The sequence below is a fragment of the Falco rusticolus genome, chromosome 4 (assembly GCF_015220075.1).
Source record: "Falco rusticolus isolate bFalRus1 chromosome 4, bFalRus1.pri, whole genome shotgun sequence".
In the NCBI taxonomy this organism is placed as follows: Eukaryota; Metazoa; Chordata; class Aves; order Falconiformes; family Falconidae; genus Falco; species Falco rusticolus.
Genome location: NC_051190.1, coordinates 51015022 through 51250284, shown reverse-complemented (window position 1 = coordinate 51250284; position 235263 = coordinate 51015022). Strand labels below are relative to the sequence as shown.

The 235263-nt window shown below is 45.9% G+C and overlaps 2 protein-coding genes and 1 long non-coding RNA gene across 25 annotated transcripts; 2 read left to right on the top strand and 1 right to left on the bottom strand.

Moving 5' to 3' along the window:
• The first annotated feature begins 3579 nt into the window (after window positions 1-3579).
• On the top strand, window positions 3580-39541 carry DHX30 (DExH-box helicase 30). Of its 8 annotated transcripts, XM_037384260.1 has the most exons (21): window positions 3630-3684; window positions 4448-4651; window positions 7448-7499; window positions 18526-18656; window positions 20971-21081; window positions 23155-23510; window positions 24892-25018; window positions 25753-25902; window positions 26679-26831; window positions 28387-29208; window positions 30407-30485; window positions 31274-31378; window positions 32468-32643; window positions 33690-33896; window positions 34298-34379; window positions 34880-35073; window positions 35145-35304; window positions 35606-35763; window positions 36220-36323; window positions 36507-36646; window positions 37404-37639. In XM_037384260.1, exons 3-21 carry the CDS (start codon window positions 7469-7471, stop codon window positions 37637-37639), a joined length of 3522 nt encoding a protein of 1173 aa, XP_037240157.1. In that variant the 5' UTR covers window positions 3630-3684; window positions 4448-4651; window positions 7448-7468. The 8 variants fall into 8 exon arrangements, 7 of the variants coding, with proteins under 7 accessions (XP_037240156.1, XP_037240158.1, XP_037240157.1 ...); XM_037384259.1 differs by lacking the exon at window positions 4448-4651 and having other exon boundaries at window positions 3580-3684; XM_037384261.1 differs by lacking the exon at window positions 4448-4651 and having other exon boundaries at window positions 3580-3741.
• Window positions 39542-42699: 3158 nt separating this feature from the next.
• MAP4 (microtubule associated protein 4) lies at window positions 42700-211099 on the bottom strand. Of its 15 annotated transcripts, XM_037384236.1 has the most exons (25): window positions 210937-211095; window positions 180322-180373; window positions 155137-155393; window positions 144666-144731; window positions 109279-109410; window positions 105160-105270; window positions 104434-104562; window positions 102791-102856; window positions 101344-101484; window positions 98407-99564; window positions 97164-97307; window positions 96176-96346; window positions 90674-95032; window positions 66547-66647; window positions 65433-65645; window positions 63781-63958; window positions 60178-60237; window positions 59700-60013; window positions 57307-57435; window positions 55692-55784; window positions 50904-50985; window positions 48802-48914; window positions 45966-46143; window positions 45753-45773; window positions 45549-45667 (listed from the first exon to the last, which is right to left on the bottom strand). In XM_037384236.1, exons 3-24 carry the CDS (start codon window positions 155372-155374, stop codon window positions 45766-45768), a joined length of 8184 nt encoding a protein of 2727 aa, XP_037240133.1. In that variant the 5' UTR covers window positions 155375-155393; window positions 180322-180373; window positions 210937-211095; the 3' UTR covers window positions 45549-45667; window positions 45753-45765. The 15 variants fall into 15 exon arrangements, with proteins under 15 accessions (XP_037240128.1, XP_037240135.1, XP_037240137.1 ...); XM_037384231.1 differs by lacking the exons at window positions 45753-45773; window positions 45966-46143 and adding an exon at window positions 167855-167904 and having other exon boundaries at window positions 42700-45667; window positions 210937-211096; XM_037384238.1 differs by lacking the exons at window positions 45753-45773; window positions 45966-46143 and having other exon boundaries at window positions 42700-45667; window positions 98407-98634; window positions 98683-99564; window positions 210937-211096.
• An 82-nt stretch (window positions 211100-211181) lies between these two features.
• Window positions 211182-219104, top strand: LOC119146524. Of its 2 annotated transcripts, none has more exons than XR_005103775.1 (3): window positions 211182-211220; window positions 215469-217119; window positions 217662-219104. It is a non-coding gene; the product is annotated as an uncharacterized LOC119146524 (long non-coding RNA). The 2 variants fall into 2 exon arrangements; XR_005103774.1 differs by having other exon boundaries at window positions 215469-217831; window positions 217937-219104.
• Window positions 219105-235263: the final 16159 nt, after the last annotated feature.

Here is a 235263-nt window from a genome sequence, read left to right as displayed (position 1 = left end):
ACTGCCTTAATGACAACTGACCTTCAGAGCAAATACAGTAACTTTTCAAGTTAACCCTCACATCTTTTCCAAAACCTAACCTTTTAATATAGAAAAACCCTAAGAAAGCTTGAAGTAAAATGGAAATACTTTTTCTGTATGCTACCATATTTTTCAGTGTCTTCCAGCTATTGTGACAGAAAGAGAACCAATCAGTCTGAGCGTTTCTGATAGTAAGCTTCTATAAAATTACCTTAACATAGTAGTCATCCCTTTGTCTTTAGGACTACAATGAGGAAAAAAAAAAAAAAAAAGCCAAGTGTAACCACACACAGAATGGTATGAGCAAGCCGGCAACAAGGTCTGATGTAACTGGATTGTAAAGGTGTTGGATCTTAATAGGTCTAAAAAGAATATCAACTACTCAGTTAATTAATTGAATGAGAGCTACAATGTCTGGGGTATAATAAAAGACAGTAAATGAAAATCAAATTAAAAAGGATGTTTTACCAGAATTACAACAAGACTTCATCGAAAACTGAACTCATGGAAAACTGAACAGTTTTCAGTCTCAAAACCCAGAATCTTTGTGTATGTATGTGTTTTCTTTGGTACAGTGTTTTCATTATTTGTTATGAACTTGATTTGGGAAAGAGACATATCAACTGGACGTGTTTCTATTCTCCTTTAAGGATGGACAACGGGGGTGTCTTTTTTTTTCCTGAAGCAGCACTGTCCCTCAGATGGTGCTGACTCCTCAGCACCTTTTCTGATAACTTTTAAACTTGCTAACTAGTTTCAAATAAACTCAACTGAGGCGTTTAAAAAATGCAGATACTGAGTTCTCCTGTGGAAATAAGGAGTAAAACCAGCCCCCTTCCCACCTGTGGTGCTGTGAGGCTCAAGCAGTCTGCACGCAATGGTCACATAGGGATTTTCATGGTTTTTGCGCTACTTGCTGTCTGTTGAACAGCTGATGGCGAAGGGACACGGGCAGAAGGGAGGTTAGTAGAGGAGGAGCACTTTAGCGACATGGCTGGGGAAAATACATGGATTTTTAGGTGTCTAGATGAAGACCTAAGGTATGCTGGGTGGCAGATGGGGCAGGAATACCGAGAGGAGCTGCAGTGGTTGCGCAGTAGTTTGGTTAACTAGAGGGCAGTAGACAGGAGTCTGTTTTCTGTTAGTTCTGCTGGACATGGTATTTTTAAGTTTGGGGGTTTAGTTTTTTGGGGTTTGGGGTTTTTTTTTAACAGAAATAGATTACTAGATAAACAAAGCTTGGGAACAAAAAAAGAAAAATCGAAATAATGTCCATGCTTTTAATCTTCATTTTACAGCTACAAGGAATGATAAACTATATTTAGATCTCGTCTAAAACCAGCCTTTGCAGCAGCTCTTAGGTTACTTGGAAAAGAGACTACAAAGTAATACTAGTAAAAATATTGTAATCAGTAGGAAGCAAGTAGAGAACTATAATTAAATGATCATGCTTTAGATGGCTTGACATATTCTGTACAAAGTCATTGTATTAAAGCAATTTTCCATTCTAAGCCCCCAGAAACAAATTGCTTTACTTGTTACTTAACAGATGACTTTCGAATGATTATGCAGGCTTTTTATGCTAAGCTGGTAATAACAGCATAAGTTACTCCTCTTATCTTGACACTTTCTTTCATTGTCCTTCTATTTATCTGTAAATGCTACAGGGGAATGAAGATTACCCATTAACCTTTTGGCCTTCAGGGCCTTCAGAAATAACTGGACCTCTAGCTTCATCTTCTGAATAAAGATGCTGGAGACCCCTAAGCATCTGCTAGAGATGCAGATTTTCTATGTTCTTTGCCATTTCCTCCCACCCTACATATGCCTTCAGTCTGCCTTAACTAGACTTCTGGTTCTGCAAGCAGGCAGACAAATTTGGGGGAAATTCCAGTTTGACACTTGCCCTTAGATGACTTCACTTCCATCACGTTTTGGCTCATGTGCTTTGCACAACTGACAGGAAGATGGCTGTGGCCTGCAGACCACAGTAAGAAACAGAAATTCAGTAAGCTTAAATCATCCTGGGCATCTCAACACTTCTCTATGGAAAAAGCTTTTAAGTAGTAAGAATGTTTTCAAATGCTGTTTCAATCTCACTGAAACAAAGCTTTTCTTGGGATTAGTACTCTGAAAGGTTTATTTCATAATATTTTATTTCATATGTGGGTGATACGAAAAATCACATTGATTAGAAATGGCCAGAAAAAACAAGTTAAGACCTCTGCACGCAAATAAGCTGTTAGGTGGTAACTGCTAAAACCTGTATCAAAATCATGTTGAGTTCAGTCTTAAATTACCACACAGAATTTAAGACATTAACATTTTCTGTAATGGTAAGCCTATCTTCTTCCATGTTTGCCTTGCTGTCCACATTGCCAGAGAATCGGTAGCACGATGGCAAATCAAGCACACCCAGCCTACAGCTATTTTTCCCTGATAAATTAAGCTACCCTCATGACACATTTTCTGTGCACCATTAATGAAGCTCACAACTACACCCACGCAACTGCAGCATTCCATAGAAAGCAAAGATCCGTTTTGGCTCATTCCTGTTGAGAACCCAAGTGTAACAAGTCCTTGCACACTCCTGCTGTTCTGGCTCCTAATGGCAGCAGAAAGTGAGGGAAACCTGTGAGACTTCCATACTATTTTATAGGTTGCCACTCAGTATCTTCAGGCAGTGTCTGGAGCTGCGCACAAGCGTTTAATTAAGTGATTAGTACAAACCAGGGCCTTTGTAACGTGGGGGACAAACTCTGCTTCTCTTTGCTCACATTAGGATTACTCCAGGGAGAAGCAGCGATGAGCCTTGTCCTGCCCCGAAGGAGTAACTAGCCCAGTCCTGGTTCAGTCCGTAGTAAGCCCGCACCAGGACAGCAAGTACCTGTGCTGTGGATGTCCAGTGGATCTAACTCTAACCAGTGAATATTTAAGATCAGGAGTAAGTTTCTACCTATAGATACACACAGCGTGTTGGTTAAATATTAACATGGTTGTTAGGGCTGGTGGCGGATTAGTACCTCGGTATGTTAGTGCCACACGCTGCCCCGACTCGGGCAGCATTGCGCAGTTCCCCTGGCGCGCTCCGGCACTGCCCGTGGGAGAGCGCCGCGGCCGCCCAGACACCGGGACCGAGCTTCAGCCCGGTCTGAGCCCGCGGGGGCTGCACCCCCCGCTCGGGCAGCCCCGCGCCCGGCTCCGCAGCCTCCCCGGACAGGCACCCGTCCCCCGGCTACACATGGCCCGAGCGCCGGGCAGCCCAGCCCGCGCCGCCAGCACCGCACTGAGACGCCACAAACGGCCGCGGCCCGTGAGGACGGCGGCGGGTGCGGAGGCGGCGGCAGCGGCCGGGGCCCACCGAGGGCCTGGGGCCTACCGAGGGGGCCGGGGTCCCGGGCCCTCCGGGCGGAGCGGCGGCTCCAGCGCCCCCGCAGGCCCCACCGCCCATTGGCGCCAGCCGTTGCCGTGGGGACAGGCCCCGCCCCGCGCGGCCTCGCACTCCCGTGCCTCTGGCCGGCGGAAGGCGGCTTCACATCCGGGGGAGAGGGCGGAAGAGAAGGCGCCGGAGCGGGCGGTTGCCCCGGAAGCGGATTGTGGGGGCTCTTGGGACTTGTAGTCCGAGCGGCGGCGGACCGGCGCCAGAGAGTTGGTTGTGAGGAGGTCGGTGTCGGGGAGCGGGACCGGCGCCGCTCCGCCCGGGGGGGCTCGAGCCGCGCGGTGCGTGGCGGGACCGCGGCCCGGAACCCGCGGTCGAGGCCCGGGGGGTGCCGCGGCCTGAGGAAGGGTGGCGGGAGGAAGGGGAAGGAGGGGGAGGATGGCTCCGAGCCGGAGCCGGGCGGGCGGCGTCGGCGGCGGGGGGACCGGCGGGGCTGAGGCGATGGGGGCGCGGCGGCGGGGCTGAGCGGCGCGCAGCCCCCGGGGCCGGGGCGGGGGGGGCGGCGGCCAAGCCCGGGCGCGGTGCCCGCCCAGGGGGGCGGGAGTCCCGGCCCAGCGGGAAGGGGCCGTGCGGGGCCCTGGGCCTGTGCGACCGGGCGGCGCGGGGCGGGGCGGACGGGGATGCTCCTCGGATGGGGCACCGGCCCTGTGCGGGCGGGGGCGCGGGTTGCTGTCCGCCGCTGCCCAGCACCGCCGCGGGCAGCCGGGAGCGCAGCCGGTGGGGGCGCGGAGCCGGCCGGCCGCGCTACCGGGCGGTTCTCCCTTCGGGTCTTGGGCGAGTGGCCAGCGGGGAGAGCCCCGGCTGGGACGGGGAGCTGAGCCCCGCGTCGGGAGACAGCATGGGGTGATCCGGAGCCGGCCTGTGGAGCCGGGCTTACCCCTGGCTCTCTCATCTGTGCCGTGGGGAAGCCTTCGCTCTTGTTACAGAGCTGCTTTCCAGCATGACTCGCAGTCCTTTTCTTAGTTTTGTCTCTTCCTTACTTCCCAGTAACTTCTTCTGTTGTCACCAGTGGCACCATTTTTTCCCCGGTGTTCATTGGAACCATCACTCTGGGTTTCCGGTTTAGTCCACAACGCCTGGTCTCATGAGCAGTTGGTACCCAAGAGCATTCAACACCCAGTCCTACCTCTAGCACATTATTGTTCCCGCTTCCAGCTTGTCGGCAGTGAGAATCCTGCAGAATTAAGATTGGTAAATAAAGGTTTCTTGCACAGATCCGCTGCTTGTTTGGCCCAAATAGCTGAAAGTCAAACTGTTTTGCTTTGCACAGACACCAGTGTAGGTTATCTGTGAGGGTGAACGATATGTAAAACAACACAGTTTCTCATTTGTTCTCATGACAGAGCACTTGGTATCACAGTAGACAGTAATCAAGAATTCTGTGATATTTGCTGCATCTCAATGTTCTTTCTTCTTGGGGATGCGGTTTTCTCTTCATACGTATGTGTAGCTATTTTCAGGGGGACCAAGGAAACCCCAAAAGACCCAGTTCCTCGGCCTTTGACATTTTAGCTGGCAGTTTCCAGTGCTGCGTTCACTGGGTTTTTCTCTTTGCCTTTGCAGTAGGGGCATTAGGTCTATTGCTAACAAACTTTTAGTGTCTCTTTTGCCATCTGGGATTCTAGTATTTTGCCAAGCGTGAGGCATGAGGCGCTCTGCAGTCTGATGGCATCATCATGCACGATTGATTTTCATTCCAAATGTACTGTTGCCTTGTCTGTGAGAGTCCTGTATCATTGTGTTCTGATGCTTAGTAAATGCAGTGTCCTATGAGGCCCCCCATCTCTCTCCTGTTATCAGAGTGAAATATATTTTGAATCTTCCAATGTGTCACCCTTTTGATGATGTTCATGCGTCTCCTTCGTTTCTGTGAATGGTGAAGCAGCTGCCATAGTTGAACACCTTTAGCTGTGCTAAAACTGCCCAGTTCAGGATCCTCTGTATTTAGATCCACCAGATGTGGTCCTGAGTAATCCAGTGATGCTGCTGCAGGGACTGATCTCTTAATGACCTGTACCTTAAACCTAAGCTTATCTAGCCAAGCTTTTCTCTGCTTTGACCACGTTCCCACTGGAAGCTCAAGCTTAAAGTACTTGAATTCCTCCATGCAATTTTAAAGGGATCCCTCATCAGTGGGATTCTGATCATGGACTTTACCTGAGTTCATCTTTCTACACGTTCGTTCTCTTCCCTGTCCTGTCCCCACTCCCAAGCAGTCTGGCTCTGGCTGTCTTAGCCTTGGTTGGTGGTTGCACGGTAAGGGTCCCCATCTCAGCTGGGGATCTGCAGGCACAATTATAAATAACAACTTTGGTAGTCTTGCTTGTCAGTGGGGCTCTCAGTTTTTAGTCTTGTAAGCTTATCCGTGTCACTTTTTCAATTTTTTTTCTTGGTCTTGAGCAGAAAAGACCATTTTCTTCAACTTCATCTTGTGTTTATTTTTGGAAATGCCTTTCTGCCCATCCCAGTGTAGGTTAGATGTTCTTTGTTCTCTTTAATACCAATTTGTGCTCTGTAGGTAAGCCTGCCAGTTTATCTGCCTGAATGGTACATTGCCCTAGAAAGCTGTTGTAGACCAACTTCCCTGTGTTCTCTGGAATGCACTTTGTCTGTAAGCAAACAACTTCCCCATTTTTGTCATGCTTAAAAATTTGGGAGGAAGATGCAACCAATACCTCCATATCTTAGGTTTAAGAATGTATTGCAACATTCCCTGTTGTACTCCTGTTTGTCTCTTTCTGATGACTTGAGTGTTCAAGGACTTACTGTTTTGTGTTGGAGTAGTATTGAACTTGTATAATTCATCAGAAATACTGTTGGCTTTAGGATGGTGTGTACCTAGACTGAGATGATCCTACTGCTATGTGGCCCGCTCTTTGCACTTTCAATTTGCATTCCTCCTGTGACTTAGCTCCACGGTTGAATGCCTCAGCCGTAAGAATCTTGCTTAACTACCACAAAAGAGTTTTCTAACTTTGTTCAGTGCAATGAGTTAGCTATACCAAGGATGTTTTCCTCTGCCAGTCTTGACAATTACTACAGGATGTATGGGTTTTCATTTTTAAAGAAGTCACGGTAACTATGTTTTTATTTATTTAGTCATTGAAAAAGACAAAGTGTGGACTTGTCAGTAACAGCAGGTTTGTTTTCATGTGCCCGTAGGGAGGTGGCTGGCTGAACAAGGTGTCATGTCCACAGAGTTCTGTTCTGAGAGTGATGTTATTTTAGGCCTTGTTTGCTGTTGCCGAAGTAAACAGTAATTTTGTCATTAGTTTCACTGAAAGCAAAAATGAATAATTTGAAAGCGCAATACTTGTAGGATATTAATTGCGTGCACAGGAATAGCTGTTAATGTGGATAGTTAATGTTAGTGTAAATGCAGACCCTCACCCATCTGAGCCAAGTTTGTTAGAAAATCCTTGTTACTATGTTATCAAGAATGCCTAAAATGTATTTAGTATTTGGCATGACAGATAAAACGACCCAAAACAAAGTTGATTTGGTTTTTTTTCCTAATTTGAGTGAAAGCTATTTTAATAAGAAATTAAACCAGGAAGTTTAACATAATTTCAGCAAAGCACATTATCAAAAGTGTATCTGTCTCCTCTTGTTTTTCTTTTAAAAGGGGGAATAATGGCAGTAGTCTACCTACTTCTGGTGTTCTGACTTTCAAAAGTTTTAAAAAATATCCCCAAATCAGTATCACCACAGAAACAAAGCACTTCCGAAATCTACAAACCACTGGTTGAGAAGACACTTCCTCCCTTTGGGTGTAAAGCAGCCACTTATAACAGGATAGCGACCAGTACAGGTGTGATTCAGATGAAACAGATGGAATATAAACACCAATATGAAATTTGTTGAGGACCATTAGCTTTGTGTTGTGCCAAAGACAACTAGTTTCAGAAGCATGAAACACTTGAAACCTCTCAAAGGAAATATTAATTCTAACTTCCAGTTTCTTTTTGCTACCTCTTGCTTTCCCAGGATTCAACCCTTTTCACTGTGATGGAGATGTTCTCGCTGAATTCCCTTAAAGGTAAGGACCTGAAACAATCTTCAACTTACCCCTTATTTTTTCCTTTGTTCAGAGATTTAATGCTATAGCAGATGGATGATGAAAATTAATTTGTAAGAAACAGTACTGTCCTCTGTGTTGGATAAATGAGAGGTTTGTCCTACAAATGCCTTTGTCAGACTTCCTTTTCAATGCGTTAGGGACAAAAGAGGAAGTGGAGATGACTGTACCTGAACTAGCGATAGCTCTGCAGCGTAGGATGTGTGTTTTTATGCTTGAGACCGCTTTATTTCTGAGGGGAGCCCAGCCTGCAACACTTGCACTTCAAGCCTAAAGCGAGGGTGGTTGCTGTAACCAATGTATATCAGTTCTGTCTTGGTTAGTGTAGCATGTGAGGTAAATGTTGCAAGTAAGCTCAGTTACATTAGAGTATCGCAGGGAAACAGAATTTGGAAGGAGAGAAGACTCCTTCTGTTACCCAATAGATGACAATGTGGACTTGTTTGCTTGTTAGCTTAAAGGCTTTTTCCCCCCCCCTTTTAATTTTACCCTCCTAAACATACCTGCATCCTTTTGTACCAGTTCAGTAAGCACTTTCTCCTTGGTGTTTCATACTTTAAATACCTGTCAACTGTTATTGTGTCCTTTTTTCTTCCCTGTCATTGCTTTGCCTACCTCTTTCTTTCGATCATATTTTTTTCTTAAGAAATCCCTCCAGTCACTTGCTGGCTTTTGTTCTCTTTTGCTGTTCGTTTCTGAACTCTGTTATTTAGGCTTAAAATAAGGTGCGTGGAATGGGATAAAATATTCCAGATATGGCTGAACCAATGATGGATCACTACCTCCTGTCTCAGGGAAGTCATGCTTCTGCTTTAGCGCTTGGGGAACACAGCAGCGTACCAGCCATTTTTGTAACACTGCCACGCTAGTGAGTCACCAATATTGTGGGTTCTGTATTTAAAACAAAAATTCCCAGAATGCTTTATAAGTCCAGGGCAGAGTATTATGTACAGAGTAATTTTAGTTGGGAATAAAAACCCTCTCATTTGTTGAATAGCATGACCTGGGTTGGAGTCTGAGAGAGAGAGAAGGAACTTTTCCTGTGAGGGCTAGTGGTTTGTCATGGCCAGACTGGGTTTGGGATTCTGGGTGTTCTAACACTTGTGTTCTGGGGGAAAAGGAAGTCTTTCACATAACGTGGCTTGTTAACGAGCTTCTGCATAGTGCTGCTGCCTCTACAAAGGCTTGGCTAGAGAAGATGAATTAACCACAGCTCATCGAAGTGAGCCTGAACTGGCAAAGCCTGGGAAGACGGCTTTAAGCGATTATTTATATGCTGTTTAACGCTCGTCTCTGCAAAATAAAGATATTTGGACTGAGTATGTGGAATCTATGGCTTCTGAAATTTTTTAATAAATTGAGTCTTAACTATATATTTTCTGTGCTCGTAAGATAATTTTTATATCATACAGTGACAAACCACTAGCCCTACCCATGTGAAACTTTCTGTGCACCAACACACTCTCTTGCAGCATCTTCTCCCAGATTTCTCCTTCCCATTGACTGTGTGTTTCCAAGACTTTCCCCAGGCATGTACTCCATCTGTTTTCTTTTGTTTGTTTTGCTTTTAATCACTGTGGTCTCCAGCCATGGTTTTCATCTCCTTAGGGCTCTTGTTACCTTTTGTGCTTCTTCTCTGATGTTCACGACTTGAAACAGCTTAGTAGCTGTGATTGTTATTTTCTTCACTGCTGGATAGCTTATTGCCTCATCTAGATCTTGGGAAAATGCTAAATAAACCAGCAACTATATCAAGTTAAGTAATTTCACAGTAGATTCATCTTCCTAGAAGGATGTATTAATGTTTACATACCATTTCCAGCCACCCGTCCTTTCTAGTCCTCCTTGAAGCTTTTGTTTCCAAACCATCTGAAGTTTATTTCTGAAAGTAAGAGTTCGTGCAACATGCTCTCAAAAGATTTACATATAATTCATTTCCTTAAATTGAGTTGTCTAGCAAGATTGTTCTCCTTTTTAGTGGACCAATGCTCTTAGAATTTGTAATCTAAGCCTTTTTAATTAGAGTGCCAGAATAATTTTCATATCTTTCAAAAAAAAAAAGGGGGGTGGCAGTGGCAAAAAAAGCCCGTTTTGTGTCTTCTGGTGCTGCTTCAAGATCTGGGTTTGTTTATTTTGTTTGCTTTTGTTTTTTTGAGTAAAACATAACTGCACAGATAAATCACTAGCTAATTCACAGACGTTCTAAAAAGGGTGCAGATTGGAAAAGGCATATTTGGTGTAGTAAGTTGGGTTTTTTTTGTGCTCATGCATGCTCCTCCAGAGTTGTTTCTTACACAGGGTTTTCTTCTTCTTGAACCTTTTCTTGTGGAATACAGCCTTCATAAAACTTAAGTGTGTAATTAAATTAGTTAATCCTTTTGTGGCTTATCAAAGATTTATCTTTCTCATGTAAAAACAAACAAACAAATCACCCACCACCCATCCCAAAACGCCACCCCCCCTTTTTTTATCATGGTGCTTAAACAACCATTCATGTAAATTTTTGGTTTACACACAAAATATTCACTGAGCAATAAGGTATTTTGATATAAAAATGATACCCTGGTTTAAAGAAACACACAACTTAATGGTAGTCCAGAGTATACGTTGCAGCCAGAGATAATAAAATGTATAGATATTGCTTAGCAATTACCTAGGTATCTAAACATTACCTAGTCTGCAGGTGTGTCTGTTAGGGTGCAGGCAGATTGTATGCGTAGCTGAAGACAAGAAACCCAAAACAACGTTCAGGTACCTGTTTCTGAATTTGCCCTTCTGAATCAGTCTTGCAGTCACTTGTATTAGTACAATCGGAAAGATCGCTCTGCCTTTAAATGCGCAGGGATGGCAAATAATGTCTAAAGGAGTGAAACCGAGAGCGGACGAATGCTGTTGAAAGCATAGTAAAAATTGCACGTGTGGGTTTTTTCCTTTTAATTAGAGAAGTTTAGTAATGATTCTAAAATAAAATCCATGTGTGGAGGTCTAGCCAGTGGACTGTGTTTGCAGTATCACCACCAGGTTGCTCAGATCTTGGAGCAGATGACATCTCTCTGTGGTAACCTTTCTTTGAACGCGTGTGAAGACATCCTGGTTTTTGGGGTGTGTGTGTGTGACACCTACGAAATATTCCCGAAAGCCTTTCAGCCAACCTATATCCATAATGTGTGGTGTATCTGTGTGCGAGTGTGTGCTTTGAGTTGCTGCGTTGTTTCTGTTGGACGCACATGTGTCAGGAGGGCCGATGTCCCCAGGCAGGGCTGGTAGAGCTCGATGATGCAAGTGCCGTTGATTTTTTTTTCCCCCAAAAGAGAAAGAAAATATCTTTCTGCTGGTTTAAAGCTTCAGCGGGCGGTGCGAGTCCTCCGTCTTCCCACAGCGGCTGGCACCTCTCCGGCAGGAGCGCGGTGAGCTGCCGCTCTCTGCCTCCACGTCTTCTGGCAGGGACGCGAAGGCAGATTCTTTTTGTGGGTTGATTTTTTTCCTTTTCTTTCCCGTTCCCTGTGGTTGGCTTTGTCAGTGCGGTCCCGGTGTGGCGGGGGGGAGACGCTCCCACCCGTGTGGGCTCAGCGTCTCCCCCGCCCGCGGTTCGCGGCGAGGGGTGCATCCTGCGCTACGTCCTCCTGCGCGCCGGGGGGCGCCGCGGCGCGGACGAGGCCTTCCCGCAGGAGCGCCCGGCCGCGCCCTGCCTGAAGCCGGCGCCGGGCAACCTCAAGATGGCGGCGCTGGGGCTGCTGCTGCAGGCGGCGGCTGCCTGCGGCTCGGCCGGGCCGCTGCGCCTTTGCCGCTGTTACCGGGCGCCGCCGGGGACGCGCGGGCTCTGCACCCGGCTGCCGGCGCCCCAGAGCGCCGGCGAGGCGAGGCAGGAGGAGGAGCCGGGCGCTGAGGAGGAGGACGCCGCCGCCATGGTGAAGGGTGAGCCGGGGGCGAGGCGGGGCGGGGGGAGGAACCGGCGGCGCCCCCGGTGTGCGCGGCTCGGCGGCCGGGGAAGCGGCGCCGCGCCGGCCCGCACGCAGCGGAAGGGAGGAGCGAGCCCCGCTGCCCGGTGCTGGGAGGAGGGAGCGTGAGCGCGCCGCACGTCCCTCCCCCCGCCTGCAGCCGGGCCGCGCCGCCCGCCGGCCTCCTCTCGCTGCGGGCGGCCGGGCTAGGCCGCGTCGGGCCCCGCCGGTGGGAGGGGTGGGCGGGCCGTATCGCGGGGAGCGGCGCGGCCTTGAGCCCCGGCCCTGGGGACGGGGCGCCCCGCCGGGATGCGCGGCAAGGGAGAGGAGCCGGCCAGCTGCGGCGGTGTGTGCACGCACGGCTGCGCCGCCGCCGCAGGTAACGGGCCGGCGCCGGGAGGTGTGGCGGGGGCGGCCGGGCCGGGCGGGCAGTGCCGGTGGCCGCCGGCGGGCAGCGAGGGCCGGGGCCTTTGTAGCAGCCCCCGCCGCGCTGCGCGGGTGCGCGGCGCTCTTTGTTGGCGGGCGAGCGGGGATTCCCCGGCGAGCGGCAGCGGCGTGCGGGGCCCTTCGGCTCAAGGTCGCCCGCCGGCAGCCGGGCCGGCCGGGAGTCCTCGCCGCTTCGACGCGCCCGCCGCGGCCTGACGCGAGAGGAGTCGTAAGTGGGTCTTTCGCTAGAAATCCTGGTGGATCGTGCACGCCCATCCAGCATCGCCAGGAAAACCGCTCTGCCCTCGGCGTGCAGCAAGTCGCGTTAGTCAGGGCGGGAGCGGGCTGCGGGAGCGGGGAGCATCGCCCTCTCTGCCTCCCAGCCGGGTCCCGCTGCCGGGGCTGCGGGCGGCGCTGAACGCGGTGCGAGCAGCTCTTGTCAGCAAAAGTCCTGATGCTCGCAGCGCTCGTGAATCTGGCCGGGGCTGATGTCTCTGCTGAAGCCTGGAAGGTTTCTCTTGCTGCCGTCGGTCCTGCAGCCTACAGCAGAGCTGTGTGCGGGAGGGCACGGGGCTCAGGCGTCTGAAGGGTAAATGCTTTCCTCCTGTTCAGAAGGAATCGTGGCTTTTTCAAAAGAGTATTTGAAAGTGTGTTTTGATGTCGTGTTTTGACAATTGCTTTTTGTTAGATTATGAAGAGTGAAGAACGCTTCTAGTTCAGCAAGATAGGAGTAATTTTGTGCCGGAGGTTACTACTTCCAGGCTGTGACCTGAACTGCTGCATTTTCCCTTTTAAAATCACTGGTTTGTTTGCAGTTTTATTTGTTAGGCTGTAATCTTCCACTTTGGAAATTCAGTTTATTACATTAAAAATTCTACTCTTTTTTTTTTTTTTTTTTTCATTTTTCCCCCTGCTCATCCTTCTGTGTTCTGTGCTTCCTTCCTACTCTCTAGCACTTCTTTTTTTATTATTATTGTTATTATTGTTTTCTTTTTGTCGATCCTGAATTCTTTGGGTCTTGGTTCCATTTTCCTTTCAGAAGCTCTGCTGAGCTTTATCTTGTAGCTCAGAGTCGGTCTTTAATGGTTGTGTTCAAGCTGTTCAACAGAGCAAATTATCTGACTTTGAAAGTAAATGCTAAACCGCCCCAAATTATTGTTTAATGAGCTGGTTCAGGTGTTGCCTGAGAAGTAGTAGACTTTTTTTTTTTTTTCTTCCCCCTTTTGTACTTCATTCCTCACCATTCCTCTTTCTAAGGTATGTTTTCAGAGAGTACTTGAGTGCTTTTATCTCTGGGTTTCTGTTCACACATCCTTCCAGTGTATGTGGTGGATTGACTGTGGAAGGCTCTTCTGGTGACAATTTGGCAGTGCTAGAAGATTAGTTTCAGATGAGCAAATAAAAAGTTTTCAGGGTCTTTTTGTAAGTCTGTCCTGCCTGTACAGCGGCTGCTTGATCACACAGAGATCATAAAAGTTCTTTTAAGAAAACTATAAGGGCAAGTTCTAAGCCTTCAACTTCTCAGTTGATGGCTTGTTAGCTATCCTCATTTGACTGCTTTTGTTATTAGCCTTGGATACAAATATGGAAAAATCGACTCTCAGCTGAGGCCAGCTTAAAAATGTATTGGCATTAATATTTAAGGCTTGGTTTTGTTGGCCTAGGTGGTGGGATTTTGGAGCAGACTCTATGATGCAGAGCTGCTTTGCCTGCTCAGTCAGGTCTGTGGCACTTTTCGCTTGTTGCTGAGACTTACGTGATCTTGACCTGTGTTTTGCTCCAAGAAAGAATCTTTCTCTAATTAATTTTTAAAAATTAAAAGAATTAACTTTGCCATCTCATAGTATCACAGAATAATTTAGGTTGCACTGAAGCTCTGGGTGCTGTGTGGTCTGATCCCTTTCTCAGGGCAGGCCCAGCTGGAGGGGGTGATCAGGGCTGTATCCAGCCGAGTTCTGAGTGTTCCAGGGATGGAGGCTGGCCATCAGTCACTTTCATTCTCTGATGATCTGACTTGCTTTTGAAGAAGCCCTGTCAGTTTTACCAATTTTTAAGTTTGTTCTTGTTTAGGCAAGAACTGCATGTGTTTTTTATTACTGTATATGGTTGAAAGGAGTCTTGGTGAGGATTGCTAGATGATGGTTTAAAAAAAAAACCCAGCAAAAAAACCCCAAATCCCCCAAAAGTAATAATATTTTGGTGTACTCCAAACTAAACTGCCAGGTGGAACCTCTCTCTCCCTCCACCTCTCCCTAGTAAAACATGTCTAGGCTAATTCTTTATGAAATGGATATTATGGAGCCACAGGGCTTTCTTCCCTGTGAATTTTTGATGTGTTTGGAGCATTCTTCGCTGACTTGAATTTATTACTGCGGGGGCTCATATCTTGATGAATGTTGTATTTAATAGTTTGTCCTTGCTGCTCATTTGTTGCTTCTCCAGGGATAGCTTGTTTGTTGCTTCTCCAGGGAAGAGAATTTGAGGGAAGATAGAAACTGTCAAAATGAATGTAATGCTCCTCTGTCTTCTGTGAACAAGACTATGGGCATTTGTTGTCATCTTGTACCTGACAGTGTCTTTGCTTGTCAGGTTTGTTGCCTTTGGCCACTACAGCTGGGAGTTGTTTGTTTTTTCTTTCTATTTTTTTTTCTTTCAGTGTTGCCTGAAATTATGGTGGACTTTCACAATCAAATTAAGCTAAAGCACTCGCTGGCTTTGTGGAACTTAAAATAGTTAATTGGCTTCTTTGATAACCCCACCCTCAGTTGTCTGCTATCCAAGACAGGCTTTTAATGTTTGTTTGTGATCTCAGAGCCATGGTTTGAACATCATATGTAGTTCTGGCTTGATAGGAATTGAGTATAAAAATCAACTCTGTTTTGGGAGTATTAGGTTATACTCCTTGCTTCTGCAGGGCTGTGACTACCGCTAATATGATTTCTACCCAAATATCCATTCTCAGCAGTGAGAGAGCTAAGTGTTTGGAGGAAGATGCCAAGAAATCCAATCTGGCAGGGAAGGAAACATTCTGCAAATCCAGTTCTGCAATTTTGGATTGTTTCTTTAAAAACTATGGGTGAGGCATGGCTTCATGCAAGATAAGAACCTTCCAGTTCTCAAACTCGGGATAAGAATGGGCTGAGGGTAATCCATGAAGCCTTAGAGTCGCTGTTGATTCGTCAGATGGTGCTGCTGAATATGGCATTGTCAGCTGTGAAGAATACATTGTGTCTTGGTTGGTAATTCAGAGTCTGATCTGCAAGCCAGAACTAGGCTTTGTTATTTAGAGATCCTATTCTTTGCTCTAGAATGGGTTAAGTATTTAGTCTTCACTGGGGACTCACCTCAGAATGTGAGAAATTGGCTCTGTCATGAGGTGACTGCATTGGGGGGGGGGAGGGGAGGATAGAGCAGAGCATTTAAAAAGAATGTGCTTCTTGCTTCTGCCTGTTACTTATCACAAAATTTCTCAGGTTATTGTTTTTGAATGAGGAAGCAACTAGAGGCCTAATAATACAGGCTGGTGCTAGAGGTTGTTTCATTTAGTGGTTTGTGGTTTTTTTTTAAATTTCTCATTTATTAAGTGAATTTAATAGTGCATTTGGGAACTGTGTTACTACTCCTCCCTCCATGTGTCCCAGCAACATAGCATGGAATAGAACTGCAGAATGCCAAAATCTTAGTCACTTTTCCACTTTTCTTGAGCAGGTCGAAGTCTGAATATAGTGGTGCTTGCTGTATGAGTAGGTAGAAGTGTCACCGATTTGCTGTATAATTACAGAAAATTGACTTGTAGGTCTTTGTTAGGCTGAGACTCTTTTCCTGCTATCCATAGAAGGTAAATCACAGACAAGTAGTGTTCATAAACCACAGTAATTCCTGCGTATCCCCCTGTAATTGTCCAAGAGTTTTGCCCAAGTAAGTGTAAGCAGCCTGTGGGCTTTTTTTTATTATAACAGAAGATGCCGCAGCTGACTGTCATGCACAGGAGAGTGGCAGGAAGCCCATTGTGTGGGGCTTGGTCTTTTCAACATCAGTACAGTTGAAGGAGATTGAGCAGGCAGCAGTTTTAATCTGTTCATTTTGACACTGCCCTCTAAATACCAGCTTGTCCTCTACATACCAGGTTGAGAAGCAATGCCAACCTGAGCCAGCTCCAGCTGCAAGTCGAAATTAAACAACTGTCGAATTACAATGCGGCCTGTCTTCAAATGATATCCAGTTCTTCACATCTTTATCGCAGGTTACAGAGGTTGTATTTCAGTATCTCTCTGTAGATGTTAAGGATGGTATCTGGTCCATTTGGCTTCTGAAAGTGGATTCTCTGAGGTTCAGGTGGTTCTTCTGTGGTTTGGAGGAAGAAGTTTCAAAACTGAGTGTCACCAGTAATTTATTTTTTTTTTTTCTGAACTCTGGATCAGTGTGCTGGTGTTTTCTTTTTTTTTTTTTTTTTCTCTGAAGAGGGTGATACGATCAGCAGCATGGGCTTTTGCTCTCCCTCACCTAAGTATGCACAGTCTGACAAGTGCTGGTCTGCAGTGGTGCAACATAACTCTTTTGCCTTCTCTAAAACTCCTGCAATTTCCCTGGTGGTCAGCTTTCAGGTGAGCCCTCACGATACATCCTTGTAACTTCGATTTTCCCTAGCTGTGCAGCTTCTTGGAGAATGTCTCTTGCGTGTGCCTGTATTACAGACCCTTTTTCTTCAATGCTTGCTAGCTTCTTTGAAGCTTGTTACTGTGTATCTTCATTATAATGACTCTGCAATTGGGAGTTTTCGGCAAAACATGGTGGCAGATCTTGGTGATGCTCTAATGAGTGTGGCTATCGGGCCATTTCTACTTGGATTTGGTAGCTCAATCCAAAAGTCCAGATTCTGGCAGTACCAGATCTTGTGTTGCTGACTTCTGATTCATTGCTGAAACTTCCCCTAAATAGCTGTAGAGAATTTAGAACCCTTCTAAAAAGTAGTGCTCAAACCGGTTGGTGGTCTGCAAGAAGATCAATGACGTTCCGACTGCCTGGGGAGCGTACGTTTGTGATGTTGGCTGAACTTAGGATCAGAGTGCCTTAGCTGTGCTTGCTGCTGCCGGAATGGGAGATCCTATTCCTCTCCCCTATTCCTTTGCACTGTTTTTGGGTACCTGCAGGACTGTGCAGTTGGCTGACTTAGGAGCCCTGCAAAACCCAGTGTACTTCTTTTTCTGATTTAGCTTTCTGTTGGGTTAGAGCTGCAAATCATCTCTGTGCATTTGGGTTTGTGCCAGAGCTGGAGCAGTGGTAGCATTAGAGCCTGGGAGAAGCAGCACCTACCTCTCGCCACAACAGTGAGCTGTTGGTTCCACCCCTTTGTGTAGTGTAACTACTTCTGGAATTGTTACCGTGTTAAATTTAATCTGATCTTGTCTGGGCTGCTGCTCAAAATAAAGGCTCTCCCCTACAGTGTGGCAGTGATGCATGTGAGAGGGGAGTTAGAGCAGCATCCTTGCTGGTGTTGGCACCAGGGAGGAGGCTGGGACATGAGGTGAGCGTGACATTGCTCTGTCTGGGGGCAGTGTGATTTGTATTATTGTTATTTTTTTTAAATGAGTGATGTGAAGTGATCATTAATATCCCCTTCCTGCAAGCGCTGTAGCCTGAGCAGTATTTCTCACCTGCTGGGGCAGGGGACCTGTGCTCAACTAGCCAGTCCTACCAGCCCGCAACGCCTGCTGCCTCTGGCGCTGCTTCTTAGCTTCCTGCTTAGGCTGGTTGATCTCCAAATACTGTGTTGGCAAACTTCTTTCCAGGGGGTTCTCTGAGCAATTTAGTACAAACCCATATTCCCAGCCTCTAACCCAGCCATCTCAATAAATTCAGGGAGAAGTCCCCAGGGTTTTTTCACATTACTGCCAATGGCTGCATCTCATGTGTAGCTTGTGTGTCATTGAGGCCCTTGATTTAACCCTGAGGTGACCTGCATGGTTCAGGAGGGGGATACAAATACCAAAGTCTGTTCAAAATAGTTTTTGCTCATTTTGTTTTCAACATTGAAGAATGACAAACAGAGCTGCTTTTGCCTCCATAGTGAGGAAACCACCAACTCCATGGGTTAATCTGGGCTTTGTATTCTGGGCTATGATATTTGTATTCAGGTTCAACAGGTATATGTAGTATGTAATTTTTTCTGTTGACACTGTGTCCTTTTGGGGCGAAAAAAAAGTCCTTCCAAACTGTTAGGTGACTGTTGGCATCACTGGATCATGGAGTTGGACTGTCAGTGCTGCAGTTTTAACTAGAGGATATTCATGCTTTTGAAAGAGGGGGAAACAAGCTGTGTGTTTCAGAAGCCTGGGACAAACAGTATGGTTGTCCATTTTGGATTTGCAGTGTCATCTTACATGTGGAGCTCGGGAGACTGCACTCCTGTGTACCATTTTGCTGATGCCTGGAGACATTGTAGGTGAACCACTTAATACCTCTGCTTACTTTTCTCACTGTAACCTTAGAGATATTAATGCTCACAGAGCTGCAGTGAAGCAGGTGTTACAACATGTCTTTGAACAGGACTGCACAAGAACTATAAGATATTTAGTTCCTCTTTTTTGTTTGGTTTTTTTTTGTTGTTTTTTTTTTCCCTCCAGATTCCAGAGACCTATTAAAGGAATTTCCACAGCCTAAAAACTTGCTCAACAGTGTGATTGGACGAGCCCTGGGCATTTCTCATGCAAGGGACAAGCTGGTGTACATCCATACTAATGGGCCAAGAAAAAAGGTAATCCTGTTGTGAGGGGATGGGTGGCGGGTAGGTATGTTGCACATAAGAGTGGGAAGTGAGCCAGGAATACTGCTAATCCTGGAAATAACTCTTTAATAGAGAGAATTATAGAAGCGTTTTAATTCAATGTCAATGTTCTGTGATCATCTCTCAAACAAGAAATAGTCTCACTTCTTCCAGTTTCTCTTTATTTTCACATACTTTAATAGGTATATAAATGTAGGTCCTGTCCCTCTCCTTTTGTGTGTGGAAGGATGGATTTTTTTCTTCTAAGTAGCTCACTGTAACTGGCTTTTTTTCAGGAGAAAGACACATAGTCTGTACGCAAATGTGTTGGGCAATGTACATCACTACCTCAGAAAATTGAAGTTTAAATGCTGTATTTTATATCTTAGTAGGCCTAGATTTTAGTGTAGATTCTAATAGAACAAATGCCAAAGCCTAAAATGTTCAATTGCAGCCAAGAAAGAAGAATTTGTTTGCGATGGCGGGAGGCTTGTAATACTACTTAAGGGCAAAATGAAATACAGACTCTGTTGTTGTTGTTGTTAAATAAAATGGAGGAATTCCAGGCAAACAGTTTGCCAAATAGATTGAGCTCTTGGTGGGATGTGAGAGGCCTAGATCCAAATCTGTGCTATAAACTGAGCAGAAGTTCTTAACTGATGGGTGCTCTGTGTTCGGGGGTTTGCCTCCTTTTATCGTCTAGCTCTCATTCTAGAGCTGAAAGCAATTTCCAGCTGAAGTTTGACTGTAATGTATGTTCCAGGAGAAGCTTCAGTTCTGATGGATTAACATTTTCCAACAAATTTCTGTCTAAAATTCCCCAGAGTTTTTATTACCATGCCCCTTTTAAAGTGTCCCTGCATTCTAGGCAACACGTTAGTAAATGGTTACTTTAGAGTTTCTTTATTGTTTTATTGTTTTTCTTGCTTTTCCTTGATGAGCTGTAGTACAGTTTCCTAACGTGAATTTCTGAATACCATAACGAATGCCTTATCATTTTAGTTTGCAGAATCAGTTCATGTTTTTGCTAGCACTTAAATAGAGTTAATGTTGAGGATAACTTTAGATTAAAACAAAACAAAATAATAAACAAAAACCCCAAAGGAGCTCTTGGAGAAAACAAGGCTTGGATCTCAACCTCCTCCCTCCCTTACCTTCGCCCCCGCCCGCACAAAACCAACCACCCAGAGAAGTGTGTGGGGATGGAAGGACAGGTGAGACAACCTGGATAAGTCTGGGTTGGAAGTGAGCAAGGTTTTTTTCATGAGCACCCAGTAACTTGGCCTTCATGAGACAACTTTTTTCTCAGCAGGTCTGTGCCTTTTCATGCAGAGCCCCCAGGCAAAATGCATAGCAATTTCCTACGGTAAGATGAGATTCAGGTGGCAGGCAGCCAGCCAGATGTAGACTGCTGAAGTCGGGAGCCTTTTCTCTAGCCTTATAGGTGGGGTTTTCCCAGCAGACCTAAACGCCACCTTTCATCTTTGCTGCAGAAACAGGAGAGAATTCCTTAGGCGTTTCCCTCCTTTGAGCCTTGCAGAAACTCAGCTACAGCATCTGCACGGCCAGGAGTAGAGCGAGTTCTTGGTTTGGAGTGATTTTTTTTTAAGAAAGGGCAGGGTTCAGCTTTCAGCATTCTTTGCCTCTGCAAGTTTTGCAGCTGCTCTCATCCAACTGTACTGGTATAAGAGGAGCTCTGGCGGTGCTGTTAGTTCTTGTAATAGCTTGTGTTGGGCAGCATATGCAGAAGGCTGGATTCTCATGTGCCCAATGAGTATGGTCGCTGCCTGTGTAACTGTGATGCAGTATGCTGCTACTGAAAATTACAGTGAGGAAGCAGTTAGGAAGAATTGCTTGCCATTGCAACTGGACATGTGTTGGAAATCGCATGTTGGTTCTCAGGCATGGTCTGGTGTGCTGCAGTGTACGTAGGAGCAGTTACTCTGAAACTGAATTGTTCTTGTAATGAGCTCTTGGCATTTGATTCCTCTGAGATGACACACTGCAGCCTGTGAAGCCCAGAGTATGTGGCACTGTGCTGGAAGTCAGCCTGGCTTTTGGGCCTGGCTCAGCCATGCAGCTTCTATGTGACTGTGGGCACCTTGTATCCCTTTTCCAGGCTTTTCTTTCTATGTTACTGGAATGGAGCTTCCCATAAAGGGACCAAACAAGCAGTTTGTTTGGGATTTTTCATTTGTAGTTCTCTTTGCCTGGAGTTCAGAGATATTTGAAGTAGATATGCTCCTGATGGAGGAGAGAGTTTGTTCTGTACTGTCTCACTTAACTGGTTATCTTTGCTTTTCAGAAAGTCACTCTGCACATAAAATGGCCTAAGAATGTGGAAGTGGAAGGCTATGGGACCAAGAAGATTGATGCTGAGAGGCAGGCAGCAGCTGCAGCATGTCAGCTTTTCAAGGTGAGCTTATGCTGCTCCTTAGCTTGAAGAAACAAGCCTTTGAGTGTGCCAGCCTTGTCTGTTTTGGTGGTGTGATTTCTGACTTTTATCTCTCTCTTTGCCTGCTCACTTTCTTAGTTGGCCTGTCTGTTAATCAAGAGTAGAGGGCGAAGCCTTGAGCTGTCTGAATCCATCTGAACATAAAAGTCCACTTGCTTCAGCCAGGCAGGGACTCACTACATTCTTTGAGTTCTGGTCTTTGTGCTTTATGTCCTAGACCTTAATCAGCTTCTATCTTAGTCTTGGTGTCTGTGGCAAGTCGAGCTTCCCTCAGGTGTATTTGCTGCCACAGTTCACTAACTCGCGCTTCTGTCAGTCTACCTGTGTGTATTTTGTAAGTGCAGATCCTTCAGGGGCTTTTCTTTCCTCTTCCTGTAAGCCATAATGTGGCAATTACGTGTTCTGTTTACAGACTATGTTCTGTCTTACGAGCCACTTACTTACGGCTGGACATGGTTGCTATCTGTGCACAGCCAGTGTCAGACAAGTACAGTACGGTTACAAAGGTCACTCTTTAAGGTAACGGTGTTCCATAGCTGCTATCTGAGGATGAGATGCAGTTTTGTCTTCAGCTCTGCCACTGACTGTTGTCTGCAACCTTGAGCAAGTGAGTTTGCTCTTTGCTTTTGGAGCTTCCCTTTCATCTGTGGAGTAGGAACAATGATATCTTCCTGCTAAGGAAAAAGATGCTGTGGATGGTCTAACAAGAAGAGAGCTTCTTGATTTGGTTGTAGACAGAGAAAGCTACATTAAGAAGTGACTAGCCTTCAGAAGTTAAGAATTGCAGCATGAAAACTGGCAGTTTCTTCAGCTGCCCCCTGTGCTTAGGCTAGCTTTTTTAATCCTGTGATTAGCAAGACTGGTTTCACTGACTGATTTCGTTCCACGCGAAACATGGTTAGTGCTCATTCAGGTAACATCCACTGGAAATATGTGCTTATTTTATCCTCGCTAGTCAGTGTGCAATGAAAGCATTGTTTCTTGCTTCCTTTGAGAGCCTGGAAATTTTCAAAGGAAAAAAATTCCTATCTATGCTTATGATATATTTTTCCCCAGATTTTGGAAATGACTAAACTGTACTTTAGAACTTAAAAAAAACCCAAATCTGAAACCACAGATTCAGCATACAAAGCGTTAACGCTGGTGCTTTTCCAGTTAAACCTATAACCTAATGGAAGGCCCTCATGATGAGAAGCCTTGTGCAGTCATAGCTATAGAAATAGCTACTGATACTGCTTTAAATAAACAGTCATCACTTCAAGAAAAGTAGTAGTATCTAATTGATGTAGAGAGTGTGAATGTAGTGACTTTGAGTACAATAGCTAGCAAAGTGAACTCTTGCTGTCTTAGGTGCTCCTCAGCACAATATAATACAGCCTTGTCTAATATGGGGCCATTGGGAGGCCTAGAGATGTAACTTCTAACTTATTGCAGCGGTCTGGTAAGATGTAGCATGTGTTGCACTGTAGATATGTCTGGAGATTCATGTGAGGTGAGGTTCTAAATGTAGGTGGTAGGCCAGCAGTAATTAGGAACTCTTCTGTTGCAAAAAATGCTGGGTTAGGGAGGTCTTGGTACTGCTTATGCGAATAACTGTTCTTGTGAAATGAAAGGAAGGAGAAGAATCATTCCCTGAATTCTCATCTTGTGTTATCCCAGATTATAATTGTTTAGACTAGCCTTTCTAAAAAGATAAATTTCATGCTCTGAGGTGGGTTTCAAAACTTCAGATGCTAAATATAGTTAGTAGTTTGTAAAATAGCAATAAATCTTGACGCACCCTTTCTAACAAGCTATGTGATGCTAAGCAGTTGTGCTTTGGGAAGTATGTTTAGTGAACAGATTCCCTTTCTTAAGAAAAACGGCAGAAGGAAAGCTTTAAGTTTCTGAAAGTTCTTTTTCTTTCTGTCTTGTTTTGTGGGATACGAAGAAATTGCTCCTGTATGTGTCTCCTTTGCCAGATGTATTTTGGTTTTCTGCAGTAACCCAGATCTGCCTCTTTACTGCAGCTAACAAGGGGTTTTTCTCTTGTAGGGCTGGGGTTTGCTGGGGCCGAGAAATGAGCTCTTTGATGCTGCAAAGTACCGGCTTCTTGCTGACCAGCTTGGCTGTCCTGACGAGAGGTGGTGCTCAGAGGGCAAGTGGCGCTCCAAGTCCGGACCTTCTCTCGCTGACTTGTCAACCTGCTGGCGACGGATGGAGCCAGATGATTCCATCCAGCCCATGGAACAGGGCAGGATGCCTAAAGCAATGAGGAGAGAAGAGCTGGAGGAAGGGGAGCTAGAGGAAGGGGAACTGGAGGAAGGAGAGCTGGAAGAAGAAGCAATCGATGTTTCTGATTATCTACCTATGGCACATCAGGATGCTCGAACCCCAGGCAGAGATGCCAGGTACGTCTGCCCTGATAGCTGCTAATCCAGGGCAGTAACGGAGAGACTTTTCTTTGTAGCTGATCACAGAATCCTAGAATGGTTTGGGTTGGAAGGGCCCTTAAAGACCCCCCAGTCCCACCCCTGCCACGCGCAGGGCCCCCTTCCCCCAGCCCCGGTGGCTCCCAGCCCCGTCCAGCCTGGCCTTGGGCACTGCCAGGGCTGGGGCACCCACAGCTGCTCTGGGCAGCCCGTGCCGGCGCCTCGCCGCCCTCACAGGGAAGGATTTCTCCCTCAGCTCTGATCTCCATCTGCCCTCTCTCAGTGCAAAGCCGTTCCCCCTTGTCCTGGCGCTGCAGGCCCTTGGGAAAAGCCCCTCCCCAGCTTCCTCGCCGGCCCCTTTGGCTGCTGGAAGGTGCTCCAGGGTCTCCAGGAGCCTTCCCTTCTCCGGGCTGAACAGCCCCAGCGCTCCCAGCCCGGCTGCGCAGCAGAGGGGCTCCAGCCCTCTGGCCATCTCCGTGGCCTCCTCTGGCCCTGCTCCAACAGGTCTGTGCCCTCCTTATGCTGGGGGCCTCGGAGCTGGAGGCGGCGCTGCAGGGGGGTCTCAGCAGAGCGGGGCAGAGGGGCAGAGCCCCCTCCCTCGCCCCGCCAGCCATGCTGATGATGCACCCCTGCAGTTCCTCGCAGCTGAGCTGCAGCTTCCCGCGGTGCTGGTGTGGCCTGCAGGTGGGCCAAACAGTGACTACTGTACCGTTCTTTATGCGAGCAATGGTGGGGCATCCTGGTCTTTTACCTGGCTGTCATCACAAGAGAATGCATAGGCGTCTTCTCTGGAGTCTTGCCCTTTGGATAGACTGCTACCTACTTGTTACCTGCCTTTCTTATTATTCTGTGCCTAAAGAGATTTCCATTCCCAGAAGTTGTGCGTGTGCACTTTGACCTTTCTTGACCACCCTAATTTTTGAAGGCAGTATTAAATCTGCTTCTCTTCATCATCCTAGTTGCTTGCTTGACTTCGTATTTTATGGGCACAAATCTTGGATTTTTAGTAGTCAACAGGAGTAAGATCTGTAAGATCCTGATGGTGATGGTTGTTTTTAGGGATGTTCTTTGCGTTTGGAATTACTTATTTACTAAATCTGTTAAAATCTGTTGATGCTACCTGGTTTGCAGTGTTAGCGTAAAGCTCTGATGGCTTTCTAGTAGGTGGCTTTACGGTGCTGTGTGATTGTTCCATGACTGACAGATCTTAGTAGCAAGACACTGCTTGACTTTTCAGATGACCAAAATTATTTGTGCCTTTAACTACCGAGTTTCAGACCTCAGTAGCAGACCTGAATTGAGGTAGGTCTGAGCACAAAGTGGATATTTGCATATCAAACTGTTCTGATCTTCCATCTAGCCGAGGAGGGAGTTCCATTGAAATGACAGATGACAACACTGCCATCCGTGCCCTGACACAGTTCCCACTTCCAAAAAATCTCCTGGCCCAAGTGATTCAGATTGCAACCTCTTCTTCCACAGTCAAGGTAAGATGCTGTTTGACTCCTGCCAGGGACAAAGCTGAAAGACTCCAACTGGAATCACTTTGAATGTTTTTTTGGGGCAGTTGAGAACTGGGGAGAGAAGGGAAATTAAAACTAGGCCTAGAAAAATCAGCCTGAAGAGCATGGAAAAGGCTTTGTGGTGAGAATTGGGGAAATGTCTTAACAGAAGCATGAGGAGTATTGTTACTTGAAGCCAGAGCAATACAGGAGCTGCTGTCTGAATGGAGGAGAATATTTTTTGAGGTGATACATTTGCATTTCCCCATACATCTGCAACAAACACAAGTTTGTGTTAGTTGGAGCAATGTGCAATTTCTGCACTGACGGAATCTTTCCACAACTCAGTTCTTGTCAGTATCTGGTGATCCTCCTCCTTGGTGCGTGTCACCCACCGCCTTTCCAGTCCTCATGTGCTTAGCAAACAGTAGCTGTGCTCCACCCCATAGGCTCTCAGGGACGTTTTCCACACAGCTGTATGCCCTCATTTTTGCTTAGCCAGTGCCTTGTGAGCTGGGGGCGGGCAGAATTCAGTGAAGTTAAACTTGTTCTGGTGCACTGTTAAAAACAAACAAACAGAAACCCCAAAACAAACAAAAAAACCCACCCCAACAACTTAAGCTTTGCTTAGGAATATTGGGCTGTATTTGAAAATGCCTGGGTAGTTATGTAGACTCTTCACACCTCCCCAGAACTGATGTTGTTTCTGCGTCTTTTAGGAATACATGCAGTTCCGTACAGTAGGCACCAAGACCAAGATCTGCAAGCTCACGCTCCGCTGGCCCTGTCCGATGACTTTTGCTGCCAAGGGCCGTCGCAAGGTGGAGGCAGAAAACAAAGCAGCAGCCCTGGCCTGTCAGAAGCTTAAGGTAAATACACGTGGCTCCTACATTCCATGTCTAATGTGTCTGTGAACAGAGCTCCTTGCACCTCACTTGCCATATTTGAGCCTAATGGGGTGATGCCTGAAACTTGCTGATCTTTGACTTCATGCTTAATAAACATTTATTTCCAAACCTTGGGATTTGGTCCAAATTGCTGTTGTACCCATCTAGTGTCTGACCTGTGGAGGCTGTTGTGCTTGTTTTGAACCCTCAACAAAAAGTGATGTGTAGGGATCACCCTGGCAGTGTTTGGCTTGTCCCCATGGCTACCTTGCTGCTGTCTACTAAGACAGACTGTCTTATCGTTCTTGTCCGTGTACTAACCCAGACACATAGCTGCAGTAGTTTCGCTGCAGACTCTAGAGTCAGAAGAGGGGAAGTCCAAGAAAATAAAGTAGGACTTGTTACTGAATTGACACAACATAACAGAACCATAGCAAGAGAGTTAACAGCCCTTGCAAGAGGGTTTTGTCAGATAACTGTGGCTGCTGTTTCTTTGGTGGCTCTGTTTAAGACCTCCTTGTGAGTGGTGTTGTGTTGGGGGCAGGTAGTGGTTGTCTCCAGTGTGTCTGTTTCACGGGAGCTGAGATGGGATCATGTCTTGTTTCTTGCTGTGGCAAAAGCAGGAATGATGGGTTTGGGATATGGGATAAAGAGTTAGTTAGCCTCTCTGAACATGTAGGACCCATGTACTCTATATCCCAGCACTTCGTATGCAGCAGTCTTGTGCCTGATAGTGGTGTTTGCCTCTTCCTCTGCAGAGCCTTGGCTTGGTGGACAAGAACAACAACCCCCTCAGCCATGCTATGTACAACATGACTTCACTCCGGGAGCTTGGTGAGAACCAGAGGAAACCCTGCCACATCAAAGTGCCCGAAGCAACCCTACGCAAGATTGAGAACTATCTGAATCATGTAAGGCTTGCTCAGCGGTCTGAGAATCACCTTTGGCTGATCCCATGTAACTTCAGGAGTTGCATGTGGGTTGAAAGCCTCACATCGAAATGTTGAGGGAATTCATGGCTTAATAGTTTGCCACAAAAACTGATCAGTCTCTGCTGACCTTTGGGTAAGGGGGACCCTCACTGGGCAGTGGACTGTCTCTGTATTCACCTTTGACATTTGTCTGTATTATTTGGCTTTTGAGAAGTTACGGAGTGCAGCTTTGGATTGCTTATAGCCTCCCTATGAATGCTGCCTTGTGCAGGTGTTGGTTCCATTAAACTGTGGTTGTGCCTTGTAGCTTTGCAAGGGTGAGGTGCCGATACCGGCACATTTCCTTTGGGAGTGTCTCCATGCACATTTCCTTTGAGAGTGTGTCTCACAGTATTGTACATCAGCAGCGAGTGCAGCTCCTCAGGCACCTGGTGGTGCTTTCACCCAGGAGATCCCTCTTCCTGGTGGACCAGGGTGAACAGACAGCCACGGGAGCTGAAGCAGGGCCAAGACAGGGTTCCTTAGCAGCATTCACTGTCAGAGCAGGAGTTAGCACTAAGGTAAGATGAGGTTGAGCATAGCTCAGGTACAAATGTGGGTAGCTTGTTGAAGTCACTGAAAATAATGCCTGTGTTTGGAAGTTGGCATGTCGCTGGTGGAGTACTCTTTGGCCTGAACAGTAGAGATCTTGGGCGATCTTTACGGTATTTTACAGATACTGTAAAATAAAGGAAACAACAGTGGATGTCCTAGAAAGCCAAGACTGCACCTCAGACAGCAGCTGCTTCTGAATGACCTGCTGTGAGTGACTGGACTAAGGGCTAGAAAAGTTAGGTAAACGGCAGCATCTTGGAGGAGTCTGGTCTGCCTCCCGTGCTTACACAGACATGAGCTGTCACACCATGTGTAGAAGGGATGGCTTGCGACTGAATAAGGCTGAATCCAAAAGTACTGATTTGTAGCTGAACTTGTAATCCTGCGAACATCTGGGCCAATGCTTTGATTTGTGTTCTAGACAATTCCTGACCTATTACTGCTCCTTTTAGTTCTTCCTGTGGGATGTGTGACTTCTGTTTTTTCTTTTGCCAAGATAAAATACCTCTGGCTTAGCTGAATGCTTATGTTTTGTGCAAGTTACGTGTCTGAGCTTCCTGAGGGAGAGAATGGTGGTGGTGTAACTTGATAGTTTCCAAAAGTTGTCTTTGAGAGGCCGTTGCATCATTTGCATGCAGCGTAGCCACTGACTTGGAAAGCTTAAGTTACTGTTTTGTGCCTGTCACTTCAGGCATCAATGCTAATAGCTCTCTTAAAATAGGGGACACAACGAGGAATATGTAGGGAGCTGCTCGAGTTAATTCGCAATTTAAATAACCTCAATTCAGAACGTGTCTGAGTTACCTAAAATCTGAAGAGACTTTGGCAAAGCTTCGTGGTCACTGCAAAGCCAGTCTGTTCCAGGCACTTGTCTCTTTCTGTTCTTCTCAGGACTGGTACTAATCTTTTTGTCCCTGCCAACTTTCTCCATCTCTCCCAGTATCCAGTGGACATCAGGGAATCCAGGCCCCGGATTGCTGATGACATGATGAACCTGAGCAAGGAATCTGGTGCGATAAGTGATGCAATCACGGGGAAGACATATATACCCATGTTGGAAGCAGAGGAAGTGCGCCTTAGCCAGAATCTCCTTGCCCTCTGGAAGAGGAGAGGATCCTCATGGCAGGAGAGCCACCCACTACCAGTAGATCCTCACAAGGACACCATCCTATCAGCCATCGAGCAGAACCCTGTGGTGGTAATAGCAGGAGATACAGGTTGTGGGAAAACCACGAGGATCCCTCAGCTCCTGCTGGAACACTACATCCTGGAGGGACGTGGCGCCCGCTGCAACGTAGTGATCACCCAGCCGAGGAGGATCAGCGCCATCTCAGTCGCCCAGCGAGTGGCACAAGAGTTGGGTCCCAACATGAGGAAGAATGTGGGCTACCAGGTGCGACTGGAGAGCAAGCCACCTGCCCGGGGAGGAGCCCTGCTCTTCTGCACTGTGGGCATCCTGCTGCGGAAGTTACAGGGGAACCCCAGCCTGGAAGGTGTCAGCCATGTCGTGGTCGATGAGGTCCACGAGCGAGATGTCAACACTGATTTCCTGCTCATCCTGCTGAAAGGCATTCAGAAGCTTAACCCTGACCTGCGCCTGGTCTTAATGAGTGCCACGGGAGACAATCAGCGTTTCTCACATTACTTTGGGGATTGCCCTGTGGTCAAGGTGCCGGGTTTCATGTACCCGGTGAAGGAGTACTACCTGGAGGAGATCTTGGCCAAGCTGGGCCGGCATCGGCACCGGCACTATGAGATCAAGGTGGGTACGCAGTGTGATGGTTAAGCTCTTTCCCGTGGATGAGGTACTGACTTCTGGCATGTCAGCAGGGGAGGTTTGGGCCTGGCACTGGTCCCTCTTTCCTGTGGTTGTTGACAGCTTTAATTCCCCCTCGACCCTTGTGAGGGAAAGTCAGCTCAGTAGAATCCCCAGAGTATTCTGATGAATTTATGGATAAAGATGACTTCAGATATGGGTCTAAGTTAGTTTTGTCCCTCTTTAGCGTGAAGCTTGTTTATGTTTGAGTAAACTAACAGCTCGTTGTACTTGTGCGTGTATATACATAGATGCAGACTTGAGTGTTTGTGTGCTCTGTGCAAGCCTGGTCCCGAGACTAGGGTGGTTCTGGCTTACAGGAGTCTGTTACCTAAGTGCTCCCTGTCCTGCATGACTGAATTCCCTGATCGCTGCTTTTTGCAGCTAGTCATACTGAACCTCTGGAAAATGCCCTCCAGACACGTACTCTTTGCTGTGGGTAATCTTACTTCAGTTGTGGGTCAATGGAGTCACCAAATCGTTGAGGCTGGCTGGGCCCTCTATAGACGTTTTCTAGCCCATCTTGCTGGACTAGGAGCTATCAGCCAATTTCTCCAGCCTGTACAGGTCCCTCCCTATGGCTGAGCAACCACCTGGTGTATCAGCTGCTTCTCCCGGTTTTGTATCATCAGCAAACTCGCTGAGGGTGTCCCATTGCCTTCAGGGCCGTCTAATTGTTCCTGTTGAGCCTGGGATTTTTAGCTGCGCTTTCTGAGCTGGCCTGATAGGTATGTTCCACTTTACTGAGAGATACAAAAGCTGCTGTTCTGTGCATAGTGAGTTTGAAGTCCCAGGTGCATATGGCACAGTTTTGTCCCCAAAAATGTCACGTTAATGTTTATTCCTTGTTAGCTGCTGTTCAATAGAGGTACACAGGTCTCAGTTAGCTTCCAAGTCCAGAGAACGGATAAGGGACTGTATATTCTCACTGCACAGCAGAGGAAACTGGCAGCCGTTGTTACCAGAGTGGGTTCCAGATGGAGCCAAAACCAGACTCCTGGGGTTCCTGGCTCCTAGTCCTGCGCAGGCTGTCCAAGTACAGACGTTTGCGTGCTCCAGAAGATACTCTGGGAGGCTGTGTGTCTTTCTGCTGGCTGCTAGATTGCCGCTCATGTATCTGCATGTGTTGTCCTGTTTTATCCAGCAATCGGATGATGAATGTGTCCTTGATCTTGATCTGATCACAGACCTCGTGCTCCAGATTGATGCCCATGGAGAACCGGGTAGGTTCTGCCTTGCTCCCTTGCTCTTTCCTTTTGCTGGCAGGGTGGAAAGCGAACCCTGCAGAGTCCCAGACCCTTTGTGGAGGAAACATGATGCTGAGCTGACATCTGCAAGGCACCTTGAGTTCCTGTTAACCCGGTTGTCTCATGCCATGTGGCAGGAGCCAATTCTGAGTCTTTGACTAAGACAACAGTTGTCCTCAGTGTCCCAGCCATAGTGTCCTGAGATACAGCTGTTCCTGCGGGGGTGAAGAGCAAGACTTGTCTGTGCTGCAGCATTTACAGCCTTGTGCTGCACAATTTCGTTATTTTTCTGTATTGGAGGCCCAATCTTTGTCTGGGAGGTGGTGTTTTTGTGAAGAAGGCATGACTCTTGGATGACTGCTAAATGTTTTAAGTGTTTCAAAGCTAGCAGGTTTTCACTCTCAAACTACAGGTGGCCTGGTTTCTTTCTGGCTTTAAATCCTTGCCCTAATGAGCTCACAGAAGCAGGTATAGCATAGCAGTATGGAGTCTAGACAGCGTTCCCCTGGGTCTGACTTCCCATAATGGCTGTATCTCATTTGCTCATGACAAGTATGATGCAGGTTTCCTTAGAGATTAGCTGGCAGGGGGCATCCCAGACCAGGGCTCTGCTTTTATTTGGGTTTCTTGGGCTAAAGATTGCTATGGACTTAGGGGAATAACGGGTGTCCCTTCTGTGCAGCAGAAGCAGTTTCTTTGTCTCCAGCTGGGGAAAAGTGTTCGGATTTCTAGGTTGCTTGTTCTTAACTCTTCCTCTGTTTCAGGGGGGATCCTCTGCTTCCTCCCTGGTTGGCAGGAAATCAAAGGAGTGCAGCAGCGTCTGCTAGAGATGCTCGGATCTCAGAACAGCCGGTACCTCGTCTTACCAGGTGAGATGGCAGGGCCAGACCTTTTCTCCACAGAATTCAGGAGAATGGATAGGCCGGTTCACTTGATGAGCTCTTTAGCTGTTGCACTCGGGTACAGAGCAAGCTTGTATGCCCTAACGTACGTACCTGTTGTGTAATCGTGTGTGTTAAGCATGAATAACTCCTCCTAGCAGAGACCATCCAAACCTGTGTGTGATCAGAGAAACTGGCTTCCTGTTTGCCTCCAGCAATTCAGAATTAGGCAAGGAGGAAACTGCTAAATTCTGCACAGCTGTAGCTGCATGCAGAGCCTACACAGAAAAGATCTTCAAGACCTGTTTTGGGGGATGGAGGTGCGCTCTGTAGCTCAGCTTTGATTAGTGAATTTAACATTCTCTATCCCAGGAGGGAAATTTATAACAAAAGTCGGTATTGCTCTGTAAGGCTGTAAGACTGTGGGGGTTGGTTTGTTTGCGGGTTTTTTTGCTTGTTTTTTTAATGGTCCTCCCTATTCAATGCCAAATAAGGCCAGCCAGGAGCACAGCTCAGTTGCTAATAAATGTAGGTGTTCTTTGAAAACTGTGTGTTCTTGTGCTCCCCTGCTGTTCTGTGCAGTTGCTGGGAATCTCTTCACATCGCTGATCTGTACTAGGGCAAACGTGATGTAGAAGAGTTACAGGTCCTTGCTGGTAACTGGTTTTGACCAAGTGAAACTAAATGACAATGAGGATGCCCCATTCCCCTGCCCCACAGACCTTTTCAAAAAGGGGGAGCTGCAGAACTGGACTGTGGGAAGGACTGGGACTCTGCTAGGGGCCCAGGGTTATTCTGGTGGTGCCGTTAGCCTCTCTGGGACGGGAGGTGGTCAGAGCTGCTGCTGATGTTGGGCTATAGGTTGAGGCAACTGAAATGAAGCCTTCCCAGGTGATGTCTGGAAAATTTTTCCTGCGGTCTGGCTGGCAGGAAACTGCTGACAGTATTTACAAGTGGTGTCCCCGTTTCTGGAAGCAGGAGGTGATGGTACAAGAAGGCTGAGAATCTCTGCCCACCTTAGCCTTGTACTGCAAAGTAGCTCAACAGGGCAGGACTGACGCTAGTTTTATTTCCTAGTGCACTCCAACATCCCCATGATGGACCAGCAGAACATCTTCCAGAGGCCTCCACCTGGCGTCAGGAAGATTGTCCTGGCCACCAACATCGCTGAGACCTCCATCACCATCAATGACATTGTCCACGTGGTGGACAGTGGCACACATAAGGAGGAACGCTATGATCTGAAGACCAAGGTACTGATGCTTTCTTGCCTCTAAGTGAATTTGGGAAATACTGGAGCTAATGGATGTTCTCAGAGCAGTGTCTGAGATGCTGTTAATGGGAGGACAGAGCTGCTTCCCTTTTGGCACTTGAGGCACTGGTGCTGTGTCCCTGTTTGGGGACAGAGTGTTTGATATTGCCTTTACCCAAGCTCCCTGCCAGGCTTCCCATTGACTTCTGCTGGGCAGGCAAAAGTCTGGTATCTTCAAAGAAATTTAAGGCAAATCCATCTCTCTGATACGCCATCTAACACCTGTAGCTTTTCCATTTGCTTTCTGCCTTTTTGTATGATTTCATCCTAAACCTCTTTCTAGCCAAAGCAGGGCAGCTTTGACCTGTTACGTACAGCTCCTGTTTGAAGTAATCTTGACCCCAGTGCCTTAGGCTTTGTTACCCAGCTTTTAGAGGGGGAGTACGCTGCTCTCGGGCCGTGTTTCTGGCGGTGCTGGGCCCTGCGAAGGCCCGTGTGCTGACACTTCCATAACAGCGCAAAGGCTGCTCTGCTGCTGTTGCTCTTGGAAGAAGGCATTCTGGCTGCAGGCTGCTGCCCCTTCCTTTCCCTGTGCCAGAACATCTCGCAGGGCCAGGTGACAAGTCACACCTTGGAACAGTTGCAGTTTAAAACCAACCCTTTTATATTTGCCCAGTTTTAACCCAATTTAACTCCCAGTGCCAGGCCCCGTGGCGTCTGTGCTATCAGGCAGCAGGACTGGCATGGGGCAGGTGGGCATGGCACTTGGCTGGCAGCTCCCAGCCGGGCAGCGTGGGGAGCCCTGGTGAGCACCCTGATGTGGAGCCAAGGCTGGTGGCCAGCAGATGGCATCAGGGCCTCAGCCCTGCACCGGGTGGCTCAGGCTGTCACTGCACTGAGGTAGGAGAGGGGGAGAGGCTTCCCTTGCCCTTCAGCAGGATAGCTTGTCAGCTGGCAGGAGTCCGAGGTGTGTGAACTGGGTGGAAAGCTGCATCTAAACAGGACAGAGAGCCCTGAGAGCTTTCATGCCTATCCTTCTTCTCCTAGGTGTCCTGCCTGGAAACAGTTTGGGTGTCCAAGTCAAATGTGGTGCAGAGGCGAGGGCGTGCTGGCCGCTGTCAGTCGGGATTTGCCTATCACCTCTTCCCTCGCAGCCGCCTGGACAAGATGCCAACTTACCAGGTTCCAGAGATCCTACGCACCCCACTGGAGAACCTGGTGGTTCAGGCCAAGATCCACATGCCGGAGAAAACAGTAAGCACAGTGCAAGCCCGTGAGACTGCAGCTGGCTGAGCCAGCGGGGAGCAGCCTGCCCGGTGCCCGTTCCAGAGACATGACATGATTTGACCGCAAACATGAGTAGGAAAAACCCGAGATGCTGATGGCTTTATTTCTTGCTTTCTTAAACGCGGTGCTCTCTAGGCAAAGTTAAGACCAGGAAATGTACAGATTGCTTAGATTACAGAGCACGTCTAAAAGGCACTGCAAGAATGGAGAGGGCTGAGCTCATATCCCTGTAGGCAAAGAAAGAGGGAACAGTGTTGCAGTCTGGGGCCCTGGGGCAGGGCAGTGGGCTCCCGAGGGCTCTCCCACACTCCTATATGGGAAACATGCCCTTTCTTTTTTTCTTTTCCCTTCCCCCTCCTGTGATGCAGGCAGTTGAATTTCTCTCCAAGGCTCTGGACAGCCCTGACATCAAAGCTGTGGATGAAGCAGTGATCTTGCTGCAGGAGATCGGTGAGCTAATGCTGTATCCTGGTGTGGGTGTGATGGAAACATGTTTGCTGTCTAAACATGGGAAGCGAGAGTTGGCACAGGATCCTGTGGGACAGACTGGGCAGGATTGTCCCGAGACAGGGATGGCAGCTGATAGGGACTTCCCAACTGCACATGTTTTGGTGCTATTTTATTTCCCACGCTGCTTTGCTTGAGAAGTGAGGAGAACTTCCCAAGGCTTAAAAAAAATAAAAGTGGTAGGGGGGTGGGATCAGAGAAGGAACGTTGTGGTCTGGAGTTCATAGCTGGGGTTTTGTTGTCACCTGGCTGTTACAGCCTTTTCTTTGGCTTCAGGTCAGTTAGACCTGGGAGGTTCTGGCAGGCGGCTGCAGGCAACTATGCTGTGTGCCTCTTCTGGAGGTTACACCAAATCTTCCGAGCCTGGTAGGCGGGTTCCCCTGACCACCACGTCTGCCCCACTCAGAGCTGATGGATGTGCCCTCGTGGGGGCTCTGTTGCAGGAGTGCTGGACCAGCGAGAAGCCCTCACCACTTTGGGCAAGCGCCTTGCCCAGATCTCCACAGATCCTCGGCTGGCGAAGGCCATAGTCTTGGCATCCATCTACCGTTGCCTCCACCCTCTGCTTGTCATCGTTTCCTGCCTCACCCGGGACCCCTTCAGCAGCAGCCTGCAAAACCGTGCAGAGGTGGACAAGGTGAGAAGCTCTTCCCCGGGGAGGGCAGAAAGCAGGTAGGGAAGGGGCTGACGTGTGTGTCTGTCTCCCAGGCCAAGGCTGTTCTGAGCCGGGAGAGCGGGAGCGATCACCTCGCGTTTGTCAGAGCTGTGGCAGGCTGGGAGGAGGTGCTGAGACGCAGAGACAGTCGTGCCAGGGATAACTACCTGCAGGACTATTACCTGTATGGCCCCAGCCTTCGCTTCATCAATGGTGAGTCTCAGAGTCCGGCTTCTCCCCTCTGTCCCCTGAAAAGGCTGAAGCCCTGGTGAAAGAACGTGGTGCAGAAATGGGGCAGGCCGGGCAGGTGACTGCTGGACTGGGCACGGGTTCGGGCTTTGGCACTCGGGAGCGCGGCTGTAACCCTGCGTGCCAGGGAGGCCATGGGCAGGACAGGTCCTAGCGCCGAGGCTGAGCTCCGAGGCCAGAGCTGGTGCTGACCTGCTGAGGATATTTCATTCAGTGGGGCGAAGGAGAGGGTGGCTCATGCCCTGGGGCTGTCTTCTCCCCGTAGGCCTTGTCAAGCAGTTCTCTGAGAACCTCTATGAAGCCTTCCTGGTGTCGTCCCCGTCTGACTGCACCATGCCATCGTCCGTATGTAACCAGTACAGTGAAGAGGAGGAACTTGTCAAGGGAGTCCTCATGGCTGGGCTCTACCCCAACCTCATCCAGGTACTGGCTCCTCGCTCTGCCATCACTCTCCTGGGCTTGAGGGCGCTGTGGGGAGCACAGGGAAGCGTCGAGGTGCCAGACACACGTGTACTCCCTTGGGAGCCTGTGTCCTAGGCAGGCTGCCTGATTCTGCATGCTGCTCCGGTGCTGTCCCTCACTCCTTGTGAGGAGGGGCCACCCCAGCCTGCACAGGTCGACACTTGGCTTCTTGTAGCTCGGCCTGGGAGCCATCGAGGTGGCATCTTCCTCTTCCTGCTGCTGCCCCTTGCATGGCATTTTGTGACTGCAAGGTCTGGTCATCCCCATGTATTTACTCTGCTAAGACAGCGGAGCGTCTGGGTGTGGAGGAACATACTTGTCCCTACACATAGTTAGGAGAGAGGGTGGTGGAGAAGGCCAGGCTGCGGGCAGTGCCGGCCGCTTGTGCAGGTGTTTGAGATGCTCCTTTCCTTTCAGGTGAGACAAGGCAAAGTGACCCGTCAAGGGAAGTTCAAACCCAACAGCTACGCGTATCGGACAAAGGCTGGCACTGTTCTGCTCCACAAGTCAACAATCAACAGGTGGGTGATCCAAGCGCGTGACCATGGGAGGGTGGGGACCCCACACCATGCACTTCGCAGCACCAGCCGGCTGTGCCGAGTGCCCTGGCTGTGCCGAGTGCCCTGGCGCTGCCTCCGACACGTGCCCCAGTGCCAGTCTACAGCACGTCCTGCCTGCGGTTGATAAGGCTGTTCCCTGTGCAGGGAGGCATCCAAGCTGTACAGCCGCTGGCTGACGTACTTCATGGCAGTGAAGTCCAACGGTGGGGTGTTTGTGCGGGACTCCTCCCAGGTCCACCCGCTGGCCGTGCTCCTCATGACCGACACGGATATCCATGTCCGAGGTGAGTGTTGCAGCAGCTGCAGGGCCGATGTACCCACCTGCGCATCCTCTCATGCCGCTGCGGGCTGCTCTGGCCGCGCCTGACACCCCAGGCACCCCGCTCCTACCGCTGTCCCCCTGATCCCTACATCTTTTCTCGGCCGGCTGTCTTCCCCTGCTTTCTCAGCCTCTTGCTTTGTGCTGGGTGTTGCTGCAGCGGGGCCGCGAAGGCGATGATTTGTGAGCTGCTCCCGGCTGTAGCTGCCAGGGGGGCGCAGGCAGAGCTGCTGCTGGGGGCTCGTCCCTGAGGAGCTGGGCTGGTCTGCAGCCTGGCCGGGGTGCGGGAGGAGGGAGCCCTTCTCCCTGCGGCTGTGTCACTTTAGCCTGTGGGGTTTTGGAGGTGCTGCAGCTGGTCTCGAGCTGAGGGGGGCTGTGCCGTCAGTCGCCCGCTGTGGGGGGATCCCGGTATGAGGGATCAGGGAGCTGCCTGACCCGTGGGAGCCATTTCCCCTGGTTGAGTCCCTGGACTCTGGGCTAAAATGAGTGCGGGGAGGACCCGCGCCGCCCCTGGTAAGGGTGGTGGAGAGGGCAAGTGGCCAGCGCAGGCTGGGACAGGTCAGAATCACAGAATGGTCAGGCTTGGAAGGGACCTCTGGAGACCATCTAGGCCAACCCCCTGCTGAGGCAGGTTCTCTTGGAGCATCCAGGTGGGGTTAGAATGTCTCCGGAGAAGGTCAGCACCATTCCTGTTTCTCACCTCCTCTCTTCTTCCCACTAAGATGATGGCTGGCGAGCAACGGTCTCCCTGACAGACAGTGATCTCCTGGTGCTGGAGGGAGACTCCTACACCATCCGCCTCCTGCGTGATTTCCGTGTGTCGCTCTCCAAGATGGTGGAGACGTGCCTGTGCTACGAGATGGCAGCCATCCCTGGGGACCTGCACCACCAGCACAGCCAGCTGCTCGACATCCTGGTGGATCTGCTCAAAGGCCCTCCTGGCAGCTTTGGCGCTTAGGCAGAGCTGGAGGATTGTGTGGGGACTTGTAATTTGTATAAAGATGTTCACAAATGTTTATTTAAATAAAGTTCTATTTATCCCTTGTGAAGTCATCTCTCTCCATCCTAGAAGATTAATGTTGTCTGAATCTCCTGCTGTCGGCTCCGTGCATGGTCACCGCGTAGGAAGAGCCAGCGCAGTACCACCTGGAATGGACTGGACGTGCCGATGGACCCTGCCGCGAGCTCCGTGGACACCCACCTCCTCTGCTCGTACCAGCGCCAGTCCCTGAACTGGAAAGCAAGGACGCAGCTGCTGCGGTCGCCCCCTGCCCCATCCCCACAGGGCTGGGCGGGAGCAGCTCTGGCGCGGGAGCTGCCGCCGGCTCGCCAGGAGGACGGACGTCTTGGCTCGTGGCTGTGCCTGCTCCAGCGGCCGGGCCGAGTGTGGATCCGGCGCCTGGTGCAGGGCGGTGATCCTTGTCTTCACGCTCCCCGCTGCGCTGCGTTGCCCTCAGGACCTCGTCGAGGGGAGGAAGCCCTGAAGGTGCCAGACAGAGGTGACGAGGTGCCATTCCATGCGGGATCTCCGAGCCTCACTGGGGCCCTGCCACCCCACAGCGCGATTGCAGTGGCGTTACTAGTGTGAGATGTGACTTGTTCCTAATCCGCCTGTACTTTCTGTCCTCTTGCGTTGTTTTGGGGTTTTTTTTGGTTCATTTGTTTTTTTTATGAATTTCTTGTTCTCCCTACGTCAAGGAGGCCGGATCCCTGTAACTTGTGCAACACAGGACGTGATTGTAGATGCCAGTCGGCCTGTGAGCGCTTTCTCCTGCAGGAAGCCAGGAGCATAGGCATAAAATTCTTTGTTTTCTATGAACAGGGACCATATTTCTGTGGAAGGAGGATTGTGACAGGCACAGCACTAAATGAGAAACCTGGAGTTTAATCCCAGTTTTGCCTTGGATTCCCTGTCGAATGAAGACAGTGACCTACCTCACAGGGCTGTTGTGAGGCTTCGTTGGTGTTTGTAACGCATGTGGCCTCGGGCGGACGGTGCGGGAGGGAGCGAGCACTTCACACTCGGTTTGCAGCGGGGGCTGCTGGAGGGGAGGCGGCGGCTGCTTTCCCCAGCAGCTCCGGGGAAGGCGGCCACAGGGCCTGGGATCGTTTGTTTTTATTCACCATTTCTTATGCTCTTTGTATCTAAATCAGGGCGAGGGCTGAGGCTGCCCAGCCGTGCTGTGCTGGGGGATGGAAGCGGCCCAAAGACGGCAGCGGGGCGCGGGCGCGAGGAGGGGAGTGAGGGCTGAGGAGTTCCTGCCCTGCAGCGTCGCCCTGGGCTGGGACGGAGCCGCCTGTGGCGGGGGCCGCGGCTGCGTTCTCCCGCTGTTCTCTCCCAGGATTTAATTTACTCATCGCGGGCTTGCGGGAGCTGGGGCCTGTGCCATCGGAGCTGGCAGACTGCAGCGGGGCCCTGTGAGAGCCCCGCAGCACCAGTGGCTGTGGGCGAGAAGCACAAGGGCGGGGGGCTGGTGGCCAGCTTGGGGGACTGGGCTGGGGGTGCCCAGGAGCCCCCAGCCCCGCTGCGCCGGGCTGGGGTGGATGCACCAGCGGGGGGCCCTTGGGCTCCTGCTGCCTGTGTTCACTCGGAACTTTTCATCTTCATTTCACTTGCTTGAGGTTGTCACTATTATTTGACCAGTGTTTGTTTCTTTTGGCCTGTATAATGGGCAGTATGGTTTTCCCTTCCAGCAGGTTTAAAAAAAAAAAAAAAAAGAAAAAGAAAAAAAAAAAAAAAAGACTAAGCTATTGTCTAAATGGTTCAGAACTAGTGTGATATTGGGATACTTCAGTGGCTGTTATGTGATACTGGATCTTTTTACAACATAGATTAAAGACAATAAAAAGGGATAGAGTAGTAACTGCCTCTGTCCTCTTCATTCTTTTTTTTCTGTCTTTTATTTTTTTTCCAGCTTGTTTTCTTGCTCCTTTTCCTGGGATGGGACAGCAGCGGTGGCGGCTTTTCCTCTGCTGGGAGAAGCCTTCACTGCCCAGCTGAAGGGTCTTGGGGTCTGTGTGTGTGTGTGTGTACCCTGGACACCCCCAGCTGCCAGGGGTGCCTGGGGTCCCTCAGCCTGTCCCGGTGCTGCGGGGGCTCCCGGGGGGGTGGGGGAAGTGCAGGGGGCCTGGGCGCAGGCAGGGGGGCTGGGGAAGGCGCGCTGTGAGCTCCCCCAGGTACAAAACCTTCCTTATTATTTGTTAAGTGGGGGCACCTGCCACGGGGAGGGGTTGGCTCCAGGGTCTCGCTGTAGCCACAGCCATGTCCGGGCCCCTGCGCTGGCCATGGAGCCAGGCTCGGCTCCCAGAGGAGGCAGGGGCGTGGGCAGAGGGGAGAAACGGCTGCGTGGGTGCCCAGGGGGGTGGCGGTGGGTGCCAGGTGCCAGCCAAGCCCCCCATTGCCCTGGGAGCCCAGGGTCTGAGGAGCAAAGCCCAGGAATGGGGCATCTTCCCATGGCTGAGGGCATCAGAGACGACAAAGTCCCTCACCCCCTTCTCCATGGCTTCTCTGCCCCACAGGTGCCTCCGGCTGTGCCAGCGCCCCCCGCCCGGCCATCCCGCCCCCCACAAACTGAGGCCCAAGCAGAGGAGGAACATCTAGAAGCTTTATTTCAACCCTTTACAATAGTAAGAATCACAACATCAAGTCGGGAAATGCTGCTAAGGGGACGACGGCCACAGCCCCGCGTGGGAGGGCGACAGAAAGGCAGAAGCAAACCGGTAGGGATCCACTGCGGGGCGGGAGGGGTCTGCCCGGCCCCCCACCCCCCCGAGCTGTTGTCTGGGCCCTTACACCCAGCACTAACCCCCCGGCCCAGCCCCCCCTCCCTCCCCTCAGCACCACCCCACCGCGTACAGGGCCAGCAGTGGCCCTCACCCCCCGTGCGCCCGCTGCCGCGGAGGGGAGGGTGCTGCTGCCGAGTAACCCCGTGACACAAAAATAATACTACTAGTAGTAATACGTCACATTTAAAGAACACTTTACACACTGCTCGCTCCTCACAACAGCCCGGTGAGGTAAGTAGTAGCGTCCCCACCTCGGCGATGGGGGAGCTGAGGCAGGGAGGGTAAATGACTTCCTGAGAGCACAGAAGGAGCCAAGAGCCGGGTCAGCCTGGTGGGCCCTGCACCCCCAGCCACACCGGCCACTCAGGTCCGACCCCCCCCCCTCATGTCCACCACTGCGCCTTTACCGGTGGTACCTACGTCAGGGGTAACCGAAGCTGCGGGCAGTGCTGAGCGCTGGGGTGGGACGGTCACGACGGATGCAAGGCAGGAGCCTCGTGTCTGCTCTGACGCGTGACACCGGCTGGCGGCCAGCAAGACTCGAGCACGGGAGATGGGAAAGGCGCCTGCGGGCTCTAGCGGGGTGTCGGGCGGTGAGGAGGGACAGATGGAGCAGCTCCCGCTGCTGCCTCCCGAGCAGTTCCCTCCAACCCTGCTCACAGGCCGCCCGGGCCGGGAGGGCCGTCGGGTGACAATTGCTCCTGAGCCTGGGGGCTGCTGCCCCCCGCCAGCTGCGGCTTCTGCAGGGCCAGCACTGAGGAGCCAGGACCGGCTCAGGAGGGGCTCGGCCAGTCCCCCCCTCCCCATCCAGCCACCCCCGAGGATGTTACTGACATCAAGCTCCTGCCACAGTTCAAGAAAACTAGAAATTCTGCCTAAACAACACAAACACACAAGGGTCCTACAGCCCCACTCACACACCGATGCTACGTGGGGGACAGCGGTGAGGGTCAGCGTAGAAAACTACATTCACTTTGCTGCAGGGCTCTGACCCAGGGCAGGCACGTGCCAGGCAGCGACGCCACCATGGCTCCCGCCTCCTGCTCCTCTGGCCTCAAGCCCACAAACTTGGTTACTTGAATGTACCTTAACTATAAAAAGCCCCAAAGTAACTGCATATGCCACTGATGTGCAGGGAACCACCCCAGCTGAGCAGCCCGGGCAGTGGGGACACCCTCCTGCCTGCGATGCTGGGGTCCTGGGGGGACCCCGCGAGGGCCGGGCAGGGGCTCCCAGCCAGCCCTCCCCGCCGCACCGCAGCCCCACCGCTGCCTGTGCTGCCTGCTCCGCGCCTGAGCCCCTCAGGCCCCTCCAAGCCAACGCTCACCCTGACCGCGACCTTGGGGACTCAGGAAAGGTCTTTGCTGAGCACCTTGCCCGAGGCAGGTGCAGGCTCCGGCACGGAGCACCGGTGCCTGTGCTCCGGCATGTGCCGCAGCCAGCGGCGACCAAGACCACCAGCGCCTGCCTGCTCCCCTCTCCCCGAATCCATGCCCTGACCCCCCCGCACCCCACGCTGCCGCCCCCAGCGCAGTCACGCAAAGTGCAGCTCCAGAGAAAGCCAGGACCCACAGGAGGCATCTCAGGACACAAGCGTGTACATTCAAGTCGCATCCAATTCAGACCACAACTCTTCTGCCCCCGCCCCCCGCCCCCCCCAAGAGAATCCGCTACCTCTAGCCCTAGGCGAAGCCAAAGGCGACCACGGCTCCTTCCCCTGCTCTGCCCGGCTGGGCGAGCGCTCGGCCAGCTCGCAGCTCCGCAGCCTCCACTTAAGGTCTCAGCACTAACCAGCTCACTCCCACTCTCCAGATAGGAAACTAAAATCATTTTCACCACACATGGATCTCTTCCCAGGCTAGCAATATGTACAGCCGTTTCCTTAAAATAAAAAAAGAAAATCCATATTAAAACTGAAGCTGTCCTAGAAAAAAACACACCAAACGAGTGTATCTGGATTTAGTTTGTCAGCTAAACACAGGCACAACAAGTGTTAGAGAAAGTGGCACAGAAGCGCGGGGCGGCTGGTCCGTGGTCAGCCGAGCTGCCCGACGGGCTGGGAAGGTATGGGCACGGTCAGACGGGCCTGGCCACCACCGCCGCCGCGGGAGCCCCGGCTGGGGCTGCCGCACAGTCAGTACGTCACATCAAAGCAGTGCAGGAGGAGAAGGTGGTGTCGCTGTCCCTTTGCAGGGCATCAGGGGTTTGCTTTCTTTTTGCCCTTTTTTTTTTTTTTTTTTGCAGTCTCAGAAGATAAAGTGCAATTTTGCCACTTGCCTTCCCTCCTGCAGCGCCTGAACCACGAGCCGGCTGCCTCCCGCTGCCCGGGCATCGCACCCCCCGGCAGGGCAGCGAGAGGAACTCGACATTTCAGCTTCCCTTTCCTCTTTGGTTAACCACAGCCACTGCCGGACCTGCCATCCCTGCCTCGACCTACAGCCGCTCACCAGCACGACTGCGGGCAGGGACACGGGGCCCCACACCGCAGACCCTCTGCACAGCACCTGCCTGCCCCCCGCCGCCGTCCTGCCTGCCCTCACCCGCAGCGGTTCCACAGCACAGCTTGGGATCACCCAGCCCCTGCCTTCTCCTGAGGCCGTCAGCCTGCTCTCCTCTCGGTCTCCTCCGAACTTCCCCTCAATTCAAGTGCTGGAAAAAAAACCAGACCAAAACCAACCGCAAGATTGACAAGATCAAACTGGTGTTTAGAATTTAGCAGTAAGAGAAAGAAGGAAGCGTCAGCGAAAGGGCAGTGATATATACCGGAGGGCGGCATGCAGGTGAACGGGTGGTCGGAGGCAGCACCATGGGACCGGCCGGAGTGCTCCCGAGCATCCCAACACAGCTCGGCTCTTTTAAGAAATGAGGTTTCTGAGCCCAGCCCAGAGCCCAGGGCAGGAGGGCAGCTTCGGCCCCCTCCCCAGCTCTGGCCTTCCCCTCCGCAGAGCTGGCCAGGTTCGTGCCAGCCGGTGCGGGGTGGCGCGGCAGCAGGGATGGCCGAGGCCACTCAGCACACACAGCACCAGGGCAGGGAGCGACCTGGTTTGGGATCAGGGGGATGTGGCATGGAAGGGAGAGGTGGGGAGGAAGAAGAGGAGAAGGAGAAGGAGGAGGAGGAGGAGCAGGAGGAAGAGGAAGGGAAGCACTGGGAGTTTTCTAGGGTATATATAACCGCCCCTTTCAGGTGCAAATCTGCATTGCTTATTTAAATTTGTATTCAGAGGAAAAAGCACTTATGAAACTAGCAGACGACTTTGATGCAAACTAGTACATTTTAATGCCATTTTATTAGAAATCATGCAAACTTTAATATAAAAAATACAAGTGCAATAAGAATCTTTGTGTGTAAATACAGATTCCGGGTTATCGTGTCATTGTCAGCTTCCCAAAGAAATATTCCCACAAGCATGAGAAGCTGCAGGCTTCCCTCTGTCCCCTCCTTGAACAACCCCCCTTAGCACATGCCTGGTTCAGTTCGCTTTGATCCCAGTGTTTCGTTATTCCGCCTTTTTTTTTTTCTTTAAATTAGTTTGACGACCCAAGAACACTTTTTTTTTTTAAATTTATTTACATTTCATTTCTTTAGTGTCATTTGCAACATGAAACGAGGAGCTCGCACCTCAGAGAGTAGGTAAATCTCCTTCCTAGTCAGAGCTGCAACTCCCCGGCATTAGAAACCTGCCTCCCCTGCCCCAGCCAAGGGCTCTGGCCTCCCTCCCAGCCCTCCACAGACCTTCTGCGACCCCTGCCTCACGCCCCGATGAGAGATGCCCTTTCCCTGCTTCCCCACCTCGGCCTCCCACCATACCTGCTCGGCCTGACAATACAGTTTCCCACACATCAGCCTCTGTTAAAACCACACACACGCACGCCACAGACCTGCTTTTGCCTCGGAACTCACGGCCTGCGTCAACCTGCAACTCCACCACGAAAGCAGCCTCCTGCCTTTCCTCCAGACCTCAGGCCCTAGCCAAAAAAGATCAGTCCCAGGGCTTTGGCTGCAGTTAATAAATAAACCGCCTTTGCCTTGCTAATGCGCCAAAGGTGCTAGGCATGCTCCAGGGCTGGCGGTTTGGCCCTACAGGAGGTTTTACCAGCATCGATTCAACACGTCTCGCTGCAGTCAACACAGGCTTCGTCTATCTGTTACAGCAAGTTCTCCTTTAACACATTCTTGTGCCTTTCGTTTCAGACATGGCTTAATCCCATGAATTTGCTCCATCGTTTTAAAATATTAAAAAAACCCCAAAAACAAAACAACAACAAAAAAAGTTACAATTGCTGGATATGTCAATAAGAAGCCAGCACTGCAGCAGCAGTTAATGTCTCTACTCTCCTACGGTTAGGAAAAGAAGGAAAGAGATAAGGAAACTTAGCATGGGTTTGTAGCACAATAAATCATCAAACACATTGTCACAAAGAATAAAAGGTTAAAGTCAACAGTTAAAACAGCCTAACGTGTGTGTATAATATATATCATCATCAAACAGGATCAGCGGAAACTGAAGCAGCAAAGAGGAAAAGGTTTGTTGGTGGTTTTTTTTTTTTTCTCTCTTAAAAAAAAAAAAAAAAAGACAGAAAGAAAGATCACAGCTTATCCCTATCAACTCTGGCCTGGCTTCAGCCACCAGCAGCATAGGCATGCTCCTCCCCAGCCCCCGCCGCCCAGGCCCTGTGGGAGCCCCCGGGTGCCCATCCCCGCACACGACATTAACGCTCACTCTAGCATCCCCCTAAAAGCCAAAGGGACGAGGCGCGGAGAGGGAGGGAAACCTTTTCCAGCCAAGAAGGGACCACCAGAAGCCTGGCACGCTCGGGCAGGGGCGAGCCTCCAGGGTGCTTCGAGAAGTCAGCGCAGCCGAAAGGGACGCTAGCCCTGCTAAACGCTGTCCCCTTCCCACCTGAAGCCAGACGCCGGGTTAAGAGAGCCAAGCTGCGTTACTCGGGGGGGGGGGGGGGGGGGGGGGGGGGGGGACGGGGCTGGGAAGGGTCACAAGCCTTGCTGAGAAAGCGCTGCAAGGGGCGCTGGCTGTTGCAGCGGTGACAAGGAGGCGACTGAGCCCAGGCTCTCGCTGACGGATGTGCTACGCCGGGGGGAAGTGCTGCTGGGAGGGTTGAGGGGTTTGGAGACGACGATTTCTGCTCCGTGGTCTGTGCGAGCCTTGGCCTTCTCACGGAACATCAGCTTGTGAGATTCAATCTGCAGCGACACAAGGGCAGGTGAGAAGGGGAAGGGCAGGAGGAGGAAAGAGGAGAGGGGACAGGAGGGGAATGGAAGACGATACCATAATGTCATCATTAGATGCCTGGAAAATAAAAGGCAATTTTCTGAATTAAACAAAGGTCAAAAAACCCCCCCCTACAGACATCGATACAGACAGTTCAACATCCAGCTTACAGCGGTGTGACCAGTGCCCAGGGGCGGCTGCTCTGCCCTGCTGCAGTGCTCTCCCCACCCCACCCGGCAGCGTGCGTAGAGAGAAGGCGCAGGCACTTACTTGTTTCTTGTATCTGAGTCTCGAAGCTCTGAATTTCCCTTTGGTCACCACCACTCAGGGCAGTGGGCACTGCCGGCCCTACGCCATTCTCCCGCATCTCACTGCCTGCCTGGGCCGCTGTCACCTCTCCGTTCTGAGGGGCTGGCGGGAGCTGCGCTGGCTCCGCGCTCCCCTCAGCCTACAATGAGACAACGGGGTGGGGAGGACGACAGCACGAGTCAATAGAAGATGGGGGTGCGGGGTGGGGGGGTGAAGTGCGGGTTCCCGGAGTCCCCTCCGCCCTCCCCAGCTGCCGAGGCACACGCAGGGACGAGGCGGCGCTCGGAAGTGGGAAGCAGCCCCTCTGCTCCCTGGGAAGCCGCCATCCTGACCAGCCTTCCAGCCTCTCAGGGCACTTCGTCCCTGCAGCACCATCGGCCCCGCGCCGCTGCCCGCCAGCTCGGCCGAGCGCAGGGTCTGGAGCTCAGCACCCGCTGCCCAAACCAGCCTGCAGTGCCGCAGTGCCACAGCACAGCCGTGGCAAAGGCAGACCAAGGCAGGCCGACAGGACTAACGCCCAGCGCTACAGGGGCAAAAGCAAGCGGGTGCTTTGGGTACGTGACAGCAAAGCAGCCTCCCTTCTCTGGGGACACAGTTGTACACCAGACCCCAGCGACGCACGGTGGATCCCAAAACAGAAAGGCCAAGCCTGCACTAAGGGCCCCGTCTTCACTTGACACAGGCCTACGAACTGGGAGTGCAGTCTTCAGAGAAGACCCTGTCCTGGTCTGTTCTCCTACCATAGCTGGTCATCCCACCTGGACCACCAGCTGCTACCGGCCTTGGAGAAGAGCGAAGTCCTACTGCTGTTAGAGAAGAGGCTAGTAACGCTGGCAGGAGCCTGCTGAGAGTGATGCAGAGGTGCCTGGAAAGACACTCAGACACCCCCAAGGCTGCAGGGCGTGGCAAGCAGAGAAGATGTCACGTTGGACCAGCCCAGATCTGGGATGGAGCAACTTACCCAGCCAGGACATCATCCCCCTGCTGGTATGTTCAGTAGGGAGGAGGTGGCACCCCCCAGTCCAAAGGGGCTCTGCTCTGACCCTGTGCCCTTGCCCTGTGGCCACCGGGGACTGCCTTGGGACCTTCTTGCTCAACTGCCTGGCCTTCCTCGCAGGGTCCCAGCCGTGAACCGACAGCAGCACTGACCTCCAGGTGCTGTCCCAGGAACCACAGGGACCTGGATGATCCCCAGCCCTCGGTGGAGGGGAGCTGAGCCAGAGCAGCCAGCCCTCCACCAGGTGGGTGCCAGCCCTGACACGCCACCTGCCCCTGCTCCAACGGCATTTGTGGGGTGCGACAGGGAGGCGATCCAGTCTCTGCATTGCCAGGCTAAATATTAGAGCCCCCCCAAATACTGGATGAGAGTGCTATTGACAAAAGGCTCTTTGCACCTATGGAGATGGGGGGAAAATACTAAAACAGCAAACAGAATAATTCCAAACAGGTCGATTTTAGAAGATTTTAGAACCTCAGTGAACACCCTGGTTACCAGCAAACAGCATTGGTATATGGCCTAGACGCTCCAGTAAACTGGAACAGCCAGGCACCGTTACAGAAAGCTCCCGATCCCTACCAGCACCCAGCAGCTTCACCTGTGCCTTTCAGCTTTTCACTGAGCCCCGATCTGCCAGGCTGGAGCTTACATAAAGGACTGAGATGCGAGAGTCCTGATGTGTCCCCAGCAAATATTCTGGCAGTCACCTCTTGCCTTGTTTTAATGGGGATGATTAAGCACATGCTAAATATACTTGTGAATTCTGCTGCATGATCTGCTCTTTAGGACCGGGATTATTTCTTTCAGATTCACATTGCATTTAGCACAATAGCTCAAGCCAGCTGAACCCGAAACCCTTCCACAACACAAAAGTGCTCAAACAAAACAACACTGCGACAACCGAGGGAACTCAGCGCTTGGGAGGGCTTTCTCCTCTGTCTGTCTGTCCTGCTGGGGGCAAAGACTAAGTCATATTTTAACAGTTCCAGTGCCGTTCACAGGATTGTTTTCTGTGCTTCCAGAGCCGCTGGTGCATTCAGAAGCAGCGGTGTTTCACATCAAAGCCCCCGCGCTAGCAACTATCTAAACATCATCCCCAACACTGCTCCAACTGTTACATGGTGTAATAGGTCAGGCCCACGCATCCCTCACTCGGTCAGCCGAGCGGGGGTAATTCCCCACCCCCCCCACCCCCCCCCACACCCCCCCCCCCCCCGAAGCACAGATGCCGCATTCCTGTAGAGAGCTGCAATTTGCAGAGCCCAGGCTGGGGGCGGCTCCTGCTCTCCCGGGGAGCAGCGCTGAATCACAGCAGTGAGAGTGCAGCAATCTTTTCTTATCCTCACACCAAGGGCCTCCGGGCTGGGCTGCAGTACAGCTCAGGGCTGAAAGCGCTCCGAGAGCTGCAAGGTGCCATCTCCCCACACTCAGCACTTTGATCTCACCACCTTTACCGAGGGGAGTAAAAGCCAAAGGGGGGAAGGGCCACAGGCAGCTTCCCTGGTGGGCTTCCAGCTTACGGAGCGATCCCGGCTCTCAGCCTCAGAGGAAGGACGCGGAGGGGCAGTACGAGCCCCCGCAGTAACACCTAGCAGGGAGCCCATCCTGGCAGGCCACGAGGCGGTTTGCAGCTCCTTCCTTTTCAACTCATACTTACTCCTGGGGCTCACAACAGAGGCCGCAGAACTAAGTAGATGGCTGTAAAAGGCTGGGGGCGGAGAAGCTGCGCTACGTCAACAGCAGGACAAGAACAACCAAATTTAAACCCTACCCTGACGTGCCAGAGCTTGCTGCACCCACCTTCACAGTTCCTCCTGCTGGCAAGTGTCCCACGTTGTCCAGAGAACCCACTTTGGCTTGGGCCTTCTCCTTGAAGTTCAGCTTCTGGTTCTCAATTTTGACATCTCCTCCCCCTAGAAGAAGATTGCGCAGGAGTGAGGGTTTCGGTGCCCCCAGAGCCATCCCACCCAAGGTCTGTCCCTTCACAGCCTTCCCTGGGAAGCCACTGGCAACCCAGTGCCCTCAGAGGGACAAGGCCAAGATTTAGTCTCTCCAGTCAAGGTTCGGTTCCAACACTGGCTACGTCGGTGGCTTCCACCTGTGCAGGCCCAGCAGCGCTGCAGACAGGCAGGGCTGCACAGCCAAGCCCCAAAGGCTCCCGCAGGTGTGAAACACCACACACGCAGACGGATGGGCTGGAGGATCCCTCACACCAGCGGCCTCCCCCGGGCTGCTGGAGAACCCGCCTCCCCTGGCAGAGGTGTGAGGTGCCGCTTCCACCCGCTCCCACGCTGCTGCGCTGCCCACGGCTGATACCAGCTGCCTGCTCCCACCCGCGTCCCTCGGCAAGGCCTCTGCCAGCTCAGCCCCTCTGCGCAGCTGTTGGTGCCGGGACACGTTCTGCTCCTTTTGTGAACTGCCTTCCCTCGCTCGTTACCTGTCCCCATGCCGACGCCATGGCTGGCAGCTGCCTGCCTGCCTGGACCATCAGCTCCCGCCCGACACAGGCCCATGTGCCACTGCTGAGCTGCTCCGGAGGCAGCACCGGGCAGGGAGAAGCCATGCGTGGCAGCTGGCTGGACACCTCAGGAGAACACCAAGCTCAGACAAACAACTGTAGATTTCTAGCAAGATTTTTCTAGATTGAGAATAAAATTCCCTTTAACAATTCAGACTGTGTGTGCAGTCCGCATTCCAGCGGGTTTCTCAAAAAAAGCTATTTAAGTCTTGCTAAGCACGATTTTGCTTCCCAGTGGCATCATTAAATCCTCAGCCCTCAGCACTCTGGGAGCTTGGCATGGCCTATGATGGAAGCCAACTGCTTTGGTCTAACAAAATCAGTTAAAACATCTGACAACAGATGGATGGATTATTCTGCTTTAATCAGCCCTGGACAAGAGCGGTTATTGTCGTGCAAAGCTTGTTATTACAGAGCACTGAGGTCATGTTTGTGGCACCACGTCCTCAGAGCGGGAGCACTTTCTGAGGCACTGAACCATGTGCTGGCTGTATGAGGTTGAACTGCTTTCAACCTAACAGGCTGGCAAAAAGGTTGCAGGAAACTCCCAGGAGCAGACAAAGACAAGCCCTGTAATAATGGTTTTCACCTTTGGTCGGTGAACTTGTCCCTCGGGCATGGATGTTTGACTGCCAGGAGTTTCCCTGTGCAGGTGACTGTCCTCAGATACAGACAAACCAGCAACAGTCGGTGAACTGACCCTACTTCAGGATGCTGCGAAGGTACAGTTCAAACAACCTGCCTACAGCCACGGCAACCTCAACTTGAGACCCCCTACGCTTCAGCTGAGCGGTGGGGGGCTGCTCAGCGCTCCATCAGCAAACCCAAGATGCGCAGGAATTCACACCGATAATTGCTGTGCTCTCAACAAGGACCAAATAATTTCTGCACACTCAGCCCATAACATGTCATTAAAAGAGCCAAAAGGGTTTTATATAAGACAGGAGCTGCTACTGAACCGAAGGCTAAAAAGAGCCTTTTATCTGCTTTGAAGAACTGGAGGGAAGTTACTTCACCCTTCCACAGCACACACACGTTCAGAGCCCCAAAGCCCCTTCTAAGTACGGATGAAGCTTCCAGACTCCCGGAACAGTCACAGTAAGTATCCACTTTTTTTTTTTTTTTTTTTCAAATGGGGAGGGAAAAAGAGAACTGAGTCAAAACAGTAGATTATCTTCACAGGCATGGTGAAATCCCACATCTCCTAATCCCCTGCTCTGCTCATGAAACCACCAGGAATGGCTCAAGAAGTTCCAACAGCACTTCCAGAAACACTCCCCAAAAGCCAACCACGCCTTAAGCGATTTCAGTCGCAATCCAGGACTGAATTTAAGTGATATGCAGTATCTACAGACAGATCATAAGGAAACAGTAAAATTTCTACCTGGCTTATGCTTGATATTTGCTTTAGAGCCACACTTCGAGGACACTTTGGAAAGGTCAACTTTCTTGTTCTGGATTTGCACCTAAAGAGACAAAAAGAGACAGCTCAACACAGAGAAATGATTTCCTGGGAACCTGGAGGCCAAGTGGCCATCTCAAACATCAGGTTTGATGTTTAGCTTAATGACCCTGCACCCCTTTTCTACTGCATTATTTTCTCAGTTTACTGATTTCCCAGTCCCTGTGTGCCGGCCGCTGCAGCCAGCCGCGGCGTTACCTAAAGAGGTGGTTAATGTGAGCAGACAGAAATTGAGACCAGATAAAACCGACAGATGGACAGTAACCAGAAACAGGAGTCTGGAGCTCATGGCACATCCATGGAATTCAAAAGCACTTGGGAGAGGGACCAAAACCAGCCAACCCCACTGCCACGACCCCCAGGCTGTTTCTGCCCAGTGCTGGCTCTGCCTCCCAAGACATGGGCCATTGCCGGGGCAGCTCCAGACAGTCACCAGGGCAGGTGTCATCTCACGGTTCTACTCAGCCACTCTCCTGCTGTAGGACCAGAGAGGTGCCACCAGCCCCAGCTTTTGCTCTCTACCATCTTCACGGTGCAGATGGACCCGTGACTGACTGTCCGGCTCTGTCTGCAGCCTCCTCCCGCAGCCTGTCCTCCCTGCTGGGAACACGGCACCAGGAAGGATCATCGTGCCCAGATGGAACAAACTGCTGGAAGAAGCCATCCTTCTCCAGGGCAAAACACTGGGAGCGAGGAAGCTACTCCCCAGCATTATTTCCTTTAACCTCATTCTACCAGTGACTTGGTACCAGCACACAAAACCCTCAGTGAGAGGGTGTACGGGGGCGCAGTCACGAAATCATGACATATCCATGACTCAGTAAATGACCTTCTGCCAAGCCACCGAGCCAAATATTCTAGCATGGTGTCTGCAGACATCAGTTTGAATTTGGGGAAAAGCATCTTCTCTGGGGTGGAGTGAAGACATCACAGGTTTAATGTTTTTTTTCTCAAAAAAATACTTCCTCTCCGACTCCTGGACCAAGCGCATTGTACAGAGCTCCATTTCTGACATCCTTACAATTCCTTCTGCAGCTCCAGGTGGATGAAAAAATACAAACACAGGATAATTTATATCCGAAAGAACTTCTGGTCATCTGGTCTTACCCCCTAATAAAGTGAGATTGTAACTTTCCAAGGGAAAAGTCTGAGGGCTGTTGGTAGTAACGTTAAGAGGATCACCTCTCCCAACCATGCCAGCAACCACCAGCTGGCACCTACGTGCACAGACAGTTCTGCTATACATCGCCTCACAGAGAAAATGAAAATCTTTCTCTCTGAATGTGACAAGAATTCATTCACTTACCAGCTACTCTAAAAGCTTATTGAGAATTATCATGATAATTTGCAATCCGTCTTTCTCAGGAAGCATGAATCCTCCCAGTACTTGTGAAACAGGATGAGTCAAAGCCCTGATGTCTTGTTTGCTCGGAACGAGTGGGACAGCACAGATCAACCCCCCGCTCCGCTGTTCCGTGCTCATGTACCCTGAGCCAGTGACACTAGACGCTCCGAAAAGGTGAGATCACGGCTACGGATTCTGATTTCCTTGAGGGTTGCTAGTGAAGTTACTACAGCTTTTATAACGAGCACTTGTTCACTTGGAACTAGAATAAAGCTAAATTTATTTCACAGAATGCGTTTTAAAACAACAACGTTTGTTACCAGCTAGGGTAGACAGACCCGGTTATGACTCCTCAGGATTTCACCTGGAGATCCAGTTACACCTAAACGGAAGCGTATTCCTTGTAAGATTTCTAACATCGGCCGTTTTGAGTTAGCAACGAGAGACATGTTTAAAGGCTTGGGCTTGCATTTACAGAGCCCAGTACTCAAGACTCTGGTGCCAGAAATAAACTTCAGATCTGAAAGCTTGATACTGAGGCTTGGACGGGAAGTGTGATCTCCATTCCCTTTTTAGATTTTTTTGTCTCTGACCATTTCCCAGTCCATCTAAGCAGGTCAAGCCAAAGGGTAGAGAAACAGATAGACATTCCAAATCACCTTGCTAAATCTTCCACAACAGGCACACTACCTGAACTTTTTAAAATCCACCTCTTTGCTGTTACTTTCTTTAAAAGGAGAGGGGGGGAAATACTAAAGCATAACAAGCTTTTACCTAGGAAACCTAACTATGTTTGTATCAAGATATTTCTGGCAAATATAACACGGGGAGGAACAGTATCTACTGCTTTTGAACATATCTTTTGGGGTATCTTGGAGGGGAGAAGAAATTATCTCCATGCACAGAAGGCAAAATGGGTACCCAATCTGAGCGTACCAGCTGGGAACCGCTTCCCTTAGGTAGGGTGTCCACCACTCTTACCAAAGCAATCCTGAGGCTGAATCAGAATTTGCTAGTAACCACAGCTCTTGTCTACAGGATTCCTATAAAGCTTTAGCTGAAGCCACAGACTAGAACAACGGACTTTCCAGACGCCCCCATCAACAGCGTCGTTCAGGAATTAAACATCGGGAAGTCTTCTATCAGAAATGATCATGGTAACTGTTTGAACAAGAAAATGTTTTGGAAGAGGACGATGATATTACAGTGTCCCAAAGGGAGTGAGCAGATATAAAAACAGGTAAAGGGAAACGCTTTTTTAGGAAGCCAGATTGGCCGCTGTGTCTCATCTACTCACATTGGTACTGCCTGTGCCGGGTTTGGGGGTGCTGGATGGCTGGGAATGACTGCCTGAAGCTGGTTTGGGGGCATTTGGAACCTGGAAATAACAAGCACTTTATTCTCCAGTGTCAAAGCAGAAAGCCTACGTAGCTGAGCAAGGAGAGAACTGCAGTGGTAAAAGGAGAGTGTGGAAGAAGAGAAGAAAGCAGGCACAGGCTCGTCCCCTGGAGTTGGGAATGTCCCCAGGACAGGACAGCAAAGAGGAAAGGACAGGTTTGGTGAATCATTAGAAGAATAGTTCCCTAATGTAGTTAATCAAGCAAGGAAAATATTCCCCAGATTTAAATCACATTTCTGTTGGCCTCAAAAAAGGAAAAGTACATTAGACTCGTCCACTAAAAGGCTACAGAAAGTAAGAGTGGCAAAATGGAAGTGGCTGATAAAACAGCTCCTCTGGGTGCATGAACAGTTACGTTACCACAGATGCTCTTTAACAGTATAGCCAAAGGGACTTCTGCCACAAAACACCGACCAGGTGTAAACAGCCTGTTCCCAACCTGGGGGACAAAGCCAGATGAAGTATGCAGCAGGAACAGAAATGTGCACAACTAAAAAATATTACGAGAGCACTTAATTGACATGATGGTCTCGACATCAGATTTTGTTGATTTCTCCTGCATGGGTGTTTCTATGGGAAGCTCCATACACATGTGTATGCACTCCTGTAAGCACAGACAGCAGGTAGGAATGGCAAATCCCACCCCTGGTGAGCAGCCACAAACTGGAAGGCAAGACGGTGGCAGGGGCACGTGCCTAGCAAGGGAAGTCAAGCCTGGTTAAGTGAATGCTGCCCGTGCGACTTCAACATCTGTCTCTTACCATCTTGGCAACCAATCTACAGGGAACAAGTTCGTTAAAAACCCAGATTTGGTTGCCTCTTGCAAAGATTTAAGGAAGAATTAGTCACGCAGAGTGAAGGTTTGGCCAGCTAGACAGACACATACGTATTTTCCAGGAAAAGTAGCCATGGCAGCCTGCGCCACGGTCAGGTCCTACGCAGTATTTGTATCTGCTGAACCAGACATCAAGCAGAACAACTGACCACAGAGCAACAGTACATCTGGCCCCAGAAACTGATTATTTGAAGGGAGTTTCATTGATGCTGGTTCTCAGGCACTGGGCACAGAGAAAGCATCACAAGATAGCTGGACATCACTCCTCAGGAACCCGGCACGTTTAAACACCAACGGAAAAAACTTCCTTGGGCTTAAGTACTTCAGTGTAGTTTTGAAACCATCCAACCTTTGTTTCTCTGCAAGCTAGCCCTAGTACACATGGCCTAGCACAGATTTGTTAAAGTAGCACAGATTTGCCTGCAAGGAAACAAACCCGCCAAGCTACAGTCACGTTTTCAAAAGCTTTAGTATCTAGATAGTTAAACAGTTATTTTTGCCAGATGCGTTCAGTATATAATACTCCAAACCAAGTACACAGACGTTACAAGATTAGCCTTCTATTTTAATGAGCTCAACTTTGCTGCTAGGGATACCAGTAGCCTTTACATTTAGAAATTAATCGCTGCTCAAAGATTAAGACCTGAAGTCTTTTCCTCCTCCTTTTTCGAAGTCTCCCTTCTTGTGAAACAAGAAGTGAAACCAATCTGACTCAGGCTCGCTCTGTTAGCCAGGGAAGAGTAATGGGCGCTTCCAGGCCACAGTTTGTTTAATCTGAAAAATCAGATGCTAAAATAGGTCAGAGGCCTGACGAGGTGCCTGTTGGCTGCAGAGGGAACCCACGGTGAGCTGCCTCCTGGGGTCAGCCACGTGGACATCCTACATTTGGTCATGAATACCACGTAAACCAGCCGAGAAATATTTGTAGTACGATGAACCAAGACGTGCACATTCAGCCTAGCATCCCATGGGGAAAACCCCCACAACCCTCCAGCCTACGTTATTTCCAGAGGCCCTGAAACTGCCACCACACCTTTCTGCCTGAAACAGAGCATTCTTCAGACTGACATAAAAACATAGTACAAGAGAAGGAGTTAGTAGAAAGACAGCTTGCCCAGAGCCCATACTTACATTCCCACCTCCAGGGACATGCTTAATATTGTCCTTGGAACCACACTTGGACTGAACATGGCTGTAGTTCGCTTTTTTGGAGACTATCTGGACCTGGAATGTTACAGAATGGAAAACAACACAAGGGAAGAGGACTGGTTAGAGTTGTCATATGGCAGGCTGGAGTGGATGCTCCAACACGGTGGATAAACAAAGAGTTGTGTTAAACTCAATCCAACTTTAGTATTGGGTGTGAAAGCAACTGAGGAGAAGAGTGAGAAAAAAAGTGAACGAAACAAGAGGCTGCACAGACAGTGTTAGTGCGAGAGCGTAAGCGCTACCGTGAGGACCACTACTCCATGTACCCTACGGGTTAGCATTACTGGCGGGTACCTGCCTGACGCAGGGGCTGGGCTGTGGCCCCCGGGATGCTGCCAGGACCCCTGGTGAGAGCTGCCCAGAGCAGGCAGTGCCCGCTCAGGAGCGGAGCCATAGCCACCACTCCCCGCCATGCTACGAAGGTGTCTGCGCTTGGGCTCCATCTGCCTGCTGGGCTCTAGCCCCAGGTAACATCCCTCCCAGCCTCCGGGCAGTAGAGCCTGGCCTGAGAAACAATTCCGATGAAGGTGTCAAACCTTCAGTTACATTTTATCAGATGAGTTTTACGTTAATTGGATTGTTTCTCCGTTAAACTAAAGTGACTTGGACTTTTTCAAAATACAAAAGGAGTATGCTAGGTGAGCTTTTACTCACAAAGTAGTAACTGAGTTAGAGTAACAAGCCCATGTTTACAAAGGTTAGTCACGACATGTGTTTAGTCTGGGAGTTATTTAACACAGCACAAAACGTGGCAGAAGCTGTATCCTACTTTCTAGAAAGAGGCGATAAATTCAAAGCACAAAAGGAATCACCGGAACATTCTCACTTCAGCAGGTTTCCAAAAGCTCCTTAGCCAGTTTGAAAGACTGGATTCAGTGCAACAGCAGCTCTGAAAAGGTGCTCGTGCTGTGGAAGCGTGCAGGGGGTCACTGACTTCTCTAGAGGTACAAATCCCATCCACTCATTAACAGGCTCTGCCTTATGATATCTGAATTACATCCGCAGCGCAGGCACTCCCGCCTTGCTCCCCGTCCACTCGCGCTGAAATCGCGCGTGACGACAGCGCCAGGGTAGCCCACCGCACGGTGAGCGCCTGGTGTGCGGAGCTACCGCATTCTGATACAACTGCGTTGGGAATACTGCAGGGAAGATATAAAGTCCTTAATACTCTGCAGTCTTAAACCTGGCAGCTAAAGCTCTCTCCTCTCAGTTGCAGACCAGTGCTGGGTACGAAGGACTGGTTTTAAGGGAAACTTTTGACGCAAAGTTAAACCTACCTACCTAAAACAGGGAGGACTCTGCTCTGAAAACCATTGACATTCACAGCAGGCAGGGAAAAGACACCTATGGCAGTGATCTCTGAGTATGTTTAACCAAGAACATCTTAAGAGTTTGTAAGAAAGAACTGGAAGAGTGTCTGTGCAAGAAACAGTGACACTGACAGGAGAAAGCAGAAGAGTTGAAGAGAAGGGAAAGTGACTCAAAATGGAAATGTTTTCCTTCATCTCCCACAGAGAAAAGTCTGAAATAAACTCACTTTCCCATTGGGCTGTTTTGGGGCACCCTCTTTTGATACGGTTGTTTTAGTAGTAGCCATTTTAGAGACCGCACTGGGTTCAGACTTTCGTGCAGCAGCGGCTGATTCTGTCTTTTTCTCTATTTTCCCCTAGATGGAGACAAACGGATGATTTCAACCAGCAAAAGGAAAAGTGTGGGCAGGAGAGTATGGGAACACAAGCCACCCAGATCAATTCAGTGGAGCAGATGACCCAGGAGAACTTCTTACATGCTGCAATTCTCAGGCAAAGTATAACCCCATGCCCGGGAACAATGAAACGAAGGGGGTGGAAGGGCAGCAACATCACTCAGACACAGGATGAAACAGGCACCCTGTGGCCATAAAGCAGTAATTAAGTTTTCAGTGTCTCAAAAAACTCATAGGTGCCCTTCCGCGGTATCTCCTTTCCCCAGCAGTCACGTTGGCAGGTAACCAAGTGACCCCAGTACATTATATTCTGCCAAAACATTAAACCCAACAGCAGTGCAGAACCACCTCCTTCACACAGATCTTTGAGGCAAAGGCATCCACTGGCTGATTTTCTTGGCCTTTGAGCTCTGAGGGCTCTGCTGGATACATACACACTGTACTTCCAGTTCTGATTTTGCACCCATGCACCGATCTGACTCAGGCTTTGAGACCAACAGCTGATGTAGATTTTGGCTAATCAAATGCAGGTGGACCCAGCTAATCCAGCTATGCAGAAAATTGAATGAAAATTTACAGGTGTTAGAAAAATTCAGCAACTACCTGAGAATATCCATTCTTCTGCTAATCTAGATCCAGGTAAGTGCAGCAGAACCTGCATTTTTTTGGGGGGGCTCAGCATAAATCCTGTATCTCACTAACCTACCACCAACAGAACAGTAAACAATAAAACCCCAGCACTCCTATACCATTCTCAGATTCTAAAAACATCTCAGCGTAAGTAAGACTACAAAAAGGACAATTTTCTTGAAAGTACAATTGTTAGGGTTTAACAATTCTATGAAAATTTAGAAAAAGGACAGTACAATTAAATGTAAGAACAAATTCCCTTAAACTGACACAATGCCCCTGTAAGCGAAAAAGCTCTGCAGTCCTCGGAACCCTAGCGTGGTTTAAAGTAACAGAACAGTCTTACATGGGTTTTTTGACCAGATGGCAGAAGGCTTTCTGAACTTGTTTGGTTTTAAGCTATAATATACAGCATCTGAAAGGGCCACCTTCCTGGCTTGCCTCAAAGCTTTTAGCAGACTTGGTCTGTCATTTCCAAAAACTGTTTTGGGGAGTGGAAGTTTCTGTCCTCTAGACCTCCGAGGGCTGTACTACGGCATTGTGTAACAACGATACTCTAACTCTGAAGAATAAATCCATGCTGTATCGATGCTGTCTGTGACACACACCACCGCAGCCCAAGAATGCCCTTGACTTTAATGTGCCTGAGAGGAGATTAAGGCTCCCAGCATGAAACGTGCTCTCTTGGCACTAGATTAAAGTTATATGCAGAGTTATTCATTACTGCAGACCTGCGGCAAAGATAAGTGGGCAAATCTGTTCCACTTGGTAGAAATTAAAGCCCTCTGACTATGGGCAAGCTGCTAACACATTTGGTCAGGCAAAGATGGGTGTATCTGTTATACCATACCCAATAAAGGTTTTATGATTATACATATCCACAAAATTATTTAAACCCTCAGAAGAGGGCTAGAGGTATATCTCTAATCCTTCATCATTTACATGGTAGATACTCCCAGTGAAAGTGTAATTTAAGACCACTACTGATTGAGAGCCTCAAGCTGTGTCCATGCGTGTGCTTTTCCCTACAAATCATCCAACACTACTCTCTTCTTTCCTGGCGGCCACCCCAGGTTACCCGAAGAGCAGCACATGTGGACCCATTTCATTTCAGCTTTAGTCCTGACAAGCCGAACACAGTCCCCGTTCCTAGACCCGGGCAAGATGCTGTGGAACTTGCTCCTGAATCCAGATTTCCTGCGTCATAGTGTGTTATTCCACCTCTTGTACCACTCAGCAGACTCAATTCCTCTATTCAAAGGCAAAGTTTTGGAATATAGACAAGATTTTGAGCTTTCATTACCAACTAGTTTCTATGTCAGGATGTACGACAGAAAGACAGAACCTCAGTTTTGAATTCCTGTACGTATGTCAGTAAACACCATGAAGGCTCTTAGGGCGGATTCCTTCTGTACGCTACTATTGCTGCCTTGTTAATGCCTTGTGCATAAACCAAGAACCCAAAGAGGAGCTCTGCAGAGCATAAATGAGAAGAGCAGTGAGGATACAGCCACCAAAATTAGCAAAGAGCACCCATAACGCTTAAGAGCTACTGTTCCAAAGCGCTTATTGTTATGAAGCTTGAAGAAACTTACCTTTCCTCCGCCAGGCTGATGCTTAATATTATCTGTTGATCCAATTTTGGAACGTACATTTTTCAGATCTGGAGCAGAAACGCTGCTGGTCGGGCGAGAAGGCTTGGAAACAGGTTTAGTCGGAGCCTTCGCAGTTGTTTTTTTAGCATCTGCTGTTGCAGTTGAGGTTGTGGTGGGTTTGGTTGCAGCAGGCTTGGTTTTGGGACGACTGGTGGCTACTCCAGGTAAGGTGGGTGCACTGGAAGTGGTGGTAGGAGTTGTGGCGCTACTTTTTACCACATTCCCAGTAGCGCTCTTAGGGCGGCTCAAGTCTGCTACAATTATCACAGTGATAGTTGGAGGGAAGGGGGGAAAAAGATGGGTCAGAGGCCATTTACACAAACTTCCTCAGAGTCCTAAAGATGTACCCACTGCACCTGCTTAATAAACACCGCCCTGAACAAGGAGGGTTTGATTTAGATGGAAACTGAACAGTTACCTGATGGCGACTTCGCAGAGGTCTTCTTAGCATCTGCAGGCTTTGCATCAGTCTTGATAGCTGCCCAACACAAAACACACTGGTTAAGCATTTCCGAGCAGGAGCCAGTTTGCACAGATGAGAAGCCCAGATCATGGCACAGCTTTCGCTGGAGGTCAGGGGCTCTCCGCAGCTCCTCACACCCTGACAGCCCTCTTTACCCACAGCCCCCATTTCTAACATGCTGCTTGAAAGAAAGCATCTCAAGAATTAACGGCTCTGTCTGAACACTGGCCTGAGGCCCTCCTCCTAACAGCAAAACCCACTGGTCTTTTCCAGCAAGAGGATCAGTTCACCTAAAGGACCATCACTCAGTGATGCAGCACACCTGGGGTATGGTTTGCATTTTGTTTTTTCTTAAATTAGCTTTCTGAATTTGACAGCACTCACTAAGATCATTTTAACCCTGCCCCAATTTCATTTCTCAAAAAACCCCAAAGCACTGCTCCCTTTCTTTACTAAGTAGTGAAAGCAAAACCACATTTGTCCATCTATAACATCGGTCTCACTGCCGGATCAGTTCTAACCCATGCCAATTTTTTTGCACAGACATTATTGCACATATTTCGGTCCCTGTTATAGTTGTATAAAACCAAAAAAATCAATTGCTAAACTGAACTACGCCTTTGGGCAAACACCAATGATCGTGACCTGATTACACTCCACATACAGAGGACAGTCTAAACCAGGGATGCATCTGTATTTCTCAAAGCAGGAGAGAATCATAGAATTGATCAAGGCAAAAATCACGGACTGAAAAATGTAAACAGCATGTTCTTTTAAGGAGCTCTCTGATAATGACATTGTAGCTTTTTTTTTACTATCAGTGATGAACAGCTTTGGCTAAAATCTGCTTCATTTCAATATCCAGAGGAAGGCAACATTGAAGTCTTAACAATAAATGAAAAAAAAAAATATCTAAGTTAGAGATTATGAAAACACCCATTTTCTAATATTTAATTTCCACTAACAGTCTCAGATTTTTAGATAAACTCAAGTAGCTGGCAGGGTACTTTGTGGAATAACCTATACAGAAAAGAGCAAGCACAAGAGGCACATGACTATAGGCCAGGCGAGTCTGGATCATTCCATCCTGACTTTGCTAAAAGCATTCAATTAAACACCAGATAAAATACTAGCTAATGAGATGAAACACATCTGAATAATTTAATAAGGCCTGAAGGATAGAGACATAATTAATACCAAACACTTCAATAAACGTCCTGTCAAACCAACCTAAGCTCATTTCTAGAGACCACAACTTTAACTGGGAAAACCATACGGACAGAGCAGACTCAGTTTTCTATGAAGGCAGAAGGGCTAATATATTACTGTAAGAGAGAACGAGCTGTTATTTCTGCTGGTGTCAGTGGGGGGACAAATGCTGGAATGCTTTTGTCTATGTTACGAGCCTGTGATGCTGAAAACCTGGAGAATGGTAAGGCCACTGGGAAAATGATCTACGATGGCAGTCAAAAACTTTGACCTTTTCCTGATCTGAAGGACAGAGAGGTGGTCTTGTACAAATGTAAGAGTTATTTTCACAGGGAGAGGAAAAAACTGAAAAACTAAAACTAAATAAAAATCAAGCACCACGTAACTCATGGCTCTCGTTTTGTAGAGAAAATGACTGACATTTAATACCTGAAAAAGTGAAACCAGGTAATTTCAAAACAAGCCACTACAAACACATTTTTAAACAGTGAGAATGACTACACGCTTGAGCAAACCACAAGGAAGCCTGCCTTTTGACACAGGAAAAGCAAGAGCAGATGTCCTCCTGAAGTATCGTCTTTACCCAGAAACTGATTATCTGGCTCAGCACTATGTAATGAGAAACTAAACTGTGATCAGAAGGATCCAGGTCTCCATCACCTACATCTGTGCATCCAGCTGAAGCTGCACGTGCTCTACCCAAACCGAACTGGCAGTGTTCGGCTTGTTGCGACCCCCCTTCAGCCCCCACAACACTGTCCGCCCTGTCACCCCCTCACCGTCTCCTCTTCCAACACAGGACTCCCTTCTTTTACCATTCACGACTCCTCTGTGCGCTTCCAGATCCAGACAAAACAGCTTTAAGTCCCGATGGAGTTTTCTCCAGCTGACCTCATCTCTCCCTCGCCCACCCAGTTCTCACTGTACTTTGGCAACGTCCCACCACCCTCGCTGGTGCAGAAGCCTCTTCCTCTGTACATCTTGCCACTTGGAACAACCTTCCTGCATCTCTGCATCATTGACTCCATCTCTTTTCAAATGTCATCAGAAAACACTTCTTTGTTTGTGTCTCAATTTTGGAAGGAGAAATTTACTGAACTCATTAAAACGTATTAAGCATTCTGGGCTGCAGTTTGCATAAAAGACCACACAAAATGAATTTCACAATGATGTCCAGAGGATCAGTTCAGATACACAGCTCTTCGAAAGCGCAACACTTCCTCTGCACTTGATTAATTACTTTTTCCCCATGAGCATAAAGTATGCAATGTACATCTAGCCCAATATATTTCAACATAGTTAAAACATTCCTATTCTTTTGGGAAGGACAGGTTATGAATTCATGCTTTGGGACTCATAGAACAAAGCAACCAATATGTATTATTAGTTTTATGTGTTTATTGGCAAATTTTGCCAATGAGGTCTAGTCATTTGAAAAGACTTGAGAACATTTAACTGTATTTTTATCTGACGTTAAATCTCTCAAGCTCCATTAAAACGAGTGAAAACACTGTTTTCAAGATGCTAATATGCTGCTCATATTTTGTGCTGTGTTAAACTCATGGGAAGTTCCCTATTTAGCAACAGCAGGAGTGGGATACAGTTTTCTGATGAAGCTGATGTAATTTCAGCTCCAAATCCTTTCCGCACTACTGAAACACCTCCACTTCTGCTCAACCTTTTTTGTTTTTCAGATGCACTAGTTTGAGTGCTTCAAGTCCTCTCCTGGAGATTCATTCTTCCCAAGTTTTAAGTTGTTTTTTCATGTTTATTCTGTTACTATGGAAAAATGCAGAGGTAATAGCACTCCTTTTCATAAATCATGCAAGTTCTGTAATTGCATTAACCCTGAATCACACAGAGCTGATCCAAGCTGGCCTTGCAGGTCATTCAGACTTGGTTTTGGAAGTTTTTCTCCCTGGTGAGAAAAGTCTGACCTATGGTTTCAGTACCTTGGCACAGGAAGGATCTTGTCCTGTGTTGTATTAAAAGGGTTGAGATTCCAGCTATCGCTCAGCTTCAGGTCAGCTCCTGACTGACAGGCAGGCCAGCTTACACTTCTCAGAAGTGCTGCTTAAGAGCAGCTATGCTTCTCACAAATGGCTGCACTTCAAGGTTTTGGTTTTTTTTTTCCTTATTTCAAATCTGAAGATGGCAAGCTTGCTTACCAGAAGACTAATTTGAATAAACTGAGGGGGCCACAGAATCACCTAAAGACAGGAAAAAGCAGCCAGCATACTGGAATATGTGAGAAAGACATCACAGTGTGAACCAGTGGTGCTACTCAAACAAGAACTGGCAGCTGGTTACAAAGAGAGATCTCCTGAGCTAAAACCAGAGCCTACTTACATGTGGGCCGCTTCGGTGGAGAAGTAGCAGTATTTTTTGCAGCAGTGGTTGCAGTGACCGGTGATGCTGCTGTGGTCCTAGGAGTAGTAGGGGTGCTCCTGACAGTAGTTTTAGGACAGGCAGATGATGGAGTCTTTGACAGTGAGGTCCGCTTCTCTGTGGTCTTCGCATCTGCAACCTGGAAATGAGCAGGCTACGTTAAAGCCAGTATTTCACTGACAGTCTCTTCAAAGTGCTTGCCAACAAAAAGCCTGAAATGAACGGAAATTGTTTAAATTCTTAAGCACATAAGCTAGGCACTTCTGAAACATTATAATGCAGATGAAGCATATAATTAAGGCATGCACAAGCAACTGGCTACGTTCAGTGCAGGACACGGAGCACAGACCCTGCTGAGTATCAGAACTCCTCCAGATCTGTTTCAGCATTAATGTGTGGAGGCCATTTACAGATACGAAGGGGGTTTTGATTTCTGAACAAAATGGAAAACATCAGTCCACTAGCAACACTCCTGGGAGAGACTGCTTTCCTTCATGAGCAGAAATGCATCCTGAGCTTAAGGCAGCATTCATTAAAACACTGCGGACATAAGAATTAAGTGTCTGTGGTTCATTCCTCACTTGGAAAACTATTCCTTGTCTGTCCCTGTTAAGTCACTTGTTTGTAAACTGACTGATCTCTTAAGTATGACAACAGCAAGTTAATGCATGGAAACAAATGAGAAGATTTTGAGTTCATTAAAAAGGGATTGAGAATCATACAAGAACTTAAAACTGAAAACACTCATTCACAGGAAAAGTACAGATTTGCACCTGTGCTTTCACACTCTTATTTTATTTAGTTTTAAAAGACACTCAAATTCAGTTATTTAAGCTTAAATGTATAGGAGAAATGCTAGCATTTAGACATCAACAGAAAGCTTCTGAAACAGATTTTAACGTTCCCTTTCAAATCTGAACTCTCCTACTAAAATTTCGCAAGTTAATGTAGGGAAGATTCAAGGGACATTTCCCATTCTTAACATTACACGTGGATATCCTACTTCAGCTTTAAGATGCAACACTTAAGGACTGTCCAGAAATCTTCTCTTACTGGAGAATTCCAAATCTCCGATATTTCATCAGCACAGAAGTGTATTATCAGTTATCTCTCTACAGATTTTATAATGGCCAGACATCATAAAGACACAATTTGTGGGAAATACTGAAGTGTTCAAACATTATTTCCCCCCCCCCCTCAATATTACTATCAAAGCTCTCCATTCAGCTTTCCCATGCTCTTGTCTGGATTTAAGAGTTATCCTATGTTTGTAGTGTATCTACATTTGAAAAACCCTCCTCCTTTAGTAATGGGAAGAAATAATTATCTTGCGCACTTTGTGACAGTTCACTAGGAAAGGCACAGTACTACAGTCAAGTTTAATTCTCTTCTCTGTGACGACACAATTAATGCTTGAGACCTGATGCCCTAAATGGGTCAGTGGAAGCCAATACCGATAACTACATGGCTCTCACAACGCAGTGATTCACAGCCCTGATCTCATCCTCCCACGGTGAGCACCAGAATCGTTTTGACTCTTGGGTAAGGCAGCTGGTAAGTTAACGTGTAAACAAGTTCTGGGAGCTCCCACACGAAAGCAAGTAGTTTCTTACCTTTGGTTTAGTCTCTTTTGGAGTTAAGGTGGAGGGACGTGTAGTACTGGTGGCTGGGCGTTTAGCAGTAGTGGCTGGAGTAGGACCTGCAGTAGGGCTCGTGGGTTTTTTGTTTGGGCCAGGCGTGGCAGAGGCTGGCCGCTTAGGGCTGGTAGCGGACAGGGGCCTGGCTTTCGTTGCTGCAGGCTTTGCAGATGATGTGGATGCGGCAGGCTTTATGTTTTTTCAAAAAAGCAAAATCCAGTATAAAAACAAAAAATACAACAAAAAATAGCGCATTGTAAACCAAAACATTGAGCTGCAAGAACATAAAAATGATATTTTAAATGAAACAAACAAACAAAAAAATAATTAGCTTTCTGTTTTCTGAGCAGAATGAGAAGACCAAAATGAAGCAGCAGAAGAGGGCTGCCTTCGGAGCCCAGTGGAGTTTTGCCATTCAATTCAAAGCGAACAGGATTTATTCCAGCAACATCTAAAGTGACAGAAGGAATCGCTGGTAAAGCTGGGATTAGTAATTGGGTGTTCCTGGCAGCTAGTCCTACGTGCAATACACAGCACATTGCTTTCCAATTACATGCACACAACGGATTGCAAGCTCTAAATCCTCATCTGATCAATTCTAGTGGTCACCCGTCCGCCGCCTTCAAGGGGACCAAGAACCCCCTGCCCCTACCACTGCTTGAAGAATTTGGGGTTGGATTTTGCTGAATGCTGCAGGGTTATAAAAGCAGGTCTCTCATGCTTCATAACCAGCCCTAAAATATGAGAGTACCAGATCCCGAGCAGGATCTCTGAATGCTAATTGTAATGCAAATAAACGTGTCGTAAACAACTAGTAGAATACCGGTGTAGCAGAAGTGTTCTCATACATGTTTAGTACTTCTACACCAACACCAACCAGAGAATTAATTTAAATAAAGCTTACCACACATTTATTAAATCCACTTTCAGTCACATTTGCTGCAGGACAAGTTGTTTGCAACTTCATAACTGAGTGTCTTTGTTGCAGTAAAATGGCAGCTCAGAAAACAGAACCTGTGTTGCCACAGCTGAAGCAGCAGGAAAGCAGCAAAGAAAGGAGTAAGGAAGCTGACCATGAAACGACACCTACCTTTGTCTTCTTCTCAGGGCTGGGAGGAAGCTCTTTGTTGGGAGGTGCTGTGATATCGTTCCCTGTCACAGCTTCAGCTGGTTTGGTCTCCTCTGGTTTTGCTGGGGGGGGGGGGGAAAAAAAAAAAGTGTGTGTGGGGGAGACTTTGTAAGTTTGAGGTTCTTTTTTGAAATACAATATTTTTAGTGTACTATTATTCAACACAGTAGCAGGAGGAGAGAGAACTGAGAGAGTTACAGGTTGGCTATTTCTGGAAAGTTTCCACAAAACCAGAACACCTATAGGAAGAAAGATTTTCCCCGTAACAGGACAGGTTCATCCAGGTGCCATTAGCATCCAATTTCTCCTATTATTAGCAGGAAAAGACAGATAGCAGATGAAGAAAACCTCCGGTTTAATTAAAATAGCAAACCTTCCCAACTTTCGAGTTATTAAAATAAATTGTTGGAATGCTTATCGTGAAGATCTGACCTCTTCCAGGTTTCACACTATGACTTACCATGACGTAGGATGCTATTTCAAGCTATCCCTATCATTATGGCTGTTTCTTCTTGACCTTTCTTCCACCCACATCCAGGCACTGCAGCTCTCTGGGAGCAGGGAGGATTCCCGGCACCGAAAGGAGCCCGACGGCTAACGGGAAAGGTCGCACAGGAAAGCAGGATCTCCTTCTAGTGTGCGTGGATCATACTGACCCTTGTTAGTGTGGAAACCATCATGTCATGCTGTGCATGCCGTGTTTCACAGCACAAAGCTTACACCCGGCTGGCAGGTTTTGGCTGTGATCGCTCATTTTTGCCATTGCCACCAAAGGGTGTTATCCCGAGGAGGGACAGCAAACCCACCCGCTGCTTCAACAGCAGCAGAGCGGCCACCACCACTTCCTCATCTCCCTTTAAAAACCGGTCTCAAAAGCATTGCCCAGCCACCAGCACGATAACTACTGTCTTCCAAAGCAAACAATACAACAAAACACTAATTTAGTAGCAGCTTCACCAAGTTTTCTCCCTATACCTTATAAATCCTACAGCGGAACTGCCATGCTGCTCTGCACCATGAGACGTGCAAAAGGCAATTTCCCTATAAATAGCTTTTAAAACGCTACTTCTCCGCCGTGTTGCTGTACAATTGCATTGCTATGAGTTGTCTTCCACTGCAATTCCTGCGGCATTTGAATTTTATGAAGGATACGGTGCAATCAACCCATCACAAACGTATGCGTTTTCCCTTGCCATCTGGGGATGAAAATAAGCGTTATCTGTGTTAGGTGTTTCTTTTTATAACAATACAACAGATTGTAATGCTGCAGCGCATGCTAAGGGCCCACCAGGCAATAGTGTAACAATTCCAACAGTATAAAGGTTGTTTTCCATGTCTTTTGAAAATGATTATATTTCACATTTTTTTGCTTGTCAGTCACGAAGGGAGCATCTCAGAGGAAAGTTCAATACTGGTATAAACGCCACTGTTGAAACAGTCAACACAAAATAAGTCTGTGCTTTCTGCCTGCCCTGGAGATGCTCAACAGCAGGACGGTTTTGTTGTTGTTTTTATTTTTCTGACTCCAGAACCAGTTTAGTAGCCTTTTTTCCCTTGCACTACTTTAGCCTCTTCCTAGCTATTTAGCTTCCAAGCCATACTAAATGTTTTGCAGCACTGGGTTTAGCATCCTAGGCATACAAAACAGACTTGTGAAGAAAACAAGCATCAAAATGTACAGGCTGGCCACTGTTTTTAATGCAAAATTCTCAAGAATCATTCATGTTCAGTTAGAAAGCCCTTTTTTTTTTTTTTTTTTAGCTAATTTACATTGGCTCCTCTATATGGGTTTTCTCCACTGCATTTCAATAAACCTTTACATTCTCCCTCATTTAACTTGTCAGTTTTATCTACAGCAACACCAGAAAGAGCAATTGTTGTCAATGGTTCTTCCTTCTGAATAACAAACTTCTGTCCATTCATTGCTCCCTGCTCCCGGTACCCCACGCCTAGGGATGGCTTTGTTTTGAATCCTACCAGTCTTACCCCACGCCTAGGGATGGCTTTGTTTTGAATCCTACCAGGCTCAAATACCTCAGACAGCAAGGTGACTTTCCATCCGTTTGGAAGTCACCTTACATGTATAGCCTGTCCTTATTATTTCAGCTAATTCAGCGGCAACGTTAAACCTCTTGCTTGGTGACAGTATCACAGCATCCCCGCAGCAAGGGGAATTCATCTGCTCAGGGAGCCTAATGCAGGTCCTCAAAAAAACCTCAACTTCCAAAGTTTCACGATTTAAAACTCAGCAGCTTCCATGCTTCCAAACTAATGACAACATGAATTTCCTGTTATCTAATGAAATACGGGCTACTATACAAGAAATTTGGAGCGAATAACTTCAACACACAAAACAAATAGGGTATTTTTTTGATGTAAACCTGAAATGTAGCGTAACCAGGCTGATGGAGCTACACTGCAGGATAGCACACATAGAGGTTAAACAACTTATATCTGTAAATAATAATAATAATGATGAACGCGGGAGAGCTGGGTAGGGAACTCCCCTGCTCCAGGGGGCACAGGGCCATAATTCAGGTTCCACCTCTCACAGCCTGTGATGCGCCGGGGCACACAACCCAGGGGATCACAGAAGGATAGGTTTGTTTTGTGCTGCCTCAATTTGAGAAACAACCCAGTGTGCTCATCAGTACACTCGCTTTCATTCATCGTTTAATTATGAAGGCGCTCTCTCCTACACACAGCAGAGAACTGCCTGGGAAGATTTCCTAGTTACAAGGGAGTATTAGGAAAAGCTGCCAAATCTTAATCAAATTTGTTCATTAGTCTGCAAGAACTATTTAAGAGACTTTTCAGTTTGCTTGTTCCTCCAAGCATGGCAGCAAACCTCTGAAAGATATTTCAAAGACATGTTGTTGGGAGCTCTCGCAGGCGCTGCTCTGCCCCGAGCAGGGCTCCTCCTTCGGCCGCTGCAGCTCCTGGTGTTCGCTGATGGAGAAAATCCAGCCCAGCTGAGTCAGCACCCAGAGCTGAATTACTCCCGGGGGGGAAAGGGGGACAGGGGCTTGAAGGAGAGAGGGAAGGACATTCCAATCTGGCATCTTCCTTCGATCAACTCAAAGGCATAACCCTGCAATCGGGTCCTTTCTCCCTGCTGCTACTGACTGCAACGGCAAGCTGCACCATGCTGCTTGGTACATCCATCCTCATCCCTTGCTCACCCTTCATTACTCACCAAGTATGTTTTTATCGGTGGAAATCAAACTTTTTTTGTGCGTGTCAGTTCACAGTACTGTGAGGCACCACTGCTTCACAATTTCTAAGAGCGAAACTAGAAGAAATTATTCATATCTCAGTGCACCGGAGAAAACAAGTGACTCCACAATAACGACTGAACCCGTGAGCTCCGGAATTTTGTTTGGGAGGTTTTACAGGTATCAATTACAAAACAGCAAACTTGGCAAGTGGTGCTTATGTCTCCCCTAACAGCAGCATCAAGTGCCTTTCAGACGTGCTCCAGCCGGCAGAAGGAGGGATGGTCGGGACTCCTGCTGTGCTGTGTGGAGGAGCGACCCCTGGGTGGCCCGACACTTCTTACATGGACACTGGGCTTCCATCACTTCGTACTGACAGTACCTACCTGCCTCCAGGTGGCTTTGGAAAAAACAGGCCAGTTCTAAGAAAAACACTGAAGAACTACCCTGCACATCAAAGACAACTGCAATGGTTTCCTGGAGAAAGTTTTGCTCTTGTCTGCAGCAGGAGTTTGACACCGGCAGATGCAGCCCTCTCTCATACAAAAACCTGCTGAAATTCAGTGATGTTATAATTCACTGAAACCCCCATCCCCCAGTTTGAACCCTCTTGCTGGCTGAAGTCCCAGGTGACCCCCTGTGCTGGCCTCGCTCAGTGGCCCGTCTCCCAGTGCTTCCCAGGCTGCATCCCCAGCATCACCTGTGTACCAGCTGCCTCTTCCAGGTTCCTGCATGGATGGAGCTGAGCACAGCAAGACCTACACAAGGTGTTGGTGGCAGAAACCGGAAGAGTTCCCTACTGACCCTGCACCAGCCTTGCCAGAGCGCTCGCCACTGCGGTGCTGGGTCAGCCAAATGCTCGAAGACAGTCCCAAAGCTGTAGTAACACCCAGCCAAGGCCATGTGCAGGAGCTGTAGCACTGAAACCACGTTTGACAAAGGCACACTAGAGCCAACAAGTTAAAAAGTCTATTCTTAAAATAAATTTGCCACCAGAAACCAGATATTTGCCATTGCTGGATGAAGGACCCAGCAAACAAGACCACATGGTGTGTCAGACAAAACTGAAGCCAGAGGGAAGAAGACTCCTAACAAACAAGCAGCGGTGATTTTTCAGAATAAATGGCAAAAATAAGGCCATCTGTGCCAAAACTGACACTCAAAAAACCCTCAAGCTTCAGCTCCTTGTGATGAAAGGAAAAACATTCTTCCTATAGGTCTTAAAAATTATGGAGAACTTAACTCTGCTTTGTCTTGTATAAGCAGAGTGAACCATAAAAAAACACTAATGAGGAAACTTATAATTCTGCCTCCAACAGTCAAGTTTAAATACTGTGACGCAAATAAAGCATGTGGGGCCATCCACATAGCCGTGGAGTAGGCTCAGTCTCCTGAACGGCAATTCATCCTGTTTTTTAGGTGTGAGCAGCCACTCATAACAAGCTACTTACACAAGAATCCTGGTGTCTGAGCAGACTCTTAACGTATTTTATACTTAACCTCTCACTTCTATACATGCTGCCACTCTCGGTGGCTACTAGCAGCAGGTGAGCTACCATTCGAAGAGATGTCACATGATATAAAACAATCAAAAGAGGTGAAGAGGGCAGATGGAGATCAGAGCTGAGGGAGAAATCCTTCCCTGTGAGGGTGGCGAGGCGCCAGCACGGGCCGCCCAGAGCAGCTGTGGGTGCCCCAGCCCTGGCAGTGCCCAAGGCCAGGCTGGACGGGGCTGGGAGCCACCGGGGCTGGGGGAAGGGGGCCCTGCGCGTGGCAGGGGTGGGACTGGGGGGGCTTTAAGGGCCCTTCCAACCCAAACCGTTCTGGGATTCTGTGATGGCTTTAAAAATGTCTTTTTCCCCCAATAAGAACACACTGTAGAACAGCTACCTCATCAGCTGCCTAAGACCAAAGCTGTCCTCCAAGGCTGAACATGAATGTTTACACAGACTGTCTATTATTTCTTTATAAAAACATCCCTGTTTGAACAGCGAGTCCCTCTCCCAAGCTTCCTATGTAGCACTAACACGGCTCAAGAGAACCTTCCAAGGAGCCTTCAAGCACGTCTTACAACCTGTTGTTCAGCCCCAACAGAAAACTGGCATCCAGTAAACCACAAGACTCTGATGTCAAAGCTTTTCCTCTGGTTATCTTTCCTCTAAGGAGACCTTCTTTCATTAGAAGGAAGCTAAGGAATGGAGAATTTCCCCATCACATCACAAGGATGTACAGAACCTCCCTCTGAATGAATTAAAAAAAAAAGTGGGATAAGGGAGAGTTTGGTTGATTTTAAGCTCTGCTGTCTGAAAACCACAGGCGCCTTTTAAAAAAGGCCAAGGAACAAGGCAAACCAAACTCAGCGTTTTGATGGAGTTTTGCAGATGCTAACGGGGGCTCTTCCTCAAAAGCAGCAAGAAAGTGGGGGCAAAAGCTGCTGAAGCCTGTTTGAAAACAGAACAGCTGGGCAATAGGAAATGACAGCAGGCACTTCTGAACGAGGCAGCAGAATAACACAGCAAGGAATGGCAGGTGACACGAACTGCCACACCGCTCCTCCGAGCTTTTCTAGCCGAACACAAAAAGGACTGCAAACCCACATACTGAAAGCCAAGACAACGCTTCATGATTTTAACCTTGAACTCATAACTCAAAATGCGATTATACCTATTACCCCGGGTTACTGTGAGAATTCAGCAATCTGCCTGCATGGATATAGCAAAGTGTTCAAGTGACACAGTCACAGAGCAGTGAAGGTTTGGAAGGGACCTCCGAGGTCACCAGCCCGACCCATCACTCAAAGCAGGTCCCAGCAGATCAGGTTGCTTACAGTCATGGCCAGCATAACTTCCAAATATAAGGAGGAACTTCTTCAGTGTCAGGGAGGTCAAACACTGGAAGAGGCCCAAGGAGACTGCAAGATCTCCAGCCTTGGAGGCATTCAGACCTGGAAGGGACACACAAGGCCCTGAAGCAACCTCATCTGCTTACACGTGGGTTTGAGTCGGGGGTTAAACTGGAGACCCCCAGAGCTCTGTTCCAGTCTGTACTGCAGCTATGTAGTGGAGGATGCCCACACTGTATGCAATTAATCATACGGCTTCTTGAAGGCAAGTCCTGATTATAAGTAACTATATATAGATTTTGTAACCATAAGGAGAAAAAAAAAAACCACCCCACTCTCCTCCTCCTCCTCAAATAAATCGCTCTCCCCATCCTGTGACTTGCAGTCTTGGAGACTTGTCCAACAGCCCTTTAGCCCATGTAATCATTTAACATTAGAACAGCAGAACAATATAGGTTGGAAGGGATGTCTGGAGGTCATTTAGCCCAATCTCCTGTTCAAATTATACCAGATTGCTCAGGGGGCTTTCAATCATCTTCAGAGCATCTCCAAGGATGGAGATACCACATCTTGGGACTTCTCCTTCAATATTCTATTAGCCTCATGGTAAAAAAAAAAAGATATAATAAAACATCACAGTCCATAAATTCCTGGCACAAGATGTTTTACAGCTTCGCTGTAAATAGCTGAGAAGTCACCCAGCATCATTTGCTTTCATCTGCTGCTGCTATTTTTGTTTGATGACCCATATTCTTATGCTAGAAAAACTGAACAGTCTTCTCTTGTTCACAACTTTCATGTCATTGATGACTTTATAGACAGTAGTCACAATCATCTCCCTCTCCAAGTCCTCTCTCTTCCAAGCTAAAGAGTCTTAGTTTATTCAGCCATTCTCCATATGAATTTCTCTAATACAGTGCCTTTATTTATCATATTTCTACTTCTATTATAACTTTTTTGAGGCAGAGGACAACACACAGATTTACATACTGCATTCAAAATGCAAATACATAATGGATTTATAAATTGATATAATTTTTTCTAGTTTGTTTTCTCTTCCTTTCTGAATTCCTAAAACTCAATTTGCTGAAGGAAAGCCACACGAAAGCATCCTTGTGACAACTACATCCTATAAAATCCTTACAACGGTAGCATTATTGCTCCTCCTCGGCCAGAACAGAAATGAAACCATCAGGGTTACAGCTCGTGTGAGGTGACGCTGAGCTGGAACCCAAGAGGAGAGGCAAACACAGACCTTCAGTCTTTCAGATCCCTTCAACCATCAGTTTTGCTGTAAAGCGCTCTCGTGAAAGCGGTTACTGTGTGTGAAAAAACCAGGCTCTAAATCTGAAAAGCTTCACTGTTCGTGTTTCCTTCCCCGAAGAAGTAAAATTAGGAAAAAGTACTTATAGAAACATACCCATATCTTTTTAAAGCTATACCATGTTATCGCACTGTTTTAAAAATCATGCAACTCAGAATGAAAGCCTATGCACATTACTGCTCAAATATCATGCAGCAACTTATACAAGAATAAGCATTCCCAAAAATTCATTCTCCACATGAAAAGGAACAGGTGAAGACCCCAGTATAACATAGCTTAGGCTCATCTCAAAAGGCCAAAAGTAAGCATTTCTGTCTTCTGGTACTGCACTAAGCAAAAGCTGAAGATGAAGGACAGCAGTAATTACGTACTGAACTCTGGAAGATTTTAAAGAATGTTACATCTTGTTTCTCCCTTTACTGACTAGTTAAATAAGCATTTTGGTGGTACCTGAGTTGGTATCACTTAAACCCCCTCATTTCCCACCTACCCCACTTGTTAAGGCACTAGCTCCTGTTTTAGGGGTCTGAGTTTCACCTGCCTTACCCCCGGCCACTGATCCAGGCTGGCTCATTTATGTGCTTCAAAATGGAAGGGGACTTGCAGCTGCATTCAAACACGCTCCTGAACGAGGCCAGGCACTCATCTTCCATATCAGCAGCAAGGGATATTTAGCAGGCTAAGCTGAAATAAAACATCATTCAATGAAACAGCTCCATAATTCTCATAGGGATTAGAGTAATCAACTGAAAATCCATTAAGAGAAATAGATTAAGCAATAAGGCAACGACCATCTTTACTCTCCCTCTTAAACGTAAACAACCTTAAAACCAAAACCAGACCATGTTAAATACTGCTTTCACCAGCAATGCTGCAGAGGCATGAGCTCCTTCCTCTTCATCCATCACCACCCAGAAGGAGCTGCTCCATCAAAAAAAACACCATCAAAGAAAGCCTTTTTGTTTAAGGCTCTTAAGACAAAAGTATCTACAAATATAACAAATCTCAGTTTAAGCAGAAATACAACCCTTATCTGCTTTCTCCTCTCCAGAAAAGCCTAAATAAAATATCTCCTGCTTGACCCAAATACAGAATAGCTAAGCATTTTATTTGGCACTGAACGCAACTCAATCACTGTGTACATTTTCACTCAAGAACTGAGGAATAAACCAGATGTCCTCTTTGCCTGCATTTTGTAAACCTAGGTTGATTTGTTATGACTGTCTTCTACGCAGGAAGGTAAATCCTAAATCAGACTACTCGCCATGTTTATCTAACACTGCACAAACTAAAACCAAACAGTTATTTAAAGTAATGAACATACTCTTTTTGATGGTGATACAGTGCTAAAAATTTGATGCTGGGCATAAAAAAAGCTAACAAAATCATGAGCTTTTCCCTTTTCATTGATAAAAGTGGAAGCACATTCATAAAACCAACAAAAAGCTCTATTTCTGCCCATGCCCCTGACAAACCAAAGCGAGAGCGCCAAGCACACCTCCCAGCCAGGCTAAAATACCAGCAAACCCACACAACTGAAGCCGCCTCCGAAGGGATAGCAGGTGGGGAGCGGGGAGAACGGCTGCCCCAACTCCTGCTTCGGGCTGTCCCTAGGGCTGCTGAGTGCTGCTGAAACCTCCCAGCATTTCCAGCTGGCTGCTCGAGCTGGGGCAGTGCCTGGGCCAGGCGACACCCGGGGTATTTCCAGTATCCAAAGGCATAAAACTGCGATTCCATACTGTTCAAAATGCAAAATAATTACACACACAATCCTGCCTCTGAACACTTAAGCACAAAGATAAGATGTTTCCAGTGATCCAATGGGTCCAACATTAAACACTTGCATATCATCCCGTATCAACAACAAGCAACAGAGAGCCCAGCCTGAGGGGTCTTCTCACGCCTTACACCAGCTGATGTACCAGTGGCCTTGGACTTCAGGCATGACATTTTACATACCCTTAAGCTACCCAGTGTACCTTGAAGACCCATCCATAGCAATTCCCATTCTCTAAGTCCCGCCACACTTGGCACCTCGAGCTTGCAGCAGGAATTTCCAGGGATGAGCAGTGTGTGGCCATAAACAACACCCCTGTACACAGCCAGCACACGCTGCCCTCAACGCCTCTTCTGCTCCTGAACATCTCCTTGCTCTTCTCACAGCTCTCCCCAGAGAAAGGGGAAGAGGAAAACTCAGGCACCTGCTGTAAGCCACTGGCCGGTAGTTATTGCTATTTTTGAGAAAGCACAGTGTGTGTTGCAAAACAGGGAACCTGCCTGATTTATGTAACGATTACAATACTTTCAGCATCAATTTTAAACTCTCCCTGAGATCTCTGAGAGAGATGCCAATGTTTATTTTATGTTTAAGGCTGAAGATGCATACACCAAGAACTATCCACAGCCCATATCAGGCACTGTTTTAGCACCGGTCCCTTCATTTCCCCCTCCTGCCCGCAGCCTGCAATCGTTTCTTTCTTCCTTTCTCATTAAAAGCATGACTTCAACTGGCAAGGAATCTTCCAGACCACTAACATTACCTGAACAAGTATCATTAGTTCATTATGAGGTAGCTGGGCTGCTATTTCCTAATCCCATAATTAACTTTAATCTATGTAAAATGAGGCAATAGGCTATCACAGCCTCACTCAGTCATGTTGGAAGTCTGGGATTCTGTATTTACCTTTGCGGTATAAACCGCAAAGTGTTCTGCTGCAAAAAAACCCGCAGAAGATTCAGAAGTTATGTTGGACCGCACACCTTGCTTATAGATTTGTAAAGAAATAGAATCAGAAAACCAAGACTATTTTTCTGATGCACACACTGAGCCGCTGAGTATCAGAGAGGTGATGGTCCCAACAGAGTGTGGTCCAGTGGAGGCTGGAATTCCTGGTATTTCAGAGCAGAAAATACTTCAAGTTGGAGGAAATGTAAAGAAAATGAGAAAAGGCAGAAGGTGAGGGCAGTGAATGGCACTGCTTATCTAAGGGACACCACTGGAGGTGACGAGGTATGTGCAATGAAACACACAACAGCTTGCAGACAAGGTGAACATGCATCAGAGCTACTGTTCAGGGCAGGAAACAATGTGACCGCTTGTTTTGGTGAGAATCTGCAGTAATTGCTGAAGGAGTAAGGGACCAGAACAAGTTCCGCAGCTCAGCTCTGATAAGGACTAATCCGCAGCCAGGATCTCCTTCCTTAAAATACCTGTTGTGGGTACGTGAGTTTTGAATGGGTATGCCTTTCTGACAATTTTTAGAATGAAATTTAACTAAACATGCCATCATACTAACACCAAACTATTTGCAAGAAAGAAATGTTTCATGTACAATTTTAGGGCACCTTAAAAAAAGCACAGGAACAGCAGATGCTTAGCAAAAATCCCCCCAACCCTGGGTGCACAGGACCAAGGAAGTCCACTTTTGGCAGAAGTTCAGAGAGATGCCATTCAAATGACGGGAGTCAAGCTGGACAACTCCTTCAAGAATTTTTAGGATGAAAGAAAGTGCAAGTGGCAAAAGCTGCCACCCCAAATATAAGTGCTGGGTTTAGAACTAACAGATAGGCAGAAAAATAGAGGAATTAACAAAAAGAAGGAAAATTCTGTTTCTGTCAGATACAAGAGGTACGTTGGCCATTCTGCACTTGTGCCTTGTGACTGGAAGGAGACCTGCAAGGTGAATGCCACGACTGAAGCAGGGGAAGCTGACAAGGACACGTCAGGTAAAGGGTAATTTAGCCGTGAATAAAATGCAAAGGACAGATTTAGAATCAGTTCCATACTTACAGCCAAGACAGCTTGCTTGGTTGAGTTATTTTTATTATAACCGCCTCTCTGCTTATTAACAGTGGAGAGGAAGCAAAAGCTCATCACAGAGAGTTTGAAATAATTTCAGAAACATCTGAGGAATTTTTGTCCGTTTTCTCTTGTATTCCAAAAATTCTCTCTCAGCTACACATATATAAAGCAAAGAAAACATTTAACTGCACCTGCTGCTATGTTTTCTTCCAGGAGAGAATAAATCCAGAGTTTATTTCTTACCAATGCATTGTACAAAACAGAACAAACCAAACCTAATCAGCTCTTAATTTTGAAGAAGAGAGTAAAAAATTAGTTACAACTCTGTGGTGTTCTTGCCCCAGGGAAGCCCAGGAGCCGTCTGCTACCTCATTTATTACTGTATCAGTTCACACTCAGACCTATGGTTATATGGACGATAAACTAGCTTTTAAAATAAAGATTATGAGAGCAAAATTTTAAACCTAGATACTTAAAAGAAAGCTTGGCAATATGAATTAGCCATCTGCGAAAAACAATCCAACCAAAAGACTCCGAGCACTCATATCTTTCAGTGACCTTTACATCACTGATGCTCAGCCCCCCTGGGGACAACATGTCAATCCACTTTAAATTATGTTTTAAATGTTTTTCTGATTTAAAGATCCCACATATCTGTGTTTTGAAACGGCTGCCTCTTGAGCTTGACAGAATTTGCCAGCCTAGCCAAATCTGGTTTCCTGGTTGTCCAAAATATGAACTTCCTTGCTAATTTGCCTCGTCGCAAATAAACTTCAGTTGCAGAGCAGGTGTCAGCAAACCCCACCGCCCCAGAAATTCTGCGGCGTGGAAGGTGTGCACAAACACAGCACTATTTTTTCTGTTCCACCTCTATTGCAGCATTGCTTTTATTGATATGATGTTTAAGGTGTCAAGAAGTTTGATGACCCTTTCGTGTTTACGTGCAAAATTGAGCACAGGCAAACACAGAGCCACACAGATCCTGCTCGTGCCCAAGCAAACACGTCTCCAGGTGTCCCCTCCAACTGTGGCTCACAGCCAGGATCACTGGATCGCTCTGGCAACTATCAACAGGAGAGCTGATGGCTCCTGCCTGCGTGAAAAGATTTGACATCTCTGCTCAGGCTCGGCAGGACTGATGCCTGCAATCTATGATGTGCTGCCACCAAAACTGGCACTCCATCTCACGGCTGCCAAAGTTATTTAAAATCTGGACACCAAGTAGACCGTAAGGAACAAGGTAACACTGAGCTAACGAAAGGGGAAGGCGATAAGACATGTTGGCACTTCAGAGAGGGGTGGTTCATAGTGCCCAAACCTCATTCTACAGATCTCCGACTGCCAGTCTTGGAAATTGAAGCATCTCACGATAAATGAATAGAGAAAAGTAAAACTCTAATTAGACACAGAATATGACAGTGTTGAAAGGAATTACAGACAGCTGGAAAAGGAGGGATGAGCAGAGCCTGGCGCAGGCATGCAGGGGCTGAGTGACTGACCGTTGGGTGTCACTAACGCACCGCAAACCAGAGACGGTGACTGACCGGGATTGTGAGCAGAGCCCAGTATCCTGCTCCGAGCTCCGCATCGTGGGGGAGCTCTGCTAGCACCCCGCACCCAGCATTCTGGAGCTCCACCTGAGCAGCGCATCCCTCTGCACATCGGCATGTCACTCTCAGCCCAGGGTATGACAATATCAAGTGTTAGATTAGTCTTCCGAATGTTTAGCAAACCAGTTTGCTACAGAAGTCGTCACTGGATGCAAAAATACTCAATGCAAGTCTTTTGTCTTTATTCCCCAACACATTTTCTTTCCTCTTCCCACGCACAGCTCTTGTTAACGCAGGGAACAGACAAAGCACATAGACAATCCTCGCACCCATAATCTAGGAAAAAAGCAGGTTTATTGCTGGCTGAAGCTGGCAAGAGGGACAGAGATGTTGTTTCAGGCTGGAGAACAAAGATTAACTACTCTTCTCACAGATTTTAAATCCGGGAAGACTGACCTCATCCATCACAGCACTATCGAAACAACAAACCACTACAAAGTAAAACAAGCTGCTATTCACACGTCGCAGTGGGAAAGGCTCCATTGTAACTGGGGTTTCGGGAAAGAGGTTACAGAAAGTAACAGGGAAATTCCACTTGGAATCTCAGCACTGAAACAGTCAGGAAGAGCGTAACTACATACATCCTTATACCGACTTGCTCCTGCTGCCTCCTCAAACAGAAATACCAAGAGGCACTAAAAGCTTAATGGGAAAGCACAACCTGCAGACCTTTCTGACACAGGTTGGAAGGTTTTAACTTTGATAACGCTGCTCTAACAATACAGCTTGCAAATCAGGAGGGCACCTATGCTCACAAGAGGGAGTGGCAAGAGGGTACTGAAGAGAGACTGCTGTGGGTGCCACAGATTTTAAAATCTATTAGCCAGGTTTAGGATCCCAGCAAGCAATTAACAGCTGGTGCTGCAAGAGATGCTGTGGAATCAGCCAGGCATTTGTTGGTTTTTTTACATGTTTTTCCTCCATTTTCATCTACCCAAACCACATCCTTTGTTCTAACTATAGGAACCTGAACCACGCTACTCTTTTCAGGTGTACTGAGCTGCCCCCCCCTCTGCCTGCAGCCTGTAAAGTCACTTAGTTGCTTTCTAGCTACTGTCTGCTCACTCCCCAGGGAGGTAAAAATTAGCAACATACCATCACGTGGTAAATCTCCTTGCTTGGGAGACGGAGAGCTCTGCATATTGCTGACCTCAATTTCTTTTCTTTCCAGTGGAGCAGTTTTGGTGGATTCCATCTCGGTGCATTTGCTTTTGGGAGCATCAAAGCCGGCAGCTCCATCGGTGGCATTTCTCTTCTCCCTCTTCGCCACCACCGCCTCCTCCTCCCTCTCTTTGTCCTGGCTGCTGATTTCAGGGATTTGCTCCAGCTTGCTGTGATACAAGCTTGGGCTGCCCAGCTCTTTCTTGACCGAGTTGCTGCCACTGTTCCACTCCTCTCTCTTCTTGGCAGCCGGCTCCTCTGCCAGCAGGGACTGATGCTCCTTCACCACCAGGCTGGGCAGCCCTGCGCAGCTCTGCTCAGGACCCAAGCTGCAGACAGATGTTTGCTCTTCTGACACGGTCATTGACCTTTTCATCGGTGCGCCCGGCTTTCTGGCTGTGGGGCTCGAGCACTGGGTCAGGCTGCTATTAGGAGAGAGCAGACCAGTAGCAACGTCTTCTCTAAGCACTGGCTCAGGGTATTTATCAGCCAGGTTAAGGGTTAGGGGCACTGACAAGTGAGAGCACTCTGACATTGCACGCCTCATTGCCTTCCTTTGGTGGGCAGCCCTGTTCAGAAAACTGCCGTCGTCTGCACAGCTCAGCTTGTCTTCCATCTCTTCCTCCATTTCAGCGGTATTGTTAAAGTGACTACTTTTGGAGTCATCTTGTGCAAGCTCTACGGTGGTAGTTGGAGGTTCTGGCTTAGGTGCTGTTGAGGAGGAAGAAAAGCTACTCTGCACATAGTTGTCATTAACGACCCCAATTACACAATAGCTGGGGGCTCCATCTTTTTTCACGGTTGCTTCTTTAGACCCCGAATCATTGGGCAGGATAGGGTGGAAATTTGGATTCCAGACACTGATTTCCTGTTCCTTCACGGATTTGCTGGGAGCACTCTCCGACACAGACAGATTGGGCAGGTTCGGGGCTGGCTGGCATTTGGTCTCCATTCCAGCCTTCCCGGCTGCTTTCTCCTGATCGGTGATGGCTTCATTTTTACCCAGCCCTGGACTAGGTTTTTCAGGTCCTGCCTGTCCCACATGAAAATCTGTAGTTTTAGGGTTTGCAAAGTTCCCTTCTGCAGGAGGGAACGTTTCGGAAATCAAAGACCAGCTCTCAAGGTGACCTGCAGCTGCCTGGTATTTTTTGCCTTGCACCTCAATTTCTCTTTTGTCTTTCTGAGCTATTTTTAGCTCTTTGTCTAGTTTTCCTTCAAAGAAGCAGAGCTTGTCCTCATCCGTGAAGCCAGCAGTCTTAACGAGCCCATCCTTAATCGGTCCCCCTGAGTTTACATTCAAGCCAATCTCATTAAGCTTCCCCTCAGTCCTCTGCCATTCGAATTCAGTTTTGCCGAAGTCTTTCGGGGACTCCATGCAGTGGAAGGCTTCCGAGAAGCTCTCCGTGTTCTTGCTTTTGCACAGCTGGCTGTATTCAGAGAGCGATGCGGGCTGCTTGTTCGAGAGAGACATCTCCGATCGCTTTGCCTCCTCCCGTGGCTGTACAGCAGCGCTGAGCGAGCTGAGCGCGCTGCTGGCGCCGGTGACGACACACCAAGCCCCCTGCATTCATGACAGAACGCCCTCCCCACCCCCTGCCTGCCGCACGCCTCATTTACTGGATTCAGCCACTAGTTCGAACGAAAACGGCAGGTTTTGTTCTTTTGCAAAAACCCACACCAATAAATCAAGAGAAATACACTTCTGCAACAGAAATATCCATCTCTGGCTGGACACCAGTGGGGTTTAATCGTCTCAGCAAAATGATTTTTCTGTGAGCAGTGTTTCTTGGGTTGTTACACGTTTTGGGAAACGTTGCCATCTCCTTTTTCTCTGTCAAACTCTATTACAATCAATGTGTTTAGAAGTATTAATTCCTGCTGAAGAACCACTCTTAAGGATACTCAGGAACTCAGGTCAGCAGTTTTCCTCCCCTTAAAGAAAAACAAAACACAAACCCCCAAAACAAGCCCAGCTCCAAACATCGCAGCGCAGAATGATCTCTTTCAGCATAAGGGCTTTGTTTTCAGTGAATTTCAATATATTCTTTTGGAGTCACAACAGCAATCACGAGCATTGCTGTAATGAGGATTTCACAATTCACAAACCGTATCGCTCACACAAGCAAGTGGACAATGCCCAAAAGGATTAAATAGGACAGGGTGGGAGAGGTTTTGCAGTCTTAAATACTGTAAACATGATTTTAAAATATTTTTGTTCAACTGTGAACATATCTGATAATATTTTTGAGCTGATTTTTTTTTCTACTGCACTTGATTTACACCTAGCATTTCATACTCTGTGTTCACCTGGTCAAAACCAGCCTCAACACATACTAAGTGCACTACTCAGCCATCCTGCGAAGCCTCTACACCCAGCATCCTCCACCAGGCTTTTCTAACTGTGATTCTTGACTTGGACACTGCTTCCCTGCTTAAACTGGGAGCCTACCCAAGAGGGCTGAGGTTGCTTCTAGCCAGTCAGCCGCCAGTAGCTGGGTTGCTACGATTGCATTAGCCCCAAACTGCAGAGTCGTCTTTTTTCTTAAGTGCCTGGTACAGATTAATCCTTGACTAAAGCAAATTTTCTTCTTTGAACCAGGGTTACAATACTTTACAGACACTGGCCATTACGGACATCAATAGACTCCAGTCTGGGAGAAAATTTTGTCCTTATAGCTGATGCAGTAAAAGGACTCCCCGCTATAGCTTAACCGAGCATGAATGTATTTTTACACTCAGAAACTGGAAGCTACACTACGCCCCCTGAATTTAACCTGCTGCTGACAAATGCTACAATCCACACATTTATCCACTTGTATTTAAGCTTTGGATTTCAGACACTGCTATATTTAAAAACAATGACTAAGGAACTGTAAAGTTATATGAATCTTTCATGACACCCTCTAATTAACCAGAATAGTTCCACCCACAGGCTTCACTTCTCAAAAGGCCTCAACAATTTTTTCTCTACTTTAAAATATTCATAGGTGTCTTGCTAGTGGAAAATGGGACCTTAGCTCAAGGCTTGCATGCTCTCTCCTAAACTGATGTAGGACTGTTTGCAAGTGCTTGCTCATGCTAAAAGTATTTAGCTTGACCCCCAAACTGGCAGACCTTGAAGTCATCTCATCCCATGTAATTACAGTTACTCCTCTGCCGCTCAGTCAATTCCAAACCAAGATTTTTGCAGCAAACCTCAGTCCATTAGAGATCACCTAATACACTTCAAAAAGAGCAAGGGCAAGTTTGTAAAGTTGTAAAGCTACCTGAAGCCACCTAGTAGGTTTTTATTTGATTCTTTTTTCCTAAAAACAACCCAAACAGCTACCATTTGTAATAGACAGAGGAGAAAATCCTCATTGACTTAGGGACTGGTACCTCAGAGCCCAGTATCACAGAAGAAATTTGCATCCCTGGAAAGAAAAGCCTGACTCATAATGTCAATATACAGCCAGTAACAACCAACACTGCTACTTTATTTAATAATTTTAAAATGTAGGAAGTGAACCATATTCAACACCTGGGATACTCAGAAGCAGGAGAAGCTATGAAAAAATCTCTAAAGTCATCTAATATTTAATCTCTCAGGATATTAATGGAGGTAATGTAGAGTTCATACACAGCTTCTCAACAGCTTCATCCTGCCCATAGCATGTTGTTTCCAATTCTCATTCTCAGTTCCCGTGCCCTAACCTCTACCTTCTAACAAATGCATTTTTCTCTTTAAATTTATTAATAGTCTGCTCCTGAAGCTATGCCACGGTTGTTGTGCTAAGCTTTCAGCAAGACCAGGAATCGCCACTCACAAGACATGACCGGCAGTCCTCACACCGGAGCTTTCGTCCCAGCTGTTCCTTTAGATTCTTACAAACTTTAAATTTTCTAAAGAATTGTAAGAGAAGCTAGTCAATGAAGATAAGCAGAAAAGGGTGGGAGGATGTTCAGAAAACAAGAGCTGGACAGATTTTGAAAAACCACTCAAATGAGGAAAGGCCCATGCTAAAGAGGAGTTGGTTTTGAAGGGCCAGTCAGACTCCCTGGAAGGAAGCACAACCACTGCTTTTACCCTTAGCTCAACTTTGAGGAAGATTTCATACTCTTCAAATACCAGATCTGGGGTTTCACAATCCTTTTCGCTCTCCACCATATTCCAGAATGTGTCCGATAATGGCAGGGAAATTGTTAAAAGCTCTTGCAAGTCAGACCCTGGTCCAGCTTCTGGACGTAGAGTCTCACCCACTGCCTGGAGCTTCTTGCAACCTTCCAGTGGCAAGACAGCAGCCTGTTTCACAAGGAGGAAGGTTATATTTTGCCTGTTCCCATCCTCTTATCATCATTAAATCCTGTGTTTTCTTACAAGTACAGTTGACACAAATAAGCCTGTCGGGGAAGCTGAGCACATACAGCACAAATTTCAGTACCAACATTAAATACATCTGTAGTCTTTTTATCTGAGCTGCGTAGATGTATTTCAATGCTTATATGGTATCTATGAACAGGAGCATTTTACAAAGGCAGGCATACCCAAAGGAAGTGCTGAAGAAGCTGCAAAGAATCCCTATCCACTTCACCGGGCTTTACCAGGTAAAATGTGGCTGCCCAGGCTGAGGCAGTGCCAATAACCAGAGCAGGCTAAAATCACTACATCAACACGTCACGACTTAATACCCAATCTGCAAGCTTCCAGCCTCAGCAGATGAATCAGCCTAGTGTTTCTATTTTTGCTTCACTCCCAAAGCTATTACTTATCCCTTCTAATGCCTCTGCTTCCCCCCCCTCCCCAATCTAACACAATCGTTTCTGTGCAGTCCTTTGCACTGGTTTCTAAGGCAACATCACTTTCCAGGATGATGAGCTACTCCTTGCCAGCATTGCCAACTAATGTGATCTCTAATTAAGTGTTATTACCAATAACAGTCAGTGATCAGACTGATCAGAACCATCATGGACACACTCTGTCTATATAAGCCAAGGCCTTAAAACTGCAATTTACACACTTGCTCATCTGTAAGCTCACACACACACACATTGTGTGCTCAGCCCAAAACTCACTGTGTGTGAAACAAGCATCAACACATGAAGCCTGAAGTCTGACACTACCCGCTGAACTCGCACGCTTCATTTCATCTCGCAGGCTGGAAGGAGCCAGGCTAAAGGATAAAAAGGTGAACCAGAATATTTAGTGTTCTGGCCATCATAACTTTGTGGTACAAACTTAACATTTCACAGGTGTGGAGCCATATGATACTTAAACAAAGCCTCATGCTCTATAGGACAGGATAATCACACATCAAACCCTGCTTACTTTAGAATTTACATATAATACATTAAAAATCCTAGTGATCAGCCAAAACCAAAATTAAAACACTCCAGAGCGTTTCCTACTCAAACTCTTATCAGTATTTGGCTATTGTAGGAGTATTTGAAAGTAGAAACTGAAAAGAAGCAAAGCAAAATCACCTGAATGATACACAAGCAATGAACCAGCAAGGAAAGATAATGCTTGAAACTCAGATATCCCCTGAAAGTTAAACAACATCCCTAAGGAAATGTGTTCAACATTCTTAACCTGGCAGAATTTACAAACAGAAGTGCATTTGTTTTGCTCCCAGCTTTTCTTGAAGGTCAGAGTGTCAAGGATGAGCAGGAACAGAAAATAAAGAAAGAAAACAAAGCTTAGGAAGTCCTAGCCAAAGAGTATAGGGTGCCAGCTTAAAATGAGAGTTGCTGCGTGAGACCTTCCAGCTAAAGAAACCACCAGTGTTAATGTAACATGCAGTACAAAACCAACCAGGAAAAAAAAAAAAAGGAAGACAAAAAAGACGGGCAACAGTTACAACTGTTCTGAGCAAGCCTTATAAACGGCACATTCCGAGCCCAGCACTGGTTCTACAGAAGGCAAACAGGCCTCTCGGCTCCCACTATCTGCAAGCTACAGATCTGCAAAAATGTCCTCCAAGCTCAGCTCGTCTTTTAATTACAATTAGGAGAATCAAACACACGCGTGCAAAAATGTAGGGGGGAAGCATTTAATAGTGAAGTTCTCTTGCTGTTTCATAAATACTTTTAATACCGGCATGAGAATTGGCTGGTGACATTGGTTTTCACTTCTCTCATACACCTAAGCAGGCAGGTCTTAATTACTGAAGAGGCTGCAATGTGATGGAATTCTGAGCACTTCAAAAGCATTATTAAAGCACCACTGCTGTTATGAGGTGCTTGTCCACAACTGCATCTGTGACGGTGACTTCAGGTGAGGTGGATGCACACCCACACAGCACACTGCCCCACCGTGCTCACATAGCTGATTAGCTCAGATTAGACAAACCCAATTACAGTTTGGGGTCCCAGAGGAGAATTACAGCCATTATATGAATGAAAGGTTACTGTGGAAATGCTAAACCGACTTAACATTATAATGACACCAACATAATGGGAACCAGTCAGGAAAAGAAAATATTTAGAGAAAGGGCTTCATTGTGGCTGTAAAAGAAAAGCAAATACTGTCATTAAGCAGGGATGGCATTTCTTCCTTGTGAACGTATCTTATTTACACACAAGGGATTTAGAGCTGTCATATTGAGAAATATGTACTGTATTACACGCGGTGATTGTGCCAATGGGCTGCAAAGACAGCTTGTCATCAGCTCAGCTGAAAGGTCTGGCGCTGGAAGGGTGCCCGCAGAAGGCAGCGACAGAGGCTGTGATGGAAGCTTTTGAGGAAAGGGGGTAACTAAAGCATCAGATGACCACTTCCACAGGCCTCTCCATGGTTGGGAGAATAATTCCGAAGCATAACTGTCTAGAACACAATGGGGTTATGCAATAAGCTCTTTCCCCTGCCAGCACCAAAGCCCACAGCATTAAGTACTGGAGCATCGCTGTAACAGATGCACACGAAAATGGCCCTTTCCTGAACAGCTTATGCAAATCAAAAACCATAAGAAGATACAAAATCCAAAACACTGAAACAAATCAATTTCTTTTTTTCAAATAGACTATTCTTTAAGGATAGATTGGAGGAAAAAAGAATCTTTTGAAAGGCTCAGTGTTGAAATACAGCTTGAGGACCAAAGGGAAGAGGGATGCTAGCAGTAAATCTGAACCAAAACGCTCAGCATTGGATGAATGAAAACCTTCCGTTTTTTCCTCCGTTAACCACTCCTCAACATCAGATCCCCTGCATCAGCCAGGGCACCTGCTTGGAAGTACAGACTTTAGGACCCTGGGGTTTATACATAACTCCCAATTTTAGTTTTAATTCCACACAAGAGGTAGCATAAAGGCTCAGTCACATTTTAAAGGCTGGTCTGACATGTTTTGGTTATCATCTCAGCTGCCTCCTGACATTAAAAGGTGTAAAATAATTTTCCAGAAGAATCTAGGGCAGTTCTTACAATGGCAACAACAAAACCCGAGAAGCTGAAATAAATCCAAAAGATAGATAAGGGATTAAATTCAAATTGCATGAACAACCTTACATCCACCATTTCTTAACTTTAAGCTGCAAAGTCAAAATTAGAAAAAAAAAATTACAGAAGTTTGCAGGCCTAATTTATGAAAGATACATACAACTACTGTCTGTGTGAGAAATCTGCAGCATCACAGTTGCCATGACTCCCAAGGGAGCTGTATCACAAAGCTCATACCTATTTTAGTAGTACATACAGGAGCTGATGCATTTAGGAAAGCCGTCCTGTTGCTCTAGAATGCATAGCGTAAGATGACATGGGAACCTGGCTAAAGAGATTTTAGTTACCAAACTTCAGCAGACAATCCTCCAAAATACCTACATGCATTATTCTGATAGTAGACCTGACTGCTCACCAGGTGAATGAAAAATAGCTTATATGGGCGGATGCTAGGTGTTGCAAAGTATGAGCTTCCCAGTGCCACCTGACAAATACAGATGAAGCGCTGGCCACATTTTGGGGACCAGTGAAAATAAAAAACCTTTATATTTTCAATTGTTATCTTAACAGCAGGATGAACAGGCACGTAAAGGGTACGTACAGTCCATGGCCTCAACAGCTTAGTGAAAAACTGGACTATAACAGTGATCTCCTGGATCCCCGTAGCTCCTTCTCCGTCCAGTAAACAAGCACACTCATGTTCACGGTCCTGAATCTCAACACCTTTCCCTTCATTGATTATGGTTTTAACTTGTGTTCAGCTGATGCATGAATTCACTCTTTCACCCTCAGATTCAGCCTAAGGCACTTCCACACCAGTTGGGCCAACTCAGGGATTCAGCCCGGGCTTTTGCTGTTGTTTCACAACTCACTGAACAGCTGCTTTGCTATGAGCCGGGCGGTGGATGGAAGGAGAGACAACCTCAGTAACGTCTCTGGATGGCAAAGCAAATCTGCTCCTCCACTGCTAAGAGCTCAACTTCAACTTATGCTTTGTCACTCAGCCCAGCTGTTGCACGGTCACCATGAGACTGCCCAGAGCCATGCCAGGGGCTGGGGCTGCTGCCAGCCTCAGCACCCTGCACCCGACAGCATTCGGATTTAAACTGCCGTAGGAACCTGTCAACCGACATTTCCAAAACAAGCTCAGTCATTCAGAGCTTCTCTTAAAAAAGCCAAACTGTTGAGTCTATGAAGTGCTGAAGGATGAAAAGCAACCGAGTATTATCAAAGTCCTGCGCAAACTTACAGAGCCAAAGTATGTACCAACTTACTCACAGGCTGAAGTGCTACTTGAACCAGGAATCCTTCAACTCCGTACCCACATTACCTGTGCAAAACATTCTGGAGCAGCTTTTCTTTCTTGCTACTAAAATTCCGCTCCCTTGAATACAGCAGTTAGCAAAGGAAAATATAGACTTCTAGTAGACAATGGAAAAGCTTTAAAGAAATGTTTTTTTTAAAAAGATGCTGCCTTTAGCTTTTCCTTTATTTTGTAGCATCATGCACCAAAGAACATTACTTCTGCAGGCACAAGTTCATGCAGAGAACACTGCTTTCACTAAAATAGAACTACTTCAGGTTATGCAACACTCATTAAAATTACAAAACCTCTCAAAAACCTGACCAGCATGTTAAGGCGCACTTGAGCTCTATGTTTGTTAAGTTAGTGGCTGCATCATGCAAACTGGCAGCAAGGAACTCCACAGAAACAGGAACAAAGTTTCATGCCTGATGACAAGGCAAGAAACTAAGAGCGCCTAAGGGCAGGGATAAACTACCTCAGCCCGTCTCAGCAGACTGGAATTCACAGCGGTGATGCCAGTTCTTTCTGAGGAAGGTTTAGAACAAGCAGAAGTACAAGAATATTTTTTTGTTTCATTTCTATCCATACTACATTCCCCATTTCACAATTCCTATGAACATCATTAAATTCTATTACATTAATCCATCTCATTTCCTATGAGCACAGTGATCTTGTTCCCCAGACAACAGCTAGGGTAAACAGTCCAAAACGCTTACCAGTCCATCCATTGCCTCACTACAGAGAGAATCTTAGAATCAGAGTCAGTCCCGTTATTGTTTTGTTACAACTCTGCTTTAGTAAAGGTGATTATTCTAGAAGGAAGCACATTCTGTAGACTTAGCAGTTCAAGGTAGCTTAAAGTACAGTCATTAACCAACTGCAGGAGGAAAAGTAGGTGGTTGTAGTTAGCCTGAGGTAGGATTAAAACCAAACCCTGCAACGCGACAGCGATCCAGAACATTTCCTACCACAGGAACACTCCGCTCCCTGCCCGCCAGTGGCATGCAGTGCTATTCAGTGATCCCGATGATTCACCGTGGCACTGCAGATGAAGGTCACTTTCAGTCCCAGATGACAAGAAGCTAATATAACTGAACACCAAGAAGTGCAAGTTTACTTAAATATTCTATGATGTATATGTCAAATTAAATCTTAAAAAATAATAATTGAAAAAAATCAAGGGACCTGGAACTTAGACCAAGCTGTCAATCCTTCAAACTCTGGGAATTAGCACTGTGAGACAGGCAAGCAGAACTAGCAGCCTTTTAAGATCAGCCAAAAAACCAGTCATGCCACACTCGCTTGTGCCACATAGGATTAACAATTATGTATTCATGCCAATGCACTGACAAACAGCAAGGTCCTGCACACAAGCTGTCTGGATTACTGCTGCGAGCTCAAACCGCAAACACACACCTTTTTCTTGCCTCTGCCGGCTCATACCAGTGGGTTTCAGCTGCCTTTGTTTCTCTGTGTCTGGAGCAGCAGACCTGGCTGGCAGAGTCGGCACCCCTCTTGCCTTTGTGGGTCTCATGTAGCCTTTTATCTGTTCTGCTGCTTTAACTCTCTCTTTCTTTGCCTCCTTCACGGCTTTTTGTTCACATTCTTCTTCTTTTTCTTTAGTTGCATCTTGAGGTTTATCTACTTCAGTCTTCAACGCCGCAGCATCCTTCAGGTGAGCTTCCCCAGCGGAAGCAGCATCCTCTTCTGCAGGCTGAGGATGACCTTTATGGTCACCTTCAGGACCAATTTTGGTTGTCTGGGCAGCTGTCAGGTTTAAACCTGCAGCCTCTGCTTCAGTCGCTTTATTGTCCAAACTGCCCAAGCACTTCAGCGAGCTCTGCTCATTCTTCTTGCCTCCATCCAGCTCAGCTCCTTCAGCTTTATTCTCCATCGACGCTTCTGCCACAGCCCGCGGCACAGTTGCTTCTGCGTTGCTCTCTGGTGTCACTGCAAGTTCTGGGGAAATGCACCCAGTGGCCTTCTCTCCAAAAGAGATGGTTGCTTCTGGTTTCTCTGTCCCTTTGGCATCTACAGGAGCTGGTCTGTTTTTTGAATCTGCCACCTTCTGAGGAAGGTCTGAGGAAGTGTTGTCAGTGTTGTGCTTTTTATCAGTGGTTCTTACTTCTTTATCACCCACCTTTGCCCCAGGAGAAAGGTGAACTTCGTCCTTCTTTGATTTAATGTCCCATTTAACTGAATGATCCAAAGAAAGTGGTTTCCCTGCCTCACTGCTATCCTGGGAACCAGTCCCTTTGGTTTTACCATCTTTCTTTGAAATCTCTTTTCCAGGCTCTTTGTGCCCCAGATTGATCGGTTGCTCACAAGATTTCTGCGTCTGTATTTCCTTCTTAGCACCAGCTCCGGGCTCTTTGCTGCTTTTCTCTGCTACTGCTTCAGAAGGAGGAAGCCCCTCACTTCTTGCAGCCTCATCTGCCTGCTTTGGGAAGCCAGGAGAAACATCACCGGTGTTACTGGGGCCAGTTACTGCAGTCTGAGCAAAGGGTTCAAAGTGGCTTCCTTTATTATTCCAAAGCATTTGAGGGCCAGTAGGAAAGTTTTTAATATTTCTGTTTTCATCAACAAAATCCATGTCTTCCATTCCATATGCCATCTCAGATCCCCTGGGAGGCTGCACTTCAGTCCTCTTTGGTTTTGTCTCTGGAAAAACAGGCTGTTCAGGGGCATTTTTAGCCTTTTTACTGCTTCCATCATAACCCCTCTTTTTAGATCTATCAGTTACTGCAGCCTGAGCGTGAGCTGCCGCTGCTGGACGCTCTAGGATAGCGAGTCTACCCACCTCCCTGCACGGAGCAGGAGCTTCTGCCTCAGGTTTGTCAGTTACCTCCACGTTACAAGGAGGAAACAGTTCCGCACCTGCTTTATGCTCCAGAAGAAATGGCTGCTGTAAGTTAGCCTCCGTCTTTTTGCATTTGTCTTTACTACTTGCGTGTGATTTTTCTGGCTCTGGAGGACTAGCAGGAGCTTGCACTTTAGTAGTATCAGTTAAGTCATCTAGCAGACTTGCTAAAGTACCGGAACTAGTCTCTTTGCCTTTATCAAAAGGCTGAATTTGATTAATATTTCCCACCTGTTCACCTACTGCAGGGGCGTTACCTGGACCCAGTGCAGCAGGATGCTCAAGACTATTTTCAGCCTTTTTGCCTTTCACATCTCTGCTTTTTTTCTTGGGCTTCTCCATCACCGGTTCCTTGGTTGGGCTATGTGCTACGGCTGCGTCTCTCCTGTGCTCTGGGAGAGGCTCGGGTGTACCTAGCTCCCTACCTTTACTCTTGGGCCAAGTTTCTTTAGTGTTGACTATTTCTGGCTCTACTGTCTCACGACCTGGAAGAATTGGCTGATTAGAGAAACTTCTATTGCCACACTGTATTTCAGGCTTTTCCAGCACCTTTTTGGTTATACCTGCCTGATTCTCCAGCAAAAGCTCTTTTTCAAAACCAGACACGGGATCTTTACCAAAGGTCCTGTCTTTTGTGCTTCCAGCCACCTTATCTTTGCTCGGAAGATTGCTTGTTTCCACCTCAGCATCCAAGACAGCTGCCGGCCCCAAAGGACTTTTTTGTTTCCCATCACTACACCTCTTCCTAGGTTTGTCTGCCACCAGTGTTGCATCAGAATTTACCACAACTGATTCACCTGCAGAGATAATTCCAGCCTCTCTGCCTTTATTAACCAAATCAACCTCTTTTGTTTGGCTGAGTGGGCCAGCCATAGCAAGATGTTTTGCTGCCTCTCTCCTACTCTCCTGCAGGAATGGTTGGTCTAAAGCACCCAAATCAGCTATTTCCTTTTCCCCAGTATTTTCTTTAGGCTCCTCTGTTACCAGTTCAATTGGCCTTTGTGTTTTAGTTATATCTGGTGTATTCTCCCTAAAACACTCAGCAGTAATACAGCCCCTCTCTCTGCCTTTATCACTGACTTCCTTAGTTTTATCAATTATTTCAGGAAAACTACTTGGATCCATCTTATTGTCAAGAAAAGGCTGCTGGAAAAAACTTTTGTCACCTTTTTTACTTCTTCCATCACTACTTCTCTTTTTTGGCTCGTCTGCAGGATATGCATGTGTAATGCTTACTGATGGATGTCCTCTAGAAGCAAAACCTCTGCCTTTATCCGGGTAAGCTATTTCTTTTATCACCTCATCTGTCCTCACTCCACCAGTAGGTTCGCTTAGATCCTCCGAAAACATAATCTGCTCTGAGAAGCTTTTTATTTTTTTTACTTTCCCTTCACCACGCTTTTTTTTAGGTCTGTCCATCCCATATGCAATATTGGGATCTTTTCCAGTCTGCTGCTCTAACGCAATAAATCCTTTCCCTTTGTTTTTATCAGGGGAATCTGCTACCGTCATTCTGCCCACTGCTTCAGCGGAGGTGGGAAGTTTGGTTGCATCAGATTTATCCGACAGAAGAAATGGCTGCTCTGAAAAACCATCAGCCTTTCTGTTTTGCAAAGCAGTAACTTCCTTGGGTTTTGGTACAACTAATGGTGTAACAGGCGTTTTAGTAGTATCTGTTGGGGTCTTCAATACCCCCCCTGAAGTACTAAAGTCAATGGCCATGCACTTATCCAAGGACATGGTTTTAGCTTCATCGGCTGCCTCTGGCTCGTTAGGAAGCTTGTCCAACCGCGCTGCAGCCTCTAGAACAGCAGGCTGTTTGCAGGCTTCATTTTCATCCCCTTTGCTTTTTTCACAACTACCTCCTTCCTTTGCTGCTGCTTCCAGTGATCCACTGGAAGTCTGAAGCTCAGGATGGACAGTGTCACTGAATGCCTCACGCCTGGGAGATATGCATTTAGCCTCATTATCTTTATCAGAAAGGAGCAATTCTGAAGGTTTGGTCTGTAAAGCAGCTTCCACTTTGCTTAGATGGATCGCTTCTGAAAGAGGTGCCATCAGGTCAGCACTTTTTGACTCCTTATACTCCCTCTTCTCATTTTTATCAAGAAAATCTTTCTCCATAGGCTTGATTGGCCCCTTTGCTGTAACAGATTCCCCCACCTTAGTCTTGCCTACCTGCTCCACGGGAACTTCTTTTCTTTTGCCTTTAGATTGCAGCATCAAACTACCATCTCTCGTTTCTTCTGTTTTCATGACAACCCCATTTTTTGCATCCAACACAGATTCTAACGGTGCACTGGGCTTTGGGGCCTGCTGTCCTGGTGCTGGCACTGAGAAGGCATTTTGTTCACCCAGGATAGGACTTCCAGTTGTTATTTTAGCGTCCTTTGGCATACCTGAAGCTCTGCTTCCTGAGGCAACTGACTGCTCTCTGTGAGTTTCAGCAGGCATTACAGGACACGCATCTGGTTTTCGCAATTCAGCAGCAAACGGAGAGTTTCTAGGAGCTTTTGAGACTGTTACATTTTCATCCCAGAACTCCATTGTTCTTGGCAGCTGGTTTCTCTTTTGTTTTGGTTTCTTTTTCTTTTTCTTCACAATGGCCAGAGAACCTTCCAAATCCCAGCTCTCCCTTGGCAGATCTCCGCAGCTCTCCACAGACTCCGACAGCACACCAGATGGCTGCTCAGTCGCCTTCTTATGTGAAAACCTACTGCGAGGGGATGTTCCAGCAACACATCTGAGTTCCACTACAGAACAGGGGTCTACTTTTGGGTCAGTACTCTTCTGTTGTGGGATACCTATTAGACGTTCCTCTGGTACATCTGTAATGGGCACTGGTGCAGGTTTTGCTCTGCCAAACCTGCGTTCACTTGATTTGTTAGCTTGCCTTATTTGTGCAGTAGGTAGACCTGGAATACAGGAAGCCTGCTCAAACATCAAAGCAACTATTTGCTTCATACAAAAAAAAAAAAAAGTATATCTATATACACACACTATATATATGTGATTTTAGACATCTAAAACATTCCATACATTCATATAGACAGAATTTCCCAGCACTGATACCACACTAATTCTAAAACCACCTCGGTAAGGCTGGGATAGACATTTATCCGCACCACCTATTTCAACTACTACTGATAAATAGGTCAATGCTATTTAAAAATATAGTAATTCCTGATACATGCTCCTACCCCACCAAAAAACCAACAGTTCTTGTAAGGACATGCTATAGCTTTTTAAAAATGCATTAAGGATCCATTTTGTCTTAGCAAGACAAGATAACAGACAGGCTTTTTATATCTCTAGCTGGCATCCTTCCAAAATGTGAAAATAGAAGTTTAGCGGAAAGATGAGACCGGGGAAGAGAAAAGGGGCATAATGGGGAAGAGGGAGCAAAAGAGCCAAGTTTCCCACAGCACCCACGGTGAAGCAGTGGAAGGCAGAACCTCTGTACCAAAGTCAGTTGCTGTACTCGGTTATCAGCAGTGCTAGGTTTCCTTAGCTACAAGCCACTGATTTCAGAGAGAGCATCAGTCATTTGTCAGTTAGCCCTGGCCCACAAATCAGCCTCCAGTCACAAGTGTAAGCAATCACAGCTCATCAGAGAGGCTGTGTTAGTGGAGCAGGAAAAAAATTACGTTTTCCTTTGGTAATTACAAAACTCAATTTAGAAGGAGGTCTTCACTAGGAGTATTGTAATAAGAATTAATGGTCCTTTTTAAACCCAAAATAAAAAGCTAGCAGTAACAGCAAAAAGATGGTGAGCTTTCAAAACCTACAGCAGAAAAGAAATAAGCTAGTCCCAGTGATAAAGTACTAGTAGCACACATATTTAGGCTCTTAGTTTGGTGAGGGGAAAAGAGTATTTAAGAGGGCAGAGATAAGAGGCAAAGTGCAAACAGAATCACCAATGAATGCAAAGAACCACACAGCTGCTTAGTGCAAAAAAGATTTCTGCTTGCTCAAGTGGCAATGCAGTCAGTAGGAAAAGGTGAATAGTTCACAAAGGATATTTCCATTCTAAAACTGAATTATTATTTATATTCTACCTGTGGGCTCCTGCAGGGCTTTTTCTTGCTGAGGTTCTGCATGTTGGACATGGTTGTGTTCAGCCGCCTCCTTTTGTTTCTCTGTAACGGTCACATCCACAGCAGTAACAGATTTTTCCGGAAGGAGGTCTTTATTTTCTAGTGAAACAGCTTCTTTTGCTTCTACTGGAACTGAAATATGAAAAAGACGAACAGAATGCTTCAGTTCTTACGAATGCAAGCAACCTGCAGTTTAAAAGCAAGCCACTGGAAAGGGTATAGGTCTTATTTTATTTTTAATAGGAATGAAGTCTATAAGATATGGCAGTCTACTACGTGTTATCTCCTCACAATCCCATTTTAAGCAGCAATTTTATATTTTGGCAGACATGCCAAGGTGGAGGTAGAACATGAAGCAAAGACTTTCCTGGGGCTTAAGCACAGGATGAAGGTTTGGGGTTTGGTTTGGGTTTTTTTTATCTTCATCTTTGTAATTAACCAAATTCAGACTATACTAGCTTCCCCTTGGAATACAAATCCAGAATATACTCCATTATCAGTCTGGAGTCCCTGTCTAATGCTAATCATCTAGTATTCATATATACCTTTGAATACATTCAAGCAGATACTACAAAAATCCTACACATAATTCTGTAAGTTTTAATTTGTAAGACATAATTATGTTAAAGAACAGTCCTACATGTAATTAATGTTATTTCAATTTTAAATAGGAATAAAAATTATGACAGACATTGGTACAATGAGGAAGAAAAAGACAAGTTAAAGAATAGCAATTTCAAATGTTATCTATTTATATCTATTTACATCTATTTATAACAGTGCCCATGTTAGCATGCACTAATAACCTTCTTGAAATTAAACCTTTGTTGCTTTTTCATTGCTAAGGACTGGAGAACAGTGGCAGTGAGAAAGAACTTAGGTGGTGGGGGAGAATTAGCTGATAGCAAAGTGCTGGCTCCAGTTTTGTATTGTGGTTGGCATTCCTCACCTGCAGGCTCTGAAATATGGTTTGTCTGTTCTGGAAGATGCTCTTCATGGTGGCTGGGAGGTGGTCTGCTGTCTTCAGCTTTTTCTAGAAGACCAACGCAAGCTTCTGGGACTTTTGATTCTTGTTCTACATTTGCAGTTGCTTCTGCAAATGGAAGGTAAAGAATAAAAATGCGTATTGTTTTTAACTTAGTTTACATTAATCAAGGTAAAAACCAATTCCTCACCTAATTATTATCTTCCACAAGAAACTAAAAGTTTTCCTCACTTTCAAAACAGTGGTAATCTGTTTTTCAGATCACTTTCTACCAGCTTTCCCCTCCTGAAAGCCTAAGTATTCTGCTAAAGCACATCTTTCCTCTATTGCCTGGCGTTCACTCTTTCGTTCATCCACCTGTGCCTCTCAGTTACTACATTCTAATAGAGGGGGTTTTTGTTAAAACTTCTCACTTCTGAAATTTACTCTTATCATTAAACTAAAGAGTTTTAGAAGGTAAGAAAGAAAATATCTCGCTCCAACTCTTCCTGCAATCAATCCACACATACCGCCTCTGCCCAGAACTATTTGCTATAATTTGACAGCAATTTTCTCTTTGAAAGGAGAGTGTCCTTTGAGAAATCTACACAGCACAGCAAATCTTCTGTCCACCACATGGAAAAATGAAATCGCCCACCTCACCACTTCAACACCTGTAGTCGTTCCAAGGAAATGTCACAAAATTATCAACAAAGCCTATCAGTCTATTCAGAAACCATTTTCAAGATAAGAAACTTTGTTTGAAAACACTGTTCTACAGGATCTGTTGGAGATTTCAGTATAAACTGAACACATACAGAGGATGATAGCAGTACAAAAATAAGTACTAATAGGATGAACTAAAATGTCTCTATAGCTGTTGTAAAAACATAATCACTGCTAAGAATGTCAAGTAAAAAAAATCATCATTAAGATATTCTAGTTTTATGTTTTACAAGTGAAAAATCCTCATGAAGCAATTCCTCTGTATCTTGACAGCAGAACTGAGCTCTACTTAAGATGTTTTGTGCAAGGCATATCATAATCTTAACTACTAAAAAATATGCTTTTTAGTTGACAGTCTTACAACAATTGTGCATCTGTGTAGCCATCACTACGCGCTACTGGCAGTGTTGCTGCTAGCGCTACGCCAACTTACAGTGGCCTTCTCCCACCACTTGCCTTCCTACTTCAAGCCCGAACAAAGCTTTCAGGCATACATACTCACCTGCAAGAGGCTTGTCGAAGGGTGACTTGTCTTGCTCAAGAGAAGACTTAGACGTCATCAGCTCTTCAGATGCAACACTCTTGGTGTCAGCTGCAGGGACAGACTTAGCTTCTGCAGAGGCAAACCTGGAATCTATGGTGGAAGGAGGCTTGGCTTCTGCTACAGCAGCAAACCCAGAATCCATAGCATGATGGTGGTTGACTTCTGCTGCTGGGGCAAACTCTGCATCTGTTGCTGGGGCAAACTCAGAATCCATAGCATGAGGAGATTTAGTATCTGTTGCTGGGGCAAACTCAGAATCCATAGCATGAGGAGATTTAGTATCTGTTGCTGGGGCAAACTCAGAATCCATAGCATGAGGAGATTTAGTATCTGTTGCTGGGGCAAACTCAGAATCCATAGCATGAGGAGATTTAGTATCTGTTGCTGGGGCAAACTCAGAATCCATAGCATGAGGAGATTTAGTATCTGTTGCTGGGGCAAACTCAGAATCCATAGCATGAGGAGATTTAGTATCTGTTGCTGGGGCAAACTCAGAATCCATAGCATGAGGAGATTTAGTATCTGTTGCTGGGGCAAACTCAGAATCCATAGCATGAGGAGATTTAGTATCTGTTGCTGGGGCAAACTCAGAATCCATAGCATGAGGAGATTTAGTATCTGCTGCTGGGGCAAACTCAGAATCCATAGCATGAGGAGATTTAGTATCTGCTGCTGGGGCAAACTCAGAATCCATAGCATGAGGAGATTTAGTATCTGCTGCTGGGGCAAACTCAGAATCCATAGCATGAGGAGATTCAGTATCTGCTGCTGGGGCAAATGAGAAATCCATCGCATGGTGAGATTCCACATCTGCTGCTGGGGCAAACCCTGCATCTTCTGCTGGGGCAAACTCCAAATCCATAGTATAATGGGACATGGCACCTGCTGCTGGGGTGAAGCCAGTATCTGCCGCTGGGACGGATGCATCATTGACAGCATTAGGAGGTTTGGCTTCTGGTGCAGAAGCAAACGCAACATCCAGAAGAGGGCTGGCTTCGGCTGGAGGTGCAAATCCAGCATCCAGAGCTCCAGGCGGCTTGGTGTCTTCTGCAAGGATGGACCCAGCTTTTTCTGCAGAAACAGACATGACATCCGAGGCAGGAACACACGCTGAATCTGTTACAGAAACACAGATCACAGGAATCAACGAAAAAATACAGAATGTAAACACCCAACAGTGCAGTTTTACGGCTAGATAAAATGGGGCTTTCACTCCCTGTCTTATCTTCTTGTCTTTCAGCATCACCTATTCCCCACCTTATGCCAGTGCACTCAAGTTGTACTAACTAGTCTTTATAACACTCCTCAAGCACCCAAGTGCTTTTCCTACTACAGCTTTGCGTGCCTTGTTTTGTATCTTTGACTACAGTGTCAGACATCTGCCTGCTCCTAACACACATCAGCCAAAAGATGCATTGTTTTGCTTTAAAAACTACGTGATGCTACACAGCTGGCAAGAGACCAGAGCTGCTGGATCCACTGTGAGGAGCAACGCAGTCCAACAGAATCTATATAGGAATCATAAGAAGGGGGTTTTCCTATATAGCAGGACACAAAGACTTTTGGTGTCACCTTTGTAAGCCCAGCTGTGTTTTCCAACAGCACGTGAAACATTCCTGAAACATTCCAGAGCCATACATACTTCATTTTAAATACTGTTTATGCTGTTCATGGGTGGTATGATGGTGCAACCAGAGCAGGAGCACCGGCACTCTTGACACAAAAGACTGCCATCCAGTGAATCACCAGCTGCCCTTTATTCTTTCGTGCCCAAGTTGGCCTCGTTCATTTTTTACATATCTACTAAACACTGAACTGTGGTTTTAAAATAACATTTGTTAGCTCACAGTACAATCAAACCACTGCATTTGTTAGCGTTTTCATAAAATGCCCTTAAAGGAGTTTTTTCAGTCAGTTTTAGTTTAATATTTCAGCTGTCTAGAGGCAATTTTTTACAAATTATCAAAAGCTGGAAGCACTAGAATTCTCTTCTGCAGCTATTAATTTCAAGAGCCCCAAGCACTACCCATGCTCTGTGTAATGCAGCACAGTGACCTGAACATCTCAGACATGTTGCTGAGTAGATGCTAAAAAAACCAAAAATGTCCACTGATTGTTTGAGTTACATCTAAAAATATCCTCCCCAAACAATGGAAAATATATTAAATCTTAAATTAGATACCTAAACTGAAAAAGGAAAGAAATCAGAAAAATGGGAAAATTCCCTTCTAAAAGAGCACTTCAGGATCCATTTAGATAAAACCAATATTCCAGTGAACCAAACCAAAAAGATCCATTATGCACTACCCCTCATTTGGTTTTGCCTTTTTTTTTAAAAGTAATTATCATGATCGTCTCCAAAACACAATTTAAAGATTGTGATTTTACAGAAAAGTAAGACAGTAAATAGATATATATTATAAGTGGTATGGATGCTCCCTGGTGAATCATGGCATGTACTGGAATTAACACAAAGAAACCGGATAAAAGACTGGTACAAAAATGTACAAAGAGTCTGATGGTATCCATAAACATCTTAAAAACTGTCTGTTTTAAAGATTCTTTAAAACAGAGTTTTTAAGGTATTTATATACAGTATCAGACTCACGGTACAACCATGTTCTTGACACACCTTAATTTTCTGGAGCTAAAATTTTGAGAAATTAAAGAATCATTAAATCAGTTACTAGGCTGTGACAAGAGCTGAAAAGTCACACAGACTTGCTATTTTTCACCAACACAATTCAGGTATCGTAAGCCTTTAGCCACAACGGGATTTGTTAACACCTTGCTGTGCTTCCTTCAGAAGAGGCAATCCCATGTCTTTCCACCATTATATGGTGGCTCATGAGGGGCTTGAACCCAGCACCAGTCTTTAGACTGGAGCAACTTTACCTGATGCCACACCTTTTGGTCCACCAGCAGCATCAGCCTCTCCTGAGGGTGCTGCTACTGCAGTAGGAACGAAACCAGGAGCCGCTGCCATGGGGCTTTCCGGCAAATTCACCTTTATTGCTTCTGTCATGGTGGAGGACACTGGGCATACAAAATTAAGTTTCATTTAGTACTCAAAGATCTTAGCAAACAGCCTTCTCTTCTGGAGCTGCCAGGATGTGAATCACCCTCTCAAGGCACTGCCTGGTCTGTGCTCTGTGCAGCAGCAGCCTTGATGAGTAAGCTCCCCCACTTCAGCATCCCAGTTGGGTCGGACAAAAACAGAATCAGTTTTTATCACCACTTTTCAGAAAATTAATTCGCGCAGTACCTAGGAAAACACTTGTGTCTTGAGAGAAGCTGAGGAACATTCAGTTACAAAGCACTCCAGCTCTACCCTGAGCCCCAGCAGGGCCACCAGCTCCAGAACCACTTTCTACCCAGAAGCAATGTTAAACTGCTCTCTTCTTAGCTTGTTCACCAAAATCAACAATGAAGATCCCATTAAGGATCAAATATAGTAATATACATGCAGCCACCACGGAATCATGTTCCAATGGAGCTTCAAAGATTTAACTGTAACCAGAATCTAAAGGTAATTGGACAGAAATACACAGGTTTGCAATTAGAATTTAGTTTACAATTCTGTTCATTACACATGAGCCAAAATTATGTTTGTTGGTGCCCTCAGCTGCACTGACCCTTAAAAGCAGTGAACTCGAGTGCTCTGACTTGTCACTCAAGTCGACAAATTTGACTTTGGATGTGTACAAAAATTAGAATCCTTGACAGCAGTAAAGTTTCAAAGCTTCTTTTCAAGAGTAAATTTTATTCATCCTATTTATTATTTTAGTGTCAAGTAATACTTGAACACACATCCCAACTGGAAATGAAGGTATCTTCACTATAACGGAGATGCACAGAATGGAGACACAGTCTGGAATCCACACAGCTTGCTGCTGAACTTACTTTATTTATTTTTTTTCACACATCTACATCTGCTAACTTAATTCAATCCCCAAAACCCATGAAAAGGGCATGCTTTCAGTCAATTAAAGCCTTGCTACACGATATGCCCCAAAAAGGGCATGCCGCTGATATCTACTGACGCTTGGTCTTGGAACTGCATATATTAAATTTGTTACCCTAAATAAAACAGTCTATAAATTGCAGGGTTCTCCCCACCCCTTAACAGCACTAAACCAGAAAACGTGCGTTAAGTAGCATCTCTCTAAAACACATACTTCTGTATTAAACTGATTTGAGAATCAGAAACAAGTGTTTTTCTTGGTCAGGTCCCACTTCATTACAGCCTTGTGTTTCTTGGAAAAGGCAGACAATGCTCTGCTTCTGCTGTGCAAAACTTTCTATAGACAATTCCTGCAGATCAAGTGAAAAATATTTTTACCTGGTGGCTCAACAAAGAAAGAGGCATCTGGTCCCTTCACATCATGCTGAGCTCCCATCCAATGTTCTTCAGGCATCATGGAAAACAAACACATTTAGTCCTGCCACTGACACCAACACAGCTCTGTTTTTTCAGTTGAAGATATTGACTCTGCTGTTTTACGAGCTCATTCTCAGGAAACATTTCAGTTCCCTTTAAGAACGGTACCAGAGCATCACATTCTTCCGTGATTACAGCTAGTGAAAGCTTGCATCAGAGAAAAGCCATAACCAGCACTGACCCCAGGGCCCAAGCGAGCAGGTTCTTCCCTCAGTTTTTCTGGGCAGCTGGCTCTAGGTGGCCCTGCCTGAGCAGGGGGTAGGCAAGATCACAAGATTGCAGAATCGCAGCCTGGCCGGGGCTGGAAGGGCCCCCTGGAGCCCCCCCAGCCCACCCCCCTGCTGAAGCAGCTCTCCCAGGGCAGGCTGCACAGAGCCGCGTCCCGGCGGGTTGGGATGGCTCCAGAGAAGGAGACCCCACAGCCTCTCCGGGCAGCCTGTGCCAGCGCCCGGCACCCTCCGGGGAAAGAAGTTTGTCCCCAGGTTCCGCAGGAGCTGCCTGTGGTGCAGCCTGTGCCCGCTGCCCCTTGTCCTGCCGCTGGGCACCCCTGGCAGGAGCCTGGCCCCGTCCTCCTGGCACTCACCCTTAAGGTATTTGTAGACACTGATAAGGTCCCCTCAGCCTTCTCTTCTCCAGGGTGAACAGGTCCACCTCATAGGGCAGATTCTCCTGCCCCCATCATCTTTGTAGCCCTCTGCTGGCCCCTCTCCAGTAGCTCCCTGTCTTTCTGGAACTGGGGAGCCCAGCACTGGACACAGCGCTGCAGACATGGCCTCACCAGGGCAGAGCAGAGAGGGAGGATAACTTTCCTTGATCTGCTGGTCACACTCCTCCTCACACACCCCAGGGTCCTGCTGGCCCCTTGGCCACGAGAGCACACTGTAGGCTCATGGGCGACTTGCTGCCCACCAGCACCCCCACAGGCCCTTCTCCACAGAGCTGCCCCCCAGCAGTCGCCCCCAGCCCGTGCTGGTGCCTGGGGCTGTCCCTCCCCAGGAGCAGGACCTTACACTGGCCTTGGTTGGACTCCATGAGATCCCCTCTGCCCAGCTCCAGCCTACCCAGGTCTGGCTGAACGGCAGCGCAGCCTCTGGGGTAGGGGTACCAGCCACTCCTCCCTGTTCTGTACCATCAGCAAACTTGCGGAGGGCACACTGTCCCCTCATCCAGGTCACCGATGAATAAGCTGAACAAGACCAGACCCAGCAGTGACCCTGGGGAGCCCCAGGCCTCCAGCTAGGCCCTGCACCGCCGATCACAGCTCTCTGAGCTCTGCCATTCAGCCAGTTCTCAGCGCACCTCACCACCCACTCATCTAACCGTAACATCTGGAAGATGACCTCTGTCTCCTTCCAACCTCAACCATTCCATGATCTCCTGACATCTTCAGAACATTCACAATGAACCACCAATCATCACTGTGAATAGGATACCTTCTAATCTTGACTCATTTTATGTATCAACGTAAAGATTCTTTAGGATTAGTAAACTGAGATTTTCCAGCTACCAAGGCAGACAGTAACAGCGAAACATCTGTTTCTTACCTTCTTCAGCTTGCAGAAAATCTGCAGTTGAATCCAGGCCCATGAAGGCTGATGGATCTAGAGCCTCTGCAGGAGAATACAGGGGCCCCAAGAAAGGTTGTTCAGGTACCAGCACAGATCCATGTGGTGCTAATGAAATAGAAGGCCATTCATTAATCACCACACTAGCCCTAATGACTCCCCTCTAAATTTTGACATCTATACACTTGGAAAATAAACTTCTGTTCTGCACACAAGCAGTTTAGATAAAGTCTGTAAGCAACCCTCTCAGCTTTTCTTTACAAACTGCACTGTAAATTATCTGTGTACATATACTTTTCAACAAGGTATAAGACATTAAACACTGGCAAATTATTTCCCTTTTGCTTTCTGCTTCTGCTCCCGTGAATTCTTTTGTTAAATAACCACTTAAACTCCAATAGTCCAAAAACTGAGGACCACTTTATGAACAAAGTTCATGTCTATTCAGGTTCTACCCATGAAGACAAGAGCCATCAGTCATGCCTGCTTTAACTCAACTTGTCTAGTTGTCCTATTTCCTTCTGCCTTCACTTCAAAGAACCTTCCTGGAAGTAGCTATTGGAATGGCTTTAGGCACAAAAAGAAAAAAAAAAATTAATTATATAATCTGTGAACTTATCAGTTTAATAATTTCCAGCACATGAAAGTCAACAGAGAACACAGCAAACACTGACTATCAGGGACAAATGCCGAGGAGGAACTCACCATGGATGTCTCTGGAAGCATCAACATGGTCTGTAAACAGTGGCACATTCTTCATGTCAGTAGGGAACAGTAAGTCAGGCAGATTCTCCCCTCTGTGCGTGCTGAAGGGGTCTGGCAGGAGACAAAAACGAGGCCAGCGTCACCACACAGGAGGAAGAAACGGTGCAGTGAGATGATTTAAAAAAACAAGAAGAAGCTGCACCGGATCCCACCACCGGACTTTGGAGGAAAAGCTGCAGCATTATTTACCAGGGGCAAACACCTCAGAATAATCAGAATTTATGCTCAACAGTAAAACTGCTTCCTAGGGAAAACTGACTAAAGTTTAGATTATGACCTTTGCATGGAGAACCTGTCTCCTCCTCTCAAGGAGGAAGCATCTGCTCCTGACCTGGGGGACACACAACTACCTGGAGCCAGGAACAATGGCTGAGCTCCTGAGCAGACCCAGGAAGGCCTCTGTAAGCTGCATGCTCTCCTCCCCAGAACAATATAGCAGTATAAACTGACTGATGGGCCAGTGTTTTAACCAAGTGACGAGCCAGAGAGCAAAATAACACATTTCCCCGTGTCCCGGGCAGGTGAGCAGCCTTCGCCCTTAGTTCCAGACCAGACGCACTGGTGGGGCTCTCAGGATCTTCCGTCCATGTTTGCATGTTGTCTGGTGTCAGCTTCGGTTTGTCTAAGGTGCATTAGCTTTGCTTTGCTTTTGGACCATGTTTTAAGTGGATATATCAATACCATCTGCAAAAGATAGTATCCAGCAGCTGAGGATGCACCAAGAGAAAATTCCTTTTCTGCAAGTTTTATTTTTTGTGTGCACACATCTCCTTTCCCCTCAAGTAATCACCATGGGCATTCAAACCAGATGGGACGAGAGAAGTCCCGTGCTGGCTTTTTTAAGGTGGATTACTTGCTGAAATGCAAGTCAGAGAGCAGATAGGTGACCTCACTGACAGAATAAAACAAAGAGAAGATGACCCTCCCATGAGTTAGTCACTGTACCATAGCCATCAAGGGCAAAACACTGCAAGGGAAAGGAAATGTAACATCCCATTCCTCTCTCAAGTTATCCTGTAGTGTACAAACCTTTGGATGTGTTTTATGATCAATAATTCCCAACACATCTTGCTGGCTTATGCCAGATATCCATCGCATTTCCCTCCAGACAGGCACAGCCAAGCAACAAGAGGTTTCGACTGAAGCGGCCTCTTGCAGACGAGTGACATTTCTCATGACTCTCTCACACGTGGCATTACCCAGGAGGTGAGGAACTTTCTGTTCCTGAAATGGCTGCCACACACCAATTTTCAGACACTGCACTTAACTCTTCCGGTTAAGCACAATTAAAGTTGTTAAAACTTTAATTTTTATTTTAAAAATAAAGTTGCTAAAACAGTTGAAGGCTGCTATTCATTTTTATGTCAGGCATGCTATCTGTGGGGATGACGGCCAAACTTCAAATGTTCACATACCCACAGTGCTCCAAGATGTCAAGATCAGGTGAGCTGCATGAACTCTTCTATAAATCCATCAGACTATTTAAGATGCCAAGAAAATGTCTTGCTTCAGAGTAAATTGTAGGAAATTTTAATTTCAAGCTGTTTAAAACCATATTACCAAGCTTAAACTGCCTTTATTCCAATTAAAAAAAACAAAAAACAAAAAACAAAACCAACCAAAAAACCCACCAAAAACCCCCCAAACCCACAAAAAAGCATCATGACTGAAACCAATTTAAAAACTAAAAGAGATGCTGATGATCTACCCTCTTTGTCCAGCCGTTAGATGATGTGGCAAAAATGTGCGACCCAGATTAAAGCCCATCTCTGCTGCAGAGGGAGAATGGGGAGAAGTGGAAGGAGTTATGGCTGAACTTTTGTTTCCCATCTCCAAAGACCCTCCACAGACTTGAAGTGGGCCTGTGCCCTACTCAGGGTTTAGGGTTTTGTGACTGGTAGCGATGCTCCTCTGCTGCTGACAAAGTGATGCTTCTAGCAAAACACACTGCAGCTGAAATGGAAAGGCAGGTGGGTAAGGATGAACGGTATGGATGGGATACAGCCAGTTCAGGGAAGTACCAGTTCTTGCCTGAAGTGATCCCTTATAGTAATTCTCTACTTGCTGAAAATGTGCAGGTTGTTTAGAATATTATGAAGCCAGACATTTGTTAAGAATCTGGAAGCACTGCTTCTAGACAGCTGGAGGCAAGATCAATAAAACATTTACGGAAGTTTCTTTTTAACTCGCTTCCACCGACACTAGTATCCTTCGCTGTTCAGAGACGTAGTTCCGATTTGCCAATGATGGGGGGCTAAGAGAAGCATATTACTGCAGATCGCTTAAATAGGAGCTCTTCATGCTTAGATATTTACCTGTAGTTACAGTAATAAATCATGACACACTTGTGATTAAGGGCTTTGCAGCACCTTCAAAGCTCGCAAGCAATTAGATCATCTTTGAGTTTTATTCATTCTACATTACAGTAACATTTTAAAAACAAGCCCTTCATTACAGACAGTGTGTAAAATAGATATGTACAGTTTTGCTCACAACTGTTACTTTAATAGGGTTGGGTGCCGCTGCCAGATCCCAACACAGTGTTTGTAACATACAACAGCAAAGCCCAGAGCAGACTCAAACACTCTTTCAGCTGCCCACAGAAGTGGCAGAGCTGGCATTTCCCATGTTTCTCACCTAGGAACAAGGAATTACAGCAATGCTGGTCAGGAGACCGGTTACACCACTGACCAGCGAATTCTCTCCTTGGGAGGGAAATCATCGTACTGTTTCCCAAAGCATGTGTATAAAAATATTTAAAAAACCCATAGACTTTTCCAAGTCTGCTGTTCATATTTTTCTCCTTCTGCTGACAAGTCATTAAAGCTTGTCTATCCCCTCTGATGCCTCTGCTCAGTTATGGGAATTGACTAACCTCTAGGCAGAATCTCTTGCTGACACAGAGCAGTATGGAAGAATACTTTCATACCAAAGCATACACGGTACCTTATGCACATACAGGTGCGCAAGGTACTCTGAAGACACAAAACCTAAGGAAATGTGGTTTCATGCAACCCATAACCCAGAGATTCACATTTTTCAGGCCAAAAGAATACTGGGTGGTGGGCTAGGTATGCAAATTGCTCCTAATCAACAAGTATGTCATCTGGCTATTGAGCACAACTACATCAACATCCCATTCTTTCATCTAACAAAACAATGGGAAGGAAAAAATCCAACAACTGTGTTTTAGAAGCTAGCAACTCTTTGTTCCAGTCGCTCACTCCTGTAACAATATGTAATTTCTTCACAGAATCTCTTAGTCAACATGAGATTCAGATACCAAGAAAATAATTTAGTAAGCAGGTCTACAGTGCTCAAGAATATACACAGAAAAAAGTTTCATCTTGTTCCAGCCAGTATCTTTCCCAGGTTTATTGCCTGTTATAATCTGGGCAGCACATCCATTTCTCATACCCTCCAAGAGCTAGCAAGTAATTTTCCATAAGCTTTCTCAAGAATGAGATAAAATTAGGTGAAAGTTGTTGGGTGAAAGGGTATCTTTTTGCAGGAGCAAGTTACACAAGGTTCATCTAATTTTCAAGAGAGTCAGCAGCTACACAGGCTGCCTCTGGAACAGACCGACCTGCATTGCAGACACAGCTACGTGACAGCTGGAACTGGCATTTCTGAGAGCCAGGGAAGACTGGCTTTTAGCTGTCGACAATTTTGGCAAGGTTTGCAATGAAAACCACAGCACTCTAGAGTGGTTAAACTGTGGGAGTCAACCAAAAAGTGTTATCACCATGTGAGCCAAGTCAGGGGGAAATCTGCACACCCACACTATGTGCTCTAACACGCCGGACTAGCAACTCTATTTTTAACCAGGTAGACTGTGCTCCAGGGCACGTTAGGGGCTTGATGTGCTAAGGTAGCTGGTGTCAAAATGTCACACCTTTTAGGAAAACAGAGCAACACATCCTGAAGAACACAGGCGTGAGTACAAGGCAAGAGAACAAACCCACCCTCAGGGATAGACAGGCTAGGGCTCTATCGTGCTACACAACTGATGAAATAACGGATGCTACAGATTTATGAGTAATACTAATACAGTCATACCAGCCATCTCCATGGGTCTGAATACGGGCTGTGATTCAAAGCACAGGTCTCTGTCGTCCATCGTCCAGGACTCATTGCGATCGAGAAATTCTTTGTAAGACAGCTTTTCATCCATGATTTCTCCTGGGAATACTGAGATTAGAGAAGAAAATGACACAGTCAAAAGTGAAACATTAAACTGAAATATTTAAAATAGGTTACGGCATGATATGACATTCAGGGGCCAACAGTAACATGAGCTGTTAGCCAAACCAGAGACCATGAATATTCATTTGTTCCTGTTTTGATACAACTCTTCAAATATAAGAAACAGAGTAATGGGAATTTCTGCATCTTGATACACATGTAAGATCAAGAATGGACTCACACATCAGAGTGCTGTCCTGCTTTCAAATGTCACACAATTCACACCAGCTCCTCACACTCATCTTTAGGGAGATTTTTCATTAACGTAAGAGCTGGAACGACCCTCAACTTGCAAGGCGTAGCGAAGCTTTCCTGTCTGTCAATACAGAAACGCTGAACACAACTTGCTCATCAGGTCACAGTGGGGAGGAGGGCAAGCCAAAGCCCCATACTCTCCTGCCCAGGCATCAACTCGTATGCACCAAAGCTGACCATATTTACAAAAATGTTAGCACCACCACAGACATACAGTACCCACAGGATGGTTTTGCTCTCTATTTTACTAGGAAGACAAACTCCAAATCATTTAAGTGATAACTTTTCCCTAAATACTTCAGAGGCCTTTATTTGTGTACCTTTATATTTCACACTTAAACCTAATCTTCCCCCAGTTTACAATAAAGACAATTCTCTGAACACATAAACACCTGATGGTTTGTATCTGACCAAGGAAAACATTAATCTTTCTTTGTTGCCCATGTTAAAAACAGCTGCACTGAGACTAACAGCTTTCAGCAATTTGAGACGTTAGTAGAGTCAAGTATTTTATTACCAAAGCTTTGGTAGGCACCTTCCACAGCCTACAAATGTCCCACAGAAAAATGCATGGAAATAAAGAAGAAATTAGACTACATAAAACTGCATAAATAAGGTTTGTCACAAGGAATATTGAAAATATACAGGTTAGCCTCTTCCTGAAGTCCTTACAAGCAGCTAGAAGATATGTAGAAAACTAAAGCAAGAAAGCTCAGCTGTGAACTGAGACACCCTCCAGCAGCAGCACTAAGACACACTGTGGGCTCTCCTCTTCCTCACCTTCTGTGCCTTTTAATCTTTCTGTTTTTAATAACATCTCCACTTTGTTCCAGCCTATTCACTCCTCCCAGCACGGCACCTTGGGATGAACTAGTGGATAAACAAGAGTCTGTAGCATCCCTACACTCCTGCCACAATACGCAGACGTACAAAACACTGCCAACAGCCCCAGCTGCACCAACATCTTCATGAACAAGGGGATTTCACCTCTGTCCTGGGAGGCTGGGATTTAGAGGTCCCTGAGAGTGCTGCAGCCCTCTAAATCCCAGTACTGTGCCCAGCTCTGGAGTCCTCAGAATAGGAGCGGGGCCAGAGGAGGCCACGGAGATGGCCAGAGGGCTGGAGCCCCTCTGCTGTGCAGCCGGGCTGGGAGCGCTGGGGCTGTTCAGCCCGGAGAAGGGAAGGCTCCTGGAGACCTTATGGAAGCCTGTCCATACTTAAAGAGGGTTTATAAGAAAGATGGGGATAGACTTTTTAGCAGGACCTGCAGCGACAGGACAAGCAAGGGGCAATGGTTTCAAACCAGAAGAGGAAAGATTTAGATTGGACACAACGAAGAATTTTTTTATGCTGAGGGTGGTGAGACACTGGCACAGGCTGCCCAGAGAGATGGTTGATGCCCCAGCCCTGGAAACAAGCTGGACGGGGCTCTGAGTGACCTGATCTAGTTGAAGATGTCCCTGCTCACTGCAGGGGGTTGGACTAGATGGCCTTTACGGGTACATTCCAGCCCAAACATTTCTGTGATTCTATTCTGTGAAACAAAAGCAGCAGCTAGTTGTAATGGCTAGGACAGGAAAAAGCACTAAGGCATAAATTAAGCTCTCCTTGCAAATAAGAGACGTATCAATAAGTACAGCATATGAAAGCTAGCTATAAATACAAAGTTTGATTTACACTTAAAATTAATGCACAAAAAATCCTGATCTACAGCTGTGTCAATACTGGCTACTCTATTGTAGCTCCCTCGTAGTCTCAGCTGTTACTGCAAAACACCCAATTACTTCAGCTTTCAAAGACACTGCCAGATCCTGCAGTCATTTGAAAGAGACCAAAACATAAGTCCTAAAGTTTTCAAATATGACAAATGCAGTGGCAAGGCTCAAACCAAATAACCAGACTAATGACTTTTAAGATTAATTTTCATTTTAAGAGACCTGAATTTGTCGACTCTTCTATTGACAATATTGGACTTTCAAACTGATTCCAGTTTCCAAAAAAATATTTTTTTTTCTTTCTTTCTTTCTCTCAGACCAACTCTTTCTCTCCTTCCCCAATGGAATATGCTATGCGCTCTTGCCAATACACCTCTTTATGTTTTTAATATTTTTACCTTCACTTAGGCTAACAATATTACTTGCAAGACTGGAGCTCAGTAAAGGAAATTGATAGTGTGCCTCAAAACATACCCCTGAAGACGACCCTTAATCCAGTGCAAAACTGCAGTTAATAAAAGCAGAACCAATGTTAACACACAGAAGGAACACAACAGAAGCAATAATTAAAAACACAATGCTGGTATACAAAAGCAACAACCACTGCCTTTTCTAGAAGGGTGAGGTACCAGCTAGCTGCAGAGAATTCATAGCAAGGTGGAACAGAGATTCACAGAGAGACTGTAAAAATTATTAATAATAATAAAGGGAGAGAAAGCAAGAAAGATGAAAGACGTCTTTTGTGCTTTTTTTGGTCTGTTTACATCACAAAATAATGAAACAATACCAGTACAAATCAATCAGTGGTTACGGCAATTTGATCAGATATTTTGTTTTTACAAGAACTGGAGAGGATTCAGTTAAGTTAGAAACACAGCAAAATCTCAGATTAGTACATAAATACTACTTCTCATAATTAAACGCTGGAGTTCAATGACATGCAGTGTCCCTGGGGTCTAAAACTTTGCAAGGTCAGAGGCATATGACGGTCTGCATATTCCTATTTTGAGTCATTAGCAGCAATACACTTTAGCAGGGACTTCACAGATAATCCCCAGGAAAGGCAGAAGAATTAATGAGCTTTAACTCCCTTCAAGGCATTACATGAACTGTGGCGTGACAGACAGGGCAGAGGACTAGGGTAGCATTTCTCTACCTAAATTCAGAGGGAGGCAGCAATGGTGTCACCAGGATTCAGTTACCAGCAGCTGGGCTCCGTTGGCGGGCAGTGGGACACGGGCTCTCCCAGCCCACGCTGCACCCCAGCTTGTCTTCCTGCTCTGGCCAAAGCCCTGTGCTTGGGTGCTTCCAGCTCCCAGGTGCCCTGGACAGGGATGTCCCAGCTGTGCTCCATTTCCAAGGGGGCTGAACAATGTTGTACCAGATGTGCCATGCTGTGGCTGCGGTGAGCAAAAAGGAACTGGATCTTCAAAGGGAAATGAGACAGGCTATTCACAGGATGGCTCGTGGCACCAGTGTTTGAACTTGAGTGTCCCACAAGAAACAACTGAACAAGTAACTTGCTGGAAACATGGGTTTTTTCCTACTGAAATTCAAAATGCAGAGAACGCTGCCTACCAGCCCCAGGCTGGGTACTGACACACCATGACAAGATGAGCACTAACTACAGGAAACAATATTATGTTCTAACAGAAGTTCGCAATAGTAGAAGAGTTCCTATTCAGACTGTAATCCAACTAAATAAAAATAAAATGCATTTATTTTTTACCCTTATATGCACTCTGAGGGTCAGAGAATGGTGATTCAAAGTATAATTCTAGTAAACACAAGATCTTCTACTACTTCGCTTCCATGTAAACACCACCAAGAGAAAGCACTGAAGAATAGCGTTTGAATAAATTCAGTTTCTGACCATCAGCAGAATTATTCCTACCTCTTGTGCTACAATCCTGCAGATGCCACAAGCACCCAAAAGCAGTGCTGATTTGGCAGGCGGACAGTGCTTTTCTGCCAGTGGCTTTTAGCTATTATTCTGCTAAATGACTACATTTGACATGGTTGACTTGGAATCCCAGAATGGTTTGGGTTGAAGGGCCCTTAAAACCCCCCCAGTCCCACCCCTGCCACGCACAGGGCCCCCTTCCCCCAGCCCCGGTGGCTCCCAGCCCCGTCCAGCCTGGCCTTGGGCACTGCCAGGGCTGGGGCACCCACAGCTGCTCTGGGCAGCCCGTGCCGGCGCCTCGCCACCCTCACAGGGAAGGATTTCTCCCTCAGCTCTGATCTCCATCTGCCCTCTCTCAGCGCAAAGCCGTTCCCCCTTGTCCTGGCGCTGCAGGCCCTTGGGAAAAGCCCCTCCCCAGCTTCCTCGCCGGCCCCTTTGGGTGCTGGAAGGTGCTCCAGGGTCTCCAGGAGCCTTCCCTTCTCCGGGCTGAACAGCCCCAGCGCTCCCACCCCGGCTGCGCAGCAGAGGGGCTCCAGCCCTCTGGCCATCTCCGTGGCCTCCTCTGGCCCCGCTCCAACAGGTCCGTGCCCTCCTTATGCTGGGGGCCCCGGAGCTGGAGGCGGCGCTGCAGGGGGGTCTCAGCAGAGCGGGGCAGAGGGGCAGAGCCCCCTCCCTCGCCCCGCCGGCCACGCTGCTGGGGATGCAGCCCAGGGCACGGGGGGCTTTCTGGGCTGCGAGCGCACGTGGCCGGGTCACGTCCAGCTTCTCGCCCACCAGCACCCCCAGTCCCTCTCCTCAGGGCTGCTCCCAACCCATTGTCACCCAGCCGGTGTTTGGGCTTGGCACTGCCCCAACCCGGGTGCAGGACCCTCACCAGAGAGGACACAGAAGCTCCCCAGGCCTGGCTTTACGGCAGCTCTGCTTCCTCTGGGCACAGGACGGGGTGCAACTGTGCACAAGCAGCACGCAGGAGAGGGAACATGTGAAGGCGATCACCCCTCACATTCAGCAGAATGCAGCCTAGGTAAGGCTAGCTGATCACTGACTCTGAGGGTAGGTTAAAGGTGACAATTTAAGCAGAAAATATTTTATTAAGACAACAATGATTGTTTAGATTTGCAAAGTACTTTGAAGATAAAGTGCCACTACGTGTGTCAAGAGACATTATTATTTACAATTATTTGTGGTACAGGATAGCAAGGGATTTAATTATGTTCTATTGTAAATTCTTCCAGACAGAAGCCTGTCATTTGTTTGTCTATAAAACTCCATTTAAAGCAAAAAACCCAGAAGACTGTGAATGTCCTTGTCAGTGCAAGGAAGAGGCTTGAGAGCAGTTAAAAAAATTTGACGTGAACTTTCTCAAAGATGAATGTAACTGATGTTTGGATTGGACCCACGCTAAGCCTGATCAACTGTACAGCACACATTGACTGAAATCCAAATATTTTAACTAAATCTGTTAATACTAGACCACAAATACAAATACTAGACCACAAAAATGGTATATTGCCATTATTAATAGATCCTCACAGGGGAAGAACATAAAATTAGGGTCCCAGCGAACCAGAAGCAAGCCAGAAGTATACAACAAGTAAAACCTCTACTTTTTTTTTTTTTTTTTTTTACAGTGGACAGGTTGCATTCGTGCCTTTAAATAAAGGGATGGGAAATCTCCCTCAGCCATACACCTTGCTGGAAAAGGAATGAGCAGGACAGTAAGGCAGCAGAAAAATAAGAAGTGTAAAGGGAAACATTTACATCCAACATCAGATGAAATCAAATTGCTATAACCGCTGGGCAAAACTGCATTGCTATTTGCAAATCTTTAGCTCTAGCAAAAGCCCTAAAAGCCAGGTGGAAAGAGGATCCAAAAGCAAAATCCCCCCAAAAAAAAAGGATCCAAAAAAAAAAAAGAGGATCCAAAATTGCCTCTGTCAAATCATCAGAACTATAAAAAGACTTGCATATTTTCATAACATATGCTAATCAATAAAAAACAAAAAAAAAACCCAAACCAAACCAACCAACCAAACAAAAAAAACCCAACCAGAACAAAACCACCATTGCTTTCCAGCAGAAAAAACGACGTAAGAAGGAACCCAGTCGGGTGCCCGAGGCAGCCGGGTCAGGAGCAGGCACAAGGCTCCCGAGACCAGAGCAGCCGCTCATTCCCCTCTGCCAGCGACGTGCCTCTGCTTAAGCTGATCTTCACCATGCAAGTGCCAGGGACAATGCAAGCGGAGAACAAAGATTGCTGTATCAGAGTAAGCGTTAGCAAAAAACCCCTTGCTATTCCCAGTCCAAGTGTCTTTCAACACTACGGGCCATACAGCTAGAAAGTAGACACTTCCAGCTCCTGTGCCGTCCCCATCCCATCCCAATACTCCGTTCCTCCTTATCCAAACAAGTTTGGTGGAACATGAGAAACATGATCTCAGAAACACGGTCCCAAGGACTGTAGAAAAAGAGGATTTTTCAGTTCCAAACCCAGTTCTGCAGACCCTCCTAAAAAACACAGTCTATATGTGATCTACAAATAAAAGACATAAAAGCAAACAAAAATGACTAGCCAAACTCTTACGATAATAGATTCTGAAAGCACCTATCAATATGTTTCAGCAGCAGATAGTGTACTTAACACAAAATGTAAATTTGACAGATCCCACAAACCTGGAAAGTAATTTTAGCAAGCATTAAAGCTTGCTGATAGTTGAAAATCCGGTTACGACTGTTGATAATATAAACCAACGTAGGATTACAGCTTACAAAGTTTGCTTAAAGAAAAAATACCATTAACAACATACTTACAAAGCAAAGTTGCTTCTGAAAGTAAAAATATGGATCCCATGCAAGTAGCACCTTCCCTGAACTGATCCCACAGCAGGTTCCCGAGAAAGAGCACAAAACATTTAGTAGGGCTGCTGACAGCGTCGATTTGTTTGTTTTATCATTTGCTCTGCAAAGATCAGCTCGGTCACATAAACCAATTCAGAAGCTAATCCATACAAAACAGCACTTTTGACAACCTACAACACCGACGCTCCCAACACGGACAGCCTACTGTGCTCAGACCTCTGGAAGAAAAAAATATCTGTACCCACTAACATGCAGGACATCACACAGTGAACTTCCAGCAAGGAGCACTCTTAGTAGGGGATTACCATGATAAAGCCTTTTCGCTGCAGGAGATGCTAATCTTGATAGGTCACCGACCAGATCTCTAGCTAGAGGTCAAGTATCTTCAAAATTAATGAGTCTGCAGCCGTGAGATGTCCCTGCCAGCACCAAGTCAAGCAAACAGAAAAAGAGAAGCTTAAGAGTTTCATTCATATAGCCGATCTTAAAGCTAATTTGACCAGATCACTGCACTGGTTTAGTATCTTAAATGGATGCCAAGTTTGCCTTGCTGAAATCGCCACCAAGACCGACAGTTTTGCCAGTCGGCAGAACAAGCCATGCCCTGCAATAAATTCTCAGCAATCTCAAAAGACACTAAGTCCATACCTCCTCTGCAGAGTATGGTATACTACCACCTTTACAAGGAACTTTAAGAAGCATTGTTAGAAAGCAAGTTTGGCAACATGCATATTTTTTATATTCTGCATGAGATTTGGAGCTGTTTTGGTAGCACTCAGTCCCTGCATGAGGCTCTGCTCTGCACAGCTGTGCTCAGCAGGCTGCTACGGAGAGTCACCGACACGAGCAACTTCCAACTCCCACCACGCAGATTCTCAAGATACTTGCCTGTGTGTCGTCTCCAATTTTTTTTTATGCACACAGAGGGGTACTACCTCTAATATGCTAACCAGAGGTGTTATATAGGATAGGAGGAGGCATGGAACATCAGGTAAAAAACCCTACAGGCAGCCAAGACATTCTGGGTTCTCCTCCCCTCGCTCAGGACATCGATGCATTACGCAGGGTAAGGGATACAAAAGCCTCACCTTAAAGCTTTACACAGTACCTCTTCAAAGATGCTCAGCGCTCCCCTTGTGCATGCTGGCTTTGCAGTAAACAAAGAACCTCACAGGAGTATCTCCTCAGTATTTTCTTACGTTTCATTGTTTTGCAACATAGAATATTTTTCTACTCCAGTTCAGAGTGCAGGGTCTTAAACCCACTGGAAATTAGTATTACAGACAAGCTTCACTAATACCCAAATTCTAAGGCATAAACACAGACAGCTACGTGGAAAAGGATGTAGATCAGCCTACCAAAGGAAGTTTGTACCTTTTTATCCAGGAGGATAAGAGCTCAAGATTAAAAGAAGGTTTTGCATTTAATAAATACATAAAGCATGAAGCTGGCAGCCTTGCTGGAGAAGAATTTATCAAGACTAGAGCTGTCAAACTGGTTACTTCCTGCCCAGTGACTTTCCTCTTGTCAAACTGAAATACAGGCAACTCCATTTAAACTGGGTTTTTGTTTGTTTGTTTTTAAATAAAAATCTGAGGGAAATTGAACACTGGACAGGTTGCCCTGAGAGGTTGTGGAGTCTCTGTCCTTGGAGATAACTCGACACTCAGCAGACAGAGCCTGAGCAGCCTCCTCTGGTTTCCTTGCTCTTAGCAAGGGTTTTGGACTCAAGGCATCCTTCCAGCCTCCTAAGCCTTCACAGGCACTTCAGCTGCTGCTTTTGGAGAAAAATGTTTCTGCCCTTGAAAAAGATAAAAGCTTAACTACCAGGAGCTAGTGCTGAAACCAAATCTGGCTGAGCTTACACTAAATACTTTAATTTGCCGCAATGAGAAGCAAATTAAGATCCACCATTGAGTCAGATGGGAGAAAGAAGATCAGCAATATATTACAGGAATAGAGGGCATTTCAGATGGCGCTGACAATTCACGAAGCATTTTACTGCTTTCCTGCTGAAATTCCATGCTGTTATATAATCCAGATTGCTAAAAAAGCTCAGTGCGTACGACTGTCAGAACCAGTATCTCCTGACTTTAAGGATGCAAAGTCAGTAACTTCAAAGTTCAACACAAGGTTCACATTTTTCCTTAAGAAAAAAGAAATCTGCAAGGAAAATAAAATGCAATTGTTACAGTTTATTGTATAGCTTTTTTTCCTTACTTATTCTTCCCATAGAGGCACTTCTTCAGCAGCAACTGCTTCACGATCAACTGAAAAGAAGAACCAGCGATGCACAGAAAGCACACCTCCCACCCTCAGCTCTAATTGCTGTACAAGCGATGTTTGTTCTCATGCTCCTGTTTCCTGCTGGGAACGTCAGATGCTCGGGAAGTGAGTAATCCATTAGCGCATCCCAGACATTATTGGGGAAGTCTCTATCGATCACCAACAACGCTCTGGACTGCCATGCAGGACAGCTTCCACCACATACTCTCTTGGGATTCCTCCATCTAGAACCGCACTTGATAGACTCTACCTTTTTTAATAACGAAGGCATCTGAAGTCCTCTTTTTAAACACAAGGCTCTCTAAAGACTTATTTCCACAGCATTGCCATAGGCACATATAAACAGAACAGCTCTGCCTAGGAGATTTCTTTTACCCATGAAGTGTTACTCTGAGCAGGTATCTGCTCGGTGAATTTAAAGGACGATACTTGTGTTTTCTGCAGGAAGATGAGGATTACAGGAATGCTGCCCATGTTACCAGGCATTTTAAAAATGGGCACTTGAAGCATGGTTCAATATTTTTAGTTTTTGCTGTTCTTGGGCTTTTTGTTTGTTTTTTTCTTAAGTGAGATTTTGGAGAGCTAAGTGATACAACTCAGACAGTTTTACTGTTTTCTTGGGCTTCTTTCCTAAAGCTAAGGGCCTTCTGCATATACTTCAAAGTGAGTATTTCAATCCAAAGCCATGCAAAAAAACCCACAAACCTGTTCAACAGGCCCAACACAAGATGCAGACAATATAAAAGAACATCTCTACATATAGAAAACCCAAAGCAGTAACACCAACACTGAGTCAGCTAAATCACTCCCCCATCCCCTGGCCTTGGATCCAGCCTCACTAATTGAGAAGAACAACGTACAAGAAGGTATCTGAACATCTTGAGCAGGCAGCCTTGCCCAAAATTTATGAAGCTGGAATAAGCAAACTTCTGAGGCTAAAGACTCACAGCACGGGAGCTGCCAGCTTCTTATGATGGGGGGTCCTAAACCCAGTATGCTGGCACCAGAGGAGAGCCCAAGAGATGTGAGGACCAGGTGGTGGAACCTCACCCTCCATGCTGCCAGCCCGGCCACAGCTCCTGAGCTGAGACCTCGTGCTTGTGGATACGCAGGTCTGCGAGTGCGAGCAAGGAGAGAATGATAGCAAGTGAAGAGAGTTTTGTTTGAAATAAGTATAGCTGACCTTTCCATAAAAGTCTCACACCGAGTTGTGTTGCTTTAACATCCTACAAAAGCCTCCTGATTTCAGAGCAATCTGGAAGCCACCAGCACAGCATGATGCTGCAACAAGGCACAAGGAAGGAAGCCCCAAAGAGTTTTTGCGGTGGACTACAGCCCCTCCATGCTCGGTACTACCCCTAGCAGGGAGAGTGTGTCCCTTACACTGTCACCACAAGCCAGTGACACTGCAGTTTACAGCAGCAAGCTGTGACCCAGAGTGCTGTCATCCCTCATTCTGAGCAGGAAAAAGTTATTTCCCCTGAAAGGGCTGTTACCAAATTTAAACAGCTTTGTACTGATTCAGGGAATGCTCTGGTTCAAACACATAATTCTATCTCCTCGAGCAGAGGCTGGAGCAGCATCCCAGACGTGGCAGTTGCACATGTTGAGAAGACTGACTGCTCTAGATTAATCCAGGGTCAAAATAAGTGCACAGTACTTCAGAGAGAAGCCTTTGAGAAGAGCTGAAGCAGCAGCAACAAACCAGCATAAGGATTCGTTCAGCAAAGGTCAGTGCTGAGCTTAATGCTCAAGCCCTTCACACACAGATATACAGAGGCACGAACTGCCACCCTGGAGGGGCGTACGGGCTTTGCTTTTCAAGGAAGACAGGTTTGGGAGTCCTTTTCCTCCAGGCAATGGAAGTAGACTCCTGAGCAGGGACACAGGTCTCCCCCAAACCTCTGGAGTTGTGGGTGGGGAAGGACGAGAAAACATTACTACAGGGACACGATGCACCACAGATGTGCCACCCAAAAGTCTGGGCAATGAGCAGGAACCACGGGTGCTGTGCATGAACAGGTGGTGATGTTCAAGCCCTGGCCTCGAGACACGTGCTGCAAGGCACCTCTGGGGTACATGGGCACCCCATGGAACTGAGGACCAGAGGACTGCTCAGCAGTGAGCAGCCCAGGCACAACCTGCAGTCCAGCCGAGATGATGGGCCAGTCCCTGGGACACGTTACAGGGAATCCTGAGCTTCAGCTGGATGGAGGTTAATAGCTAAAGAGGGTTCAGGACACCATGAACACCGACAAGCAGCTAATGCACACTGCAAGTAGGGACTGGGACTTTCAAAGCACAGCGCCCCCCGCCCGCCCCCAGGAAATCCAGGAGCCAGAGAACAGATTTAAAAATAAACAAACACCTGAGGTATAAAAAGCCAGTAAAATTCTTGAAGAAAACATCCCCTACATACTACCTGATGATGATTTGGTAACTTGTGTTGAGGAACTCCAACCTCCTCTAAGCTTTATTCTTCTGTACCAAGACCAAATCACATCTACCCAAAAATATCATGAAAAATAAGCCTGCAAATTTCTCTTCAGCTAGACACAAAATGCTTCTTTTATCTTTAAGATAGCACAGGATTTCTTCTTACCCATGCCAGAGAGATTAACCAATTACTGTTCTCTCCAAGAAAAATATTTCATTTTTGAGATGTCTTTTCATGGGTCAGTTAAACATCACACGTTCCCCATATCCCCAGACCGTCTTCCATTTGCCTGCTTGACAGACACTGGGCAGAGCAACCCAGCCAAGTCGTCATCAAAAGCAACTGGAGCAGAATAACTGCCTCTACCTCCTCACACACACCGCTCCTGCGAGGACGTGGCCGCTGCTTTCCTGTGCCGTGCTGCATTTCGGTTGTGATCTGCTAAGTTCCCAGGTTCTCTCCTGAAAACCTCCAAGTGCTTCTCTGCTGAATTCTTTCTTCAAATGTAATCGGGGCCAGAGAAGAAAGTAAAAATAAATAAAAGTACTTACAGTCTCTATCAAATGATCACAGTCTCCAACTGTATTCTTTCAGAAGTCAATATTTACAGACAGAAACACATACAGGAACAAGGTCCATACACCATCACATCTCAAGTGCCCAGCCAACTACTTGAAAGCGATCCACTCGTAAGTACTTTTCAAGAGCTCTTTCTCCAGCTGAGGAGGACACAAAACTGGCTGTCTCTTCTCAAAACTTTTAACAAGCAAATTGCATCAAGGGCACATTCTTACTCACCGCACCTCATCTTACCTACACCTCATCTGCTACCTTGCAAACAAAATCAGCCTGAAAGACTGTTCTCGGAGCAGTGCCTCCTGTTTATTACCCTGCTGCTCTCTAGCTGGTTGTAAGCTCATGGTTTCATCATTTCTTCTAGTATCCTTTCACTAATTCAAATAAGGTTGCCAATTAGTAATGCTTCATATCTCTACCCTGGGTACGGTGCTTGCCCTGTTCCATTACCTGGCAGCTCCTGCCCCATCGCCACGAGTTCCAGACGGTGCCGGTGGGTCGGAGGCTCACCTTGCTTGTACTCTGCTGTGTGCCACGGCTTGCTGTTGAGGCCGACGCTACCCCCTGTGAAACAGTGCTACTTCCCAAACGAAATAATAAAAAGCTCAACTGAAGGACACAAGGCTTTGAATACTGCAGCATTTTTTGCATCATTTTCTCCTCCACCCCTGTTTAATAGTTTTTCTTTCAACCTTTTCTTACGTCTAATAAATTAGAAAGTCCCTTCATTTTGACTTGTGTACTTCAGTAGCTGTAAATCACTATGTACCATAATTTGTGTAGTTTTTAAATCTCTTGAGCTATAAGTCCTAGCTTCCATTATTAGTTTCCTCCTTTTTTCCAGGCCCTTTAAAGAACCCCTGACACAGCCACCTTCATAACAGTCTACAAACGTCTTGCCTATACACATGAATCTTGCCTTCAATAGTTTTTTAGCATTTCATCTTCCCAACAGATTTAACCCATGAGATCCCTGACTGCCAAGATAATTTCAATGCACTATCATTTTCTGCCTGCTGCTCATACCTTTACTTACCTAAAAATAGCCAAACCTATCATGCTTGCTTGCTTTCCACCTTTCCTTCTATCCTTACCTTCATTCAGCTCTCATAAGTAAAAACATGCATAGAGACAGCACCAGCTTACTTATTAACCCTTCTCCTAGTTAAAAAAATCTAAAACATTTATTTCAGATATTTCTAGACCATAAGTCAATACTTAGCCAACACTTATCCCCAAATCCAGACGCCCAGAGCTGTTAGCAAGAAAGCCACTCGGAAGACTAAGAATGTATTATAAATATGCATGGAACCTGGGAACTCTGAGAAATTTTAATGTAATACTGCTCTGTGTTCAACCGCATGGTATCAGTAATTCCATCCCCAGAACCGGCAGTGTTTGATTGCTGCTTAGATTCAAAACGCTTCGTTTCTTTTGACCTACATATTTTGGCACTTTCACTCTTTCCCCGCTTGCTTCACATGAGATCCACAGGAACCATTCACAAGTGACATTATATATTGTCATTCTCAAAACATATAAATACGTACAGATACATATATGTATACACACACACACACAAGTGTGTGTATATATATATATCTTTTCCACTGCTTCCTGAACCCCATCTGTAGATGCATGCACAGAGAAGTCCCCATAAGCTTGTTCTGCAGAATGAGATAGTGATAACGGAAATAAGTGCTTAAAATAGAAAATTTCCCTTCAGCATTACAGTCATGTTTGTTTAATGCTGAGATTATAGCCCGTTTCTCAGCCTATGTTCACACACGTTGTGGTGACCTACTTTCCGCTTTTAAAATCCCATGGCAAAGCAGCGAGCTCACATGAGGAATCAGAAGCAGTCAAGAGAAATCTGCCACATTTGTAATATAGTTTTATGGCCATTAATCCCAGCTAGTGTCAAACTAATGACACTAGGGACATCAAAGAATGAAGCCCTTTATATAATACTAGAAGAATCTACAATTCTATTACTATTTATTCAGGAAGCTTCTGCTTAGAGAATGAGAAAAGTGACATGCTGTCTCTGCTCTTTTGAAATCGTTATAATTTACAGTCTTGTAAAGAGTCAGCCAGTTTTCTAGGAATTTTTTAATTCCTCACTAAGGAGTTTTTGGTGGTTTGTAGTGCTAAATAAACCTTGTCAATACTATTTTCTCTCTTTAAAACTAATACAAAGTACCTGAACAAGCCACTTGAGATCGAACACAGCCATGTGATGGAAGCAGTTCGCCTAAAAGAAAAGGCTGCTGCAGCTGATATTTGCATGGGAGCTCTCACCTACATCCTATAGACCCAAGATGGAAAGGAAAGAAAGAAAACAAAAATATTACCTCAGATCTCTGGTCTAATATTGAATTGTCTCACCTAGATGTATTTGACAGAGTCGGGTCTCAGGCAGAGAGCGAAAGCAGAACCGCTAATGCTCCGGCTGTTTGACAGTAAGTAGACTGGACATTTCCAGGGTTATCAGAAGACTTTCATGGCCCATGAAGCTCCAGCCACATCCAGAACCGCACTGAATGCACTGCAGGGCATTTCTGCAGTCAGGGCAGACAAGTCTTCTGTTTTGTTTTCAATTTAGGAAAAATACAACAGTGCACAGAAAGTCTGACCTTGAAACACAGCTGGGCAACTGCATTGCACCACATCTTATGAGCTGCCCCCCGCTCTGCAGAGGGATGCCAAGGTGCAACATGTGTCTGTTGTGCACTGGCAACCAGCATACTCGCAGCACCAACTGGAAAGCACATTCGAAGGCTGCAAAAAAAGTGCTGTACATCATTAGGCGGCAGGTTACCCCCAAGTATATCAATGAGGAAAAAAAGAGAAAACTCAAATCCCCCTCCCCATAATTTTATGTAGGTATGGTTTGAAACACAAAATTTTAATTAACCACTCAGTTCAAAGATGCACACTGAGACATCCTGCTCTAGTTAAGTTTGTTTACTTAATTGAGATTTAGTGCCGAAACATTTTTATGCAGCAGCCTTGGTAGGGAAGGCCCCACAATGATGGCATCCGTGGAACTCAGTTCATCTTCAACTAACCATAACCCTGAAGAGCAAACAGCAATTTATATCGTAGAATCCTGGAATGGTTTGGGTTGGGAAGGACCTGAAAGATCTTCTAGTTCCACTCCCTTGCAATTACTCCTTCAACAAGCAGGACTGCCTTTCAAGGCTAGCTTCTGAGTAAATCACTTCAATGAATACAAAATGATAAAGAATGAACAACCTAAAGAATAAGTAGTAAAAAAATTGATGTGACTCCTAAGACCAGCTCCTCTATAATCAACACAAAAACCACAACTGGTAGTTGAAACCAATAGAGCTTACATATTTATATATATATATATATATATACACACACACACACATATATATGTATGTTTCTTTTTAACTGAAAGTCTGATCAGCTAAATCTAATCTTCCTCAACTCTCAGCTACTAAACTGGGCAACTCTAATTGGGATCTTTTACTGATTACTTGGTTCCCATTTATGCTGAATCTGAGACTATGGCTTTAGTAGAATATTGCATTAAACTATCTGAAACTTCAAGAACTATACATAAAAATGCAGAGTTTTCTTTTTTTTTAAGCAGAATCAATCATTTTGGTTGTTGACACACTTGATCAGTCCCTAAAACCTTGCAAGACTGTTTTCATGTGAGTGACATTTTGAAAGATAAGCTGTTTGCATCATTGAAAAAACAGGATAGTGTTAACATAAGAGATGTAACATAACCAATTTCCTAGACAAAACACGGAAGACTTGACTTAGCTGAAAGCAACGTATTTTTATCTGTAGCCAGGGGAAATGTTAGAGAAACTGGAAACACAGAGAAATGACATAAAGGTAAATAAAAAACTGGCTAAGTGAGCAGTGGCAAGGCAATGTCAAAAGGGATACTGTCTTGCTGGAGGAACATAACTAATTATTAGTCTCTGAAGATCAAGAAACCAGAATAACTCAGGCTTAAGATTTTTATTTTTAATCTTAGAAATGAGAAAGGGTCCTGATGAAATGAAATGAAGTGAAAAGATGAAGTCAGCAAACTGTCAGGATGCCATCCAGGGAAAGTTCAGTGATTTTGAGTATCAGAATGGTAGACATGAGACAAAGCTTGCCATTATGAAATTCAAAGTCATGCAAGGGACCTAAACAATGAACTAACAGGATTTATGCCATAAACAGAGAGTTCAAAGAGAAACACAGGCTGTGCTAACTACTCAAATACGGAAAGATTGAACTGTGTGATGAAGAGATGAGGGAAGGCAGGAGCCTGACAGGCAAGGGATGTCTGTTAAGAGAATGGGATGCGTTAAGACCACAGCAAGATTTCTTCAGCAAAACACACCACACAGCTCTGATCAGTATCCCGGGATCAACAATAAAAAACAATGACTTGGGACTGGAAGATGGACAAAAATATTACAGCTTTCTTGAATACCATGAAGAAAAGACTGAGTTCCCAAGAGGTTTAGCTCAGCAAAAAAAGAAGGGAAGGGAACTGATGCTTCTCTGCAAGTTTACTGGGGCAATAGTTAGGGAGGTGGAAGTGTTTCCTCAAACTTAAAGGCAATATTTGCACAGAACAACTTTCTAAGTAACCTTCAGGGACTGGAAGCAGTGAAACAGTCCACGAGCCATGAAAGGAAAACATCTTTTTCAAGGGGTTTATTAAAGAAATCACTCCTCTACCTACAGTAGTTAGTATCTGGGTTTGATTACCCAAGAACATCTTTCCAGGCTCATGCTCACTTTGCAGCACTATTAATTTAAACCAGACACATTTCAAGTTTATTAATAAATACGCCTGGTGCTTCAGTCACCAGCAGTAAAGGCGGCACATGACAGCCTCAAGACACACCAATGTGCAGCTCAGTGAAACACCCTGCCAGCAAAGGCACTGCACTGGGCTCGCCACTGCAGCATCCCGAAGTCTGACCCCAAAGTCAGAGTTTATATGTCATCCCGGTGAAACAGGTAAAAGGCTGGCTAGCCTTTTCAAAATACCGTTTGTGCCTTAGTTTCTCAGCAGGATTGATGACTTCCATAAACACTGAATAGAAGGCAGGCTGGGTTAAGTTACTAAAATTTAACCATGTAATTTTGGGCTGTAACCAGCACATGGAGTAAGTCTGAATTTTACAAAAGAGACAAATGTAAATACAACAAAGAGTTGTATTTACTTAATTATGTATGAAAATCTGGCTTCTCTTACTACTGTATTTTACACTAAACACACTGCAAATAAAAGTATGCTATAAGAATAAGTTAGATGCTTGCCTGTGTGTTAACTGCATCCATGTGACACTATCACTCTTTAAAACATGTATCTGGAGGGACTGTATTTTTCTGTAGGTTCAAACAGTAAATGGAAATCAGCCTTTCAGTTCTTCACTATTACATTTCAGATTTGTGCACTCAGTTGGTTTGAAGAAAACCCACAATATTATACAGCTTTACAATTAAACAAAGTCCATGGTTTGTAGAATACATTCACACTCAGAACAGAAACGTCTCGGCATGCGATCAGCTGGAACGTACTGACCCAGGCTAGTTTTAAAGGAATAACCTGAAAGGGAAGAGAGCCAAGGTGGTCTCAAGAAGCCAGCCCAGCAGTGCACGTGCCTGTTGCACAGGGTTGGGCTCTAAAGACTCTCTCCCTTAACCTAAGAAAGTTTGATCCCATCAACAACGTTCCACAATTGGCCTTTTTAACAAGTCATTCTGGTTTCCCCTGTCTGGCACCATCCCCCTTCAACAATATTTGCCAAAAAACCCCTAATTTCAGATTACCTGGGTTTGTATTTGGTTTGTCTCTATGCTGTAAGCCGTAACTACAGCAGGAGCAATGGCAGGAAGTAGGATGCTGCTACGGTAGCGGTCCAGCTGAACTTGGAAAGGTGACAATGTGACACCATAATACTCCAATACAACAAGAATCCTATTTTAAAGCCACATTTTAATATTAAAGAAGCAGAAGTATCTTTTCTCAAGAGAAAACATTCTTACTTCACATCTCAGAGACACTTGACTAAACTGAATAGCCAACTTCGTATTATCTGCGTGTACTGGAGATGGAGATCAGATGCTTGTTCTCTGCTATCAGGAACGCCCTTGGACTTTCTACCCTGTTGACAAATTGTGTTCTACAGCAGCGCATCTTAAACTGGCACCAAGAAAGAGATTTTAAAGAACAAAAAGCTGTGTACCAATTAAGGCAGGATACGTGGCATCATATCAAGTACCCAGACACCTCTAACCCTTCTCCTCTGCCAAATCCCACTAACACGGAACAGTTCATACAGCCATTACAGAGAGATGATGAGACCCACAACAGCTTTCTGCTGGAAAACACTGTCACATCTCAGGTCCCAGTGCTCTGCCTGCCAGTTTCTGGTTGGGAAGCAACAACTGTAATGGTTGGCTCAGGAAACCCAAGTTATCCTGCCAGCCTTCCCGCTAACGTACCATGTGGCATCATCATTAAGTACCAGTGCATCTTCCTCTTGAATCTGGTAAACAGCCATTTAACATTAGAAGTTTTAATCTGCACAGAAAAAAGGAGTCCAGACGAATAAAATGCCATTGCTTAGTCCTACAGTCATCTCTGAGGAAACTACCAACCCTCTTAAATGCAAGTCACTGTTAAATCTCCAGCAGTTCAGAAAGAGCAGAGAAAGACAGCATGTTTAGCCAGACTCTGGTTTTTCAGGAAGCCAGACTAACCTGAGGGCATGGGAAAACTAACTTGTCTCAGAGAACTACAGAAAATTCTTTTTCAGAATAGACAGGTCAAATACAGTGTGCTCTAGTTAACAGGAAAAAGGTTAAATAACATAAGGAGTTACATGACAAAACAAAATCAAGCATCCCTTCAGGATAATTTCTTCCTTGAAGTGAATTATGTTTTGTTCACTTCCTAGAGCCTCAGGTCACTTCCGTGCCTTGCCAAGTCATTTCTAATTCCATAGTTGCCCACAGCATCAATTGTCTACGGAATTATCTACAGCCCTAAAGCTATATGATCACTCTTAAGGGAGCTGTTAATCTTGCATAGTTTAATAGGCATTGATTAAATGTGAACAGCCAGATGCCTGGTAAGAAATTTCAATTTCTACCCAGCCACCTCCAGGAAGTAGCTTATTTTGCCATCCAGTGCTGCCAAAATGAATGGCCACATTTATGGAACAGCCTCCTCGACAAACACCACAGTGTCTCTGTGCTAGGGAAACCATGCTCCTACCTGGCTCGTTACAGCAGAACGGAACACCTTCCCTTGAGGAGAGACCAACTCTGACCTATCGAGTTGAGCTTTTATCACATCAGATGAAGGAAAGGATGTACCACACAGTATTCATCAACACAAATGGAAAAAGGAAGAGCACATACTTAAAATAATAATCAAACATTGGATTTTGCAGTTTTCAAGAGCAGGGTAAGCCTCACAGCAGCACCCAAAGGGAGCAGAGACCTATTCCGAGAGGACCAGGCAGAGCTCCTGGGGCCAGGAGAGGACAATGGGATCCTGAGCATCCCTCATACCTTGTTTCAGAGTTTGTAACTCTGGAAAGTCACTAACCTTTTCTTTTCTGATACTCGTTCAGCAATAATTCAGGTAACTTTTATGCTATACTGGGCAAAAGCCTGACTATTTCAGAAACACAAACTCTGCTGAAGGTTTACTTGGTATTTTATGGGTTGGAACTGGCAATTAACTGCCCAAATTGTACCAAAATAGCAGCAAAAAGGGGGATTGCTGATAAGCATATTTATAATATCTTTATTTTTCAGTGAATTACTCATGCAAGACTATGTGAGCTGAATTTGTTCAAAAACATTTCCATAGAGAGTAGTTTTATGGGCTTTAATGAGGAAACACTAGCAGGCAGCTTGCTAAGCGTCTAAGCTGAATTTCCATTTGTTTGGCCATTTAAAAAGCACACTTGCTCTGAGGCGTCAATTTACTCTCACTACCAACCACCAAAGACCTCCTCTCCCCAGCCTCACCCACTGTATCCAGATACATTTCTTAACTGCAAGATTTTCTTTTTCCAGAAAAGCTCAGATTAATCCAAGATTACCCTTGCTACTAGTCAACACCACCAAAACGAGAACACTGCGATAGTAACAGATGCAGCCTAGCTATAAAAGATAAAATGCACAATATAATCAGCCTTAGGCTATTTTCAGTGATGGGACTGAACTGGAAGAAGATTGAAGAGCTAAGGCCTCCGAGTGAGCTACAACTAGAGCTAGGATTAGGGAAGTTTCCTAACCCCCAGGTTCATATTTGGCCCATGTCATATGACCTCTCAAAGCCACTCCGACATCCCAGCACACAATTCTTTCTGCATTTTTTGTAAGCAGGACAGACCCCTATTAAATCAGACTTTACAAACAGAACCCCCAGGTTCTGAAGAACAGGAATTAGAGGTGAAAAAAGGAAGAGCTGTAACGAGAGAGCTGCGGACCATGAAGAGGTGGCAGCTGGAGCAGCGCAGCACCTTCCACACACTCCCACCTTCCCTGCCGCAGCTCCCAGCCCGTGTCAGAGCCCCTGGCCACCCACCCAGGCCTGCAGGTGTGCGATGACTAAACCACCACAAAGATGCATTCCTACTTGCTTTTTGCTGTTAGCTCAGTAGCTCAATCCAGGGGCTTGGCCACATTACTAACTAAAGGCAAATATTTAGATAACTGATCTAATATGAAACATAAATTCTTATTATTAAGCTAAACACTTAACAGCAAAAAGGGAGCAATAAAGCATTCAGACTAAGCTTAATTTTGCTATGTGTTTTACAGTACTATTGTCTTCTTTTCCTTTGACAAGTCTCTCAAGCGTACATAGCATATAAATTCCAGTAATCTAAAGGGTCATTGCAAAAATCGTAGTACAAACTATCAGAATAAGCGAGAAAAAAACCAGGATGTTGTCTGAGGCAATGAAGGCAGGGAGGGGGGGATGAACAACTTTTCAAGCTGCAGTTAAGTTCCAGAGAGACAGTCTAATTAAAGGAAAATTGGGGAACGTTAAGTGTAGGATAAAGGCATGACTTTGGATGACAAAGCAGCAAGAGTAAGCGGTCCTACTTGTTTGCAGCAATAAGCCTCAATCTCTCTTTTGCCTGCCTCAAAAGCTCTTGAAAATACTACTCTATTTTAAAAAGGCTGCCTCAATGTCCAACTGTTTACAGGATTAAGTGTACAAAAATATTCTGGGTACACAAACAAAGTTCTGAGAAATGGCAATCAAGCTAATTTTGTGTAAAGGCTAATGAACTTGCAGGACAGACTGAGAGAAAAAGGGATCACGTTTTCTATTAGATATTTGTCCACATTCTTCTTCAATACTTCTAAAGCACACCTCCACAAATCAGTTGATTTACATGCAGCAGTAAGAAATTAAATTCAAGGTATAAGCTCAAAAACTCATATTCTAAGTAACAACTACTTGCTCAGGAAATTCAGGCTTCATAAAAACCACACTAATTCATCCAGCTGTCAGACGCTTGCTAGAATGACTCAAGCATACAAAAACTAAAGGTTTTGTATTACCATTTTTTAAATCTCACTAAGCCTTACCATAAAGCTCTTAATAGACTTCTCGACATATGTACTACTTCATTATAAGCTTTCTTATTTTCTATTCAACAAGTCAAGTCAGGATACATTCCACTTTTTAATCAAACTTTAGAAGCAAAAAGCGAAAAGCCAAAGTAGCAGGTTGCTAGGAAAATACCATTTGAGAGAGACACAGCCATGGCAACAGCATTTTTTTTAAACAAAAAGATCCCTCCTTTTACTTGTAGCCATCACTGGGGCTTTCAATACATTCCCAGTAGCTGCACCAGCTCCAACACTTACTGTCCTTCACGTGTCAGCAGTCTTTTAGGAAGCCAGAGCGATACTCGGTACAAAAGAGTGCTGGCTTTCTGAAAAACTCACACCCTTGCTAATTCCCAGCTCTTCCCTTCCTCATCTCAAGAGCTTTGTTTCCCCACGCCACGCAGTGCCATGGCCCAGTTCAACGACATGCTGGTGCCCCCAGCCTGGCAGGGAGCTGTGTGTGGGCAGACTCCCCTCCATCCCCGGAGACACGGAGCATTTCATAAAGCAGCTCCAGTGGGCCTGCCATGCTCTACTTTCTTGCAAATAACAGAGCTTGTTACACAACTACTTAAGCTGATTTGATACAAGCAGCAAACAAGACTACGATCCAAGAAGAAAAGCTTCTTTAGCATGTCATTTAACGTATGTAAAAAAGCAGACTTTTTTTCAGAGTAGACTGAACCTCAGGATCTAATCAGCATTCTGAGCCAGCCAGCCTAAGGGTTATCTTACTTCAACTCTTTTTCCCTCACGTATTAGCAAGCACCCAGCAGGAGCCAACTCAAACTTTGCTGCTAGACGCAGCACCTACGCTGGAAAACATTCCTTGGCAGGGAAATATTACAAATCATGCATATGCTTCATTGTATAGATGGGCCACACAACCATCTAAGTATTACATTGTTCAGAGTACATGGGTTCGCCTTTTTTTTTTGGTTGTTGTTATTGTTTGGAAGCTTTTGTTTAGAGTGTTTTGTTTTGGTTTAGTGTGTGGGTTTTTTCTCCATCACACTACATCATGGTGCAAAACTGCAAACAGAAAGGACATTTTGAATAGTTATTACAGAAAATTACTTGCTTTAAACATGTCTGATAAAGCAGAGAGAAAAAATAATAACAGTTATGAAAAGTTTGATTTTGTTCATCTAAAAATTAATACAGAAAAGTTTTCCTCTTTAATAACTGATTATTTTTTTTCTTAATTGTGAAATCCAGCAAGTCATCAGAGCCAAAAGACCGTCCTTTCAGCCCTCATATTACCAGTGCTATCATCAATAAAGGGAAAACAATACGGGGTTTTTTGCTATTTTCAGTCTTCACTTGGCTTCTCAGTTACTTACTCACTGGACTAGGTAAGAGTCACTCGAATTATTAAGCAAATATTTTCTGAACCTGCAGAAAAAGCTGTGACTGTCAAAAGCGAAGCCCTTCCGGCCAGCCCGGCTGGCTCCCCCACCACAGCCTGCCGCTCCCCGAGGGTCTTAATCTGCTCTCTGTAAGACATCAATAACATGAACTGGCTGAATCTTTCTGTTGTATTTTAAGAGATCAAAGAATTTAGGCCTAAACAGAGCTCATAAAACCAGACAACTAGCACATTTAAAAGGGTTATATCCAAGTAACATTGCAAATGCACAATATCTTAACTACTCCCTGCTGCAATGGGCTTGAGTAGTGCCCAAAATTGTGACCTTTACAACAGTAAAAACCTTGGTATGACACAGAGTGTGCTTTAAACATTTAGTAAAATGATTCCCTAGTAATAACCCAGCAATTTGCTGAATCCAGTAGCCCAAAGGCAATGCAGTACTATCACGCAGGCAAAAAACCCCTCTCCCAATATTGGGGTTTGACACCTGCTGAACAGCTTCATGCCGTCACACAGCGAGGTGGGCAGGAGAGTCTCCACCAACACAAACCCCCTTAACAGAAGCCTCCTATAATCCAACCCACGTGAGACACAGCCGAAGTCTCACCCAATGTGGATACCTTATCTGTAATGAAGTCACCACCCCCCAGCTTCTTCCTGCCCAAGAGCTGTATTTCATCATTGATCAGATATGACTTCCCAGCCCAAAATACCCACTGCTAGCGGTGTCCATTTATTCCCCTACTATTGCATTTGGGAAAGTCACAAAATTCAGTTTAGTGAAACACTAACTAGAGGACTGTTGTGCAAAAAATGAAGATAGCGATGCAGAGAAAGAAAAAAAAAGCAGCAGTGGCAAAAATATATAAAAAAAATTATGCTTCTATTCCACATCAAGATAGGACATCCATAGCAAAGAATAACTTGCTGTTACGTTATTTCTTTTCCCAGTAGAGTTCATTAAAATTACCAAAACACAACTTTTATCACAGAGCCAAGGCTATTACATTTAAATTAGACCCAGAAAGTTTCAGAGAAAGCATGCTATTTACAACGTACATAAAAGGGGCTGTCTGCAGCCATACACCACTCTTGTTGGCCTGATGTTTCTGCTCCAGCCAGCTGCCACGAGGGAGATGCTGAGCAGGGCATGTGCTCTCCTAGGGGCAGACGACGCGGGCAGAAAAGAGTGGGGTTTGGTGGCAGCCAGCAGCCGCACTCGCTGGATTTAAGACACTACGTAAGACTTGTTTTGGGGTCAGAACTGAAATTTCAAAGTATGTTCAGACTTGTAATTAGTAAGTAGTTTGACCTTGAAAAGTTATTTCTATTTAACTTATATACGTTACTTCTAGGTACATAGACATGTAACAAGCAAGTTACATGTGAGAAAGCTATTGCTGCCCAAGCGAGGCATCAGGAACAGGGAGAAATGTCTGTACTCTGTGAAAACAGACACAAGACCATCTGAGGTATTCCTGGATTGCAGTGTGAAGCAAAGGCACAGGCAGTAGTCTACAGTTCAGAAAAAGGGGTAGATTATTGCACACAGACCCAAATAAGCTTTTACGGTTTGTCTCCATGAGGTGACAAGCCCTCCAAAGATGCTAACGGCCACTCACTCCTTGCTTCAGCTGCTGGTGCAGGGACCATGCTTTAACTAAGCCTAAACAGCACAAAGTACTCGCTTTCACAAAAGGCACTTTTCACCTGAATTTCTATTTGCTCCTCCGAGCAATGACCTCCAAGACAGAAGGCACGGTGTGTGCGCCCCTCCGCAGACAGGGACTTGGCACTCCCAGGTAAAGCAGACATTGAAGAGGTGGCAACTTCTGCAGAAGATGTCATAGGAAGGCGTAACAGTGCAAGTCTTCATAAGGAAACTGAACACAACAGCTGTTATTCCAAGGGCTTGTCATCAAGTGTGTATGTGTCTATTTAGTGTAATGCACGTGGGAGTCTCCTCTGCTCAGATGGGCAAAGAAAACATGAGTATACCAGGCAGGCAGGGGGCTGACAAGCAAGCTGCATTTCTAGAATCTTCAAAAAAGGTTGATTATATGTCCTCAGAAGCAGTCTGATTTTTGTTACAAATACATATGCACAAGGATGCACTTCTAGGTCCTGGGATTCTGAAATCATCCTGGAATCAAAATAATCTGCCTGTCAATGCCTAACAAAGGTATCATGAACAGACCAACTTACAGCTGCTCGTTGTCAACAGCATTCAGACACCCTCTAAAGAAAGGGGAGGCGAGCTGATCAGTCAGCAACTACCTATACTGGAAGTGAATTTGTCAAAGTTTTGACTGATTTAATTTCACTGAATGTAAAATAGAAATAGGGAAGTGTTCAGGGTTGTTTGGGTTTTTTTAGTTTGTTGGTTTGGGGGTTTAACCAAAAGAACATTTCTGGTAGGAACTATGCCGAACTTACCCCCAGAAAATGGGTTATTGAAAACCTTCAGATGTAAGAAATCAAAATCAGGTATTTATGGCAAAAGAGTGATCAGTTTGGCATGAAACTTACTCACTGAGGACTACCCTGTGTTGCAGAAGTCAAGGCAGTGGTCACTAGTGGTCCTACCTAGTTTTATGAAAACAGCAAAACACCTCAGAAGTACACCACAACACTTAAGCTTCTTTCCTCTAAAACTTCACCTGCAAAAAAGGTTGGTGTTAGCAGCAGCTTGCTCCTCCTCTAGAGAAATAAATTTCCCCTATTTAGTCTTCCAACAGTTCTTCAAGGAACTTACTCTCTTGGTATCAAGACTCAGAGTCATTTGGGGGGTTGACTAGATGATCTTTAAAGGTCCCTTCCAACCCCAATCATTCTATGAGTCTGTGATTTCAAGGTGCAGATGAAACCAGTATTCTGAAGTGAATATTCATGAAAATATCCAAAGTCTTAAGAGAAAGAAGGATTTAGAAAAATGGCAGCACAAATTACTGTGGTCAATACACATCTACATCGCTTCCACATAAATGTGACTATTCAACTCACCAAGATGTGGAAAACAGAGATTCAAGGACTGAAAGTTCTTAAACTCAGTATTTTAAGCACAGATCTGTATGATTTTAATGCCAAGCTGCTGCAAGACATGACGTATACTTAAAGAACCACTGTTAAGCAGCTCACAACATACCTTTTCGGTTCACAAGGACTCAAATATCTGTCAGGTACATTGAACTAGTCGGCAGTCAGACAATACAGATGAGCTTATTAATAAAATGTGCATTTAAGTGACAGATCTGAGCCCTGGTGATCTCATGAGTCACCTTTCACTGCGACATGAGTGCTCAGTGACTTTGTTCCCCTCCACGACACTCCACCGAACACTCCAGCCATGTGAGAATTACAGACTTTGCTCTAATCCGGGGCATGGAAAGAGCTCTTCAGAGCGCTTGGGTTTTCTAAGCAAAGTCCTGTGCCAGGCAGAAATCTACCCTGATGTCTCTTGTGCTTCAACATCTGGGAAGTTTAAGCTTTCAGAACAGCTCGTGAGTAGTGCACGAGTTAAGATTATGCTAACTGCTGCTCAACTCCTTTGCCAGCTGTAGAAAGCCACTAAGATTTTTTGGTTGAAAGTGCACTAGCTCCTTCAGAGCGGGCACAAGGGGCACCCCGCAGAGCACAAGCCTCCATCCTCCTCATTCTCCCTCCAGGAGCAAGGGGGAAAGCCGCGCACCCCCTGGCAGCGTCTCCACCTCCCAACCAGGCTCCTCACCTGGAGTCAAGGAGCACAGTGACCTACCACCCCCAACCTCTGCCCCCCCAACTCAGCCTCATCGACACCCCCACCGTCACCTTACCCCCATCCATCTTGGGCCTAAAAATAAATCACCCCCAAAAGATCAAAACACACACACACACACACAAAAACCTTAGTCATACTCGTCTGAAGAACTAAACAAGCCTTCTGAATTATTCAGTTTGCTACTTTTTTTAGACTGAAGCAACAGAAAACACGAACTCTCCTTTCGTGAATAAGGTTGGATGGAGACTCACTCTGAAAAGCTGAAAAAGCTCTCCCGTAAGTCCAAAAAGCATAAAAGCCTTTATAAATAAAACCTTGCACCAAATGGGAGAGATGCAGGCAGGTGAAAGAGGGGAAAACAGGTTTAATTAGAAAAAGCACACCTTTAAGTGTCCTATTTACAAAATGCTAACTATAAGGAATGATTTTTTTTAGGGGGTTTGTGGGTTTTGTTGGTTTTTTTTGTTTTGGTTTGGGTGGGGTTTTTTTTTTGGTTTTGTTCATTTGTTTGTTTTAACTTTGTGCACTAGCAACTTAACTAACAGCAAAAGAGGGTCAGATAACAAAGAGCAAAAATTAAACCTCAGCTGGGGTGGCAGTTAAATGTTTCCACTGTATACATCATATACTCAGAAATACTGTTAAGTGCAGATTACTGTTCCCACAAACATGTCATTTTTCTGTGAATGCTCACAAAAATCAAGCATCTTAAGCCACAAGAGGTACACTGCCACAAACACTAGACATTTACTGGCTAGTTCATACGTGTAGATTTAAGGACCTTCTAAGTCTAACATGGAAATGAGCATCCACCTCATCCATCCCCAGTTCCCTTTTTAATCCTTGAGCATCGTGGGCAGTACTCCTTTTTTCTGCAGTGCCACCCCCCAACAGCAACAAATTCATGTGGCTCATTGAAATAATTTCAATTTTAATGTATTAAGTAAAGCAATTTGACAGGCATGTTTTCAAACATCTGTCCAGGTGGCAAACTATTCCAGTTTAAGTCATTTACCTCTTTCAGAAATAACAGCAGAGCAGTTAATCAGGCACGTGCAGCTATCTGCAGACAGTAACTGTGAACAAGCAGCACAATCCAAGGAGATTCTCACCACAGTACAACTATTGAGAGGTTAGTTTGAGATGTTTATTAGGGTGATTTATTCAACAGTGATACACAGCTTCACATCATACAAAGCATTGGAATCATTAAGAAAAATCAGAAGTGATAACAGACAAGTTTGTAAGCACAAGAAAGTTATAGTAGGTTTTGCAAAGATATAGTGTCATCTCCAAAGACTGGAGAAAAGTATGGATAACATGAAATTTAAACAGAGGAACACATTTGGTAGCTACCTGGCTTTCTGAAAATAAAAACTGAAAAATAAAACACACACTCCTATATATTCATTTACCACACTGAGTTTTCAGCAAGATACACGTACATATTTTCTGGGAGTGACAAAAGATACAACACTCTGCAACGACCCTCCAACATCCCCTACCTCCCCCCCACCAAAGCATACAGCCTCCCAGGACAAGCACCTTACGTTTCTACCCCAGAAAAGAGCAAACGCGTGACATTGCGGAGCTTTTGGTAAGAGTCCTGTACGGAAGAACCACCACAAACACACAGAATCAACCGGCTCTCTTCCTCTATCTACAGTTCACATTCAAATTTGCAAACATTATTATAGTTAAAATAAACAGGGATAAAAATATGGGGGAGAAAAAAAAAGTGGTAGTGCAATGGAATGAATTATTCATGTTAGCAGCTGAGACAGTGACTGAACCCCCGGGGATGCCCCTGTCTGCATTAGCGGTCTTTGCTTTGGTCTGCTCGAGACACTGCTGTGCCTGGTTAGCCCAATGTCACCAAAGTGGGCCAGGCAGACTGCTCCACAATGCCACTGCCTGCCTCGCAAAGCAGCTGACCTAGCAAACTGCTGTTAAGTGCTAGAAACTCCTCTCCAGCCAATACCTTAAAGCATTATTGCATTTCAGTGTAATAAAGGATCTGTGGAGGGGGAAGAAAGTCTGATTTTCAGTTAATCTGAAACCTTCTATTATTCAGTCTAAGAACTTCTCTCTGCAATTTATTATTTATTCTCTACTTCTAGGGCACAAACAGTTAAGCCCGTTTAAGGCAAAAAGGTGAGAAAGAACGACTTGTGGAACCAAGTTATAATGCCTCCAAACTAGCTGTGATGCTGCCTGGATCCAAAATCAACAGCATCTAAAAGGAAAAAAAAATAGCTACAAAGAGGTCTTGAAAAACAAGGCCAAGCACACAATCTTCTTTTTTGGCAATGGACACCAAGAGGAAAGCACTTCCCAACAAGAAGAACCGAACACCTTTCCCTGCCTCACCCACCGCTGGCTGCTGTCTCACCTCTCAGGGTGACTGAGCAGCAGACCCGGTGTGCAAAGTGCGGCTGGAGGATGCCGGGCAGCCTGCAGAGCTGCACGAGCAGAGCCCCCCACACCCCAAAGGGCATTCGTGAGCCTTTGGAGACTTGTCAGAGGTGGAGGCTGAGATGCACCACTTGTGCGGCATTATTTCCAGTAAAACCAGAAAGACAGAGGGCAATCTGTGACAGCTATACTTGCCAGTGGATCCTGAGTCCAAATTACCATTGTTGCCCTAGTCCATGGGGAAACGCTTATTTTTGTGCCTCAGTCAGGACCTGGTCTCCAAGGCTGCTGGCCTTAAGCAACTGCAGGGTGGCTCTGCCAGGTCGGCACATTGGACCGGCAAGGGGAGAGCCCAGCTCTGGCAGCTGAGAGCTGGTAGGCAACGGGGTTTTCTCAGAAGTGACAAGCTGTCTTCCTCAGAGAAGCCAATGGTGTTGCTTCTTCAGAAATTGGCACCACAAGGATGTCAGCTACTAATGCAGTTTTGAATGGTAGGTAAAGCAATAAATTGCTACCAAATTAGAGAACAAAAGCCTTGAGTCCTGATGCATATCACTGCACAGGCTGATGACACACAATTCATTGCAGCAACTCTGGCCACTGTCACCCTGGGTGGGGAGCATGTGAGGTCTCAGGTTAAAAAATACATAAATAAAATGATCAAGACTGGATGGGTCACTATTTGAGGGAGATCTTCAAAGAAAACCTTCCGGTAGCATTAACAGTAGTATTCACTCAACGTGCAACACTCTTCCAGTGAATTATTAGTAGACCAATATCAATGTAGCCATGGGTACTAGCAGGGTACAAGGAATATTCAGGCGCAAGCTACTCTCTTCACAACAAGAAAATACCATTTTTAGGCAAGTGAAGGTCTTAGTATGCTAGCTTTTGGCAATTTGGATAATCACGTCCTACCTCTAGCCTGGATTCAGATTCAAATATATCCTGTACTTTTATCAGGTGGTGTAGGCAAAGCACCTTTAGCTACACAGCACAACTATCCTCAAACAAAATGTTCACTCATCTACAAAAGTGCAGGCTAAGCTTGTCTTATCTAAAATACTAAGTAGTCTCTCTACATTATTTCCTTCTTCTGCACTTTATGTGTTGAATGATAGTAACTAATACTTTTGTGTTCAGAAAGTTTTGCACCTTTATGGAGACAGCAGGAATTGCAACAGACTTGCTGACCTCTTGTAGTTCTGTTCGGGGTTAAAACAGGCCCATTCCTTTTGGTGTTGCTGGAAACCTGCACAGTTATTTCAGTATATATTTAACAATTTAGTCCTACAACTCTTGTTTCTCTCAGTTTTTGAAAGGACAGATTGTTTCTCATGGCAGGTAAAATTTCATCCAAGGCTGTCATTACAAAAAACCAAAAGCTAGAGGTAGGAAGTTAAAGAGAGGCAATTTTCCTTCTTTCTTACAAGGCTCACAGGAAGCAGTATGACAGCAAAGCAGCTTCCTGTGGCAGGAATTTGGGGTTGATCATTTTCCTTTACACTCCCAGTTGATGGCAAGTGCTTGAACCGCATAATCCACCTCTCACAAGCCAGAGACAATCTGCTTGCAGCTCAGGAAATGTGTTTTGGGTTTTTTTTCTAATCTGTTTCTCAAGTCTCTATAGTAAGTGCTGTGATGTGAAAACACCTGTTTTGAAGAAGACAACATTACCAAAGATAAAAACCTCACATGAGAAGGTTTCAAAGCAGCAAGGGTAAAGGCAGGTTAAACTCAGCATTATTCTAAAAGGCTGCGGTGAGTATGGGAAGAAGGGGAAGGAGCTGCAGTCATGGTGGACCCATCCGCTATGAAAGCACAACTTTAGTATCAAACCTTCCATTATTAAGCATCCATGAAAAAGGATATAAATTAAATTTAAAGTGGTTGAACTAAAAATGGAGCTGTAGTTGTGATTTAAAAAACAGTGGGAGTGCTGAAATAGTGCAGTTAAAAACCATCATGCACATTTGTGCTTACACAAAGAAAGGAAGGTTTCAACAAGCACTGCAGAGCAGAGAGGGAGGAGGAGGAGGGCTGATCGGCCGACAGCACAGCTACCCTTTTGGCTTCTTCTACACGTAAAGTCCAAGGATGTAAAGCAAGAGCTCTGTAAAATGCTGAAGATTTTAGAAGTGTAATGGCAGGTAGAAAAGTACACTGGTCTTGTATCAGTGGCAGCCCCAGTGTTAGGAGACAGTCTAGGCTTCTAGGAGGAGAAAATAGAAGAGAGGAAAAGAAGTAGGAGAGGGAAACGGGATGGGGAAAGGGGCAAAAAAGCGCAAGTCATTAGTAAACATGAACATTCAGGTAGCATACTGCACAACAAGCAATATTTCATTTAGTGCAGCCAGGAGATTTGCCAAAAGCCAGATTAGAGACATGAGGAATTTTACTTTTAGAAGTGTCTGAAAATATATCGCTAGTCATGCTATGGCACGACATTGTGCTACAGGCAAAAGTTAGCTGTGATAAATCAAGATTAGCGACAAACAGCTATCAAGAGAGCAGCAGCTCAGGATGCTGCTTAACAGCACAATTTGCACTGAAAACAGTGACAAAGTATTTCTGCAACCCAATCTCAGATGACAGAACGAGAAGCAGGCTGGTTGGAGAGAAAGTCCAGCTAGGGAAAGTATGAACACTGAGTAGCGATACTTCCCTAGGCTACTTCTCATCTGCCTGCAAGATAATGAAAAGAATCTTGGAACAAGAGGTACCCAGATTAAACCATATGATCATCCTTGATGGATTTTGTTCCAGAAATTTGTCTTTTTTATAAATATATAATTCCTTTGAACTCTAGGCAAATATCCTGCAATAAGGAGTTGCAAATGTTGCACTGTTTGAAAATTACGCTTTTTAAAAAAAAAAAAACCCTGATGTTAGACTTTCACTAAGTACTCCCTAACCTTTGCATTGTGCAAGTTAGCAGTTAGTTCCCCAACTCAGCACCTGCATGCCATCAGTGACGATAAACCATGAATGATCCCCCCCGGAATTGCATCAGATGTGCCCAGCTCCCTGCCCAGCACGGCCCCCCGCTGCTCCGCCATTTGTCCTTATTAGGAAGAACAAAACCAACAGAGTGCGGTTCAGCCTGTGTGCCGAGCACCCCAGGCAGAGCTCCTGTCTGCAGCTCTCAAGTTCCCAAAAAAACAGAAACCCACAAACCAAATAAGCAATTGTCACATCAGGCTCAGCACTGCCAAGAACTGAGCCCTTCAGAGAGGCTGCCAGCCTCTCCCTTCCAGGGAAAGCAGGCAGGCACAGAGGGTTCGCAGCCTCACCGCTGCAGGTGTGAACCCCCAAGGAAACAGCCAACATCATTCAACCATTCACTTTTTTCCCTTCAGGCTCTGAAATACCGTATCACCCCTGCATCAACGGTTTAAATACATCACTGTTACAACGAAAATAATTCAACAGTTAATATATAGGGGTTTGCCCCGAGTTACATTAGTTTTGGACTTAGGCCAGCTACTACATTAACGGTATTTTGGAGCAGGGCACCCAGTCAGGAGGCAGCACCGGCTGCCAAACAAGCACCAAGATTTCAGCCCTAATTCTAGCCTCTGCGTACACATACGCCAGCTGTCTGTAGATAATGCTGTGTGTCATAAAACAATAACAAGTCATCACCCTGTTTTATTTGATAGGTGAAAAAAACATGTAGCAATGCTTCCTGTGATCTAGACCAGAGATAAGCAGACATTTGTATTTTCAAACAGCTTAACGACATCTTTCCCCAATACTTTCCTTGAAGTCGGTTTCAGAATCCAATTCAAACACAGCTCTGCTTTTACAAGCTCTCTCTGTAGCTCTTAACACTGCGTTTTGTAGTAAAAATCTGGTTTCCTCTAGTATCACCTTCCTTAGCTCTCTCAGCGACTCCATTCCCCACCTCTGCACTGGGCCCACATTGCACATCCATAAGAATCATTTCAGCTTTAAAGAGACAGATTAGGGAACACGTCCAGCTGAAAACAAGCAAGCCAGCCAAAACTTGAAGGTGGCTTTGGGCCAGGAACTAAAAGCTTTAGGCAGCACCACCTATTAAATGTAGAACCAGGCACTACTGAAGTCTGTCACCTGGTCTGGAACAACTCGCCTGCATTTCTGCAGAGCATCAACTGCTCCTCAATCTGGAAAAAAACCTCCCCTGTCTGATCAGAAGTCAGCATTTCTCCCTTGCTCTCAAATGTATAAGCACGGATATTTCAAGCATTCCATAGAGAAGGGGGTAGGGAGAAAGAGTGTGTGAAGTAGTGGTGTTGTATAAATCTTCTGTTATTCTAGAAAACCTAATTAACTTGATGCCCATGACTCCTCATCCTTTGACATGTTGTTTCTACCACTTTGATGTCACTTTTAGACAACCTTTAACAAGAAAAAAAAATACCCAACTCTGCCCACAAAGATGGAACATATTAATAAATTAAAAAGCTTCAGACACATAAAAGTATCTTTGATCAAAGTTGCTAGCATTCAGTGTGTGAAGAGTTAAACCTCCAGAAAGCTTCTATTAAGTAAATAACAAGACACTTTTTAAACACAACTCCTAAGTTCAATAAAAAAATCCCAACACACTTAGTCATACCTGGTGTATCATAAATCTGATTTTATTTCTATCTGGTTTTAGTCATACGTATTAAAAAGAGAGGAATTATCCTTAGGAAGGTTCAGAAGTGTTCTTAATTTCAGTTTTATATTAAATTATAGAAGATGCACAGCTTCCTTTTGACCAGGTTTACAATGGCAAATTAAGTACAAAGATCAATTTTAAATTCCCATCCTCAATAAGGACATGAAAGTTGCTCACACTCTGAATAGAATGATAGCAAAGAAGTGTTTTAATTCATCTCCATCTCGACTCCCATACATTCATCATCATCTCCTGGATTATTTTTTTTTCTTGGGGCCACACCTATGGACTAGCAGGGATGCTAATGCTGGGACCTTCCAAACAATGTTAGCAATGATCTGTCCTGCTAAAGCTGGGCTAGAGATAGTGAAAAGTGAGACCAAATAAACGGCTCTTACCAATGCCAGGATGACAATCAACTTCGGAATATTTTATCTTCAAGAAAACAGAGGCACTATGGGATGGCCTGTCAAAAATCCACACCCTCCTTACCACAAAAGGAAACAATCTACTGGTTCAAGCACACGGTCGCAGAGTTGGTACTGCTTATCCTAAACAGTTCAGTTGGAATTTGGTAGGAAACCCAATTCACAGTAAAGGAAGTCTCATAAAATGGAACCAGTGTTTGTCACTAAATGTAACTGCTAAAAGACAGCTAACCTCAGCATATCAGCATATGTTGGGCTGACTGGAAAGATCAATTATTTTCCAGATTCCAAACAGGTTTGAAATATCAGTCCATATGAGCCATGACAAGTTTCTTGCAGACAAAGCTATCCTAATGCATTATGAAAAGAGGTTCAGAGGACCTCAATTTCATCTTTGACATTACTAAAGCAAGTATTAGGAGATGTTTACAGAATCGCAGTTTGAGGTGGAAGGAGAAGCTGCAGAATAAACAGCTGCTACTGAATTTACACTGCTTTAAGTATAAAAAACTGCATCAAGGGATGATGCACTCTGAAGAAACATCACTGTCAGCCTCATGGGGAACAGAAGTCATACTCACGCGTTAGGGTACGGTTCAGCTGTGAATACTACAGTCACTGCAAAGCCATTTAGGTACCGGTACCCTAGATGCTGCCTTCCCAACAGTGACCATGGAGAAAGCATACATCTTCAGAATGAGGCCATATGCAATTAAGCAATTTCAAACCCAAAAGAGAATGAAGTCCTATTTTGTTTCAAATTCTTTGAGAAGTTCACCAAAACCAGAAACAACCCTCTATGAAGAAATAAGACTCAAAAAGATGACATGTTTGGTCACAATGAAGTTTTACTGCTCCAACAGCAAATAAAGAAGTTGACGTGTTTCCTTCAGACATTAAGCACGTACCTGTGCGGTGATCTTCTATTCCATGGTCACCATTTTCTAGAACTGTCGGCCCAGTAGCTGAAGTATCTGCAAGAAATCAAGAGAAATCTTAGCACTGGATGAAGTTAATCTTAATCCAAAACTTAAACGCAATATTGTAAGGATAACACTGTAATGTCATCAAATACAGAAAAGGGTTATTTTCCCCAAAAATTATTTTTGAAATATTAAGGCAGTCATGTGGCACCAAGTCAGTGTAACTTAAAACCCAAAAGGAAGAGGTCTTCAATCACAGAAAATCTAGTCCCATGAAGGAGACTCAAGACATAACAACTAGAATCTGCTTTATCTATTTATACCATCACTTCAACCTAAGCTTTCCTAAAGGCCAGCACTAGACCACTGTGACTCTGGATTTCCTTCAAGCAAATAATGCTTGGCGAAGATGATAAACTTTGATGGGCTTGGTGGATGTGAGGCAAGAGCAGCTGATGCTGTTGACCTTGACCCTAATAAGGCTTTTAACACCATCTCCCATAACATCCTCATAGACAAACTGACAAAGCATGGGTCAGACAACTGCACAGTGAGGTGGCTGGAAAACTGGCCAAACAGCCAGGTTCAGAGGGTCATGGTCACTAGCACAAAGTCCAGCTGGAGGCCAGTCACTAGCGGTGTCCCCCAGCAATTGACACTGGGGCCAGTACTGTTTAGCATCTTCATTAATGGCCTGAACAATGGAGCAGAACACAGCCTCAGCAAGTTTGCAGATGATACAAAACTGGGAGGAGTGGTTGATATACTGGAGGCTTGTGATGCCATCCAGAGGGGCTTGGACAGGCTGGAGAGATGAATGGAGAAGAATCTCACGAAGTTCAACAAGGGGAAATGCAACATCCTGCACCATGGCAGGAATAAGCCCAGGAACCAGTATACACTGGGGGTCAACTTGCTGGAAGTCAGGAAAAGCCCTCGGGATCCTGGTGGCCACCAACTTGAACACGAACCAGCAATGTGCCCTTGCAGCACAGAAAATCAACAGCATCCTGGCTACATTCGGCAGAGCACTGCCAGCAGGTGGTGATGGGGGTGTGATTCTTTCACCCTCTCCAGCAGTGCTGAGACATGTGGACTGCAGAGGCCAGTGTTGGGCTCCCCAGTACAAGAGAGATGGAGCTACTGGAGAGAGGCCGGTGAAAGGCCATGGACAGGATTAAGGGACTGGAGTGTGTCTCATGATGAAAGGCTGAGAGAGCTGGGACGGCTCACCCCGAGAAGATTTGGGGAGGGATGTGTACAAGCCCCTGGAGGCTGCAAAGAAGCCTGAGGCACGCTCTTGTTCTACCTCCGGACTGCATTGACAAGAGCTAACAGGTACTAATTCCCCAGAATTGTCATGACTGAAGTGAAGCAGTATTTGCAAAGTTTCTTGCAGACAAAGCTATCCTAATACTATTAGAAAAAAGGATCTGAAGAACTCAGTTTCAGCTTTGATAGCACATTGCTAAAGCAGATATCAGGGAGAGATTTAGAGAAGGGTAGTTCAGGTGAAAGACCACCAATTAAAAAAAAAAAGCACATAAGATACTTACCACCAGGAGATTTAGTCTATCTTGGTATGACATTGTCAGATACAATTGTAACAGGCACCAGGATTTACACACTGAACTTTGAAAACACGGCAGCAATACAAGACCTGGTGATAGCTGAGGCAACGTGGACTCACAGAACCGAGTTCTAAACTTGGCTTTGCCGCCTGCTCAGCGGGCCACCTTAGAAAAGCCACTCTGCTAACAGGTAGCCATGTCCAAGTGCATGATGTTTTTGAAAATGCTCCTTGGAAACCATCTTTGGGAATAATTAAGGAATTTAATTAACATCATGTACTTGTTTTTAAAAGCACTTGTTCTAGTACTCAAACAGTTCTTCCTAATTATCAACATATGCTAGTGAAATTCTGTATTCACCCCCTAATCTCTCCACTGAGCTGCTGAGGGTCAATAACTATAATTGCTTAGGGAAAGTGCTTGAGGAGTGAGTATTACAGGGCCATTTACCTAAATTGAAGGTATCACCCTTGCACCAAGCCTTAAAATATTTTCTAATACCTTAAATAAATTCTGCTTAATTTCTAAGAATTTATCCCATTTTCCAGTTGTGAAATAGCAAAGACAGGTCATTGCAATAATACTGAGTAGTATTAGTTAAGCTTAAGAAGCAGGGCAAGCTCTAACAGCAGTTCAGCTCCTTTGCCCATCAGTTCTGCTTACTGTGAAGAAACACTCAGGGCAATGGCCTAAACAATTCTGTAAATAAATAAAATAAAATCACTCCCAAAGAGACACATATTCAGTTACCTGGAGTTGCTGCTGTCCCTTCCCTGAGCTGAAGCAGTTTTAAAACAAAGCAACATTACTGGTGTACTTTAGACACAGCACTTTAGGGCTTAATCCAACCCCCAGTAAAGCAAAAGGAAAGCTTCCAGTTACTTCAATGGCTCATCCTGGTGTTTTACAAAAATTCAACATGAACTTGCCAGACAGCTTATAGAAAAACATACACCTACATCCTCCTAAAAGTAGCTGAAAAATAGTACAGGAATCCCTGGACCTGTTTCTTAGCAGTTAAACACACCAGCTCCTCCTGCTGTCAGTTTTTACAAGGTCTGGTATTTACTGTAAGGGTAGAACTGTCTTAACTACTAACTGGGGGAACTACTGCCAGCCACTGAACGTACTCATCAGTTCAGGCAAGGAGAAATCAGGGTCATGGGATGGTTTATACAACACTGCTTCAACAGTCACCAGAAGGCATGCTGGTCTTACAACGAGATCTCTGAGGAATTACGTAGAGGAGCTACACAGGTCCCTCTGAACTTTCCAGTTAACAGCAAGGAAGCTTTGCCCAAGTGCAAGAGCTACAAGTTTTCTTAAGTCCTGCTCAAGTGGGCATCATAACACTGGTTTAATGAAGGTAGGTGACAATATCACTGTAACAGGGGCTGTGCAAGTTTTCTCTAGTCTTCACTTACGCTGATTGTCTCAAAAAGTATCTCTTGGTAGTGGGGAAAATAAACAGCAACTGCCACTACCATGACACACAAACTCATTCCCATCTCTTCAGTATTTAAACCATAATCGAAAATTTGAGTGCAAATTCTGTTTTAAATTTGACAAAATAATCACATATTGCTTTCAGTTTAATTCAAACCTGATGATTAGACCTGGCACAGACAATACAGCTCTTGAAACATTTCATAGTCTGGTCCTGATGCCATGAACATTATTCATGCATTAAAAACAGGACTCATCTTGATCACAAATATGGCTAAACACCACAAATTTGGTCTGCAACTCTGTGGGCATACTTTAAGCACTTGCTTCAGGTTGCAAAAATTATTCATCTGTAAGACTGGTCTGGCAGCACTTGGAAGGACCAGTCTGTGTGTACCTGAGGTAAGCTTTGCACTGCATGTAGTCCACTCAGCAGTGCTTCTGGCAATTCAGTGCATTTCAGCTATTCAGAAAATAAACACTACATCTGTAGAAAAGTTTCATTTAGAGATTGATCTCCTAGGCAGCAAGTGATCTGAGCCAACTGTCTTCTATGAAAAAGAACCCCACCCTCTCCTACACCAAGGGCTCTGCAAACTTAAAATGAAACAAACAAAAAAACCCCTACCAAATTATTAGTCAGGTCTACCAAACACTATGGTAGATGAAAACATGGACAGCTCAAAGCCAGCAGTGTTTCTGGCTTAACCATAGAGTTGACAGGGCTCTCGATCTGCAGCTTCTGGACCTTAAAGCACAAGTACATCCCTCCAGAAAAGCTTGAGAAGCTTCACCTTATTCAGTCCCCTGTATTCACTCACTTGGCAGGTGCGTATGCGTGTGTGCATGTGTGTAAATAAGACATATGTATTGAAAATCCTACATTTGCTTCAACAGCACAGGAATTAGTGTAAAAGAATAGGTTAAAGCCATTGTAGCATTCCTCTCCCTCGCCATGCTGAGCAGTAACCGCAGTAGCTGCTCTTCTCTGCGCACATCCCACTAGCTGCAGCTGCCTGCTTCTCTGCCATCAAAACCACGATGGTGGGAAGCGATCTCAAAAGCTCCAGCACTGCTGAGGAACCTGCAAGCACGTCTGATACAGTCAACACCTTTTAACTTTCTGAAAAAGCTCTTCAAACACACAGGGATAAGCAGGACACCATTGCATATGCAGGGTCTCTCCAAATCAGACACTTAGCCAGGTGAAATCTAAAGATTTTAGGCTCAACAGTGGGTCCCCAAATGAGCAGAATAATCAGAAATGCCAGGTCTTTCCTTCCGTACTTCTTGGGAAGGCACAAACAAAAAGCAGGTAAAATAGCTTCCTTTATCATTGTTGCTTTTTTGGAAGACAAGCTTCCAGAAACTCAGGTCAAATCTAACAACTCCACCTAGCACTAGTAGTTTTCATTTTTATGCCTCTGAAGGTCAGCTCCTTTGGAGCAAATCAAACATGTTTTAGTTAGCTAGAGTGCAAGTGGGAAAGCACCCAGCAATCTTCTCAAGGCCAGGTCTCCTCCCCTCATATTCTAAATTGTATAAAAACAAAAACATGTCAAGATGTTGTAACTACATAATCCTCATCAGAATCACAAGATAGTATTTGCATCTGGCCAGGGGATCAAAGGATTGTTTTTATATAAACAAATTTAAGGCAGCATTTGCTAAACCGATAATCTCAAGCAAATGGACAGTGTCAATATAAAAAACCCTAATCTCCAGCAGTGACTTGGCATAGTGCACATGGAAGCATAAACACAACGGAGCACATTGCCACCATCACATCTGCAGCTGCTCTGCAGTACACGTATCTGCGGGATGCCAGAGGGCAAAAAAGAAAAAAGTGCTCTTGGCTGGCCAGGGTGGGGTGGACAGGTTGTGGACAAGAGTCACTTTGCATGTTTTATCATCCTATCGCACATTTGCGTGCACAGACTTTGTCAAACACAACTTTGTGAGAGAGCTTAAGCAAAAAAAACACAAGTGGGAACAGAAATGCTAATAGTGTCATACAGTCAAAACTAGCTGGTAACAACTAGCTTAAGCTATTTCAATTCATACATTTAAATATTCTGTCTCAAAATGGCTTCTGAACAGCAGACAAGCTCATCTCCTAGTGTCACACACACAAAAAAAAAAAAAAAGGCTTATAGTTTTGCTTGCCCTTTGGCATTCCAAGATGACACAGATGCTTGGTTTGGATTCTCAAGCTTCTCTCTCTAACCATGAGAATTAAAGAGAATTTGAATTTAAATGGAAGCCAAGGTTTGCTTGGGTTTGTGTTTCAGGAATGCCAGAACTTTCAGAAGCACATGCATACTGTCAGATGGCACTAACAGAAGCACAGCTGCACAGGCAGGTCTGGGGTCCAGAAGCAGGAAAAGGACATCTGCCTTATGAATTTGCACCAAGATCCCTCTCACCCCATCTCACTCTCACACCTCTCCTGAAACAGGGGGCTGAATCTTGCAGGTTTGATCACCTTGCCTGATCACTCGCTGCCTGTGATGGGATCAAGCCCAAGATGGCTACAGTAGAGAATCGCAGCCTGGCTGGGGCTGGAAGGGCCCCCTGGAGCCCCCCCAGCCCAGCCCCTGCTGAAGTAGCACTCCCAAGGCAGGCTGCACAGAGCCGCGTCCCGGCGGGTTGGGATGGCTCCAGAGAAGGAGACCCCGCAGCCTCCCCGGGCAGCCTCACTTCCTGAGCTTACCTGTGAGGATGTTATGGGAGACAGTGTGAAAAGCCTTGCTGAAATCAAGGTAGGCAACATCCACCACTCTCCCTTCATCCACCCAGCCAGTCAATCCATCGTACAAGACTACCAGGTTGGTCACACACGATTTCCCCCTGGTGAATCCATGCTGAGTACTCCTGATAACCTTTTCCTCCATATGCTTAGAGACAATACCCAGGATAAGCTGGTCCCTCACCTTTGCAGGGATGGAGGTGAGGCTGACCAGCCTGCAGTTTCCTGGGTCCTGTAGAGAACCCCAAAGGAAGTTCACTACCTGAGCAATGCTAAATCAGTGTAAAGCAACTGAGCTAGAAAAAGATTAATTTTGCTTTGTGAACTGTAACAGCTAGATTAATTTCACCACTTTAGTTCATAAAACATGGAAAAAATTTCAAGAACACTCTGGCTTATCAAGACAATACTTAAGACACTCCTTCCTCTGTAAGAAAACCGATGCATATTACATAGTTAAGCAACCCAACACAAGATCCGGGCAGCTTTACAACACACTGCGCTTTAAACAGAAAGTGCCAAAAAAACCAAACACAACCCTCACACTGAAATAGGCTCCTGACAGACTACTGGTGCAAGGCCCTATGCTGAGATGAACCTGTAGTTTCTGTAGCTGGGCAATGAGGTGCTGGGAAAGCAGCTGAAATCTGGGGCAGAGCGTACAAAACACCCACAGCTTAGGAGTGCACCTTTGGTATCACCTGGGTCTCTCTGAACTATTTTTTAATGTTTATTTTGCAAGTGCCTGACAGATCCGAGAGTGCACTCAGATGATGCTTGATACTTGGTTTTGTACAAAACAACAATCTTGGGATTTATATTAATCAGAAGGTTTAACAGCATTGGGGAGAGAGGTTGATGGACTTACAGGGAGAATGTGTTTAACATATCATACGAGATAAAAATGCAAGTACCTTCACACCATTTCCTGACTTTATTTAATCCCTCAAACTCTGGGGTATATGGAATATTCTCCAACTTCAGTTTCATATGTGACAAAGTGTCTAAACTACCTTTTGCAAAAGCAAACCCTGCTGCCTTCTGCAAGAAAGGCGCTTACTCCTAGTGCAGAAAGGGAGGTAAAAGTAAAGGGAGATTTGGTTTAGCTGCAGGTTTCGGGCTCTGGGGCTGTGTTTGGTTCCCATACAGGGAGGACTGTGTGCTCAGCTGTGCAGCGGTGCCTGTCCGGCAGCATGATGCAGTGCCAGCAGAGCCATCTCGTGGCGACTGCCCACTGCAAATTAAAAGAACTTTATCCCCCTGCATCATTCTCAGTATTTGCTTTCCCATTTAAAAAAAAATACAAAAAGTATACAAAGTTAAGACTCACCACCGAGTTTGTGAACAGCGAGTGCAAGAATGCAAAACGTGTTTATTGTTTACAAGGCCATGAACCATTATGCCGCAGACTTAGTTTTGTACCTGATTCCTCAACAGTAACACAATCAAACATTTCAGAAACAATACTGGTGCTCACTTGAACTAAAACATTTCACAGGAACATCACTGCCTGCGGTAAGCTATTAAAGCACAGTATTTTCCTTTCAGTTGGAACTTGCTCCCACCCAAACATCTCTTCCTTTGCACTTTAGGACACAACCCTTATTTCACAGGAACACCCTAACAAGAACTGCTGCTACAGCCTCCATGACTTTAATAGGAAGCTCCACAGTATCCTCCAAACTCCTTGGAGCCTTGGAACTGCTAGGGAAAGCCAGCTGCAGACAGCATAGCACACACCCAAAGTGATCCTTCAGTGTTATGTAAAGCCCACAATGTCATAAGAGGATTACCCCAGAATTTGCCAAATTATGATGTCCAGCCAGGTGCTAGAAAGAGTCAAACCCTTTCTCCTTAAGCTATGCCTTTCCAATGATATTTTAAAAAGTTAACTGTTATTACAGTTTTATTCTAGGACAAATTTGTAGGTGGCCATACAACTGCTCCTCACATCTCTTTCCTCTTTTCCATCTCTCTGCATTTCCATGGCTCACCCAAGTCCATGACGGGGGCCCCCATCTGATTGTTAAACTTGTCTAATCTGGCTCCTGGGTTTAGGAAAAAAGTGAAAGAAAAACCCTGAGCAGAGATGGAATAGCTCGAGTCTGACGGGACATGTGATTAAACCTCTTCTGACTGGGGAAAGACAATCTCAGTAGCAGAGACAGTGCTGTCTGAATTTATTTATGTTAAAAGGCACGAATGTGTTAACAAGAGGGGGCTGAAAAGCCTGATCCATGAGAGCTATTCTTTTCCCTCAGGAAAGAAAAGCTATTTGCAGTCGTACTTGGAGCCAGGGACATAGAACTCTTGCTGCCTTTCACATAGCAGTCTCCTCTCCCTAAAAACTTCGTGTTACACTCAAAGCACTGCACTAGAGCAACACCTAACACCCCCATTAGGACCTTGTAATATCTCACCCAGGCTCATTTATTCTATACCCTCAATAAAAGCAAGTCTATTAAGCTTTACTGTATTTTTTAAAAACAGTAATGAGCACTGAATAGATCGCATGGAAGAAATAGGCATCCTTATCACTTCAAGAAAGAACAGATTAGACAAGATATAACAGGATCAAATCCTATAAACTGGCCTATAGTAAATTGACACTGTTTTCAGCTGCACAGCTCGACAGTCCTTCCCTTCCTGCTACAAGGTAGGGAAAATGGTAAATATTATCTTATGCGCTCATGGCAAGCAAGCTCTCCAATTTCTCAGTTAGGGTCTTGTTTTCATCTTGCCAAAGATTTAGATAATGCTCGTAACTGTTCTCCAGCTATCCCAAAAAAGGGAAAAACAAATCTCCAAACCAAGAACAAGAAACTGCATCCCCCCTTGACATGTGGGAGGGAAATGAGTTCTGCTCAAGCAGACAAACAAGCAGCTGTAGAGCCAGAGAAGGCACTGGGGAGGGGAAGGAGGGTTAGAAAAGCCAGGAGAGGCAGAGGAGGAGAAGAGGCTGGCCCAAAGATAACCTGCGTGAGCACTGCCACATCCCTGCCTCAGCTCTGTATGCAGGAACCAGCAGTTTTCACATAGGGCAGTTCAGCGAGTTTTAATTACTAAGCAAACCCAAAAGGCCTCATTGTACCAGCTTCAAGAACCTGAAGTTATTTGAAATAGTGAGTTACGATTGTAATGTTTAAGGGATAAACATTGGGGAGGACATGAGAAACTTGTTTTAAAATTCAATACTATATAAAGATTTTAACACTGAGACATTCTGGTGCTGAGATGTTTTAGAATCTGTAACTTCTAGAACAAAGCATTATTTCAAAACATCCTTAAACCATATGCAAAGCATTAACAAGTCTTCATGTTTCTCTGTTACTCCTACTTCTGCAGTGCTAAAATATAAAACACCTACCACTAGAGGTACTATAATTGAGCCTTTTTCAATTGAATATTCAATTGAAATATTCAGAATACACATCTGAATTGACCAAAGCTCAGTTTTATAATCTTTTTGCCTACTTCCATCCTTCCTACTTCTTTGTTACCATTTAATGAACTATGTTAGTATGGACAATTCAAAATCACATTTTCTGTATTACAAGGCACCTGATACACTTCTAAACAATGCAAATAAGTGTCGTAAACAGACCAGAAATCCCCACTGTATAATCCTCCATTCTGTAGTCCTGGAGGTCCTGTTTATTCTGATGAGTGATCATGACAGTTCTACACATCCCACTTTCATCAACACTTGATGAGCACCACGATTAATGCAAAAAAAAAAAAAAAAAAAGGCAAAACTTTCTTCTGAAAGAAGTCACCAGGTTACCTGTTCAGGAGCAAATGTTTTCTTCTTTTACGCAGCATAGATCAAGGCCAAAAAATAATTAAAACAAAACAAAACAAAAAAATCAAGGCACTAGTTGTCACTTAGCTGGCTGGGGGAATACCACACAAAGAATTTAAATTGCTTACCAAGAAAGAAATGTAGTGGACGACCCCCAAATCTGTTTTCCTTTTTACTCAGCTAGGGAAGCAAGTTTCTGTTTAAACCTCTCCTTTTTCTAAGTAGGTTCTGATAAAGCTATTAGCTCTAACAAACATCAACTGGGCTAGCAAATGTTCATAACAAGCAGGCACAACGCTGCATTTTACTACATATGCACATAACCAGCATACACACACAATAAGAAATCAAAGTAAGTAGACCCTTAAATCCATGGGAGAACCAAAGCTTTGGCTATTAAACGTTTGCATCTCAAGGTCACAGCATGGACCTCATGGAGATGCTGATCTGCAGACCTCACCAGCAACAGCTAGTCATCAATCTTTACACCTTGGATTTGCCATTACCCAGAGTGGCGGTATCTTGCACAGTTTCTAGCATTTTGAGATGAAGAGTGCTGTATATATCAGTGTAGCAGTCCCACACTATGGACAGTGCTTTCTCTGAGAAGCCCAAGGCAGCCCCACAAAATATTAACAAATAATAGCATCTTCTGTGGACCAGCAGTAAGAACTTGTTTTACAGGCTGAAGGACTGAACAGAAGGTAGAGCAGAAAAGCAAAAAATAGGATTTGATCTCAATCTTTCCTTTTAAAATAAACTGCTCAGGTTAAAACTACCTACATGTAAGAGTCCTGTTTTAGCAGGCCTAGCAAAATTACAATAAGCAGAAGTGTTCTCTCATGCTTAAGTGGTGCAGCTTTTTGGTCTTGTGCTTTAGACACTTACGTTCCCCCTGAATACCATCTGCATGGGGTTTGCTTTTTGGCTCCTGGCTCCCAGCTTTTTCATCATCATCATCCAGCAGAGGAACATAGTCTGTTTTATCTACTGTTTCTCCAACCACATCATCAAATTTCTCTGCTTCCAGACTGGCAATGAAGTCCCTTTTCACTTCTTCCTCAATCTCAGGAGGCGGCTCTGTCAGAGCATCCGCAAGACTCAGGTTGTGATCCAAGTCAGCCATCCTTTAGCACCTCTGCAACCTGAAAAGTGGTGTGGGGAAGAAGAAAAAGAAACATTTTAATAAGAAACCTTTTAATTTTACTCAGTTTGATGTTGACAACTGTGTGCCTTCTGCACCCTAACACAGTAAGAAATACTTGCTTTTGAGCTCAGTAATTCCCAGATGCTTACAAAACCCTTACACCAGTACAGAAACAAACAGCTAGATCATCTAAAACAGGTTTTGCTGCATGAAAGTTACATTTCATGTGATGTTTTGTCAGAACCTTGTGGGGGCAGGAGGAAAAGGGAGCGAAAAAAAGAAGAAAAAAGGAAAAAAAAAAGAAGAAAAAAGGAAAAAAAGGGGGGGAAAGGTGGGGGGGGAACCCCCAAAACACCATACCTGGCTATCATAAACACAATTTACATTGATTTCTGCCTTGCCCCAGATCTCAGAGTTAATTACACATCCCCAGCAGCAGAAAGACAAATGACGCAAGTGAATTTAGTTCTTGGGTTGGACTCCACCCAGCTTCCCCTATGGAGATTAGGATTTTACATAATCTCTGATGTATATTCAGTGATGCTTTTGATCCCTCTGATAGGGTCCCACAGCATGTTTCTGTCCTCAGCAAACCTTGCTAATACCAGCAAACCCACTCTAGCCCTGGGATTTGTGCTGGAAGGTAAATTTTTAATAATGCTGACATGAAAAAATAAAGTACACACACACACTATACATAAAGCTATAAATTGGAAACCAAGTAAAAAGAATCATCATTTATCTCTTCCTTCCCAGTTCATATCTCAGCATAGAATCTAATTTCCTGGCACTAAACAGAAAAACTGAACTGATTCATCTGTTTTGTAGGTAAAGCTTTCAGGTTGGCATAACAAATACACCCATAAACAATTATTTATTTTTTTTACATGTCATCCTTCTGAAGTTATTATTAGGAACAGCAGCTAAGAAATACTGAGGTGAATTTATAGAAAGCTGTCGAAGGCAGCAAAACCCACCACTTCTGCTTGACAAAAGGCACATTTCTGAAGCTTTCAGAGCAGTGTTAGTGTTCTGTATGCACAACATAACTATCCAGGCAGCAAAGACACCAAAAGCTCTAATCAAATATTTTAGCCATTTGCAGAAATTGTCTGGTACAAACTGTAAAAACCAAAACCATAAAGGGCCATTAGAATCTAAATAGGCATACATACAACTCCTACTACAGTAGCTCAGCTTCCTTTAGTTTTGGTCTACGTTTGGAAGCACAAAGCGATTTGATGCTGATCTGTATTACACTCACTACTAGATGTACAATCTATGCCGAGACTCTCCATGTTAATGAAAGATTTACTCTCTCTTAGGAGTCTGGCAAGCCAATGCAGCAGTACCTGGTCGGGAATCAGCAGAGAACAAGTACATGGAAGTGAAGTTTCAAGTTCCAACAACAAATTCATCCAAACAAAAAGATACACGGAGCTTAGGTAAAGTGATTCAACATTTTACAACCAATTCTCACTATATTGCACAAGAAACACCAAACCACATTAAGAAGGAAAAAAAAAAAAATATTGAGCTGAAGATACAGAGCTGCATGAGCAAAGAGGCCCAGACACACTCGCAAGGAAACACAATGGGCATTTGTATGTGCTGGTTAATGAAGGGCTGGATCCAAGTGGCCACTGTGCAGCAGTCCAGGGTCACCGACTTACATGGTGATGGCAGAACACAGATCCTCTTGTTCCGAAAAAACAAAAGCTCCTACTCCTTGAACTACAGGAAATTCTTTGTCAGCAGTATATGGCCACTGACAACATACCTACAGGTTCAAGCCTCTATAAGGCAATATTTCAAATTCTTCATAAACAATGGCATCACACTGATATTGTTGTTTATGTAATCGCATGCGAGTATATTATGGAAACTAATTCAGTTAAGCTATTCTTTTTTTCTTTAACAATAAAAGGTCAAACTTCAAGCCAGATCAGACTTCAAGCAGCAACTGCAGTTTTTGTTGGTTAGATAAAGGCCTCAAGAGATACCACTTCATGGAAATCTAGAGGTGAAAGGTTTGGAGTCTTAACCCTTTGTGCAGGGTCAGTTGAATGAATTATGATTATTATTAAAAAAAAGACAGACATCTTTAAGTAAAAGAGACTTACAAAAAAAAAAAGGTTTCTTTCAGATAGTCTTGACTGTTCTCAAGGCATGCCATCGTACAGATCTGCACACAGTTGACCACATTACCCTTCACTGAGTTTCAAACAGGGAAGTCACTTCTACAATTTTTATCTTTGGATCTGCCAGTCTCTTCAAAGTAAGAAATGTGGCTCTTGAATAGCCATGTTTCCAACCACATCCTCCCTTGCTTTCAACTTGAAAGTGAAATGGTATCTTTTGGGTCAGTCAATCTCAAAAAAAAAAAAAAATAAATAAATTGGAGCTATGAACATTTCATCCTTTTGAAATTTTCATTTAGCATAGGGAAGAAAAGCTATTTAAAATTTTCAACAAGCTGCTTCATGATGCTGCAAGGAAATGCAAGAATTAAGGCTGCAGTCAGAATGTAGCTACAGAACATCCAGTAACTTGGGGAATAAGCAAGCAAAGGCTGGAGTGAACACACCTGATAATGAAAGAAAAACCCAACTCCTCTTCTTCACAGCAGGCATGCCAGGTTGGGCTGAATCAGGCCTTGCAGATTTCACAAGTCCTTCATGTTCACCGTATCTTATCTGGTTCTGCACCAACGCCAGCACAGCAAGGTTTACCCATCAAGAACCTGAGCTTTATGTAAATGATATTTAGGAAAACCTCTCATTTTAGCCTCACTCCAAATGCTCATTGGCACTAAGTTCAGTTTACAGACTGTAATCATCAGCTCACAGTTTTCACACGTTCACTTCAGATTAAATATTCCTGCTATTTTAGTTTCAGGAACATGAGCAGCCTTTTAGGAGCATTTCCTCTTGACAGTTTAATTTAGGGTCTCTGTCCAAATAGCAAGACATTGATATCCTCCCACTTTAATGGAAACTACTACCTGCCTATTTTAGAGAGAGGCCCTTTTAACATTTAGCATCCTCTCTTCTGCATTATCCAAACGCAGTAACCATCTACAGCCAACACCAGACAGCACAGAAACCTGTATGGCCACAATCATAGGTTTGCAGGCAGAGCAGCTTTATCAGCAGTGTTTAGATGGCCCAGAAATTTAGTCCTTGTTCCACTGAGACAGTCAGCCACCTTTCCTCTAGACCTAAACAACTGCACTTCAATTAACAGAGCAAATGCCTGTGGAACCCCATGGGAGCCGGACCTGCCGTGTAAGTGGGGTTAGGGAAGCACTGATGAATTCTGAAACTCAATTCCAAGCTAATCCCACCCAGATCATCCTCCAACATAAGCATATTCCACCACAAGCAACTGATGGATTCACATCATGGGTTTTTTGGTCTGCATTAATGTGGTAGCACTTTATGAAATAGTTGCCATAAAATAGCATTGACAATGTCACTATTTCAGACCTACATAGGAGCTAGGACGCTACAGGAATCTAGTTTCTGGGGGAAAATAATAACGTTACATAGACTTATCAGCAGGACATTTCCTTGTCTATATTTAACTTCACAGGGAATGCAGAAACTATGTATAAAAAAAATAATACTAAATCAGAGTAACTAATAAAAGCCATTTTGCATTTTTGTAGCAAATACAGAACTGGTCTCTCAGACACATAAGAGTGCCTGGCAAATAACCGGCTGCCCTAACACAAAGCACCACACTGGCTGCAGGAAGCCTTCCACAGCCCAGGTAGGGTCAAAGGAGAGCCAGAACCCCACTAGAATTGGGACTAGAAACAATTTCTCTGGTTTCCACCTCTGGTGTTAGACCAGCCAAACTACACTAACTCCCAGGCTCCCAGTTTGATCTAGGGCTTATAGAGTTAACTAAGCTAAAAGGAAAATAAATATACTGCAGTCTGCTAAGAGTAGAAAGCAGAACCTGAAGCATATTCATGTGTTGACCAGCTTAGCAAGACAGATGCTTCCCATACCATTTTTCATTCGTATGGAACAAAGTTAGCTACGTGCAGGAAGCATTCAAGAATCTTCCTCAAGATGTACCTTAATACACCGTACGTTACATCACTGTGCAAAACAGATATTAATGGAGTACAAGGGATATGAATTCTGACATTAACTTTAAAGATGAAAGGGCAAAACTGAGGAATGACTGAGGTTTCAGAAGGCAGCAGTTTAAAAATTTATTAAGTAATTCTTCAGCTGTGACACAGCTGCCTAGATCCTCTTGTTTGTTAAATAACAGAGGGAGTAACAGCAGCAATGGTGTAACACCAACCTGTATGGCTTAAGATTTCTATCTCTGCGAGAGCCTCAGAAGACAGTCAAGTCCTCCCTGAAGAACAACGAGTAAGTATTTTGCTCAGAGGTAAGGTGTGGAAAGGAGCAGACCACTATGTTATCAGTCCCACACCGACAGCTGTACTACAGACAAGAAAAAGTTCTCCTGTAGCTAGATAGTCCTCAGTCCATTCCAGGAAATCTTCAAATTATGCCACAGCAAATAAATCATATTCCCTTAATTCATGCTTTAAAAAAATAATAATAAATGGTTTAGACTCCTTCATGTTCCAGCAACAGCTGATCTGTTGTACCTAGTATTGCCCCATCTGTTCTTTTTTATGCTCAGAATCTTTGTGTACCCAGTGACTAACCCGTTTGTTTCAATAAATTAAATCCACTTTCTTGTTAGCTAATCTGAAAGATACAGAAGAGTTTGTTTTAATCTCCTACCCATATCACGACCCCCTATCCGGGCATATTGTTCCAAAGAGCTCCTGCTATTTACCCAAGTCAATTTGTCTCTCCCTTTCAAAACAAGCTCCTTTCTGGGTGTTCCCACCATCATTTGACCACACACACACAGCTGAAGTTTGCAAATATATGCAGAACTGGTGCTCTGCAAACCAAGTTAGAGAGTCACAGACTTACAACACCCTAGAGATCCCTAAGAAGTTAGTCCAGCACTTCCTTGTAGAGGTCTTACTTTAAGTGACTTAGTAGAATAACTTTGAAGAAACACCATCTTATCCAGCCACGCTCTGAAAGCAGAAGGAATACGAGCCACACTTACTTGCATAAGCCACTGCCTCTAGCTTCCCATCTTGGGAAGAGTGGAATTTATTTCCTGAACTTTGTATTTCCATTTTGTAGCTTCCTTAACTGCACTGTTGTGTACATGCCTCTGGGCATGCACCATCTTTGAATTTAAAGTTATGATCAGTCTGACCCAGATTTTGTGCATCTTGTCTGAACAGGGAAAAAGGGAAGAGCAGGCAAGTGGGGGCAGGGGATGCTGCCCACAAGAAGAAAAAAAAGATATACCTGAAAACCTGTGAACTGTTTAAACAGATTCATACTTGGCACATGGCGTTGACTGACTTCCCTTGGCTTTTTGGCAGAGGGAATAGGTGATTTTTTCCAGAGCAGCATATACACGACAGGTACCAGCCCTGCCAGTTATGCAAGCAGAGCGCAGCGCTGCTGCCTGCCAGCCCTGCAGTGACACAGCACCTCAGACCTCCGCAGAGCCCTGCCAGGCTGCTGCTCTCCTACAGCCTGTACCTCTGCCCCAGACCAGGTGATCCGCACTCAGCCTCTCTTTTTCCACTTAACACTAGTCTTGATAGTTGCTGGCTGTATCCGTACCAGCATTAACTACATATTCTCCTCTATGAAAACAAAGTTCAAGCAACCTTCATACCAAAGGGGTAGGAGAAATCTATTCACAAAAGCAGCACATCAAGATGAATAAGAAACAAAGCAACATCTCCTCACTTTTGCTTGTTTGTTTGTTTAAAGAAGACACTCTGATATACATGCTGCTCATAAATCTGTGTATTATTTTATCAGATCCACTTGCTCCTTTAAAATTAGCTCCTAACTACATACAGAACAAAATCCCCGACTGGAAGAAACAGTGACAGCTCAGTCATGATTCCCATTTCTCTTGTCCTAAGTCAGCTTGCTTTTCTTAGACGAGGCTCTCATGAGCACTTCACAGTGCCTATTGAGGCGTTAAGAAAACAGGCTAGCAGGGAGCAGACATATGCTAAGTCATCTTCCTTCACCATATCCTGAAGGGAGTCCTCTGTGAAAAGGATGTCTGCATCTATCTTTCAAAAGAAGAGGACACATCAATGAATAAAGTTGCTGACATTTCTTACATTCCACGGCTGGGCACAACAAATCTATGACCCAATTTAATTTTTTATCATTTTTTTGGCACATTCTGAACAGGTAGGATTAATTTATTGGGTTTTTTTAAAGTTAAAGACAGTAAGATCCCTGCTTTGTTTCTGTGCTCCGAGCCACAGGAAATCACTCGAATTACTAGAAGCTTCTTCTCAGAAGTAATGAGATGCAGGCCAAGGGTATTAAAGTCTTTCCAGCAACACACACAAATTCATGCTCAACTCACTTGCTAGGTAAACCAGTGCAAGGGCCTCAAAATGGGTGTCCTGAATTATAGGCTTATATTCAGGAATTACTTCCAAAAAAAAAGCAGCGATGTACAGTTACCATCTCACTAGTCGAGGGAAGGCTGTCTGGTCCAGATACTCAAGACCTGGTTAGACAAGTGTTAAGTACCGGATACCACATACATCATCATACCACTAGTTAAGTGTAAGACTATAGATATATCCATAGCAAAAAACAAACACTGATTTTAAACTTTGAACAGTTGTTTGAACCAGAGCGTAGGCAGCAGCCTTCACATAACTGACAAGCTGAAGCAAACAGCAGCAAGCAGTTTCCAGCTCCAATCTGCCACACCACTCATGCTGCCAACTGCCATATCACACGAAGGGTCCGCTTACTTAAGGCGTCACACAAAATATCTTATTACTAATTTCAAATGGATATTTGGACTTTCAGCAACATCAGGATTTCAGTTAAGAGCCATGTCACACAAAACCACGTTCTCCTTCAGACAACACAAATACAATAAGAGTTTCCAACTATGATGTCTATAGCCTAAGCAATTGCTTCCCTCCTTTATGAAGGCCAAAAGTAGCAAGTGCAGAGAAGGCAGATTTGGAGTATTTGCTGGTTTTACACCTGAACTGCTAGAACAGACAAAGACACCTGCAGAGTTGTTTCCCTTTTCAGCCCAAATTCTCCAACAGCCTTCTGGCTAATTTTAAGTATACAGAATATACTAAAAAGTCCCAGAACCTCCAAGTTCCTATAGATAACAAGCCAAAAAGCACGCAACTAAAAAGGGAATAAAGTTCCTATTACCTCCACAGAGAAAAACAAGGACAATGCAGGCATTTGCACCCTGGACTACCAAGCTGCAGTACACACTATCACTCACACTGGCAGAGTTTGGCAACCAGTGATGGACATGAGGGTACTGCAGAGGGCTAGGGATGGGGCAAAGTGTCCCTAATTTACACAAAATTCAGTGCCACTGAACTGCACAGTAATAACCCTAAAACAACAACAAAGGCTTGATGCAAATCTCAGTTCCCTTCCACAATCAGTTGACAGCCACACATAAGATAATCAACAGGATGTTTTAACTTCTCACTTTAAATGGGTTTAACGAAGTTGTAATTCAGCTTGCCGACACAATTTCAAAGCCAAGGCAGAGCTTCAGCCACTATTGCTTCCTCATAATGGGGTTTGCTCAGAGTAATTTCCTCTTCCCTATCCAATACCTCACTACTTCCACTTACTAGGTCGCTAATAACCTTTCCCTCAGCTTTTGATTCCGACTGCTATTCTCATTTGAGCTTTTTTCCCTTGTAGCAAAAAGCCTTCCCAACGAAACAGGTTAAATGAGCTCCAAGTGACACCGCACACACACTGAAACAATCCTGGAGATCCTCAAGCTGTCTGTAGCCTGTTCAGCTGTGAGTAACTGAACTTGAACATCAGGAACACAAGGAACAAAAACAGATCCAAGCAGAAAACAAAATGAGAGCTCCAAGCACTGCTGGTCTCTTACGAGAGAACAGTTTGAATAAATCTGAACATGAGCAAACACAGCAGAGTGTGGGGCCAGGTGGAACCCCCCAAGGCACCGAGGGGCTGGCAGCAGCGCTCACCGAGCCACTGCCCATCGTCTCGCAGCAGCTCTGGCTCACGAGGGGTCCCCGGTGACTGGGGGTCACCCAACGTGACACCCACCTCACCTGCAGGAAGGAGGATCTGGGGAACTACAGACTCTCAGCCTGACCTCAGTGCCGGGCCAGGCCCAGAGTGCCACCACGTGACACATCCAGCACGACCAGGTGGTCAGGCGCAGTCAGCGGGGATTCATGAAAGGCAGGTCCCGCTCGACCGACCCGATCTCGGTCCACGACAAGGTGACCCGCTCAGTGGATGAGGGACAGGCTGTGGGTGCTGCCCGCCTGGACCTTAGTGGAGCCTTTGGCAGCATCTCCTGGAGAAACTGGCTGCTCACGGCTTGGACAGCTGGACCCTACACTGGGTGAGAAGGTGGCTGGCTGAGCAGTGGGGAGCGGAGCCACGTCCCGCCGGCCCGGGCACACGCGGTGCTCCCCAGGGCTCAGCGCAGGGGCTGCGACTGGGCCAGGGGCACCTCAGTGTGTGCAGGCACCACCGAGCTGGGGGGAGCACTGACCTGCCGGGGGGCAGGGGGCTCTGCAGGGGGTCTGGGCCGGCAGGCGGGCCGAGGGGCCGAGCCCAGCTGTGTGGGGGTCACCCCGGCCCTGTGCTGGACCCTGCCCGGGGGTCACACCAGCCCCAGGAGCTCCAGGCTGGGAACAGGGGGCCGGGCACTGCCCAGCGGGGAAGGGGCTGGGGGGCAGCAGCTGGGCACCAGCCCCCCGCATGCCCAGGTGGCCAAGGGGGCCAGCAGCGCCCTGGATGGTGTCAGACACGGCGTGGCCAGCAGGGCCGGGGCAGTGCCCGTCCCCCTGCGCTGGGCACTGGGGGGGCCGCCCCTCGGATGCTGGGCTCAGTTTGGGCCCCTCAGCACCAGCCAGACCCTGAGGGGCTGGAGCGTGTCCAGAGCCGGGCAGGGGGCTGGGGAAGGGGCTGGGGCACCAGCCTGGGGGGGGCTCAGGGGGGAGCTGGGGGTTCAGCCTGGAGAGAAGGGGGCTCAGGGGGGACCTTCTCGCTCCCTGCAGCTGCCTGACAGCGGGGTGCAGCGAGGGGGGGTCGGTCTCTGCTCCCAGGAACAAGTGACAGGACAAGGGGAAACGGCCTCACCTTGCCCCAGGGCAGGTTTAGATTGTGGGTTGGGGAACATCTTCTCTGAAAGGGTGGTCAGGCACTGGGACAGGCTGCCCACGGAGGTGGTGGGGTCACCATCCCCAGGGGTATTTAAAAGACGTGTAGACATGGCACTTAGGGCCATGGTTTAGTGGTGGGCTTGGCAGGGCTGGGTTAGCAGTTGGACTCTGATCTCAAGGGTCTTTTTCAACATGAACGATTCTGTGGTTCAAGCAAAGTCTTGGGTGGAACACATGTATATACATGTACTTGAGTATGGAAAAAAGCCTAAGGAAAAAAGGCAAAAGACGAAAGTGAACACAAGAGCCACAAGAAGACTGAGCAAAGCTTGACTGCAGTACACTTGTTCCTCAACTTCCCACTTAGCAATACAGCTCTAAGGTGTGAAAGTGGCACATTGATTTACATGTGGATCCGAGGAAAAGCAGCACAGTATCTTCCAGGTGGGTTCACAAACTTTCCCAAGCACCAGCAGCAAAGACAAACTGGGAACCAGTTATGCTCTCAGCTGGGACCCGTACTTCAGAATCTGGAAAGTTTGAGGCAATTGAAGTGACCCTGCAAAGATGCTCAGGATGGCTGCAGGCGGGGGGCTGTGAGCACTGCAGGTGGTGAGCACGGCCTGCATGCCAACTGTGCTTCGTTAATACTATTAGTCACTCACTTTCATGGGCATGTTAATATTTTGAATAAACAAAGAGCAACTGTCAGAGCAGAACGGAAACTACCACAGCAAGGCCAATAGACTACGACAGGGAAAGTCATCTGAACAAAACACTCTAGCTGACAATGGCTGGGTTGTGTTTTTTAATGCTATACCTTTAGATTTTCTAAACTGCACCTTCAGAATTTCAAAGCTGATGGCTTTAAAAAGTGCACTTATTTCAATTTCATAATGCCTTGTACGAGTCTACATAATTCTGGGTTTTATTAGTATTTCCAGAGAGTACCATCAATTTGTAGGGTTTCATTACTTAAGATATGAGCCATTTCTCCACTATTTAAAGTAAAGCATTACTTTTTCTGCTAATTGATACTGCAAATATACCCAACTTCTACAACTAGACTGCAAAGGGTCTTTAATGAACATTTCTGTTGATAAGCCTGAAACATTTTCATCAGCTAGACTTCCCTTAAGAAAGCAATACTAAAGCCAATGAGGCATGCTTTAACCATATTCAGTTATTCAGATGGCATGTGAATTAGCAAAGTAAGGCAGCAGACAGTCTGCCAGTATTCATGCCACTTGAGTAATGTTAAAAAGATTCTCTGTTTTCTGGAGATTTGAGACAACTTCTATTTTCTTCCTGCCCTCCAGACATTCATAGCTTGGAGAGTTTACACTTCATGAAATGATAAAGTCTACAAAGATAACTGGGCAGAAATCCTGAACTAGCCAGAGGAAAGCTGTAAAGTAACCTCCTCTCTCCACATGTGCATCTCCTACTCACTGCCAACATAAAAGCCATAATTAAAGTCAGCCTGTAAGCTGACAGTCCAACATTTTTCAGGTTTACTAAAGCTATATTTCAGTTTATAGCCACTCTTCCTAGATGTGGACATTCACTTACATTGAAGTTATCTGTACTTGATTTAACAAAAAACAAGCCATTTTTCTTTAAAGCAAAGGGACCTCAAAAGAAACTGCAGGGACCAGCACAAGGCCATCCAGGGGAGGTAGCAGCAACAAGGACAATTCAAGTCTACTTGGGTTCTCAAACACAGACAGACAAATTGGAAACCTGAGGAAAACCAGCTTGATCTGTCTTTCTGAATAAGATTGTGCCCAGCCTAACAAATGAAATGATCAGACATCAGCTTTTGCATCTCCATTATGGCAGATACATCTCCAACATCAGGCAGATCTACAGAGTGCATTTGAGATATGTTATGCAACTCACACGCCACCAGGTGATGAAAAGCTCCCAAATACAAATAAAAATGTCATTGGAGCTGGCTAGAAGGAACACTATTCTAACAGCTACTAAACACTGAAAGACCTCATGAAAGGATTCTATATATTTACAGCTGTAACAAACAAGATTACAGGGCTGCTCCACCCTCCCCAGGGCAGAAGCCTTGTGATCCACAATGATGTTTTTCAAGAAACTTTAGCCCTGTGCCAGCAAGGATAGATCAATGCATCACTCAACCTTTCCACCTTTGCACTTGCATCTCCAACAGACTCTTCAAAGACAAACTCAGTGCTCTGTACTGCTCATTTAAAATACAAGCTTTGCATCAGCCAAAAGAATATGCTTTTTAGTCATCTCTGACATGAGGAAGTTGGGTCACTGCAACATTTAACTTGGCTTTAATTTAGTACAGGTATCAACCACATCAGATTTCAACAAAATAGAGGTCTCTGGTGATCCAATCCATGACAATACAGGCCAAAAACCTCTCAGCAGTCAAAACCTCTGCTATTTTACAGAGTGCCATTTGCTGCTTGCCATCTTGGTGTTTAATGCATCCCACTAAGCATTTGCCTCCCAAGCACAAAGACCAGCCACCCACAGAATCACAGGATTGTTCAGGTTGGAAGAGACCCTTAAGATCATCAAGTCCAACCGCTAACCCAGCGCTGCCAAGCCCACCACTAAACCATGGCCCTGAGCACCGCACCTACACATCTTTTAAATACCCCCAGGGATGGTGACTCCACCATGTCCCTGGGCAGCCTGTTCCAATGCTCAACCACCTTTTTGGTGAAGACATTTTCCTAATATCCAATCTAAACCTCCCCTGGTGCAACTTAAAGCCATTTCCCTCTGTCCTATCACTTGTTACTTGGGAGACAGACTGCACCTCATGACAACTTCCATTCAGGTCATTGCAGAGAGCAAGGTGGTGTCCCCTGAGCCTCCTTTCCTCCAGGCTAAACACCAGCAGTTCCCTCAGCTGCTCCTCGTAGGACTTGTTCTCTAAACCCTTCACCAGCTTTGTTGCTGCTATTTGGACACGCTCCAGTACCTCAGTGTCTTGTAGTGAGGGGCCCAAACCTGAAGGCAGTATTTAAGGTGCGGCCTCCCCAGTGCCAAGTACCGGACAACAACCATGCAGCCAGGCTCCTGTCAAGAGATCACCTGCAAGGGAAGGAACGTTCCTGCAAATTCCATCCTGTTCAACTTAATGTTCACCTCCTCCATGGAAGAAAAGCAATGCTGCCTGAGCAAAGTTGCTTGGAAAGGACTAACTGCATTACCTCTAGTTATTATGGAAGCTCTCCAGACAAATTGATCTCTGTATGCAGACCTGTTATTAGTGGAAAAAAAATAAATAAATAAATAAATACTAGTTCTTCAAGACTTCGAGGAATTTGTATTCTAGTGGCAGGTAAAATGCCTATTATATGCCCCTTATTACAATTATTTTTAATTAAGTAAAAGCAGTTTAAAAATAAAGTCTACATTCAGCACTTATGCAAAATAACAATAATTAGCTGGAACTAGATCTCTGTCAAAGATCAAGGCAGAAGGAATACCCAAATGAAAGAGCACAGAAACAATTCTTGTTTGTGCATGCCTAAATATATACATATGCACACACACCTATGGGTGGCTGTGTATCATGGAATCCTACCATAGATGGAAGGGCCCTTAAAGACCCCCCAGTCCCACCCCTGCCACGCACAGGGCCCCCTTCCCCCAGCCCCGGTGGCTCCCAGCCCCGTCCAGCCTGGCCTTGGGCACTGCCAGGGCTGGGGCACCCACAGCTGCTCTGGGCAGCCCGTGCCGGCGCCTCGCCGCCCTCACAGGGAAGGATTTCTCCCTCAGCTCTGATCTCCATCTGCCCTCTCTCAGCGCAAAGCCGTTCCCCCTTGTCCTGGCGCTGCAGGCCCTTGGGAAAAGCCCCTCCCCAGCGTCCTCGCCGGCCCCTTTGGGTGCTGGAAGGTGCTCCAGGGTCTCCAGGAGCCTTCCCTTCTCCGGGCTGAACAGCCCCAGCGCTCCCAGCCCGGCTGCGCAGCAGAGGGGCTCCAGCCCTCTGGCCATCTCCGTGGCCTCCTCTGGCCCCGCTCCAACAGGTCCGTGCCCTCCTTATGCTGGGGGCCCCGGAGCTGGAGGCGGCGCTGCAGGGGGGTCTCAGCAGAGCGGGGCAGAGGGGCAGAGCCCCCTCCCTCGCCCCGCCGGCCATGCTGCTGGGGATGCAGCCCAGGGCACGGGGGGCTTTCTGGGCTGCGAGCGCACGTGACCGGGTCACGTCCAGCTTCTCGCCCACCAGCACCCCCAGTACCTTTCCTCAGGGCTGCTCTCAACATGACATTCTTTAGATAGAACAGGGAGACTTAGGAGGCATCAATAGTAGTCTGTCATGTGTCATTCTTAAAATCAAAGACGTAGACTGTGCTAAAGGGGAGATCATTTCTCACTTGGCAAGTATCTGACTGACAGGAAGCTCCTGGATAACCTCTTAAAATGGTGTTGTGAGAAAAAAAGAAAGTCAAATCAACCAACCAACCATCTTCCATATAACCAACACTACTGGGTAGTTACTTTGGACTAAGTGTCCAAGAGGTTGCAGGCTGCTCAGAGGTTCTAGATTCTCCATTTTTGGACATCTTCAAAACCCAACAGCACACAATCCTGGGCAACCTGCTCCAGCTGACCCTGCCTTAAGCAGAGAGGGGCTGGACTACGTTATGTCCAGAGGTCCCTGCCAACTTCAGCTATTCTGTGATTCTGATACTCTTTGAAGACCACTGTTATTATTTTTGAAACCAGTGAGCCTATGAACAGAACAAGGTATGTTCAGAAGCACTTGCATTTTGCATCTTGACAGCAAGCCTTAAAGGCCTAAAGGCAAACCAAAACTGTCCCAGCCTTGCTGGCCACACAGTTTTGGAGAGGATCCATTTCTGTCCAAGACTCTGAGAGAATCAATTAGTGTCAAGAGCACACAGTAGCGTGGTCCTACAGTAAGTATGCAATTTTGTTCATGCAGTGGCTTTTGCCAAGAATGGAAACAAGACAAAGCGATGTAAAAAAATTGAGGAATAATTCTGGAATTTGCATCTCTGATACCTGAAAATTTGAATGAACACGATCGGCCATTGTGTAACTCCCTTGCTCTTAATCTAGGAGCTAAAATTACTTTGGGTGCTGTGAAGCTAGCTCTAGGAGTCCTAACTACTCCTGCAATGGAAAGGCAGCCACCAATCCTGCTAACTAATATACAAAGGTCTTTTTTCTGCTGCTTCAAAAGACCCACAAGTTATTACTTGTCTGCAATTGCTTCAGTTTGTCTACAGTGCAAGGCCAGAAGTCAGTACAGTAGGAAAAGCCTGACTTGCAAAACCATGAAGACAACCAGAATTAACCTAGAAGGCCAGCTCTAAAAGCAAGGACTGCATGTATCCACACAAGACAGGCGTTAAGCTTCTTGCTACGCCTCACCTTCTTCCCGCATGGAAATATATGTGAAAATGCAGCTTTAAGATAAAAGCAAATATTATCTAAAAAGCTTCCACATCTTGTCACTACTCACATTACTCAGGTTTTTGTTAGCACACTGCTACCAGAGTCATCCTGGCCAGCTGATGGGGCTGAAACAACAGCAGTCACAGGGCTAGGAAATGCTGATCCTAACCATGAGCACCACAGTCCCACACAGCAACATGTGGCCATGGGCAGGGATGCCACAAGTGAGGAGGGAGAGAGCTATATGAAGTCAAGGGGGTTTTTCTTGGTCAATTTTGCTTGTTTTTTAAAGCTCTGGGCTGATATTTTCCTCCCTATAGTTATTTCCTAGTAAAGGATTAGGATGTCAGGGGGAAGGAGTGGACAGGCACAATGCCTCTCCATCAGCTGGGAGCAGCTTTCCCGTTATTATTCACATATGACAAGAATATATATATTCTGCACCTTCCCATAATCACCGCAACAGGCAGACAGTATATCAATGGCAGCTACAGATACGTAATAATTCAGAACTCTCAGAGCACTCTGGATAAATATATTAATTTATTATCCGACTCTAGTTTGGACTACTAGAGTTCTTCCCTTAAAAGATAAAATACCCTCCTTTTGTGGGTGACATGAGATCATCTACACTAACTTGCAACATTGATTTTTAAGTAAACATGACTGCATCATGTTTTACTTATGGATTCACATACTCCCCTTAACAGAACTTGGTTGCAAAGTATTGCTTTAGCAGAGACATGAGAGAGGTCACAAAATAGGCCAGTTATTGTTCTGAAAGTGTTCAGAGCTGCTGCTAAGCCTGAGAAAGCTGGACTTACCTGTTACTGTTCCAGCTCCCTCACATCACGGGGCTCAAAGATGATGTTCAGAAGATTTACTTCTCTGGAACACAGTATTTACATGGCACAGACTGGCCCTTCCTTGTTCCAAAGATCTCAGTATGAAGTCCAGCGTGCATAGACAGTTGTACTGTGCAGTGAGACTCTGGTCGCTCACTCAGATTTCAGAGGTTCAGTTGCAGGCTTTCCATCATTACACTCCCTTTTGGCCTTAGTTCAGGTTCTTTTCTGCTCAGAATGAGGAGATACTTTTTGCAGAACTTGACTTCTCTATGCAGGGAAGTAACAAAATGCAATGGCTCCAGAAGGAGATGGACAGGAATTCTAGGCATGAAGTACATGCCTATTTTATCAGTACATTTAACAGCAAGAGCAAAGCCAAGGCAGCAACTCTCTTGCTACCTAGCTTTGAAAAGCCAAATTCTGGTCACTGAACACAGACAGAGAAAACTCCAGACACCCAGGAGAATAACTCTACCACATCCCTGGGAATGACACTTAAATTGTTCCGCATTTGTCTAAAAGCCTAAAGTGAATTTTGCAATTTCCCCACAGTATGTACCACTAAAGAGTTAGCACAAGTCCCTTTAACAGCAAGGGCCCTAAGCCACCTAATAAACCACTTCCACCAACAGAAGATGTGGCACAGCCAAAGCTGACCAGTGCTACCAAAACTGGCAAGAGTGAACAGTCATGAACCAAAGGTAAAATTGTTCAGACTTCCCTCCTGTCTAAATCACAAACAAACCCTAAAAGGACAACAAATGGAAGGAAGCCCACCCAAACCAGTCCTGAATGTTTGGAGATGCTGACTTGGAATCAAAGAAAAGTCTTTGAGCAAGTAAGGATGGTGGGAAGGGGGGAGGCTCGCATAGGAAGAGGGCCTTACATTAGCCCAGCCACAACTGGACAAAAACCAGAGCCAGGAGGCTTTAGAGTGTCAAGCTGAGAAAAGCAAGAGTGATACAACTGCAAAGAATCATTCCAGCAGACCACTTCCAACTCTGACTTCACTTGCACCCAACCCCAAAAAAATACATGGTATATATTCATGCCTGCAAAGAGTGTTTTACTATTGTTAATTATACTTGAGATAAGAGAACACCAGCCTCCTGAATGATTCCCTTCCTTTGGGCAATTTCACTACTATTAACCACTCAGCAAGATGGGGTAAGACTGTCCAAGTCAGATTGCTACATTATGAGCTGTACCATTTCCAAGCTGATAAAAGAGTCACATTAATAAACTTGCCTTAAGTTACAGCAGGATAGATACTCTGCCAGAGCAGCTTCATGGGGAGTACAAGAATAACTTTCCTATAAACCCCAGCAGGGATTAGGGACTCTAGAAGATGGGGATTAATGGTTTTGGCTGGCCTTCAAAAAAGCCACATGGAAGATGAGTTCATAGATAGTAACTGTGAGGGACTTTCAAGTGTCTAGCTCTGCACAGGCCTACAAGCATTGAAATGAGACCTAAAAAAGCATGGTATGTCATCTCTAAAAGTCATAAATTATTATTTAAGAAAAATAAAGGATTCTGCCCACCTTCTGCACAGACTTTCAGCTCTAAAATGACCTATTCCTTAACTACTTTAAAAAAGAAACTCCCCACAGTCACACTTCTTTGCTGGTTTTCAAGCCAGAAGACAGGATTTTCTGTGCTGCTCACCAGACGAGGCAGCACCGAATAAGGAGAGTTTCATTAATCATGGCGGGGAAGAATCTCCTTTTTTCACTTGGCAGAGGACAGAGGGAAAGACACCCGAAGTGGGGGCAGGGTATGAAAACTCTGGCTGTTAGCAAAGCACATTTCTTTCTATGTTGCATATTGACTGCTAAGCCACAAACCAAACAGGCAAGGCAAGCAGCTGTTCCTGTCAGCTGCTTTCCTTTAATAGCACATGCATCAGAAAGGAAAGTAGCTTGTACCCCCCTAAGAGCAAAACCCAGAAAATACTGGCTTTCTGGCTTTCTTTTACTAAAGAGTCCCTTCTCTTGGGAGGAAGGGAAGGATGGCACATTTCTAATACAGTAGCTCAGTCAATAATTCCCATTTTTATTACTTATTTTGTACCTCCTTATTCTTCCTGCAAGATCATCTCACTGCTGTGGCCTGGAAAAGACTACTAATGAACGCACAAAAAGGGAGAAGTTTCACTAATAAAGTTCACCTCAGTCACTTGGTCCTCATGTCAACTTCTCTAAATTCATCTTACTCCACATTTGTCTTATATATGCAGCTCCCAGAATAACCAATCTTGTGCTTACATAAGAATTTCTGCTTTAATTTCTAACATGATTTCTTCTGTTACTGCTTGTGAAGAAAACTGTACAGTATGAACACTGGAATTACAAACCAGGAGATGAGAAAGAGCCCAGTCATGCTGTAAAATAAATTTTTCAGAGATCCAGTCCAGCTTAATTATGGTTGTAATACCACTGTGCAGCCCCTCGATGCATTCGTGAACTGTCAACATTTTGTCTTATGTCTATACACATCTGAGAGGGTAGCGGAGAAAGTAAGACCATAGAGGACAGATTCTAGAGTTAAGGTAATCAAACAAAGCTCTCACTGAAGAATAATATAAGGAGACATTAAATAGCATTTAATGTGTTACATCCATAGCGTATCTCATACATACACCAAGAAGCCCAATGTAGTAAGTCTTGAAAAATACCAAGTTAAACTTCCTGTAGAACAGCAGAAACAATTCAAGCTTGCGGAAATGGGCTGGCAGAAAGAGGCAAGACTTAGGCCCAGCAACTCTGCTCCTTTATTTCACAAGGGCTCTCAAGAAGGATAAAACAAGTCATAAATGGCACTGGAAAGACCTTATCAAGTAGAGCTCCTGGAGGCCAACTTTGTGGCTTCTCCTACTCAAATACACAATCTGATGCCCACAAGAAAGGCTGGGTGCCATCTGCTACAAGCAAACTGACTCTAGAGAAGCGCTCCAAGATCAAGACATTAGTCAGTGTTACTCAAAAAAGCAAGATAAAAGTTGAGCAAGAAGCCTAAAACATCACAGGTTGGGGAGAGCAGCAGCTACAACCATGAAAACAGAAGCAGCTCGTTTGGCGACCAGGTATGCACAGTCACTCCTTCCAGGAACTCCGTTTACATAGAAGCTTTACTCCTTTACCTATATTGAATAATTCTAGTTATGTTAGTGACTATATTGAAGTAGCTACTTTATTTTTAATTAAAATAAGCACCTCTGACAACATAATTATATAGCATGAGAACCTGTCGATCAGGACACAGAACTGGTAGCTTCAAAATGAGAAAGGTGACTAGTAAACTATTTTCATCAATGACAACTCATCATCAGCTTGAGGTCTCAGAATCAGATGAGTGAAACAGCAAACCTGTCAGTGCTTTTTCAACTAGATTTGCAAAGAGCAAACAATACTTTAAAGCGTTCCACTACTAGAAGGTCAAAAAACTTTCGAAGAATGAAACAAAACACACTACACTAAGAAATTAATTTTAGCTACTTGCAAATTCTGCAAGATCTTAGCTATAGCAAGTAAGTTAGTTTAAAGACTCATTAGTTTCCCTGGAGAATCATGACCTCCTCTCAGGCTTTTGAGAACTGACAGATATGCCCCAAAAGGAACCCTGAAACAGAACAGACACATTGGAGCTAGTAGAGAGGCAGGGGTTTGCCATTTGGAAACCACAACAAAGCATTATGGAAGCAGACATTTAAAAAGGAGCAGCAAATGCTCTGTTAGTGCCCTGCCAAGGTTTTAGAGCGTCAGCCAGATCAGAATTTTGCGACCATGTAGGCAAACTAGAGTCAACGTTCCCATTTACCAAGCATTAGCAGCCTTTTGTTTGCTTCACATGTGTTTGCTTTTCAGGCCAGGAACAAAATTCAAGTCTGTATTTCCACAGAGGCCACTCAGGCGCTCAAAAATTCATGAAGAAATGAAGTCCCTAGACATATTTAGGGTGGCAAAGTATACCTAGAAGATTCAGAGCTGTGGAGCCTGCTCCTTCTTACTCTTAAGAACAGCTTTGGGATACCTTTGTCTGTCTTTGCTTTAGTAGTGTGTTGCTAGAACATGCTTAGGAAGGGCCTGGCTTTTTACACCACCTCTTGCAATTCAGTGCATGGATTTTGTTCATCTTGGGGCAATTCCACAACACATATAAAGGAGATTAAACATACTCCATGTTACTAGGAATTACTTCTAAGTAGGGATATTTGTACCTACACACAAGTGAGAAAGATAAAAATCAGAAGTCCTTTTAAAACAAGGTAGAAGCATACAGCTTTAAAGATGCCAAACCTCTGCATCTTTAAACCAAAGGCACCTCTGCAAGCAGAGCTGAACTCTTTGACTACAATAGCTCAACAAAAGGATTTGCTAGAAGCCTGCAAAGTAAACATTGCCTGCTTGTGATCCAAGAGAAAAAGGCATTCCTATTTTGTAATGTAACAGCTCCAAAACAAAGAAAGGTAGAAAGATAATATTTAGGTTCAGAATCATATGTGAAGCAGGGAAAGGTCCACTGAGTCACTACAAAACTCCCAGAGGGGAGAAAACACACTTTTCTGAAGGACCACAGAATACATGTGCTCCATTACCAGTGTTAAGGCACCACAGGCTGGCAGAGCAGTGACCTTCTCCCTCAGCAAGGGAATTGCTTGCAAGATAACATTATCTCAGCATCCATTACTGCTTGTGCCAGAACATAAGCCACATGCAGGCCCACTTGAGGCAACATTACCAGACACCTACACAAGTCCCTGTACCTCCCATGCTACCAAGAGGAATAAAAGAAAGAAAATACAGGTACAGAGAAGTGCTCAGAAATTTGCTCAATAGCCCATTAGTAGGTATTTCAGCTGTAGGCCAAGGCCCAATATAAAACACTGCTAGACCAAAAAGTTAAGCAAGTATGTTCACATGTCATTTCTAATGGTATTTACCAGATCCTTGAATTATAAAAACAGTCCATTCTGAAAGCACTATGTCATCCTGGACTGACAAACTCAATAGCAAGGAAAGCTAAAGGTTACGTGCCAGAGCCTTCTGCCTCCTCTGGACTTGTAGCTTATCCCTTTTAGCCAGAGAGGGATGCCAGCCTAGCCCTTAAGCTGCTGCTGTTATTCTTTACCAGCACGCCATTTTAATTCTCTCAAAGCAGGGAAACACTCCTGCTCTCACATGATGTTTATTCTTAGAGAGGATCCCAGGGATTTTTATTTAGCTAAGTTCAGTCATGCAGTTGGCCAAGTGCCATAAGAGCATCACAGAACTCCTCCGTTCTGAAAAGGGAGCAGCATTAGTGCAGTACAGACATATTAACAGCATTATAAGTGGCAGGTTATGCAAAAAAGACCTGGGTAACTGAAAATAAATAACTCTCTCCAGAAAGTTATTGCTGCCATACAAAGTTCATGACAGACTTGTTAGAAAAAAAAGAAGAAAAAAAAAAAGGCACAACAGCCATAGGTGAGGTCAATTTAACTGCTTCCACCCATCAAACAGCTGAACCCAGTTTCTCCTGACTAGTCTACCATTTCAGCCTTTCCATTGCCCTGAGCTGGTTTTAATGAAAAAATTCCTGCCTAAGAAAGCAACCAACACTAGCTACTAGTGACCCAACTAGAACAAGAACCACTATATTTAAGCAACAGCTTCCCAAAATAACTGCAAACTTAAGTCTGGGAGAAATACACTCAAGTCAGTGAAGGCACTGCTCCTAATTTGTTATATTTTTCTTCTAATAAATGTGTTCAAATGTTGCAAGGATGAATGTGTACTTAGTCCAATTAAATGGTGACTTGTGTGACTTACCTGGTTGGGTAAGGTGGAGGGGGGAAAATAAATAAAAAAAAATGTCCTGTTAGCCAACGCTTGCACATCAGGCTGGACCATGGGAAAATGATAAAAGAAGCTACAGCAAGAGGCCTTACGTTACTTGTCAGTCTCAAGGAACATATGTGAGAGCAATTGTTTCTCTTTGCGCATACCCTTTGGGTTTTGAAATCTGCTGGGGTGGCAACAGGGGGAAGAACACTCATTTCTGACATGAGTTAATGCAGAAGAATAGTTTCCAACTTCCAAAGTGTACGCAGGAAGCCAGCAGAGGAGGAAGGGAGTAACTGCTGCAGTTCAACCACTATTGTATTTACATTTCCGTACTCTTGATAACAAATACATTCAACAACAACTGAAAAACAAGGCATTGGTTAGAAAACAAAAGCTGAGCTTTCCATGGAAGAAAGAGCAATAAAACAAATTTCAGGTCTCTCCCCGATGTTATTGGGTATGGTCTATTAGTTTCTTTAGAGAATTATTCACTTCCTTATTGCAGGTATGGCTGCAATATCCAGTATAACAGTATTGTGCCCTTTGACACAGGCAGTTTCCCTTACAAAAAGGGAAAGATAAAGCACAAAATAAATAATTTTTCAATGTAGTACTGGGAAAAAAAACACCAAAACCCCTTTTTTTATATTGTAATTAAAATAAAGGGTTCTGCCCACATCACTTTAAGGAAGTAAAACCGCATGTGGTAAAGTAACATGGTAGCATTACCTTCTTCCCAAGGGTGTGCTCTTCAAGGGCTAAATCTTCTCAGTATTCTCAGCCTAGAAGGTCAGTGCATACTTCCTTAACCAACCCCGTTTTAAAAGGGTGAATGGTAATGCAGCAGCCCCTCATCCAGCAAACTGCAAAATTCTCTTGGAGGACAAGCAATCTCACTTGGTTTGCTGAAGCACAGCAGCAGAGGAAGTTCTTTCTTATTTGCTTGCCTTATCCAAGCAGAATTCTCTGTAAGCAGAACTCTGCTGCAGGAGGGGAGCAGAGAGTCACATAGAAGGAAGTAGCTGCTGCTTGCTATCACAATTATGTCAGCAGCTGCCCCCCATCTCATTCACTTGTCATCAATAAATTTGATCCTAAAGATGTGGGTTTGCACATGTATAACTGCTCTAACTGAGAGGAAACAAAAAATATAAATTAATCCAGCAGGTAATGTAAAAAAAAACTTTCTCCCCACCTACTCGCAAGTAAACAATACAATAATCAAATCAAGTTCTAGGTGCCACAAGTCATAGTCAGTATCTGTAGTTTAAGAAAGCAAGTAAGATGACCGAACACACAACTGTATTTGGCTGAAAGAGCTCATTACAGAATAAGCAGGAAGAACTCATTTATTTCTGAGTGACAATCCGAGCTGAACAGGTCATTGTTTTGTAAAGAACCCAAGATACTCCCCAATCGGGTCATCCAACAAGAACCAACCAGCCAGGGCCAGACTTGCACAAACACTTCCTCCTTCCTGCCTGCTCTCCCAGGCTTCTCCAAAGGACACTGGGGAGGAAGTTGCCTTTATTCATCTAGGCAGTCAATGAGCATGGGTTAAATGTTCCTGGATAAATTACTTCAGGAAGCATTTTTAGCTTCTGAATACAGTCTGTGGGAAACACCTGTTTGGTTTCCATGTCCTGAAACCACAGAACAACAAATGTTGAGAGGTACAACTACCATGTATCCCTGGGACTGTATGAGGCAGCTTACATTGTAACTCATTTTTGTACAATGGAGAAAGGAAAGGATGAAAGTTACAACATAGCAAACTCACCCCCTTACACAACATTGGAGTTAGTAACACGACCAAGTAAATTGAAGTATGAGATCAATTCGAGACATCCACAGAGTCTGGCAGACATTAAGACCACATTGGTCAAAGCTAAGTGAAGTAGAAAGGGTGAGTGAGAAAAGAAAAAAAAAAAAAAAAAAAAAAAAAAGAGGCCAAGCCTGGAAGATGCAGGAAAGGCAATGCAGTGCTCTTGCCCTCCTATGTCATTTCTCTGTTCAGCTGCGTATGATACTCACTCCCTCCAGGAGAAGGGGACAGTCCACCTCCCATGACCTCTTTACCTCTGTTGAGGCCACGGTTAAAAGCACGCACAGCATTCTGGGCACCTCCCCTCCCTTCATCCCACCCAGGGGGAGATTAAGCCATCTTATTTGGCTTTTATTCAAATGGCTTTTGGAGAACAACTTAAGATGGTTTGGCAGGCAGCCACAGCACACAGTATAAACAACTGGTGGTGTGGCTGCCCCTAACCGAGCCTGGTTCCAGTCACATCGTGAATGGATACACAAGAGCATCAGCCCAACCAAAGAGACAGGACTTGGCACCTACAAGACTACCTCTGCACCTGCCATTTCAGGAGAATAAAAGAAAAAAAAAAAAAAAAACATTTTAGGGAAATTTTATCGCACATCTATAACAAAGTTTTTGGAGACATGCAGTGCTACTGACTTCACTTCAAGACGGCTCTAGTAAGTCATAGTAGATACAGTTGGTGATGTAAAAACAAGCTGTAATTGAACTACATTCGACTCCTCTGCATTCCTTACAGCCAAGTATCATTGGATGGTACTGGCAGAGTGACAGTGACAGCTTAGTAGTCATTTTTGTACAAGTCTGTGTCCTGTGTTTCACTGGTTCACATTCTAGGCTACCTTAAGGTTAAGGCAGAAGGACGCATTAGTTAGCGGAGTAAACAGGCTGATGCTGCTCCCAGGACTTGAAGAAACAGGCAGCATTTGAGAACAACCACTGTCAAAACTGCGATGTAAAAGACACCTGCGTACTTCAGTCCATACAAATACCATGAAGAAATTGTATTCCTTCACTAAAACATGTTATCTGAGCACCTGCACCTCAAATACCCTCTGACTGCAGACGTGATGATAGACCCCAATGGAAGTGCAGTTTTACGGTGCCTTCCACAAGGACAGCTAGGACAAGAAATCTGGATGATCCACTGCTCCAAATTCCTAACAAATCAAATCAAACTTGGGGTTTTTTTTAGCCTAGCTTGCCCATTTTAATGTTTTGTAGTCCTCTGATAAAAAGATTTGTGACCAAGTTAAATAAGACATCTGCCCTCTGCAGCAGAAAAAAAATCAAGAAAAAGTCCAACTGTCCAGAAAGGCCATCCCTCAAGTCACACACCAGCCCTGCTATCTTGAACAGCAGCAGGGGAATGTTAGAAACTTTAATAAATACCCAAGAGGAAGGATGCAAAAAGAGTAGTAAATAGAGTGTTTAACGTAACAGAATGGAAAGGTAAGTACATTTCAGATGTTTATTCTGCAGAAGTTCGTCACAGAACTCTCCATATAATACCTTTTAAAGACATGCAGACTCTCCCAGAGTTGATTTAACACTCTACTTGTCATAGCCAGGCGTGCCTGCTCTGCCAAGCCTTGCTACTGAACTTCTGTCAGGGATTTTGACATTTCAGAACTCTAGATAGTAGCTGTATTTCCCAGAACAGATGAAGTTTTGGTGTGTACACATAGCTGTATCAAACCTTTGCTTTAATGAAAGATTTAGTGTTGTGTCATTAAAATAATAGTTCATACCTCAAAAGCAGGTGTTCCCTTTAGCCGGTCCTTCAGTCCTCAAACTGCTTATCTGCAAAATACAACACAGGCACAATTAAGAGGAAGCCATATGATTACAGAGTACTTGGATGTAAACTAACTAGGGATGGCTAGGAGATGATTTGTGTTACTCTAACTAAAACTTGAGAAATTTTGTTGTAGCCCCACTACAGTCATCCAGGCACCTTTCTTTAATGCATGTTCTTCAAGAGGAATACTATCTAGCTATTGCTATTTCACATAAGCACTTGCTCAAGCTATTACAGATATACCATGAAAATTGTGAGCAACTTTTCCCTCATTACACATCTTAATAGGTTTTTACAAACACACCATTAAAGCTGAAGTAATCCAGGATGATTAGAACATCCTTCCACTAAGTAGTATTTCAGGTGCTCATATACCAGCTTAAAAGCTCTCAAAGTCACTGTTAGGCATACATCTGCATAGCCACCGGTGACAGCCAGGTCTGATTCACCAGTTGTTCATCTCCAGATAAAAATCAAAGCTAAAAGAGGCACCAAAACATCTACGGTCCAATTTATCAGCTAATACTACGTAGAACCACTGTGCAAAGCACCCTAAAGGCCTTCATATGGCAGAACTGTCACGTTTTAGTCAGAGACAAACAAGTAGGCAAAGGTGAAGCTTGCTTTCTTTCGGTAAAGGCTGTCCCACTCCAAGCCATTTTCTGTACTTCCAAACTTCAGAGTGGACTCTCTTGCAAAGTTTTTAATACGTTCTCAAGGCAAAACCTACAGGTATTGCTAGACATGTTACTCAACTAGGAAAGCATACGCTGTATTCTTTTAAGGATTACATTAATGACAAGTGGATTAATATTTTAAGGGGATCCAGATTTTTTAAAAGAAATAAAGAAATTTGGAGCTGCCCTGCAGTAGACACAGCACATTTTCCATGATTTCGGTGAAGCTGTACCCACCAGCTTTACCAGGGAACCATCTCCTTATCTACTGGGTATTGGGTCCCAAACGTTCCTATACAGTATTTTATACTATGCTCATTATGTTTCTTTACTGTGAAACCAGTACAGCTACAAAAAAAATTCTATCAAAATGACACTCCTTATACTCTATGCAGTGCTCTGCAGAAAAGAGCATTAAGTTGCACAGTCAAGAGTCAGTTAAATATTTCAATCCACATAGAGAGATGTCCAACTCATTCTTCACCACAGCCAGCAATCAAGCCTGTCTCACAACAAAGAATCATCTCAGCACCTGCTTATTAACGCAAAGTCATATAGGAACACTAATGCTAGCTCTTCTCCCTACAGATGGGCATTTCACATTACATGGAAGTAGAATGCCTGAGCTTTTAGTTAAATGAGAAAACAACCCAGTGAAGAGAGTATCACTTCAGCTTTAATAAGTGGTAAAGCATTCAGGAGTGAGAAAAACCTTCTGAAAGAGTCCTGTTCCCTTCAGAAGGGGTGGAGAGTTAGTAAGTTAATTACGGAACAGAGAAATAGCTTGTGTATGATTCAGATACAAATATTAAGGATGAGTTCTTGCTTGTGTGATAACACTAATGCTCCCCTTTCTAACAGAAGGAAGCTCTGCTAAAATAGGTCATTAACCCACATTTTCTTTTTCCACATCATTATTTGCAGTTTAGCCACCTGGTGGTAAATTGGGGCATTGGGGTCCTTCTCCCCAGCTACTTCCCACTGCTGAACAACCAGATCACATCCAAAGGCATCCAGCCCTAATTGCTCGGCCCAACTGCATCTCTAGTTGCTCTTTAAATAAACCCTGAAGGAATGAATCCTATACTACCAGGGTGGTTTTAACTACCCACAGTTGTAAAGATTGCTTTTTCCCCTTAAGTATGGGGTGTTCTTGAATGACAAACAGAAATGCTAAATAACCTTTTTTACTCCAAATTAACAGATTTACTAAAATTGGAGGTGTGGCCACAAAGATTTTTGTGTTAGGTCTTACAGTAGTCTAAGATAGACTCCACCTTGCCCCCTCACATAATTGAGGAAGACTCTGACTACTTACAGAAACAGTGGTGAAGGGGGGGGGGCAGGGAGAAAAGAAAAAAAAAAAGTCACCTATCATCCACCCAGCAGATACTGGCTCACGTGCTCCATTATTAGCCACAATTGTTTTCCAGTTTGCAGAAATATTTCTGAAAACCGTTAAATGGTATCTGTCTATACATTGCAACCCTGATTCTAAGTTTGCAACTTTATTTCTCCCCAATGCAATTTTTATGCAAGTGACACTGAAACACAACACAGAGGAAAAGCAGTTTATTATTTCGTTTGCATCCCACGCCACACCCACTCTTCATTTTTATCTTGCCTACGCTATCAGAAAGCAGGTAATGCCTGGTATGCATACTGTCCCATCGTGTTTGCTATCCCTATAATATCCAGTTCCACATCCTGCACCAGTAGTTCTTGTTCCTCAGCTCTTCTGGTTCCCAAGCTCCTTGCACTTTTACTACTAAACATTTCAACAGCTTCTCTAACTTCAACCAGTTTTCTACACAGATTTTTCCACCCCACCAACTGAATTACCTGTAACCCATTAATACACTAGACTACTTTCTGCTTACTACCCAGTCTCTTATCTTGTCTCTTTCTCACCTGAGAGTTCAACAAATCCACCCTATCTATAACAGAAGAGTTATTCTGAGGAGTCCCAAAAGCATACATACATTTCAGTGCAAACATTAACTTTCTGCTTTTTATAATTTTTAAGGTTCTTACTACTTTAAGTAGCAACTACTTGTCTCTACCAGTTTCCAGCAGCAGCCCTTTTGAGGATGGAGTAAATTACCACCTCTCTTTGGTCTGTGAGAAAAGCATGCAACTTACCTTGGTAAACCACCCAAAAAAGATGCAAGACAGAAGCAAAGAAGTGATTTCCCCTCCATCCACCTCACAAAATTACTGTGATTAGACAGGCTCCAGTTTAGGTAACGTAGTACTTTCTGTATGAACAATGCTTGTCTATCTGTGTTTATGTTGCTGGACTGCCAAAGAAAGAGGTAATAGAGCAAACCTCTAGTGACACTCCAGATTATCACTCTTACCCCAGCTAAATGGAATGCAGCACTTCAGTGCAATTAAGTTTATAACAGAAAGTATGTGCAATTTGTTGTATCAGGTGCCCTTATAGACTCCCTCAATTTCTCTTAACAAGCAACACTTTGTTTTCTCCTCCCCAGATTTGTAAGACTGCTTCCCATATACTGCGAAAGCCACTCGATCTTTTAGTTTCCTGTTGTCTCTCACCCTACATACTTTGTTTCCAAATCTCTAGATAAACAGCTTCCTTTAAATAGCTCCCCGTCTTAAGTATGCATGGTACATGAAGATCACTTGATATGAAAAGCTAGGAGAGGCGGCACACATTGCAGCTACAGCATTCCACATGCAAAGCAGTATCACGTTGTCGAATACCATGGGTTCAAACACAAAGTCTTGAAAACCCTGAGCTATATATACATGGTGACCATGAAACCCGGAGATTAAGGCATCTCAGATTTTCATCCCAGTCCTTTCCTAGAGGAATAATACTAGCAGCAAATTAACTACAATTTGATGCAAAGAAACCTGCCTTTATAGCCACAAGTCTCTATGCTGTCTCCTTGCCTGTACCAGAACTTACCAACATCCTAAACCACGAGTTTATTAAAGAATATATGATGGACATTTCTTCATGGGTACCATTGTCAAATATTCAATGAATTTTTGTTAAGCATCAAACTGCTGTTCCAACACTTACATGAGGCATCTCAGATAAAGCTGACAGTATTTGAAAGAGACTTCTTTTAGGTATGATTCTACACTTTTGAGCAGAGCTTCTTCCAAGAGAGAGGGAAAGTGCTGAAGTTAGACTAATAATTTAGAGTATTCAAAACACAAGATGTAGTTCCACTGAACTCTTACGAGTGAATAATCTTCTAGGGAAACATTCATGAACAGCAGGTCAGACTTTCACGGTAAGTCACGCAACTCTTACTACTTGTAGAAAGAGATCGTACCTCCCAATTGCAGGTAGCACACAGAATAATAAAGGTCTTCAACCATAAAGCAAGCAGATACTCTTCAGCAATATCCACGTTTAATCCTCATTGAGGAGGACAGGCTTTAAAAAAATAGTCTTCTGTAGCAATTCAGGTTGACAAAAGTTAAACAGTGAGGTTCATATAATCAGACGGTAAATAAGCAGCTGCACAAGCGTAGCTGTTTCTATAGCACCATGGATTTTCGTATGTCAAGAGCGATTTGACTAAAGGAATGACATGCAAAGATTCTAGAAAGTTGGAAGAGTGACTCATGGACTGCCAAATCACTAGTACCAAGGACCAACCAAGGACCTTCCAGAATGATCCTGGAAGGCTAGAAAGTTCAGCAAATGCTAATTAACAGTAAGTGCCAGCAGCCAGTGGCCTTTGGTTAGTTAGCGTACAACCAAATAGCACAGGGAGGGTGGGAGAGAGTACTCAACTGTGTTACTAGACAGAGTACACCTGACAAGAAGCTGAAAACACCCAGAGAAGGCAGAGATTAAATACTCTGACAGAAGTGATCTTCAAATCTTTCTACAGATCTTTCAGATGTGTCTAAGCAGAAAAAAACCCCACACCTACAAAACCTTAACACACAAACATCCAGATCCACAAAATGCAAAAAAAAAAAAAACCAAACCCACAAAAAACAAAGGCAGAAAATGCCCTTGGTGAGAAACAACTAAGTGCATTCCTTTTCAAGAGAAGCTGAAAAAAGTGATTTAAGCAAGACCAACGTATCTCTTTTCACAGTTGAAAAACTAACAGGACTAAATTAGCTGAAGTTAGCTAACACAGTTGCATTCCCAACAGCATCTCTAGCTTCCTGTGTGGATGAGTAGTTTTGGTGAAAGCAGTTTTAATTTGGATTCAGAGAATGCAAATTTAAGGAGCACAGCAATTTCTGACCAGTTCCTTCCATGAACACTGATGCATAAGAAAAACTGTCTTTCACATTCAAGTTTAATCCTCTTCTGAAATATTTTTTTTTGAACAGTTCATTGAACAGTAAGCCTTCAGTCTAGCCAATTACATCTAAAAATAAAGGTATTAAGAATTCAGGAATTCTTCCTACTGTTATAGTTAATCAATACAGATCCACTGCAATTCCTGTCATATGCTTTGTCAATGCATATGCCCATGCCCATGCTTGGACAGCATTACCCAACAACCTGCCATCTTTTTGGGTAGTACAGACCAGAGACAGATATTTTAATGATCTGAGATGTTACCGAGATCCACAGAGCAAAGGTTCAGTTGCAAGCACATCAGAAAAAGGAGCAGTGAGAACCCAAGTCAAGTCCCAAACAGAAACAGAAACACCTCAGTTAACTATATGCAACTGAAGCTCCTCCAATGGCTTGTTTTGCCTTAGCTGGGGCTAATGAGGACAAAGAAAAAGCATTTTTCTTCACCAAAAGGGTTGCCAAGCACTGGAACAGGCTGCCCAGGGAAGTGGTGGAATCACCATCCCCAGGGGTATTTAGAAGACATGCAGACATGGTCCTTAGGGACATGGTTTAGTAGTGGGCTAGGCAGTGCTGGGTTAGCAGTTGGACTCTATGATCTTAAAGGTCTTTTCCAACCTAAACCATTCTGTGATTATTCAAATTTCACTTGTGCTCTAATGAAAGACTGCTCAACAGATTGTGCTTCCTGCAATCAGAATTTCAATTTCACAGTTGACTTAAACATGCCCAGGACCACAGTGACTAGGAAAGGGCTGTACTCACACTTGTACAGCCTCACTTTTTAAACCAGGGTGGCTACCTGCAAACGGCTCTTGAGAATGGTCCTGGTCCATGCTAGCTCCTGAACAGCATCCACCAGTGTCTGGGAGAGTACTGTTGCCCAAGGCCAAAGATTGCAAGAGGAAATATTCTGAAAACAAATCAGCACAGGCGCTGTATTCCAGCACTACCAGAACTCACCGAGCATCATGTAATTCACTAGCACCGGTATAGCTGGAGACACAAGACTAAGGGAAGCTTTTACTTGGCAAGTTGTTCGATATTCACATCATCCCAGCTTTCTGGGAAGTCCACTAGTCCAGCTCATCCTCATCCGCCACTACAAAAGAGCGTATCACCAAGAAAGTCTCCCTAGCCCACTACGGTAAGAAACAGGGTTGTCTGCCTTTTCAAAAAAATCTCTCATTTTTTGCTCATCTTTAAATAGTCTTTTATAAAGCCTCTCTGCTCTAGATTGCTCCTTTTAGCTAAACCAGATGTCTGGCAGATCTGTTTTTCACAGGTTGTTCATTAGGATAACCAGCAACTCTCCACATACCCTCCTCTAGTTTTCCTCTAGCCCTTCACAGTGTGTGCCACCCAGCCATGACAACAACTGCAGCTAAAGTAGAGGGTGATTTCTAAGGCAACTGCCTCTTCACTCAAACTGACTCAATTCTTATACCTTAAAGGTTGTTTAATGAACAGCTGGAAACATGAAGTGATCGTAAGTTTTCACCAGTGTCTAACCTATGACTGCCACCTCTTTAACCTGAATTACCGCTAAGCTGACTGACTCCCCAGATCCTTGTTCTCCCAGTCTCTGTACAGTGATATATGTAGCTTCATTAGCTATATTTTCCAAATGGAAACTCTTGCTCTCACTTTGCAAAGAAACTTCTTCAAGCTCAACCATATTCAACCCATAGTTAACCGTTCTTTTTTGTTGCACAGAGGCAGCCAGCACCCATTTCTAGACAAAGGTAGAGGACGATAAGGAAGAAGCGTAAGACTTCTCACTGTAAGTCATAAAAAGCACTGAGGTCCCATGTCCAGCAAACAAGCCTCAAATAGGTTTATCAGTACCCAAGTTGAGAACGGCCCTGTGGAGAAATACTCAGGGTGCTGGTGGCCAAGAAGCTGGACACGACCCAGCCATGTGCGTTCACAGCCCAGAAAGCCCCCCGTGCCCTGGGCTGCATCCCCAGCAGCGTGGCCAGCGGGGCGAGGGAGGGGGCTCTGCCCCTCTGCCCCGCTCTGCTGAGACCCCCCTGCAGCGCCGCCTCCAGCTCCGAGGCCCCCAGCATAAGGAGGGCACGGACCTGTTGGAGTGGGGCCAGAGGAGGCCACGGAGATGGCCAGAGGGCTGGAGCCCCTCTGCTGCGCAGCCGGGGTGGGAGCGCTGGGGCTGTTCAGCCCGGAGAAGGGAAGGCTCCTGGAGACCCTGGAGCACCTTCCAGCACCCAAAGGGGCCAGCGAGGAAGCTGGGGAGGGGCTTTTCCCAAGGGCCTGCAGCGCCAGGACAAGGGGGAACGGCTTTGCGCTGAGAGAGGGCAGATGGAGATCAGAGCTGAGGGAGAAATCCTTCCCTGTGAGGGTGGCGAGGCGCCGGCACGGGCTGCCCAGAGCAGCTGTGGGTGCCCCAGCCCTGGCAGTGCCCAAGGCCAGGCTGGACGGGGCTGGGGGAAGGGGGCCCTGCGCGTGGCAGGGGTGGGACTGGGGGGTCTTTAAGGGTCCTTCAACCCAAACCGTTCTGGGATTCTGTGAAGTTCTAACAGGCTGTCCAACACTAAAAAAAAGCATCCTTCTCTTAGCCATTTCACCTACACTACACCCTCTCAGAATAGCAGTAACATAGAGAACACCGATGCTTTCCCACAGCCTAATCTGGCAAGTCTTGAGATGGCTCAAGAACAGGACTGTGTGTTTCCTTCCTGCTTTCACAAATGACACTCTCTCACTATGTAGATCCCTATGGAGAGGCCTATACCGCCGGCACGTATGGACTGTGGTGATAAGGGCAGGGGAAAGCTGTGCAACTGCAGGTCACTTTTCAGACATACTGTCAATTGACTTCACTGAGCACTTAAAAAAACACCCATCAAGCCACTGTGTTTTGTTACAGGATCCACACAGAACAGCCAGTGCTCTTTAAATTGAGGTTTGCTTGGTGCTTGGAAAAGGGTTGTTTTTACAGGGACTTGAGGACTCAAATGTGGCATTACTACTGACCTGTGCTGCTTCACCCTGATTTGCAACTGCCCCAATCTTGACCTGAAAGTACCTTTAAGAGGGAGATTTAGGATTTACTTAATCCTCGGATTTTCAGTTTGGAAATGTATTTATGACAGATTTTACATGGAATGCTTTGGAGGGAAAAGAAAAAACCGCCACACACAAAAAAAAACCCACCACAAAAAAACCCACACACAAACCCCACCAAGCACCAAAACTAAGCAGAATACACACTGGCAGCCTGACCAACACCCTGAGTTAAAACACTCTGAAAGCGCATGTTATTTAGTTAAAAATAAATAAATAAAACAACCATAAGATATCTCCATGCAAAAGGTCATTTATATAGACCAAATTCTCATGCCCAAACGTTCACTACATAAACACCAGTATCTGAGCAAATCAGTTGAACAGGTTTAATACCCTGTGTATTTTAGGTAAAATATCCAAGATGTTTGGGAACACTGAAAAGGAACTGAACTAGGCATTAACCATGCCCTTAAAGATCAGTCACACCACCACATCAGAAGGTGAGCAAAATTGTAAAACAAACCCACTACACAGCAAATTCAGTATCTCCTCTGTTTAGTGATGTATTTTATGAACTAGTTGCTCTTTATAGACACAATTCTGTGAGCAGTTCCAAGTTAAGGCCACACATTTCCATAGCAAACATCCTGAAAGAGCTTCCATCATGGCTCTATCTTCTGTCCTAATCACACTTTCAAACATAAGAGGCAGCAACATTTTCAAGAGACAGAGACGCTCATCCCTTCCATGTATAATCAATCACCAAGAGAGATGTGTCTGCTTTCTCAAGGTGCAGAATGGCAGCACAGAACAGAAAGAACAAGGTGGGGGCAACCAGGGGAATAAACAAAACAACAACTCACATACATAGCACTTAAGTACTAGAAATCAATGTGCTTTCCTGCTTGCTTTTTGTGGAATCTGCTCCTGAACACAGATGCTGCTTTACAGGAAATTCTATCTTCCTTCACCCCGTATCTATTACCTCTGCACACATGAGCTTCACAGGTTAGTTTCCAGTGCCTTGTGTCTCCATTACAGAAATTGGAGACAAAGTTGAGCAGAATGGCTCTAAAGGGTACGAACAGCAGGATTGCTGTCAGAACAGCCAGATAAGGCCTTATTAGAAACACCTAACACTCCTCATTAGTCACAGGTGAACAAAAGCATCCCAAGGGCAAGTCACATGCACACTATTTCTTAAAATAGATGGAAGAAAGAAAACAGCATTTCCTGCATGTGCAAGAGGGCCTGTATTAGAGGTAGATGGAAATGATAATTCTCCTTGTGTCCAACATTTAAGTTTAGTCCATGTCAAAATTTAGTAGTTAATGACAGAATTTGATTTTGCTTTTACATTTTCCATATCAGTTTTGGACTGTAATTTAGCCAAAGAGCATACAGAAGATGCTTCATCAGCTCTTATTAGACAGAGGGAATAACTTTGTATTTTTTTAATGGTGCCAGACAGCAATGCAATTAGTACACCAAAGATTAAAAAAACAAAACCAAGAAAAACCAGAAAAGTTAAGCTTTATTTTCCATTGCACAAAGATTTAGAGTCCCTGCATCATCAATAGACTTCTCTCTGCATTTTCAAGTGCCAAAACATTACTATGGATCAGAAGGAGGAAGGCAAAAAAAGCATTTAAACCCAGTGCACAGACACATGATCATTGCTACTTAAGTGCTAGAAATCATTGAGCTTCCCTACTTGCTTTTCTGGAATTAGCTGCTACTAAACCAGCTGCTGCCTTGCACATTCATAAGAGAATCTCCACTGATGTCCTGTCAATGGAGAGGACCAGTTGATGGGAACCAAGCCTTACTCTGCAACAGCGCAACTGCAGAGGCAGATTACCCTTCTGAATACAAAGTTAAAACTGTTCAGGGCTAAAGTGATCTGCTACATTTTACAGCTGAGTATTTCAAATCTTGCTATTTTAGAGTCTGGATTGCACAGTGAAGAATTACAGATCCTCACTGTAGTTCCATAGCATGTGAAAACATACACCACTGAACTGTAACAAGCCCTGTAGACAAACCTAGCAGGGGGTTTTCTGGTTGGGTCAGGGTGGGTTTTTTTCACCCCCTTCTTCAAGCTAAAAAGCCTTTCTAGGAGTCATGGCTATTCAGTAGCACAAAGACTATATACTTCACCTGGTATCAAAATATTTGCTTTGAAGCTAGAGGGCATCTTCTAACAGAAAAGTTAATGACCTTGAGTGTCACTACAGACACAATATAAAGCGTTATATCAACTAAAAGCAAAACCATTCAGAATACAACTACATTCCAAAAGTTTTCAGAGGACTTGTTGCCCAAAAGCTTTACATGGAAAAGATCAGATTTGCAGTAACAATTAAGCAGTATCTGAGTCCTGAGATACCAAAACTATTACATGGTGGAACTCCTGATTACACATAGGCTTTATCAGGACCTCATCAAGATCCCAGCTTGAAGTCGCCCATGAAACATCCCACATTCTTCTGGTTAATTCAGGGTAAGTCTCAAGATACCATTTCACCTCTCCTCTGCAGCAACACCTAACTGACCGGGCCAAGTTGGAGCTGGCACTTCAGGTTAGGCAGAGCTGAGAAGTCAGGCCTGCTCTGAGTGATCTCCAATACACAGACCAACCCCTCTTGTCACCCTCAGAAGAAAGTACTGGGGCCTTAAGAGGGTGCAAGGGAACAAAAGACAACAAACATTCTCCCTTTATTATCATACAGCACCAACATTTAAGACTTCCAGCTAAAATCAGAGCAAGCACAAGTGGATTTGTTCTGTAAGGTGTAAGCAGAAAGTGATACTCATAACAGGTGAAAGGGAAGAAGGGGAGATATAGGTGAGAACAGTGTAGCCCGATAGGGTTATGATCATTAATATTTAGTTATTTGCCTCTTAGCTTACACATCACACTTCCAAGACAAAGAAACACATCTTACCCAAGCTTTTGGGGTTTTCCATATGTCTTAACACATTGATGTTAAAAAAAAAAAAAAAAAAAGTCCTGTACAAAAGAAATTGTTGTTTCTTCCCAAGAGAAGCAGTCCTCAGGACTTGGATTGGAAACAAACAAATAAAATAAAAAACCAAAGGCTATCTGCAAAAGTTAAGTTTCCCTCTTTCACAAGTGGGTTGAAAAACCAGGCAGTTAGACTAAGACTCAACGCCAGTTTGCAAATAGATTAAACATTTGGTTTGAGTTGGAACATGTTCACGTATTCTCCATCAAAACTATGCCTTTAATGGTTTTAAAAACAGAGTGTCACTCAGCAGTTCAAGACAAAAGTGGGTGGCCTTGAAATTACCTGATAAATCCTTCAGGTGTTTATTCACAACTGTAGAAGAGTAATTAAGGTTTCTAAAGCTAACAAAAAAATAACTGGAACACAAGAACACCAGTAGTTTCTCATTATACAACTGCCTCCAAAACCAGATTTGTTCAATCCAGCGTGAAAAAGTGGGATGGAGTCTTAGCACCCAACATCAGTTGACAACAGGTTCCGACAAGGTGCAGACAGATGTGTTAAACCAGAACAGATCAACAAATTGTTTCAAGATCCGAGACACGATATACGTAATGGTGTATTTGACACAGGTAGGCTCCTAAATAATACCCTGCAGAAGATGGCTGCAGAGCAGAGCACCATGGTGTAAGACTATTCATCTGACGCTCATTCTACCCTGCCCTAATACGCTGCAATGCATTGTTATACATTAGTTTTAATTTGCATTTTTTAAAACCTATCAGTAGTTATGGGCATGGCAAAACCAGAGGTATGGAGGATGTGATACTCATGCCCTTTTATTTTACTGCATTTTTACAAATTGCTGTTCAATCGCAGAAAATAGAAAGTGAGGTGGAAAAGAACTGCAAGAAGAAAAACAAAGGGGAAAAAAAGGAACAGATTCAGCATCTTACAACATTCCTTCCCCTCAGACTCCATATTATTTTGGTGAAGGCAGAGGAGCAGCATTAGTCTGTCTGTGTTATCACAACAATGATATCCTAAACAAAGGGAGCTTGGTGGAGCTGTTTTCTCAGATACTTGTTCTGTGCTTATCTAGGAAAGCGATACCTGCTCTGAAGACTGAGCAAGAACAGCAGCAGTTTCCTCATCAAGACCAAAAGCAGTACAACATGCATTACTTTACATCTCAATCAAGCAAATCAGTGCACAGATGTACTGCCTTAAAAATTTTGAATAATGTCTTCAGAAATCAAAAGCTACATGACTAACATAAATATTGTACTAGGGCCGAAAAGAAAAATCCCTTGTGAAAATGCTTCAGATGTACCAATAAAACTAGTTTCCAAGCAGTATGCTTAACCCATCTATTTCCATTTCTCACAGCTATTGGAATTAAGTTCTGCAGAGCCAAGGGATGCGCAAGGACCCTACACACTGGCAGGAGAACACGCATACATACTTGATGTGTCATTTATTCAGCACAACAAGGCCCCAGCTGACCAGTGAAACAATCCTGAGAGCTGCTCCAAGGCCAAAAGATGTAACTTTCTAACAGAATTCCCTCCCTCCTCCACACAGGGGCCTCGAATCCAGTAACCCCGTCTAGCTCAAGCATGCAGGCTAAGTTCCTTGGGAACAGCCGAGGGTTGCACTGCAACTAGGAGCAGTGACCCCAGCTGCACATCCCTGTTGCTCTCTGTGCCGAAATAGCTAGCCAGCTGCTCCACAGGACAACTTAACCTCATTGAACGAATCAGAAAGCCTTTTCAGTTTAACGTGTAGGTTACTACAAAGACCAATTCAAAAATAATCATACCATCCTGCTTTTAATCTGAACTTGAAATTTTTCAGCTCAGACTCATTAAGGGTCGGGGGGAGAGCTGCTTGTATGTCCATCCACAATTTCACTCCCCTCCTGGCCGAGCCCCAGAGAGCACAGTTCTGCTGCTGGCCATAGAGCAGCTCAGAACAGCACCGGCAGCACGCCGACTAGACAGGCACAGAGATGCACCTGCTGGCTCTGCCCACACGAGGTGCGTGGCCACCAGCTTCTGCTTAAACATACGAGGCTGGCTTTTGTAGGAGTTACTTATGAACTGGACCTGTTTGCATTTTGGGTTTTGTTTGTTGGGGTTTTTTAATATTTATTTTAAGCTCACTGGCAAGATCCAGCAAAGCTGTTTCACTGTCTGCTGTTTCGACAGGCCAGTATGTGAACAGCAATCCCACACCTACAGGCTCTGCTCCCATATATCATGTTCACCACTAATGAAATGTAACTAGGAGGTGGGGATACAGTGAAACTGGCCTCTGCAACATGCCTGACAGCTACTAACAAAACAAAAAGTTGTATAAACAGCTCTGTTCCTATGCCACCCAGGGTTTGGGGATTTCTAAGTCAACAACATCTAGGGGAAATGTACTCACTCCTGCTGCGTTCAGATTTAGAAGCTGTTATGACTCTAAAAATTACTAATTACCTCTTTCATAATTTTTAAGACAAATTCCAACTAAAAGGAAGACAAGTTTAATACATTGTCTCATATACAATTCCATTTTTTTTTTACAGTTCTCAGCATTTTATTAATTGACACAAATATTTGAGTTTCAGCAGACTCTATGCTTTTTAATACTGTGTTTTAAACTGGAACCAGCATGCAGCTCTCAATGGATCCAAGGACAACAAGTAATCATATCAGGGTGAGAAACTCAAAGAATAAAAACAATGAATACTACAACTTCTAGTTTTTAAAGTTGACTTAGAATGAATCAAACTCACTTTATTTCTGGCACATTACTGAATTCTAACTCAGCAAGAAAGGCAGATAAAACTGTCAACTCGCACAAGCGCAGCAGAACTTGAATCACTGCAGTTTGCTCTGTTTTTCCAATTAACTGCATGTTTTAAAGCAACAATTTTACAATTTTTAAAAAGGAAACAGGTAGAAAGCATGTGGCATTTCACCATGCACCAGTTCTAATAGCTTTCACTACTAAATAAAACCCCATTGTTTCCAGAATTTTTACTGAAAGTCAATAATCTCATACCCAAACTCTGATCATGCAGACAGCAACATGCGAGGAGATGGGGCGAAGGGTCCTCCTCTCAACGGTTTCATTTCAAAAGGCCAGAGGACAGGACTTTAGTCATAGCAGCATGACTACATCGACTGCCAATATTTAGTAGTGAACATATCAGGGTTTACTCCTGAGTATGACTACGCAGCAGCTACAGGAATCATTGAATGTTCTTGTTGTGTAAGTCTGTGACAAAGCTAATCTAAAGGGAATGTTAGATAAACGCTCTAACCCAGTTAAGAGATGAAGTTTCTTACTCAGGCAAGACAGAAATTCACTGCAAATACAACTGGGTGAATTGAATACAGAAGGTGTATTGATTCACTGGACTAAGCTTCAAAATAAGTAACTTAAAACTATACAGCTAGGGATCATTGTTGTATCATCGTTAATTTAAATCTTTCATATAGTCTTAAAATCAATAGGATTGGCAGTAAAGTAAGTACATCAAAAATCACAGAAAGCTGTCATCGTTTAAGCCACCTCAAACATTTGCTCTTGTATCTGAACTAAAGTGCAAAGCTCTACAGACTGCAACTCCTACCTGCTGCTGCGCCACAACTCCATCTGAACGTACACTCGGCTCCCTCTGACACGGCCAAACAGATTTCTCTGTGGTCAGCCGATGCAGCATACTTTTGTTTCAGCAAATAGTTTGAGCATTGCACAGTGACCAGTTGGTCACTAGGATGAGATCATTCCCAACAACGAACTTACCAAAAAGCTTTTTGTTACATGCTGTTGTACTTCAGAAAGTTAGCTTCACTTTATGATTAATTAGTAAAAAAGATGTTTTACAGGAAGATTCACTTTATTATTCAGAAAATATTCAGTACCCCCCCTTTTTTTTTCCCCCTCTTACATTTAGAATGCTTATAAGACATTGTTATATTTTTTTAGCCAAATTATTAGAATCATAAGGGGAAGACTTCTGCCAAGTATCAGAGGAGTTTGGGAAGGGCTTTTTATTTTGAGGTTTTTTTCCTTGGTCTTTGAAAGAAGAAATACTTTCAGATTCTACAACACCACTTCAATTACACTTTGCACTCATTCCAAAAGCGACAAGAAAATATCCTGAACTGCCCAGATCTGGCCTCAGGCTGCAGGAAGAGAACACACCAGTATGTAAGAAGAAAGTTTCTGTTGTGCAAGGAACCCTTGCTGAAGAACAAGCAAGGAAAAAAAGAAAGAAAAAAAAAGTAGTGACCATAATACACATACACCCCCAATAAAATCCAAATACTGTTCTTGAGCTCCTGATGTTCAGCTCAGAGAGGTTGGTTGAGACACTTACTTTCAAAATATCAGTTCAAAGATTACATAGCCTGCTCCAGTGCCCAACAGGCTCTAGACAGTCAAGTCCTCCATACAAAACTTCATTCAGCATTTGAAGTTCTGATGTTGTACCTGTCTGAGGGTGCTGGCAACTGATTAATCTAGATCCATAGATCTGGCATCCTCACATAGGCCTCCAGAACAGCTGATCCCACATACACACTCAAGCACATGAAACATGCACAAGCAGCATCAGGCTGAAAGAATATCAAAGCATCTACAGCACCACCATTTTAAGTGAAGTAGGCTCCACACCTTGCATGTTGGAGATCCCAGTTCTATTTCCTCCTCAGCCTGAAAGTATTCAAACCCATCTATCCCACTTCTGGGAAGCACACTACCAACCAAATATTTGCTGCAAGCACTTCATGCATAGGGGGTTAATTTCTACATATAAGCCCAAATGCACGAGTTGCACATCCCAGAAGACCTGCAAGACTGCGTCTGCTCATCCCCCTCCTAACCAAGCACTCACGGTTTTGACTTCTCTTTCAGGAACTGTTCCTGTGTTTCATTTAAGAGGCTTGCTGCATAAAAACAGAAGTAATCCTAGGTATGTAAGCCAGAACCCACAGCTCCTGGCACCTGAGCATCCTATTTACTCTGCTACAACTAAGTATGCCATTTTTCAAACCTCCTTCAAGATCTTCCCCATTATTTTATTCCAGTCACACAAGAATTCTCATCCTGGCCACAAGAAGCAAAAGAAAACTGGATGCAGAATTAAGATTTGCCATTGTAGAGCACACAACTGAAACAAATCAAAATACAGTGGCATTTATTAATGGCTAGATCATAGAACAAAGGCAAAAAACTTGAAGTCATGTAGTATTTAGGAATTAAAGCAAACTTTGATTATGTTCTGTGAAATGATCAATTCTGCAGATCTCTAGTGAGGCACAGGCTGTCTATTCTTAACTTGCTTTTCAGAAGGAAACACAGATGCCTCAGAAAGTTTTGCCCTGTGGTTGGTTTGTTTCTTCTTTCATCCAAGCATCTGCTGCCTGCAGTTCATTCACCTCTGCAGCTTTTCAGCTTTAGTGAGACAGAATGAATGAGTCAATTAACCTAGAATTTACACAAAGGAAACGTGAAAGCAAGAGACTGCCTTTAATCTGATCAATCCGGTGAGCATCTCAAACACACTGAACTTTTCTTTCTTTAAATATATATTCTAAAAAGAAAAAAAATCAGTAGACTAACAAAAGTAATTTAGTAAAAACTAGTTAAGAGAGAGAACAATTCACAGAATCTCCAGACTTAAACATAAGACTTGAGTCAAATCCATAAACTACAGCCTACATCCCTGTTTAGTAGATGAAAATGGGCCCCTCAGTATGCAACCCCTGTTTCTGGTATTATGCTTCTGAAAAGTATAATACAAAGCATGTCATCTAGAACTTTTGGCTCCCGTACTTTGAAAGATTAGAAGAAAAACTCCTAGCAGAGATAAGCAGGGACATAAGAACGATTACCGTGACCTCCAAGCTGCAAGTGTGGTATGTTGTGCTGATAGGACAAAGGTAACAGTGGTAACCGAAGATAATGTTTCTTATTTGGAGATACTGAGACTTTTGAGCTGTGTTATTTCCTCAACACCACCAGCACCTGCCTGTTTATAGAGATTATTTGCCTTCTAGGAACAAAAGGCATTTTTTGTTGCAGTAGGTCAGCGCTGGTAGTGTGAAGAGACTCTGAAGAAGTCGTATTATGCATCTGACCACATAGAATTGCACACGATTCACACACACACAGGCTGCAGTGCAAAAGCTGCTATCAACACCTAAGGCTCCAGCGCAACTAGTTAAGAGGAGACAGCCTACATTTAACTGTCACCTGAGCATGGAAAATGAGAACACAAATAAAGCACAAAACAGAAAATATGCTACAGCACATAGATGAACCTTTTGCCTGACTCTGTGGTAGTTTTGATGTTTTGATTTTTTTTTCATATGCTATCAAAGTGGAGAAAGTAATACTGCCCTGCTGATATAAAAAAAAAAAAACCAAAACAAAACAAACAGTGACTTACTTCACTCTACTCCTCTGCTGTTCATGTTAAGTTATTTGCTTTTATTTCCCCCCTCCCCATACATTCCATTTATTCCTCTGATCCAGAAATTTTTTTCTACTCCCAATCCCACAAAAACATTTAGACTTCAATCTAAAGCATTAACAGGACTGCTGAAAGAAAACTACTTTGTAAGAGTCCAGTACCAGTAAGTCAGAAGTGCAGCTGGTGGATATACACCTTCCCTTTGTAGTTATACCTCCTTAATAACCCAGTAACATCTTTCAGCTTAATCCAAATCTTATGTTTCATAAATAATTAGATCCAGCAAGCTTTAATTTGAAAGTTAAAGTAATCTAAGGAAAAACAAAGGTCCAAGTCACTTATATACAGTTACCTTTCTTTAATGGTATGGGTTAAAAATTCAGTATGGAAAAAGATGCTACTCAAGGTGATCTGTATGTGATAGACAAGATATTCAACATCAGTAAGAGACTACTTCTATTTTACTTTTATCTTTCAGAGGATCGTTTACAAATCTGTGTGTAAATTTATAAACTGAGGAATAAAATTGTGAAGTTTAACTAAGAATACAGCTGTTTAGAAAAATGCATAGGTTTACAGTTGTACAATCAGGATGCTCTACTGCATTTCAACTTAGATTAACTATTTTCATGCACCCGTATTACCCCCTTCACATTTGCAAAGTAAGATCAGCACAATGTTATTTCAACTCTATTTTAATAATTAAACAACTCCCACTGAAATTTTAATGAGATGTTAGGGATATATAAGCCCTCAGTCTGGATTCCCCCCACCCTCCTTGAGCATTCAATAAATTGATATCGCTTCAATTTTAAAAAATGAACAAAAGTGAAATTAATGGATACCACAAATGCCTACTCTAGAAGTATATAAAAAGAACAAATGCATTTTAATTCTGTACAGTTTTTAAAGAGCAGGTTTTGCACTATGTAATTTCCTGTTCAGTTCACGTTCAACCATTTGATTACATCAGCACCTCAAAATGATATTTAGAAGATGTGAAGCTTGCCAGATAATTTCATTTGGGAAACATAACAGGCACAGTCAGCATATTTGGCTGCTGAAAAATAAGGCTATAGATAAATTACATACTAGAGAAAATAAACATCTCCCAGACTTGAAAAAAGAAAACCAGTTTAGTTTTGATCAATCTTGGGCATTTTCATTGTTTCTACAGGCGTATCACAGATGAAAAGCAGTTGAAGATCCTTTCATAAACAAACCTGCAAAAAGGCAGCCAGTAACTACACATCTCCTTGTTCCGTGGGAGAGCAACTTGTCCATGGGATCCCAGGTAAACAAGAGAATCTGGGCTTAGCAAGCTACACCATCTGAAGTGGGTGTTCTGGGGTGAGCAGTGGGCATTTAGGTCCTATTAGCACAGGAGAGAGACTATTGCTTTCGTTAAGATAGCTGATCAACTACGCCAAGAACATTTCTCTCAGACAATGTGTGTTCCTCCCACTCCGCACATGCAATTTCTTCTGACAAAGAAAAGGATTTTAGAAGACAGACAGAAGGATAGTCTCAGCTGATGATTCCAGAATAGCTGGCCAACATCTACAAGTTCAGGTTTTAAAAACTGCAATTCTCAAACTGGATTCCACACATGGACTTATTACACCTACAGAAATCAGTATATCCCTTTTCACTTCTACACATGACAAAATGAAATTGTGCCAAAATTACACTGCTGTTCAAGGGTACCCCATGTCCTGGAGCTTACCAGCATATCTGAGCTCTGCCAAAAATCTAGATATGCTGACCTCAGACTGTACCCCCAAGAGCTATAAACACTGCTTTTTCATATATGCAATCAGACCAAAGTTGTGGCCCAAGAGAAGTAGATACCCCCACCTATTTTCCTGAAGATGACACTTTAAAGTGTCAGCACTATTTCAAAGCTCAACACTTTAGCACAGGTTGCTGAGGAAGCAGGAAAGAGAAACAGAACTGGAAACTAAATTAATGGTAGCCTCATTCCCTCCTTCCTGCCTGTATTTCTCCTCTGAGGCAAGGACAGACAAACTGCTACAAAACAAGGGAACAGCATAATAGAAAACAAATCAAAAACACAATGAACAAGAACAATTCTCCCATTATACAACAAAATGTGGATACCTGAAGTTAATAAATCTTAGATTTCTTTAAAAGAGCCATATACAAAAAAACTGCAACCAATACTCCATTTCCAATCCATATGAACATCAGACCTGGAAGAACAGCCAGTCACAGTATAGAGTGTATCATCATGTACGCAGCACTGAACTTGAACTCCTCCGTCTAAGAGGAGACTACGAAGGCGCAGCAAGTTTAGCAGCCCCCTACCAGAATCCAGTTGGCTTCCCTGCAAGTTTGTATTGCTGCCTCTTAACAATCCCTACCGAGTAAAGGGGATCTGCTTTAGAAACTTCCTATGCCCTACCAATAGCATAAAAAGCCAGTTTTGACTACTGCATAATTCTCTGCAAGACTGCCATATCGGTAAGGGGAAACAGAAAGTGTAGGTGGAAGAAAGGAATTCCCTGGTCTGGCATTATTGGCGGGGTGGAGGGAGAACACAAAACCACACACAAAAATGATAAAAAAAAACTTCTCTTCAGGTCTTCAAATCAAAAAAGCAAAAGCCAGCATGGCTCTTGGAGATTCAAACTTGAACACATATCAGGGTTCAGAACAACACAGCAGCTTATTGAGGCAATTAAAAGTCGTTTGGAAAGAGTTAAATCTTAAGAGGAATCCTTGAAGTGCACTGTACCACTTTGTCCTTAACATAACCTCCCTTCCCATGCTCTGACCTAGTCACTCCCTTAACTTAATTCCTTAAATGTATTCCTCTCACTTTCCAAAGAGATTTCAAGTTACTCCTGAGCATATTTTCTATTGTCCTATCTAACAGCCAGTTACCAAAATAACTTTCCTATTCTCCTAGTGTCACTTTTGGACCATTTCCTACTCTCATTATATAACCGTAGACCTCTACTTTAAAAGGGAATCTCATTTTATCACAGGAAGTCAATCCCCCAGGGGAAAAACATCAAGTCTGCAGTATGTTTAAATAAGACACAGCATCAGCTGATGCCAGCCAGAGTTAGGATTTTTAGGAGCACTGTATTAAATTATGTGCTCCAATCAACCCTCAAACAGCCGTTTTAAAAGGTCTTTGAAGCAAAAAGAAAACCATCCTACGTTCAATACATTCAGATAGCCTACAAACAGGATTTGGTAGGTGAGAAACACTTAAGGGAGGAAAACAGCAGCACAGGTCATCTGCAAGTTTAGCTAATAAGGACACAAAGAATGGAGAAAAAAAAAAAGAGGAGAGCAGCAGTAGCAGGGTAGCAGAGTAGAACCTGTAGCACAAACACAGCTCATGGTAATTAAGGAAAAAACCAAATCAACGCTTTAGAACTAAAGGTCTTTGTAAAACATATACGAAGATTTAATGTACAACATGGCTATCTGCTGTGAGTTGACAAATTCCACTTTTCTTGTGTAGTGAATCACAACCATTTACTAATTCATCATTAGCTGAAAATGATTCCAGGAGCTCCTGCCAGCAGAAAGAAGCATGCGTTAACTGCAGACTAGATTAAAATGAAAAAACCCTACTGAAGTTACTGTCTCCAGCAATAACCTCTACTGGATGCAGAGGAGCCTGCAAGAGTTATGTTTAGAGACAAGTATAGAAGGATGTGCCCATAGAGCGAATCTTTTAGCAATACCAGCAATTACTAGTAATTTGGCAAGTTAAAAATCTTAGCTGGAAAAAACTAAGCTTGAAATTACAAAGGTTTCTTTACATTCCCCAACTCTTAAATTCATATTTATTCATTCTAGGAGAGAGAAATCTCACAGAAGCTGCCAGCAAAGGAACACAACACATCAAAACAATACCAAATACCGTGAGTTAGAGTCATTATAGTTTTAAGAACAAGACAACAACTGCTGATGCAACAAAAGAACAGTTGATCAATTTTTTTAAACGCCATTAGCATCCACAGATCTGAGGTAAATACACAGCTTACTGGACAAATTAGGTTTTCAACAACCAGACAATGCCGTACAATACTCTAAATTCAGATGTAAAACTATTATTCCTAATAAAACCATCATTACTTTTAAGGGAAAATACAAGCCTAAGAATGCTAGTTCAAGGAAAATTATAGGATCTCTCTTTAAAAGTGAATTCCCAAGCTGAAAATAGTTTGAACTAAAAGCAAATAAGCTACAGTTACATCAAGCCACTGCTAATGCAGATATACATCCCTATAAATCCAGTCAGTCATTCACCAATTACACCAATGCAAGCTACTAAGAGGGTCACATCAGGACAAATTTGTAATCCCCAATGTGACACTTGATCCCATTGCCCTACATGCTCTGTCCAAATCCCAATGAAAAAAAAAAAAAAAAAAGAAAAAGAAAAAGTACATTTTACCTAAAACACCAGTAAAAAAAAAACCCAGTCCTCAGAACATGAGATGGACATATCCTTTAACTCTCATGTCGTAAATGCTTAAATAGGTTAAAATACAGACTAAGAAAAAATAATATATGCTTTAAGCATAAAGATATCCTGAAAAAATTAACACTGCAGATTACGTACACTGTCGCTTCATATGTAAATGCAAATTTGTAACATAAAATATAGCTTGAGCCACCCACAGCATCCTACAGAGTTGCCATCATCATGGTGTCACAGTATTACCCCCCCACCCCCCCAATACGTATACCGGGTGACAAGTGTTATGGCATGTCATCCCAAAAGCATTTAATGCAAAATTTAAACCTCAAAAATTATTACTGGTTTTGCAGACACCCTGGTGATGATGTCCCATCATTTTGTCCAACTGTCCTGGTGTAGGTAGAAAGAACTTACACTTCAGAGCTGTGTTCTGCAAGTCTCAGCAGGAATGCAGACACTCAAATCATAAGTACCAATTGCTGTACTGACCAAACATTTCCTCCAGAATCTCAAGATCATTTTAAAAGTCTCCTATTACATCCCACCTTTCTTTCCAGAGGTTTCTCTCCGCCTTTTCAGAGAGAAAAGAAAACATTAGCATGTATGATATTATAGTCAAACTAACACTTCTGAAGCTGTGCATCAATAACTATGTCAGGAAACCAACAAATGTAAAAATATTTAAGTTACTACTGCATATCTAAATCCCTTTAAAATCCACAGCTCCCACTTAGCAAGAAGTCCAAATCATCTACCTATCAACACCTAGAACCCTTTGTCCAATTGCTTTGATTCATGACCAAAAAGAGAAAACTATTCACTCCTACCACAAGAGTCAAAAGGAAGGAAGAGACAGTGACTCAGTTCTGTCTCATTCTTTGCCTCTCATGTCTGCAGAGCCTGATTCGAAGCCTCTGCTGGAGCTGGCTTGTGAATTTTTGTCTTTGCTCTTCCAAAGTTTCCAATAAATTTCACTACTACTAATTAGGTACCTATGGACAGCAGGAAAACTGTTCTGAGATTCCTTAAGACCAGTACAGGTAAGCATAGAGTTATCTTTAAAAGGAGCACTACACTTAATAAAGCTGTAGTACATAAGTGGCCTTTACAGGGTCAGAAGACTGAGGAAGTAAAATACTCAAGGTTAAACACAAAAAACAAGAAGGGGCCAGAAAAGATGAGATAGAAAATAATAACAATCGGCAAGAACAAAAAGTTCCAAATTCAATATTCATGTGTTTGGCATTAACATCATTTCAGACCAACAGAAAGGGACCCTTAGTGTAGACAGCAATCAGGTTACAGGCAGGAATTAAGTACTTAGAACTGTCATGAGCAGTGCTAACAATTACACTTGAAAATGTTTTCTGTAAGCTGCTGTTTGCAATAGTGTTTTCCTGAATACTTCTAACAGCATTTCAAGTCTAACATCACCAATAATTTCACAAGACTACTAAGGCATAGATCAAGCCATACTTACCCACATGGGAACAGAGCACGTGAGAACTTCCTGAGCAGACATCATTAGTCACTGGTATCAAGAGCACCTACTAGACTGGGCGGCCCATGATAAACCTATGATAAACAGCCTTTTACTGAACAGCAGACCTCTTCCTCTTAGCACAACAGAAACTCAAATTTAAACTACTAATAGCTAGATGCTTAGAAAATGCACTGTACTTTCTAGAGGGGATTAAAGGAAAACTGTCAGTAAGGCACAACTTTCAGATTTCCATGAACATCCTGGCAGTTTAAGCCTTTCAAATTCAAGGTATGTACAGTTTGGAGTTGGATTTTCCACCCCTAATCCTTAATGCTTTGCACTGCTCTCATTCAGTTATGCCACTGATTGTGTTTCTCTATGGCATTTCCCCCAACAGAAAGCTGGTTTTATCTATGCCTGGCATCTCCTTCTCCAACTACTTTGTTCTACTTCCACTTTATTAGAAGTGATGCAGCACCTAAAAACAGTGCTAGAAATCCCACCTGATCACCAAACCGCTGGAACCTCAAGCTAGTTTTGTTACTAAGAAAAAAAAAAAAAAAAAGACATAATATGAAAACAAACTCTCAGTATCACACTCCCAGAAGGACAAACTGCCGGAGTATCTATAGCAAAAAGCTAGACATACCCCAGTGGGCTGGTAGGGGATGAAACCCAGCACATTCAGGAAGCAGCACCCCCAGCATCAGAGGGTTTTCACTAACAAGTATGAATTGATCTCAATTCTAGCACTTCAGCAGTCCTAACTCAAGATTATGTAAACATACTTTGAAATTCATCTGATAAATCCTCCCGTAGTTTTACTTTGTTTAAAGCAAGCATCAACACCCTAAATTCAGCTGAAAAACAGCTTTTCAGGATGATGTAGCTCTAATGCAATTTTGCAAAAGGAACAATGACTCACTCCCAGGCGGGAACGTGCTGGAAGTGTATGACCTAATACTCAGAGAAAAGCTTGCTTTTTCAAAAAGATCTAGCATTCATATGCACAGTATCTACCAAACCAGTAAACTTTAAAAAATGAGAGTTTCTGCACAAAGGAATTTACAGAATTACCTTTTTTGGCTTTTCTCACTTCTTGTCAAAAATCCAACCAGCCTAACTTGTAGCAGTTCCCAGCTTTAATTCCATCCTAAAACTGGCCATCTTTGCATAGAATTACATCCATGTATGACTCATTCTCCAGCCCATTTTAGCCCTAGCCATTAGAGGCAAGGACAGCACTGATCCAACATGCCGGCCAACACAAAGAGACCATCATCAAATGTGGATGGAGGCGTTAAAATTAAAACATTAGTAGGCACTAGATATGAAACACTAGCAAGCCATGAGCACTTGACTGACCAGCAAGACAAGCCTACTTCATGCTCAACTGGATTCCTGACAATCTTGCTGAGGATCCTCTATCTGTGAGGGTCTGAGTTTTAAGATTTTATGTTCAGACAGCAGCTGCACGGCTTACTGAAGAACTTGCCTGTTACAACAATATAAAGCCCAGAATTATTTCATACATTTAAAACCCAGTCACTATCCCTTGGGCTTGAGCCTGCATTGTTCTCAGTCTGTCTTATGCTCATACTTGCAAATATTCCAGGTAAAAGGGGCAAAGTGTAGGTGGAAAATGGGAGTGAGTGACACAGGTTAATCAGGATTTTAATCATGCTAATGGATGTGATTAACTGCATACTTCTCCTAGAACCTTCCTGCAGCTACACATGAGTAGCTTGATAGCCAGAACACAGCACGAGTGAACTGCTCATCCCATTTTAATCTCCAGCTACACCATGTGTGTCACGTCACCCAGCGTGCAAGGATATACCTAATACTTAAACTTCTTTCCACCCACATATCAAATCTTCCACCATGCTAACACAGTCATTTTGGGCAGGGTACAAAGACTCCAGACTTGTGTTTGTCTACGCTAAAGTCTCTTTACAAAAAATTACCACTCCTGGAGACTAGAAATCTAACCTTCGCACAGGAAAGCTAATACAGGGCCTATTGCATTACACAAACCTGCCTGAATAATGCAACTACAACTACTTTTTTCTCTCTCTTTTTTTTTTTTTTGGCTAGTTTTATCCAAATCACAGGGACGTTGCTAGCTTTATCTCAAAGTTAGTATCTTGCTACTCCCTGGGGGAAGTATTAATTCAGCAGTTGCCACTCTCTCACAGGAAAATTCACGAGGCCAGCAAGGATTAAGAGAGCAACGAGAAATATCGTTTTCTAATAGTGAGGAGGTTGGGTAGGCAGAGAAGAAATCAGACTCTTCCTTCACTATTTCTAGGGGAGGACACATGCACAGCAAGAGAATAAATAACCCCACATCCTCCCACCTTCCAGCAGGTATTTCAAGGGAAGAATGTGTATTACAGAGTTTGAATATATTAGCATATATATATATATACATCCATTTTTCATCTAGGTAGTAGACTTACACTTCCCATTAACACAGCGTCTCCCTTGTTTTCTAGAGCAACAACTGCAAACATTCTGTTATCAAGCATACCAACATTTATAAAATATGGGCTTGCATGACATAATTTAACAACTTATTCAGAGGAGTTCCAGACCAGTATTTCTTGAAAACATATTCCCCACACACACCCCTTAGCACTATCCCAATACATTTGAGTGCTAGAGCTTAAATACTGCTTAAATATCCCACTAATGTCTATCCATAATCCTCTGGGGTTAGAATTCCCAATAATTTAAAATAACTGTAATATTTAACAATTTCCAACATAAAACTTTATTAAGGAGCCTCCCCAAGAGCAACAGTGCACTAGTGTAAGGCAGAAATATCCTATTCTTATTGTTATCAAGTTAAAAACAGCGTAACATCTACGGCAACCGATTTCACTGACCTTTTCTTACCACAAGAAATCCATCTGCATGTGCGAAACTAAGTCACGAAATTGGCTTCCGAGTTGTAGGAGGCTGGAGAAATCCACCACAGGGGAAACACAGGTTTGCGTGCTGTGCAAGCTTACCTGTACACTTTAGTCACATGGGCCGTACTTTGTTCAACCCAGCTTATGCCACCTCCTCAAGAACCTGATCCAAAGCACATCGACCCATTCTTCTGGGCGACGAACTCTGTAGCAGATGATGGCAGCAATGATGGCTCAGGCACAAGTCAAGCTGTTCTGCCACCATACTGTCTGCTATAATCACAGACACCTGCATTTCTCTGATCTACAGCTGAGTATAATTTAATCTGCCTTCAAGAAAAAAAATTGCACTATTAAAACACAAGGAAGCCATATACATGGCATTTGACTAAGGAAAAGATTGATCTATTTTAGTTGGGACAGGAAGTGTAAACTCGAAGCTACAGGAAAAAACTATCTGTCTTCCAGAGTAATATTTGCTTCAAGTTTGCCTCCCCAACTCCAGAAGCACATATACAAAACATAATTTGCCATCTACAATCAGACTGGCAACAACATGGTGAGTACCATGTCTTGAACTCTTCATTCTCAAAGCAAAAGACCAGAATCTTATCTTCCAATCTATGTCTGGACTAGCAAAATAAATTATTGGGGATTTTTCTGGGCCAAACCAACATGCAGTTATACATTGTTTGGCTTTTAAGTAACCACCACTTTCATTTAATTGCAAGTAGTTCAAATTCATCTTGACAGACTTATACCCTGTCCAACCAGTGGTTTCCTTTAGTCATATGCCAAACTTGTATCAGAATTTGGAAGTCTGCACATCATCGCTATGTACATTGAGACAAACGCACTTTAAGTACCAAGTTATTAGCTGAAGATATCAATAGTTTAGTGAACAGGAGGTTAGCTTAAGAATAGTACACAACAGCAGGAACAGTACTAACAGCGATGGGTCTACACTAGACCTGAACTCTGCAAGAATTCAAATCTGATTTAATGGCCCAGATTCATTTATTTCTAGGGAAAAAGAGGTAACCACTGAAATACTACAGAGGTTGGGACCTCAAATATAATTATAGCTCCATTTACTAAAATTAGGGCTGCGTCAGCCCTTTTACAAACACCAGAAAGGATACGTAACTCATTTGTTTAAACTGAGTATTCATCAGACTTCATAAAATGAGCTTAGGAGTAGAAATTGTTATGTCCCAGCCTCCACACAGCCTTATCTGCTGCTCCTTCAAAAAAACCAAAACAAAAAAAAACCCCAAGTTGCTTCTATTTTCATTGGATTTCTGATGGTCAGGTTGTCTTATGCTTACATTGTTGTTGGTGGGGGGTGTTTAACATCATAATGGAAAAAACAGTTTAAGCAATACTTTGGCATTTAAAACCTAGATTTAACTGTCTAGTGTCCCTGGAAGAGAAATGAATGAGTACTCTAAACTTCAGTTTTCAGAATTAGTATTGCCATCTTTAAATGACACTTACCAGTACTGTAAGGCAGGGCACACAGAGGTACCAGAGTAAGTCCAAGTTGGTTTCAACAGCTTATGGGAGCCTGACATGTGATTATTCACCTCCTGGTCTTTTCACCCCACTCTCTTACGATGCCCACAGCCAACTCATACAAAGGAGCAGGCAAGGGCTAAAGTTATGCATTTACCCACACCACTACACTACTCCTAACCTTCAAAGTTTCCCACAGACAAATTAGGCAACTTGTTAAAACAGATCTCCAGATATCCTGCAAGGGTGAGGTTCTGCAGTTCCCAGAGCTGAGCTGTGGTGTTCAACACTCCTAGGAACCTGCCCAAGGATCACCGGCCAGCAACTTGTAAACTGACTGACAAGAGCCATTAGCTTTTAAGAAACAATATGATGAAGTCAGATATTAAAGCTTCAGTGAGTATCCGCTGGCATAAGTGTACTACCAACAGGCTTCCCACTTCTTATTTAAGGACAAGACTGACATAATCCTCTCCTAATATCATCTGAGGACTCAGGGGGAACGAGGGGTAACCCACAAAACTGTACCCATGGCAACACTGTGCTCTAGGCTGAACTTGCAGGGCTGTGATCGTAAAACCACTGACACTTCTTTGTATTATTTGATATTTCCCTGATGTCATCTCTGCAAAGACACATAATACAGATTTAATAATATCCACGTCCTCCAGTTTTAGAGTCAACAATCACATTCACAAACAGATCAACTATTCTGCCTTTAAGCTTATTATTTGTCACTAACGAAGAAAACAAAAGATAAATGATATTGCTGCTGTTTCAAGAGCAAGTCAGATAAGGCCCTTTTATATCTGAAAAAGCTCATCTCTTCTGGTGTGAGAAGGGCAAAAAAGATTTAAAAAAAAAATTAAAAGAGCACATGAACCCTCCACAACGCATCTGAAAAGATAATCAGAAAATTTACCAGTTTTCCTAAGAAAAAAAAAACAAAACAAAACGCAAACTTAAAGCAATTTTAACACAGACAGGTCCATCCAGCCAATATCACTTTTATCCTAATAGTATTGCTACATAAAATACTTTTCACTTCCTTTTTTGGAGAAAGACAAAGAAATCTAAAAGTTAATCAAGTTGCAAAAGCACCTCTTATATATATATATATATCTCACCAGTGAAACATACACTACCAGGTGGAATAATCAAGCCTTGGCAAAGAGGAAATAAGCTGTACAACACCAGCACACCCCTGTCCTTTCAGTTCACAAAACAAAGCTACAGCAGCATCACACACAGAGCCCTACATAAAGGGGGCATAAGGAGGCACCGAGCAAGGCTTGCTATTCCACAAGCTGAAATACTGAGAAAGTACTTAGACATCTATTACATTATTCAAGAAGCCTTTCCGATACTCTGCTGAAATTGTAAGCTGGGAAGAATATGGTTCATTAAACATAGGACTCCAGCTTTAAAGAAAAAGAAAACTTTTAAAAAAAGCTAAAATAAATTAGTTTGTTAAATCCATACAGGAATGGAAACATAAGAACATAAAGGAAGGAAAAGAAACAAGGAAAGGAGCCACCAAGCAAGAGTTATCAAGAAGAACCTAAAAAAACCCAAACCAAACCCCAACATCTAAGTTCAGGTTTAATATGTTCACAGATCATGCACTTAACACAGCCTTCTAAGAGGGGTAGAGTTTACAACAAAGCATACTACCTACAGCAAGATACACTTAAGAGGTAGCTTCTGGCAGTAGAACAGCATCTTCAGGACCAAAAACTTCACTGTCTAGAGCTTCAACTTATCATCAGCAACCTTACATCATGCTGTAGCAAACATTTGTTTAATACTTATCACTACAACTGTTCTTTCCAAAAGAAGTTTGCTCATCTTGAAACCGGGCCTGATCTATATAAATAGATGTTTGAATCTGCCGATGACTGGGCAGCGCTACCATGCAGGCCTCGAGTGCCGCATCCACACCGCGCCACACCCAGCGCACCAGGCTGCGAGCAAGCAGCAACTCTGCAAATACTTATCCCTTCTGCGTTACCGAGCTGCGGCGCAAATATCCCCTGATGCAACTCCACAGCGATCCTTATAAAGCAGGGAAGGAGATTGGCCAAGCAGGAGGATAGTGGGGAAGGACGGGGGAAAAAAACACGTTACACAAAGTTTTGAGAGGTCCCAACGAGAAATGCCGATTCGCAGCGTTGCCCTCGACCCCCAAACGCGCCCCCCATGTGTCGGAGGGGGGCAGCTCTAATGGAGCCCCGCCGAACTTACCGCTGCGAGGGCTGCAGCCCACCCGCCCGCCCGCGGGCCACCTCAGCCTTTCCCCCCCTTGCAACAAAGGCGCCCCCCGGCAGCGCCCACCTCCTCCGGGACGACCCCGGCCGCGCAGATGCTCTCCTGATGCTGCGGGACCTTCCTCCCCCTCGCCCTCCGCCCTCTGTCACCCACAGCCCAGCCCGGCCCGCCCTCCCTCCCTCCCTCCCGCGCTGCCGGCGGCCGCCGCCGCGGCCTGGCCCCCCGGCCCGGCGCCTCCCGCCCCGTGCCCCTCACAAAAGACCCGGCAGCGCCGCCGCCCCCCGCCAGGCCCCCCCACAAGGGCGAGGCCGGAGCCCCCGCCGCCCGGGCCGGGCCGCCCCTCCATCGCCTCACACCGCCTCAGAGGGCGCCACGCCCGCTCCCCACTCGGAGCGGGGTATCCCCACGCCCTCTCGCCGCCCGCAGCTCGGAGCCCGCCGCGACGGCCCTTACCAGAAGCGGAGGGGGGCGCGGGGGGCTGCCGCCGGGACGGAGCCGCCTGGTCAGTGTCACTCTCCCCTGCGGGCCCGGCTGAGGGGAGGAGAAGGAGGGAACGGAGCCGCGCTGGCCTCACGCCGAGCGCAGTACCCTGCTAGCGCCGCGGGCGGGCTCTCGGCCGCTCCGCCAATGGCGCCGCGCCGCGCCCGCCGCCCGCCAATCCCCGCGAGCGCGGGCGGCGCAGGGCCGGGAGGGCGGCGGGCGGGGCTGAGGCGGCGCTGCAGTGACAGGGCAGCGAGGTAGGGTGCGGCGCGGAGGGGCCATGGCGCTGGGTGGGGCACGGGGAGAGGGGCCGCGGGGGCGGGCTGAGGGGACCAGCGGAGGAGGGGAGCCGTGGGGCGGTGGGGGTGAGGGGAGAGGCCTGAGGGGAGCAGGGACGGGATGTGGAGCGGGGGAGTTTGGGCTGAGGGGCATAGGGGCCCGAGGGGACGTGGCTGAGGGGAAGCAGAAAGTGGGCTGAAGGGATGTGGCTAGGGGAGGGTGGCTGATGGGAACGGTGAGGGGAGATGGCAGCGAGGGTACTTTGAAGTGATAGGGAATGGGCCAAGGAGATATGGTGAGGAAACACGGGGCTGAAGGGAGATGGGACTGTCAGGCAGTGATGGAGCCCGACCTCGACTGCGGAGACCCTCAGGGGTGGCAGGGTGTCTTTGCAGCACTGCTTTGGAGTTGGTGCAGTCTTGGAGGGGTGGTATGAGCAGACCCCCTCCCCAGGCAGAGGGAGCAACCCCAGCATGACCGTGCATACAGCACTGACACACAGTGATGGTCAGCAAGCAGCACATTTCAGTTCCTGGCAGCAAAGCTTTGTCATCTCACCTTTGGAGACCAAGATGGTTGTTCATAGACACAGAGCAGTCTGAGGGTGGATGACGGCTGGCAGGGGATGAAGACATCCCATGGGTTGAGGAGGGTGAGGTGGGGCAGGAGAGGACTATATTTGGCAGGGGAGAGGATGTCCTGGGAGCACGTGCACACCTGTATTGGACAGGAGGACTCACCGATGTGGTGAAGCAGCTGGAAAGACGCTTGCAATAAAACACAGCATCCAGGGACAGATGCATAGATTCCACCGTGGCCCTTCTGGTGCAGAAATGCAACCCTCCTTGCATGCAGGACAGGAGAACAAGACATAGGGATGAAATGTAGATAGCAGGATGGTAGGTGATGAAAGAACATGCTTTTTATGGCAGGCATAGTTGTAGAATCACAGAATCCCTGAATGGTTTGGGTTGGAAGGGCCCTTAAAGCCCCCCCAGTCCCACCCCTGCCACGCACAGGGCCCCCTTCCCCCAGCCCCGGTGGCTCCCAGCCCCGTCCAGCCTGGCCTTGGGCACTGCCAGGGCTGGGGCACCCACAGCTGCTCTGGGCAGCCCGTGCCGGCGCCTCGCCGCCCTCACAGGGAAGGATTTCTCCCTCAGCTCTGATCTCCATCTGCCCTCTCTCAGTGCAAAGCCGTTCCCCCTTGTCCTGGCGCTGCAGGCCCTTGGGAAAAGCCCCTCCCCAGCGTCCTCGCCGGCCCCTTTGGGTGCTGGAAGGTGCTCCAGGGTCTCCAGGAGCCTTCCCTTCTCCGGGCTGAACAGCCCCAGCGCTCCCAGCCCGGCTGCGCAGCAGAGGGGCTCCAGCCCTCTGGCCATCTCCGTGGCCTCCTCTGGCCCCGCTCCAACAGGTCCGTGCCCTCCTTATGCTGGGGGCCTCGGAGCTGGAGGCGGCGCTGCAGGGGGGTCTCAGCAGAGCGGGGCAGAGGGGCAGAGCCCCCTCCCTCGCCCCGCCGGCCACGCTGCTGGGGATGCAGCCCAGGGCATGGGGGGCTTTCTGGGCTGCGAGTGCACGTGGCCAGGTCACGTCCAGCTTCTCGCCCACCAGCACCCCCAGTCCCTCTCCTCAGGGCTGCTCTCAATCACTTCATTGCCCAGCCTGTGTTGATACTGGGGGTTGACTCAACCCAGGTGCAGGACCTTGCACTTGGCCTTGTTGAACTTAATAAGGTTTGCAGGGGCCCACCTCTCCAGCCTGCCCAGGTCCCTCTGGGTGGCATCCCTTCCCTCCAGCATGTCAGCTGCACCACATATCCTGCTGTTGTTGGCAAACTTGCTGAGGGCGGCTTGGTCCCAGCGTCTGTGTCGCCAACAGAGTTGTTAAACAGTGCTGGTCCCAGTACGAACCCCTGAGGAATGCCACTTGTCACTGGTCTCCACCCAGACATTGAGCCATTGACCACAGCTCTTTGAGTGCGATCATCAGCCAATTCCTTACCCACCAAGTGCTCCGTCTCTCAGATCCATGTCTCTCCAGAGACAAGGGTGTCGTGTGGGACAGTGTCAAATGCTTTGCACAAGTCCAGGCAGGTGACGTCAGTCACTCTTCCCTCCTCCACCAACACTGTAACCCCACTGTAGAAGGCCACCAAATTTGCCAGGCACAGCTTGCCCTGAGTGAAGCCACGTGGTGCACATGGCTGAAACTCCCTCAAACAAGAGAAAGGTGAGATCATACAGTATTGGTACAGTGACAACAAACATGCAGGAGGAATATTCAGCCTCATTCTTCACGGTTTAAACCATCACAAGCTATTATGGAAATTAAACCACAAGGGAGGGAGATCATCCCCTGTCTGTCGACAGCAAGGCTCCTGCATGTGCCCAAGGGCTGTATGTGTCACTCATCTGACCCGAGGGAGCTACTGAGCTACTAAATCTCATGAAAATATGTGGCATGTTGGCCTGCTAGATAAGAAAATCAGTGTGGTGACTAAATCAAAACAAAAATAGGTGTGTCTCTTATGTCTGGTCACTTGAGGGAGGAAACACCCTTTGCATCAGGCTGTGGAAGGGGGCACACCCCATCCATGTAGAGTTAAGGTTGCAGCTTCTGCCTGACCCCCTCTTCCCAAACCTGGGAGTGTGGGTACATTTCCAGGGCCAGAGCTTGTAAGGGGAAGACAGCAGGGAAATTCTGTGTCCTGATGAAAGTCATACATATAACAACTGCTTGTACCATGTGCTATTTTTAAGGTCTAAGATTAAATAGCATCCTAATGGCTTTCTTTGGAAGGATCAGGCAACGGTTTGAATTTCAGCGCTGTCCCAGCCTACCTTGGGCTTCAGATCATTATAGGCTTAAAAATCCCTCTCTCTCCTTAGCAGATCCACCTCTCTTGTCCTCTGGAGCCTTTCTGCTAACTGTTCTCCGAGATGACGTAGACCCTGGTTCTCGTGCAGGACAGCAATTCCTGTGCCTGTGGAGCAGCCATAGTAATACAACAAAAAGCAGTGGGTTACATCAGCGCCATGTCGGGGAGTACATCTGACCTGCTTTTGGTTTCAAAAAGAACTTCTAGTTCTTCCCTGAGCCTTGAATTTATTCCCCAAAATAAAACCTTAAAGAGTCCAAAGCCTAGCCTTCAATACAGTGGTCACACGGGAGCAACCTATTGGTGTTTTAAGGAGACAGAAGTGTCCAGAGTTCACACTCGCCCTAGTCCCAGCCAGGCACACCTAACCAGCAGAAATCAGAGCAGGCAGCCGCCCTGCAATGCCATAGGTGTGTCCATTATAAACTATGCGTTGCAGCAGGCAACTGTCCAATATAATCCAAACATCCTTATTTCATTGCACAAAGGGCTTCCTACTTACAAAATCTGAATTTATAAACCCTGGGTGGTGGGCTACCATCAGCCCAAAAGCTGTGATCTGTTTCTACAGCATGTAGCATCACAGTCCGGGCAGCTGTCTCCCATCACTGTTCTTCCATACACATTGCTAGCTAAGAACAAATTCTTCTGGTTGTCTCATCCCCATCTACAGCTTTTTCTTCATAATATGTGGCATGCTCCTTGCACATCTTAAGCTGTTATGGGTTTTTTACCCTATTATGCATAGCTTCTCAGTACACTGAGAACTGGGCTTCCTGGTTTTCTTAGATCCTGTCTTGCTTCAGCTGAAGGCAGTTGAATTTTTGTCATTGGTATTGGAAGGAGCAGGATGGAAGAGAGAATTTCATAGCTCAGCTTACATCTGAAGGACAGAATAACTTGTTCCTGATCAGAAGGAAGGAAGGAAGGAAAAGCAATATATAATATGAGCTACACCTCTGTCCTCCACACAGATGAATTCCTGCAACTGTTCAGCAATCATCAATGTAAAGGCGGGATGAAATCCCAGCTGGACTTGTTCCTAGGTGAACAACTGACTGATGTGTTCCCTTAGCTGCTAGCATGCTTACAAGCCTAGCTTCCCCAGAAAAAACTCCTGGCTCCTTTATTATTCTACCTGAGCTTAGCTTCTGTGGGGACACTGTTTAATATGAAACTTCCTTGTTTTAGTTCAAAATCTGAAGTCTGCTCTTTGCTTTATGGGAGCAGCTCTAGGACAGACTCCATTCGTTGCCTCCCCACATATTTTTGCTATGCAAAAATTCAGAGCATCTCATTTATCTTTGTTTATCCCTGGAAAGAATATAACCTACTTCTCCACTTGCTTTTCCAGCTGCCTTTCTGGACTCCGCGAGTCGTCTCTCAGCTCCGTTTGTCCTAAAAGAGAGGGCAGCAGGAACCACCCTCCTCGGTCATATGGCAGTCAAAGTCTATGAGAAGCTACCGGTGTATCTGTCCTTGTAATAGCAAGTAATTTTTTTTTTTTTTTTTTTTGCAGGGGGAGGTGGAGGGAGAGAAGGTGCGTGGGCAATAGCTCTGCCCCTTCGTCAAGTCAGGCAGTGAAAGTGGATGGGGTAAAAGTAAGGGGACCAGCTTATCTCCCTAACGAGTCCCTCCAGGCCAGGCCCATTAGCCCAGCAGGGCAGGTAAAGCAGGCCAGCAGTCAGGCTGCTCTTCGTGTAGGTCTGACTTGTATCATGTGAGTCACTTGTGAGCGCTGAGGGAGCCAGGCAGGGAGAGCTCGTTTCTGGCAAATGCTTGTTCATGGCCACTTTGATGGGAGACAGTGCAAATTAAGGACACTCGGTAACGTGGCAGGGCTTGGCTTGGCTGTTCCAGGGCATTGACAGTAAAAGTCTTGGAGAGAAACAGCGATGAACAGTGCGGCTTTCTGGCCCATTTATCAAGAGTTTGTCATTCTCCCTTCAAAGCATATGACATGATAGCCAAAGGTGAATGCTCAACATGAGAAGTGCTTGGGAGGCAAGGCTGCTGGGGATTGTCCTGGCTCCGCAGGGATGCCGCTTTAAAAGCCCCGTGTTGCTGAGAGGTTCCTGTCATCCCTCTGATCTCTCAATCATTTCAGACATGCAGCAGAGCCTGTGGAGGGGTCATTTCCAAAAATGAGTGCTCGTCAGTGGCAGTTAGTAAGTAAGGCACCCTGAACCCTCTATAAAGAAGGAGAAAGAAAAAAAAAAGCACCAGTTCTATAAAGTGTTTGAGTGGAGCAAAGAATTGCCTCAGCTCTTACAGTAGCACCCAGGAAACTTTTTTTCAGGAAACTTGGGTTTCTGTATGCTTTTGAAAGTGAATGCCTGTAAGCATCTTGGAGAATTTGAATACTCCTACAAAAGTAGCCTGCAACTTCCACTCCCATGCTGCTGTCTTCATTTCACATCCACTTCCCTCTGATGAATCAGGCATGCAAGAAGAAGCTAACTAGCCCGAGTGAGGCAGGACGCCGCTCCGGCAAATACAAAAGCATTGTGGGGCGCTGACAGATATTGGCCGGCCAGCCAGCCAGGGCTGTTATGCTTATCAAAGCTGACTCCAGCACAATGGAAGGCATGGAATTTTGGCCAGGGACCCCTGCCACCCCAGAGACCTGTCAAATCTCTCTGACTGGTCATGGGATTTGCCTTGCAGCTGGCACACCCCGTGATCTTCTGATCTGGGATTGTCTGTCAACTGTAACCTGGTGCGCAGGGCGAGGAGGAGGAGGGTGGCTGCAGTGCCATGCTGAGGCTGTGGGAGCAAGTAGTGCTGCTGAGGGCTCTGCGGTCCCCGGGGCACCATCAGAAAGCACAGCTCTAGCTGCTGTCCTGCATCCCAGGTCCTACTGTGAGTGACCCAGGGTGTGGGATGCTTCCCGCACTCAGCACATGAACCAGAGCATGGGCGTTCGCATGCGGGAAGAGGAGAACCTGCCAAGGCTTGCCATCATGTGGTAGCTGAGGTTTGCATCTAAGCAGAGCCTTGTCCTGGTAAGTGCTCGACAGCCTGGCCTGGAGGGCTTCATCCTGCTCCTCTGCACTGGAGAGGGCGTTTAGCATCAGGTTGGCAGAGCTGATCTCTCCTCCAGCCTGGGCCTCTCGTAAACCAAGCCCAATTATTCTGAGACAGAAAATTTGAGTCTGTGCTGCAATGACAGAATGAGATGTCCTCAGGAGTCTGCGTGTAGCCTTGAGTTACCTTTTATAAATAGGTTAACAGCTGGAGGGCCCGTGTGTGTTTAAAGGGAAAAGACACAGTACATGCCCTATATGATATGCTCTGTCCTAAGCAATTCTGCCATTCTGTTGATTTATATCTGGAGATTAAAGGATTTGCCTTTCAATCAAATTATTCTTCTCAAACTACCAAGTGGGGGAGAGAGGGGATTTTGATCACATTCTCCACTCTGTGCAGCTATCCCCAGTGAAGCCACAGAAATTTTCTCCCTTGCTGTGCAATACATGCAGCTCGTGAATTACTCCCGCTCACTTTGATGGTGATTTGCTATTTCTGTCCTGCTTCTGGTGCACAGGACATTTGCGGCGCAGGAGCGGGTGAGAGGTCTTTGGGCCCCCAGGAGCTTCCAGCCCAAAGCAGACAGAGCATGTAACCAGGACTGACAAAAGCCGTGTGATGAGACAGAAGACGACTGTTCTAGGGAAAAGCAGGCTGCAAAGAGCCCGGCTCCATCAGGCCCTGCAGGTCTGCAAGAAGTTCTGTGCAAGCCATATCCCTCACCAACAAGGAGAGCGTCCCAGGGATCAGAGCCTAGTTAGCTTTGATTTTACTGTTCTCTTCCTTCCTCAGGCGATCAGATACAAGATAAGGCTCAGAGAGCGGCAGAGGGGGACGTTTTGGTCACTCATCTAGAGGCTGGAAGGAGCAGATCTGAGGACGATGAGATGGAGGACACGGGTGTCTGGAGGACTGCCATGCCTCTGTTATGAGATGTGCCATCACTGCTTGGACAAAATGAGGGGACTGTGAAAGGCAACGGAACCTCACATCTCTTCAGTGTAGTACCCTGTGTCAGATGGTACTGGGGCCAGGCACGGAAGTTTGCCAGGCCAACACAGAGGTGATCTCTTCACGCTGAATCTCATCCTGCACCTGGATTGCTGCCTGGCTGAAGCTCTGGGACAGGAGGGTTCATACACTTTCCATACAACTCATTATGACTATTCCAGACATTCCTGGGACCCAACGGTCTACTCCCTTTCTGAGTCCTAAAAAGCCAGCAGCAACACTTTCTTGTGGCAACAAGTTACACAGGGTAATGGTACATGTGCAAATTAATGGTTTGGAGTGTGCTGCTTTCCAATTCCTTTGTTTTTGTGTTACAACAAAAAAAGAAGTGAAAGGTTCCTGCTGTACTTTCTGTCAGCCGTTCAGCATTTCCTCTGGTTCCATCGCATAATTTCTGACTTGCCTTTTTTTCTGAGGTGGCTGATGCCTCAGTGTCCCATCACGTGCTCTTCCCTCTCCCGTGGCTGCCCTCCCGGCTTTTGGTGAACAACCCTGAATTCTCCAACTTCCTTGTCGTGGTGGGATGAGGCAGAACTATGGGTATCATCTTTGGAAAGACATTGCTGTTTACATACATTTCCTACATCCCTCATCTGGGTTCCAGTACTTTCATTATACCTCATCTTACTTCCCTTAAAGCTCTAACAACCTGTTGTTCCCCTTGCTCACAGACAAGGCAGAAGCCAGGGCAGTGCTGTCTACAGAAATGCCCAAGTTCTGTTTCTGAAACGACACAGTCACTTTAGAAACCTGACTCCCATGAAATTCCCCTTGGTTATCAAAACAGCTGAGAGCACTTCGGCTGTCTGAAGAATTCTCAGGGCATTTTCTGCTGTTTATTTTCCCTTTGGGCAGTTCGCCCATTTGTGCAAACCCTATGAAAGAGCAGGTGTGATGGAAAGCCCGTATGCGTGATGCTCATCCACAGCTGTGCAGCCACCGCTGGTCCCATTTTGCACACTCATCAGTTCAGACATGCAAATAAAGGGTGTGTAGTTTTCATTTATATGCTTTAGCTTTAAATACGAGCCACACAGGGAAGTTGCATGAAAACCATCTTTTCAGGCTAGAAGCAAGCCCTCGGTGTGAATTAAAGGCAGTGTCATATTATCAGCAAGGACAGAGCTCGGCCCTTCTTGATCAAAAGCTGCTTTCCCTGGCAGCTCGTGCCAATGGAGGCAGCAGGGTGCCAAACCCCATGCCAAACCCGAATTATTCAGCTACAGTAGAGCAGAAGGCGGAGACCTCCCTATGTAGCGCACCCAGCTCACTGCAGCATCACCTGGGAGACCTTGTGAGAAGCCCTTTGCCCAGCTGGAGATGGCCCGCTGGCCCTCCAAGGTGCTCAGCACCAGCTCAGCACCACCTGAGTGGGCAGCACAGCCGTGTGCCTCAGCCAGCTGATGAAGCCTGCCCAGCTGAGCAGGCGATGGAGCTCTGGGCTGGGGAAGGATGGACCTTCCAGCACATTCAAAGGTGTTACTCACTGAGATGCATTTCTCAGGCGTGCGATTGGAGAGGTTTTCTGAATCTGCTCCCAGACCTGGCTGCCAAGAGAGAGCAGCATATATGAAGCAGAGAAAATTAGCTAACCCCTGAGGCTGGGGTTAGAGAGGGGATCTCTGAGGAATTACCTCACATCCAAAACTCTAGTAGGGAAAAAAGGAAGGTACTGGCTGGGGGGAGGGTGTAACTGCGAGAAACAGGCCTGAAGGAGAAAAGAGAAAATGCATCATTGCGCTGCATGACATGGCTGCAGCAGATAGCTGCTTGAATTATACATAGAGCAGAGGGCAGATTACATCAGAATTAAAAGTTGCCTGAAAATGCCAAAGAATGAAACTCAATCGGTTGTATAAAAATTTAATTACCATGTTGTTAAACCCTAGCTTTCCGGAAGAGACAAAGTAAACACGGTTTCTGGAAGACTATTTCTTCCCTTGGGACTCCATGATAGACGTGGAGACCTGATTGCAAAATTTCATCCTTGCCAGTAGGAGGAAAAAAAAAATGCATGCAATATCCAAAGCTTAGGCTCAAAAGCCACAAACTGCAATATTTTTTTCTACATATCTTTCTGCTCTCACTTTAAAAAGAAACGAGAGCTGGGGAAAATGACAGCAGCTTCCATTACTATGGGTGAGAATTCCCATTTAAATTCTTATTCATCTTCCAAAAATGAGACACTTTAAGGAAGGGGGGGGGGGGAGGGGGGAGGGAATGCACTCCAGTTGCTTGGAATAGAAATACAACTCGTTCATACAAAGCATGGAAAATAATGATAATCCAATGAAAAAAATCTTGGCAGACTATGAAATTCAGAAAAGGGAGAAGGGGAGAGAAAAGGCAGAGGACGCAGAAAGTCTGAGCGATTGCAGAAGTTAAACTCAGCAAGAAGGCTGAGACAGCCCCTCAATGGCACTTCACAGAGCCATCGGGTAAAACATGCTTCGGGGAGAGCAAGCAGGCATTTAGGGCCCAGCAAAGGAGGGCTGTTGGGACTGATTTAAAATATTATTTTGGTGTTTAATTTTTGCAGTCAAGAGGAGTTATCATACAAAATAGCCCGGCAGCAGACAGGCAGAAATTAAGGAAAACATAGGTGCACCTCTGTGAATCAAACCTAATTGGAAGCGTTCACCAGACAAGGATCCAGGCAACCAAATAGCCCAATTCAGCTATTTTCAACTTTTTGATAAGCTGAATTAATCACTATTAGCAGCGCTTAACTGTGAAGTGGTATCTGTATTAAAGACTGCCTTTGAAGGGGAAGAAAACAGACTCTGAAGGAATCAAAGCCCCCCTCATCTAAACTACTCCCAGATTATTCGATCTGAAGGTTTGCGGCAGCTGGGAAAATTATGGGTGTGAAATGCCACAAAATAAGTGATAAAGAAATAAGTGATAAAGACTTCTATAAATAGATGTCTTCAGTGCCAGCACCAGTCAATAAACAGAATCATACAGATAGAGCGAGCTTGGGAAAAATGAATCCTACAGACAGAGAGAAGAAGATTACAAGAGCGTTAGGAAGACAGAAGATCAGAAAGCTGTGTCGCAATTAACTCATTTAAGAGTATAGTTTAATACGCTGGCGACAGACGCCAGCAAGCAAACCTTTAGCAACATAAAGATGCCATATGAAAGCAAAGAAGATATTGTCTTGAAAGCCTGAAATGACTCAAGAATTCTTTCCTAAATTAAAAACAATCCCCAAAGGTCATTACACATCATAATGAAATACATGCTACTGTTGCCGCTTAATATAAAATCCTCTAGTCCTCAAATAGCCCCAGTTCTGGAGTCGCTGGAGTAGATCTGCGAGCAGCAGGCTAGCTGAAGATACATGGGATTGATTAAACCTGAAATTTTAGGTAACAGGAGAAACTGTAGAGGCAACAGGGAGTTTGAAAAGCTGTGGGGTCAGACAGTCTCCAGGCAAATGTCACAAGGCGTTGAAGGCATTGTTAGCATCCCTAAGGGGTGACCTTCAGGCCATTCCTTTCAAGAGAAAGGTCCCCAGTCCACGAAAGAAACTGCTGTAGTTGTTCTCCTGGTGAGAGGAGCCTTTGCTGTGTGCAGTTCTTAGAGGCCCATATCGTTACTGAATCACTGTTTAAAGATTTTAGCAAAAACACTAGCTAGTGAACTGCAGACTGTGCTTGTGGTTTATATAAACCCCAAATGAAGCTGGATAAAGCAAGGACAGTGTGCAGATCTGCTAACAGAGCACTGGGAAACCTTCAGAGGGCTTGCTTTTAGCCAGCAGAGAGCCTTTTAATTTTAGCTCTATGAATCTTTCATTGCAGAGAGAGTTTTGGGAAGGGGGCTCTCTGACTGAAGTCATGTCCCATGTGGACATCCCCCCCAGATTTTGTTAATGGACAACTTCTGTCGGTGTCAGCCCCAAAGCAGTTTTAAAACTCAATGGATTAATTCTCCTCTGTGTGAGAACAGGCTCCGACGCCTATTGTCTCCTCTACTTGGCCATGGAGCCTTTGGAAGAAAGAATAAGGGATAATCAGTTTGTCACAACTGTCGGGAGTGCACTGCGCAGAGCTTTGCATGCTGACAGAGTAGTACCGGTTGTAACCAGCCCTAACATTTCCCTAAAATTAGTATCTAAATCAATCCATTGCTTTGGGAAAGCATCTTCTTTTGAATTAAATTATTCCGGATCTGAGTATTAGCAATATTTTTGCTAAACTTGAGCTGTCACCCTACCAGAGCATGATTAAATATTAGTCTGCAATGAATTCCTCAGGAAACCTGAGAAGTAAAATGTGAAACCACTGAGAAAAGCCAAACAACTTAAATGTCAAATTGCTGCTTCAGCAAATGGAAGCAGATTTGGAGCACTCGGGGAATTTCTTTCTGGAGCACATGCAATTTCTTGGTTGAGAAGATGAGCCACAGCCGTAATGAATGTTTTGCCAAGCCTATATCTGGTTTCAAAATCTTCCCACAGTCATCCCAAATAAGCATTGGTGAGAATGCAATGTTATTAGAAAGGGGAGAGGATAAGAACAGCCTGAACATTAATGAATGAATGTAGGTTTGTAACAGAGGCTTGTTGAACTGGGGGATCTAGCTCAAGGGTTTTAAAACGGGGTCACGTCTCCCGCAGAAGCAGGGAGGGGGAAGGCGGGCCATACCCTGAGCCTGCACTTGGTGGGTCCCATGGGAACTGGGAGAGCAGAGCCCGGCCGCCTCACACCCCCACCACAGCCAGCCCCTCGCCCTCCTGACGCGCCCCCTGAGGATGCTCTTCTCTGCATCCTCCCTTCACGGCCCCCAAGGCAGAGCTGTGCCTGTTTGCACAGGTCTGAGGCCCACTCCATTGTGTGTGTCCCTGTGTACGTGTGGGGATCTCCAGGGCTCCCACCCAGTGGGCTGATCCCTGCGGTGACACCAGACTTGTGCCACCACCTCCCAGCAGTCACCAGCTACAGCAGCCCAGTGCAGTGGAAACCCTTGGAGACAGCTCTGACTCCTCCAGATCAGCTGTCCAGAGACAGGAGAGGCAACAAAAATGCCTGGGTGGTGTGATGATGGGTGAGATCCAGCACAGCCAAAGGGCAGAGTATCTGTCTGTTTGGGGAGCTGCCAGACAAGCTCCCCCAGGTGCTGGCGGATGGGACCAAGGTCACGGTCTCGGTGGGCAGAGGGGTTGTTGTGCACCTGACTTCCCTCCTTTACTGGGCAAAAAGCCAGTGAGTGTAATTATTGCTGCACTGCCCTGTGTTAATTAAAGAAAAGAATCGCCACCTCCAAAAATGCATTCATATATTTTAGCAGAGGTTATTCTTTTTCTTTCTTTTTTTTTTCTTTTTTTTTTTTTTTTGTCTTGGACCGAAGCAGCTAGGCATTGCTCTTGCTCACTGGTTCAAGACCTTAATCATGGAATAGGAGATGTAAGCACTGGGAAAGCAAAGGCATACTTTCAGGAATACAGCCAGGCAGTTGCTACAAAAACTTTCCTGACTTATTTAGAAACAGAAACAAACTCTGCAAGCCCCCCGGTTAAGCCTGCAGGGCCGCAATCAGGCAGCACCCACCACCCTGTGCTGTACGTTACCAGCTGGCTGAGGCCACCAGGGCTGAGAGCACAGCCTGGAGCTGAGCAGCGTGGGGGCATCGGGACCTCTGAGTCCTTGCAGCTCCAAAACCCCATCGTTCCACCACATGATGGTGCCTGCCCAGCGAGGACACTTTCAAGCAAACTATGTAATTTTCCCTTTACTGACAACTTTGCTGACAAGGTTGTGTACTGAGATCGCCGCGCATTGCCGCAGTCAGGCTTCCATCTGGGAGGGGAGAACCAACGGCTTCACTTGGCAACGTGATGAAAGAGCATCCATGTAAGTATTGCTTCTAAGGTTCCTCGTAGGGTTAGATTAAAAGATAGGTCAGAAGAAATCTTGGAAGGATTGTGATGAGCGCCCAGTTATTACAGAGCATTAGGATGCGATTTGTAACCAAATATTACAAATATGGCTATTTATTACCAAATGATCCTGTGGTAATCCCTTGGGCCTTCCCAGCCAGAATGCTCAGGCACAAAGAATGGAGAGATAATCTCTCTTCTAGCAGTGGACGACAGACAGCCTCTTGTTCAGAGAGGAAAACCAGGCCAGAACTGAAGGAACAGTTCAAAAAAAGGGAGTTTGTTGTTAAGGGACGGCTGGTGTATCAGGGACCTATTGCACAAAACCAAACAGTGCAGAACAGGGGGCCTGGCTCTTTTGTTGCCATTTATTTACTACTGAAAATAGGCTTAGCTAAAAACAATCATCCTATTTTTAAACACTAATGCTTGTTAAAAAAATATCTTCTTTCCTCTCAGGGCAACAGAGGGGACTTAATAAAATATCAGCAATAACATCCTGATGCTGTGCAGAGGCTCGCTCCACAGCCTCCGGGACAGAGCTCTTTCAGCTGAGTCTTGCAGCAATTACGTCTGGTTCTAATACTTACAGGCCATTAATTTTAAAGCATTTAAAGTTGCTAAACAAAGAGACAGCGTAAAATAGCTATTTTATGCATATACATACATATAATGATGTGCAGTATAGGATTGCTACTATTGTTTCCTCATAAGGCATTCTTGTTGATGAAGAGGTGACGCTGCTTTCTGTCATTGACAGAGACCTTTGGATGCCCATGGCAGGTCGCTGCTCAGCGCCAGCACGGCTCCATGTGTGATGGGGAGGTGGGTGCCTAGAAGAACAAGGGGGTGAGGGGGAAGGGATTCAGGCTGCTGACAGAGGCCACATTGCTAAAAAGACCAGGTCTTTCATGCCTGCATCTCAAACATCCCACAGCTGTAGGAGCAAGGCTCAGGGTTTGCTGAAAAGTATCTTTAGCTCAGTTTGTCCAGCCAAGCGTGCAACGAATGCTAAGGATCATGAGTGCTACCATTAATATAAATGTTGTACCATTTGTACAGATGTAGTACAATCTGCACAAATCTTGGCTGCTTTATTTGAATATTGAAATTCTTTTCAGTGGCAATTTGGTGAAACATGAAAGTGCCCCGGGGCATTGGTTGCGGTGGGGGGAGAAATGGCAAATCTCTGCCTCTCTGGGACTCCTTCAGGTGCTGCATACTGAAAGTCCCTGTGCACGCAGCGGAGCCGTGAGGAGTATTCTGTTCTTTTTAACTGGAACAGCTTCTCCTCCTAGGCTGATTAAAATGGCTTGTAATGAATGCTTCGAGCAACCTGATACCGTGACTCAACTGAAATCCAGCTCTGGAGGAGCCAGCTGCCCAGGGATCTGCTGCAGGAGGAGTTCTTGGTGGGCCTGGCATGCCAGAGAGCAGAGCAACGCTCGCCACAGCACAGAGGCAGCCTGATTGCACAGGGGACAGCAGGGAATTATGGCAAAGTCCAGCTCTGTTTGGAAATAACGGAGTTATTTATGAGTGGGTGGGTGTCTGCATACTTTTGTCAATAGCAACATCACTCTAGAGAAAGAAAAGGCTATTCTAGCTGTCCTGCGGTGAGGGAGGAGAGAGCCTGGCTTATTGTGCAGGGATCTCCTCATCACTTCCAGCAGGAAGAAAAAGCTTCTGAACCCCAGTTTTGCCATCAAAGTATTCACCAGGGCACAGCAGCTCTTGCTTGGCTCTGGCCAAAAGCAGTGTGAGTACTTGGCTGCAGAAATGGCAGAGAAAGCGACTTTAAGGCCTCTTAACCTCACGCCTTTTGTTGTTCTCAGGCTTTCTTGCTGTGTTCCCGCTGACACGCAAGAGAGTGTGAATCGTGTGGCAGCCAGCGTTCCCTGCCACCCGCCAGCTGCCTGTGCCTGTGCCTGCCCCCTCCACAGCCCAGCAGCCCTGGGGCAGAGCCCAGGCTCCCATCCAGGCTCCCGCTCCCGACTCGGCACAAACATGCTTCTGGAAAAAAGGACGCGTGCATCCGTCTGGGGAAGAAGAGGCAGCACAAGAGCGTCTGGCTCCAAGTCCAGCTCCTGCCTCGTGGGTATGAAGTCCAGGTTGCTGCAAATTCCTTGCTGCATTCAGCCATACTCAGTGCAGCTCCGGGTCGGTGCTGCTCTGCTCGGGTCGGCTGTGCCAGCCCACTGGAGCAGAGGCAGGGCTCATGGAAAGATGCTCTGCCAGGCAGAAGCAATGCGATCTCAGGGAAGTGGGGTGTGTGAGAAGGCGAAACGCAGCTGAGGTGAATAAGACCTAGAGGCTTGATGACTCACCTGAGCGCCAGGGTGCATGCAGACTGCTGTGCAGCGATACCCCAGGGAACTGGATGCCAGAGCTCAGGAGCCCACGTGTGGTCTCAGCCCATCCCATCCAGAGCGCTGCAGCACCCCGCAGAGCCAGGCTTTGCCTGCGCCTAGGGGCTCTGTGCAGCCCACCCTGTCCCTCAGATGGGCTGGGTAGATCAAACAAAGGGCAGACCTGAGCATCCCGCCGTCCCCAGCCAGGATCCCAGGCACAGCATGGAGGCTTTGAGCTTGCACAGCAGCTCGGCAGACACACAGCAACGAAGACAGGGAACACAGCAGATATGGCCTTCAGCTTACATATGGCTGCTCCCATCTTGGGGGGCCTGAGCTTCGGCACAGCCTGGGGTCGGGTCTGCCAGCATCCAGCAAAGCCCACGTGGAAATTCCCAGAGTGTTTTTCCGTGAGGCACTGCTGGTTGTTTCTCTTCCAACCGCAGCACCTGTGAGCCAAACCCTGCGCTCCTCCCTCAGCCACAATACCCCCGAAACCTGCGTGTCCCAGCAGCTGCAGGGCTGCTCCCACGGTGGGTCCCCCCTTGGCGTGGGCACCACTAGCTAGCTGGCCTCCGTGTTCGGGACAGGGCCCAGCCGCCAGGAGCTCCCCGGTGTTGGCAGGGCACTGGGAATTGTTCTCCACAAGCTCCAGCTGCCATTCAGCAGCAGGCGACAACAGCACAAGAGCCCTGCAGGACTTGGTGGCTCCGCCACAGCCTCCGTGCACCGCAGCCACTTGCCCCTTTGAACCCTGTCCATGCTGCGGCTGTAACAATCGTGCCTTTGTCTCCTCCTTCTGAACTGTGTCTTTATTGTGCCGCCAGCTACCCGGGCAAGGGACCGTCCCCAGGCCACGGGTACACGTTCATTTTGCAAACAGCTGCCGCAGTTTAAGATAACACCCCGTCCTGCTGCCCGCTGCCTGAGCTGCTGCAGGTTCCGATGCCCGGTGGAGCTGGCGCAGCTGGAGCCGAGTGCAGTCCCTTCTCTGCTTCGGCCCCCACGGCACGGCTTGTTCACACAGCACAAAAGCGGGGTTGAAATGGCAGATCAGCTCTTGCCTGATATGAGCGTGGGGTGAAATCCCTTACGAACAGGCCCTGGCCATGGGGTGAGGAGCCCAGCACTGCTGGCTGCCCCGTGCCCCCCAGTCCCTGCTGCAGGGGGGCTGCAACTGTGGCTCGTGCCAAAACCAGACTGGGAAACACTCTGATGGTCCCACCAGCGCAGCAGCCGAAGGATCAGCTGTGAGCAGCTGGGAATAGTGATGCATTAAACACCCTCAGCAGGATCCAAAAGACAACTGTGCGCAGCCAGTGCGTGTGCGTGTGCACGTACAGCCCACAGTGCAGCACAGCCGGGATCTCAAGCGATGCTGCTGCTGCGTATCAGAGAGCAACTTCAGGCAATAGTTTGAGCAGGTGGTGCTGTAAATGATGGCTTCCCGAGCCGAGGCAGGAGTGGGTCCTGCTGGTTTCCAACGGGAGAAGCTGGAGGTGTGGAGAGAGCCTCCGAGGGCGGGAGGTGACACTAGGGAAGGGCTCCCCGCACCCCCTCTCTGCAGCTGTAGCCCCATCTGCTTGGGCAGAACCTGGTGACACCCAAGGAAGGGGACACTGGCCGTGCCCTCGGCATTTCACCAGATGCTCCCCAGCCCCTCCATGCAAGGTCATTGCGGTGTGTTCTTGCTCTCACCCCTGCAGCGGTGCAGCCGGGGAAAGAAGGGGAGACTCCAGCTGGATGTGAGCTCCTGCTGTCACCAAGCTTCCTAAAATAATCCTGCGGCACAGGTCAGGCGCTGTGGGTCACTGCCCCCCTGCTGCCGGGGGATACCTGCGTAACTGGGGACAGGAATGGCACAGCAAGAGGTCTCCTTCAGAAAGGACAGGCAGCTTCCTGTTGGGAGTACCTTGGTCTGGCCACTGTCCACAGTGCTCCTCAGAGACAGTCTGAAAGCCAACCCGAAGGCTGAGGGGTTCTGCAGTGGGCCTGGCACTGAGCTTGGCGCTGGAAATGGGAATGCTGCAGGTGCTAGAGCTGGCGAGGGCGGCGAGGAGGGGAGATGGGCCACCCACCTGTGAGGAGCCCAGCCAGCTCTGGACGCCAGGTCCTGCGCAGTCACGGAGGCTGAGCAGGAGGCCACGGTCTGTCACCCCCACTGAGCATCTCCAGGATTTAACCGGCATGGTGCGGCGCTTCAGGGACGTGTTCCACCCCAGGGGAGAAAGGGACAATGGAAGCTCTGGAGCTGATGCGCAGTTCCTCCAGCTAGCCAGACTTGCTTGCACAAGCTGAAGAGGCTGCACTGCTTCCCATTAAAAGATCATTATCTTCCTCAGCAATTGTTTGAGCGCTCGGGATTCTCCAGGCTGCAGGAGGGGGGGGTTCCAAGGCCTGTCAGCACAGCCATTTCAGCTGTAATGATGGACGGAGCTGGGACCACCTTTCTGAGGAATTGCTTCTCAGTGGTGTGACGCCTCCACACTGCTGCCGACCCCACCGCTCCAGTTTTGGCACTGCTCTGGTTTTGGCACCGCTCCGGTTTTAGCAGGGCATGCCCTGACCAAGGGCAGCATCGGTGCAGCGGTTCATCAGCAAACCCCACGGTGGGCAATGGTCGGTGGCTGCCGAAGGGCTCCCTGCGCTGGGGCTCCCGTGTGAACCCAGGCGGTACGTGGTGCTTCATCCTGAGTCCTGCCGTGATTTTTGGCCGGGTTTCCAAGAGAAACAAGGCTTAGCAGCGCTATGTCCATGGGTCTGCCTTGCGCAACAACTTTCAGACTTTTTACCCAATTCCAACTTGATGTAGGGGAGAGGAGCGGCCAAGGGGGACGCAGACCTGTGGGAGTGGTGGGGATGTGACCAGTTCTCAGTGTGGAGCTTGGGGCACCACTCCTCCTCCTGCAGCAAGGCAGGAACAGCTGGGACCAAACGCAGCAAAGCACCAACTCTGCACCCAGGAAAGCCCCAGACAGCCCCAAATGCACCTTGGGCTGCACATCTCCTGGGGCCACAGTGATGCCTGTGGTTCCCGTGAGCACAGGGGTCCCCCACGGACCTTGCCACGTGCCACACTGGTTAACTTGGTGGTGGGATATAGGTTTGAATCCATCATAGTGCTGCCCCCCAAAGCAGGGCTCTGCTTTCTCCCCTGCGTGAGAAGGCCTGTGGTGGGTGGTGGCTGGAGCCAGAGACCTGCGTGGGTCCCGCTCCTGCCCCTGCCCCAGGGAGGATGGTGGCAGGAGGAGGAAGCAGGGCTGAACCAGGGAAAAACTGCAACAGTGCTGGCAGCTTCTAATTAGGGTGTTGCTCAGTGTCACGCAGGCCAGGATTGCTGCACTGCCATGGTGCTGCTGGATCATCCCTCATTAGCAGGAAGCCCTGGGGTGTTCCCAGGGCACACCCGAAAGGCCCGCACTCCCACCGTGCCACTGCCCTCTCCCAGGGCACCGAATCCTCGAGATGGGCCAGGGCACAGCCATCTCCTGGCATGCAGAGCCCGTGCCCAGCAAGGGGCTGCAGCTCCTCAGGGAGCCTCCGTGCAGCATCAGCCCATGGCAGCTGATCCGCACAGGGTGGCAAGGAGGCCTGGCACCAGGTGGGTTGCCCAGCGGGGCAGCTGCCAGCATCCCCCCAGCGGCAGCCACTCTTCCCGACCCACGCCCAGCACCAGGGTTTGCTCGTGTGGGGCTCGCTGGGCTGTGGCATGCAGAGAGGCTGCTGCCCGGCACAGGGAGCCCAGGCAGGGGGTAGCAGGGGTGTGCACTGCTGGGCCAGGGCTGCGTCCTCACCTGGCAGCTGTTCGGAGACTTGTGCAACCGTCCAGGCGCTTTTGCACATGCCGATCTCGTCACCACAGAGTAGCCGCTGCCTCCTTCCCCGCCCTGCTTAATTCCTTCAGTGGAGACACCCGGGACCCAGCCACAGGGCTCCTCCGCCGCCACATGTGTCCCACCAGGGACCGACCTTCCCGTCCCACCAAAGGCAATGGCAGAAGTCACTGCATGTGGCTGCCCGAGTGGAAGCTGCAGGGTGGTGTCACCCCAGCTCCAGGCGGGAGCTCCTTCCCTGGGCCCCCCTCCCCCAGCCGAGCCAAGCCGAGCCTCCAGCTCCCTGCCCACCCCAGGACCCCCGAGCTGCCATTGGGGACCCTCCTGTCGCGTGGCCCTGTGGTGGCACAGCTGTGTGGGGTCAGGGCCGTGTCTCGCCTGGCACTGGGATGCAACGCAGCCCACAGTCTCAGGGCTTTCCCGCACAGAGCGAAAGAGAAAGAAGGAAAGGGCACTTGGCCGCGTTCCCCTTGGCCTCCTTCCACTTCCCTCTTTGATGTTATTCTCCCTTTTTATGGCTCCTTGCTTGAGCCTTAAGCCCCAGCAAACGTTGCTGGCGAGTTCATCCAACAGAAACAAATGGGATCGTGTCTTCTGCGAGTGGAAACTGGCAATTCCCCCACCGGGGCCTGCACATCCTGCCTGCGGCCGCGGGGGCTGCGCCCCCCAAAGCAGCTAAAACCCCCAAAGGCAGACAGACCCACGCCAGCCTGAGCGGCCAAGCCACAGGCACGTCGGTGACATCCTTCCTCCAAAGGTGCCTGAGGCTCTGGGGCACTCTGAAACGTTCCTGAGCACGGCGAAGCCTGGACAGTGCACGGAGGCGCCTCTGGGGCTGCCCCCCAAGCAGCCTGCCCTCGCCCCCCTCCTGCCTGCCCACTGCAGGGGCATTTTGGGCAAGGGATACCCCGGCGGCGCAGACCCCTGCCCGCTCCCTTCCACAGCCTTGCACCCCTCCAGCAGCAGCCAAGGGCAGTCCGTGCCCGGGGCAGAGCTGCCGCAAGTGACAGGTCTGGTGGCACTGGTGGTTTCCAGGAATAGCTGAGAGTTGCCTGCGATGCAGCAAAAATAAATTTCCTGGGTGCTGCTGCAAGGGAGGAGGGAAGGGTGAGGAGGAGGCGGATGGCAGCACCTGGGGAGCAGCCGCTGTCCCCCAGCATCACCCCACGGCCCCTTCCTAGTGGCAGCAGTGTCACCTGCATCCCATACTTGCAGCCCCGCAGCTTCTCAGGGACGGTTATGCCCTGACCATCGCTGCTGCCCCAGCAGCGGGAGGAGGAGGGTTTGTTGCTCCTGGCTCGATGAGAACACAAGTATTTTGGCAAACTTGCCTGCCGGTGGGTTTCTTGGCTCTGTGACATCCCAGTGGGGACGGTGCTGGCAGGGCAGTACAGGAGGAGGGTGCAGGGGACCGGTGCCTGAATCTGCTCTCAATAGAGCTCCCTGGCCAGATGAACGCACCGGAATTAATCTAAAAGCACATTCCTGATCCGGCCCTGACACGCAATCTTGTTTTAGCCAGTTTAATCTGTTTCTGCGTGATTTGCAGGCCCTGTTCCCACGGCAGGAGGGAGAACGAGGGCACCGCGGTCACGTAGGGCCAGGGCCAGCTGCACACCACAGGCAGGAGTGAGCCACCACCAGGACATCCATCGGCCAGGGCATCGCACCTGCCCGGCCGCTGGGTCCCCCCTCACCAGCATGGGTGACAGCAGAGTCTCCAGTGTCTGGGTGACACCAGCTGTATCCCACATGCTAAAAGAGAGCAAATTGTGCCAGACCAAAGCAAAGTGCCGGGTGAGCACCGCAGGGCTGAGCCCAGCGCCCATCTGCTGCCTGACCCTGGGGGTCTGCAGTCCATGGGGGTGGCTGGCGCAGGTGTTGGGGTACCCCATCCCGGCCGTGGCACAGGGTGACGTGTGCGGCATCAACCAAGAGCAGGCAGTGCCAAAAGAGCGCGGCATCAGCTCTGTGAATCTGAAACAAGCCAAGGGGCTGCCGAGCGCAAGCCATGGGGGCTCAGCGGAGCCGGCAGCGAGAGCTGCTCGGTGGGCAACAGCAGCCACCAGTGCACGCAGCCCTGGCCCCAGCAGCAAAGGGAACGGGGTGCTGCTGGGAAAACTCATCATTCCATAACACGGAGCAGATGGTCTTTGCCACCTGCCCAGGACCCCTGGGCCGCTGCTGCCTGCTGAGCGCTGCTGCACAGGTTGGCGGCCAATACATCAGCCCAGAGCAGCCTTAAAAGGCAGAAGCCACCTGGGCCCTCACTCTGGCATGGGCCCCGACGGAGCACGGAGGAAGCCCGTGGCTCCCGGCACCGCTGGCGCAGAGCCATGCCTGTGGCCAGGCCCGGCAGGGGGGGGCAGGGGGCACCCGGCAGGAGTCCCACTGCCGGCACACTGTGGCAGCGGTGCTCGGTGCTCCATGCCCTGGTGCTGCGGTGCTATGCCAGCCTGGCCACCCACACACCTCCCCCTTCGGCACGGGGATGCAGCCACACTGCAGCTGCTCCAGGCCAAGGGCTGGCACCCGCGCCAGGAGTTTTCTCCAGCATGCCTGAAGCTTGGCTCGGCAGCAGATTAGCTTCATTTCCAGCTTTGCCTGGATTTGGTGACCTCTAACAAGGACCTTCCACTCTGCCTTGGCTGGCAGCCTCCGCTCCTTGCTCCTGCCGAAGGGCCCCGCTCCCTGGGGCAGAGCCGTCCCAGTTATCGCTGTTACGGGGGAAGCAGAGGCACTGGTGCAGAGCTGGGAGCTGGGACTGTTCCCTCACCCTCCCCGGCAAAGCGGTATAACGGTGCCTGAAGCGGAGCAGGGACCACAGGGCTTTTGGCAAGGGACATTGCGGTGGCAGGACGTCCCCATGGAGTCATACAGGACCAAAAGGAAGGCAGGTGGGACACGACACAGCAGGGTCACCCACACAGGACAGGGTTCACAGGGCACTGGGTTGTGCTGCAGCCCCAGGAACGGCCCCATGGGACCAGCCGCTGCCCAGCTCCAGTTCAAAGAAAACCCAGATGGCAGCCTGGCCAAACCCTGGTACCGTTTCCCGGAATTCCGTGGCACTGCTGCCCGCCCCAGCCCTCCAGGGGACAGCTTGGTTACGCTTGTCACTAAAAGCCATTGCCAAGACAAGAAGCCAATGGTTTCCTTAACACAGCAGCTTCTGCCCAGCATAAGCCACATGAATGTCTTTCAAAGAGCACTGCCTGCATCGAGGATGGCATAGAGCTTCGCCAGAGATGGCTCCGGTTTCTTCCCCCTGCCGAACCCACCAGCTCTGGGGAGAGTCTCTCACAGCTGCTGCCCCGAAACACATCCAGCCTCACTGCTTGTGAGCTAGCAGGAGCAGGGATGCAGGAACAGGCTCTGAGGGGCCAGGGAAGAGCTGTCGCACAGCCCTCCCAGGCAAAGAAAATGGTGGACGAAGAAAGGCAAAGAAAGGTTTGTTTGAAAAGCTGCAAAAAGGATTTCGAACCAGGGAGCTGCCCGGGATCATCAGTTTTAAGGATAACAGATGGAAGCAAGGAAAAATCCCAGAAGTGACAAGCAAAGAACATGACAGGAAAAGCAGCAGCTGCAACGTAGGATTCTTTTCCAGCTGCAGCAAGCAATGCCAAGCAGGTCACCGGCACATCTTCTGCTGCGAGGTGAGCCGAGTTAGGCAAAGCATTGGGATTTTAAGTACTTTGTTCTCTTAACCCTCAGCTGCCTGTGACAGGCGGGCTGGCAGGGCGCAGAGCCTGTTCAGAAACGTGAATCTCAGCAATCTCCCACCCCAGGACTCTTAACACAAGGTGGGGTATAAACCCTCCCAGCGCGAAGCCCCCAGCTCCCTCACCAGCTTCCTCCTGGAGCTCAGATCTCCCAGGGGGGATGTGGGAGGTGAATTGCCCTTTTGGACAGCGGGCTGCCCATGGGCCAGCAGCGTGCCCTCGTGGCCAAGGGGCCAGCGGGACCCTGGGGTGTGTGAGGAGGAGTGTGACCAGCAGATCAAGGAAAGTTATCCTCCCTCTCTGCTCTGCCCTGGTGAGGCCATGTCTGCAGCGCTGTGTCCAGTGCTGGGCTCCCCAGTTCCAGAAAGACAGGGAGCTACTGGAGAGGGGCCAGCAGAGGGCTACAAAGATGATGGGGGCAGGAGAATCTGCCCTATGAGGTGGACCTGTTCACCCTGGAGAAGAGAAGGCTGAGGGGACCTTATCAGTGTCTACAAATACCTTAAGGGTGAGTGCCAGGAGGACGGGGCCAGGCTCCTGCCAGGGGTGCCCAGCGGCAGGACAAGGGGCAGCGGGCACAGGCTGCACCACAGGCAGCTCCTGCGGAACCTGGGGACAAACTTATTTCCCCGGAGGGTACCGGGCGCTGGCACAGGCTGCCCGGAGAGGCTGTGGGGTCTCCTTCTCTGGAGCCATCCCAACCCGCCGGGACGTGGCTCTGTGCAGCCTGCCCTGGGAGAGCTGCTTCAGCAGGGGGGTGGGCTGGGGGGGCTCCAGGGGGCTCTTCCAGCCCCGGCCAGGCTGCAATTCAGCATGTCACCACCTTCCCATTCAAGGTATTCAGCTTTGAGGAAAGCCAGCAAGATCTGATTTATTATAAATTTTTTTTCAGATGAGAAAGTTAATGTTCAAAGTTTATCCTTTCAGTTTCCAAAGAGGATTAACAGCATGTTTTAAGAAAGTTTTAAAAAAATCAAGTTAAAATTCCACATAAGGCACCTCCATTTCAGTATTTTTTTTGACACAGATACAGTGGCACGCAAGACTAGCTTGCACAGAGCAAGCCCAGCTGTGCAAAGCATGGATTTCTGCTAAAGAGCTGAGAGCTTCCAGGACACACGGCTGTTCCCAGGCTGCGTGCCCAGCCTCAGGAGCACCAGTTTCACCAAGAAGTTTGTGAGCAAGATGAGCTACAGCGATCACCACAGCATTGCTGCAGCAAGCAGCTGGCCTTTCCCTGACATCCCAGGGCTACTGTGAGGTTCAATAGCTGGGTCTTAGGGGACACCAAAGGCTGCAGCAGCAAAGCAGTTTT

Coding starts and splice junctions, on each gene's coding strand:
- DHX30 (XM_037384256.1), top strand. CDS start 11,255: ATGGCGGCGCTGGGGCTGCTGCTGCAGGCGGCGGCTGCCTGCGGCTCG. Junction 25,903..26,678: donor TGGCCTGTCAGAAGCTTAAG/GTAAATACACGT, acceptor CTTCCTCTGCAG/AGCCTTGGCTTGGTGGACAA. Junction 30,486..31,273: donor TGATGCCCATGGAGAACCGG/GTAGGTTCTGCC, acceptor CCTCTGTTTCAG/GGGGGATCCTCTGCTTCCTC.
- MAP4 (XM_037384231.1), bottom strand. CDS start 155,374: ATGGCTGACTTGGATCACAACCTGAGTCTTGCGGATGCTCTGACAGAG. Junction 104,563..105,159: donor TGCTTCCAGAGACATCCATG/GTGAGTTCCTCC, acceptor CTATTTCATTAG/CACCACATGGATCTGTGCTG. Junction 45,668..48,801: donor CAGCAGGAGGAACTGTGAAG/GTGGGTGCAGCA, acceptor GTGTCGCTGCAG/ATTGAATCTCACAAGCTGAT.